At 43.0% G+C, this 288358-nt stretch overlaps 4 protein-coding genes across 9 annotated transcripts in view; 3 read left to right on the top strand and 1 right to left on the bottom strand.

The window, feature by feature from the left end:
• Window positions 1-53791, bottom strand: part of samd11 (sterile alpha motif domain containing 11) — an 89961-nt gene extending 36170 nt beyond the window's left edge. Inside the window, exons 1-4 of one of the 5 annotated variants that reach the window (XM_014146020.2) lie at window positions 52584-53791; window positions 51296-51387; window positions 38116-38291; window positions 23012-23121 (exon numbers count right to left, since the gene is read on the bottom strand). In XM_014146020.2, coding sequence (XP_014001495.1) covers window positions 23012-23121; window positions 38116-38291; window positions 51296-51387; window positions 52584-53037 — 832 coding nt within the window. In that variant the 5' untranslated portion in view covers window positions 53038-53791. Of the gene's footprint in view, window positions 1-23011; window positions 23122-38115; window positions 38292-51295; window positions 51388-52316; window positions 52555-52583 lie in introns of those variants that run through there. The other 4 variants (XM_014146019.2, XM_014146018.2, XM_014146021.2 and 1 more) reach the window with 4 other exon arrangements.
• A 51973-nt stretch (window positions 53792-105764) lies between these two features.
• LOC106572141 (forkhead box protein J3) lies at window positions 105765-216857 on the top strand. Its single transcript, XM_014146023.2, has 13 exons — window positions 105765-106043; window positions 155360-155477; window positions 155847-156293; window positions 169931-170005; window positions 180829-180912; window positions 193243-193344; window positions 198323-198451; window positions 203763-203961; window positions 206029-206373; window positions 207551-207652; window positions 209288-209491; window positions 211672-211773; window positions 212045-216857. The coding sequence occupies exons 3-13, from the start codon at window positions 155943-155945 to the stop codon at window positions 212155-212157; spliced, it is 1806 nt and encodes a 601-aa protein (XP_014001498.2). The 5' UTR covers window positions 105765-106043; window positions 155360-155477; window positions 155847-155942; the 3' UTR covers window positions 212158-216857.
• A 9478-nt stretch (window positions 216858-226335) lies between these two features.
• On the top strand, window positions 226336-242749 carry LOC106572142 (cytochrome c1). The gene is made up of 4 exons (XM_014146026.2): window positions 226336-226779; window positions 238835-239248; window positions 239594-239702; window positions 241341-242749. The coding sequence occupies exons 1-4, from the start codon at window positions 226713-226715 to the stop codon at window positions 241345-241347; spliced, it is 597 nt and encodes a 198-aa protein (XP_014001501.1). The 5' UTR covers window positions 226336-226712; the 3' UTR covers window positions 241348-242749.
• Window positions 242750-258562: 15813 nt separating this feature from the next.
• On the top strand, window positions 258563-282437 carry prdm2a (PR domain containing 2, with ZNF domain a). Of its 2 annotated transcripts, XM_014146027.2 has the most exons (5): window positions 258563-258657; window positions 259846-259912; window positions 260038-260090; window positions 265991-270509; window positions 276691-282437. In XM_014146027.2, the coding sequence occupies exons 4-5, from the start codon at window positions 266085-266087 to the stop codon at window positions 276703-276705; spliced, it is 4440 nt and encodes a 1479-aa protein (XP_014001502.1). In that variant the 5' UTR covers window positions 258563-258657; window positions 259846-259912; window positions 260038-260090; window positions 265991-266084; the 3' UTR covers window positions 276706-282437. The 2 variants fall into 2 exon arrangements, with proteins under 2 accessions (XP_014001502.1, XP_014001505.1); XM_014146030.2 differs by lacking the exon at window positions 259846-259912 and having other exon boundaries at window positions 258569-258657.
• Window positions 282438-288358: the final 5921 nt, after the last annotated feature.

Below are 288358 nucleotides of genomic sequence, written 5' to 3'. Positions count from 1 at the left end.
GCAACGGTGTCTAGATGGAATTTGTAGTCCTGGCAACTGGACCTTTTTTGGAACACCATTATTGTTGTCTTGCTGAGATTTACTGTCAAGGCCCAGGTCTGACAGAACCTGTGCAAAGGATCTAGGTGCTGCTGTAGGCCCTCCTTGGTTGAGGACAGAAGCACCAGATCATCCGTAAACAATAGACATTTGACTTCAGAGTTGAGTAGGGTGAGGCCGGATGCTACAGACTGTTCTAGTACCCTAGCCAATTCATTGATATACACTGAGTATACTAAACATTAGGAACACCATCCTAATATTGAATTGCTACTTACCCCGTTCAAAGGCGCTTTTTGTGTCTTTCAGTCTTTCAGAGGCTGAATGGCACACAAACACAATCCATGTCTCAATTGTGTTAATGGCTTAAACATACTTCTTTAACTGATTGAAGTGGATTTAACAAGTGACATCAATAAGGGATCATAGCTTTCTCCTGGATTCACTTGGTCAGTCTATGTCATGGAAAGAGCCTGTATCCTTACTGTTTTGTATAATCAGTGTACATGTTGAAGAGGGTGGGGCTCAAGCTGCATCCCTGTCTCACCCCACGGCCCTGAGGAAAGAAATCTGTGTGTTTTTGCCAATTTTAACTGCACACTTGTTGTTTGTGTACATTGATTTCATAATATTGTATGTTTTTTCCCCTAACACCGCTTTTCATCAATTTATATAGCAGACCATGGGGGCCAAATTGAGTCAAAAGCTTATTTTTTATCATCAAAGCATGAGACGGTGCATTTGTTTTTATTTATTTGTTTGTCAATTACGGTGTGCAGGGTGAATGCATGGTATGTAGTACAGTAAATTGGTAAAAAGCCATTTTGACATTTGCTCAGGACATTGTTTTCACTGAGGAAATGTAGGAGTCTGATTTAATGACAATGCAGAGGATTTTCCAGAGGTTGCTATTGACACATATTCCACAGTAGTTATTGGGGTTGAATTTGTAAAAAAAAAAATGGGATTGGAGAGATCAGTCCTTGGTTCAAAATATTGGGGAAGATGCCAGAGCTGAGGATGATGTTAAATAGTTTAAGTATAACCAGTTTGAATTTGTGGTCTGTACATTTGATAATTTCATTTAGGATACCATAAACACTTTAGGCCTTTTTGGGTTGGAGGGTTTGTATTTTGTCCTGTAGTTGGTTATGGTAGTCTTTAATAGCTGATTCTAAGATTTGTAATTGATTATGTATACGTTTTTGCTGTTTATTCTTTGTTATAGGGCCAAAAAGATAGGAGAAGTGGTTTATCCACACATCTTCATTTTGGATAGATAGCTCTTCATGTTGTTGTTTCTTTAGTGTGTTCTTATTTTCCCAGAAGTGTTTAGATTATATGGCTTGCGAAATTCCATTGATCTAATTTCTGACGTGCTATTCTTTCTTTTTTCTTTGTGTTTTTCTGTAGTGTTTTAGTGGTTCACTATAGTTAAGGTGTAGGTTCAGTTTTTTTATGTCTGTGTTTTTGGTTGGATAGGTTTCTCAATTTCTTTCTTAGGCTTTTGCATTCTTCATCAAACCATTTGTCATTGTCTCTCTCTCTGTGTCTCGGTCTCCTCTCACAACGATGGTCAAGCTGTATGCAACTCCTTCCTTCCTTCCTTCCTTCCTTCCTTCCTTCCTTCCTTCCTTCCTTCCTTCCTTCCTTCCTTCCTTCCTTCCTTCCTTCCTTCCTTCCTTCCTTCCTTCCTTCCTTCCTTCCTTCCTTCCTTCCTTCCTTCCATCTCTCTCTTCTCACTCGCTCTCTCTCTCTCTTCTCCATGTATATTTTTATGGGCCGGGTGGTTGGAAGAAGAAAACTATGCTTTTTTTCTATCAGGTGAAGGGCTCGCTTCTGTTTTTGTATTTTGCATTGTTGAAAAGGGTCAAAGTGGACAGGAAACAAGATCTGGTGTGAATCCTTGAGAATGGTTTTGGTGATCCATATTATATCTTCAACTGAGTTCATTCCCTTTTATTGATACCTTGACAACAAGGAAAGATCCTGAATCGAGGGGCCAACCTTGAACGGAGACATTTTAACCCTTGACCCCTAACCTTTCTACTCTCTTTAACAAGAAAGAACGAGAGAGACAGAGTAGGAGGAAAATTAAGAGAGAGTGCAGAGGAGAGAGAGGAATAAAGGGTGAGAGAGAAGGAGACAGAGAGAGATGGAAGAAAGCATGAAATAGTGTTTGGAGTGGCAGAGTTGGGGTCTTGGAGGCTTTTGTTTGGTTTGTGGAAGAGAGGAGCCCTAGTGTCGGAGGAAGGAGGTTTACTAATGATCCCCCCGTTTGATGTTTTCTCTCCGGGCATCTGGAGATCCACTCCCTACCCCTCCCCAGAGACGGAGCGATCGAGAGAGAGAAAGAGAGAAAGAGAGAGAGAGAAGAGAGAAAAAGAGGGAGGGAGGGAGGGTGGGGGGGCACTGTGCAAGTGCAAACACACACACACACATATAGATTCTCTCTTTCTCAATGTCTACTTGAATGAAAGGAGTAAGTTCCAGTGTCTATTTTCTTCTTTCTCCTGTCTTCTCCTCTCTCCATTTCTAATACATGTCCAACTACTGGCCTTTAATGTGTGTAAATGCACAACCAGTAGTATAATATTCTTGATTATTTTAACCAGGATTGATAAAATATTTAATACATTAGCCTATATCAGACCTGAAATAAAAAACTGGGATTGCCAAGCTTCCATACTATTTGAACCCTGTTAGTGGAAATAGGCTTATAGAAAGACAGGGCTGATATTCACAGGCACACACACACATGCACACACACACACACACACACACATTTCTCTTGGGCCGACTTCACAGAAGACAGTGTCTCTCCTGAGCCATTGCCTGGGGGTCAGAGATTTTAAGGCGGAAAGCTTTTAAAGCCAAATTTCAATGCCTTCAGAAAGTATTCACACCCTTTGACTTTTTCCACATTTTGTTGTTACAGCCTGAATTTAAAATGAATTCAATTTAGGGTCAACAAGTATTCAACCCCTTTGTTATGGCAAGCCTAAATAAGTTCAGGAGTAAAACAGTGCTTAATAACTTGCATGAACTATGTGTGTGCAATAAAAGTGTTTAACATGATTTTTGATAGACTACCTTATCTCTGTACCCCACACATACAATTATCTATAAGGTTCCTTAGTCAAGAAGTGAATTACAAACACAGCTTCAACCACAAAGACCACAGAGGTTTTCCAATGCCTGACAAAAAGGGCACCTGTTAGTAGATGGGTAAAAAAAGCAGGCATTGAATATCCCTTTGTGCATGGTGAAGTTATTAATTACACTTTGGATGGTGTATCAATACACCCAGTCACTACAAAGATACAGGCGCTCTTCCTAACTCAGTTGCCAGAGAGGAAGGAAACCACTCAGGGATTTCACCATGAGGCCAATAGTGACTTAAAACAGTTACAGAGTTTAATAGATGTGATAGGATTGCATCCTACCTGGCAGGTCGCTCCTACCAGGATCTGTGTCTGCACCAAGTGCTCTCACTACTGGTGGGGCTCGGTTCTAGGCCCTCCTCCTCTTTTCTCTCTACACAAAGTCACTCGGCTCTGTCATATCCTCACATGGTCTCTCCAATCATTTTTATGCGGATGACACTCAAGACATCCCAGCTTGAATGTCGGCCCACAACTTCAAGCTCAACTTCGACAAAACTGAGCTGCTCTTCCTTCTAGGAAAGGCCTGCCCGCTCCAAGACCTCTCCATTACGGTTGACAACTCCACGGTGTCCCCCTCCCAGAGTGCAAAGAACCTTGGTGTGACCCTGGACAACACCCTGTTGTTCTCTGCAAACATCAAAGCAGTGACTCCCTCCTGCAGGTTTATGCTCTACAACATCCATAGAGTACGACCAGGAAGCAGCACAGGTCCTAAACCAGGCACTTGTCATCTCTCATCTAGAATCCTGCAACTCTCTGTCGGCTTGGCACCCCGCTTGTGCCATCAAAACCCTGCCACTTATCCAAAATGCCACAGCCCACCTTGTGTTTAACCTTCCTAAGTTCCTCCATGTCACCCCGCTCCTCCGCACACTCCCCTGGCTTCCAGTCAAAACTCGCATCATCTTCAAGACCCTGATGCTTGCCTACAGAGCAGCAAGGGGAACTGCACCTCCTTACCTTCAGGCTATGCTCAAATCCTATACCCCAACCCGAGCACTACGTTCCACCACCTCTGGTCTCTTGGACCTCCCACCCCTCTTGGCCCTCTCATCTCCCACTCAGACCAGTCAAAGCTATTCTCTGTCCTGGCACCACAATGGTGGAACAATCTTCCCCCTAAAGTCAGGAGAGTCGAGACCCTGCCCATCTTTCAAAAAAGTCTGAAAGTATCTTAAATAACTGATTGGCGCCTCCATAAAAATAATAATAATAAAATAAAAAATTCCACTTCTCTTTTCCCACTAGCACGGACTTTACTGATAAATACTTTGTTGAGGGAAAATGTACTTGATACAGTTGTGATGTGTTGTTGTCTCACCTAGCTATTTTAAGATGAATGCACTAATTTGACATTTCTGTGGATTAGAGCGTCTGCTAAACTACAAACATTTTAAACGTAAATGTGATAGGAGAAAACTGAGGATGTATCAACGATGTTGTAGTTACTCCACAATACTAATCTAAATGACAGTGAAAAGAAGGAAACCTGTACAGAATACGAATATTCAAAAAAATGCACCCTGTTTGCAAAAAGGCACTAAAGCAATACTGCAAAAAATGTGTCAAAGCAATTGACATTTTGTCCTAAATACAAAGTGTTATGTTTGGGGAAAATCTAATAGAACACATTACTGAGTATCACTCTCCATATTTTCAAGCACGTTGCTGGCTGCATCATGTTAAGTGTATGCTTGTAATCCCTAAGCACAGGCAAAATCTTGGACTGGTTCAGTCTGCTTTCCACCAGACACTGTGTCACGACTTCCGCCAAAGTCGGTTCCTCTCCTTGTTCGGGCGGCGCTCGGCGGTCGACGTCGCCAGTCTTCTAGCCATCGCCGATCCACTTTTCATTTTCAATTGGTTTTATCTTTGTTTCCCACACACCTGGTTTTCATTTCCCAATTACTGGTCATGTATTTAACCCTCTGTTTCCCCCATGTCTTTGTGTGTGATTGTTTATTGTTAAGGTCGGTACGTTACCGGCTGTTTTTTTCCGGGTGCCGTTTTCACCCGTGTTTTGTGGCAACCGTCATTGTTCGCACATTGGTATTGTTACTTTGTGCTATTTTCTTGACTAAAGTGCGTTGTTCACTCATCTCTGCTCTCCTGCGCCTGACTTCATGCACCAGCTACACCCACTGCCTGACAGAATCACACACCCCAGTTGTCATGGAGTCAGCAGGAGCAGGTACCACTGTTATTGGGGTCGAGGAGCGCGTCCAGGAGCAAGCGGCAATGCTCCATCATCTCGGCGCCACCATGGATCGCGTCCTACAGACATGGATCACTGGGAGAGAAAGGGAGGTCCTCCAGCACCTCCGCCAGCGCAACCAAGGTCTTCACTACTCGCCCCTCTTTCACCTGGTCCCAGTGGGATTCGTGTGGCCCTCCCTAGGGAGTATGATGGGACGGCTGCACATTGTCAGGGTTTCCTATTCCAACTGGAGCTCTACCTAGCAACCGTCCACCCGGCGCCTTTGAACCGAGAGAGGGTGTCCGCCCTCGTCTCATGCCTCTCAGGGAGAGCCCTGGAGTGGGCCAACGCCATGTCGGGAGAAGGAGATGCAGTGCTGGACCACTTCGAAGATTTCACCCGCCACTTCCGGGCAGTCTTCGACCACCCGCCTGAGGGTAGAGCGGCGGGTGAACATCTCATACATCTGAGGCAGGGGACGAGGAGCGCCCAGGAGTTCGCTCTGGACTTCCGGACCCTGGCCGCTTGCGTGGGATGGAACGACAGGGCCCTGATCGACCACTATCGTTGCAGTTTGCGCGAGGACGTCCGTCGGGAGTTGGCCTGCAGGGACACCACCCTCACTTTCGATCAGCTGTTGGACCTGTCCATTCAGTTGGATAACCTGCTGGCTACCCGCAGACGTCCAGATCGGCGTCTGTCGGTTCCATCCCCCAGCACCACAGCTCCGACGCCGATGGAGCTGGGAGGTGCTGCACTTAGGGAGACCGGAGGAGGTTCCGTTTCATGCACCATCTGTGGCCGCAGAGGGCACACTGCCGGTCAGTGCTGGGGAGGTTCCTCTGGGAGTTGAGGCAGCAGGCAGGGCACTCTCACGTCACTCCAGGTGAGCCGGCACCATGCTCACCCAGAGCTCTCTGTTGCCCACATGTTTTTGAACGTTACTTTTCGTGAGTTTTCCCCGCATTCTCAGCATAAGGCACTCGTTGATTCAGGTGCAGCTGGGAATTTCATTGACAGATCATTTGCCCATAGATTAGGGATTCCCATTGTTCCAGTGGATATGCCCTTCCCAGTTCACGCCCTAGACAGTCAACCATTAGGGTCCGGGTTGATAAGGGAGGTCACCGCACCCCTGGGCATGGTGACGCAGGAGGGTCATAAGGAGAGAATCAGTCTCTTCCTTATTGATTCTCCTGCGTTTCCCGTGGTGCTAGGCCTACCCTGGTTCGTCGTCATGATCCCACTGTTTCATGGCAACGGAGGGCTCTCACGGGGTGGTCACGAGAGTGCTCGGGGAGGTGTTTAGGGGTTTCCGTTGGTGCTACTACGGTGGAAAGTCCAGACCAGGTCTCCACCGTGCGCATCCCCCCTGAATATGCTGATTTGGCTCTCGCCTTCTGTAAGAAGAAGGCGACTCAATTACCACCCCATCGACAGGGGATTGTGCGATAAATCTCCTGGTAGACGCCGCACTTCCCAGGAGTCACGTGTATCCTCTGTCACAAGCGGAGACGGCGGCTATGGAGACATATGTCTCCGAATCCCTGCGTCAGGGGTACATTCGGTCTTCCACTTCACCCGCCTCCTCGAGTTTATTTTTTGTGAAGAAGAAGGAGGGAGGTCTGCGCCCGTGTATTGTCTATCGAGGTCTAAATCAAATCACGGTGAGGTACAGTTACCCACTACCTCTCATCGCCACGGCGATTGAGTCAATGCAAGGGGCGCACTTCTTCACGAAACTAGATCTCAGGAGCGCGTACAACCTGGTGCGTATCTGGGAGGGAGACGAGTGGAAGATGGCGTTCAGTACCACCTCAGGGCATTATGAGTACCTCGTCATGCCGTACGGGTTGATGAATGCTCCATCAGTTTTCCAAGCCTTTGTAGACAAGATTTTCAGGGACCTGCACGGGCAGGGTGTAGTGGTGTATATATGGGAGCGCCGGTGGTGTGCGCCCAGTGCAAGGCTCCTAGGCACCTGCCCAGAGGTAAGTTACAACTCTTACCCGTTCCACAACGGCCGTGGTCGCACCTGTCGGTAGATTTCCTGACCGATCTTCCTCCCTCACAGGGTAACACCACAATCCTGGTCGTCTCCTCCCTTTGCACGGTCTCCCTATGGCCCTACAGACTGTGGAGGCCTTGTTTACACACGTCTTCCGGCACTACGGGGTGCCTGAGGATATTGTGTCTGATCGGGGTCCCCAGTTCACGTCGAGGGTCTGGAGGGGGTTCATGGAACGTCTGGGGGTCTCGGTCAGCTTTACCTTGGGTTTTCACCCCAAGAGTAACGGGCAGGTGGAGAGAGTGAACCAGGTTGTAGGTAGGTTTCTGAGGTCTTATTGCCAGGACCGGCCGGGGGAGTGGGCGGCGTTCGTGCCCTGGGCAGAGATGGCCCAGAACTCGCTCTGCCACTCCTCCAATAACCTCTCCCCCTTCCAGTGCGTACTGGGGTACCAGCCGGTTCTGGCGCATTGGCATCAGAGCCTGATCGAGGCTCCTGCGGTGGAAGACTGGTTCAGGCGCACAGAGGAGACATGGGACGCCGCTCATGTTCACCTTCAGTGGGCCGTGCTGTGCCAGAAATCCAGCGCAGACCATCACCGCAGTGAGGCCCCGGTGGTCTGGCTCTCGACCTGAAACATGCCCCTCCGCCTGCCCTGCCGGAAGCTGGGTCCACGGTTTGTGGGGCCATTTAACCCCTGTGCGGCCTCGACATCCAGTGAAAAATCATAGCGCCATTAGCATAACAAAATTTAATAATTAAAAAAAAATATATAATAATAATCTAATTATATCGTTTTATAGATACACCTCTCCTGAATCGAACCACGTTGTCCGATTTCAAAAAGGCTTTACAGCAAAAGCAAAACATTCGATTATGTTAGAAGAGTATATCGTAAAAGTAGCCACATAGCCATTTTCCGACCAACCACATGCATCACAAATAACCACCTAGGACATCATGTTACACAATACATGCATTCTTTTGTTCGATAAAGTTCATATTTATATATAAAAACAGCATTTTACATCGGTGCGTAACGTTGACTAACTATTTTCCCTCAAATGCATCCGATGAAACAGAGCTACAATTTACTAAATTACTATTCGAAAACATTTTTAAAATGTAATATTGTCATTCTAAGATTTATAGATGAATATCTCTTGAAAGCACCTGTAATGCCAGATTTAAAAATAACTTTACTGGGTAATCACACTTTGCGATAAAAGGGGATGCGATACTCAGAACAATAGGCTAGCAATAGCAATAGGCTAGCCATCTTGGAACAATCGCATATCACATCTAGTCTTGTATACTATTGTCAATAATCCCTTACCTTTGGTTGTCTTCATCAGAAAGCACTTCCAGGCATCCCAGGTCCACAACAAATGTATTTTCGTTCGAAAAAATGACTCCTTTATGTTCCAAGAGCTTGTTCTTGTTAGCGCGTCTGAAGGCTGATCCAAATGCTTCGTCGGCCACGGGACAGCCATTTCGAGAAAATGCATTTTTTCCCCATTTAGGTTCGTTCAAACATGTCAAACATTGTATAACATAAATCTTCAGGGCGTTTTTCAACAAGAGAGCCAATAAGATTCGAGGGGGACGATTGCATTGTGTTTCAAAACGTTTCGAAAGGGGAGGGTAACCAGGGGCGCCAGCGTCATAATGGTGATGGCCCTCTCCGTGTGACCACGTTCCACAGCGTCTCATTCATTCAATTTTAACAGTAGAAGGCTCAAACCAATTTGTAAAGACTGGGGACATTTAGTGGAAGCAATAGGAAGTGCTCAATGAACCATAGCTCACGGTGTGATTAATAGGCAACGTGATGAAGTTCAGTTCGCAATTCAGAATTCCACTTCCTGTTTCCATCTGTCTCGGGGTTTTGACTGCCATATGAGTTCTGTTATACTCACAGACACCATTCAAACAGTTTTAGAAACTTTAGGGTGTTTTCTATCCACAAGTATGAATTATATGCATATCCTAGCTTCTGAGTTTGAGTAGGAGGCCGTTTAAAATGGGCACGATTTTTTTTCAAAAATCGCTTTAGCGCCCCCTATCCTAGGGGAACGCCAAGAGGTTAAAGTCCTGAGGAGACTGAACGAGGTATGTTACAGGTTACAGCTTCCCCCCGATTACCGTATTAACCCCTTGTTCCATGTGTCTCTCCTCAGGACGGTGGTGGTTGGTCCGCTCCAGGAGTCTGAGGTGCGGGAGGTTCCTCCGCCCCCTCTGGACATAGAAGGTGCCCCGGTGTATTCAGTTCGATCTATACTGGACTCGAGGCTTCGGGCAAGGGGCCTTCAGTACCTTGTGGAGTGGGAGGGGTACGGTCCGGAGGAGAGATGCTGGGTTCCGGTGGAGGACGTGTTGGACCTTTCAATGCTGTGGGAGTTTCTCAGTCCGGATCGCCCTGCGCCTCGCCCTCCGGGTCGTCCCCGAGGCCAGCGTCGGCGCGCGGCTCCAGGGGGGGTACTGTCACGACTTCCGCCGAAGTCGGTTCCTCTCCTTGTTCGGGCAGCGCTCGGTGGTCGACGTTGCCAGTCTTCTAGCCATCGCCGATCCACTTTTAATTTTCCATTGGTTTGGTCTTTGTTTCCCACACACCTGGTTTTCATTTCCCAATTACTGGTCATGTATTTAACCCTCTGTTTCCCCCATGTCTTTGTGTGTGATTGTTTATTGTTAACCTGTTAGGGCTAGGGGGCAGCATTTGCACGTCTGGATAAAAAAAATGTACCCGATTTAATCTGGTTACTAATCCTACCCAGTAACTAGAATATGCATATACTTATTATATATGGATAGAAAACACTCTAAAGTTTCTAAAACTGTTTGAATGGTGTCTGTGAGTATAACAGAACTCATTTGGCAGGCAAAACCCTGAGACATTTTCTGACAGGAAGTGGATACCTGATGTGTTGTATTACCTTTAAACCTATCCCATTGAAAAACACAGGGGCTGAGGAATATTTTGGCACTTCCTATTGCTTCCACTAGATGTCACCAGCCTTTACAAAGTGTTTTGAGTCTTCTGGAGGGAGATCTGACCGAACAAGAGCCATGGAACGATGATGTCCCATTAGACACCTGGCGCGCGAGTTCATGTTGGGTACCCTCGTTCCAATACGTTATAAAAGAGTATGCATTCGTCCACCTTGAATATTATTCATGTTCTGGTTAAAAAAGGCCCTAATGATTTATGCTATACAACGTTTGACATGTTTGAACGAACGTAAATATATTTTTTCCCCTCGTTCATGACGAGAAGTCCGGCTGGCTTAGATCATGTGCTAACAAGACGGAGATTTTTGGACATAAATGATGAGCTTTTTTGAACAAAACTACATTCGTTATGGACCTGTGATACCTGGAAGTGACATCTGATGAAGAGAATCAAAGGTAATGGATTATTTACATAGTATTTTCGATTTTAGATCTCCCCAACATGACGTCTAGTCTGTATCGCAACGCGTATTTTTCTGGGCGCAGTGCTCAGATTATTGCAAAGTGTGATTTCCCAGTAAGGTTATTTTTAAATCTGGCAAGTTGATTGCGTTCAAGAGATGTAAATCTATAATTCTTTAAATGACAATATAATATTTTACCAATGTTTTCTAATTTTAATTATTTAATTTGTGACGCTGACTTGACTGCCGGTTATTGGAGGGAAACGATTTCCTCAACATCAATGCCATAGTAAAACGCTGTTTTTGGATATAAATATGAACTTGATAGAACTAAAAATGCATGCATTGTCTAACATAATGTCCTAGGAGTGTCATCTGATGGAGATTGTAAAAGGTTAGTGCATCATTTTAGCTGGTTTTATGGTTTTGGTGACCATGTCTTTGAATTGACAAAACATTACACACAACTCTTGTAAATGTACTGTCCTAACATACTCTAAATTTATGCTTTCGCCGTAAAACCTTTTTGAAATCGTAAAATGTGGTTAGATTAAGGAGATGTTTATCTTTCAAAGGGTGTAAAATAGTTGTATGTTTGAAAAATTTGAATTTTGACATTTATTTGGATTCAAATTTGCCGCTCTTGAAATGCACCTGCTGTTGATGGAGTGCACCACGGGTGGCACGCTAGCGTCCCACCTAGCCCATAGAGGTTAAGGTCGGTACGTTACCGGCTGTTTTTTCCGGGTGCCGTTTTCACTGTGTTTTGTGGCAACCGTCATTGTTCGCACATTGGTATTGTTACTTTGTGCTATTTTCTTGAGTAAAGTGCGTTGTTCACTCATCTCTGCTCTCCTGTGCCTGACTTCATGCACCAGCTACACCCACCGCCTGACACACTGGGAGAAGAATTCACCTTTCAGCAGGACAATAACCTAAAACAAAAGACCAAATCTACACTAGAGTTGCTTACCAAAAAGACAGTGAATGTTCGTGTGGCCGAGTTACAGTTTTGACTGAAATCTACTTGAAAATCTAAGGCAAGACCTGAAAATGGTTGTCTAGCAATGATCAACAACCACTTTGACAGCTTGAAGAATTTTGAAAAGTATAATAGGCAAATGTTTTCTATGTATGGATGTGTTGTTCAATGCGTTTCTATGGGCTATACTAAAAAAAGGCCAAATTCAATATTGTACCAAAAAATAAAACAAAGGGGTCCTAAAATTCAAATAACTAAATGATCCACGGTATGACCATATGTTAGTTTAGTAGAACCCACCCCCAACAGCTTAGACTTTTAGAGGTTTAAAACATTGGTGCTTCCATTTAACACCAAACCCGCCTTAAACCAGTCTGAGCTCTGTTAGCTCAAATGCTATCTCCTTAACTCCCACCACCAATGCTTATAACCAAGTTTGCTACTTTGCTAATTCTCCTGCTTGTTTTCCCTCAGCCATCCATTCAAAACTCCAAAACTCCAGGGAGCCTTGTCCTGTTCTGCCCTCTGGCCAACTGTATAGGAAACCCACACACTTCCAGGAGAATGAGGGATGAGAATGGTGTATTTGGAAAGAAAGAAAGGGAAACAGCCTTCAACAGAGGAAGAACCAGCCTAGGCACCTTCATAATCTACCACAGAAGCCGTCAAGCAACCACAGGGACATCCTCTGTCTCGCTCTCTCTCTTCTCCTCTCTTCCTTTCATCCTCATCCCTTCTTTCTTTCTCCTCTTTTTCTCTATATTTTCTTCCCGTGGAGGGCCCGCTGACAGCTCAGACAGCCAGACTCCTTAATTCCCCCTCTTATTCCGTTAATCTGTCATCTTTATCAGGCTGGGGGGGAAGTGGAGTGGGGCTGGGGAAGGGGGGGCCTGGAGCCGTGGCCCCCGATCAATCTCCACATTACAGCTGACAGAATGGTGCTAATGACTTATTGATCCCCCTTCTGTGAGCTGGGCCTCCGCCGGCCCTGAAAGCCCGTCATTGATTGGCTACGGACCGACGGGGGGTAGGGGGAGGGAGGGAGGATCTTCCGTTCATACTGAGAGAGGGTTCACCACCGCCACTGCCGCGCCACACACACGCATTAACACACACGCTGTTCCTCTCTCCCACAGCTCAACCCCAGGGGAGCAGAGATAGATGGGGGGGGGGGGGCAAAGGGAGAGATGGATAGAGATTAAGGAGTGAGATGATTGAAGAGGAAAAAATGTAGCTAGAATAACCCATGAATTTATAGGAGAGGGCTGGGTTCACCCACTGTATATCAGTGAGTGTGTGTGTGTGTGTGTGTGTGTGTGTGTGTGTGTGTCAAAGTTTTGATACCCAGAAAAATGTATCACAGTGGTGCATAAGTTCCATGGTGGCATGATGGCTGCAAGATCAAGAGTCCTCTGAGTAGTTTCCAGTCACAGAGTGAAGCAAGGCTGTGTTCTAGCACCAACTGAGATCCAATTCAACTACCGCTTTGATGGGGGGCTGTTCAACCTGAGGAGGATGCACGCCAAAACAAAGGTTGAGGCGGTGCAAATTAAATGGCAAGGTAGCTAGCTAACTAGCTGGCTAGTTTGCTTTGGCTAACCCAGAATCTGACAGAATGTTTGCTGTCCGGTTTCTAGTTCCCCATATGGCCTCTGCTTGTTGACGAAGTTAACTAGCCACCTTGTCATTTGCATAAAGAGTGAACAGATAAATCAGATGTGTGTGGCAATAGCTAACTAGCTAGCTATCATATTAGCTAGCTAGTTAAGTTTTTGCTCTAGCACTACACAGCTGATTGAAATAATCAAAGCTTGATGATGAGTTGGTTATTTGAATCAGCTGCACTCCATTGCTCTCTCAATGTGTGTGTGTGTGTGTGTGTGTGTGTGTGTGTGTGTGTGTGTGTGTGTGTGTCTAAATTCAGTTTTTAGCCCTACAAGCACATCTGTCATATAGTGAAACATCTCAGTAAGCTTTTTGTGCTTACTGCGATGTGCTTATATAGCTACTAGAAATAAGTTAGTGGCACAACCGAGGGGGGAGGAGAAAGGGCCAGCCAAGAACATAAAATACACTTCAAAGAGGAAAGGAGAGGTTCGGAAGAGGAGGATGGAGGGTATATCCTACCTTGACTGGAAAAAGATGATTGAGTTGTCTATGGCAATTGATATCTGCACCGTTTGATTATTTATTACTTACATGATTCTTACCTGAATACCTACCTTGATGTTTAATTCCATTCGGAAATGTGTCTGATTTGCATACTAGTAACATGATTGTGTAACAATGTGTGCTGAGAGTCGGGAAGCAAGTTCAGGGAGTGAGTGTTTTAACCTCTTGACGGTCGCCTTGGATAGGGGGCGCTATAGCGATTTTTGAAAAAAAACGTGCCCATTTTAAACGGCCTCCTACTCAAACTCAGAAGCTAGGATATGCATATAATTAATACTTGTGGATAGAAAACACCCTAAAGTTTCTAAAACTGTTTGAATGGTGTCTGTGAGTATAACAGAACTCATATGGCAGTCAAAACCCCGAGACAGATCGTAACAGGATGTGGAATTCTGAATTGCGGACTCAACTTCATCACTTTGCCTATAAATCACACTGTGAGCAATGGTTCATTGAGCACTTCCTATTGCTTCCACTAGATGTCCCCAGTCTTTACAAAGTGGTTTGAGTCTCCTACTGTGAAAACTGACTGAATGAGAGGCTGTGGAAAGTGGTCACATGAGGAGGGCCATCACCATTATGACGCCGGCGCCCCTGGCTACCCTCCCATTTCGAAACGTTTAGAAAGACAATGCAATCGTCCCCCTTGAATCTTATTGGAGCTCTGGTTGAAAAAGGCCCTAAAGATTTATGTTATACAACGTTTGACATGTTTGAACGAACCTAAATGAAATAAAAATGCATTTTATTGAAAGAGGAGTCCCGCAGCCGACGGAGCTTTTGGAGCAGCCTTCAGAACGCGCTAACAAGAACAAGCTATTGGGACATAAAGGATTAACTTTTTCGAACAAAAATACATTTGTTGTGGACCTGGTATTTCTGGAAGTGCTTTCTGATGAAGATAATCAAAGGTAAGGGATTATTGACAATAGTATACAAGAGTAGATTTGATATGCGATTGTTCCAAAATGGCGCTGACCTGTAACGGTAGCCTATTTTTCTGAGTATCGCATCCCCTTTTATCGCAAAGTGTGATTACCCAGTAAAGTTATTTTTAAATCTGGCATTGCAGGTGCTTTCAAGAGATGCTAATCTATAAATCTTAGAATGACAATATTACATTTTAAAAATGTTTTCGAATAGTAATTTAGTAAATTGTAGCGCTGTTTCACCGGACGCATTTGAGGGAAAATAGTTAATCAACGTTATGCGCTGATGTAAAATGCTGTTTTATATATAAATATGAACTTTATCGAACAAAATAATGCATGTATTGTGTAACATGATGTCCTAGGAGTGTCATCTGATGAAGATTGTCAAAGGTTAGTGCTGCATTTAGCTGTTTTTTGGTTATTTGTGATGCATGTGGTTGGTCGGAAAATGGCTATGTGGCTACTTTTACGATATACTCCTCTAACATAATCTAATGTTTTGCTTTTGCTGTAAAGCCTTTTTGAAATCGGATAACTTGGTTCGATTCAGGAGAGGTGTATCTATAAAAGGATATAACATAGTCCTATATTTGAAAAAAAAGGATTTTTCGCTGGATGTCGAGCCCGACCAGGGGTTAATAAATAAATGAAACCAACACGTAACACGAACAACGCACAGACATGACCCAGGAACAGAAACAATGACGCCTGGGGAAGGAACCAAAGGGAGTGACATAGATAGGGAAGGTAATCAGGGAGGTGATGGAGTCCAGGTGAGTCTGATGATGCGCAGGTGCGCGTAACGATGGTGACAGGTGTGCGCCATAACGAGCAGCCTGGTGACCTAGAGGCCGGAGGGAGCACACGTGACAGTACCCCCTCCCTGACGCACGGCTCCAGCTGCAGGACGCCGTCCAAAATTACGATTTACATTTTTGCTTAAGTTTTCATGTCCCGAATAAAAATGTAATGTTCAATGAGTTTTTTCATCGCATTTGCGTTAAATAGCAAATGTGCACATGCGCTCTAGCCACCAGCTCGCAGATACAGTGCGGGTAGGCTAGTCTGCATGATGAGATTATGGATAAGAGCAAAAATGTTTTTATTTGTCAAAACAGCTGTCAAGCATCGATCATCATGTCAGAATAAGAACCTCAACATTTATTGGAAAGGAGCATCAAGCTCATACCATGCACTTCCACCACCCTGTGAAGTTCATCATCATTTATTTAATATGTAGCCTAATTTTAACTGAATGGTTTCCCGAATCGTAGTGGGAGGACCACACACCATGTCATCGAGTGACTTCAAGTTTACTTCGATATGATGGTTATTAGATAAATATTTGCGCATAAAGGCATTTACAACCCCATTTCTCGCATAATTAATTGGTACTGACACAAAAAGATCCCACTATGTTGAACAAACAAATGATCTGCCGGCATTTATGAAATTGTACCGAAACATCCTGTTTCCATCAAAGCTATCGTGATTTTTATATACGCTGTGACTTTACTCAAAAACTGTGGATGGAAACGTGGTTAGTGATAAATATTAAGTCAACTGTGAATACAACTGTAATTGAAACTGTACAGCCTGTCAGTCTTCATTGGAGACTACCTGTGCTGGAGGACATCTGCAAGATGGTGCTGGCAGGCTTAAATAATAAATCAAAGTCAAATGAATTGCACCAAGTTGTTGTTCTTTTTGTTTGCTGTCACAATTTACCATAAGGTGTAAAAAATGTCCTAACTAAATTTGGAACTAGTACTTAAGTCGTTTTCTGACCGCATAATTGTTTACTTTTACTCGAGTAGTTTCATAAGAGGACTACTTTCACTATAGTACCATCATTTCTGTGACAGGTCAAAAACTGTCAGCTACGCAGCGGTCTAAGGCACTGCATCGAAGTGCTTGAGGCGTCAATACAGCCCCAGGTTTGATCCCAGGCTGTGTCCCAGCCGGCCGTGACTGGGAGACCCATGAGGCGGCGCACAATTGGCCCAGCATCGTCCGGGTTAGGGGAGGGTTTGGCCGGCCAGGATTTCCTTGTCCCATCGCACTCTAGCACTCTAGCAACTCCTTGTGGTGGGCCGGACACCTGCAAGCTGATTTCGGTCGCCATTGTACGGTGTTTCCTCCAATACATTGGTGCGGCTGGCTTCCGGGTTAAGCGAGCAGTGTGTCAAGAAGCAGTGCGGCTTGGCAGGGTCATGTTTCAGAGGATGCATGGCTCTCGACCTTCGCCTCTCCCGAGTCCGTACGGGAGTTGCAGTGATGGGACAACTACCAATTAGATATCACGAAATTGGGGAGAAAAGGGGGCAAAATTGTGGACAAATTCACCTACCTTGGTAGCACAATGTCCTGTGCTGTTCACATAGACAATGAAACAAACATCAGGATCCCCAAGGCTAGTGCAGCCTTTGGCCATCTGCGAGATTCGGTGTGGGAGGAACAGGCATCAAACTGGCAACAAAACTGAGGGTTTACCAGGCATTTATATTACCGACCTTTATTTATGGCTGCAAAACTTGGACAGTCTACAGTACCAACGCCATACCAGGACACTTTCACCTGAACTGTTTGAGGATGCTACTGAGGATCAAGTGGCAGGACAGAATCCCAGACACTGAAATCCTCAGCAATACCAAATTGACGAGCATTCCCACACTGCTTATGAAAGCACAGCTCAGATGGGTGGGCCATGTGACCAGGGTGCCTGCAACCCGTCTCCTTAAGCAGATCTACTTCCGAGATATGAAGAATGGGAAGTGAGCACAAGGTGGGCCCAAAAAAATGCTTTCAAGACACCCTGAAGGCCTCCCTCAAGAGCTTTAACATCGATCTAAACTAATGGGAAAGCCTTGCTCAGGATCGTCCCACCTAGCGGAATCTCATCCAGGATGGCGCTACCACCTCTGAAACCAGCAGGACCAAAAATGCCATGGTGAAGAGAGAACAGAGCAAGACCAGTAATAACAGAGCCGTCGGTCAGGAGACTCTACCAAAGTACCATGTCCAGTGTGCCAAAGAGTGTTCCGGGCTCAGATTGGTCTCATCAGCCATCTGCGCACTCACCGTACCCCAGACTCAACCCAATGAATCGTGTCATAGTCATCATCAACCTATGATGGACGATCAAGAAGGTGTGTGGGGTTTAATAGGAGTATGATGGACCAAGATGGTACTAACACTCCTTTTGAGGCAAATAATACCCTGTTAAAAAGAAATTCGGCCTTTTAAACACACAAACACAAACCTCCCTGAACCCCCACCCCCCTCCCCGACACACACATCGTCATCTCCTCTATAACTACGTCTGGAAGTCTGAACGAAGAGAAAAAAAGTGATAAAAAAACACCTTATCCGCCCGTTAGTCTTTCTGGTCTGACCGCAGAGCCAAGGTTTACAGTTTCCACAGGCAGCCAGACGCTAAGCCCGGCGCCCCTGCTCTCTCCCATCCTCCTCCCCATTCCCTCCCTCCCTGCCTCCCTCACTCTCCCTCCCACAGCCCCAGAGTAGCCAGAGGCCTGGGAGGCGTACGGTGGAGGGAGGAAGGGAGGAGAGGAAGGAGGAGGGGGGGGAGTCAACCCTCCTGTCTGTCCCTCAGATTTAATTAACGGCCCACTCCGGCGCGGAGACGGCCCAGCAGCCTGCTTCCCTTTCCTTTGACGCACACAGACACACGCACACACTCACACACTGCCGCCACACCCGCTGTCTGCCCTCCCCTGATACCGGCACCACACTCATTCATCGCTCTCTCTCTGTCTCTTTCTCCCTCTGTCTTTCTCCCTCTCCAAACTTTTCTTCCGCTACACCTATCCCCTTCTCTCTGCCTCTGTCTCTCTCTCCTTTACTTCTCTCTGTCTCTCTCTCCCTCTTTACTTTTCCCTGTTTCTCTCTCCCTCTTTACTTCTCTCTGTCTCTCTGTCCCTCTTTACTTCTGCCTGTTTCTCTAACCACAGGCCTGTTATGGAAGTTAGACAGAGTGGGGAGTGAGCTGAATAAAATAACTGATGCTACAACAGAACAGAGAGCAGTTAGTACTAAACTATAGTATTACAGATGTACAGCACTAGAGTCAGAAGTAATGTCTGTTTGGGGTGCATCTCAAATGGCACCCTATTCCCTATATAGTGCACTACTTTTGAGACCCTGGTCATATAAGGAATAGGGTGCCATTTAGGACCCAGTCTGGGTCTCCTCTGATATCGTCGCAATCCCACCACAGCCAGAGTCACCATTGAAATAGTTGATATATAAACAAAAGTTCACACCATGACATGATAGCTACAGTGCATTCTGAAAGTATTCAGACCCCTTTACTTTTTCCACATTTTGATACGTTACAGCTTTATTCTAAAATGGATTAAATAGTATTTTTCCTCATCAATCTACACACAATTTATTTAGCAAATCTATGAAAAATAAATCAAATTAAATATCACATTCACATAAGTACTCAGACCTTTTACTCAGTACTTTGTTGAAGCACCTTTGGCAGCAATTACAGCCTTGAGTCTTCTTGGGTATAACACTACAAGCTTGGCACATCTGTATTTGGAGAGTTTCTCTCATTCTTCTCTGCAGATCCTCTCAAGCTCTGTCGGGTTGGATGGGGAGCATTGCCGCACAGCTATTTTCAGGTCTCTCCAGAGATGTTAGATCGGGTTCAAGTCCGGGCTCTGGCTGGGCCACTCAAGGACATTCCGAGACTTGTCCCGAAGCCACTACTGCGTTGTCTTGGCTGTGTGCTTAGGGTCATTGTCCTGTTGGAAGGTAAACCTTCTCCCCAGTCCTTAGTGCTCTGGAGCAGATTTTCATCAAGGATCTCTCCGTACTTTGTTCCGTTCATCTTTCCCTCAATCCTGACTGGTCTCCCAGTTCCTGCCGCTGAAAACATCCCCACAGTATGATTCTGCCACCACCATGCTTCACCGTAGGGGTGGTGCCATGTTTTCTCCAGACGTGACGCTTGGTATTCCGACCAAAGAGTTCAATCTTGGTTTCATCAGACCAGAGAATCTTGTTTCTCATGGTCTGAGAGTCCTTTAGGTGCCATTTGGCAAACTCCAAGCGGGCTGTCATGGGCCTTTTATTGAGGAGTGGCTTCCATCTGGCCACTCTACCATAAAGGCCTGATTGGTGGAGTGCTGCAGAGATGTTTGTCCTTCTGGAAGATTCTCCCATCTCCACAGAGGAACTCTGGAGTTCTTGGTCACTACACAATTCTGTCTCGGAGCTCTATGGACAATTCCTTCGACCTCATGGCTTGGTTTTTGCTCTGACATGCACTGTCAACAGTGGGATCTTATATAGACAGGTGTGTGCCTTTCCAAATCATGTCCAATCAATTGAATTTACCACAGGTGGACTCCAATCAAGTTGTGGAAACATCTCAAGGATGATCAAAGGAAACAGGATGCACCTGAGGTCTATTTTGAGACTTAGAGCAAAGGGTCTGAGTACTTATGTAAATAAGTTATTTCTGTTTTATATTTTTAATAGATTTACAAAAATGTCTAAAGCCAGTTTTCACTCTGTCATCATTGTGTGTAGACTGGTGAGGAAAACATGTAATGTAATACATTTTGAATAAGGCAGTAACGTAACATAATGTGGAAAAAGTGAAAGGGTCTGTATACTTTCCGAATGCACTGTATAGCATTTGAAACGGTTTATACCATCATGACAAGAATGGTAAAAAAAAGATTCAAAAGTTTACCTCAAGTATTAAAACTTTTCAAAACTCACCATATACATCTACACTCACCAAAACTGATCTTACCAATAAGGTGTGTTCATTCTCTGTCCTATTACCTCCATGTGTCCCAGTGTTTGCGTTTGTGTGTGTGTGTGTGTGTTTATGTGTTTGTGTGTGTACTTGTTTGTGGAAGTGTGTGTGTGTGTGTGTGTGTGTGTGTGCGTGTGTGTGTGTGTGTGTGTGTGTGTGTGTGTGTGTGTGTGTGTGTGAACATGCACTACTGTGTATGTGAGTGTGTCTCTCTCTAATTTCACCGGCAGACAGAATGTGAGCCAGTGGCTGATGGGATTGGACTTGTTTACAGACACAGATCGAGCCGCTTAGCCACCCTGTTAAATCTCCCTGTAATGCTCAAACTGACAGATTTTAGGCCCAGGCCCCCTCCGGCGCAGGCCACACCGCGCTCATATCTCCCTCCCTCCCCCTCATATCCCCCCCCTCATCCCTTTGTGTCTTTCTCCATTAAGATTACCATTCACGAGCTGATTTCCCCATTAAGCTTAGCAGCCGATTAGACAGGTCTTTTTGGGAAATCCGTCCCAAACAGGGGTCTAAAAACACTGGGCGTCTGAGACTTTAACACCCCCGTGTCCCACGCAAATGAGGAAGGATAGGCAGACACCCCTCCATGCCCTTGTCCCTCCACACCTCCACCCCTCATCCCTTTGTATTAGCAAACTGTATGGGCAATTAAGCTACTAGAGGGATGAGCTCGGAGAGATAGTGTAGAGGACGAGGTGTTGGATTTGTGGGATGATTATGCTACATGTATGACCCTCTGACTAATGGGATGTAGAGGAACAGACCGTCCACGGGGGATAAGGATCTGCACTCTGAACACTGTACTACTTGACCATGGTAAGGGTACTTCTTTATGGGTTAAATCTGTGGTTGGTCAACTTTGTTAGTAGCCCTTGATAAGTTTGTATTGGCTGTTTTAAAGGTAACCAAACCATGGGTTACAGTTTCTCCTGGCCCATAGACTACATTAAGAGTGAGGAACCATCTAACCTCAAGTTGTAGAATCCTGACCTTCCCTTTTAAGATGACCTTTATAAAGGACATTTGACACTAAGGTAAGGGGGATACCTAGTCAGTTGCACAACTGAATGCATTTAACCAAAATGTGTCTTCCACATTTAACCCAACACCTCTGAATCAGAGAGGTGCGGGGGGATGCATTAGTCGACGTCCAAGGCACCCAGAGAGCAGTTGTTGTTGGAGGTTAACTGCCTTACAGCAGAAGTTTCACCTTGCCGGCTCAGAGTTTCAACCCTGCAACGTCTCGGTTACTGGCCCAATGCTCTTAACCACTAAGTTACCTGCCACCCTTAACAAATGTAACATTGATGTAAAGTTTTACCACTTCTTTTTTATTCTGTGACTCACCTCCAGCCTTTAGATTTTTCTTGTGACAAACTGTATAAACTGAAACTCTTGGGTCAGCTGGTCTAAGCCTATTTTTAACCCGCAAACCAGCAGGTCCCCACCTAACCAACATGTGGGACATAGTTTGGATTAAAACAATATATAATTGTCAATTTAAAAGTACAGTATGTCCTTGCAGTAGAACAAGGCCCTTCCAGACACCTCTGACTACTAAAACAGTTGGGGACTTCCGTCATGGCTAATCCCTATTATTGGTAGTGTATGTCTACTGAATAGAAAACACACACACACACCCTAAACACACATATGCACAAAGCATGATATGTAAGGACAAAAAAACAGAAAAGACACAATACAACACACAACAGCTAGAGTATCTAAATACCAATTAACTCTATCGTGTCTAACTTTTGCCATGTTACCCAGAAATATTACACACGTATCTACCTGAAAGCATAAATAACCAACATTCAGTCTCTTTCCGGACTAAAACAGTCTAATTTCGAACTAAAACAATCTGATTCAGAACAACTAAAACTAATGAAACAGTGGCTGGCGTTAGGGGTGTTTAACCGTGGGCCTGTAAGCTGTTAGAAGGCTCTTAGCTTAACACACACCATGGTTCCTTTATGCCCATGAAACTGGATTAATGGCAAACAAAGCTATTCATTTAGTGGTAATTTAAAACAGGGGGTTAAGGAAAAACCTGGAGTGCAATAGAAAAGGCAAAACAATTACATTTAGTAATTGACTTGAGAGCCACCTTCAGGAATCAGTAATACGCTTACAGTAAATTCCCCAATCAAACAAATTACAGAAAATTAAGGGACTAATGCATAATAGTGATTAATTACTCATGCTAATAGAAGAATACGTAACCTCATTACAAATATAAGGAATACGGAGAGAGAAAAATAGAGAAACACACATGTATCCTACCTGTGTGTCCTGTGTTGGTGCTGAGGTCGGTGGCGGGCTGGCTCTCGGGCATGCCGTGCTGTCTGGTGGGGTGGAGGTTGGAGATGATCGTAGAGAGGTCACTGTCACGACTGAAACAGAGTCAGGGGGTTAGCAACACACATTGCTTTACATGACACATTAAAACACAAGGCACACACACATAGTAACACAACATAGCAAAAAGCACACAGAACCCCCCCCCCACAAAACTCCAACAGGGAAAGACACAATGTACCATAACATGGCACAACACAACAGCACATAGCTACAGCTACAGTTAATGAAATGTGTCACATGACAACTCAAAACAGCTCCATTCTACCTCGTCACTCATAACACACTTCATCCTCAGAAGAAGAATCTACTACAGAATTATAACCAAACATAATGCAGGAAATGGAGAGTCTGATCTATAGCATACGAAAGACCACACAAATGCAAGCGTATATCCACACACACAAATCCACCCATCACCACATACAGCTGGGTGCGCACACATATACACGCTTGCGCACGCACACACGCACACACACACACACACACACACACACACACACACACACACACACACACACACACACACACACACACACACACACACACACACACACACACACACACACACACACACACACACACACACACACACACACACACACACACACGTAAGCACACACACATGTAAGCACACACACCTATACTGACCAAGAACCTCTCATCTACCCACTGTATTTCTGTATACTGTAGCAATTGGAATTCAAACAGACTTCATGAGTGGCTAATCAACCTGTGTGTCTATTCTTCCCTTGGCTTGGAGGTACAGTGCATTCAGAAAGTATTCAGACCCCTTGACTTTTTCCACATTTTGTTACGTTAGAGCTTAATTCTAAAATGGATTAAAAAAAACTGTGAGACCAGTCAGGATCAAGGGAAAGATGAACGGAGCAAAGCACAGAGAGATCCTTGATGAAAACCTGCTCCAGAGCGCTCAGGACCTCAGACTGGGGCGAAGGTTCACCTTCCAACAGGACAACAACCCTAAGCACACAGCCAAGACAACGCAGGGACAAGTCTCTGAATGTCCTTGAGTGGCCCAGCCAGAGCCCACACTTGAACCCGATCAAACATCTAAAAGGTCTGAGTATAGGGTCTGAATACATATGTAAACCATGTTTTTGCTTTGTCATTATGGTCTATTGTGTGGAGATTGATGAGGGAAAACAATATTTAATCAATTTTAGAATAAGGCTGTAACGTAACAAAATGTGGATAAAGTCAAAGGGTCTGAATACTTTCCGAATGCACTGTATGTATGACACCCCAATGACAGACTCCTAAGCACCAAGCACTTTTTGGTCTCATCCCTACTCATCTTGAACCTTACAGTAAGATACTTTATTCAACACATTCAGAACTCAACTAAGTCGCTTAAGAGCTTAAAATTAGATTATTGTTCCCCCAAATTCAGATGGGAGAAGAGACCAGTTTGTAGTTTCTGTCTAGATACACTACAGGGATTGTATTTATGTATGTACCTCATTGTTTAAAACATTCAAGTAAAGTAAACTGCAATAGGCCAACTGGAATACTGATCCTCAGTCAGTCTGATTCGCTAAAGGACAGACAGTTCAAATAGTATTTTGTTTACTTCAAATACTTTAGCTGCATTCGACTGAGCTTTCCTGGTGCAATGGAACCAATAACATAGTCCCAAAAGTGCAAAACCTGCCCATCGGGCACTCCAGAACTCAGTGAAAATGTACCTTATTAGGTTACAGGGACGATGCACATTTAGCAACATTTCTGTAAATGTGCCAGTTTGCTAATTTTGAACTGAATTTTGCTGAAAGTATTTGAAAGGAAACTAAATGCCCTCTCTCTCCCACAGTGACACCACTGCCCTAGCCTTTTGTCGAGACCAAACCAGAGGAGGGTTTTAGTGGTTAGGGCTGCCTAATTCCCCACCAACTCCCTCTAACCCAGCAGCAGCAGCCATGGACATAAGTGTGTCATGGAGGTACTTCCACTCAATCTGATTAGAGCTCTGATCGCATTAAACAGCATAATGATGGAAAATAGGCGCTTAGCATTTGAGGGAATATCCCAGACAAATTTCTCTGTCGCTATATGGCAATGGGCAAACATTTTGGTTCACTAAATGTTGAATTGGTTGTTCAAGAGTGACAGCCTCAAGTGTCTTCTTTATTGTAGAAAATACAAAACACAGATAAATCAGATACAGATACATCTCATTAAATTAAATCGTTTTTCCCTGTTTCCTTACATTTGGAGCATCAAGTACAACTGAATATGTCCAAATCAAGTTCAGTGAAGATTCTAGTTACAGTATAACTTTGTTTAACATGAAAACAGGAGCCATGGAACATGATTGCTAACCAGGAAGAGACAGCGGAGGGTGTCACGGTAACGAGGCAGAGTGGCTGGGGATGGTTCTGATTGGTCAGCACTCCGAGGAGGCCACATGGTTTGCGGGTGCTGGATTCTGCCTTTTTACAGCACAATGATTATAGGCTCCAGCTCCGTAATGCCAGCCTGTCGTGCTCCGAGCTGTTATCCAAATTGTACAGAACAGATGCGGGGGAATTTATTTTGTCTGATTCTGACCACGTTGGGTTACCAGTCACTTCTCAGTTAACGGGAGTCAGTGAGTCAAACTCAAAACAAAACCAAACACAGATATAACATCCTGTCTCGTTGCTAAGCAAGTGAGGATGCTTTTGTTGTGCCGGGACATCACACTTTCGGTGACACTAGTCCGACTAAGCCCTAGACCTAAATCAAAATACTTACAAGTTGTAAAGAATATAACATTTTATTTTTTATTTTATTTTTTATTCCACTCAATTCAGAGGTCTACTTTCTTTAGGTTCATAGTCAGACTGCTGGCCAACTCAGATTAACCATGCAACTCAGGTCCGCACTCATCCAAAATTGAGATCCCGTAACTAGCAACTAGCAACTAAAGCCCCACCTCCTCCCTATCACTCAAAGTGATCGTGATAATGTCACACTGAACTTCTCACTGAGGCTACGTGGTTATTATCCCGTGGTAAAGTAGCGGCGCTAAGCTGTGACAAGCAAGGACATCGTTAGCGTTGGTAATTAGCACACTTTTCCTGCTCTGTCCATTGTGGTTGGCTAAAGAGGGACAGCCCCTACCCCACCCCACATGAGTGGCCAGGTCAAGGTCATAATCTGTGCCTAGGGCTATAGGGGATGAACATGGGGAGATGTGGCTGTAAGGGGGGCTGGGCGGGGGGGGGTTAAGACCTAGCCTCCTTACTCAGCTCTCCCTCATGAATTGGGGGGTGGGGGGTGGGGGGGGGGGGTGTAGCTAAGAAGGACATGAGCTGCCGTCTTATCACCCAGGCCGCACACTGGAGACAATCATCTCATCCTCGGCTCATCCCTAAACTGCTCAATACCCCCCTAATCATCTTCAGTTGGTCCAGCCCACAGGACAGACAGACTGACAGACCAGCAGACCGACAGACAGACAGACACCATGACCCAGATGCTACTACTATAATAGCCAGGCCCTAATGCAAGGTAACTTTGACATGGATTACTATGGACACTACATGTATTCATAAACAGCATAGAAAGGAGGTTATTTTCATTGCTTATTGTTTGAGAATCTGAGAATCAGAAACTGGATCCATTTAATCCAATGAGCTTCGAAATCTACTCATCAAAAGATAAATAAAACTTTTAGAGAACATTGTTGTGAGTTTAGCCAGTAGCTAGGTTTCCATCAGATATTAATTCGGATATTCTAAAATCTGCATAAAAACAATATGCGCATTTTCCCACCAGAGATGTGTTCCAATCAAATTAACTTCTTGCGAATAAAAGGATGTACATGATGATGTATTGCACATAAAAATACATTTTGCGGTTAAATTCCCATATACTGAATAAAAAGTTTCCATTGTGTTTTCTACTTTTTTTTGTTGCTTCATATAGCGAGTGTGCCCACCCTGGTATTGGCATGTGCGCTGTAGCCAACAGCACTGTCTGCGCGCAGTTGGCAAGAGCGCACCAAAAGCCTACACGATGAGATTATTACTATGAACAAAAGGGAAAGATTATTTTTATTTGTCAACTGGCAGCCGAGTAACAATTAATAAATCACCAGAATATGACCCCCGATATTTATTGGAAAGGAGCTTCAAGCTCATCACCTTACACTTTTACCACCCTGTGAAGTTCATCATCATTTATTTCATCTGTAGCCTAATAAACTGCATGCTTTCCCGACGAGTCGTAGTGGGAGGACCACACCATGTCATCGCCTGACTCCAAGTTTACTTCAATATGATGGTTATTTTATCAATATTTGCGCATAAAAGCTTTTCCACCGACATTTTCTCGTATAATTCATTTTACCAAGACAAAAAGATCCCACCTTGTCTAGCATATTTAGTTTTGTCAACATTTGGAAAGTTTACTTAAAAATGTTCTGTTTCCATCAGGCCTGTCATGACATTTTTTATCCGATGTCATTCAATTGCATAAAAAGGTTGGATGGAAACCTAGTACGTATAATGCTCTATAACATCCTTTATAATGACTTATAACGTGGTATAACACTGACCATAAGCATTAATAATAACCCATAAGCTGTTATAAAACTCATGAACTACAGCAGGACCCAAACAGAAAATAGCTCCCATAGAAAAGGCTCAATGGGAAAGTTACTGGAACTTCCTCCAAAGGGAGATGGCAGCTGCTGCTCTGACATTACTTCAGGAGACACTACTCACACTCTCCAAATGCCATGAAAAGCATCTTCTCCTGGCATGGGACCAGAATAGCGGAGGGTGACCCCCACGGTGCCACGCTGTGACATTGTCAAAGAGGAGCCGAGGTGACAAAGCTGGAGGGCATCGTGAGAGCTGGCACTGGCTGGCACGGGTTGGCAGTCTGGGCACCCCGATGCCATGTCTGACACCACGACTGAGACCGCATTGACAGACAGGGGTATTGGGGGTGTGGGGATGGAAGGGGAACGCGCACAGCTGCCATGGTGGGGCAGAGGAGTTGTCACGCAGGTGTAGAAAGAGGCAGCTTGCATTCAAAATAGCACCCTATTCCCTATGTACTGTAGTGCACTACTTGAGCACTTTAGTCAAAAGTAGTGCACTCTATAGGGAATAGGGTGACATTTGGGACACACACGGAGAGAAGACAGCCTGCTTGGAACAGCTGGTGCCTGCAGGTATGCTGCTACTGCAGCGCCCTCCCTCCTCCTCCAACCTCAAGACAACAAACAGACCACACAGCCAGCTCCAACCTGCAACTGCAGGTGATCCACAGCCCTTACTCAAGCCAGCCCTGACTCACTTTTAAATATTACCATGTGATATAGGCTCATGCCAATACAAAGGGAGAGCTCAAAAGGAGACCGCTTTAATAACCATTGCTGAATTATCCTCATTCTCTGAATGTAAATAAGATATTTTCTTGAGAGAAACTAACAATTGTGAAAGAAACTTAGGCTTAATGCAAAAACATGGATTTCGACAAATTGTATGTTTTGTTTTCAGACAAAGACTTGTGTTCGTATACTGCTCACATTTGGATGGAAAGACAGCCTGCAACTGTAGCATAGCAAGAAGAGGGAGTCATAAATAAATCCAGAAATAGATACATAAATAAATAACAACAGGCCAGGATATCTCTTGGGCTTTCCCTGTTGTTCCTTACAGAAGCTGATATGGGGTCGATAAGGCTGCAGAGAGAAAGGAAAGTACAATGAAATAAAAGAGTCTGCCATGTGGTTTTCTACCTAGGCTAAACTGAGCCAGAAAATGGTGTCTGAATCTAATCTCAATGTTTATTTTAGTAGATGTATGTTATATCATTGATCAAAACAAATATTCTCCCAAAGGTCCTATGTGATATCAGATGTTGTTTCGATTATGATCTATTATGATCTATTATCTAATATTAACTATAGACTGAGTTGTCACTTTGTGCAGAGGCGATATTACGTTTTACAAAGTAAACGTATGGGTCCAATGACCATGATAATTTGGGATTCGATTAAACAATTCTTCAAAACAGGGACATAGATTCAAAACAGAACAAGATTCTTTAGGACTTAAACCCTAAAAAAGGCACGAGGGTAGGTTTCCTATAGTACATAATCAAACAGCGTTTTTGAACAGCCCCCTGTTTAAGGTACAACCCTCCATATGTTTAAATGGAGAGACAGTGACTCCTGAGCATCTTTTGCTTGCCCCCCACACACACACACACACAGCAAGCGCAGTAAGAAGACAAATTCTCAACTTCCATGTGTGGAAAACTCTGTTCTTGCTACAAACACCTCCTAATCTGTCATTGGATTGTTGGAACCCTGTTGCCATGGAGAAGCGGTGTGAAAGGAGCAAATAAGTCTTCAGCCTTTCTTCAGAAAGCTTGAAAAAACTTTATGTTCACTAATTAGTGCTTTCGGTGAAAGCCCTTTTCAGGAATTCTTCTGTCGCCATAATGTCCCCTTGCTGGCTTTAACCTTAGACACAATTCACCAAGAACACCATAAGAGGAAAACTTCAAAGGAGTAAGAGAAAGGTTAACCCTAAGCATTTGTTAGCTGTACGTATGTCATACGTGATACAATGTCAACATGAACCATACAGTACTATTATAATATTCATAGCTTTTGGTTTAGGAGCAAATAGCTGTCTATAAGGAGAGGAGCAGACACAGGCCAACCTCTATTGATGGACTAAAAAATGAAACTTAAGAAAACTGTCTGGACAATTCTAAGACAATGCTATAACTGAGTATAGGGCTCATACCTATGTCTGCCCATTCCTCCACTACACAACTGTAAACACACATCTTTCAGTCTCACCTACTGGTTTTAAGGAATGCTACCTCCAACAAACTTTATTTTTGCGGAGCTGAGGTTACCCCTCAGCGAGCATTATTGTTGCATCTACATAAATAAATTCACAACAATTACATTTTCTCTTTCTATAATACAAAAAAATGACATAAGACAAAATTCTAATTTATGCAGTGAATAAATTCCACTTCAGTACATACCAGCCTTGTCAGGTATCGTTATGCTAGTAGAGGTTGTGCAAGTTGGCCCTCCCCCTGGGTTCAAACTCTAGCACCTTGCACATGAAAAGTTATCTCTGCTATCCAGAGAGGGCCTGGACACCTTGCAGGAACTAGTTCCACCTACACAGAGTCACAGCGTAATGTTGTGGTGGCTATGTTAGCATCCGGCAGTTCGCGGAAGGCTATGCCTGGTGGAAATGGGTATGGCAGCTTTGTACAGTTACCTCTCTCTCTTTGTTCCCCTGCGGAAGGGCCTGCCACCACCACCCTCATGACAGCCTCCCTCCTCCCATTTCCTCCCATGTAATCTACTTAGACATTTATACTACACAAATAATACTGCTCTTTTCCCTTCAATAAGAAATGGGGGAAACGTTTTGCTTTTGAAATAGGAATAATTGTATCGTTGTATATATGAAATAGAAAAACATTACATAAACGCACGACTTAGTGAGATTTCCAGGGTTATAGACGTATGTGTTGTGTGGCTTTTTTCTCCAGAGGGTGCCACCTAAAAGCCCGACGTCAGCAGGTGGAATTTATTTAACCCTCTCCCTCAGCATTTTGGAGTCAAAACCTTGTTATCTACATGACGTCCAACTCAAACAATACTCAGGTAGGCTTTGTTTTCCCTTGAGTATAAGACACCTAAGCTACCACCGTCAAATATTTAGTGACGAATTTGATTACCGATTGCCTCAATACACTTGCAAGCCACTCCATGCAACAACAACATAAACGATTGAATATCTGACTAATCATTAAACACCTTTGTCTCGCTGTATTGGAAGCTTCTGTTTCTATGGTATTTGTTTTCTGATCAGAATCTAGTCTCCTCCCTATTCCCTGGTTGTGTCTTTGCAGTTTGAGTTAAGGGAGAGAGGGACTACCCCACACATCGAAGACATTTAACTTTTGTTCCAGATGCGTCGGGTTGGACCATTAATCATTGAGTGGGTTCCCCCGGTTTCTCTGTCCTGGTTCAATCAAGCCACAGGGGGTTTGCCGGGTTCTAAAGTGGCCCGGGCACTCTTTGCTTACTCAGCAGGAACGATGCGCAGTTCTCCGCACTGTTCTGGTGGGCCTACTGAACTAATCACCTGTAAAGCCGATGGCCATTAACATTAATCCGGTTAAAAGATATAGAGCTCTCTAATGAACTTGACAAGTCCTCTTCAAGGATGACAACACCTCCGAAGACCTTTCTGACAACTAGGAAATCCTGTTACTACATAGCCACAGTACCTTAGCCTGATCCAAGAGCCTATTCCTCTGTGTTATAGCACGTCCACGCGGTAACATCCAAACCATTTAAAAAGTGCTAGGTCAATATCTGATTGTTTCAAATATTTTTGTAATTTTGAAAGGAAAATATGAATGAACGTTAAATGGTCTATAGGTCGAAGGTATTTCACTTTAATATTCTTTTAACCTTGATGAAGCAACTTGGCAAGGGAGTTGAGGTCACAAAAACAGTAAACTCCTGATGAAACCCTAAATTGATGTACAAGTGGACCATACCACAATGCTTTTCAATTTAATCAGGTATTTTTCTGCATCAAGATGAAAATAACATAGTATAATTATCACAACTGAATATGTTGCAGGATGTACCCAAGTGCGATGTGACACAATGTTAGCGAGAATCCTGATGATGTGTGAGGTAGAGAATAGATGAGGTAGAGAATAGACACACTCACACGTATGGACAGCATCCTGTATTTTTCACCATCCATTGACCAAATCCAATTTGTTAAGACCCCTCTACGACTCACTTACTGGGTCTGTGGTCAATAGAAATCAGATTTCCTTGATTGGACATCCCATTATCCCTTTTGCTCAGACCCATTGCATTTGGAGTAAAGTAGGGTCGAGACGGATGCCCGGGACAGATCGGAGCTGTGGCTCCAGCGAGTCCGCCGCCTTTTAAAGGGTAAAAGCCTGACATATTAGTCATAAGTGTTCTTTAAATTCATTATCATCTTAACACGCGAGCGGCGCATGTGTCAGGGGGGGAAATAAGCCTCTTTAATGAGGTTAGTGGATCCATTTAAAGCTTTACAGTTGCTGTGCTGTCCTCCATGTCACACACCAGTCTCGAGAAGGCAGCAACAGCAACATCTTCTCCTTCAATGAGATTGCACAAGTCACTTCTCATGCAGTGAGCGTTAAAATGAGTTTCACTGAGGAAGTCAACGAGCAGATACTATTAACATTTCTGACAAGCTTGGCTGGCAACAAAACGATACAAATCTCTTTGTGTTCCTCATATTTGCATGCGCAAAAAAAAAACACACATTTTATGTGGATAAAAGTTAAAAACAGGATTTGGGTATTTTTATTCCCAATTCCTTTGATTCTATTTGACTAGCATAGCACACACAAAAGTGGAGTATGTCACCTCACCTGTGCTGGTGAGATATGTGAGCCTTTTCAGGAAAATAGGCATATGTTGCACGTCACTACTTCACAGCAGAGGCATTTGAACGTAATTATAATTTTTTTTTTCAAAATGCGTTTTTTGGAACCTTAATACCAACTTGTATGCCATCTGTAAACACAAATGAAATTGTTAAATTAAGAGTGTAGTTGGTTTAGCCACGGAAAAAGACAGGAAGCTTCCCGCTAGCCATTATTAGCTGAGATAATGGATGGGCTGGACATGCCGAGGAGTTCAGATTGGTCTGCCATGTAGCGTGCTTCTGTCTATAACATGAGCTGCTCAGTATGTGTAGGTAATCCTTTCTACCGCTACTTTTTTGAAAGATATCATGAAGAACGGCAAAAGTGTTGCTACTGTTCGTCACTTTCTGGAGGATGATCGTGCCATGCTGATTCTCTCTGACTCTGAAAATGAATCAGACGATGAGGAAATCCCTGATTTAGGTACAAATATTTTAATTGAACCATAAATTGTAGTTTTCTGAAACGGCGATCAACAGTGTTGTTGTCACGGAAAAATACTTGAAATCAGTGGAATTCCCGGTGGAAGCAGAGTATGATAGCTAAGGAGATGGAGAAAATTCTGGCATTTGATTGCAAATATGCAGAGGGAGTCGAAAAGAGAACACACCGAAGGCTGTTGTATAAAACACCTGTCTCCAGATTACATCCTCAAACTAAGGACAACCATGGCATTCGTGATAGAGAGAGAGAAGCGTTCATCCATGTATACGGGTAAGGGAGTCTAGCTAATTTCATTTTCAGATATTATAAGTTTCTAATTTTGTCAGAAAGTTATTTTCATTGCAAATGAAAGCATACTGTTAGCTAGCTAGCTAACATTAGTTCGCTGGCTCGCTAGCTAACATGCATGGTGGCTAGCTATGACAATCAGTTTGTATTGTTAGTAGTATGGGTTGGGATTATTGCCGCATTCAAAACAACTGAACTTAGAACTGGGAACTCAGAAATCTCCGACTTCAGTGCGTTCAAAAAAACGAGCTCCGACTGGGAAAAATAGTTTTGAACGGTCCTCCAACTCGGAATTCCAACTCGGGAACTCAGACCTCTTTCTAGAGCCCCGACTTTCCGACCTGAAGATCACTGACGTCATGATTTGACCTCATATTTTTCCAAGATCCCAGTTGTCCTAAAATAACCATTAGGTTCATTGTTTAGCTAGCTACATGTCGAAAATACCAGATGATTACCTGACCCATCATGCTAGCCAGGTGTGTCTGTGGGTGATTACAATCTATTGTATTTCATGAACATGTGTACATGTCTAGACAATGGTGACCCATCCACTTAGCTAAATGTGGCTGGGCCTACTACTTTCACCCCTTTTAGTCTTGAAATATTTGGTTGTTTACTACATTACCTTACTCTGTTTAGCACATGGCCTCACATGTGAATCCTTAAAGAGATGGGTGGGGCTCAGGCTTTAGAGGGTGTGAATGAATCTGAATGGGTGTAGACAAAGAAGAGCTCTCCCAGTTGGTGTACCAAAAACATTGAAGGGCCATTTTCTCAAAAGTGGGGTTACAAGTTTATCAACTTTCAAAGCAGAATTACTTTCCCCTTGTTCCTGAACTGCAGTGTATTATATACACTTTTCTAGCTCTGAGTCTACTTTTATCCAATGTAAAACCTAAAAAAAAACATTTTAAATGTTGCTACATAAGACCGGATCGAGCCGGTCGGTCACATATACTGTCTCTTTCTTTCGCTCTCTCCTCCTTAGGAGCCTTTCAGGCTATGACTTCTCTCTCTTCCTCTCTGATCAGGCCTAGAATAATGCCTTGTAATGCTTTGTAATGTAAGCTTTTGTATTGTACAGGGAGGCAGGTAGCCTAGTGGTTAAGAGTGTTGGGCCAGTAACCGGAAGGTTGCTGTTTTCAATCCCCAAGTCGACTAGGTGAAACATCTATCGATGTGCCCTTGGGCACTTCACCCTATTTGCTCTGCATAAGAGCATCTGCTAAATGACTGGAATGTATGTGAATCCCTTCATTTTACAATGTTAATTAAATATTTGCTTTTGGTATAGACAATTCTTAGTTCTTGTTTGTCCTTTCTATTACTGTAGCTCAGCTATAGTCTCTTGCATGTTGCTAAATCACTTTTATGGAGTCAGATAATGAATTTAATGGACTTTGTTAATTGCATAGTCTTATTATGAGTTGCAGGTGAGGTGTATATAATATGTGTATATATAAAATATTACCCCACTACACACTCATTTGGTTCATCTTAATGGGGTGACTTCCCCACGAACATGACTGTGTGAGTGTGTGTGTGTTTGTGTTTGTATTTTTTCGGATGAGCGAGTGGGTGTGCATGTGCGTGCATTTGAGTGAGTGGCCTACAGTGTGCGATGACAACCCAACTCTAATTTAACCGCCAAACACCATCCGCCATTACCCAATATTAGGCTCATAACTACTCCCCCACTCACAACTAAGGAACATTTCAGCTTTGAAAAGTAAATTGTTGGTCTTTGATCCACATTCACAACAACATGCTTCAATGTATTATCTGTCATTTTGAAACAGTTGCATCCAAAAATATATATATTTTTTCCATTCCCAGCTCTTATTTCTTATATCTTATTTCACCTAATGCAAATACATCAAGATTTCCTTGTATACAGTAAATAGTCATTTGTAAAACAAGGTATCTGATGTCAATTTCATTACACATTACAACAAACAGATTACCGACCATTACGAATCCCACCGCACCTTCTCCGCTATGCAATCTGGTTTCAGAGCTGGTCATGGGTGCACCTCAGCCACGCTCAAGGTCCTAAACGATATCTTAACCGCCATCGATAAGAAACAATACTGTGCAGCCGTATTCATTGACCTGGCCAAGGCTTTCGACTCTGTCAATCACCACATCCTCATCGGCAGACTCAATAGCCTTGGTTTCTCAAATGATTGCCTCGCCTGGTTCACCAACTACTTCTCTGATAGAGTTCAGTGTGTCAAATCGGAGGGCCTGTTGTCCGGGCCTCTGGTAGTCTCTATGGGGGTGCCACAGGGTTCAATTCTTGGGCCGACTCTTTTCTCTGCATACATCAATGATGTCGCTCTTGCTGCTGGTGAGTCTCTGATCCACCTCTACGCAGACGACACCATTCTGTATACTTCTGGCCCTTCTTTGGACACTGTGTTAACTACCCTCCAGACGAGCATCAATGCCATACAACTCTCCTTCCATGGCCTCCAACTGCTCTTAAAACTAAATGCATGCTCTTCAACCGATCGCTGCCTGCACCTGCCCGCCCATCCAGCATCACTACTCTTGACGGTTCTGACTTAGAACATGTGGACAACTCCAAATACCTAGGTGTCTGGTTAGACTGTAAACTCTCCTTCCAGACTCACATCAAACATCTCCAATCCAAAGTTAAATCTAGAATTGACTTCCTATTTCGCAACAAAGCATCTTTCACCCATGCTGCCAAACATACCCTCGTAAAACTGACCATCCTACCAATCCTCGACTTTGGCGATGTCATTTACAAAATAGCCTCCAATACCCTACTCAATAAATTGGATGCAGTCTATCACAGTGCCATCCGTTTTGTCACCAAAACCCCATATACTACCCACCACTGCGACCTGTACGCTCTCGTTGGCTGGCCCTCGCTTCATACTCGTCGCCAAACCCACTGGCTCCAGGTCATCTACAAGACCCTGCTAGGTAAAGTTCCCCCTTATCTCAGCTCGCTGGTCACGATAGCAGCACCCACCTGTAGCACGCGCTCCAGCAGGTATATCTCTCTGGTCACCCCCAAAGCCAATTCCTCCTTCGGCTGCCTCTCCTTCCAGTTCTCTGCTGCCAATGACTGGAATGAACTACAAAAATCTCTAAAACTGGAAACACTTATCTCCATCACTAGCTTTAAGCACCAGCTGTCAGAGCAGCTCACAGATTACTGCACCAGACCATCTATAATTTAGCCCAAACAACTACCACTTCCCCTACTGTATTTATTTTATTTATTTATTTTCCTCCTTTGCACCCCATTATTTCTATTTCTACTTTGCACTTTCTTCCACTGCAAATCTACTATTCCAGTGTTTTACTTGCTGTATTGTATTTACTTTGCCACCATGGCCTTTTTTGCCTTTACCTCCCTTATCTCACCTCATTTGCTCACTTTGTGTATAGACTTATTTTTCTACTATATTGTTTTACTCCATGTGTAACTCTGTGTTGTTGTATGTGTCAAACTGCTTTGCTTTATCTTGGCCAGGTCGCAATTGTAAATGAGAACTTGTTCACAACTTGCCTACCTGGTTAAATAAATGTGAAATAAAAATAAAATAAATAAACACAAATATTGTAGCCAGATGCCAATAACCATCAACATTATCCAACTGACACCTGGCACCAATACTAAACAAAACGAATAACAACAATACTACTACTAATCCCTACCACCTATTTTATGAAATTAAGCATAAAATAAAGGATCAAAAAAAGGATAGCTGTGACTTTTATTTCCCTATTATGTTTGAGATTATTGAGATTATTCCAAACGCTGAGAAACTAGTGCAACAGCACAACTGGCGTACTGTGACAGACTGCATTATCTGCTCATTTTCTACCCGGTCCTGGCATGAGTTGAAAAGAGAGTGATGTACAGCTTTGGCACCAGGAAAAATCCTCACTGAGGTGAAACTACCCATAACGTCTGTTTGAGATGACTTTCCGACAATTATCTGAAGCTCCTGTGGTACTGATGTCTGAAACACAGTTTATGGCAAAGGTATTCAGTCTTTGAGATGTTCGGGACAAGAAGTGTTAGAAGAGACGGCTTGATATAAGTATTTTTCTCATACTGTATATGGACAATACTAACAACAGCAGTAGCAGCAAAGCAACATCATGGTCTCATAAGCAGTAGCTAACGCTTTAGAGCTCATTCCTGCCTCAGTGCTGTATTTTCCTTTCTTCAAGCCCTACTTTACCCTAATCGTTGTCATGTAAAAGACCACACCGTCTCCATCCACCATCAGAAGGGGCTGGTTCTTTAGTTATTTCTGGCTTATCACGCGGCCATTTGTATGCACTGAGTGCACAAAACATTAGGAACACCTGTGGAACGCCTTCCACACCTTGAGTCCATGCCCCAACGAATTGAGGCTGTTCTGAGGGCAAAAGGGGGTACAGCTCAAAATTAGGAGAACATTAGTTATTTTATTGCACTCACTTTATCCTGTACTTTAGAGCATTATTAGTATTATAAAGGGTTATTAAGCATATTCAACTCTATGAAGACCAAAATACTGCACAGCAGTGGGAAGTGTTTCAGTGACTCAAACATTGCACTGTAGACTGAGCAAGGAAGATAAGCATGAAAACATACATGTCTTACATGTCAACACAACACTTTCTGTAAGCTCAGAGCTTGTACACCACTTAAAGCAATGAATTGAGACAGGTTGGGAATGGACAGATCATAGGTGATGAGTTCTTTATATATCCCAACATCATTCAGACACAGGAGTTCTTCCAGACCTTACCTCTTTCTCATGATACTGTAATGCAGCTCATCCTCCTGCTTGATGTGGGCATGGTCTCCGCTGGCGCGGTCGCTGCCCTCGCTGTCATCACTGCTAAAGACGGAGGAGAGCTCCCTCTTGGGCACACGGTTGGGGGGCAGGGGGATGGTGCGCTTCTCCGCCAAACGCCCGCGATTCTACAGGAAAATGGTTAAAGAAGCTCTTAGAGATGCGGTTCTCCAGTTTGTTGCTAACAGCATGCACGTGCTAACATGCTAACATTAAGCATGTGATAAATATGCTAACACTAAGCACATGCTAGCATGCTAACACTAAGCACGTGCTTAATATGCTAACAATAAGCACGTGCTAACATGCTAGTAGCTAGCGTTCGAAGCACTCCTCCACCCTAAACATCTGACTTGGTGTGCAGTGGCCACCATAATATTCCCCATCAGTCATACACAGAAATCAATGCTCTGCTGTCACGGGCACAATAGCATACATTTATACTAGGAGTGATCATTATATGAGATTCATTTGTTCTACAATACATACATTTTCCTAAACAGCATTTAGCATTATTCAGAGGCAATACTAAGAACGTAGAAAGTACCACATGGGCTCAAGCTCCATAGCTGAACATAACAGCTTTATTGGTATGACCGGAATATTCCAATAACTTATTCCAAAATTATCATTATTATTATTAAGTACAAATATGGAGGCTATTCATGAAACAAACCTACCAAAGAAAAATTAACACCTTAAAAAAGCCACCACGATTAGACTGATTAAAGAAAGACGATATCAAAGGATAAGAAAGTAATTTATTGCTATCTAATATGGGTGTCAATAAGTACTTACTTTTCAAGGGGGAGAAAAACGTGATAAATGTACTTACTATTTTAAAGGAAAACTCCACCCCAAAATTACCTTTTGGTATTTGAAATGGGAAACCTGGCACGTGTGATCAACGGTCCTCGCAATGTGCTTGAAAAATCAAGCCATTACTGGTGCACAAGCCCACTGAAATGTGCTCAACTGACTAAAAGTAGGATAGACTCCATACAGGAAACAAGGGAAAAACTACTCTCCAAAATCATATGCTTTTCCTGAAGAATAGGCTTCATGTTCTGGCTGAGACACCACTGACACATATATAGGCCTACTATATGATATCTTTTGTAACTATAGATGTGAGCAATGACACAGAATATGTTTCAACTTAAATTATACCCCAATACAGACATACTTATCAAATTTACCACAGAAATCATAATAGGGGGATTGCCTAAACAACCATTGTTTACCATAGCCAGAGTCCTAAGTGATAAGGGGGTCATGCAAAGGGAGGACAGGAAATGATTATGCTTGGTGTGTTCAGCGCTTTTGGGCCACAAAGCTCTAATGAGCGGAGCGAAAGGAAAGGAGGAGTGTGGCCCTGAGGGGTTCTGGGAGTGAAGCTGGGTGACCTTTAATGTGACCTGAAGAGGTCACTGCAGATTAACATGGCTCTATAGAGATAAATATGGGGGGGAGAAAAAGAGAAAGAGAGAGAGGCAGAATGGGAGGAAAGGGGGGAGAGAAACTGAATAGGAGGAAAGAAAGAGATAATTGAATTTGAGTAAAAGGAGAAAAGGCAATACAGATAAACACAGAGAGAGTGGACATAGCTTTGAAACACTATAGCTCTCTCTATCCCCACCCTCTCGCTCCCTCTCTCTGTCGCTCTTTTTTTCTCCCTCCCTCTCGCTCTCGCAGTGCCTACATCTCCACTCTACTCTCCCGGACGCCTCCGAGCCCTCCAGCTATCCCTTCCACCACATGCAAACGTCCCCCCTCCCTCTCTCCCTCCATCCCACAAGGGGCGAAGACATGAGTGGCAGGCTGGGGCAGGGGCGCCTAGCCAAGAGGCAAACAGGTGCAGCCCCTCTGGAGGCTCTCAAGTGGCAGACATTAAAACGAGTGAGGGGGGAAAAGGGAGGATAAAGATAAAAACATCCCTCAGGATGAGCAGGGCCACATAGTTCTGCAACAAAAAAAAATCTATTTTTCTGTCTTACCGAAAGAGTGTTTTTCCTTTCTTCTTTCCACAGGCAGATCTGTGAAGAGCAGTACCTTTGTATAAGATCTTCTCAACTGCGTGAGGACAGTGGAGGAGTTTTCTTCTATTCCCGCTCGACTTCCTCTGACTTAGCTACTTGGACTAGAGGTATGGAGTATGCTCTCTCTCTCTGTGGATTTCTCTCACTATAAGACAGACACACACCTGTCTTGTGAACTCACACACGCTCTCTCACACATACATACAAACACACACCTGTTCATGGACACACATACCACACCTGTTCCTGCATGTAAAGAGGGGTTTTACTAAGCGGACATCGTGTGCTGGCCTACTGGAATATTCTGCCTAGGAAGAAGCACAGAGATTGTGGCTTCGTGTGTAGACAACCACCCACATGGCCCTGACATACCCAGACCGCCAGCCCTGGAAACCCCCTATCCTTTCTTTAGCAGCACTGACGCAGAACTGGGGGTGGGCTCCCACTGTTTCCGGCAACACTTCCGCATCGCGGAGGAGGGCCCTCGAAAACAAAACATGAAACAAAACACACCCCTGGCAGTCCACGTAGGAGTGTAAAAAAAGACACAATCATAATAAACACACACAAAAACACACACATCAACAGGAGAAGTAGTAGTGAATACACACATGTATAAACATATATGTTAACACACACACACATACTGTAAAAAAAAAAGCTAGTTGTTTCAAGTAATTATTATTAATAAGTAACTGGTTCCACAGCCTTTTTTGTTTACTCAACTTTTCAGTCAAAGTGTTACCTAAAAAAAAGTGTTGGCCCAAACTTAGCTCCAACTTTAAAAAAATTCTGTCAACTAAAAATTGTGTTTGCTCAAGTTGTCTCATATGTTCATCCACCAGACATGGTGGCGTAGCAGGAAGATCGGAATGAGTTCAACTCCCAGGTGAGGACATGTTGAATAATTATTACTGTACAAATGAACATGCACAATGTAATCATGTGCGTCAAATACAGCATGTAAATTGAAAACATTGTATGTTAAAAGCACTGTGTGTAACTAGTTCCACTGCCTTTTTCCGGTAAGACGCCCAAATAATAATTCCTAGTGAATAAACATATGCGACAAGTTGAGAAAAACACAAAAAACAAGTTGAGAAAAGGCTTTTTAAGTTGACTGAATTATTGCCTCGTTTTTTCAAGTTGGAGCTCATTTTGTGCCAACTAACTTGCTTTAGTTCGAGTATCACTTGGACCGAAAAGTTTAGTAAACAAAAGAAAGGATCTGGAATAATTAGTTGAAACAACTACATTTGTATTTATTTTAAGTACATGCACACACTCAAGGCGGCCTTACTGTGTGGTCAACCCTCTGTTGGCCATGGAAAAAAGTATTTCATAAACAATACACTAAAAGCACCTCTATGAATATCCCCTCCTACACATTCTGTCTGACGGTCCAAGTCCGCCAGCCAAGAAATCTGTATTTCACATCACACACCAACAACACACACACACATTCGCGTGCACACCGACAGAGAGACACACTCACCCACAAACACACAGGTTAGGCTTCAACAAAGTAGGAGTATCATATACAACAACTGTGGCTGGAATTCTTCCCAAAAAGCTTTTGTAATTTCACTAAAACCACTTATCCGACCAAAGTGTGTGTTTAACTGCAAGGTGGCGTCGGCTATCCACCGCTGCACCACACACACACACACACACACACCGGTCTCTTTAGTAACATGGGCTGTATATATTCATAAAAGGAGAGAATAACTGTTCTAAAACTACAGAAAGATCCTGTTGTTATTGTTGTTGTTTTATCAAAACCCCAGCCTATATTTAATGCCAAACAATACTGACAAACAGTAATGTTGTATTTTTTTATTAAGCTTATTCCAGACCTTAAATGAAGCCTCTGTGGAAAAGGCTATTAATGTTATTTTTTTCTCCCTGCCTTATTTCCTAAAAGGTGCTGTACCCTGCCACTGGCTCAAACCAGCATGCACGCACACACACACACACACACACACACACACACACACACACAGTGGTAGCCGCCCGCGACATTCCTGCAGCTGCAGCGGTCTCTCTCTCTCTCTCTCGCACGCGCCCCCCCAGCGTTCTCCCTGGGGGATGAATGCCTAATGAGTCACGCGCCTGTCTGCCGTTACCTCTCAGCGTGTGTGTGTGTGTGTGTGTGTGTGTGTGTGTGTGTGTGTGTGTGTGTGTGTGTGTGTGTGTGTGTGTGTGTGTGTGTGTGTGTGTGTGTGTGTGTGTGTGTGTGTGCGCGTGCGCGTGTGTGTGCGGAGGCAGGGGGGACTTGGCGCACGGACTGGCAGAGGGGGAGGGGTAGTTAGGAGATGACAGGGGGTTGAGGGAAAGGGAAAGAGAGAGAGAGAGAGAGAGAGAGAGAGAGAGAGAGAGAGAGAGAGAGAGGGGAAGGAGGAAAGGGCCGTCATTGCCACGCTCACATAGGTCCAGTAAAAAAAAGAGCCAAACAGACGTGTTTGTGTGCACTTAACTCCTTTTTCTGTTTATGTTGACCTCCACTCTGTCTTACTCACCCACTCACTAAAGTAAGCTACAATTCTGAAGGTACATTACAGACTTTAGAAGCTACATTAGAGACACATTATGAGGGAGGGATTTAAAATCATACAACCCCTCCCACAAATCATACAACCTCCTTTTCACCATATTGTACATACGGCACATCTATAAATGCTTAGTCGCCGACTATATTTAATAGTGGAAAAGACTGTGTGATAAAAGTGTGTGTTTGTGGAGGGGGGGTACGTAGTGGCAAGGCAACACTTGGTTTTTCATGGCCAGAATAATATTTTTGGTGGGGGAAGAAAGCACTGTGGGAAGGACAGGCATGCAACCAAACACCCCCCTCCCCCCCTCACACACACACCGTCCTCCCTTTCCTCTCTCTGCCCCCACCCCTCGGCCCCCACACGCTGAGCTGAACGGGCGGTTGCGGCCCAGTGGAGCAGGACGAGGGATGAGTGGGAGGGAGGGAGGGAAGGGGGTCTAGGAGGGCGAGAGGCAGGGAGGGGGAGAAGGGGCGGTGGTGGGAGGTTAGTGGCGGTGCAGCCAGGTGTGCCAGCGCCTCTCTCTTGTGTTTGGATAGGCCCGCCAAGGCAGCCGTGCGAGAACTTTAGACAGGTAACGACTCTGCCATTCTCTCCCCAGACAAAATCAGAGGGAGGGGGAGAGGCAGGGAGGGGGTGTCTAAGGGAGATAGAGAGAAAGCTGAGTGCAGCAAGGTTGAGTTTTGCAGAATAAAACAAAAATATGTGTCTGAGAAGGCTTCATATCCGCCCCAATGTCTGTAATTTTGTATACAATCAAATTACGCAAAGCTGTATTTATAGCATTATAGCATATATCTTTCATTCAATCACGCTACTCTGCATACTGTGGCATGTGTGAAACACTGAGTTGAGTGACTACACTCTTGAAAAACAAGGTGCTATCTAGAACCTAAAAAGGTTCTTCGGCTGTCCCCATAAGAGAAACATTTGATGAACCCTTTTTGGTTCCAGGTAGAACCCTATTGGGTTCCATGTAGAACCCTTTCCCCAGAGGGTTCTACATGGAACCCAAAAGAGTTCTATCTGGAACCAAAAAGTGTTCTCCTATGGGGACCCTTTTGGAACCCTTTTTTCTAAGAGTGTAGCGTCAGTGAAGAGGCCCCACAGAAAGAGGAAGAGACCCCTCGACCACTATGCTATCATATGAGGTCAGACGTCTGTACACATACTGGGAGGAGAGAGAAGTTCCATAAATATCTCTGCTGGCTATGTCATCATCAGCTGCAAACAACTGATAGACGAGTAGTCCACCTTATTTAGCTAACTCCATCAGTCCCACCGAAAAACACATACACATGCACACACACACAGACAAGACAGGAGAAAGGCAAGGTATATAGGGGCTCTGATCGAGGCCAGAGACTTCACTTTCCCTGTCAATCTCTGGTCCTGTCATCTAGCCTCTTACTGATAGTGCAGGCTAATGGCTAATTCACTGGCTAATGGCTAATTCACTGGCATAATGGATCATTGCAGACGGAATTATTCATAGATATATAAAGTGGCTATGTTGAGTGTATGTGTGCGTGCGTGTGCACGCCTGTGTGTGTGTGTGTTTGTGTGTGTGAGACAGAGGGAGGGAGTGTGTTACAGTACTTGTAAGCCTGCCAATAAGTTGCACTTTTAGTATTGATTGCTAACACTAAGGCTACCCAAAATGCAAGGCCCCTAGTGAATAAGCAAATCATTAGAGACTCAGTTATTCTCTAATTTGGCCAATTGACTAAGAAACACACTAGAGTCCTGAACCATGCATCACTCCTTCCCTAAAGATGGATACTGTGGTTGCCATGGTAGCATAGCCTTAGTGCCATGTGGGACACACACAGAGACCCACACACACTGCACACACACACTGCACACATACAGCACCACCACACTCACGCCAATACATACACACATTTGTGCAAACGCATGCACACACACACACACACACTCCAACCCCCTGCGGGGAGTGAGCTGTTCAGGGACACAGAGGCGTCAGCCCTGCTTATCCCCAGCATCACAGTGGCACTCAGCCAATAGAAAGTCCCCAACAAATGGCCATATCAAAGCAATAACCAAGGGTGTGTTCAGCAGGACGCAACGTTTTGGAACGTTCAAATATAAATATGCTATGTAGAACAAACATGTCTCTCCGACATAGAATAAGGAATCACGTCGGCTCTCTTCATGGAATTTCTATCTGCAACGTTTGAGAACGTTTTGCAACTGAACATGGCCGTGCTTCGTACAATATCTACAGCAACTTATATTGGTATTGTACTGGTAACTTCCTGTTCTTCCTGTCTTATATATAAGAAAGGCACTAATATGGATCACTCCCTAATAACTACGGACTCTAGTCCATATATCAAATGAATGTCTACTGCTACGCCTTGGCAGTGTCACACTGGGTTACAAGCATTTCTCTACACTCGCATTAACGTCTGCTAACCATGTGTATGTGACCAATAAAATTTGATTTGATTTGATTTGGTTACAATGTGCAATACATTGAAATATACACAAAAATCACAGCGGAAATCAGATTTTGAAATGGGAACCTATGGCTCTTTGAGTTTCAACCACCTTAAAATGACTGTTGTTGGAGGCAGGGATGTATAATAATAATAATAATAATGAGTAATCTCCCCACAACCCCCTAACATGGATGTGCGTGCGTGTGTGTGTTTACGTGTTTGTGTGTTTACGTGTGCATGTGTGTGTGCTAGTGTTTGTGTGTGCATGTGTGTGCATCTGTGCGTGCGTGTGCATACAATGCCTTCAGAATGTATTTACTTACTTTTTCCACATTTTGTTGTGTTACAGCCTGAGTTTATAATTGATTACATTTAGATTGTTTTGTCACTGGCTTACACACAATACCCCATAATGTCAAAGTGGAATTTTTAATAATGAATTACTAATAAAAATCTGAAATGTCTTGAGTCAATAAGTATTCAACCCCTTTGTTATGACAAGCCTAAATAAGTTCAGGAGTAAACATTTGCTTAACAAGTCACATAATAAGTTGCAAGGACTCACTCTGTGTGCAGTAATAGTTTTTAACATTATTTATGAACGATTTCTTCATCTCTGTACTCCACACATACAATTATCTGTAAGGTCCCTCAGTCAATCAGTGAATTTCAAACACAGATTCAACCACAAAAACCAGGGAGGTTTCCCAATAACTCGCAAAGAATGGCACCTATTGGTAGATGTGTAAAAATACAAATAAAAGCAGACATTGTCTATCCCTTAGAACATGGTGATGTTATAAATTACACTTTGGATGGTGTATTAACACACCCAGTCACTACAAAGATACAGGTGTCCGTCCTAACTCAGTTGCCGGAGAGGAAGGAAACCTCTCAAGGATTTCACCCATGAGGCCAATGGTGACTTATGGCTGTGATAGGAGAAAACTGAGGATGGATCAATTGTAGTTACTCCACAATACTAACCTAATTGACAGAGTGAAAAAAGGAAGCCTGTACAGAATAAAACATTTACAAAACATGCATCATGTTTGCAACAAGGCACTGAAGTAATACTGCAAAGAATATGGCAAAGCGATTACATTTTGGTCCTAAATATGAAGTGTTATGTTTGGGGCAAATCCAATACAACACATTACTGAGTACCACTCTCCATATCTTCAAGCATAGTGGAGGCTGCATCACGCTATGGGTATGCTTGTAATGGTTAAGGACTGGGGAATTTTTTGGGATAAAAAAGAAACTGAATTTAACCTGGTTCAGTCTGCTTTCCACCAGAAACTGGGAGATGAATTCACCTTTCAGCAGTACAATAACCCAAAACACAAGGCCAAATCTACACTGGAGTTGCTTACCAAGAAGACTGTGAATGTTCCTGAATGGCCTAGTTACAGTTTTGACTTAAATCTACTGAACATCTACGGCAAGACCTGAAAATTGTTGTCTAGCAATGATCAACAACCAATTTGACAGAGCTTGAAGAATTATGAAAATAATAATGGGCAAATGTTGCACAATCCAGGAATGGAAAGCTCTTAGAGACTTACCCAGAAAGACTCACAGCTGTAATCGCTGCCAAAGTTGCTTCTACAAAGTGTTGACTCAGGTGTGTGAATACTTGTGTAAATGAGATATTTCTGTATTTTATTTTCAATACCTTTGTTACAATTTCTAAAAACAAGTTTTCACTTTATCATTAGGGGGTATTGTGGGTAGATGGGTGAGAGACAACAATCAATTAAATCAATTTTGAATTATGGCTGTAACACAACAAAATGTGGAATAAGTCAAGGGGGTTGAATACTTTCTGAAAGCACTGTATGTATGTGCGTGCGTATATGTGTGCATGTGTTTTGTTCTTTCTTGCTCTGTGGTCAGGATGCAGGAGAGGGGGAGGCCCCTGATTGGAGGAGCTCTTTACGAGCCGGAGGTAGAGAGTGTACTTTCCTCCTGGCCTCCGCCGGTTCCGCTGGAATAACAGAGCGCAGAAGGCCCGGTTCTCCCTGGAGCACACACATGCGCACACACACACCACTTAACCCTCTCTCAAACAGCGACCACACACACCGGGTACATGAAGAGCACAAATCTACAGAGCAGTTAAACGCAGAAGCTGATTTATATAAACCTTGCTGTCTGTCTCTCCGACATTTGCAACATTGTTTCAATATTCAATCGGATCTTCATCTGCCCCATAGTAATGCACGTGTTGGGATGAGACAGACAGACAGGCAGCGTTTCTCAGCCAGTCCGAATCATGAATCAACTGGCATCATTTTTATGGACATATACAAAGAAATGTCAATTGAAAAAAGGTCAGTTTGAAGTAATTGTGTTAGCGGTGTTGTTGGCTAGCTCCTCTGAACAACAGTGTCCTGATGAGTGAGTACATTTTATATGCCAGGCAAAATTGTGCCTCATTAGCTCATTGTTATGGATGTATCCAAATAAATGTCTCTAGAAAACAGCTTAAACAAATGCAAGTGCAGCTACTTTGCTGTTATTCTTGCTGCACTTTTTGACATGACTAAGTTAGCCGTAGTTGGCTAGCTAGCAAGCAAGGGATAAAAACGTTGCCAGCCAGTATGGCAATGGAACATTTAGAACGAACAACTGGGTCGCGTCCATAGATACAGAACAAAAAGACTGAATGACTGGGTCGCGTCTCTGGCAACCGAACTGATAGAACGAATGACCAGATGGCTTGGGTAGCAACCCTAGATTTGTGTCGGGACTATATCTTGTGGAAGGATGAAATAGTATGAATAAATTCATCAAAATATATTTTTTTTAATGAAAATGTGTCAATCATTATTTGAGTATGTTGGTAACCGAGTTAACAGTTACTATCACCATTGAGATATATACAGTTTTTGCATGGAAACACTGTGTGTACTGTAGATGAGACAAAAGTGTATGTTGATAAAGTGATAATGCCCTCGAAGCCTTTGCCGGACCTCGACTTCGTCTCAGGCCTAACAATGGTGACAGTAACTGTTAACAAAACCCTATACTGTATTATATGCCTAGTATGGTAGAGCATAACACAAAACAATGAAAATGGCTCAAAATTGCTCAATTGTTACAGTGTGAATATGTACAGTAGCTCTGTATTAGTGTGGTGTGTGCGCGCACACCCGCATGTGTGTGAGATCATTTTCTATGCCAGGCGACTGGGTCGTTGCCACACTCTCATCACAGAGAGAGTGCTAGTGTGTACCATTCGGCGGAGGGCGGCACGGGGGAGGAAGACGCCGAGATAGGCGAGACAAGCCCCGCTGCCTTCCGTTCTCCTCCACATCTCTCGTGAACCCGCCGACGCTATGTGCTGTGCTGTGCGCTTGCATTTGTTATTCACTAGGGTAGCCTCTATAGCTCTACCTCCCGAGAGAGAGAGAGAGCGAGAGAGCGAGAGAGAGAGAGAGAGAGAGAGAGAGCGAAAGCGAAACTGGAGAAAACTATAGGTTTGGACACACTCAGCACAACAGTACCATACTGTCATCCAACATTATCATGGCTTTTCAACCTGTGCCACTTTCAGCTACTTGAATGCCAAACAGGAGGCTGTCTACAATGTATTACCTTCTGCTATGCCAAGGGTCCCAGAAATAAGATGATAAGATGTTCATTTGTGAGATACAGTAAGCCTACAATGTGTTTTTCAGCAGTAACTTCAGACCTGTTGAAATCCCAGCCTTGGTTTGTGAAAACAATTCACAGGAACCCGCACTGCTCATAAACAATAGATAGAATATAACCAACCATCACAAGCCATCAGACAAGCACGTCTGTAGAGAAAAGCCTGCCATTTCTGGCTAAGCCAACAACAGGCACTGACAACAAAGAGGTGTGCACACTGCTATAAACAGTACGATTACAATAGGCTTTTGTGTCAGGACTCAGAAAGCCAACTCCTGGCAAGTTACTTGAGTCATGTCACTCTATGACTGTTCATTTACTGTCAGTAGAAATGACAAACATTTTTTTGAAAGAAAGACAATTTGCAGACAATATCTATTGTGCCACTGTTCAGCTGCATCTAATGTATTCTCCCCGAAACGGTCTTTTTAGCCAATGCATTCCATTTAATTTTGTTTTCCGTGAACCCTACGTGGTAGTTGCGTGTATCTGTATTCTTGGCTGTGAAGAAAACGTCACCAGTTTACCTGTATCACTCAAACACCTCCAGCTTATCTAAACCGCTTTTGCCTTGCGTGCCTCACAAACAAAAATCAGCAGTAGCCACGCTCAGTAGCTCGCTAAGCCTCTTACGCCCTCAAGATTAGAGCTTTGGAGCGATGACAGATGCACTCCGTAGTGATAAAAAAAAACACACACACACACACTGCACCTGTGTGAACAGATTCGGCGACAGTGAGTCGGCGACGGTGAGCCAGCGACGTGCTTGCTCAAAGCCAGCACACTGGCACAGACACCACACCTGTGACGCCTCACAACCTGCATGGCATAATGCCATTAGCTCAGCTGAATGGGGACGGCATGGCAAACACAGCCCAGTGAAACAGCTAGGAGAGGAACAGCAGCAATGGACAGAAGAGCCATGAGAATGAGATCAATCTAGCAAAAGGGAGCCTGACTAGTCACCCATTCATATTACTTATTAACTTGGACTAGAATTGTGCCTTTCAATCTCGGCTTCATGTTGTGGTTTGAGCCAGTGTTGATTTCAATGTCATGTAAATATCTGTGAATAATGAGATAAAGAAGTGCATACTCAACCAACAGAACAAAAACTTCAGGCCAGGCACCATACCCTCAAATGGTGTTTTTCCCCCTTAATAATATCGCAATCAACTTTTACCAGGTGAACGTAAACACACATATAATACTTTTTTGTATTACAATTCTTCTGAAATATTATATTAAAATATGAAAAATTGGCAAAATCTCTTTAAATATGTGCAATAATAGTGTTTAAGATGATTTTGGAATGATTACCTCATCTCTGTACCCCACACACATACAATTCTCTGTAATGTCCCTCAGTCATGCAGTTAATTTCAAACACAGATTCACTACAAAGATACAGGTGTCCTTCCTAACTCAGTTGCCGCAGAGGAAGGAAACCACTCAGGGATTTCACCATGAGACCAATGGTGATTTTAATAAAACAGTTACCGAGTTTAATGGCTGTGATAGGAGAATACTGAGGATAGCTCAACAACATTGTAGTTACTCTACAATACTAACCTGAAAAAAAGGAAGACTGTACAGAATAAAAATATTCCAAAACATGCGTCCTGTTTGCAATAAGGCACTAAATTAAAACTGCTAAAAATGTGGCAAAGAAATTAACTTTTTGTCCTGAGTGCAAAGTATTATGTTTGAGGCAATCCAACACAACATATCACTGAGTACTACTCTTCATATTTTCAAGCATGGGGGTGGCTGCATCATGTTATGGATATGCTTGTCATCGACAAGGACTAGGAAGTTTTTTAGGATAAAAAGAAACAGAATAGCGCTAAGCACAGGCAAAATCCTAGAGTTTAACCTGGTTCAGTCTGCTTTCCACCAGATACTGGGAGACAAATTCACCTTTTAGCAGGACAATAACCTAAAACCTAAAAGGTCAAATATACACTGGAGTTGCTAACTAAGACGACATTGAATGTTCCTGAGTGTCCAAGTTACAGGTTTGACTTAAATCGGCTTGAGAATCTATGGCAAGACTTGAAAATGATCAACAACCAATTTGACAGAGCTTGAAGAATTAAAAAAAGAATAATGTGTTACAATTGTACAATCCAGGTGTACAAAGCTCTCAGAAAGACTCACAGCTGTAATCACCCAAGCATTGAGCATTATAGACCAATATTATTCTGAATAAATTCTGTCACAAAAGGCAGATTGCTTAAGACCAATGCTGCTTACTCTGTGTCTCAATAAAAATAAAATGTAGTTTAGAGCAAGCTCTTAGCCCAGTCGTCATTACAGACAATTGGAATCAGCAATGCAACATACAGTTTTAACCAATGATAAAGCAAGGAAAACATATGTAAGAATTGAAATGCTGATGAAACCATAATCTTACCACTGGAGACGAAATTCGACACCCAGGGCAATCACAGATTGGAGGATGTACCTGTAAGATTCCTTTGGACATAAGGGTCTTTAAACTTTTCCCTGAGAGAGAGAAAGAGTGAGGGAGAGAGTTAGAAGGAGTTATAATACAAAAATAAACCATACTTATACAGGACCCATTGATATCAGCAACTTTAAATCAATGATATGTAATAACCTACACATGGAGGTGATTACAAATGACAGGACCTTCAATAGCTTTATATAGGCCGATATATTTGTCTAGCGAACATAAGACTATGTTAACAGAGTCTATACATAAACATCAATAAAACAGTTTGTGCAACACAAAATGTGGATAATTGTTGAATAATCACGCATCCAAAACTAAAACATAAACATTACATTTGGAATTGCCAGTTTTTCAAACTAAATGACCTAGTTTCACCGATGAGTTGTAGTTGAGCCCCGTGTGTTAAGATACATGGCAGTAGGCTATTGTCATTGTATCTAATGTCAGATATGAAACTATCTTTTATCAGGCTAGCATGTTTTGCCCGAGGGCAACACCCTCTCCCAACAGAACTTGGGGTGAGGTGAGGTTCCAAAATACTTGCGCACGCGGCCAGCGCAATAACGGGTAAATTATTCAAATAGGCCCAAAGTTAGTCAATAATATTCATTGTTCTAATAAGAAATCAATTAATAAACATCTTCTGAGACGTTTGTTTTGTCTGAGCCAATGTATAACTTTTCAAACCAAAATAGTAGCCAGACAATAACATCATTATTTTGGATAGTTGCAACGCAAACATAATCTACCCAAAATAACCAAAAGAGTAAGGAATAGCCTAAAACTTAAAGTCAAATAATTTCGTTCCCTCTCTCCAACATCATTCTGGTCTTTTGAGGTGTCAACACAAATTTAGCCTTCTGTTATACCCAACACTCAACGGAATGATACCCGCAACGTCTATCAACTGCCATATAATGTTTAAACAATTCTGTACCCAAATATTAACGTATTTCACCTTAGTCCACGACTCCTTACGCCCCGTTTTGCGAATGGTCGCTGCCTGTGAAGATACAGTGAGGGTATGTGCCTTTTCTCATCTCTCTTCTTACGCGCTGTCGTTGGTGTACTGCTGAGTAACCCTTTAACTACGAAACGCAGAACCAAACCAGGGAAACCGAATTTCCACTCACAAAACAATGACAAAAACCTTAAATTGGGTATCCTCCTCAAAATGAACATACTTTAAAAAAAAAAGGTATACATAATGTTTTATGTTGCCTACCTTTGTGCCTTATACTTCGTTTCCAATCTTTGGCGGTCTCCCTTCCACTGACAAACTGGAACTCATTCGGGGTGAGCCACTCGCCCCGGTATTTGATTGAGGGTCCCTTACTACCTTGGCACAGTTTGTTAATGTATAGTAAAGCCTTGTTCTCCCCGCACTCCACCTCGATGCATGGTTCCCCGTTCTCAAAAAACGGCTGAAAGTCGGGGATGGAGGAAAACCTCTCCAGCATTAAGTCGTCCGGGTGATGGTGAAGGTGCTGGTGATGCAGTGCCGAGTCGTGGAGCCCCAAGTACAAGCGGTGATGGCCGAAAATATGGTCGTACTGCGGTGGGTGCGGGGTCACCACAGTGATAGCGGTGTCATTTAAAGGGGCCAGGTATTCGGACTGGTTGAAGGCAGCCAATGCCAATACGTCCCCATCCAGTCTCTCCTTTTTGATGGCAGGCATGTTACTGGGAGCGAAGCGCCGGTAACTAGTGATTAGCAGCTAGTCCGACCCAACTTGTGTGTCCTCTTTTCGGAGTTGGTCAGCCGCCCCAGACTTGAAGACGAGACACTTTGTTTTAGGCAGGGCTCCGGTGTCGCTCCGTGACACTCTGTTGAACTTCCCGGACAGATTGCCATTCACTAGTTTCCAGCTCTCTGTAGTGGCCGCGCTCTCTTCCGCCACACTCCACCACTCACCACTCGCTTGACGGTTCTCGCCGCGCTCCTGCCTACCACCCGCGCTCCTGCCTACCACTTTTAATCGGACTTGCGTTACTAATACCTGACACGTTGGAGTGGTCATACCTTAGCCATGGACATCACGTTATCCACAATGATCATTGACACTTCCCCACATGTCTCTTCAGTTTAGTATTTTCTAAACAGTAGGCCTATTGTTATGATGTTGGTTTCTCTTATTTTACCTGCCTTTATTTATTGCATTTAACAGGTTCACAGTCATTGTGCCTTCCAATATGCTGGTATTACGCAAGACCGTCTCTACCTGAATAATTAACAATACTAGGCTATATAACGTCTTGTTTGATGTATTAGAAGTAGTACAAAAGATGCAAATATAGGTTCCTTTGCTACATACTTTCCATATGCCATAAAACTAGAGCCTATGGCTATCTGAGCATTGCAAACTTCCCTATTTTTCAAGATATTTCAACGTATTTGCGTGGAACAAATTCAACTGATGGGACCTTTGAAATAGTTGTTTTTTAACCCTGTGTAGGCTATATCGTTAAAGTCACGGTGAAGTTCACAGACCCAGACCAAACAAGATTTGCACTCTCCGCCGCTTCTCAACTTGGCCCATTTAAACAGCCGAGGTTTTGCGAGCGCGAAAACTTGAAGGGGGGTGCGCGACGGACGTCATTATTGCGCAAAATATAGCCTAAACACAGTCACATATTCCTGACACATACTGTAGCCTACGGATTATAATATTTCCCTCTTCTTAAATGATTATAATATTCATGTTCATATATCAGCAGGTACATATAGCCTACAACAACAATACATACCGAAACAACAAAATTCAAAGTCAGTTGATGGTTAGGCCTACCAAGGTAGGGATACATTTTTTGATAGGCTATGCTAACATAGAAGTAGGCCCCATTGTCTCGCAACAACAAGCAAACACGTACAGGCCTATAGACTATATTCCATTAAATTCAACAACAGCTTTGAACACATATATGTTCATTCTCTTTAATTGGTCTTTGCTCATAGTTCTACCCTTCATAACCTCTGAGGTTCAGAATGTGGTGGGTGTTCTCTGTTGTGCCCTCAGTGCTTGAAGTCAATATTTTTCTTGTACTCTTTGTAATCATCTTCCCACTACTGTAATGATCTCTCTCCTTTGAGAAAACGATGGCCATTTTAAAAATCTGGAAAGGATATCATAAAGAACAGAAGATTTTATTCATCACATTTGTTAAGTCAAAATATCAGCAATATCTCAAAATCTGCCTGCATTTGTGAAACTTAAAATCAAACACGCCAGACTAAATGTTGTGTGTTTGACCTCACCAAACTTATATTACCTTAAAAATACCAATCGCATACAAATCTAATCCCACACAGGTTGTTGTGAAATGAACAAAGGCGTGAGTGTAATTAGATAATGGATAGAAAGACCTGTACGTGCTGTTCGCCTTCACATAGTCCCATAGTGGTAATATCTTCCATTGAAGAGGGCAAGGGCATGATCCAATGGACCTAAAAAAAAAAAATCAGAGTAGAAAGTCACATCAGGAACGGTACTCAAAGCTGATCTACAATCAGGTCCCCCTGATACATATATTCTTATTGATACATATATTCTTATTCATTATGATCTTAAAGGCAAAACTGATCCCGGATCAGCACTCCAGGCTCTGACCCATCAACTTACCACCACCCAGGTTTATCCATCCTCCACACCACCACATGGAATAGCCATTCCACAGCAGAGGTTGGGCCCAGAGTCCTGTGTGTCAGACGCATATAAATCACACCGAATGCCCCCTGTCACGCACAGGAAGGAGCTATGCACTGCAAAGGGGCCTGAGCGCAGAGGGCCATAGATAAAGCATTGCTGGATAGCCCTACTGCTTGGGTTATACACCTATAAGCAAAAACATGCATGCACACATATGTACCCATATACTGTATACAAACACACACACACACACACACACACACACACACACACACACACACACACACACACACACACACACACACACACACACACACACACACACACACACACACACACACACACACACACACACACACACACACACACACACACACACACTGAAATTCTCTGGTCCCTGATTCATTCATGTCAACACAACAGGTTGAATGAGGGAATGAGCAGCATGGGCGCTTTCATGACATGGTGGAGGAGACCATTCTCACCATCACTTCTGCAAAGCTTTATGAACCATCACCTTGTTTACTGACATTAAAGGATATACACTATATATACAAAAGTATGTGGACACTCCTTCAAATGAGTGGATTTGGCTATTTCAGCCACACCCATTGCTGACACGTGTATACAATTGAGCACACAGCCATGCAATCTGCATAGACAAACATTCGCAGTAGAATGGCCTTACTGAAGAGTTCAGTGACTTCCAACGTGGCACTGTCATAGGATGCCACCTTTCCAACATGTCCGTTCGTCAAATTTCTGCCCTGCTAGAGCTGCCCTGATCAACTTTAAGTGCTGTTATTGTGAAGTGGAAAGGTCTAGGCGCAACAACGGCTTAGCCGCGAAGTGGTAGGCCACACAAGGTCACAGAACAGGACCGCCGAGTGCTGAAGAAATCGCCTGTCCTCGGTTCCAACACTCACTACCAAGTTCCAAACTGCCTGTGGAAGCAACGTCTGCACAAGAACTGTTCGTCAGGAGCTTAATTAAATGAGTTTCCATGGCCGAGCAGCCGAACACAAGCCTAAGGTCAACATGCGCAATGCCAAGCATCGTCTGGAGTGGTGTACAGCTCGCTGTCATTGGACTCTGGAGCAGTGGAAAAGCTTTCTCTGGAGTGATGAATTACGCTTCACCATCTGGCAGTCGACGGACGAATCTGGATTTGACGGATGCCAGAAGAACGCTACCTGCCCGAATGCATAGTGCCAACTTTAAAGTTTGGCGGAGGAGGAATAATGGTCTGGGGCTGTTTTTCATGGTTCAGGCTATGCCCCTTAGTTCCAGTGAAAGGAAATATTAACGCTACAGCATTCAATGACATTCTAGACAATTCTGTGCTTCCAACTTTTTGGCAACAGTTTGGGGAAGGCCCTTTCCTGTTTCAGCATGATAATGCCCCTGTGCCAAAGCGAGGTCCACACAGAAATAGTTTGTCGAGATTGTTGTGGGAGAACTTGACTGCCCTGCACAGAGCTATGACCTCAACCCCATCAAACACCTTTGGGATGAATTGGAACGCCGACTGCGAGCCAGGCCTAATCGCCCGTCTCACTAATGCTCTTGTGGCTGAATGGGAGTAAGTCCCCGCAGCAATGTTCTAATATCTAGCGGAAAGCCTTCCCAGAAGAGTGGAGGCTGTTATTGCAGCAAAGGAGGGACCAACTCTATATTAATGCCCATGAGTTTGGAATGAGATGTTTGACGAGCAGGTGTCCACATACTTTTGGTCATGTTGTGTATGTCTTCTGTTAGCGGTGGGTCAAGTTATAAAGCCGGGATTCAATCTGATCAGCGGTAGATCTGCGTTATTGCGCTCTTGACATTTAAAGGTATCTTCCGGTTGAGCCAACCTAAACCACATGGACTGTTTGGACATATTCCAGTCCAACAGGCGGTACCGGTGCATCAAGGCTCAGACCAACAGACTCCTAAACAGCTTCTATCCCCTGGCCATAACACTGTTAAATGGCTAACAACTACTGCTCTCCCACAGACTATCCACACTGACTCTATGCCCATCCACAGGTCTCTACCCACTCACAATCACAGAATTTTTGGGAAAGAGCTCTCAATGTAAGAATTTCACTGTACTGTTTTACACCTGTTGTATCTTGTGCGTGTGGCGAATAAATGTTGAAACTTGAAATATATGCAGCCTTTCCGTGAATGCGGTCTCTGCGAACGTGGGAGCATTTCCTTTAAAAGGGTAGGCCTAAATAGTCGACAAAGCGCGATTGGATTGAATCCCGGCCTAAATCAAAAATGCCTTTTAACTAATCTGAACCATAGATGACCGTGATGATATCTGATCTGTAAAGCCTGTAGATATCATGCCATAGTTCATAGCAATATTACAAAATGGTGTGGTAGGCTAATTTCTCCAATGTCTCTCAATGTAGGCTACATCTAATCAACCAGGGTATTATGGTAACAGGCAGGAACAAAACCTTGCATATGCAACGGAACTTCAAAGTAGAATGAACAACTGTTTCTAGGAAGGCGACTTAGTAGGTGAACGTTTTATTTTAATTCTCTCTTTTCACCCCCGTCACCTCAGAAACACCTCTGCGGAAATGTGGGCTCCGGTGTCGATAAGTAGGTGCTGGGGCGGACCTTTAGGAGAGCCCTGGGGAACCCTGTCATCACTGTCATATCGGGGATACCCATGCCCCCTCACACCCACTCCCAGTCTGTGACATTGGCTCCATTGCATTACTGCACCCAGACACCCACCATGGAAGGGTTCCCCCAAACTCCGACTGACATGGCAACATCTCGGCCTCCAGCAGTTCGCTGAAGAGGGTTGGCTGTTATTGGGCGTATGATTTCGTTATTGTTTCGACCACCACCACCCTCTTGTTCTTTCTCTTTCATCCTATATCCATGTGTGGACATAATTAAATAATCTCTTTTGATCGCGTGTGCTACTAGGACACCCTCTTTTTTCACAGAAAAAAAATGGGATTCAATTATATTTTTGTTGAAATAGAAATGACAATAAAATTCTGTGTTTTCTCAATAAAATATTCAGCGAATGGCGTTTTGTTTATTCACTCCACGTCGGCCATATAGATCCCCCCTAATGACACCCCTGCCTCTGCGCGGTTGTTGGCAGCGGCCCCAGAGCCGCTGCGCTGCCGGCGGGGGAGAGAGGCAATAAATAACCCGGGGAGAGGAGCGGAGACCCCCGGGCGGTGCACAGTCTGACCTGACAAATACTCACTGGAAAACCATCACAGAGTGAGAGCCCACCCCTAGTGCTTAGAGCCAGCCTTTCAGACATGAGCTGCAATATAGGCCTACCCCTATTGGAAAAAGCAGCGTCTCTCCCTCCATCTCTCTCCCCAATCGATAGCCAGACACTGTCTGAGACACGGCGTCAGTAATTAACTATTTAGAGAACTGTTTTGAATTTCTTGCTTGCACAATTTTATAAGCCTCTTATCTTATTGCCCCCACCAAATAAATGTGGCCCCCAGACTTTAGCACCAATTTGAGCTTGATAGGTTCTTGTCCTGGTTCAAATAGGCAAGGTCATAAGTGTCCCCACAAGGTAAACTATTAGTACAAAAATAGGTAGAATGTTTTCTGTGTATGTTTCCTGGCTGTCCTCATAAAACATACATTTTTACCACCTTTGCCTGAAAGCTCACTGATTCGCTCTTCCAAAGACATCCAAAATGTGGTTTCAGATTAAACTGACAGTGGCACCAAGAGAGCTCTTTGACATCCAATATTTCAGCACAGCGAGCGGACGCTGTAACAGTACCCGCAGAGGCTCATGGAGTTTTTGCTGTCGTGCCGGCGCCTTTCGTTTCTCTCGCAGGATCTGAAGGGTCAGGATGCTGCCTGTGTGATCCCACATGGCTGCTCTTCCAAATGGATTTATTTCCTTTCTGGACGGCCAGGCAGGCAAGCAGCCCAGGAGGATACTCATTTTAGACCAGAGTCTGTAGCTGTCAACGCAAACAGAGGCAAGGACACCCAACCTTTTTCCCGTGGAACCCCCCCTCCTGCAAGAACACACACACACTCAAGCATGCCTGTATGAACACACATACACCAACCACACACACACACAAATCAAATTCAATTTTAATTGTCACATGCTTCATAAACAACAGGTGTGGACTAACAGTGAAATGCTTACTTACAGCCCTTCCCAACAATGCAGAGAGAAAGAAAATAGAGAAATAATAGAAAAGTAATAGCACATAACAATACAAATAATAATAAATACACAATGAGTAAAAATAGCTCGGCTATATAGAGGGGGTACCAGTACCAAGAAATGTACATATAACTAGGAATAAAGTGACTAAGCAACAGGATAGATAATAAACAGTAACAGCAGCGTATGTGATGAGTCAAAAAAAAGTTAGTGCAAAAAGGGTCAATGTAGGTAGTCTGGGTATCTATTTCGTAACTATTTAACAAACGATTTAGCAGTGTAATGGCTTGGAGTTAGAAGCTGGTCAGGATCCTGTTGGTTCCAGACTTGGTGCATCAGTATCACTCCCTGTGCGGTAGCAGAGAAAACATTCTATCACTTGGGTGGCTGGCATTTTTGACCATTTTTAGGGCCTTCCTCTGACACTGACTGGTATAGAGGTTCTGGATGGCAAGGAGCTCAGCCCCAGTAATGGACTGGGCCGTACGCACTACCCTCTGTAGCGCCTTGCGGTTGAATGCCAAGCAGTTGCCATACCAAGCGGTGATGCAGCCAGTCAAGATGCTCTCAATGGTGCAACTGTACAACTTTTTGAGGAACTGATGGCCCATGCCAAATCTTTTCAGCCTCCTGAGGGGGAAGACGTGCCCTCTTCAAAACTGTGTTGACGTGTGTGGAGTGGACCATAATAGATCCTCAGTGATGTGGACACCGAGGAACTTGAAGCTCACCACCCGCTCCACTACAGCCCTGTCGATGTTAATGGGGGCGTGCTCTGCCCTCCGTTGCGTGTAATCCACAATCAGCTCCTTTGTCCTGCCAACATTGAGAGGTTGTCCTCCTTGCACCATACTGTCTGACCTCCTCCCTATAGGCTGTCTCATTGTCGTCGGTGACCAGGCCTACCACAGTCGTGTCGTCAGCAAACTTAATGATGGTGTTGGAGTCGTGAGCAGCCATGCAGTCGTGGGTGAAGAGGGAGTACAGGAGGGGACGAATAGCGCACGCCCGAGGGGCCCCCGTGTTGAGGGTCAAGGTAGAGGATGGGTTGTTCCCTACACTCACCACCTGGGGGCGGCCCCTCAGGAAATCCAGGATCCAGCTGCAGAGGGAGGGGTTCAGTCCCAGGGTCCTTAGCTTAGTGATGAACTTTGAGGGCACTATGGTGTTGAACACTGAGCTGTAGTCAATGAACAGCATTCTCACATAGGTGTTCCTCTTGTCCAGGTGGGAGAGGGCAGTGTTGAGTGCAATAGAGATTGCATCTTCTGTCGATCTGTATAATTGGAGTAGGTCCATGGTGTCTGGGATGATGGTGTGGATGTGAGCCATGACCAGCCTTTCAAAGCATTTCATGTAAGTGCTATGGGGCGATGGTCATTTAGACTGTAGTGTTCTTGGGCACAGGGACTACGGAAAGGGGGATACCCAGTCAGTTGTCCAACTGAAATGCATTTTCCGCATTTAACCCAACCCCTCTGAATCAGAGAGGTGGGGCTGTTTTAATCGACATCCACATCTTCGGCGCCCGGGGAACAGTGGGTTAACTGTCTTGCTCAGGGGCAGAACGACAGATTTGTACCTTTATCAGCTCGAAGGATTCGATCCAGCAACCTTCCCAACGCTCTAACCACTAGGCTACCTGTCCCCCCATGATCTGCTTGAAACATGTAGGTATTACAGACTGAGTCAGGGAGAGGTTGAAAATGTCAGATAGCATATGATAGCAAAATGTGTAGAATTGCAGGAAATTAGCTTTAAAACTGCAACATTTTCTCTCAGCCTCATGGAAAAATGTTTACAATTGCAAGAAATTTGCTCTAAAAGTGCACATTTTTCTCTTCGTCTATGACAAAATGTGATGAAATAGCATTATAAAACTGCACATGTTACTCTCTGCACCATGGCAAAATCAGTTTCCCTCCCCCTCTTTTTTGTTGTTGTTGTTGCAGTTTTATAGCTAATTTCCTACAATTCTAAACAATTTGCCATGGTGGGGCCCCCTGGAGTATGGTGCCGTGGGGCCCCAAATACGGTAGTCTGGCCCTGCGTACGCACACACACTCAAGCATGCCTGCAAGAACACACATACTGTACACACTCACTCTAAAGCATGCAAGAACACACACACCAAATGTATCGTATGAAAAGCAACCATAGAATTAAACAAGTTTAGAGAAAAACAAACCTGTAAGGAGGTTATGTGAAATCTTTGTAGATATTCTAATCAATGATCAAAATGTCAATAGTTTGTTCTATGATTCGAAAATTTGACCTTTCCAGTCCTTATCATGCACAAATCACCATGGCCTCATGTGTCCTCCAACCAGCCCCTATTGGTATAAAACACAATGTGTTCCCTTTCCACCTCAGTAGAAGCTCAGATAATAATTTGTGCAGTAAAATATAGCGTGCCTCTCTAAGTTTGTGGGAGTTATTGACGCAATATTCCCCACACAGGAGGTTGGTGGCACCTTAATTAGGGAGGACTGGCTCGTGGTAATGGCTGGAGCGGAATTAGTGGAATGGTATCAAATACAACTATGTGTTTGATGCCATTCCATTCGCTTCTTTCCGGACATTTTATGAGCTGTTCTCCCTTCAGCAGCCTCCTGTTATTCCCCTCGATATTTGTGCGAGGCAGTGATAGGAACATAAATTATTTCTTATCTCTTCCCGCAATCCATTTTTCAAAGGGTTCACCATGTTTGAAAGGTAGCAGCGCCATCAGCCAACCCCAGATAATACTAGGCTCGCCTTCAAGAGACTCCATTTACAGATGTGAAATTAAATTATATTTCAAATATTGGAATAACCCTCATTAGGTCTATTCAACAACCAATAAAACCAAAATAAGGTTATGGCAAACAAACATGCAATGTCTCACTTGTTTCAAATAGCCTATGAATGGTTGCCAAGATAGCCAATCAACAAGGAAATAGACATCCTTGGACTTCTTCTAGCAAATATGTGTGGAAAGTATTAGTCTTTTAATGTCAATGTTGGTTGGCCCCCAACCAAGAATCACCATAACGTTTGGCATTTTCTTGCCTAACTAAAATGTTATAGGCTAGCCCTGGCTGTAAACAAACAAAAGCTTCAAAATATGGTTCATGAGGTAGTCCCCTGGAATGCATTTCAATTAACAGGTGTGCCTTGTTAAAAGTTGATTTGTGGAATTTGTTTCCTTCTTAATGCGTTTGAGCCAATCAGTTGTGCTGACAGGGTAGGGGTGGTGTACAGAAGATAGCCCTATTTGGTAAAAGACCAATTCCATATTATGGCAAGAACAGCTCAAATAAGCAAAAAGAAACGACAGTCCATCATTGCTTTAAGACATGAAGGTCAGTCAATCTGGAAAATTTCAAGTACTTTGAAAGTTTCTACAAGTGCAGTTGCAAAAACCATCAAACGCCTTGATGAAACGGGCTCTCATGATGATCGCCACAGGAAAGGAAAACCCAGAGTTACCTATGCTGCAGAGGATAAGTTCATTAGAGTTACCAGCCTCCGAAATCAGCAGTTAACTGCACCTCAGATTGCAGCCCAAATGCTTCATAGAGTTCAAGTAACAGACACATCTTAACATCAACTGTTCAGAGGAGACTAGGTGAATCAGGCCTTCATGGTCGAATTTCTGCAAAGAAACCACTACTAAAGGACACCAATAATAAGAAGAGACTTGCTTGGGCCAAGAAACATGAGCAATGGACATTAGATTAGTGGAAATCTGTCCTTTGGTCTGATGAGTCCAAATTTTAGATTTTTGGTTCCAACTGCCGTGTCTTTGTGAGAGGCAGAGTCGGTGAACAGATGACCTCTGGTTCCCACAATGAAGCATTGAGGAGGAGTGTGTGGGTGCTTCGCTGGTGACACTGTCAGTGATTTATTTAGAATTCAAGGCACGCTTAACCAGCATGGCTACCACAGCATTCTGCAACGATACGCCATCCCATCTGGTTTGCGCTTAGTGGGACTATCATTTGTTTTACAACAGGACAATGTCCCAAAACACACCTCCAGGCTGTGTAAGGGCTACCAAGAAGGAGAGTGATGGAGTGCTGCATCAGATGACCTGGCCTCCACAATTACCCGACCTCAACCCAAATGAGATGGTTTGGGACGAGTTGGACAGCAGAGTGAAGAAAAAGCAGCCAACAAGTGCTCAGCATATGTGGGAACTCCTTCAAGACTGTTGGAAAATCATTCCAGGTGACTACCTCATGAAGTTCGACCCTACATTGTAGATGTGTACATGTGTGCTAAACATGTGTACATGTGTGCTAAACATGTGTATTTGTGTGCTAAACATGTGTACATGTGTGCTAAACATGTGTATTTGACCAATGATATATGATTTGAGTTGAGAGAATGCCAAGAGTGTGCAAAGCTGTCATTAAGACAAAGTGTGGCAACTTTGAAGAATCTCAAATATAAAATATATTTTGATTTGTTTAACACTTTTCTGGTTACAGCATGATTCCATATGTGTTTTTTTCATAGTTTTGATGTCTTCACTATTATTCTACAATGTAGAAAAGAGTAAAATTAAAGAAAAACCCATGAATGAGTAGGTGTGTCCAAACTTTCGACTGGTACTGTACATATCTAAATACGTAAAATAATTGAACAATCCCTTTAACAATTGTGTCTTTAAATAAGACAACACCTTTAATGTTGTTCAATGCATATGCTGCTAGTGTCACAAAGTTTGTCTTGGAGTGTTGTGGAAAGACCAATTAAATGTACTGTTCACACCTGAGCGCCTCCAACCTACAACAAACATCAAATCGGCTTTGTAAAGAGTTAATATCTGCTTGCAAAGAATACATTTCCTGATCTCCCGGCCGATATTGAGTTTTGTTCCGTGCGATTTGAAACCAGCAATCAGCACTGCGGTTTGAAATAGCCCTGAAACCGGAGCCAAGACGTCGATGAGTCGCCGACACGTTTCAATTAGAGAGCCGCCCTGGCCGATCTATCCCCCGGGGCGTCACAGCTCAGCGGTCACGCCCCACACTGACTCCACACGAGAAGAAGTTTATAGGCTCAAGGAGTTTGGAAAGCATTGGTAAAACCTTCTTAAGTGTTTTTAATTGCACATCATAACTGTTGTTTTCATAACGATGCTAGAGGATTAGAGATGGAGGCATAGTTGCTTGTTTGTAGTGCTTGGAATCGTTTTTAATCCACAGTAATTACCAAGTAATAAAAGCCTTTGAATATTCCTTTAGGTATTAATGAAAACACGGTTGGTTTCAATGTGAAAACCACATATATTTTATAACCTGAGTAGTCTGCTGAATTTGAGCAAACAACATTCAATCCCTTGAGATAGTTCTATGAAAAACACTTTTTTCAATATTTTTTGGCTGAATTTGGCCTCCATAAACCAAAACATTACACAAATTATTTCTGATATGCCTAATCCTGTATGTAAAAGTACATTTAGCATGGTCACTGTCATAATGGTCAGTTTAAGGAGGAAGTTCAGTATTTTACAACTTAATGTTCGATGGTTCCTCACCCTGAAAGTAGTTCTGTAGAGAAACCGTAATCCATGGTTCGGTTTTCTTGAAACAGCCACTACAAACTTTAGCTAACTTTAGTCACTCTTAGTTAATGCCATATTGGTGTTTTGAGCTGTATAATTTCCAGACCATTGAAGCAACATGTGTGGTATGAGAAATTCATAATTCTAAAACCTTTAATATATGCTATCTAATGATAATTTCAGCTGTAGCAGCTACTTAATTTGGTGCTGGGATCAAAGGCTTTTAAATTTGACTAACGAGTAGCAGACAAGTTCAAAACCCAGCCCATCCCCTTCTGAAAAGTCTAGTATACAATCCACCCAGTCATACCATACCACCACCTCATCCAAATCATGATTTGCCAAAATAATCAGTGACACCAATCCACCACACTGGAAGATATTTTTCTCCCATTTATGAGATGTACATATGAGAATGGAATTTTATTCCACATTTTTTTGTAGAATTGTCGCTGTAGTATAGTAATTAAAGTTTTGGTGCATTAATTCAATGATTCAATACATTTTTTAGAGAGGAAAATGACTGCATAATTGGATCTTGCGTGTGCACTGTGTCGAGATGTGTGTGTGTGTGGATGTGTGTATGTGTGTGTGTATCCTATGTGTGTGTATATGCGGTGTGCAATATGGATGCGAGGCAGCCTTGGGGTCAGCACTATCCCTGCCCTTGAGCCAAGATGCACGGCTCTGACAGTCCTCATCAACAACAGTAGACTGCACATTGTGGAGGAGTGTGCAACGGGGGCTGGGGGGTTACGGGTGAGCCACGGGGGCTCAGCGACAGCTCACTACCCCCATACCCCCCCACTGCCCACATCCCCCCCTCCGCCTCCGGCCTCCCACTCCTTGGCTGGATTGCAGCCCTGCATCAGGCTCACTGCAGGCGCTGCTCGCCTTCCCCACAACCCCCATACCCTCCCCATCCCCCGACTGCCCAATCGATATGGCTCTTCGCCTTTCATCTGACCAGAGCTTTGGAGGAGCCGCACTTCCTGGAGAAAACCCAATACAGCACTCACTCTCGGGGTAGCTTACTGTTTATGTGTGTGTGTGTGTGTGTGTGTGTGTGTGTGTGTGTGTGTGTGTGTGTGTGTGTGTGTGTGTGTGTGTGTGTGTGTGTGTGTGTGTGTGTGTGTGTGTGTGTGTGCGTGCATGTGTGTGCGCTGTCTGCGCACGAGCGTGTGTGTGTACTGTGTCTGTTTTTGTGTGTGTGCGCACGCAAGCACGTGTGTGTGTGTGTGTGTGTGTGTGTGTGTGTGTGTGTGTGTGTGTGTGTGTGTGTGTGTGTGTGTGTGTGTGTGTGTGTGTGTGTGTGTGTGTGTTCGAGAGCTATAAATCAATCAACACAACACGTTTAGATTCATACCTTTTATTACTGTCAATACTATTTTCTCTTTAAATAAATGAATGGATGACGGAGTGCCTGATTTAAAGAGAGTTTAAGACATGAAGTTCTCAGGACCAGCTGACATTAGACGGTTAACATTCATCAGGATGTGTGTTATGAAAATGCCCAATGGCTATTAGAGTAACATGCTAACATGTACACTATCCTCATGTTGACGATCGGTGCCCTGATTCTGATCACACAGTACGTCTTACAGTTGTTGAGGTTTGCTTGTTGACGAGAGGTGGCTTAAGAGAGGTGAGGTGTAGTGTGGTAGGTTACTGAACTAAGCTCTCACGATGAGTCACCTTGCCTTAAAGCTATAATTCACACCTAATCTCAGCGCGCTAACTCAGTCTTTAGTCACACAATCACACATGTATGGTATCACTGTTTATGGTCATCATTATTGTATTTTATTATACAATTTAATTTTATATTGTATTTTGTACTCTCTTACGGTTTCATGTTTATGTTTTGTACTCAGTTATCATTTCGAAAAAGAGATCACGGATCTCAATAGGATCTCCTGAATATTTTTTTAAATTTTATTATACTGAAACACTCAGAAATAGACTGGTTTCATAAAGGTGTTATGATAGTCTAATGTGTACCCTGTATAGTAAAGTGTTACCTAAAAACATACTGTTTACACTCAGATGTTCCTCTGAGCTACCTTGGGTAGCTTCATACTATACTGCGTATAATAGTGTTACTCCCCAAGAGGGAAATTCACCGTTAAAGATCCTCCTCATAAATACTCCAAAAGCTGGAGAGACAGCATAATCCATCTCTCTTCCCTGCCTCTGCAGACAGTTTCCTGACTCTTGTTTGGGAATTCCTAGCTCTGCCTTCCTGTATTAAAAGACACAGCCTGTGTCCCAAATGTCACCCTATTCCCTATTTAGTGAACTTCTTTTGACCAGGGACCATAGGGTTCTAGTCAAAGGTAGTGCACTATGAAGGGAAAAGTGTCCCATTTTTTACGCTGCCAGAGACTGATCCTCTTCACTCCACAGCAAAGTGCTAAACAGGGGGAACTGGATTGGTCAGGTCACACAGAATCCAGATATAAACCAACCAAGGAACGTTCTTCTGGAGAAGACAGAAAAAGTACACTTCTGCAGGACTGCAGAACAAAACACTTGGATCCCAAATGACACCCTATGGGTCCTGGTCAAAAGTAGTGCACTATATAGGGAATAGGGTGCCATTTGAGATGTACACTTACAAAATCTATTGCTCCGATGCAATACATTCATTACAGTAATTAGCTAAGCTGCCTTCATCAGGGTTTAACATAAACCAAGGAACAACCACAGGGAACTAGGGTGAAGCACAATTGAAAGGGCTCTGTGCAGAACCTGTATATTTATAAAATATAACTCAAATCCCATGGTGTTGAATTAACATGGTGGTCATGTATCCTGCTCTTTGTATAGAATGAGTAGATATTCTGGGAGTCCAGGTATTATTTTATTATAAATGACCTCTAAGTGGTTCAGCCCTCTTCAGGTCCTGTGTGTCTCAATTGGTAGAGCATGGTGCTTGTAACTCCAGGGTCCTGGGTTCAGCTCGGACCATTTATACAAAAATATATGCATGCACTTCTGTGAGTTGCGTTGAATAAAAGCCTCATCTAAATGACATATATCTTCACTTCCTGTTGAGCTGATTCTGGATGGGGTAGACTATAAACACACACGCAGAACCTCAAGGAGAAACTACAGTCAAGACGCTGTCCAAACAGATGTTTAGTCTGCCCAAAGCGGAGCGGCCCACTGCCTCTTGTTTTTATTTGCCGCCCTGAATCATCGCCTTTCGTGTAACCATAGAGGCTCTGTCGCGAGGGTCAGCTCTTTCAACCCCACATGGCAGCACAGAGATGTGGCGGCAGCATTGAGACAGTGAGGAGGAGGAGGAGGAGAAGGGGGAGGAGGGCCACAGCTGCCAGACTCATGGGGACCGACCGAGCCCTGGCCGGCCCTATAAACATGACGCAGTGTGGCCATCAGGGACTTGTCTTTAAAAACGTCCCTCTGGAAAAAGTCTGCACCAGAGTGACTCACCATCCGAAGAGGAGGAGGAGAGAGAACATGAGGGGGAACTGTCCCAAACATTTCCAGACAATCGAAAACAGGCACGGTTTGTCCCTGACTGATGGTAACCAAATGTTGAATTAAGGGTAACGTTTTGCTGTTGTGTTGCCATGACAGAATAGAAAACCAAAGCTTCTTTATAAGCTCACGTGACCAGGGATAATGAATACGTGATGAACATTTTTATTCAGCATTTACATACCATGGGAGTTGGTCAAGTGACGGGATGGGATTTCATTGCAGTGTGTGGGTGTTCCCTGTGGTCAAGAAGTGGTTTGTGTGAACCACTTCTTGATCCAAATTGAATAGAACTCAAATCCTATGGAACACTATCCCCACTTTAAAAAAATATATAAATCCCAACGCACTGTTATTAAAACACATGAGAAAGTAACACATATCCAGCCCCCACATTTCACTAAAGAGTTTCTCAAAACAGTATTGACAACCGGCTTCCGTTCCTAACATCCAAATTAGTACAAATAGCCTACTAATGGGGATAGAAACACATGGCTCTACGCTGCTAAACTGTTACACAGAACCAGACATTAACCCTGCTAATTCCCAGTCAGTATACAATATGTCTGGTGTGAGTTAAGGAAGCTGGTGCTCCCTGTGGTCAAGGGGGAGCGGTCGGGGAAGCGCTACAGAAATGTTTATTTATTTTATTTATTTCACCTTTATTTAACCAGGTAGGCTAGTTGAGAACAAGTTCTCATTTGCAACTGCGACCTGGCCAAGATAAAGAGTAGCAATTCGACACATACAACAACACAGAGTTACACATGGAATAAACAAAACATACAGTCAATAATACAGTAGAACAAAAGAAAAAAAAGTATATATACAGTGAGTGCAAATGAGGTAAGTTAAGGCAATAGGCCATGGTGGCGAAGTAATTACAATATAGCAATTACTGGAATGGTAGATGTGCAGAAGATGAATGTGCAAGTAGAGATACTGGGGTGCAAAGGAGCAAGATAAAGAAATAAATACAGTATGGGGATGAGGTAGGTAGATAGATGGGCTGTTTACAGATGGGCTATGTACAGGTGCAGTGATCTGTGAGCTGCTCTGACAGCTGGTGCTTAAAGCTAGTGAGGGAGATATGAGTCTCCAGCTTCAGAGATTTTTGCAGTTCGTTCCAGTCATTGGCAGCAGAGAACTGGAAGGAAAGGCGGCCAAAGGAGGAATTGGCTTTGGGGGTGACCAGTGACATATACCTGCTGGAGCGCATGCTACGAGTGGGTGCTGCTATGGTGACAAGTGAGCTGAGATAAATGCTTGGTGAGGCCGCTGCCTTGGTAGGTAGATGAAGTGTGGATCACACGGGGCGGCGTAGGGGTGATTCATGCGCAAGGGAATGCACTGTAAAGAAAACAACGCCATAAATCAGCCCGCCCAGCTGCCATGCTAATTGTAATTGAAATGAATTTGTCTCCCGCCCAGTGCCGGGAATTGCAATTGGTATTGACCAAAAAAAGTCCACCGGTGGTTGTTGGGAAATGAAACAGTGATTTGTCTCAAATGGCACCCTATTTTCTATATAGTGCACTACCTTTGACCAGAGCCCTATGGACACTGGTTAAAAGTAGTGCACAACATTGGTTTTGTCCAAAATGGGAGGGCTATTCCTTAAGTTAAGGAGCACGCTAAGAGTGATGTGGGGCCTAGCATTAGTGATGTAAATAAAAGGAGGGAGGGAAGGAGAAAAGAGGGGGGAACATGTAACAGGTGAGTTACGGTTGTGCCTTGTTTGTGATGATGTGTTCAGTCAAAGTGTGATGTCTTTCTTTTCAATGGATATCAGAGGTTGTGCTATGGCATAAAACGTGCATGGCTTATTGCATCTCACTTAGGCCAAGGACAGGTTGCATACTGAACATACACTATGCCTCATGACAAAGGTCTAGTGTTACTATGCGCTTTTGGTTTAGTTTGAGATTGACCTAATACCTTGATTTTCACACGGTAGTAGCCAAATGTGGTCTATGAATTATGATTTAACACGCATCTGTTTACAAAGAATAAAAATAAAAAAATGATTATTAAATGATGAATATTCATATTGCATTGGCTGTTTACCTGGCAATAATTTTAACTGATAGTATCTGATTAAGTCAAGTGCAGGTCCTATGTGCATCATTTTTCTCCCCTCTTCAAAAAACTAGTGCAAACAACCCCCCAGTCCCCATCCCCCCTATTGGCCGGTTGTCAAAAGTGGTGCACTACCTAGGGCAAGGAAGGCTGTTCAATTCCAGTCCTGGAGGGCCGAAACACTTCTGTTTTTTGTTTCTACCTGGTAGTTAATTGCACTCACTTGGTGTCCCAGGCATGAATTAGTCCCTGAATTAGGATGAACAGCCCTGACCTAAGGAATGGGGTGCCGTTTGGGATGTCAAAATTATGACTTTTATATGCCAATATATTGAGATTTGTCTGGTTCTGGCTCACACCACACATAGCCAGGTACTTATTCATTAAATCAATCTCTCGCTAGCTAATTGGGATGTGAACAGACCTGTGTGTGGACTGGAAATCAGCTAGAAGAGAAGAGTGAAAGGAAACATATCCTAAATAGGATATACAAATATTTCATTGGATATTTTGGGACAAGGTTTACAAATTTGTGCAGGAGACAAGCCACAGATATCCAGAGATACAAATTTCACTACCAAATGCATAGGACCTAGAATCAACAATTCAACAGTGTACTGTTATGGTGTTGAGAAATTGACTAGGTTTCCAGGCAGTATTTACAGTTTTTACTTCTGTATTCAGCAGATGGGACCAACAGTATAATAAAATAGTGCATTGTTTATATGACAGATTTTTGGACATTCTCTCTGTTGCAATGACTATGGATGTGATAGATAAACCAGTTATGAAAGCTACCATGCCCCAAAATGACAGAACGCTTCCAACGTGAAGCCCAGAAGACTCCACACAGTCGGAGGAGAAGACCACAGGCTTCTCTGCTCCACCGCACCCCCTCCCTCTCCGGCAGGCAATCTATATTTCATAAGCGGGCTGTGGAGCTCCAGTGCCCAATTATCAGCAGATAAGGCACAGGAAGCCCTGCAGCGGTGGCAGAGCTATTTAGACAGGGGGGAAAGGAGGGAAGGCAGGCAGGGACTCAAACCCCCAGGGGCACTTCACCCTCCCACCCTCCCTCCCTCCCTTCCTTCCTTCTCTGACAGCCTCCTCCCTTACCTTACTGCAAGGGTTCAATTAGCTGCGGCGGCGGCTACACTAGCACCCCAAGCCCTCAGCCAGGGAGCAGGGAGGGAGCCATTATATCACCGCCACCACCACCACGCAACGCTGAACTCAACCTCTACCCAGCAACCTCAGAGTAGGCTCTGGGTTGATCTCCCACACACACTCTTACAGGAAAGCTTTGGCTTCCTCAGCCTGGAAAACAATAAGGTCATTCGTACAAACATGAACTAAAAAAATCTACAAAAGACGAGAATGGCTTATCTTTATGATTCATAAACCTTTATTTTGCAGTCGACAGCAAAAACAACACTGTGGCCTCATAGTGACTGACTCTGGAGTCAAATTGTATCCCGTTTTCTGAGGCTTTGACCTGTATACCTTGACCTCACATTAAGTAATTCCTGTCTCTGACAAAGTGCTTCCTGTGAACTAATTTCCGAAATATTACAGCGTCATCGGCTTTATCAGTTAAGCACTTTAATGTCAGGGTTTTTCACCCCCCCCCAACAAAAAAAATAAATGAGTCAAGAATAAATGACTTTGAACCCAGAGTTGATTAGTTTGAGGTAAAGCTCTATGCCGCGTTGGCGTCACGCTTTACTTTGCCTCTGTCTGCTCAGGAGAGGAGCTCCAGGAACTAGTGCTGCGCAAGGTCGAACAAAGATCAGGCACGACTCATGGATACGAGACAGATATCGATTTGGAGGGACAAGCGACACACACACACACACTCCGCAGGGCAGGGCAGCCCATAGATCAGCCAGGGACAGGATGCAGGCTGGGTCAGAGAGGAGGGTGTGTGTGTGTGTGTGTGTGTGTGTGTGTGTGTGTGTGTGTGTGTGTGTGTGTGTGTGTGTGTGTGTGTGTGTGTGTGTGTGTGTGTGTGTCAGTGCGCACCCACATACACTACCAGTCAAAAGTTTGCACACACCTACTCATTCAAGGACTTTATTTATTTTTACTATTTTCTACATTGTAGAATAATAGTGAAGACATCAAAACTATGAAAAAACACATTTGGAATCATGTAGTAACCAAAAAAACTGTTAAACAAATCACAAATTAACTTTTAACAAGGCACACCTGTTCATTTAAATAAACTGGTTGAGAGAATGCCACGAGTGTGCAAAGCTGTCATCAAGGCAAAGGGTGGCTACTTTTAATTATTTCAAATATAAAATATATTTTGATTTGTTTAACACTTTTTTGGTAACTACGTAATTCCATATGTGTTATTTCACAGTTTTAGGTGTGTCCATGAGTAGGTGTGTCCAAACTTTTGACTGGTACTGTACATGCGTGCGCATATGTGTGTGTGTGTGTGTGTGTGTGTGTGTGTGTGTGAGGAGAGAGAGAGAGAGAGAGAGAGAGAGAGAGAGAGAGAGAGAGAGAGAGAGAGAGAGAGAGAGAGAAAGCGAGAGGCCAAAGCGAAAGAGGCCAGGCAATGCTCACGGGCATGGAAAGCAGGCCAACTCCACCCCCCACTACAGAGACACTCCAGACTCCCTGCTGAACGGTCATGTCGAGGTACCATCTCGCTCTCTCTCACACTCTCTCGCGCTCTCTCTCGCTCTCTCTACCTCCCTTCCCCTCCAACCTGTCTTCCCACATGAAAAAATACTATAGTATACTATGGTATAAATACTATAGTATTCACTGTAGTGTTTTTGCAGATTGTAGTATACTGTATTATTTACTGTAGGGTCTTTGCAGACTATAGTATACTGTACAATTTACAGTAGGGTTTTTGCAGACCATAGTATAGTGTATTATTTACTGTAGTGTTTTTTGCAGACCATAGTATAGTGTATTATTTACTGTAGTGATTTTGTTTTGTTATCTTAGACATAGAAGTGGAAACCTACTGGTGAAATACTAAAAGAGCACATTTTCCACAACCTCTAGGTAGGTAGGACTGGGGTCTGAACGGATATTTCAGGGTATATTCAAATTAAATACTGTAGTTTTTTCAGACATTACTGTAGTATTTACTACAGTGTTTTTTATATATACACTAACTGGACAGTTTCTTAGGTACACCACCCTGTTCATGAAAATTGACAGTGAGTCACGTGGCAGATAGGCATCGAGGCATTCAGTTACTGTACGATTGAACGTTAGAATGGGCAAAACAAGTGACCTAAACAACTTTAAGCGTGGTATGATCCTCGGTGCCAGGCGCGCTGGAGACGAACGCCCTCCTTGGGTTTTAATGCATGACACTGTCTAGGGTTTACCGAGAATGGTGAGACAAACCAAAAATATCCAGTCAGCGGCAGTCCTGTGGGTGAAAACAGTTCGTTGATGAGAGAGGTTGAAGGAGAATGGCAAGAATCATGCAAGCTAACAGCTGGGCCACAAATAGACAAATAACGGCACAGTACAACAGTGGTGTGCAGAACGGCATCGCGGAACACACAACTCCTCGATCCTTACCACGGATGGGCTATTGCAGCAGACGACCAAACCGGGTTCCACTCCTATCAGCTAAAAACAAGAGGAAACGGCTCCAGTGGGCACGCCATCACCAACACTGGACAATTGAGGAGTGGAAAAACATTGCCTGGAACATGACAGTGAGTTCAGTTTACTTGAGTGGCCTGCTCAGTCCCCAGACCTCAACCCAATAGTTCGCAGCGCGAACGTACCGCTGTCCAATCTGCAGCAACTGCGTGATGCCAATGCGTCAGCATGGACCAACATCCCTGTGGAACGTTTCTGACAACTTCTAGAATGCCTTGAAGTGGGGTCCGACCTGGTACTAGATGGTGGTAACTAATAAACTGGCCGGTGAATGTGTATAGTAAAATAAAACATTTTATAGTAAGTACTACACATGATTGTGGGATACTACAATGTGTAATATAATTCCGCAGTATACTACAGTTTACTGCAAAATTCTATAGTAAGGACTGTAGTATTCTATAGTAAACTGTAGTATTGTTTCATGTGGGTTTAGCTCTCTTTCTCAATAGATTGTCTGCGATCTCTTAACTGCCTAGTGCTCAAGCTGTAGCCTTTCACAGAGAGAGAGATTGAGAAAGAGAAAGACAGAAAGAAAGAGAGCAAGAGAGAGAAGTTTCCCTTTTTTGAAGTGCATGTTCCATTGCGAGAATACCCCGGCAGCCCCAGACATCTGGTTAGAGTTAACACCGTGACGCGTTTCCTGTGCCAAACCGGGCCACGGTTCACGAATAGCTATTTATAAACCCTTCGACATAAGCTGAGGTCTTTGGCTTTGGAGACCACTTTAACACTTTCAAAACACTGTTCCAAAGTACGAGTAAAACCCATGATAACGCCATCACAGGAAACGTATCTAGAAGTACAACTAGAGATAACAGGAGATGCATCATACAGTGTTACTCTGCACTTTGAGTATGATCTTGATCAACCACTGAGAAACTGAACACATTATCAGTGTCACTCAATTCCAGTCACTCTATTCCCGATACAGATGATACTGATAAGTCATACTACATAGAAAATTACTAATGTCATGAAGCAATGACTCTCCATAGGCTTTTTTAGTCCAGGACTAGGCTTAATCTGTGTCTGTGAAACCAGCCCCAAATAATCAGTTTGCAGATCAGTGTTAAGCAGATAGGTCCTGCGTTACAGTCTTTATGTGAGATGAAGGAGTGGAAAAGTGTGAACCCAGAGAGTAGTGGTGGAATGTGTAACAGAGGTGAGGGTTGAACCCACACACAGCCATGCTCTACAGGGAAACCCTGTGTACTGTGTGGGCCACACCGGGGATTGTGGGTAACGAAAGCGAGAAATGAGGGGGAGAGACCCAAGTCAGAGAACTGAAAAAGCAAAGAAGCGGAGGTAGAGAGAGGGTATTGGCCTTAGAAGGGATTTCCTGCATTGGAGGGACACCATTTAGACAGATTTTCTTTTCTAAATAACACGAATTTCAGTAACCACAAAAGTAAGGGCACTGTTGTAGGCTACTTCTCAAAAGAGAGGATGTTCTTGAATTCAGTTGGAAAGTTCATACTCCATACACAGAAAAGACAAAAACGTAAACAGAAACGTATCAGTGTATTATTGCCTACCGAAATCCTTGTCATAAATTGTGTCATAAATTCTCATTCTAATGTAGTGTAGCATCTGAGCTTGACTCCTGAAACATCGCTTGGATTGTTAAAGGGTCAGTGCAGTCAAAAATGTGATTTCTGTGTTTTACATCTATTTCCGCACTATGATGTTGGAATAATACTGTGACATTTTGATAATGCCCTTTTAGTGTAAGAGCTGTTTGAAAAGGCCGCCTGAAACTTCAGCTTGTTTTACAAGGACGGAGTTTTGGGCTGTCTGGCAACATCACCAGGAGGTATAAGTTAGTAGACCAATAACAAAGAGCGTTTCAAACATTTCTGCCAATAACTCGTTTCCAGGTTACATATCACTCCCGTTACTCTCCGATTAGGCTCCTGCAATTGTGCCCCTCACTCAGACCATTACCAGACAGTCCTAGCAAAATTTTTGCTTGAGAAATTGCTTTTTGCTATGAAGCTATTTTTGTTTCTTTTTGACCATATTAATTGAAAACAATCAAAATAAGGGTACCCCAAAATAGTTTGATATTGAGATAAAAATGTCTGCATTGGACCTGTCGTACCCATATACGGGTTGAAAATGGAAGATTTAGACACTGATCAGAGCCTAAATTGGAACGCAGTGGCTATACATGACGTCAGAGCTCAGGGTCTCCGCTTCACAGCTCTGTAAGGGTTTTGACTGACAGCCGTTCTGAACTTGAGCACCGCGCACGACAACTAGTTGCCCCCATCCCTCCTGCTAATTGGCCAACTTTTGCACATTTTCTGCTGTCTGAGTGAGAGAAAGGCTGTAAATTACGAGGACTCTAAATATTTTGAAAGATGAGACGTTGAGGATTATAATAAATACCACTTGATGTCAAACAAGCGAGACAAACGCCCAGTCCAAATGTGCACTTCACATTTCCATACCATAAAACTCATGTAATATACAGTGTCAACATTTATGATCACTATGTTTGATGTACATTTACAAGATGACATGGCATTGTTCCCTGGGTTGTCCTGAATAGAATGAGCCTGTTCGTAGTATTGTGAGCTTATCTGAATGCACTCAAGACTCCATTTTATGCGCACCAAAATTACCATCTGCTTATCTGAATTGCCTTGTGATACTTAATACTGTAAGATCATATTCTATCATTTATCTAGTCATAGAACAAGCTTTCAAATTATGCCCACCTGACCCAAATTGCGATTTATAATGGACTGTTTATGGATTGCATAAACAACAACAGTAATTGTGTAATGGCTGGGAGGCAGGGCTGTGTTCAAAACAAAACAACTACAGGTGTGCTTGCTCTAATTCCTCAACGGCACAAAAGAAAAACACCTTATAGTTCAAAACTCTTCTTTGACTCATAAAAGTGCATTGATATTACGTAGGAACTGTGCAAACTTTGGAGAGGTGTGTAGCCACTTGGAAATACCAGTTAGACCTCTCACTCAAACACTTGTCATTTGTTTTGTCTTATGCTGCACCTACCCATAATGTTCCAATAATATTCTTATCATGTTACTGATTGTATCCAAAGAATTTTCAAATTTCGTTATCAACAAATGCGGCGAAAGGCACATAAAATCAACAGTGTAATGTTTGGATTCAGTCTTGTGTCAGGTGAACTGTGTCCTCACCTTTAGTCTAATACTTTCCCCATAATCTCAAAACTGTTCCCTTTTAATTGCTGCCATAGTTATGCATATGCTTTCCATATTTCTTCTGTAAGGAACATTTCAATTTAGCCCTATCCATATAGGCCAATTCCCACAAGCGTAAGAGGTTAAGGATTCAATCATCCCACTCAAATTCCAATATTCCAGTAATTGCCTAGAGATTTAAAGGATATCGAGTGGAGTAAATGGTTCTAACCAATCCAATCTGAGCTGAAAATACATGTTTAGGTTTGCAGTTGAATCAGAAGACGGCAAACGAGGACAAACGAGGACAAATGAACGTTTAAGGAGAGTGTGTTGATCTGTGTGAGGGTCACGGTGAGGTCAGCGCTATCACGGCGTGGACAATCACCTCCTGACCCACTCTACCTTTACCGGGGCGAATGACCCACAGCTACACCTGCCCGCCGCACAGGATGCATGTGGGTGACTAAAACATTTGACTAAGACATGTGACTAAGACGGTGGAGCTAGCTGACACTTTATCGTTGGAGCTAACTGATGCCGCTTTTCAATCCTACATGCACTCTTGTTTGTCTGTCTTTCTCTCTCTGTCTCTCTCTCTCTCTCTCTTTCCAACCTGGTCTCTTCTTCCCACTTTAATTATCCCTCTCTCTGTCTCCTTTTTTTTACATTCCTACCATTTCTCCCTCTCTACTCTCTCCATGCCCCATCCACTCCCTTCCTCCCTCTCTCCCTCCATCCCTCTCTCCGAGGCAGGCGGCAGTAACCGCCCTCCAGCATAATATCCTGCAGGTGCCCTCAGGTTCTAACCTGTCAATAACCCAGCGTTTTAGTATTTGTGGCACAAATCCCATTCAAGTCATGGTACCGATATTAGCATTTTTTCGGGCCATTTGTGACAAAACCAGGGACCTTCCGTCCATCAGCCAACCCGCAGCGCCGATTAAGGCCTGTTCTCAGTTTACTGCTGAGTTAGAAACATGGTATGATGGTCAGGTCTTGTATGGAACAGTCATAGGAATTACAGAACTGGAAATGGAACTGCAGGAGTAGAGTGAAAGCTTTTGGTTGAAGTTTGAGTGAGAGCCAATTGGATCTGCAACCACTAAATGTTTATCTATATACATTTCAGTGAAATACACAATCTATGTTGTTTATTTGACTTGGGAGTAAAAATAAACAGGAAGAATGACTGCCCCCTCTCATTGAAGCCACGGAGGTTCAAGGCCGACCACTGTACTGCAGGCATTGTTTGCAGAAAACAGGATCCCCATTACAATGAATGGAAAAATGGCTATCTTCATAGTCAGTCTTCATGTAAAAACAATTATAAAAAAACAGACAAGGTACCAATAATTGCTTCTCATATACCACAATATAATCTTGAACAGATTGTTTTAAAATCGCACACAGAAGAAGTTCAAAGGATAATTTAGTTGCTAATGGCAGCCTGCTGTACCCCGGTCGGCCTTCAACTTGAGATACTCAATGAGAGGGGGCAGCATTGAGATAGCCTGCAACGTCACTTCCTGGAGTACCTCAAACTGAGCATGTTACAGTATGTCTCCATGACATGCCATCTTACCCAACTTCGTTTGTTTCAATGCGCTTTTGTTAATTTGTGGAATTTCTTTCCTTCTTAATGCATTTGAGCCAATCAGTTGTGTTGTGACAATGTAGGGGTGTTATACAGAAGATAGCCCTATTTGGTAAAAGAACAAGTCCATATTACGGCAAGAACAGCTCAAATAAGCAAAGAGAAACGACAGTCCATCATTACTTTAAGACATGAAGGTCAGTCAATGCGGAAAATTTCAAGTACTTTGAAAGTTTCTTCAAGTGCAGTTGCAAAAACCATCAAACGCTATAATGAAATTGGCTCTCATGAGGACCGCCACAGGAAAGGAAGACCCAGTGGTACCAGCCTCAGAAATCATCAATTAACTGCACCTCAGATTGCAGCCCAAATAAATGCTTCACAGATTTCAAGTAAAAGACACATCTAAACATCAACTGTTCATAGGAGACTGCATGAATCAGGCATTCAGGTTGAATTGCTGCAAAGAAACCACTACTTAAGGACACCAATAAGAAGAAGAGACTTGCTTGGGCCAAGAAACACGAGCAATTGACATTAGACCGGTGGAAATCTGTCCTTTGGTCTGATGAGTCCAAATTTGAGATTGTTGGTTCCAACCGCCGTGTCTTTGTGAGACAGAGTAGGTGAACAGATGATCTCCGCATGTGTGGTTCCCACAATGAAGCATTGAGGAGGAGTGATGGTGTGTGGGTGCTTTGCTGGTGACCCTGTCTGTAAATTATTTGGAATACTGCAAGGCACACTTAACCAGCATGGCTACCACAGCATTCTGCAGCGATACGCCATCCCATCTGGTTTGTGCTTAGTGGGACAGTCATTTGTTTTTCAACAGGACAATAACCCAAAACACACCTCCAGGCTGTGTAAGTGCTATTTCACCAAGAAGGAGAGTGATGCCTCAGATGACCTGGCCTCCACAATCACCTGACCTTAACCCAACTGAGATGGTTTGGGAAGAGTTGGACCGCAGAGTGAAGGAAAAGTACCCATCAAGTGCTCAGCATATGTGGGAACTCCTTCAAGACAGTTGGAAAAGCATTCCAGGTGACTACCTCATGAAGCTGGTTGAGAGAATGGCAAGAGTGTGCAAAGCTGTCATCAAGGCAAAGGGTGGCTACTTTGAAGAACCTAAAATCTATATATTTTGATTTGTTTAACCGTTTTTTGGTTACTACACTATTATACTTTTGTTTCAAAGTAGATTTGTTTTTAACCCTTATCGTATATAGTATTTAGTATTTATTAGGATCCCCAATTAGTTGCTGTCGAGGCAGTGGTTACTCTTCCTGGGGTCCAAACAGGAATCAAAACACAACAAATAAAATACATAAAATGCATAATATACATAGCTCTACATTTACATCACAATTTAGCCATTCAGCAGGTGCTCCCATCCCAGAGTGAACCACAGCTAGTGCATTCATCCCAAGATGACAACCCCATATCAAAGTTGTATCACAATTATACATATCACATTGCTACATAATACAATACATAACACAATGCAAAATACAATACAAAATACATAAAAATGTACTGTGTCTCTTCACAGTCCCCGTTGTGCAGTAAGGTGTTCTTTTATCTGTTTCCTGAATCTGGTTTTATTGCTTGCTTGAGTTATCCTGGGTGGCAGAGAGTTCCATGCAGTCATGACTCTATTTAATACTGTGTGTTTCACAGCCTCTGTTCTGGACATGGGGACTGTGAAGAGACCTCTGGTTGCATCTCTTGTGTGGTACCGATGAGTGTCCGAACTGTGTTCCAACTGCTTGGACAGACAGTTTGGTACCTTCAACACATCAACACCTCGCACTAAGACCAATAGTGATGCAGTCAATCTCTCCTCAACTTTGAGCCAGGAGAGATTGACATGCATGTTACGGACATTCGCCCTCCGTGTACATCTACGTCAAATACGTGCTGCTCTGTTCTGGACCAACTGCAACTTACCTATGTCCTTCTTTGCTGCACATGACCACACAACTGGGCATTAGTCCATGTGTGACAAAACTAGGGCCTGTAGAACCTGTCTGGTCGACTGAGATTGTCAAGAAAGCAGACCAACACCTTACCATGGACAGACCTCTTCCAATTTTAGAGACCATTGAGTCTATAAAGTTTTGACCATGACAGCTTGCTATCTAGGGTTACACCCAGCAGTTTAGTCTCCTCAACTTGCTCAGTTGCCACATTATTCAATAATAGATCTAGATGAGGTTTAGGGTTGAGCGAGTGATTTGTCCCAAAAAACGCAACTTTTTATTTAGCGCCAGCCTATTGCTAGTTACCAATTCTAAAACTGACTGTGTTAATGGTGTTAGTTAGTTATTTTACTGCCGTGGCCGACGTGTATACCGTTGTCATCGGCGTACATAGACACACAGAGTATATTCATTTACATTTACATTTACGTCATTTAGCAGACGCTCTTATCCAGAGCGACTTACAAATTGGTGCATTCACCTTATGATATTCAAGGTCAGTGGAAGGTCATTAGTAAAAACAGTAAACAGTAACGGCTCAGATCCTCTACAGAGGGACTATCTGGACAATCCAAATAATGTGTGACCCAAACTGTACACACTGAGGACACACAAATGAAGCATGGCACTAACAGTCTTGTGAGGGCCTCTCTCCAGTCTGGTATGATGGTCCTCCCCAGGCCACACAGTACTGTAGGTGTGTGAGGACGTCATCCTGATCCCAGCCAGAGCATGTGGCAGCATGAGTACAATCCTCTCCTAACTGGGAGGCAGCGCGCATTTCTCCTGTGATCTCCTGTTACTGCGGTCAGCGGCACAGACCTCATGAAAATTGTCTCCTCTCTACTGTCGGGTTGCCATTTTGCGAGCGGTGGGGCGGCTTGGCAGCAGCTTGATCTACAGTGCCTGCCTGCGTCATCCCCCAGGCAGCAGCATTCAGAGTAGCACTACACCATGCCATCCCCTCCAGGTACAGGTATGATTTAAGTACCCGAGTACGCCCCCTCCCTCTCAATCACTATACACTCATTGTAAAGGGTTTACTGTGAATTTAACAGTAGCTTATAGACAGCTCGGTGGCAAGTAAAATTCTGTATTTCATTTTACAGTACACCTACTGTAATATAAATACAGTATCAAAGCAAGTACTGTGTAATGACACACCGTAAAACTGACTGTATTTTACTGTGAAAGAGTAAATGCTACCGTAATCGGAAACAAATTAATGGATGAAGGGGAGGGGTTTGTACTTCACAGTATTTTACTGTAATTACAAGAGATTGGTGCAAGCAGGTTGGCTGTTAGGTAAAGTGTTTACACATTACAGTATATTAATGAATATTTGGTGTTTTATATCACTTGCATTTCCAGAGGCCTTAACAAAGGCTTGCAAACTGGAAGCGGCTACAGAGCAAAACAACACAGCAAAATGCTCGTGTTTAAGGTTTTAGACTTGCTGCCACTCCCATCTGTCACCTATATAAATTGACAGGGCACTATAAATCAAATCAAATGTATTTATATAGCCCTTCGTACATCAGCTGATATCTCAAAGTGCTGTACAGAAACCCAGCCTAAAACCCCAAACAGCAAGCAATGCATGTGAAAGAAGCACGGTGGCTAGGAAAAACTCCCTAGGAAAAACTCCCTAGAAAGGCCAAAAACCTAGGAAGAAACCTAGAGAGGAACCAGGCTATGAGGGGTGGCCAGTCCTCTTCTGGCTGTGCAGGGTGGATATTATAACAGAACATGGTCAAGATGTTAAAATGTTCATAAATGACCAGCATGGTCAAATAATAATAATCATAGTAGTTGTCGAGGGTGCAACAAGCACGTCCGGTGAACAGGTCAGGGTTCCATAGCTGCAGGCAGAACAGTTGAAACTGGAGCAGCAGCACGGCCAGGTGGACTGGGGACAGCAAGGAGTCATCATACCAGGTAGTCCTGAGGCATGGTCCTAGGGCTCAGGTCCTCCGAGAGAAAGACAGAAAGAGAGAATTAGAGAGAGCATATTTAAATTCACACAGGACACCGGATAAGACAAGAGAAATACTCCAGATGTAACAGACTGACACTAGCCCCCCGACACATAAACTACTGCAGCATAAATACTGGAGGCTGAGACAGGAGGGATCAGAAGACACTGTGGCCCCATTCGATGATACCTCCGGACAGGGCCAAACAGGCAGGATATAACCCCACCCACTTTGCCACATAAGAGTTAAATTAGTACAGCATTCTCACTCACAGGTGTAACAAATACAGCCTCTTACAAAGCACGCCTCAAAATATGTTAATGATCTAGAAACAATAATACCATTCACCCACAGTGTTTGAAAGTTTTTTTGGCGCTCCAAAGATACGATAAGGTACTGTATTCTGTGGGGTGGAATTACACTACCATTCAAAATACAGCAATTCTTACCCTACCCACAACATTTTCCCACAATGTACTATCGTTTACAGTATGCTGCAGTAAAACGTTTCCGAGTATTTTACTGTTGATAATAACCCAAATTACTGTATAATTTACAGTTTTCCATTACAGTGCTCTCACACTCTCTTAGGCTTTGCAATTTACTAGAGATCTGTATTGAGTGAACCTGCTTCTTGCTTTACTTGCCTGAAAATGAATTAGGGCAGTTGATGGCTGTAATTAGTGGTGTTTCCATGATTCCGTTTCAATTGCATTGTTATTGAATGTTTTATAAGCTGCTGCTCTCCTGATTTTTGCCACACTTACAGACTGGTCTGCCCAATATACCACAAATCTATGCTATAATGTGTTCCCCAAACCTGCTCAGTGGGTCATCTCTCATTGTGTCATGGCCGCTTCTATGGAACAGATCATCCTGGAGAAGCATGGGGGAGGTTGTTGTTGGGTCGTCCCATTGAGGTGAGGTGCACTCGAGGGTCAGCAAAGAGGGGACCCTCTAACCGCGGCGAGGGTGCGATGGCTCTCCCGCTCAGCGTGGAATGGAATGGCACTCATGAATGATGCATGGGGGACATCTGCCACCACTGAATTATAGATCTGTGGAGCCCAAGCATATGGGAACAGCCTAGCATGTGTTAATGGATGTGGCATGTGGCAGATATCATGTCAAACACATACAGTACATATCCATGGTGAATGGAAATAACCAAGACACCCCACATTGTAGTCTACTGTAGTATTTACTGTCGTGCATTTGCGGATTGTAGTATTTACTGTATTGTTTTTGCAGACTGTACTGTACTGTATTATTTACTGTAGTGTTTTTGCAGACTCTAGTATACTGTAGTATTTAATGTAGTGTTTTTGCAGACATTACTGTAGTGTTTACGGCAGTGTTTTTGTTTTATAATCTTTGACATAGAAGTGTAGGATTTCTCTTTCAGGAAACACACTGGAGAAATACTAAAAGAGCAACCAGTAGGTAAGTAGGGAGGTAGGACTGGGGTCTGAATGGATACTTACGTATGGTCTATACTTGTTATGTGGGTTTCTCTCTGATGTGTGGCAAACATTGCGATATGGGGGAGGGGAATGGGCAGGGTATATGCAAATTAAATACTGTAGTATTCACTATTGATTAAAAAGTGTAGTGTTTTTGGGGACTGTAGTGCTTTTGTGGACATTACTGTAGTATTTACTACAGTGTTTTTTCGTGGATTCTAGAGTATACTACAACATAATATAGTAAGTAGTACAAATAATTTCGGAATACTACAGTACAGTATGTAGTATAGTATTCTACTGTATACTGCAGTTTACTATAGAATTGTTTCATGTAGGAGTGAAGAAGATTCTACTGTATAAACCAGGTCCAATGGCAAGAGCAGTGGTGCAGTGGAGGGTAAACACACTTAAACACACATAAACAAAGTAATTGCCGTTTGCGCACCTTATTTACGCAACTATCACAGGAAAATGGGACCATTATTTTCTTCACAGTGAAAGGCGGTCAGTGTAAACCCACCTATATTTTTACCACTACGTCACTGGGCAGAAACATTTACAAAATATTGGATGTGCCAATGTAAAATGTACAAGTGGTGATGATGCATTGCGTTTGGTTTGACATTTGCTCAAAATCATTGACCCAATCTAAGGGATATGACTCAGTGAATACCAGGGATGGACTGGTAAACAGAAATTACAATTACTATTTAAAATTTTCTTTCACAGAGAAGCTTTGAGGAAAATTGGAATTTCAGTTTGGTTCCTACAATCGGCTGAAGTCCAATAGAATTGACCCCAACTTAAAAAAACGACCTCCAATTTCCTCATGCTGGTAGTTTGTAAAGGTTAAAATGATGGAGCTAGTCTTCTAGGCATCACTCTCGCTCCTTAACTCAGGCCTGCTTGAATAGTCTATACTCTCTGCTTACAAATCCGCCTGTCTTTTAAAGAGGGCAGATTTTCTTTAAACATTTCAACTCTATATCTGACATGGTACAGGTGTCTTCTTTTGTTAAGCCCATAACCATGTGTGTGAGGTGTATACTTTTGTTTCAAAGTAGATTTTTTTTTAAACTACCAAGAAATACCTTGTCTGACCCTGATTTAGCCCACTGCAGTAAAAGGTTAATTAACCAGAACCTCGCTCCAAACCACCCACATCTCACTCAGACGTCTTTTAGCTCAGCTCTACCGGAGTAAAAGGCGAGTGATCAGAAAAGGGCAAAGTTGACATCGGTGTAGTAGATGAACTGAAAGTTGCATCATACGGAACCCCCTCACACATATCTACACCACAGGTTTCAAAGGGAATCCTCTCACCCACCGCTGTTCCATGGCGACTCACTCTGTGTGTGCGCGCGGGTCCCTGCGTGCTTGCATGTGCGCATGCGTGTGAAACTTTGCTGCCACTCACTCACCAACTATTTTCATGGCCATTGATGCCTGCTGATACCAGACAGTGGAAACAGGCGTAGGGTGTATGGCGTAGGGCGTAGGGTGTAGGTGGGAGATTGGTGGTAGGAAACACCAAGAATTCCTCTGAAGATCAAAGCACGCGGAACAGAATGGAATCAGCCCTGTCCCTTCTCACAACCACATCTCTGTCATGTGTATGTCCTTCTATGTATGTACTTAAAACATTTAATAAAACTAAATACTGATAAACTTGTCTTTCTTGCACTCACACTTGTCTTTTCTTAAAGGGAGAATCCACTCAAAAATGTTTGGTATTTTTTTTCATTAGTCCACTGTTAATACAGTCCCAAAATGTTTTCCATGTCAGCAGTCAATTGTTTTTACAATACATTTGGCATTTTAGTAACCTAGCAGACACTCTCATCCAGTCAGTGCATTCAGCTAAAACAACCACATATCACAGTCATCGCAATAAAAGGTCGAATTCACCCAAAAATAATTTAGCATTTTTTTTCATGTCAGCAGTCATGTTTTCAATATATTGGACTTTCAAGAATCAGTATCACTGGCCAAATCATCATGATGATACAAAATGCATCACATGATGCAAAAAAGGTGTTCAGAGTCAGAGATGGCCCAATAGTTTTGTACACACCTACAGCGGGCTAATTATCTGGCTAATAGAATCAGCGAGCATGGGGTCAGCTGAAGGCGAGTGTGAGCGCTCTGACTGCTGCAGATGAAAAAGATGGAGGGTAGAGAGGGAGGGGGGTAGGCCAGAGCATTTATACATTAGCAGGCCCCGGCACACTAATTGCTTCTCACTTAGACAAATCTCCCACAAATCTCCTGCAAATCACAGCTGCACCAGCAGCGCTGCTGGGGCCCCCCGGGACTGGAGACGGCAGGCGGGTAGAGGAGGAGAGGAGGAGGGAGGAGTGTAGGAGGAGGGGATGGGGGTGGTTGCCGAGTGGAGCGTGTGCACCAGAGGCGCCTCGGAGCAGGAGGAGAGGAGGAGGGAGGAGTGGAGGGAGGAGGAGGGTTGCTCCCCTGAGAGAGTGGAGAGAGAAAAAAACTCCAACACTTCAAGAGCACCTCTCTCTCTCTTCTTCTCTCTCTCTTCTTCTCTCGCTCTCCGCTCATGAACAGTCCAGGCTGCACGCGCCCCACCCCCTCAACCCCTAACCTCCCCTATCCTCAGAACCCCCACCACTTCTCCATTCCCCAACCACCCCTTCCACGAGCTCTCAGATCTCTGCCCTACCCCCATGCTTTGCAATCCTCTCTCTCTCTCTCTCTCTCTCTCTCTCTCTCTCTCCATCACTCCTCTGAAAAGAGCGGAGAGTGGAGGAAAGACGAAACTCTACAAAGAGGGAGAGAGAAAAAAAAATCAATAACACAGATGGATAGCCGGATAACAGGGTCCGGCATGCTCCGGCAGTGAGGCAATCCAGAGGGTGCCTACACAACTTCCACATAGGCGGAGAGACGAGGAGACGAGAGGAAAACAACGTGCTGTGAAGAAGGTGGTGGTGATCTGCTGAGGCCTATATAACACACACACAAACACGAACGCACACACACACACATGCACACAGAAGCAAACACACAGTCAGACACACACACAAGCACATAGACACACACACGCTTGCGAACACACACACACACACAGTTTTAGTACCCATTCAACCTAATCAGTGAAAATGATGTACAGTACATTAGCGTTAACTGGTCAAATGAATGGTTACCTTATAAAATGGCAGTGAAAGAAAGAAACCATTCGGCCTGCCAACTGACTCTGGAGGTAATCTGAAATACTGAATGGCTGGTGGCAATAGCTTTCTGATCGTCTGTAGTATACTGTACATTGTACACATACAGTGTACTCGCTGAGCAGTACCTATTATGACAGCGCCCACACTCATCAAACTCATTTCTGCTTTTCTGATATAATTTATATTTGTCAAATTTGAAACATGCATGGCAAGCTAACTACACAAGGAAATGTATATACTGATGTAACGTCTTGTTATAATACAGCATGTTAAAATCTAGACCTATAACTAAAGGTAATATACTGGGAAGGGACATTTGTACGTGAACAAGTGGGAGATTAGTCTAAAGCAGGGTTTCCCAAACTCGGCCCATAACTTTGATGATGCTGCCCTCTTGTGGAAATACAAGATACCCAACGTAAGCGCAATGTATTAATCATGTCAGGAAGGAAAGTGCAGTCATCGCCTTAAAAAAAGAAGATTAAGAATGAATTTCATATGGCGCTAAGCCTACGACTTTCTTTAGCCTCTTTCACAAAAACACTGCTAGGGCCTAAGAATATCTTAGCATATGAGGCTGTATGGACATGTACATTTGCCTACATGTACACAATAAGAAAAGGGTTCCTCAAGGGTTATTTAGGAAGGGAGATGGTTCTATGTGGAACCATAATGAATCAAATAACCCTTTGAGCACGTCAATAGTTCATTGTAGTTCACAAAAGGGTTCTTTGCTCTTTTAGTGCTAATTTAAATTTAGTGGTGGCAGAATATTTTGGGGCGTGGTTTGAGCACAGCTCTTTTTGTGCAACCCAGAGAGAGATTGTCATTGTAGTTTATCCCTTTAAAAATAAATGAATTAGAAACTCAGTCTGGGTTTTAATTTACTTTAGCGAGTTTGAATAGTAGAATATACAAAGTGCAATTTCGAAATTTGGTTGAGCATCACCAATTTTTCTCTTGTTATGTCAGCACAGCCTGGCCTCATAGACTAGACGTAACTTAGTAAATGTAAATCCACAACACTCAAATTAGTATGATATGTTATGTTTGGTGTGGTTAGTTGGGGTGGGGGGTGTATAACGTGAATGTCTAGGAACTGAAAGGTTACAAGTTCAAATCTCATCAAGGACAACTTTAGCATTTTAGCTAATTAGAAAGTTTTCAACTACTTACTACTATTCAGTTACTTTGCAACTACTTAACATGTTAGCTAACCCTTCCCCTAACCCAAACTTTAACCCTTTTAGCTAACCCTTCCCCTAACCCTAACCCTAACCTTAACTCTTTAACCTAACTTCTAAACTTAACCCTAACCTTAACCCTAACCCTAACTCCTAGCCTAGCTAACTTTAGCCAGCTAGCTACCATTAGACACCTAGCCACCTAGCTAGATTTCATAGCATACCATATGTTTTGCGAATTCATAACATATGTAACATATTGTACATTTTGCAAATTCATAACATAAAATACAAAATGTACTTTGTAACATATCATACGAAATGGATGATGGACATCCACAAATTAATTCATGCCATTCGAAAAGTAACATATCACACTAAATGGAGTGTCATGGATTCACGTACAGAATAACACAAAATGCTCTAAGACCAGGTTGTTCAGCAGGACAGTTGCTTACCAAGTAGACACTGAATGTTCCTGAGTTGCCTAGTTACAGTTTTGACAAAGTCATGATGTTTTTATAAGTTATACTAATCAAGAATCAATGGGTATATGTCATTAATTTTAAAGGATGTATGAGATGTATAGATTTTATTGGTGACAGCTATTCTTCCTGGGGTCCGACACATGACGAAAAAAACATTACAGACAAAAATACTACAATTTACATACATTTCAAAACATGAACATAGACATTACAGATTTACACACATACATACATTACTACATATACATATGCCTTAACTAGGTTAACTGGGTTAGATAGTGTCACAAATAATGTCGTTGTGTTGAAGGGAGGACCAATACGCAGCGGGAATGTGGATACTCATCTTTTTAATAAAACACGAGCAAAGCATCCACAGGAAAAAACAATAAACAATACTCACGACTAGAACAGTGTGGCAGGCTAAACAAAAGCAGTGCTCACAAACAACTACCCACAACCACAAAGAAAAACACACACCTGTTTATAGGACTCCCAATCAGAGGCAACTAGAAACACCTGCCTCCAATTGAGAGTCCAGCACCCAACCTACACATAGAAAACCTACCTAGAACCTACACACAACACAAACCCTCTGCCACGTCCTGACCAAAACTAATACAATTACTCCCTCGCTGGTCAGGACGTGACAGTACCCCCCCCCTAAAGGTGCAGACCCCGACTGCACCTAAAAGAAAAGACAAAAACCCCCAAACAACAAAAAATATCCCCCTAAACTAAAGGGAGGGAAGGGAGGGTGGCTGCCGTCAACGACGGCACTGTGCTACACCCCCCCTCCCCAACCCACCTATACAGGAGGCGGCTCAGGTGCGGGACGTGGACTTCGCTCCACCTTCGGCGTCGCCCACTTAGGTGGCGCCCCTGGCTGCGCCCGGCTGGCGGGCGGCGATGGCTGCGCCGAGCAGACGGGCCACTCGGGCTGGGCCGGAGGACAGGCGGGCCACTCAGGCTGGGCCGGAGGACAGGCGGGCCACTCGGGCTGGGCCAGAGGACAGGCTGGCCACTCGGGCTGGGCCCGAGGACAGGCGGGCCACTCGAGGCTGGGCCGGAGGACAGGCGGGCCACTCTGGCTGGGCCGGAGGGCAGGCGGGCCACTCTGGCTGGGCCGGAGGGCAGGCGGGCCACTCTGGCTGGGCCGGAGGGCAGACGGGCCACTCTGGCTGGGCCGGAGGGCAGACGGGCCACTCTGGCTGGGCCGGAGGGCAGACGGGCCACTCTGGCTGATCCGGGCAGACGGGCCACTCTGGCTGATCCGGGCAGACGGGCCACTCTGGCTGATCCGGGGAGACGGGCCACTCTGGCTGATCCGGGCAGACGGGCCACTCTGGCTGATCCGGGCAGACGGGCCACTCTGGCATCTCCGGGCAGACGGGCCACTCTGGCTGATCCGGGCAGACGGGCCGCTCTGGCTGATCCGGGCAGACGGGCCGCTCTGGCATCTCCGGGCAGACGGGCCGCTCTGGCGGCTCCGGGCAGACGGGCCGCTCTGGCGGCTCCTGACTGGCGGGCAGCTCTGGCGGCTCCTGACTGGCGGGCAGCTCTGGCGACTCCTGACTGGCGGGCAGCTCTGGCGACTCCTGACTGGCGGGCAGCTCTGGCGACTCCTGACTGGCGGGCAGCTCTGGCGACTCCTGACTGGCGGGCAGCTCTGGCGACTCCTGACTGGCGAGCAGCTCTGGCGACTCCTGACTGGCGGGCAGCTCTGGCGACTCCTGACTGGCGGGCAGCTCTGGCGACTCCTGACTGGCGGGCAGCTCTGGCGGCCCCAGACTGGCGAGGCTGGGCTGATGCACTAGATGCCTGATGCGTGGGGCTGGTACAGGACGTGCCAGCCTGGAGACATGCACCTCAAGGCTAGTGCGTGTAGCGGGAAACACTGGACCGTAGAGGCGCACTGGCGGTCTCGAGCGCAGGGTTGGCATCACCCCTTCAGGCTCGATGCCCACTCTCCCCTGGCACATGCGGGGCGCTGGTACTGCGCTTACCGGCCTGAAAATACCAGGCCTCACCACAGCCCCTACCCCAAAGCACGGGACCTGTCCAGTCTGTTTCTGTCCAAAAAGGGTACGGGGAGCTGGCCTGGGTCTCCAATCTCGCCCCGCCAAACAGCCCTTGTGCCCCCCCAAAACATTTTCTTGGGGCTGCCTCTCGGGCTCCCTTACCCGACGTGTTCCCCAGTCCTCGCCAGAATTCCTCCGCTGCTTGGTCCTGGTATGGTGGGTAGTTCTGTCACAAATAATGTTGTTGTGTTGAAGGGAGGACCAATACGCAGCGGGAATGTGGATACTTATCTTTTTAATAAAACACGAGCAAAGCATCCACAGGAAAAAACAATAAACAATACTCACGACAAGAACAGTGTGGCAGGCTAAATAAAAGCAGTGCTCACAAACAACTACCCACAACCACAAAGAAAAACACACACCTGTTTATAGGACTCCCAATCAGAGGCAACTAGAAACACCTGCCTCCAATTGAGAGTCCAGCACCCAACCTACACATAGAAAACCTACCTAGAACCTACACACAACACAAACCCTCTGCCACGTCCTGACCAAAACTAATACAATTACTCCCTCTGCTGGTCAGGACGTGACAGATAGGGGAGAGGTGTGTTGTGTGGTGTCGTTTTAACTGTTTTTTAAAGCTACAGTGAGCTCCAAAAGTATTGGGACAGTGACAAACATGTTGTTGTCTTGGCTCAGTACTCCAGCACTTCGGATTTTGAAATGGTACAATGAATATGTATTAAAGTGCAGACTGTTAGCTTTAATTTGAGGGTATGTTCATCCATTTCAGGTGAACCATGTAGAAATGATAGCACTTTTTGTACATTTTAGGGGGCATAAAGTATTGGGACAAATTCACTTATATGTGTATTAAAGTAGTCAAAAGTGTACTTTCGTCCCATATTTCTAGCACTCTACAAACTTGTTGGATGCATTTGCTGTTTGTTTTGGTTGTTTTTCTGATTATATTGTGCCCAATACAAATGAATGGTAAATAATGTATTGTGTCATTTTGGGGTCACTTTTACTGTAAATAACAATATAATATTTCTAAACACTTCTACATTAATGTGGATGCTACCAAGATTATGGATAATCCTGAATGAATCGTGAATAAGGATGAGTGAGAAAGTTACAGAAGCACACGGGATGGGGGGACAGGGGGGGACAGGGCACGATATTTATGCCTCTGTAACGTTTTTTTAACCCTTATCGTAGATATATACTGCTCAAAAAAATAAAGGGAACACTTAAACAATGAAAGAAATAATCTTATTAAATATTTTTTTCTTTACATAGTTGAATGTGCTGACAACAAAATCACACAAAAATAATCAATGGAAATCCAATTTATCAACCCATGGAGGTCTGGATTTGGAGTCACACTCAAAATTAAAGTGTAAAACCACACTACAGGCTGATCCAACTTTGATGTAATGTCCTTAAAACAAGTCAAAATGAGGCTCAGTAGTGTGCGTGGCCTCCACGTGCCTGTATGACCTCCCTACAACGCCTGGGCATGCTCCTGATGAGGTGGCGGATGGTCTCCTGAGGGATCTCCTCCCAGACCTGGACTAAAGCATCCGCCAACTCCTGGACAGTCTGTGGTGCAACGTGGCGTTGGTGGATGGAGCGAGACATGATGTCCCAGATGTGCTCAATTGGATTCAGGTCTGGGGAACGGGCGGGCCAGTCCATAGCATCAATGCCTTCCTCTTGCAGGAACTGCTGACACACTCCAGCCACATGAGGTCTAGCATTGTCTTGCATTAGGAGGAACCCAGGGCCAACCGCACCAGCATATGGTCTCACAAGGGGTCTGAGGATCTCATCTCGGTACCTAATGGCAGTCAGGCTACCTCTGGCGAGCACATGGAGGGCTGTGCGGCCCCCCAAAGAAATGCCCCCCCACACCATGACTGACCCACCGCCAAACCGGTCATGCTGGAGGATGTTGCAGGCAGCAGAACGTTCTCCACGGCGTCTCCAGACTCTGTCACGTCTGTCACATGTGCTCAGTGTGAACCTGCTTTCATCTGTGAAGAGCACAGGGCGCCAGTGGCGAATTTGCCAATCTTGGTGTTCTCTGGCAAATGCCAAAAGTCCTGCACGGTGTTGGGCTGTAAGCACAACCCCCACCTGTGGACATCGGGCCCTCATACCACCCTCATGGAGTCTGTTTCTGACCGTTTGAGCAGACACATGCACATTTGTGGCCTGCTGGAGGTCATTTTGCAGGGCTCTGGCAGTGCTTCTCCTGCTCCTCCTTGCACAAAAGCGGAGGTAGCGGTCCTGCTGCTGGGTTGTTGCCCTCCTACGGCCTCCTCCACGTCTCCTGATGTACTGGCCTGTCTCCTGGTAGCGCCTCCATGCTCTGGACACTACGCTGACAGACACAGCAAACCTTCTTGCCACAGCTCGCATTGATGTACCATCCTGGATGAGCTGCACTACCTGAGCCACTTGTGTGGGTTGTAGACTCCGTCTCATGCTAAACACTAGAGTGAAACTACCGCCAGCATTCAAAAGTGACCAAAACATCAGCCAGGAAGCATAGGAACTGAGAAGTGGTCTGTGGTCCCCACCTGCAGAACCACTCCTTTATTGGGGGTGTCTTGCTAATTGCCTATAATTTCCACCTGTTGTCTATTCCATTTGCACAACAGCATGTGAAATGTATTGTCAATCAGTGTTGCTTCCTAAGTGGACAGTTTGATTTCACAGAAGTGTGATTGACTTGGAGTTACATTGTGTTGTTTAAGTGTTCCCTTTATTTTTTTGAGCAGTGTATATAATATGGAGAGAAAACAGCTAAGCACGAAAATAACATTGTTCGTCTAAGGCTTTCAGTTTAGTTGCACAACAAGCCTCCGTACATTTGTAACAGGTAATACTCCTCCCATTGCAACCATATATGTTTAAAATTGTTATTATAACAATAACATATATGCTTGTGTTTTTCATTATTGAATGAGGGGTCCAGAGGCTTGGCAGCTTAATTTTGCCCCCTAACAATGAGTGAATTATCAACAAGTATAACTCCTACACTGCATAATGAAAGTCTTCACATCCTGTGCACAGTTGTCACATATTGCTGCCTTATATTTAATTCTAAAAAGGGATTAAATGGGATTTATTTTATATTTATCTACACAACCTACTGCATATTTACAAACTAAAATAACAATTATTTACTAACTGAGGAGTATTCGGGAACAGATCTGTTATTTTCAACTCTTGAGAACTGTTTAGTAATGTTATTTTTTGCTGCAAAATAAACCATGATGTCTAGCATATAATTCTGTAATTCGGTGAAGTTGTAATGATACACTGAACAAAAATAGAAACAGAACATGTGAAGTCCCATGTTCCCCAATCTGATATAAAAGATCCCAGAACATTCCAATATAATTTCTCTTAAATATTGTGTCAAATTTGTTTACATTCCTGTTAGTGAGCATTTCTCCTTTGCCAAGATAATCCATCCACCTGACAGGTGTGGCATGATCATTACACATGTGCAGTTTTGTCCCACAATTCCAAAGATGTCTCAAGTTTTGAGGGAGTGTGCAATTGGCATGCTGACTGCAGGAATGTCCACCAGAGCTGTTGCCAGAGAATGTAATGTTAATTTCTATACCATAAGCCTCCTCCAATATTGTTTTAGAGAATTTGGCAGTACGTCCAACCGGCCTCACAACCACAGACCACATGTATGGCGTCATGTGGGCGAGCAGTTTGCTTATGTCAACATTGTGAACAGAGTGCCCCATGGTGGCAGTGGGGTTATAGTATGGGCAGGCATAAGCTACGGACAACGAACACAATTGCATTTGATCGATGTCAATTTGAATGCACAGCGATACCGTGATGAGATGCTAAGGCCCATTGTCGTATGATAATGCACAGCCCCATGTCACAAGGACCTTTAGACAATTCCTGGAAGTTGAAAATGTCCCAGTTCTTCCATGGCCAGCATACTCACCAGACGTCACCCGTTGAGTACGTTTGGGATGCTTTGGATCGTGTAAGACAGCGTCTTCCAGTTCCTGCCAATATCCAGAAACTTCACACAGCCATTGAAGAGGAGCGGGACAACATTCCACAGGCCACAATAGACAACCTGATCAACTCTATGCAAAGGAAATGTGTCTCGCTGCATAAGACAAATGGTGGTCACACCAGATACTGACTGGTTTTCTGATCCAAGCCCCTACTTTTTTCTTTTAACAGATGCATATCTGTGTTCCCAGTTATCTGTGTTCCCAGTTATTTATGGCTCCCGAGTGGCGCAGCGGTCTAAGGCACTGCATCTCAGTGCTGGGGGTGTCTCTACAGACCCGGGTTGTATCACAACCGGCCATAATCGGGAGTCCCATAGGGCTGTGCACAATTGGCCAAGCGTTGGAAGGAGGGTTTGGCCGGAGTAGGCCATCATTGTAAAATAAGATTTTGTTCTTAAACTGACTTGCCTAGTTAAATAAAGGTTAAATAAACAAAAAATTATTGAAATCCAGAGATTAGGGCCTATTACATGTCTGATTTCCTTGAAATCGCATGTGAAATGTCACATGTTGCGTTTATATTTAAGTTCAGTATAGTAATAGCCTAAACACAATCCAGTTCACTGCTTCAAGCCAAGCCCCCTCCATGTCCACCCCTTTCTCCTCTCTCCCCACCGGTGAAATTTCAGTCACATCTCGTGCTTGTACTTATCAGACCAATCAAACACTTAAACAACTAGCATACGCGTTCCATAGCAAGCTCATTTAGCTGTGCTAATGGGTCGAGTAAATTAATTAGCTTTTTTGTAAAAACTATGTTGATTTCACAGATTACAAAATAACTAAAAAGAACAATATGAACCGTTACTTTTTTGGGGTTCGAACCAGTTAATTTTCTGGTTAGAACACTGGAACACAACATAAAAATAAGGGTTCTGGAAAATAATTTTGGTTCCAACCACAGGTGCCAACCATGGCTCAGTCTCCACTTTGAAATTCTGGGGGAAAATGTAAGTTTCTCTCTCCTCCAGAGGAGGCAATATTGTGAGAGAGAGGTATTTTGGATCTAAACTGTCATTGGCTGCAAATAGTTAGATTTTTTTTCATTTCCAAGCCCCTCAGTTGAGCACGTGACAAGCTCTCTTTTCAACTTACCGCATTTGTCATGGTTGTACACTGTATAAGAGGCAAATATATCTACCAAAAGTATCGTAAAATTAGCAGATAGTATGTAGGCTACTGTAAATGTATTAAACATTGCATCTTCCTTTGTCATTAGAGGGATCGGTGGAGAGTATGAACAGTCTCATGATTGTGCTGCTGGGGAAGTTGGGAAGAGTGCCACAGGAAACACCATCCTGGGAAGAGAGGTGTTTATTGTGGATGTCGGTGATGGATGGGTCACCAATGTGTGTCATAAGGAGATGTCTGAAGTCAATGGGAGACACATTACTGTGATTAACATTCAAGGGCTGTTTGACACAGACATTGGCAATGTGGAGATCAGGAAAGAGATCTCTATGGCTGCCACAGACCCCACATTTTCCTCCTGGTCCTAACTGTGGGAGCATGCTTCACTCAAGAGGAGAGAACAGCTGTTAAGATAATCAAGAACATGTTGTAATACCGTTGTACTATTCACTAGAGGAGATGACCTGGAAGGAACGAGCAGCAGCATACAAACATTTGTTGAAAAAGCAGGACACAACAAAAGGTAAATAACTCAGAAATGTGGGAACAGATAACATTCATTTAACAACAATTACAAAATAAATCACTCTCAGATCAGGAAAGGGAGGAAGAGAGAATACTGAAGGAAAGGGAGGAAGAGAGAACAAGAGAAGGAAGAGTTGAAGGTCAAACAAGAGGAAGAAAATGCAAAAATGAAGAGAATCAAAAAATATCAGGTTTCAGGTATGACCCAGATGCAGACAGTGTCGAAGAAACAAAAGTTTATTTATAGTACAGGGGCAGGCAAACAACAGGTCAAGGCAGGGTGCAAAAGGTCCAGAACGGCAGGCAGTCTCAGGGGCAGGGCAGGCAGGGGTCAATAATCCAGTGAGGTGGGGCAAGGTATTGAACAGCAGGCAGGCTCAGGGTCAGGTAGAACAGTCAAAACCGGGAAGGACTAGAAAACAGGCGCAAGAACAGACAGGAGCAGGGGAACAAATGCTGGTAGGTTTCACGAAACAAAAGGAACTGGCAAAAGACAAACAGAGAACACAGATATAAATACACAGGGGATAATGAGGAAGATGGGCGACACCTGGAGGGGGGTGGTGACACGCACAAAGACAGGTGAAACAGATCAGGGTGTGACAAAAAAGCAATACGTGAAAAAGAGAAAGCTTGTCTTGAGAGGAAGACTAAGACAGAAGCAAGAAACCAAGCTGTAAATTAATTTAGTGCAAAATTAGAGTAAGAATTTGCAAAAGCTGGAGCGCAGGGGTATAAGGATGCACAATCTAAACTACTATTAGTTGGACAAATTGCGGGATTCACTTATGGTGCTCCAGTAGCAGCTGTTGAGGAGCTGAGCAAGCAGATTTTAGAAAAAGAACAATACTGACTTGCATGCATAAGATATTAAACAAATGATGCATAGGATATGCAATATTTGAGTCTCTCTCTCTCACTAATTGATTGTACAATTGACGCAGATATTATTTCAGTTTGTGTGATATGGGGGTTGGAGACATAGAGAGAAGAAAAACTTTTATAAACAATGGCAACACTGCCATGTTGATCTGTGCCTTGCTGTTAGAAAGCCAAATTAGTGTCTGACTTTCTTCTGTCGCAGTTGCACCTCCCCCGACTTCACTCCTCAACTTTCGTCTACAGTCGGTTGCTTGAGCCTTACCACTTGAGCGCCCAATGCCTCTGAGGGTAAACATTATTTCTACTCAGAGACAATCAAACGCAAGCACTGAATGCCACCGCTCCCATTCAAACTCGAAATCCAAATCGAAAGTTCGCCAGACTTCCAATAGTCGAGTGTACGAGACCAGATTTGGGAGGCTGGCTACGCAAGATAGACAAATCAGTTTGCATCCACGTTTTAGAAATGTTCACTCAGAAAAGGGAAATAGGAAATACAAATATCAAGAGTCAAGCTGATAGGAGCCATAAAGATTCCTCTGAGGAAGAACTTTAGGCCAGTTGAGTAAAATAAAAGAAATCTGTACAAGAGAAACAGCATACTGTGAAAGGCATGTTAGCTAAACAGAATGGTACACAGGCTAGCTTTAAGCCTGTAGTCATAGCCCCAGGAATTAACCTCATTACTGTATACAGACATGTAAGCAGAAAGGCATATGGGCTATACTCTTTGCAAATTATGTTATTATAAGGGTTATTAAATTATGTTATTATAAATTATAGGCTCCGATATTTATTATGACAAAGGGAGTAGGCAAAGGCAGGTCGGGGACAGGCGAGAGTTCATACAGTACCAGGGGACAGTCCAAACAGCACCAGACAATAGGCAGTCTCGAGGTCAGGCCAGGCAGGGGTCAGAAACCAGATCCGAGTCCAAAAACAGTACAAGGGGATAGGCAGGCTGGTAGTCAGAACAGGCAGAGTGGTCAGGCAGGCCGGTTTGGAGTCAGGACAGGCAAGGGTCGAAACCAGGAGGACTAGAAACAAACAGAGACTGGAAAAATAGGAGCAAGGAAAAATGCTGGTTGACTTGGCAAACAAGACTAACTGGCACAGAGGGACAGGAAACACAGGGATATATACACCGGGGATAATAAGCGACACCTGGAGCGGGTGGAGACCATCATAAGGACAGGTGAACCAGATCATGGTGTAACAGTACAACCCCCCCTCTAGGGGCGCCACTTGGCATCCTACCTGGGCGCACACCTGGTTGACCGAGGTGTCGGCGGTGGAAGTCGGCGATGAGGGCTGGATTCAGGATGTCTCTAGCGGGAACCCAGCATCTCTCCTCTGGGCCGTAACCCTCCCAGTCAACCAAGTACTGGAAACCCCTGCCCCATGGTCGAACACCCAGGAGGCATTTTACAGTGTATGCTGGATGGCCATCAATGACACGGGCTTAATCCTGGATACATGGAAAGTAGGGTGAATACGGAGGGTATGGGGTAACAAGAGATGGACAGCAGTGGAACTAAGGACTCTAGAGATGGGAAAAGGACCAATGAAACGGGGGGACAGTTTGCATGACTCTACCCGAAGGGGCAGGTCCCATGTGGACAGCCATACCCTCTGCCCAATGTGGTAGCGGGGAGCTGGAGTCCGGCGGCGATCCACTTGTTGATGATACCTGGAGTTGGTCTTGAAAAGTGCTACCCGAGCTCTTCTCCAGGTACGTCGACAGCGGCAGACAAACATCTGGGCCGAGGGTACGTTGACTTCCGGTTCTTATTCTGGGAAGAGTGGAGGCTGGTACATGGAGCACTCAAAAGGGGAGAGTCCCGTGGCTGAACAGGGAAGGGTGTTCTGGGCATACTCCACCCAGACCAGTTGTTGGCTCCACATAGTGGGGTTGGTTGAGATCAGGCATATTAGGTTGGTCACAAGGTCCTGGTTAGCTCGCTCCGACTGGCCGTTAGATTGGGGATGGAATCCGGAGGATAGGCTGGCCGATGCCCCAATAAGGGTGCAGACTGCCTTCGAGAACTGAGGATCCCGGTCGGAAACCATATCCACCAGGAGTCCATGGATCCGGAAGACGTGCTGCACCATGAGCTGGGCCATTTCCTTGGCAGAGGGACGTTTGGGGAGAGGGATGAAATGAGCCGTCTTTGAGAACCAATCCATCACTATCAGAATGACGGTGTTGACATCAGACGGGGGAAGCCCAGTGACAAAGTCCAGAGAGATATGGGACCAGGGACGATGAGGGACCGGTAGTGGCTGAAGAAGGCCAGAAGGAGCTTGCCGTGGAGTCTTGCTCTGTCCACACACCGTGCACGTGGCGACGAAGGCAGAGATGTCAGGAACCATTGTGGGCCACCAGAAACGTTGTCGGATGAATGCTAGGGTACGGCGAGAACCTGGATGAAAGGTCAGCCTGGAGGAATGAGCCCATTCCAGGACCCGGGACCGGACTGAGTTAGGGACAAACAGCTGGTTAGCCGGTCCCCCTTCAGGTCCAGGCCGGGAACATTGTGCCTTGCGAACCAGGGTCTCAATCCCCCAACCTACTGAGGCTGCAAGGCATGAGGTAGAGGAACTGTATAGGTGGGAGAGGGCATCAGGCTTCACATTTTTGGGCCCTGGGCGATAGGAAATGGTGATGTTGAATCTTGTAAACAAGAGAGCCCACCGGGCCTGCCTGGAGTTATGGTGCTTGGCTGTACGGAGATATTCCACATTTTTATGGGCGGTCCAGACCAAGAATGGCTGTTCTGCTCCTTCCAGCCAGTGCCTCCACTCTTCCAACGCCATCTTGACCGCCAGGAGTTCTCGGTTGCCTACGTCATAGTTCCTCTCTGCAGAATTGAGACGATGTGACAGGAAGGCACAAGGACAAAGCTTTTGGTCCTGGGCAGATTGCTGGGACAGAATGGCCCCCACTCCAATGTCAGAAGCATCAACCTTTACCACAAATTGACGGGACGGGTCCGGATGGACAAGGATGGGTGCTGTGGTGAACAAATGCTTCAGGTCCACAAAGGCTCTGTCGACAGCTGGAGACCATGTGAACGGTACTTTAGGAGAGGTGAGTGTAGCCCCGAATGAAATGGCGGTAGAAGTAAGCGAAACCCAGAAAGCTTTGTAACTGTACCCTGGATGTAGATTGAGGCAAATCTACCACTGCTTTCACTTTTTCAGGATCCATTTGGACATTTCCCTCAGCGATGACATATCCCAGAAAGGAGATTGTCGAGCGGTGGAACTCACACTTCTCGGCTTTCACGAACAATTGGTTCTCCTGGAGGCGCTGAAGGACCTGTCTGACATGAAGAACATGTTCTTGGCAGACCGGGAAAAAAACTGGATGTCATCAAGGTAGACGAACACAAAACAGTTTAGCATGTCCCGGAGCACATCGTTTACCAGAGCCTGGAAGACAGCAGAGGAGTTGGTGAATCCAAACGGCATCACCTGGTTCTCATAATGTCCGCTGGCTGTGTTGAATGCTGTCTTCCACTCATCTCCTTTGTGTATCCGAACCAGGTGGTAGGCATTCCGAAGGTCCAACTTGTAAAACATTGTGGCCCCCTGGAGAGGTTCAAAAGCCGATGGAGAGGAGTGGTAGGGGGTAACGATTCTTAATCTTAATGTCATTCAGATCCCGGTAGTCAATGCACGGACGCAGGGTCTTGTCCTTCTTCTCCACAAAGAAAAACCCTGTGCCAGCAGGAGATTCAGACAGACGCCTCCAGTAGCCAGAGATTCCTTAATATACTCCTCCATGGCCTTGGTCTCTGGCCCGGATAGAGAATATAGCCAACCACGAGGTGGTGTGGTGCCTGGGAGGAGATCAATGGCACAATCATAAGGACGGTGCTGGGGAAAAGAAGTATCACGTGCCTTAGTGAAAACTTCCAGGAGGTCATGGCAAAATGGGCTCCAACCCAGGATGCAGCTTGTGGTCCAGTCAACAACAGGGTTGTGTGTTTGGAGCCATGAAAATCCCAAGACAACAGGAACATGGGGAGATGCAATGAGGAGGAACTGTATGGTCTCACTGTGATTTCCTGAAACCCGTATATGAACGGGCACTGTACTATGGGTGACTCTTCCATTTGAGCGGCCGTCCAGTGCCCTTGCATCCATGGGGACAGAGAGGGGTGGAGTGGGAATACCAAGTTCAGAAACAATAGTAGCATCCATAAAACTTTCATCAGCCCCAGAGTCAATGAGTACTCGGAGTTACTTAGATTGGTCTCCCCACAGCAAAAGCACAAAAAAGCAGTGCGGGTGATGGGAATTAGGGAACTCCACGTCTGGCTCACCAGAGTACTTGTACCCAACAGAGACAAGGGTTTCCTAACAGGGCAGGTAGCGATATAATGTCCTGCCCCTCCACAGTACAGACAACAGTTTGAACTCAGCTTACGTGAGTGTTCCCCAACCGATAACCTAGCTCTTCCCAATTGCGTAGGCTCAGGAGTATCCAACTCACCCGTCGTCGGTGATTCTCGGGGAACCTCGGGTGTTTTCGGCTCTCCTCGGAAATACACATTTCGGGGATTTCCGTATTCCTTGGGATGATTGCCATCATCAGACGAATGAATGTTCCCGAGGACCGACCTCTCACCCCGGTGTTCTCGTAGGCAGCCATCAAACCTAATTGAAAGGGCGATAAGGAAATCAAGGTCCAATGGTATTTCCCGTGCTACAAGCTCGTCCTTTATCCCCTCCGATAGTCCATGGAGGAAGGGGTCGAACAGAGCCACTGGATTCCATGAACTCTCAGCAGCCAATGTGTGAAAATCTACTGTGTAGTCGAGTTCTGATGTACCTGCAGTAGCTTTCGAGCCGCCTCCCTCCCGGGCACCAGAGAATCGAAAACCTTCCTCACTTCTGTCATGAATTCCTCCAAGCTCTGGCACACAACGGATTGCTGAGAGCGGATTGCGCACGAAAGCGCCCTTCCAGACATTAGCGTGATTAAATACGCTATCTTCGATCGATCCGACGGGAATGAAGAGGGTTGGAGTTCGAAGATGAGAGAGCACTGGGAAAGGAACGCCCGGCAGGTACCAGAATAGCCTGCATAACGTTCTGGAGGAGATAAGCGGGGCTCTCGGGGAGTCGGGGTAGGTTGAACCAATCCACCACTAGTAGGAAGGTTGCTGGGTGGTTGGGAAGTCTCAGATGTGGCGTGCATCCTTGGTCATGGCATTCCGTCAGGGAACGAAGCTCTTCCAAAAGGTCCCGAAGTAGCTCCTCATGCCTCCCAATGGTGGCTCCCTGCAGGAAGACAACATGACGGAGCTGGCACAAGGCGAGACCCAAATGCAGACACAGGAGGCAGATGGTAGAGCTCCGATATTTATTATAACAAAGGGAGTAGGCAAAGGCAGGTCGGGGACAGGTGAGAGTTCATAAACCAGGTCAGAGTCCAAACAGTACCAGACAAGGTCAGGCCAGGCAGGGGTCGGAAACCAGATCCGAGTCCAAAAACAGTACAAGGGGATAGGCAGGCTGGTAGTCAGAACAGGCAGAGTGGTCAGGCAGGCGGGTTTGGAGTCAGGACAGGCAAAGGTTGAAACCAGGAGGACTAGAAACAAACAGAGACAGGAAAAAAATGAGCAAGGAAAAACGCTGGTTGACTTGGCAAACAAGACGAACTGGCACAGAGGGACAGGAAACACAGGGATATATACACCGGGGATAATAAGCGACACCTGGAGGGGGTGGAGACAATCACAAGGACAGGTGAACCAGATCATGGTGTGACAGTTATAGTGCCCCTGAAACTCAACTCTTGACCTCGAAGCCAGTTCCAATGCGTTTTTTTATTGTTCCCCTTTAATCAGCTATGGATTTAGACCTAGTTTATTTAGTAAATATTTGTATTTATTTTTCGTAAAACTGCATTGTTGGTTAAGGGCTTGTAAGTAACCATTTCACTGTAAGGTCTACACCTGTTGTATTAGGCGCATGTAACAAATACAATTTGATTTGATTTTAAATGGTATTACACTGTAATTACGTAGGTGTGTTACTGACATCTACAGGCCCAAGGTGGTAAGGCAGGACAAACGAGTATCTCTATGGCAGTTATTTCAGTTAATGTTGAAGTCTGCATATATCCCAGACAATCTGAGTCAGTCGCCACATTTTAAATGTGCCCCTTCAATCTTCAAAGACACACACCCACACGCACGCACGCACCCACACACACACACACACGCACGCACGCACCCACACACACCCACCCACACACACACACACACACACACACACACACACACACACACACACACACACACACACACACACACACACACACACACACACACACACACACACACACACAGACTTGTATAACTAACCTTGTGGAGACACACAATTCAGTCCCATTCAAAATCCTAGTTTCCCTAACCGCTAAACCTAACCCTATTTCTTACCCTAACATTAACCCAAAAAACCTAACCTTAACTCTAACCCTAGCTCCTAACCCTAAAACTAACCCTAGCTCCTAACCCTAACCCTAAACCATCTAGAAATAGCATTTGACCTTGTGGGGATGAACAAAATGTGTTTGTTTACTATTCTTGTAGGGATTTCTGGTCCCCACAAATATAGTTAAACATGTCTACACACACACACACAGCCTGACAGACTGACAGCCTGACTGACTGACTGACAGCCTGAACTGGCCTGACTGACAACCTGAACTGGTGCTCAGAACCAACCATCTGTCAAGGTCGATATTAAACTGTCCACCATTTACATCTTCACATACCTGTCAGCTTCCAGAGGTAGGCCCATTGTGGTTTACAAAACTTGAAGTTTGGTCTCTAAGGGCCACAGCGAATGACACAGGGACAGAGGAGGCATCAGAGCCAGGAGGATGGAGGAGGAGTGAAGCTGCACAGAGGACTGAACCTTCTCTCTGTAACCGAAGGTGGGAGTGAGAAGGTGAAGGCAGGTGGTGAAATGATGGAACCACAATGTCCCTCACATAGGGAAACCCCTGAACCCACTATGCCACGTTTTGACCTGAAGGTCTTCATCAGGCTGAAGCCAAGTTCATACCTGCTCTCAGTCCTGCCACAGGGGGTCCCCGGGCCGGGATTGGAGCACCCCCACCCCATCGTCCTGAACATACACAGGGTAGGATTCTGTTATGATTGCCAGTGTAGCCATATATAAACTCAATGTATGGAAATGTATTAAAACAGTATTAAAATGCTTCACAGATTTATAAACTATATATAAATATGACTTAACATGACCTTGCCCAAAGAAATACATATAGAATCATAAATCATAGAATCTCTATAGCCTTGCCCCTCCACCACTGAGCCAGCTCCTTTACCAAAGGGAGAGGGATAGCAGGATAACAAGAGCAGCCACCAGAGGGGACTCTTGTTGGATAAATCTGACACACAAATCATTCTCACCAACCAGCATCAGTTTCCTAATCACTGAAGGACTATAAACCATAACTCACCATCTACAGCATATATATGTCTGCCTGTCTGATCATATCTTGTGATATACTGTATGTCCTGTGATGTATGCTATCGGAAGTGATGTGTATGCAAATTTCCCTAGTGGGACAAATATTTCTTATTTCTTCCTTTTCTCCTTCCTTTTTCCCCTTCCTTCCTTTCTCCTTTCCCGCCTTGCTTCATTTCTTGCTTCCTTCCTTCCTTCATTCATTGTACCACCAACTACTGAAACACTCTGCCTACATAAATAATAGGCTGTTCTAACTATGACAATTTTAAACACAAACTGAAGACATGCCTGAAAGCAAATCAACATTGTAATGATGACTAGTTTGATCCATGCATCATTTTTATAATCTGTCTGATTTAACCTGTCCAGTGGCTATATATGTTAATTAGATTCCTAGAAGAAAGAAAAATAAAAAATAACAGTTTATTATTATTATTAGCAAGTCGTTGTTGGCGATAACTAATTACCCACGAAAAGTGAGTTAAATATGTAACACGGGAACTAGTTATGTAGATGTTAAATATGTTGTCAGACTGTGGTGCATGGATTTGTCTTCAACGTGCTCCGGCTGGCATTGGAAGTAGTTCCGGTGGTTTAGCAAGAGAACGGAGTCAGGAGACGCGGCGGGATCCCGTTGTTGGAGAAGCAAAATCGAATAGCGGGATGAGGAAGTCTCCAATTCATGGCACACAATTGACCACAGTACCGGTCAATGTGACACGAGTATTGCATGGGGCATGCAACTTCAGTGACAGCCCTAGAAGGTGAAGAAGCTCAGTCCTCGGAGGAAATGTTCAAGTGCAGCGCTGGAACCGCTGAACCTCTGTAAAATTTTAACCGGTTCATAACCATCCACCCGCGTAAGTAAGCTGAAGAATTGGGGAATGTCTGTAAGCAAGGCCGGGAGAAAATATCTCACATAGGCAAATACATTTAATTGAGCTTCGGGGTTGCATTGCGTAAAGGCCTTGACAGGTTTTCTCTCCCTGTCATGCATATAGACAGCCCGTGTTATTTGAGGATAGCTTTGAATTAAACTTCCACAAGTTTTTTTCAGGGTGATCCTGGGTCGTGCTTATCTGATTGATTGTGTTGTTTAATTGCCTTGTAAGGAGCAGAATGACTTTGACAATGAATTTAGAAATTGAACGAAACGGTTGCGCAAACACTCAGACATGTATGCATCAATGCATGCACTATAGGCTACTTTTTAGGCATGCGTGAACTTCTGAAGTGGTGACATATGGTAGGGTCCATATTTATTTACACCCTTGATAAGAAAAATGATTAGAATTGACTGCATAAAATAAATAATTCAAATACTGAGCTATTTTGTATGCAAAAAAAATGGGAAATTATATTATTTTATACTTTTTTCTCTCAAAATGGTAGGGGTAAAAATGATTGACACCCCTGTTTTCAATATATTTCAATACCTCATCTTGTTTTCATTACCTTTCAATACCGCACCATTTTTTTATGAGCTGGAAAACACATGGGGAGGGATTTTAGACAAGTCCTATATACATAATCTTTCCAGATCCTTGCCATCCTTCATCTGCGCTTATGGACTGCCCTCTTTGATTCAAACCACAGTATTTCAATGGGTTTCAAATTATTCTGGCTGTAATTAATTGGTATATGCAGGCACACACATTGGGGTGTAAATGTTCCTTACAAGCCAGAATATTTTATAAACATACATTTAAATTTACTCCAAAAAAAGGTCTGTTCGGTTCATCCTTCAGACGCTCAACATTTAAGACGAAATATCCACAGGAAAATATTGTTTACCCGACTTTTTAGAGAGCCGGTAGGTATATGGTTCTGTCGGCTTGTATTTCCGGTTTGTATTTTCAATCTACTGACGCATGCTTTGCGATGGTAACACTTGCACAATATGTAAATCATAAACATAACTGAGCATAACCAGACCATAGACTAAACGTTGCTCGCATTCAGCTGGCAGTGGCAAACCTACCGGCACTCTAAAAAGTCTGGTAAACAGTACTTTCCTGTGGATATTTTCTCTCAAATTTTGAGCAGCTGAAAGAAAAACTGCACAGACAACCAGTAGAGTAAATTTCAATGTAATTGTATTAAACATTCTTACTTGTAAGGAAAATGAACAACATTTTGCACTCCAATGTGTCAGGCTGTATATACCAATTAGTTGTGTATGACAGCGTGATTAATCAGACAAGTCCGGAGACTGAGATGGCCATGACAAAATTTAGATTTTGTGGCCAATTAAACCATTTTCTATGTGGATTTTGATATGTTATTGGGGTCATTGTCTTGCTGTTTCAGCCTTTTGGCTTATGCAACCATGTTTTTGGCTAAAATATCCTGGTCACTGGCCTACACACAATATCCTATAATGTCAAAGTTGAATTGTGTTTTCAGAATGTTTTGAAAAATGTATAAAAAGGAAAAGCCGAAATGTCTTGAGTCCATAAGTATTCAACCCCTTTGTTATGCCAAGCATAAATAAGTTCAGGAGTAAATATTTCCTTAAGAAGTCACATAATATGTTTTATGGACTCACTCTGTGTGCAATAATAGTGTTAAACATGATTTTTGAATGACTACCTCATCTCTGTACCCTACACATACAGTTATCAGTAAGGTCCCTCAGTCGAGCTGTGAATTTCAAACACCGATTCAACCACAAAGACCATGGAGGTTTCCTGATGCCTCGCAAAGAAGGGCACCTATAGGAAGATGTGTTAAAAAAAAAAGAAGCAGATCTTGAATATCCCTTTGAACATGGTGAAGTTATTGATTACACTTTGGATGGTGTGTCAGTAAACCCAGTCACTACAACGATACAGGCGTCCTTCCTAACTGAGTTGCCGGAGAGGACGGTAACCACTGAGGGATTTCACCATGAGGCCAGTGGTGACTTTATAAAGCAGTTAGAGTTTAATGGCTGTGATAGGAGAAAACTGAGGGTTGATCAACAACATTGAAGTTACTACACAATACTAACCTAAATGACAGAGTGAAAAGAAGGAAGCCTGTACAGAATAAAACATATTCCAAAACATGCATCCTGTTTGCAATATGGCACTAATGTAAAACTGCAAAGAATGTAGTAAAGAATTTAACTTTTTGTCCTGAATACAAAGCGTTATGTTTAGGGCAAATCCAACACAACACATCACTGAGTATCAGTCTTATATATTTTATATATTTTTATATATCACTCTTAATATTTTTAAGCATGGGGGTGGCTGCATCATGTTATGTGTATGCTTGTCATCGGCAAGGATTAGGGAGTTTTTTATTTGGATAAAAATAAACAGAATAGAGCTAAGCACAGGAAAACTCCAAGACGAAAACCTGGTAGACAAATTCACCTTTCAGCAGGACAATAACCTGAAACACAAGGCCAAATAAACACTGGAGTTGCTTACCAAGATGACATTGAATGTTCCTGAGTGACCTAGATACAGTTTGACTTAAATTGGCTTGAAAATCTATGGCTGTCTAGCAATGATCGACAACCGACTTGACAGAGCTTGAAGAATTTAAAAAATAATAATGTGCAAATATTGTGCAATCCAGGTATGGAAAGCTCTTAGACTTACCCAGAAATAATCACTGCTGTAATCGCTGCCAAAGGTGATTATAGCATGTATTGAATACTTATGTACAGTGAGGGGGAAAAAGTATTTGATCCCCTGCTGATTTTGTACGTTTGCCCACTCACAAAGAAATGATCAGTCTATAATTTTAATGGTAGGTTTATTTGAACAGTGAGAGGCGGAATAACAACAAAAACCTCCAGAAAAACACATGTCAAAAATGTTTTTAATGAGGGAAATAAGTATTTGACCCCTCTCAATCAGAAAGATTTCTGTCTCCCAGGTGTCTTTTATACAGGTAACGAGCTGAGATTAGGAGCACACTCTTAAAGGGAGTGCTCCTAATCTCAGTTTGTTACCTGTATAAAAGACACCTGTCCACAGAAGCAATCAATCAATCAATCAAATTCCAAACACTCCACCATGGCCAAGACCAAAGAGCTCTCCAAGGATGTCAGGGACAAGATTGTAGACCTACACAAGGCTGGAATGGGCTACAAGACCATCGCCAAGCAGCTTGGTGAGAAGGTGACAACAGTTGGTGTGATTATTCGCAAATGGAAGAAACACAAAAAAATTGTCAATCTCCCTCGGCCTGGGGCTCGACGCAAGATCTCACCTCGTGGAGTTGCAATGATCATGAGAACGGTGAGGAATCAGCCCAGAACAACACGGGAGGATCTTGTCAATGATCTCAAGGCAGCTAGGACCATAGTCGCCAAGAAAACAATTGGTAACACACTACGCCGTGAAGGACTGAAATCCTGCAGCTCCCGCAAGGTCCCCCTGCTCAAGAAAGCACATATACATGCCCGTCTGAAGTTTGCCAATGAACATCTGAATGATTCAGAGGACAACTGGGTGAAAGTGTTGTGGTCAGATGAGACCAAAATGGAGCTCTTTGGCATCAACTCAATTCGCCGTGTTTGGAGGAGGAGGAATGCTGCCTATGATCCCAAGAACACCCTCCCCACTGTCAAACATGGAGGTGGAAACATTATGCTTTGGGGGTGTTTTTCTGCTAAGGGGACAGGACAACTTCACCACATCAAAGGGACGATGGACGGGGCCATGCACCGTCAAATCTTGAGTGAGAACCTCCTTCTCTCAGCCAGGGCATTGAAAATGGGTCGTGGATGGGTATTCCAGCATGACAATGACCCAAAACACACGGTCAAGGCAACAAAGGAGTGGCTCAAGAAGAAGCACATTAAGGTCCTGGAGTGGCCTAGCCAGTCTCCAGACCTTAATCCCATAGAAAATCTGTGGAGGGAGCTGAAGGTTCGAGTTGCCAACCATCAGCCTCGAAACCTTAATGACTTGGAGAAGATCTGCAAAGAGGAGTGGGACAAAATCCCTCCTGAGATGTGTGCAAACCTGGTGGCCAACTACAAGAAACCTCTGACCTCTGATTGCCAACAAGGGTTTTGCCACCAAGTACTAAGTCATGTTTTGCAGAGGGGTCAAATACTTATTTCCCTCATTAAAATGCAAATCATTTCTAACATTTTTCACGTGTTTTTCTGGATTTTTTTGTTGTTATTCTGTCTCTCACTGTTCAAATAAACCTACCATTAAAATTATAGACTGATCATTTCTTTGTCAGTGGGCAAACGTACAAAATCAGCAGGGGATCAAATACTTTTTTCCCTCACTGTAAATTAGATATTTCTGTATTTCATTTTCAATAAATTTGAAAAACATTTCTACAAACACTTTGTCATTATGGGACATTGTGTGTAGATGGGTGGAAAAAAAAATATTGACAAAATGTTGAATTCCGACTGTAACACAAAAGGTTTAAATACTTTCTGAAAGCACTGTATGTCGATTTTGTGCATAGAGCACACTTTTGACAAAACATAATTTTCTGCTATGTTGAAACTAGCATACGGAACAACTCTCTGCAAAATGTCTCCTTTCCAGTCTGAAAACATTGCTGAACATAACACGTAGCACCAAAGGACATGTGGGGGAGGGTTCTTGAAAAAACTATTTTTGCAAAATCAAATTCTCCAGACCTCCAAGGGAGGCGTGACAGCGATGTGATTTTGGAAGTATGGCAACGCGAGACTACTACCAAGAATAATTTAGCTACACTATATATACAAAAGTATGTGGACACCCCTTAAAATTAGTGGATTCGGCTATTTCAGCCACACCCGTTGCTGACGGGTGTATAACATCCAGCACACAGCCATGTAATATCCATAGACAAATATTGGCAATAGAATGACCTTACTGAAGAGCTCAGTGACTTTCAACATGGCATCGTCATAGGATGCCACCTTTCCAAAAAGTCAGTTCATCACATTTCTGCCCTGCTAGAGCTGCCCCGGCCAACTGTAAGTGCTGTTATTGTGAAGTGGGTATGTCTAGGAGCAACAACGGCTCAGCAGCAAAGTGGTAGGCCATACAAGCTCACAGAACTCGACACCGAGTGCTGAAGTATGTAGCACGTAAAATCATCTGATCTCGGTTGCAACACTCAGTACCGAGTTCCAAACTGCCTCTACAAGTAACGTCAGCACAAGAATTGTTCGTTGGGAGCTTCATGAAATGGGTTTCTATGGCCGAGCAGCCGCACACAAGCCTAAGATCATCATGCGCAATGCCAAGTGTTGGCTGGAGTGGTGTAATGCCTGCCGCCAATGGACTCTGTAGCAGTGGAAACGCGTTCTTTGGAGTGATGAATCATGCTTCACCATCTAGCAGTCATGGACGAATCATACAATGAAATTCTAGATGATTCTGTGCTTCCAACTTTATGGCAACAGTTTGAGATGGTTTGTTGAGATCAGTGTGGAAGAACTTGAATGGCCTGCACAGAGCCCTGACCTCAACCCCGCTGAACACCTATGAGATGAATTGGAACGCTGAATGCGAGCCAGGCCTAATCGCCCAACATCAGTGCCCGACCTCACTAATGCTCTTGTAGCTGAATGGAAGCGAGTCCCCGCAGCAATGTTTCAACATCTAGAGGAAAGCCTTCTCAGAAGAGTGGAGGCTGTTATAGCAGCAAAGGGTGGACCAATTCCTTAATGCCCATTGTCTTGGAATGAGATGTTCGATGAGCAGGTGTCCACATACTTTTAGTCATGTAGTGTATTTGATTTTGAATTTTAGGACCCCTGTACGTACAGTTGAAGTCGGAAGTTTACATAGACTTAGGTTGGAGTCATTAAAACTCGTTTTTCAACCACTCCACAAATTTCTTGTTAACAAACTATAGTTTTGGCAAGTTGGTTAGGGCATCTACTTTGTGCATGACACGTAATTTTTCCAACAATTGTTTACAGACAGATTATTTCACTTATAATTCACTGTATCACAATTCCAGTGGGTCAGAAGTTTACATACACTAAGTTAACTGTGCCTTTAAACAGCTTGGAAAATTCCAGAAAAGGATGTCATGGCTTTAGAAGCTTCTGATAGGCTAATTGACATCATTTGAGTCAATTGGAGGTGTACCTGTGGATGTATTTCAAGGCCTACCTTCAAACTCAGTGCCTCTTTACTTGACATCATTGCAAAATCAAAAGAAATCAGCCAAGACCTCAGAAAACAATTGTAGACCTCCACAAGTCTGGTACATCCTTGGGAGCAATTTCCAAATGCCTGAACGTACCACATTCAAATCAAATCAAAGTTTATTTGTCACATGCGCCGAATACAACAGGTGTAGCCCTTACAGTGAAATGCTTACTTACAGGTTCTAACCAATGGTGCACAAAAGGTATTAGGTGAACAATAGGTAGGTAAAGAAGCAAAGCAACAGTAAGTAGACAGGCTATATACAGTAGCGAGGCTACATACAGACACCGGTTAGTCAGGCTGATTGAGGTAGTATGTAGATATGGTTAAAGTGACTACCGTAATTTCCGGACTATTAAGCGCACCTGAATATAAGCCGCACCCAGTGAATTTAAAAATATATATTATTTTGAACATAAATAAGCCGCACATGTCTATAAGCCGCAGGTGCCTACCGGTACATTGAAACAAATGAACTTTACACAGGCTTTAACGAAACACGGCTTGTAACAAAAAATTTAAAATTAGCAGTAAGCTTTAGTTGTCTTTTTGCACTGAGTCAATTCTTCACGCTGCTGTTTCCAATGTCTTATCATCGACTCATTAAGACCAAGATCCCGTGCAGCAGCTCTATTTCCTTTTCCAACAGCCAGATCAATCGCCTTCAACTTGAAAGCTGCATCATATGCATTTCTCTGTGTCTTTGCCATGATGAGGGTGACAAAATGACTACCGTAATCAAAATGATGGGAAGTTTGAGAGCGCTCGATTTAATCTAAACAGTAAACAAAATTTGTTTGACCTTAACCCGTTTGGCAATTTCATTGGTCTAATGAAAGCTTCATGCCGCCAAAAAACTGAGCACGTCACAGAATGTGTTTTTATTTTAATTTTTTTAATTGAAAGCGGGAAAAATCCATATATTACTCGCGTCATTGTTTAAGCCGCGGGGTTCAAAGCGTGGGAAAAAAGTTGCGGCTTATAGTCCGGAATTTACGGTATGCATATATGATGAAAAGAGAGTAGCAGTAGCATAAAAGAGGGGGTGGTGGGTGGGACACAATGCAGATAGCCTGGTTAGCCAATGTGCGGGAGCATTGGTTGGTCGGCCCAACTGAGGTAGTATGTACATGAATGTATAGTTAAAGTGACTATGCATATATGATAAACAGAGAGTAGCAGCAGCGTAAAAAGAGGGGTTGGGGGGGCACACAATGCAAATAGTCCAGGTAGCCATTTGATTACCTGTTCAGGAGTCGTATGGCTTGGGGGTAAAAACTGTTGAGAAGCTTTTTTGTCCTAGACGTGGCACTCCGTTACCGCCTGCCATGCGGTAGTAGAGAGAACAGTCTATGACTGGGGTGGCTGGGGTCTTTGACAATTTTTTAGGGCCTTCCTCTGACACCGCCTGGTGTAGAGGTCATGGATGGCAGGCAGCTTAGCCCCAGTGATGTACTGGGCCGTACGCACTACGCTCTGTAGTGCCTTGCGGTCAGAGGCCGAGCAATTGCCGTACCAGGCAGTGACGCAACCAGTCAGGATGCTCTCGATGTTGCAGCTGTAGATCCTTTTGAGGATCTCAGGACCTATGCCAAATCTTTTTAGTTTCCTGAGGGGGAGTAGGCTTTGTCGTGGTCTCTTCACAAGTGTCTTGGTGTGTTTGGACCATTCTAGTTTGTTGTTGATGTGGACACCAAGGAACTTGAAGCTCTCAACCTACTCCACTACAGCCCCGTCGATGAGAATGGGGGCGTGCTCTGTCCTCCTTTTCCTGTAGTCCACAATCATCTCCTTAGTCTTAGTTATGTTGAGGGATAAGTTGTTATTCTGGCACCACCCGGCCAGGTCTCTGACGACCTCCCTATAGGCTGTCTCATCGTTGTCGGTGATCAGGCCTACCACTGTTGTGTCATCTGCAAACTTAATTGTGGTATTGGAGTCGTGCCTGGCCATGCAGTCGTGGGTGAACAGGGAGTACAGGAGGGAACTGAGCACGCACCCCTGGGGAGCTCCAGTGTTGAGAATCAGCGTGGCAGATGTGTTGCTACCTACCCTCACCACCTGGGGCGGCCCGTCAGGAAGTCCAGGATCCAGTTGCAGAGGGAGGTGTTTAGTCCCAGGGTCCTTAGCTTAGTGATGATCTTTGAGGGTACTATGGTGTTGAATGCTGAGCTGTAGTCAATGAATAGCATTCTCACATAAGTGTTCCTTTTGTCCAGGTGGGAAAGGGCAGTGTGGAGTGCAATAGATATTGCATCATCTGTCGATCTGTTTGGGCGATATGCAAATTGGACTGGGTCTAGGGTTTCTGGGATAATGGTGTTGATGTGAGCCATTACCAACCTTTCAAAGCACTTCATGGCTACGGACGTGAGTGCTACGGGTCGCTAGTCATTTAGGTAGGTTGCCTTTGTGTTCTTGGGCACAGGGACTATGGTGGTCTGCTTGAAACATGTTGGTATTACAGACTCAATCAGGGACATGTTGAAAATGTCAGTTGGTCAGCACATGCCTGGAGCACACGTCCTGGTAATCCGTCTGGCCCCGCAGCCTTGTGTATGTTGACCTGTTTAAAGGTCTTACTCACATCGGCTATGGAGAGTGTGATCACAGTCATTCGGAACAGCTGATGCTCTCATGCATGCCTCAGTGTTGCTTGCCTCGAAGCAAGCATAGAAGTGATTTAGCTCGTCTGGTAGGCTTGTGTCACTTGGCAGCTCACCGCTGTGCTTCCCTTTGTAGTCTGCAATAGTTTGCAAGCCCTGCCACATGAGACGAGTGTCGGAGCCGGTGTAGTATGATTCAATCTTAGCCCTGTATTGACGCTTTGCCTGTTTGATGGTTCGTCACAGGGGATAGCAGGATTTCTTGTAAGCTTCTGGGTTAGAGTCCCGCACCTTGAAAGTGGCAGCTCTACCCTTTAGCTCAGTGCGAATGTTGCCTGTAATCCATGGCTTCTGGTTGGGGTATGTACGTACAGTCACTGTGGGGGGGGGTGACTGATGTGGTGTACTCCTCAATGCCATCGGAAGAATCCCGGAACATGTTTCAGTCTGTGATAGCATAACAGTCCTGTAGTTTAGCATCTGCTTCATCTGACCACTTTTTCATAGACCGAGTCACTGGTGCTTCCTGCTTTAATTATAGCTTGTAAGCAGGAATCAGGAGGATAGAGTTGTGGTTGGATTTACCAAATGGAGGGTGAGGGAGAGCTTTGTACGTGTCTGTGTGTGGAGTACAGGTGATCTAGAATTTTTTTCCCTCTGGTTGCACATTTAACATTTTGATGGAAATTTGGTAGAACTGATTTAAGTTTCCCTGCATTAAAGTCTACGGCCACTAGGAGCGCCGCCTCTGGGTGAGTGGTTTCCTGTTTGCTTATTTCCTCTGTACAAACAATAGTACGCAAGTATAAACACCATGGGACCACGCTGCCGTCATACCGCTCAGGAAGAAGACGCGCTCTGTCTCCTAGAGATGAACGTACTTTGGTGCGAAAAGTGCAAATCAATCCCAGAACAAAAGCAAAGGACGTTGTGAAGATGCTGGATGAAACCGGTAGAAAAGTATCTATATCCACAGTAAAATTAGTCCTATATTGACATAACCTGAAAGGCCGCTCAGCAAGGAAGAAGCAACTGCTCCAAAACTGCCATTAAAAACGCCAGACTACGGTTTGCAACTGCACATGGGGACAAAGATCGTACTTTTTGGAGTGTCCTCTGGTCTGATGAAACAAAAATAGAACTGTTTGGCCATAATGACCATCGTTATGTTTGGATGAAAAAGGAGGAGGCTTGCAAGCCGAAGAACACCATCCCAACTGTGAAGCACGGGGTGGCAGCATCATGTTGTGGGGGTGCTTTGTTGCAGGAGGAACTGGTGCACTTCACAAAAGAGATGGCATCATGAAGAGGAAAATGTATGTGGATATATTGAAGCAACATCTCTAGACATCAGTCAGGAAGTTAAAGCTTGGTCGCAAATGGGTCTTCCAAATGGACAATGACCCCAAGCATACTTCCAAGGTTGTGGCAAAATGGCTTAAGGACAACAAAGTCAAGGTATTTGAGTGGCCATCACAAAGTCCTGACCTCAATCCCATAGAAAATTTGTGGGCAGAACTGAAAAAGTGTGTGCGAGCAAGGAGGCCACTGAACCTGACTCGGTTACACCAGCTCTGTCAGGAGGAATGGGCCAAAATTCCCCCAACTTATTGTGGGAAGCTTGTGGTAGGTTATCTGAAATGTTTGACCCAAGTTAAACATTTTAAAAGCAATGCTACCAAATACTAATTGAGTGTATGTAAACATGTGACCCACCGGGAATGTGATGAAAGAAATAAAGGCTTAAATAAATAATTCTCTCTACTATTATTCTGACATTTCACATTCTTAAAATAAAGTGGTTATCCTAACTGACCTAAGACAGAATTTTTACTAGGATTAAATGTCAGGAATTGTGAAACACTGAGTTTAAATGTATGAAGTTGTAAGTTGCTAAGTTGTATGAAAACTTCCGACTTCGTGTGTGTGTGTTCCGAGTTACCTTCGGACGTGTCCCATGACACTTGTGGGGGTCGTAGAGCAAAACAGAACACAGTCTTTCCATAGAGGAGTCATTAATTTGTAGGCCAAACCGTACAGACGTTTTCGTGAGTAGACCGATTTTCGAGATGTCTCCTGGTCTGACATATCGATGTTGCTCAGTCACCTTTAATTGCAGATGCGGAAGGTTGACATCGGCGGATGCGCTGGATTGAGACACAGCCCATGCAAAACAATATCTCTAGCTTAAACAGACAGATTTTTTTTAATATTTTTTTATTATGTGTCGAGTGGAGCATGGGAGGCCTCAAGCAGTAAAATAATTTTTATGTTATTATTTATATTTTTTTTATCCTCAGCTCATGAGGACCCTTGATGATGTGAGGCCTGAGGCAATTGACTCTTCTGCCTAATGGTATTTCCGCCAGTGGATTTATCTTGGAAGACAGCTGGAGAGGGGCTGGTCGTTTTCTTGTTACAATTTAGCCATGTACGAACTCCATGGTTGCATGTGACATAGGCCTAGGTCTACATTATGATTTAGTCATTTTGAAAGCATCTTAAACTAAGCACAAGGAAGGAATGTGAAATACAAGAATGATGATGCAATTGTGAAGTGTAGGCTATTCACTGGTAGCCTACTCAAGTCCATGACAAGCTAACATCTGTAGCCGACAATAGCCTATATTGGCACGTTTTTGTTTGAACAGTGACCAATAGCATATTCAGTCCATGGCTTGTATGTCTGCCTTTGAATACAGACCCTACTACTGAAATCATATTGCATTAGGCTATTTCTTTAGAAGTGCATTTGGTCTATGGGTCGTAAAACTTGCCTTGTTGGTTTTTTTATGTTAAAAAAACCTTAAATGCATTTGGTATTGATGCATGTATTTAATTCTGAGAAAATCCAGTTTGCCATAGAGGAGTTGGGAATGACTCCTATCACAACACACTGCAGCTTCCAGCTACAGTACTGTGGAGACCCACATGATATATCATTGAACATAGGTCTACTGAAAGAATGTCATGCTTAATCTTAACAGAACATTAAGTGAGAGGTTGAAAGATGCCTGGTTCCTGATTTGGATGCGTCCCAAATTCCTATCAAGATGAGAGCTGTCTGAACAGATTTCTCTCATCATTATTTGTGCTGAGATTTACATTCGGTCTTAAATAGTGTTGATTGAGGGTAATTTGGCGTTTTAATTGCAGAACAGCTGCCACTCTCTCTCTGCTGATTGCCATTGTAGACATTCTCAATAGATCACTCATAGACCCTTAAATGCCTCATTAAAATATGTTATGCAGATTCCCATTAAACTTTCTAAAAAGGAACCTTCATAATGTTTTCTGATTTCTATTTTATTCTCAGAGGTCATTATAATCACTGTCAATGTCAGCAAATGCATCACCAAGAAATAGGGATGCAGAACCAACCTACTTTTATTAAGTGAAATTGGAAATTATGTTTTGTCTTTGGGCAAATCCACAGTAATGGAATTGTGCTGAGACTTATATTTTTCAGTTTAAAATGTATGCTAAACAAAAAACATTGATTTTGAAGTTTAACAAACCATACAACTTTAACAATTTCCACTGATACAAAGTTTGCATCTGCACAGTATTTCCAGTAAATTAATGTATTTTTTTTTATACATAGTTGTATGGTTTGTTAAACTTTTAAAATCAAACAAACCATACAACTCTATGAACAATGACTACTTTGAACACTTTACACAGTAAAAAAATATACATGAATTTACTGGAAAAACTGTGCAGATGCAAAATTTGTATCTGCACAGTTCTTCCTGTAAATGTGTTTTTGTAAAATGTTCAGTGGAAATTGTTAAAGTTGTATGGTTTAAACTTGAAAATCAATGTTTTTTTGTTTGGTTTACATTTTAAAGTGAAAAATCAGTCTGTGTAATTCTGTTACCATGGAATTGCTCCCTTTGCAGGCCTATGAATTGAAATGGCAAGTTCCTTTTTGTTTTGCTAGGCGTTGGGAAAATTATTAATTAACTATAATTTATTATTTACTTTCCATAATCCCATTAATACTATAGAGCTTTGTGAGGAGAAAGGGTGACATCCCTGACTGGGGCTCAAACATAGGTTCAAAAGCAGCGCCTGTAACCATTGCTTCAATTATCAGTCTTATGAACAGCAGATTTGTTACACTATCCCCACCAAATGGGAGATCGTATCCAACACTTCTCTATACTAAGTTCCTCATGTCTACATGCATCGCTGATGGCTATACCAGAGTGGTATACTACAAAGCAAGCTAGATCTACTCAGGCTTTTATAAAGCTAGCCAGCTTCAGTTAGCTAGTTTCAGTTAGCTTCACATTCCAGGTCAGGCTTCATCCGTACTATGACAGTGGATATTGCTCATCCGCTAACTCTAGCAGGCTTGTAACTGCGCGTCCATGTCGCACATGGCTAATCGTACGCCGAACTCTTCATTGAGATAATGCTGAAACATCAACGAATGGACGAGTTAGTGCCACATTTTCATTTGTGCTGAAATCAAAATGAAAGAAAAGTTATCTTCAAAATTCAGCAGGCTATGGTGTAAAATAGGCTTTTAGAAGTGGCGTCTTTAATTTATGACTTTATCGTTAATGGTGTGCTTATCAATGCACAAGCACCTTTTCCCTCGCCTATTGCTCCTTTTCTGTGGAACAGCTTGTTGTGGCTATAGACATTTACAGTGCATTCGGAAAGTATTCCGACCCTTTCACTTTTTCCACATTTTGTTACGTTACAACCTTAATATATTTGCCTCATCAATCTACACACAATATCCCATAATGACAAAGCGAAAACAGGTTTTTAGAAATGTTTGCAAATGTATTAAAAAGAAACAGAAAAGACCTTATTTACATAAATATTAAGACTCTTTGCTATGAGAATCGAAATTGAGCTCAGGTGTATCCTGTTTCCATTGATCATCCTTGAGATGTTTCTACAACTTGGAGTCCACCTGTGGTAAATTCAATTGATTGGACATGATTTGGAAAGGCGCACACCTGTCTAGATAAGGTCCCACAGTTGACAGTGCATGTCAGAGCAAAAACCAAGCCATGAGGTCGTAGGAATTGTCCTTAGAGCTCAGAGACAGGATTGTGTTGAGGCACAGATCTGGGGAAGGGTACCAAAACATTTCTGCAGCGTTCAAGGTCCCGAAGAACACAGTGGCCTCCATCATTCTTAAATGGAAGAAGTTTGGAACCACCAAGACTCTTCCTAGAGCTGGCCGCCTGGCCAAACTGAGCAATCGGGGGAGAAGGGCCTGGTACCAGTGCTGGTGTACGCCTACATCAGCATGTTTCTGCAACACTATCTATTAAATCCAAGAGGAATAGGCAAAGCATGAATATGTTAGCAAGCATTGGCTAGCTACGTGAAGTCAGAGAGGAAGAAGCGAATCAAGAGGAATACCTGGGCCCAATATCTTTTTTTTTTCTCCAGCAGGTGCCATTTTTACTTTTTTTTTGCTCACCAAGCGAGGAGTTTATGTATGGTCAATGAGTGTCGAATTTGAACAAAGAATGTAATGTCTTATTTGCTATGTGTGGCTTATTTGATCGAACAGAGGTTTCCTAGTGCTTAGGTTGTTATGAGTGTACTGATATATGTAGAACACGTGACATCCTGGCAACTTTGGGAAAAAAAACACTTTATATCAGTATTGTGCTTGTTGTTGACACGCTTATCTGCTTTCTCATTGGCTAGAATGGTCCCAGCTGATCTTGCCTCCTCCCGACTGTCTTCCATTTTTTAAGACATTTATTTTCATTGTTAGAGCGGTCACTTGAGTATCTGTTAAATATAATGGATAATCTGTGATAAAGTAAGGGAAAACATGTAATGTAACATCTAATTAGGGTCCCATGGGAAACACTGACCAGCAACACTTTGGTTCCTACATTGTCCCATTTAATTTCTCCCTGTTTTTTAAATTTGTTTTCATATCAAACTACAATGTCTTCAATGTGCTGCCCACTATATTCCAACTATAGAATTGGAATCATGGAAATAGAATGATTATTCTAACAGTTCACAATTAATTAGGCCCGGCTGTTTTGCCCATATCATGCAGCCCTATGCGGCACAAGTGTGGAAATTATAAAAAATGAATGCAGGAAATGCAGAAATTAATTTAAGGAACTTTTTTGGTTGAAGTTGGACTGAACAGTATAAAACAATCCAAATGGAGAATGCCCCATTGAAATCCCTTATGTATGTGTTGCCACCCTAGGCTCATTAAGTACTCATAAAACATGTTTAGAACTTTTATTATAAAAAAAAAAATAAAACACTGAAAATATCATATATATTTTGGCCATATCGCCCAGCCCTAGTGTGTGTGTCTCTGTCACAAGATCTCAACCCAATTGAACAGGAGTGGGAGATTCTGGAGCAGCGCCTGAGACAGCGTTTTCCATCACCTTCAACAAAATGCCAAATGAATTAATTTCTATTGGAAGAATGGCGTTGCGTTCCTCCAATAGAGTTCCATACACTAGTAGAATCTACGCCAAGGCACAATGAAGCTGTTTTGGTGGCTCGTGGTGGCCCAATGCCCTATTACGACACTTAATGTTGGTGTTTCCTTTATATTGGCAGTTACCTTGTATATGCTTAGTTCAAGTTTAGTTCTTTGATTACAGTGCCATGCATTGAAACAAATAAGATATCCTGATAAGCTCCAGCTCTTTGGTCGAACTGTAATGCTGACTATATTATTTGCATAGGAGTATAGATGTCTGCAAATTATACATTTAATTTACTGCTCCGTATCAGACGACACGACTATGAAATTGTGCAATCGTTTCTCCAACCACATTAATACGAGGGAATGTTCCCACCGTTGCATACCAATTTGATCATTTGGAATTCCAGTCCTTTATCCCTGAAAGCATTACTAAATGCTCCCCTTGTTAAAGCGATTATTCAAATGACCTGCCATTAGTTGAAGTAACAGACCCCTATAGGTAAATTGACTCCAGAACAAGCTCAATGTGCTTTCAAGTCTCCATTCTGCTTGGGCTATTCCCAACATGTACTCTTATCATGGACCTTTTCACAATCCATCCATGCCTAAAGTGCTGTACCTATTGAAATATACAGTACCAGTCAAAAGTTTGGACACACCTACTCATTCAAGGGTTTTTATTTATTTTTACTATTTTCTACATTGTAGAATACTAGTGAAGACATCAACACTATGAAATAACACATCACAATCATGTAGTAACCAAAAAAGTGATAAACAAATCAAAATATATTTTTGAGATTCTTCAAAGTAGCTACCCTTTGCCTTGATGACAGCTTGGCATTTAACCCTAATTTCTCCTGTAAGTCGCTCTGCATGAGAGTGTCTGCTAAATGACTAAAATGTAAAATGATGAGGAAATTATATTACTAGCAGTGTGTACATTTATATTATTGTTCTATGGGTGCTGCATTTGAGACCAAGGACTTCTAAATGGATCTGAAAATCCATGCTGTGATCGTGGTCGGGGCCCTAACAAACTGTTGCACATCACCAGAATCCAAATTGATGAAGCACTTTTTAACCGTGGGGTCTCCGACCTTTTCTAGCATGAGAGCTACTCATTTGTTTTAAAGCTTTCAAATGGGCACATTCTTCTCCTCTCCCTTCAACTCCTCCCCAGGTCCTTAGTGTACAAGAGAAAGTAGTGCACTATGTTTTCTGTCAATATACATGGTAAAATAATGGTTAATAAACAACTAAGGGGGTCCTATAAAATCATTTTTTTTCTCAAATTCTGTTTTATATTTTCCCAAATGTATTATGTTTTTTCAGTTAAAATGTTCCTGGTTTTAGATTTTTGTTTTTCATTCTCAAAATGACAATTGTTCATAGATAAAATAATTACAATGAAAAGGATGTTCTGAGTACATGTACAGTAAATGCTTAAATTACATCTGAAGATCTTTTTAGTGTAATTCCCCTTTATTTGCGTATCTGGCCCTTTAATTGTGCATCTAGCAAGTGAGGAATGGGCCGGTCTAACAATGGTTATGCAGGCCTACTGCTGTGCTCATTTCATGGCAAAGTTAGCAAATAACAAATAATATATACAAATTATATACTTATGATATACTTCTGCCAGGTAAGCCTACTTTGCAGTTAACATTTAATTAAGAAGGTTTTTGGGAAAGGATGTCTGTCAACCCACAAGGCGGTTATCACATCAACTGGCTACACACAGAGTGATAGACAAACTTGTGCACTACATAGACAGACAGACGGGCATTATAGCTGGAAATTAATTACCAGATATTGTCTTAAGTTTGCCTTTTTAAGCCAATAGTGGCTAAACCGGGGTGGGATAATGTCAATGTTGCGTTGATTAGTTAGTAGCTGGGAGCTTGCGGTGTCTAACACTTTGTTAATGAGATTTGTTTATGACAGTTTGCAGTGGAATCATGAATTGCGTGTACTTTCAGAATTGTTTGGCAAGCTACATATATGTAAGCCAGTAGCCCGCGATTGGCCTGTTGGAGACGGCTGTGTTAGAAAGACCTTTAATGATTTATTTTGAAAAATGTGTTCTGTCATTTCAAATTTAGAGAAAGACTTCAGATAAGTGGGACTCATTAGGTTTAAATGTCTAGTGTAGGAGAACTGAACTGGCATTTGCAAACTTCTTTGTGCTGCCAACACCCTATGCAACTAGTGAGAAGAACACAGGCGCTCCACTTCTGAACTCTGTGTAAAACCTTGGGTTGACAGTAGTGTACTATTGCATTGAACTGGTTGTTTTTTAATGAGGAACAATTGTCAGCCTATTTGCATGTAAAACAATGTAATTATAAACAACCATCAAAAAGATGTAATACTTCTAAAACATGTAAATGACTCCCCATTATAAAGTGCAACAAAACCAAAGCCATTGCTTCAAGCGAATGCCTCAAGGTTTTGGGGGTTGTTCCATTATTAATGCTATCCAGAAGCCAAACTTTTAGGTTGGCGCAGTTGGGCATTTTTAATCTATTTTTGCTGTAAATCAATGAATTTTTAAAGAGGACTTCTGAATATTGGTGGATGTGGGAATATAGTTGATTTTCTTGGTGACGCAGTGCTGTAGCCTTTACTGTGCTGAGCCTAAGTTCATAAAGAGCGTCCTTCCCTCTCCTGGGACCTCTCGTAGGGGGAGTATGCCGAAATGCTGCACTCCCATATTTTATTTATGGTAAAAGACGCCTTTTTAACTTTTCCGTTCTCAGGATTTCGAGTTGCGATAGCTTTTTTCTTGTTCTCGGTGGTAAGTCGATGGGTTGCAACCTCTTCTATCGTGATATGTTTTAGGCGTTACTGTGTATCTGTGTAGGCTAGATATTTGATTCTAAGTTCTCAAAAGACCCAGTGTGTCTTAAACTACTGGTTGAGACCATAGCACCGCCTGGAGTTAGCTAAACGGCATTGGCACTTGTATTGGAACCTGTGCTATGGTCAGATGACATGAAAATAGAGCTCTTTTGCCACACATACGAGTAGTGGGTTTGGTGTCGAAAAACTGAAGCATATGTAGAAAAGTACCTCATACCTACTGTAAAATATGGTCGTGAATCTTTGATGTTATGGGGCTATTTTGCTTCCACTGGTCTTGAGGCCCTTGTTAAGGTCATCATGAACTTTACCAAGTACCAGGACATTTTTAGCCAAAAACCTGGTTGCCTTTGCCAGGAGGTTGAAACTTGACCGCATATGGATCTTCCAGCGAGACTAACACCGAGCGCACATAAAAATCCCCAAATAAATGGTTAATTTACCACAAAATCTACATTTTGCAATGGTTATCTCGTTCTCCAGACTTGAACCCAATTGAAAACCTGTGGTTTGATTTGGAGAGGGTGGTCCATAAGCGCAGACGAAGGATATCTCGGATCTGGAAAGATTCTGTATGGAGGAATGGTCTAAGATCCCTTCCAATGTGTTCTGCAATCTCATAAAACATTTTAGAAAAAGGCTCAGTGTCCATATCCTCGCAAGGGGAGGGTGCTAGAGTATTAAAACAGGGGTGCTAATCTTTTGTAGATTGTTTAATAAGTGTAAAAAAACATCTCTTTCTGAGCAATTGTATTTATTGCGCGTACAATATAGCTCAACATTTGTAGTATTTATTTTAGTGTTTTTTTGCTGATCTTTATCAAGAGTGCCAATCATTTTGGACATCAGTGTACAGTACCAGTCAAAAGTTTGGACACACCTACTCATTCAAGGGTTTTTCTTTATTTTTACTATTTTCTACATTGTAGAATAATGGTGAACACACAAAAATCTTGAAATAACACATATGGAATCATGTAGTAACCAAAAAAGTGTTAAACAAATCAAACTATATTTGAAATTCTTCAAAATCGCCACCCTTTGCCTTGATGACAGTTTTGCACACACTTGGCATTCTCTCAACCACATATGTTTTGATTTCTAAGACATTCTAAGGTTTGTATCATCCACAACTAGTGATGCATCGATATTACATTTTTGGCGAATACCGATATCCAATATTTGCCTTGCCAAGAAAACCGATACCGATAACCAATATTACATTTTAAGCATTCTAGTACAGTTAGATAACACACAGGCACTGCATCTCAGTGCAAGAGGTGTTACTACAGTCCCAGGTTCGAATCCTGGCTGTATCACATCCTCCCGTGATTGGGAGTCCCATAGGGCAGCGCACAATTGGCATGCGTCATCCGGGTTTGGCCAAGGTAGGCCGTTATTGTAAATAAGAATTTGTTCTTAACAGACTTGCCTAGGTAAATAAAGGTTACACACACACACGCACCACACTGACCCAAAAGTTATTTTGTTGGCATTTACATATGTCCCCATTTCCAGTAAAACATAATCAAAACCTATTTATTTCACTTACTTGCTGTGCTGTTTCGTTCATTTGTTCAGTTGTTTAATTCTCAATCAGGATTTCTATGGAACACTGTTTGGGTCTTTGCATGTCAAAAAAGATACACGTCAAATAACACTATTTGATATGTCAATAACTTTGTTGACCAATCAGGACCTTAATATGACTGCATGTCACATAATAATTTAACGTGTTCATAAATGTTTTACGTAGTTATTACACATTGATTACACTATCACTCATATTTCATATGTCACAACAATTCATCGATACGTATGCTATGATGCTGGTAAAGTTGTCTCGCACACCTACAGTGTTGGTCATAAAAAAAGCTAGCTAACTCATGGATGCAAACAATGTTCTTCCCCAAAAACATAGCAAAACGACAATCTGTTTCAGTAGCTATATAGTTAGCTAGCTAACTATATAGCTAGGTGTCCTAATCAAAAATAACCCTAATTTATAAGACAGTTCTTATTTGATTAATGGTGGTCAGACCTATCTATGTGAAGCTAGCCACAATAAGGATTAGCCACAATAGTGGACTTTGCGGTTAGCCTTCAAAATCAAAGTATGTCATTGACAGTGATGCAAATGAATACAAATAGTAGAATTATGCCATAATTGAATACATCATGCTAAACGAGGTTGGAATGTTATTTAACCTGTTAGGGCTAGGGGGCAGTATTTACACGGCCGGATAAAAAACGTACCCGATTTAATCTGGTTATTACTACTGCCCAGAAACTAGAATATGCATATAATTATTGGCTTTGGATAGAAAACACCCTAAAGTTTCTAAAACTGTTTGAATGGTGTCTGTGAGTATAACAGAACTCATATGGCAGGCAAAAACCTGAGAAGATTCTGTACAGGAAGTGCCCTCTCTGACCATTCCTTGGGCTTCTTGGCTCTGTTTATTGAAAACTTAGGATCTTTGCTGTAACGTGACACTTCCTACGGCTCCCATAGGCTCTCAGAACCCGGGAAAAAGCTGAATGATGTAATTCCAGCCCCAGGCTGAAACACATTAGCGTCTTTGGTAAGTGGTCTATCAGAGGACCATCAGACTGAGGCTCGTGCACGAGGGATCCCATGTTTTTATTTTCTCTCTCTTTGAACGTAAACACGGTCGGAATATTATCGCTTTTTTACGAGAAAAATGGCATAAAAATTGATTTTAAACAGCGGTTGACATGCTTCGAAGTACGGTAATGGAATATTTAGAATTTTTTTGTCGTGCGCGTCACCCTTCTTTACACTTCGGATAGTGTCTTGAACGCACGAACAAAACAGAGGATATTTGAACATAACTATGGATTATTTTGAACCAAACCAACATTTGTTATTGAAGTAGAAGTCCTGGGAGTGCATTCTGACGAAGAACAGCAAAGGTAATAACATTTTTCTTATAGTAAATCTGACTTTGGTGAGGGCTAAACTTGGTGGGTGTCTAAATAGCTAGCCCTGTGATGCCGGGCTATCTACTCAGAATATTGCAAAATGTGCTTTCACCGAAAAGCTATTTTAAAATCGGACATAGCGAGTGCATAGAGGAGTTCTGTATCTATAATTCTTAAAATAATTATGTTTTTTGTGAACGTTTATTGTGAGTAATTTAGTAAATTCACCGGAAGTTTGCGGGGGGTATGCTAGTTCTGAACGTCACATGCTAATGTAAAAAGCTGGGTTTTGATATAAATATGAACTTGATTGAACAAAACATGCATGTATTGTATAACATAATGTCCTAAGATTGTCATCTGATGAAGATCATCAAAGGTTAGTGCTGCATTTAGCTGTGATTTGGGTTTATGTGACATTATATGCTAGCTTGAAAAATGGGTGTCTGATTATTTCTGGCTGGGTACTCTGCTGACATAATCTAATGTTTTGCTTTCGTTGTAAAGCCTTTTTGAAATCGGCAGTGTGGTTAGATTAACGAGAGTCTTGTCTTTTAAAATGGTGTAAAATAGTCATATGTTTGAGAAATTGAAGTAATAGCATTTCTAAGGTATTTGAATAACGCGCAACTGGCTGTTACGTAGGTGGGACGAAATCGTCCCACTTGCCCTAGAGAAGTTAAGATACTAACAGCTTACAGACGGTATGCAACTAAGGTCACAGTTATGAAAACTTAGGACACTAAAAGAGGCCTTTCTACTGACTCTGAAAAACACCAAAAGAAAGATGCCCAGGGTCCCTGCTCATCTGCGTGAACATGCCTTAGGCATGCTGCAAGGAGGCATGAGGACTGCAGATGTGGCCAGGGCAATAAATTGTAATGTCTGTACTGTGAGACGCCTAAGACAGCGCTACAGGATGGACAGCTGATCGTCCTCACAGTGGCAGACCACGTGTAACAAAACCTGCACAGGATCGGGACATCACACCTGCGGGACAGGTACAGGATGGCAACAACAACTGCCCGAGTTACACCAGGAATGCATAATCCCTCCATCACTGCTCAGACTGTCCACAATAGGCTGAGAGAGTCTGGACTGAGGGCTTGTAGGCCTGTTGTAAGGCAGGTTCTCACCAGACATCACCGGCAACAACGTCGCCTATTGTCAAAACCCCACCGTTGCTGGACCAGACAGGACTGGCAAAAAGTGCTCTTCACTGATGAATCGCGGTTTTGTCTCACATGGGGCGATGGTTGGATTCGCGTTTGTCGTCGAAGGAATGAGCGTTACACCGAGGCCTGTACTCTGGAGCGGAATCGATTTGGAGGTGGAGGGTCCGTCATGGTTTGGGGCGGTGTGTCACAGCATCATCTGACTGAGCTTGTTGTCATTGCAGGCAATCTCAATGCTGTGCATTACAGGGAAGACATCCTCCTCCTTCAGGTGGTACCCTTCCTGCAGGCTCATCCTGACATGACCCTCCAGCATGACAATGCCACCAGCCATACTGCTCGTTCTGTGCGTGATTTCCTGCATGACAGGAAGGTCAGTGTTCTACCATGGCCTGCGAAGAGCCCGGATCTCAATCGAATTGAGCACGTCTGGGACCTGTTGGATCGGAGGGTGAGGGCTAGGGCCATTCACCGCAGAAATGTCCGGAAACTTGCAGGTGCCTTGGTGGAAGAGTGGGGTAACATCTCACAGCAAGAACTGGCAAATCTGGTGCCGTCCATGAAGAGGAGATGCACTGCAGTACTTAATGCCGCTGGTGGCCACACCAGATACTGCCTGTTACTTTAGATTTTGACTCCCCCTTTGTTCAGGGACACATGATTCCATTTCTGTTTGTCACATGTCTTTGGAACTTGTTAAATTTATGTCTCAGTTGTTGAATCTTATGTTCGTACAAATATTTACACATGTTAAGTTTGCTGAAAATTAACACAGTTGACAGTGAGAGGACATTTCTTTTTTTGCTGAGTTTACTTTAGAATTGCATTGGGGGCATACTTATTTCACTGTACAGCCTTACCTATAGATTGTGGATCAATGACATGGGGTATCAGTCTACTCAGTGACACCCAGAAAACATTAGCGTCGCAGCTCTTATTGCGAGACTCGAGCCACATTTGTCAACCTATGTGTATTGATCACTATTCCAGAGTAAAAACAATACTGCGTGATGATTTGAAGTCAATACACACAATAGGCTGACTGGGGAAGTGTTTTCACACAGTCAGTCCCACGATAAGAGCTACAACGCTAATATTTGTGTTAACTCTTCAGTTGTGTTCTGTGGGTGTCACTGAGTAGACTGATACCCCATTTTATTGCTTCACATTCCAACCTTGTTTAACATTATCTAGTCTAAATATGGCCTGATTCCACCAATTGTAACCTTCTATATCACTTTCGGTTTTGCACATCGGCGTTAAACTAGACATCGGGCCGATACCGATGTTGGCATTTTAGCTAATATTGTCCGATTCCAACATGTTCACCGATATATCGTGCATCCCTATTCACAACTAAAGTTGCCAAATAACTTTGAATCTAGCATATAGGACCTGTTTCAAATGATCACTTTTTCGCTCAACATGGCCACTTCTTATGCGCACTCCCCATAAAAATCTATCAGTTAAGTTAGAGAGATGTTTTTTTGCATTGAATGTGTCTCACTCCCGCATCTGCGGTGAATGGTGACAGAGCTAGAGAGCTAGATGCCTCAGTTTGTTTGTCAGACCGAGACATCATGAAAATCAGTCTTCTCGCAAAATCGTCTGCAGCGTCCGAACGCTACAAACTATTATTACCCTTCTATGAAAAGATGAGACTCTCACGAACATGTACATGTTGGTTGTTTTGCTCTAGGGCGTTCACAGGCCTCACGAGACTGAAGGTCCCTTGGTACCAGGACTAGTTGTAAAAATTTCCACTGCCAATTTTACAAAAATAAAATTGCTTGAAGAACAGTGCAGTTGCAAAGTTTGGTAACAGAATGACATTAGTGTTCTAATTCTGTTTCCAAACTTTGCGTCTGCACTATTCTTTGAGTTAATATAGTTTTGTAAAATTGTCAGTGGAAATTGTTCAAACTAATCCTTGCACAAATAGTTCTGTGGTTTGTTTAACTTTGCAATCATTGTTTTTTGTTTGACATACAGTTGAAGTCGGAAGTTTACATACACTTAGGTTGGCGTCATTAAAACTTGTTTTTCAACCACTCCACAAATGTCTTGTTAACAAACTATAGTTTTGGCAAGTCGGTTAGGGCATCTACTTTCTGCATGACACAATTCATTTTTCCAACAATTGTTTACAGACAGATTATTTCACTGTATCACAATTTCAGTGGGTCAGAATTGACTGTGACTTTAAACAGCTTGGAAAATTCCAGAAAAGGATGTCATGGCTTTAGAAGCTTCTGATAGGCTAATTTACATAATTTGTGTCAATTGGAGGTGTACCTGTGGATGTATTTCAAGGCCTACCTTCAAACTCAGTGCCTCTTTGCTTGACATCATGGGAACATCAAAAGAAATCAGCCAAGACCTCAGAAAACAATTGTAGACGTCCACAAGTCTGGTCCGTCCTTGGGAGCAATTTCCAAACGCCTGAAGGTACCACGTTCATCTGTACAAACAATAGTACGTAAGTATAAACACCATGGGACCACGCAGCCATTATACCGCTCAGGAAGGAGACGCGTTCTGTCTCCTAGAAATGAACATATTTTGGTGCGAAATGTGTAAATCAATCCCAGAACAACAGCAAAGCAGCTTGTGAAGATGCTGGAGGAAACGGGTACAAAAGTATGTATATCCACAGTAAAACGAGTCCTATATCGAAATAACCTGAAAGGCCGCTCAGCAATGAAGAAGCCGCTGCTCCAAAACCGCCATAAAAAAGCCAGACTACGGTTTGCAACTGCACATGGGGACAAAGATCGTACTTTTTGGAGAAATCTCCTCTGGTCTGATGAAACAAAAATGGAACTGTTTGGCCATAATGGCCATCGTTATGTTTGGAGGAAAAAGGGGGAGGCTTGCAAGCCGAAGAACAAAATCCCAACCGTGAAGCACGGGGGTGGCAGCATCATGTTGTGGGGGTGCTTTGCTGCAGGAGGGACTGGTGCACTTCACAAAAGAGATGGCATCATGAGAAGGGGAAATTATGTGGATGTATTGAAGCAACATCTCAAGACATCAGTCAGGAAGTTAAAGCTTGGTCGCAAATGGGTCTTCCAAATGGACAATGACCCCAAGCATACTTCCAAAGTTGTGGCAAAATGGCTTAAGGACAACAAAGTCACGGTATTGGAGTGGCCATCATAAAGCCCTGACCTCAATCCCATAAAAGATTTGTGGGCAGAACTGAAAACCCGTGTGCAAGCAAGGAGGCCTACAAACCTGACTCAGTTACACCAGCTCTGTCAGGAGGAATGGGCCAAAATTCACCCAACTTATTGTGGGAAGCTTGTGGAAGGCTACCCAAAACGTTGTTGAACAATTTAAAGGCAATGCTACCAAATACTAATTGAGTGTATGTAAACTTCTGACCCACTGGGAATGTGATGAAAATAATTCTCACTAATATTATTCTGACATGTCACATTCTTAAAATAAAGTGGTGATCCTAACTGACCTAAAACAGGGAATTGTTACTAGAATTAAATGTCAGGAATTGTGAAAAACTGAGCTTAAATGTATTTGGCTAAGGTGTATGTAAACTTCTGACTTCAGCTGTACATTTTAAAGTGAGAAATCTGAGTCTCAGCATCGCTCTGTTCCTGTGGAATTGCCCATGTGCAATCAGCAGTGGGCTGTGTCCACTCCGGTAGAGTACACAGCTCCGCCATAAAAACACAATACATTTTTGTCTATGTGGCATGTATCAAACAGTTTATTTCAGTTATATTAAAACCAGGGAAATCTGGAGTCTCCTGTAGATTACAGACCCATACATTTAATAAATTGTGACCAATAAAATAATAACAAAACTCATAAGCAACAGAATGGCAAAAGTATAACCAGACTTGATACATATTAACCCAACAGGTTTTATTAAAAATAGACACTTACAAATACAAGACCATGTTTTAGTACAATATGCTAAAAAACAAGATGTAGACTTATCAATAATGGCTGTTGATGCTATAAAGGCTTTCGACCGTTGAGTGGCTTTTTCTATTCAAAACTTTCCAGCTGAAATAATAAATGTCGCAAAAATATATACAAACGGAAAATGGCGCCGGAGAGGATGGCTGACGTTTTTATATGTTCCTAACCAACTGTGCTATTTTGTTAGTTTTTTTGCATTGTTTGTAACTTATTTTTAAACTTATTTTGTACATAAAGTTTTTGCTACCGTCTCTTATGACTGAAAATAAGTTATGGACATCAGAACAGCGATTACTCACCTCAGACTGGAAGAAGCTTTTTCCTTTAACGAGTCTGGCGCAAATGATTTACTTCTTTCTCAGGAACAGTCCCAAATCGCCATCATTTGCGTCAAGAAAAGACTGAGAAAAAGGGGGCGGAGGTCGGGCTGAATTCTGAGAATTCGTAGGCGAGCGAGTAAACCCCCACTGCCATCCGTTCTGTTGGCCAACATGCAGTCATTGGAAAATGATTGCCAGCGTGACATAAAAAAACAACAACAGGACATTAAAAACTGTAATATCTTATGTTTCACCGAGTCGACGACATGAATAATATAGAGCAGGCAGGATTTTCCATGCACCGACAAAACAGAGAACCTAAGATGAAGGTTGGGGGTGTGTGTCTATTTGTCAATAACAGCTGGTGTGCGATGTCTAATATTAAAGAAGTCTTGAAGTATTGCTTTCCTGAGGTAGAGTACCTTATGATAAGCTGTAGACCACACTATCTACCAAGAGAGTTCTCATCTATATTATTCATAGCCATCTAGTTACCAGCACAAACCGATGCTGGCACTATGACCACTCTCAACCAATTGAATAAGGCCGTAATTAAACAAGAAAATGCTCATCCAGAAGCAGTGCTCCTAGTGGCCGGGAACTTTAATGTAGGCAAACTTAAATCCGTCTGACCTAAATTCTACCAGCATGTCACATGTGCAACCAGAGGGAAAAAAACTCTAGACCACATTTACTCCACACACAGAGATGCATACAAAGCTCTCCCCCATCCTCCATTTGGCAAATCTGACCATAATTATATCCTCCTGATTCCTGCTTACAAGCAAAAACTAAAGCAGGATGTACCAGTGACTCGCTCAATACGGAAGTGGTCAGATGATGCGGATGCTACGCCACAGGACTGTTTTGCTAGCACAGACTGGAATTTGTTCCCGGGATTCATCCAATGGCATTGAGGAATATACCACCTCAGTCATCGGCTTCATAAATAAGTGCATCGATGACGTCGTCCCCACAGTGACCGTGCGTACATATCCCAACCAGAAGCCATGGATTACAGGCAACATCTGCATCGAGCTAAAGGCTAGAGCTGCCTCTTTCAAGGAGCGGGACACTAATCCGGATGCTTATATGAAGTCCCGCTATGCCCTCAGACGAACCATCAAACAAGCAAAGTGTCAATACAGGATTAAGATTGAATCCTACTACACCGGCTCTGACACTCGTCGGATGTAGCAGGGCTTGAAAACTATTACGGATTACAAAGAGAAACCCAGATGCGAGCTGCCCAGTGACGCGAGCCAACCAGACGAGCTACACTGAAGCATGCATGAGAGTATCAGCTGTTCTAGACGACTGTGTGAGCAAGACCTTTTAAACAGGTCAACATTCACAAAGCCGCGGGCCAGACAGATAATCACGGCATGTACTCAAAGCATGTGCGGACCAACTGGCAAGTGGCTTCACTGACATTTTCAACCTCTCCCTGACCAAGTCTGTAATACCTACATGTGTCAAGCAGACCACCTGTGTCCCTGTGCTCAAGGAAGCGAAGGTAACCTGCCAAAATGATTACTGCCCCGTAGCACTCACGTCGGTAGCCATGAAGTGCTTTGAAAGGCTGGTCATGGCTCACATCAACAGCATCCTCCCGGACACCCAAGACTCACAGATCCACAGATGACGCAATCTCAATCACACTCCACACTGCCCTTTCCCACCTGGGCAAAAGGAACACACACCTATGTGAGATTTGCTGTTCATTGACTACAGCTCAGCGTTCAACACCATAGTGCCCACAAAGCTCATCACTAAGCTCAGGACCCTGGGACTTAACACCTCCCTCTGGAACTGGATCCTGGACTTCTTGACGGGCTGCCCCCAGGTGGTAAGGGTAGGCAACAACACGTCTGCCACTCTGATCCACAACACTGGGGCCCCTCAGGGGTGTACTTAGTCCCCTCCTGTACTCCCTGTTCACCCACGACTGCGTGGCCAAACACGACTACAACACCATCATTCAGTTTGCTGTTGACACAACAGTGGTAGGCCTGATCACCGACAACAATGAGACAGCCTATAACGAGTAGATCAGAGACCTGGCAATGTGGTGCCAGGACAACAATCTCTCCCTCAATGTAAGCAAGACAAAGGAGCTGATCATGGACTACAGGAAAAGGCGGGCTGAACAGGCTCCTAGTTGAACTATTAATTGGAGAAATTCATATACAAATATTGAAAGCATTTAATGAGAGAACTAAAAGATGTGCAACATGAAAATATTGTTATTCACATTAGGTTTTTGACAGTTCTTAAATACTTGTGAGAAGATGGCCCTGCAGTGGATAGAAGCCACTTTACTGTTTTTTTTGTGGGGGGTTTTTACGCCTAGCCTAACTTTTTTGGTATAATCTCAGCCATAATTTCCTATTACCGAACAGTGATCACTAACCTCGATTTGGATGACGATTTCTATATCAACGAGTTGGAAGCTCTGGACGTTCTGCTTACTCCGGACGAAAGCCCTAATCCCCGGACTCGAAAGAGGAAGCAAGTGCACAAAAGTGGCAGACGAGCTGGTATCCTAACAAGACTACGTTGGCGTGCAAATAAACCACCTCTACACTCTCTGTTCTGTTGCCGAATGCACAGTCACTAGAGAACAAACTGGAGGAGCTCCGTTCAAGACTATTCCATCAACGGGACCTGAAGAAGTGTAATATTCTGTTTCACAGAGTCGTGGCTGTACAAGGACATGGATAATATACAGTACCAGTCAAAAGTTTGGACACACCTACTCATTCAAGGGTTTTTCTTAATTGTGACTATTTTCTACATTGTGGAATAATAGTGAAGACATCAACACTATGAAATAACACATATGGAACCATGTAGTAGCCCAAAAAGTGTTGAACAAACAAATTCCCCGACCTCAACCCAGTTGAGATGGTTTGGGATGAGTTGGGCCGCAGAGTGAAGGAAAAGCAGCCAACAAGTGCTCAGCATATGTGGGAACTCCTTCAAGACTGGAGGAATCGTGTTCCAGATGAAGCTGGTTGAGAGAATACCAAGAGTGTGCAAAGCTGTCATGGGTGGCTACTTTGAAGAATCTCAAATCTAATTTTGTTTTGTTCAACGCTTTTTTTGGTTACTACATGATTCCATATGTGTTATTTAACTTAAGGATCGGTTTAATTTTTTTTTTAAATTAATTTTCCGGCTAAAATTACATACGCAAGTCTGTCTGTAGCTCAGGAACTGAAGCAAGGATATGCATATTCTTGATACCATTTGAAAGGAAACACTTTGAAGTTTATGGAAATCTTAAATTAATGTAGGAGAATATAACATATTAGATCTGGTAAAAGATAATAAAGAAAATATGCGTTTTCTATTATTTAAATTTTTTCCATAATCTTTGAAATGCAAGATATAGGCCATTATGTCGTTGAGTCTAGACGCAATTTAGATTTTGGCCACTAGATGGCAGCAGTGTATGTGCAAAGTTTTAGACTGATCTAATGAACCATTGTATTACTGTTCAAAATGTTGTATCAAGTCTGCCCAAATGTGACTAATTGGTCAAGTGATACATTTTCAAGTACATAACTGCACTCTCTGCAAGCAATAGCATGGTATTTGTTCACTGTAATAGCTACTGTAAATTGGACAGTGCAGTTAGATTAAGAAGAATTTAAGCTTTCTGCACATATAATACATGTCTATGTCCTGAGAAATGTTTTTGTTGCTTACAACGTCATGCTAATTAAATTAGCGCACGTTAGCTCAACAGTCCTGGGGGGTACACCGATCCCGTAGAGGTTAATAGTTTTGATGTCTTCACTATTATTCTACAATGTAGAAAATAGTAAAAATAAAGAAAAACCCTGGAATGAGTAGGTGTGTCCAAACTTTTGACTGGTACTGTACATCTCAATGGCTTTTTCATGCATCGTCAAGACCGGTTGGCAGTCTCGAGTAAGATGGGGGGGAGGGTGTGTCTCTTTGTTAGCAACAGCTGGTGTGTGATCTCTAATATCAGAAAGTGTCGAGTTTTTGCTTGCCTGGGTTAGGAATACTTCATGATAAGCTGCAGACCATACTATTTACCGAGAGAGTTTATATCAACACAGAACAAAAATATAAATGCAACATGCAACTATTTCTAAGATTTTACTGAGCACTCTGAAAAAAATTAATTAAGCCCTAATCTATGGATTTCACATGACTGGGAATACAGATATGCCTCTGTTGGTCACAGATACTTTTAAAAAAGGTAAGGGCGTGGATCAGAAAACCAGTCAGTATCTGGTGTGACCACCATTTGCCTCATGTAGTGCGACCACATCTCCTTCACAAAGAGTTGATCAGGCTGTTGATTGGCCTGTGGAATTTTGTCCCACTCCTCTTCAATGGCTGTTCCAAGTTGCTGGATATTGGCGGTACCTGGAACACACTGTCGTACACGTCAATCCAGAGCATTCCAAACATGCTCAATGGGTGACATGTCTGGTAAGTATGCAGGTCATGGAAGAGCTGGGACATTTTCCAGGAATTGTGAACAGATCCTTGCAACATGGGGCCGTGCATTATCATGCTGAAACATGATATGATTGTGGCGGATGAATGGGACGACAATGGGCCTCAGAATTTTGTCACGGTATCTCTGCATTCAATTGTGTTCGTTGTCAGTAGCTTATGCCTGCCCATACCATAACCCCACGGCCACCATGGGGCACTCTGTTCACAATGTTGACATCAGCAAACCGCTCGCCAATACGATGCCATGTCTGCCGTCTGCCCAGTACAGTTGAAACCGGGATTCAACCATGAATAGCACACTTCTCCAGTGTGCCAGTGGCCATCGAAGATGAGCATTTGCCCACTGAATTCGGTTACAACGCTGAACTGCAGTCAGGTCAAGACCCTGGTAAGGGCAACGAGCTCGTAGATGAGCTTCCCTGAGATGGTTTCTGACAGTTTGTGCAGAAATTCTTTGGTTGTGCAAACCCACAATTTAATCTGCTGTCCGGGTGGCCGGTCTCAAACAATCCTGGAGGTAAAGAAGCAGCATGTGGAGGTCCTGGGCTGGCACGGTTACATGTGGTTGTGAGGTCAGTTGGATGCACTGCCAAATTCTCTAAAATTACGTTGGGGAGGCTTATGGTAGAGAAAGGAACATTAAATGATCTGGCAACAGCTCTGATGGACATTCCTTCAGTAAGCATGCCAATTGCATGCTCCCTCAAAATATGATAAATCTGTGCATTGTCTTGTGTGAAAAAATTGCACATTATAGAGTGGCCTTTTGTTGTCCCCAGCACAAGTTGCACATGTGTAATGATCATTCTGTTTAACCAGCTTCTTTATATGCTACACCTGTCAGGTGGATGGATTATCTTGGCAAAGGATGAAATGCTCACTAACAGGGATGTAAACAAATTTGTGCTCAACATTTTAGAGAAATACGTTTTTTTGTGCTTATGGAACATTTCTGGGTTCTTTTTATTTCAGCTCATGAAACCAACACTTTACATGTTGCGTTTACATTTTTGTCAGCATTTATGTTTTTGGAGCTGTCCGTTTACCACCAAAGACAGATGCTTGCGCTAAGACTGCACTCAACGAGCTGTATAGGGCCATAAGTAAACAAGAAAATTCACACCCAGATGCAGCACTTCTCGTGGCCGGTGATTTTTAATCTGGTGAAGTCTATTTTACCTAATTTTTACTACCATGTCACCTGTGCCACTAGATGCAACAAAATTCTAGATCACCTTTAGTCCACACACAGAAACGCATACAAAGCTCTCCCTCGCCCTGTTTTTGGCAAATCTGACAATAACTCTATGCTCCCGATTTCCTGCTTACAAGCAAAAACTCAAACAGGAAGTACCAGTGATGCGCACAATACGGAAGTGGTCCGATGAAGCGACTGCTAAGCTACAGGAATGTTTCGATAACACAGACTAGAATATGTTCCGGGATTCATCTGATAACATTGAGGAATTCAACAAATCCGTCACTGGCTTCATTAATAAGTGCATCAACAACGCCATCCCCACAGTGACTGTATGTACATATCCCAACCAGAAGCCATGGATTACAGGCAAATCTACATAGTGTTGTACTGATACCAGAATTTTGACATCGATACCAGGTTTACTGGATACCATCACAACATTCAATACCAAAACGATACCACGGCAAAAAAAGAAAGCCTATTAGCCAAAGTCATAGAATGGCACTTGATCCAAACAGATAAACTCAGCAATTGCTCTGTTCAATATGGGCATGTTTTGAGTTCAATATCATTACATTAGAAGTTTCTACATCAACATTTTTCCAAAGACAGCCATGTATGCGTTAATTACTGAATTATACAATCATACAATCAATTTGACTTTGTTTTTGCCAGTCTAACTACATAACAGAATGTTAATTTATTTGAATGGTAAATCTTGATTGAATATCTCTCTCCTTGTCATGATGTGTGTTTTGTCCTATCTTTTATATTGTATTTATTTTTTATCCCAGACCCCCATCCCCGCAGGAGGACAACAACATTTGCAGAAGTAGCTTATTTTATCTTTTAACCAGTAATGACGTCATTCACGAGGCGAGTCAGTTCGCTGAGGCAATAGAATAGATCATCTTTGGTAGAGACATGAGAGTGACTAATAATTAAGTGAATTAATAAAGTTTTGGTGGCAATCAGATTTAAAATAAGCATATTTAGCATTATGGTTTACATATTATCACAAACATTGTACTGGGGTAGTGAATTGATGTTGTCTTTTAGCTGAAAGAAAGCAAGCAAAGTTAGACTACAAAGCTGGAAGCTACCGGTATCTTTTTGCATTATAAAGTGTTCTAGCCTGCATGAACATTGTTTTGCAAACAGTAATTAACCGTTTCAACAATTCTACATGCCGTGTCGCAACATTCAAGTGTATTAACGTCTGTGCAGCATGAGTGTGGAGCTAACATGAAGCAGCCCAGACTCCCAATGCAGGCTAAGTGGAGCAGGTATGTGCTATATGGGCGGCATCGGCTGCGCTGATGCAGATTTGAATCATGAGACATGTTTAACAAAAGTACTGAAAGTAAAAACAATGATCATACCAAACCGTTTTTGATGTTCTAGTATTGAAAAAGTTCTGATGTTTTGGTATACCATGCAACACTACATTCACACTGAGCTAAAGGCTAGAGCTGCCGCTTTCAAGGAGAGGGACACTAATCCGGACACTTTTAAGAAATCCCGCTACGATTCATCAAACTTCGACGATTCAGCAAACAGGCAAAGCGTCAATACAGGACTAAAATTGAATCCTACTACGCCGGCTCTGATACTTGTTGGATGTGGCAGGACAAACTATCACGGATTACAAAGGGAAACCCAGCCGCGAACTGCCCAGTGACTCAAGCCTACCAGACGATCTAAATGCCTTCTATGCTCGCTTTGAGGCAAGCAACACTGAACCATGCATGAGAGCACCAGCTGTTCCGGACGACTGTTTAATCTCCCTCTCCGTAGCCGATCTGAGGAAGTTCTTTAAACAGGTAAAAATTCACAAGGCCTGTGAGGCCAGACGGATTACAAGGATGAGTACTTAGAACAGCTGGCAAGTGTCTTCACTGACATTTTCAACGTCTCATTGACCCAGTCTGTAATACCTACATGTTTCAAGCATACCACCATAGTCCCTGTGCCCAAGAACACCAAGGTAACCTGTCTGAATGACTGTCACCTCGTAGCGCTCACATCTGTAGCAATGAAATGCTTTGAAAGGCTAGTTATCGCTCACATCAACACCATCATCCTAGACACCTTGGACCCACCTTAATTCGCATACCACCCCAACAGATCAGGGTTTCCATTAGCCAGTATATGAAGGCTTTTGGCCGATTGATTTTTTTTTTTTTTTTTTTTTTTTTTTCTAAATAAATAAATCAAATATGAAAATCGAATATAATTGTTGCCAACCAAATTGTGTGGGAGAAAAATAAAAACCATTGCAAATAATTTTTATTCATTGATGGAAATACCAGTCGATGTGCTCCAACTTCAAAGGCAAATATACTTCATATGCTTATAAATCCACACACTGCTTGGAAATTAGTGGGTGTGTGTGTGTGTGTGTGTGTGTGTGTTTCCATTTTTACTCACGCAAAGGACTTGAGGTCATCATAAGGGACTTCAGACAAGTGTGCTCCGACTGGGCAAAATTGGCAAGGATTGTGTTGATTATCCCCGTTTCCAGTGTGCCCGCCGAGAGAGGATTCTTTCTCCAAAACTGCATAAAGACGGCCTCAAGATTGCTCTTTCTTGAGGACAAAGTAATGAAACTGATGACCATTGCAAGCTGCTCCAAGAAGTTGGACAGTTTTGACTTCCCAACAACAGCGGCTCACTTTGACCATCGTAGTCCCGTGTGGCTCAGTTGGTAGAGCATGGTGCTTGCAACACCAGGATTGTGGGTTTGATTCCCTCAGGGGACCAGTACGAAAATGTATGCCCTCACTACTGTAAGTTGCTCTGGATAAGAGCGTCTGCTAAATGACTAAAATCGAAATAGTTAGTCTGTGTAGCTACTCGGTTATCTACAATGACCCTTTTTGCACTAACTATTTTCAGTCCTCACATGCTGTCAATGATCTACACAAAATACTCTAATGTCAAAGTGGAAGATTAATGAAAAATAAAATGCTAATATACTTTGATTAGATAAGTATTCAACCTCCTGAGTTAGTACCTATTAGAAATACCTGAAAAACTCCCAAGTCTTTGCTGATGTTAGGTGTGTAGACAAACAGTGAAATGCTTACTTACGGGCCCTTCCCAACAATGTAGAGAGAAAAATGATAACTTACCAGTACCGAGTAGTGTTGTCACGATACCGGATTTTTGACTTTGATACTGTTACCAGGTTTATCATCACAATATACGATACCAAAACAATACGCAATACCAAAACAATACTCGATACCGCGGCAAAAAAACAAAACAGCTAAGTTGACTGATCACATTCTCATTTACAGCAACAGCCTGGGGAATAATTACAGGGGAGAGGAGAGGGATGAATAAACCAATTTGAAGCATGGGATGATTAGGTGGCCATGATGGTATGAGGGCCAGATTGGGAATTTAGCAAGACACTGGGGTTAACACCCCTAACTCTTACGATAAGTGCCAAGGGATCTTTAGTGGCCCGTATTAACATCCCATCTGAAAAACGTCACCCCTCACATGGCATTTTCCCCAATCACTGCCCTGCGTATTGGGATACATATATTTTCTTTTACTAGAGGAAAGAGTGCATCCTAGTGCCTTCTGAAACCACTTCCAGCAGCATCTTGTCTCCCATCCAGGGACTGACCAGGACTAACGCTGCTTAGCTTCAGAGGTAAGCCAGCAGTGGGATGCAGTGTGGTATGCTCCTAGCAACAACAACAAAAAATCGTATTAGTTAAAGTCAAAGAATAAACAATGGCCTTTTAAAAAAAAAAAAAAGTTTTACATTGAACTATATGTTGATTACTGGTAGAACGCATACAATAGAAAATAGAATATATTATATTCAATTTCTAGCAAAAATACAACACCATATTAAATAATCGAAAAATACCTTCAATTTTCCTTATGCAAAATCATATGGGAGACTCAGAGCAGAGAAAATAATTGTACAATTACATGTAAACTGTTTTAAAATGTAATTTTATACATACCAGGGTTACTTTTCTCATCTATGGCCATAATATTGTGTCAAATGACATTCAGTAGACCTATAATTCATTATAGCGAAATAATTGTATGTATTGAATGAATAGTTTAGTTCCAAAATGACAGGGACTCTACAAGGTGTTGAAAGTGCACCACAGGGATGTTGATTCCAATGCTTCACACAGTTGTCAAGTTGGCTGGATTTTTTTGGGGTGTTGTACCATTCTTAATACACACAGGAAACTGTTGAACGTGAAAACCCCAGCAGAAAAACCCAAACCGGTGTGCCTGGCACCTACTACCATACCCCGTTCAAAGACACTGAAGTCTTTTGTGTTGCTCATTAGCCCTCTGAATGCCACACATACACAATCCATGTCTCAAGGCTTAAAAATCATACTTTATTAACCTGTCTCCTCCCCTTCATCTACACTGACTGAAGTGGATTTAACAAGTGACATCAATAAGGGACTGACCAGGTGAATCCAGGTGAAAGTTGTCATTGAAAGAGCTTGTTCTTAATGTTTTGTACACTCAGTGTAGCTGTGAACAGCACATGCCGGTGTTATATGCCGTTCTATACATTCTAATAGAATTAGTAGAGAGGAGAGAGCGATAGCGAGTGGAGATGAAACGGCACAACATGTTAAGGGGAAATAGTAGGCCCGTGGGTTACACACCTGAAACCAAACATAAAGCCTAGACTGCAAACATGCTCTAGGGCCGTGCTAGATCGACACGAAAATGTCATAGCCTCATGATGAGTGAATATGATTGCCTAACCTGTACAAATGACGATACAATGAAGGCTATATTATAAAGACTATGCATTGCATGCAGAACTTAAGAATGAAGTGACAATAAGTAACGATGAATATCATCAGATAAATATAGGTGGATCATGAATTATACTGTATGCACCCTTGTCCCTGCAGAAGATAGCTACTGTATATTTTGAAATAACTCTGTGTGCTCCCTGCAAAATAAAGTTTGACACAAGACAAAATGATGTTTAGCAAAGAGCCATAGTAAAAATGTATGATACTGAATATGAATCCTGGATGTAAGGAAAACCCATAGGTTAAGTGTTCCCCATGAATAGCCTTGAGACTGAGTAAAATGAGCGTTAACAATACATCCAACCAGATCAGATAGCTGAAGTGAATGATATTATATATCAATGTGGAGTGACAGCTAACCACGCCCACAGATCTTAGAGATGTAATTATCAAGCTCTCTTCTCCAGGAGTTAAACATGGGGCTTAACTCAATTTTATTGAAAGATGAGCAAGAACCCGCAAATAAAGGCATCGGCTTTGCCTCAGTATCTTATAATTGAACTTTTTTCAGATGGAATGTCGTCTGGCATCGAGGCGGAAAGTAATTATGAACATGGATTTGCCCTTTTGGACCTTTTTTCTCCCTCTTTCCAATGCCCAGGACTCCCAGACATGACAGTTCTTGGCGTGCCGACAGGCTCCTTTTGAAACATTAGCATTGCCACACAACACAGTCCTCCTCGGAAACCCCGTCAGCTCATCACACTCGGGGGTTGTCATTACTTCGCCTTCTTCCGATAGAAAATATTTGGATTCCTCCTCTCACTCCATTCAGAGTCCCTATTAAAATGCAGAAGTGTAAAGCCACTCTCGGTCTAAAAGCCTGGCGAGCAGCGGGGGGCTGTTAGCGATGCAATCATCTGAGTGAGTGCATCCCAGCCACAAAAGTCTAATGGGTGAACACAATAACAATAACACACAGGCCCAAACTCTTCTAAAAATTGACAATATGCCCAGTTATGAGTCTCATAACCAGTTCACAGGGTTGTGCTAATTTTAGGGCTTTTTGAAAGATGTACAAATAATGTTTAAAGTCACTGAAAACCCCCCAAAAGATGTTTCATCATATTCTGTTACTGCTGATGTTTTTTTAGGGCGAGGCTAAAAATGGCAAAAAAATCTAAAATGTCCCTATTGCTCACTATTCCCTCTTGAAGGCACCAGACCTGTGTGGCAGACAGGTTTTTGTCACTATATTTTGAGCGGGGGAAGGAACATATTACAGGCCCTAATCTCGTTCACCAAAATATGCATATCTGTTTTTAGTTTCAGGAAAATTATAAGGAATAATAGGATAATAAGGAATAATAGGAATCAATGCAATAACCAAAGTCCTGCTAATCTAATCCTCTTTGGGATCACACCTTTTTCTCTCTGCCCAGATTTCAGTTTTGGTATTTTAGGGTATTTTATTAGGATCCCCATTAGCTGTTGCAAAAGCAGCAGCTACTCTTCCTGGGGTCCACACAAAACATGAAACATAATACATCACATCAATAGACAAGAAAAGCTCAAGGACAGAAATACATAATTATTTTTAAAGGCATACGTATGGAACCCTGACCTGTTCACCGGATGTGCTACCTGTCCCAGGCCTGCTGTTTTCAAGTCTCTAGAAACAGCAGGAGCGGTAGAGATACTCTGAATGATCAGCTATGAAAAGCCAACTGACATTTACTCCTGAGGTGCTGACCTGTTGCACCCTCGACAACCACTGTGATTATGATTATTTCACCCTGCTGGTCATCTATGAACATTTGAACATCTTGGCCATGTTCTGTTATCTCCACCCGGCACAGCCAGAAGAGGACTGGCCACCCCTCATAGCCTGGTTCCTCTCTAGGTTTCTTCCTTTCTAGGGAGTTTTTCCTAGCCACCATGCTTCTACACCTGCATTGCTTGCTGTTTAGGGTTTTAGGCTGGGTTTCTGTACAGCACTTTGTGACATCAGCTGATGTAAGATGGGCTTTATAAATACATTTGATTGATTTGATTGACGTAGCCTAGATATCAATTCATACACTCAAACTATCAAGGTCAAATAGGGGAGAGGTGCTGTGCCACGAGGTGTTGCTTTATCTGTTTTTTTAAAACCAGGTTTGCTGTTTATTTGAGCAATATGTGATGGAAGGAGGTTCCATGCAATTAGGGCTCTATATAATACTGTGTGCTTTCTTGCATTTGTTCTGGATTTGGGGACTGTGAAAAGACCCCTGGTGGAATGTCTGGTGGGATAAGTGTGTGTGTGTCAGAGCTGTGTATAAGTTGACTATGCAAACAATTTGGGATTTTCAACACAATGTTTCTGATAAAAAGAAGTGATGCAGTCAGTCTCTCCTCAACTCTTAACCAAGAGAGACTGGCATGCATAGTATTTATATCAGCCCTCTGATTACAATTAAGAGCAAAACATGCCGCTCTGTTCTGGGCCAGCTGCAGCTTAACTAGGTCTTTCCTTGTAGCACTGGACCACACGACTGGACAATAATCAAGATTAGACAAAACTAGAGCCTACAGAACTTGCTTTTTGGAGTGTGGTGTCAAAAAAGCAGAACATCTCTTTATTACAGCCAGACCTCTCCCCATCTTTACAACCATTTAATCTATATGTTTTGACCGTGGCAGTTTACAATCTAAAGTAACGCCAAGTAATTTAGTCTCCTCAACAACCACACCATTCATTACCAGATTCAGCTGAGGTCTAGAACTTAAGGAATGATTTGTACCAAATACAATGCTCTTGGGTTTAGAGATGTTCAGGAGCAGTTTATTACTGGCCACCCATTCCAAAACAGACTGCAACTCTTTGTTAAAGGGTTTCAGTGACTTCATTAGCTGTGGTTGCTGATACGTATATGATTGAATCATCAGCATACATGGACACACGTGCTTTGTTTAATGCCAGTGGCAGGTCATTGGTAAAAAATAGAAAAGAGTAGAGGGCCTAGAGAGCTGCCCTGCGGTACACCACACTTTACATGTTTGACATTAGAGAAGCTTCCATTAAAGAAATCCATTTGAGTTATATTAGATAGATCGCTCTGAATCCATAATATGGCAAAGGTTGAAAAGCCATACGTTTTTTTTCAACAACAGGTTATGGTCAATAATATCAAAGGCTGCACTGAAATATAACAGTACAGCTCCCACAATCTTCTTATCAATTTCTTTCAACCAATCATCATCGTCATTTGTGTCAGTGCAGTACATGTTGTGTGCCCTTCTCTATAAGCATGCTGAAAGTCTGTTGTTAATTTGTTTACCAAGAAATAGCATTGTATTTGGTCAAACACAATTTTTTCCAACAGTTTGCTTAGAGCTGGCAGCAAGCTTATAGGTCTGCTGTTAAACCAGTAAAGGCCGCTTTACCACTCTTAGGTCGCGGAATTACTTTGGCTTCCCTCCAGGCCTGAGGACAAAGACTTTCCTCTAGGCTCAGATTAAAAATATGACCAGATAGGAGTGGCTATAGAGTCAGCTACCATCCTCAGTAGCTTATCATCTAAGTTGTCAATGCCAGGAGGTTTGTCATTATTGATTGATAACAATAGTTTTTCCACCTCTCCGACACTTACTTTACAAAATTCAAACTTGCAATGCTTTTCTTTCATTATTAGTTTTTTAATGTATGAATACAATTGCTCACTGTTCATTGTTGGCATTTCCTGCCTAAGTTTTCCCACTTTACCAATGAAATAATCATTAAAATAATTGGCAACATCAAATAGTTTCGTGAGGAATAAGCCATCTTATTCAATGAAAGATGGAGTTGAATTTGTCTTTCTGCCCATAATTTAATTTAAAGTACTCAAGTTTTTTTCCCATAATTCTTTATATCATTGATCTTGGCTTCATAATACAGTTTCTTCTTCTTTTTGTTGAGTATAGTCACATAATTTCTCAATTTGCAGTAAGTAAGCCAGTCAGATGTGCAGCCAGACTTATTAGCCACTCCTTTTGCCCCATCTCTTTCAACCATATAGTTTGTAAATTCCTCATCCAGCCTTGGAGCCGAAACAGTTCTAACAGTCAGTTTCTTAACAGGTGCATGTTTATCAATAATTGGAAGAAGCAATTTCATAAATTCATCAAGTGCAGCGTCTGGATGCTCCTCAATCACATCAGAACAACAAATATTTTTAACATCAACATAAGAGTCACAGCAAAATCTTTTGTATGATCTCTTATACACTATTTTAGGCCCAGCTGTTGGAACTTTGGCTTTCCTGGATATAGCCACTATATTGTGATCACTGCATCCAATGGGTACGGATACAGCTTTAGAACAAAGTTCTACAGTAAGTAAAAATGTGATAGATACATGTGGATGATCTTATTCCTTTAGTGGTTGTAAACACCCTGGTAGGTTGATTAATAACCTGAACCAGATTACAGGTTATTACATCTCTGGCGCCTCCAGAGATGCAACCTCTCTCATCGTCACTCAATGCCTAGGTTTACCTCCACTGTACTCACACCCTACCATACCTTTGTCTATACATTATTCCCTGAATCTATCCTACCACTCCAAAAAATCTGCTCCTTTTATTCTCTGTTCCCAACGCACTAGACGACCAGTTCTTATAGCCTTGAGCCGTAACCTCAACCTACTCCTCCTCTGTTCCTCTGGTGATGTAGAGGTTAGCCCAGTTCCCTGTGTCCCCAGGCACTCTCATGTGTTGACTTCTGTAACCATAAAAGTCTTGGGTTCATGCATGTTAACATCAGAATCCTCCTCTCTAAGTTTGCTTTATTCACTGCTTTAACACACTCCGCCAACCCTGATGTCCTAGCCGTGTCTGAATCCTGGTTTAGGAAGGCCACCAAAAAATCTGAAATTTCTATCCCCAATTACAACATTTTCTGTCAAGATTGCAACTCTGCCCCCTTTAGCAGTTCTATCTACTGCAGAGAGAGCCTGCAGAGTTATGTCATACTATCCAGGTCTATGCCCAAACATTTCGAGCTTCTACTTTTAAAAATCCATCTCTCCAGAAATAAGTCTCTCACTGTTGCCGCTTGTTATAGACCCCCCCCTCAGCTCCCAGCTGTGCCCTGGACACCATATGTGAATTTATTGCCCCCTGTCTATTGTTAGAGTTCGTACTGTTAGGTGACCTAAACTGGGATATGCTTAACACCCTGGCCGTCCTACAATCTAAGCTAGATGCCCTCAATCTCACACAAATTATCAAGGAACCTACCAGGTTCAAATCCGTAAACATGGGCACCCTCGTCGATATCATCCTGACCAACTTGCCCTCTAAATACACCTCTGCTGTTTTTAACTAGGATCTCAGCGATCACTGCCTTATTTCCTGCATCCGTTATGGGTCCGCGGTCAAACGACCACCCCTCATCACTGTCAAACACTACCTAAAACACTTCTGCAAGCAGGCCTTTCTAATCGACCTGGCCCGGGTATCCTGGAAGGATATTGACCTCATCCCGTCAGTAGAGGATGCCTGGTTGTTCTTTAAAAGTGCTTTCCTCAACATCTTAAATAAGCATGCCAAAATGTAGAACTAAGAACAGATATAGCCCTTGGTTCACTCCAGACTTGACTGCCCTTGACCAGCACAAAAACAACCTGTTGTGTACTGCACTAGCTTCGAATAGTCCCCGCGATATGCAACTTTTCAGGGAAGTCAGGAACCAATATACACAGTCAGTTAGGAAAGCAAAGGCTAGCTTTTTCAAACAGAAATTTGCTTCCTGCAGCATTAATTCCAAAACGTTTTGGGACACTGTAAAGTCCATGGAGAATAAGAGCACCTCCTCCCAGCTGCCCACTGCACTGAGGCTAGGAAACACTGTCACCACCGATAAATCCACGATAATCGAAAATTTCAATAAGCATTTCTCTATGGCTGGCCATGCTTTCCACCTGGCTACCCCTACCCCGGCCAACAGCTCTGCACCTCCCTCAGCAACTGGCCCAAGCACCCCCTGCTTCTCCTTCACCCAAATCCAGACTGCAAAATCTGGATCCCTACAAATCAGCTTGGCTAGACAATCTGGACCCTCTCTTCCTAAAATTATCCGCCGCCATTCACCTCTCTTTCGTATCGTCTGAGATTCCTAAAGATTGGAAAGTGGCCGCGGTCACCCCCCTCTTCAAAGGGGGAGACACTCTAGACCCAAACTTTTACAGACCTATATCCATCCTGTCCTGCCTTTCTAAAGTCTTCGAAAGCCAAGTTAACAAACAGATCACCAACCATTTAGAATCCCACCGTACCTTCTCCGCTATGCAATCCGGTTTCCGAGCTGGTCACGGGTGCACCTCAGTCACGCTCAAGGTCCTAAACGATATAACCGCCATCGATAAAAGACAGTACTGTGCAGCCGTCTTCATCGACCTGGCCAAGGCTTTCGACTTTGTCTATCACCGTATTCTTATCGGCAGACTCAACAGCCTTGGTTTCTCAAATGACTGCCTCGCCTGGTTCACTAACTACTTCTCAGATAGAGTTCAGTGTGTCAAATCGGAGGGACTGTTGTCCGGACCTCTGGCAGTCTCTATAGGGGTGCCACAGGGTTCAATTCTCGGGCCGACTCTTTTCTCTGTATATATCAATGACGTTGCTCTTGCTGCGGGTGATTCTTTGATCCACCTCTACGCAGACGACACCATTCTGTACACATCTGGCCCTTCTTTGGACACTGTGTTAACAAACCTCAAAACGAGCTTCAATGCCATAAGACACTCCTTCTGTGGCCTCCAACTGCTCTTAAATGCTAGTAAAACGAAGTGCATGCTCTTCAACCGTTCGCTGCCCATACCCGCCCGCCCGACTAGCATCACTACTCTGGACGGTTCTGACTTAGAATATGTGGACAACTACAAATACCTAGGTGTCTGGTTAGACTGTAAACTCTCCTTCCAGACTCACATTAAGCATCTCCAATCCAAAATGAAATCAAGAATCGGCTTCCTATTTCGCAACAAAGCCTCCTTCACTCATGCTGCCAAACATACCCTCGTAAAACTGACTATCCTACTGATCCTTGACTTTGGCGATGTCATTTACAAAATAGCCTCCAACACTATACTCTCGCCATCCGTTTTGTCACCAAAGGCCCATATATTACCCACCACTGCGAACAAATTACTCTCTTTTTGGCTGGTCCTCGCTACATATTCGTCGCCAAACCCACTGGCTCCAGGTCATCTAAGTTTTTGCTAGGTAAAGCTCCGCCTTACCTCAGCTCACTGGTCACCATAGCAACACCCACCCGTACCACGCGCTCCAGCAGGTATATTTCACTGGTCATCCCCAAAGCCAACACCTCCTCTGGCCGACTTTCCTTCCAGTTCTCTGCTGCCAATCACTGGAACGAATTGCAAAAATCACTGAAGTTGGAGACTTATATCTCCCTCACTAACTTTAAGCATCAGCTGTCAGAGCAGCTTACCAGTCGCTGCAGCTGTACACAGCCCATCTGTAAATAGCCCATCCAACCAACTACCTACCTCATCCCCATATTTGTTTTAGTTTTTCTGCTCTTTTGCACACCAGTATTTCTACTTGCACATCCTTATCTGCACATCTATCACTCCAGTGTTAATTGCTAAATTGTAATTACTTTGCCACTATGGCGTATTTATTGCCTTACCTCCTTACTTCATTTGCACACACTGTATACAGATTTTTCTATTGTGTTATTGACTATGTTTGTTTATCCCATGTGTATCTCTGTGTTTTTGTCGCACTGCTTTGCATTATCTTGGACAGGTCACACCTGTAAATGAGAACTTGTTCTCAACTGGCCTACCTGGTTAAATAAAGGTGAAATAAAACAACATAAAAAAACAGGCGCTGGTTACATTAAGAAGCTTCCTCTTGAGCGGACAGCTTGATGAAAACCAGTCAATATTCAGGTCCCCAAGAAAGTAGACCTCTCTGTTTACATCACATACACTATCAAGCATTTCACACATATTAATTAGATACTGACTGTTGGCACTTGGTGCCCTATAGCAACACCCCAAAAGAAAAGGCTTTAGATGTGCTAAGTCAACCTGCAACCACAACACTTCAATAACACTTGACATAAGATCTTCTATAAGCATTACAGGGATATGGCTCTGAATATAGTTGAAGTCGGATGATTACATACACTTCACAAATTTCTTTTTACCAAAGTATAGCTTGGGCAAGTCAGTTAGGACATCTACTTTGTGTATGACACAAGTCGTTTTTTCGAACAATTGTTTACAGAGAGATTATTTCACTTATAATTCACTGTATCACAATTCCAGTAGGTCAGAAGTTTACATACACTAAATTGACTGTGCCTTTAAACAGCTTGGAAAATTCCAGAAAATTATTAATGGCTTTAGAAGCTTCTGATAGGCTAATTGACATCATTTGAGTCAATTGGAGGTGTACCTGTGGATGTATTTCAAGGCCTACCTTCAAACTCAGTGTCTCTTTGCTTGACATCATGGGAAAATCAAATGAAATCAGCCAAGACTTCAGAAAAGAAATTGTAGACCTCCACAAGTCTGGTTCATCCTTGGGAGCAATTTCCAAATGCCTGAACGTACCACGTTCATCTGTACAAACAATAGTACGTAAGTATAAACACCATGGGACCACACAGCCATCATACTGCTCAGGAAAGAGACGCGTTCTGTCCCCTTGAGATGAATGTACTTTGGTGCGAAAAGTGCAAATCAATCCCAGAACAACAGCAAAGGACCTTGTGAAGATGCTGCAGGAAACCAGTAGAAAAGTATCTATATCCACAGTAAAACGAGTCCTATATTGACATAACCTGAAAGGCCGCTCAGCAATGAAGAATCCACTGCTCCAAAACCACCACAAAAAAGCCAGACAACGGTTTGCAACTGCACATGGGGATAAAGATTGTACTTTTTGGAGAAATGTTGTCTGCTCTGATGAAACATAACTTTTTGGCCATAATGGCCATCGTTATGTTTGGAGGAAAAAGGGGGAGGCTTGCAAGCCGAAGAACACCATCCCAACCGTGAAGCACGGGGGTGGCAGCATCATGTTGTGGTGGTGCTTTGCTGCAGGAGGAACTGGTGCACTTCACAAAAGAGATGGCATCATGAGGAGGGAAAATTATGTGGATATATTAAAGCAACATCTCAAGACATCAGTAAGTTAAAGCTTGGTCACATGTGTCTTCCAAATGGACAATGACCCCAAGCATACTTCCAATGTTGTAGCAAAATAGCTTAAGGACAACAAAGTCAAGGTATTGAAGTGGCCATCACAAAGCCCTGACCTCAATCCTATAGAAAATGTGTGAGCAGAACTGAAAAGCTGTGTGCGAGCAATAAGGCCCACAAACCTGACTGAGTTACGCCAGCTCTGTCAGGAGGAATGGGCCAAAATTCACCCAACTTATTGTGGGAAGCTTGTGGAAGGCTACCCGAAACGTTTGACCCAAGTTAAACAATTTAAAGGCAATGCTCCCAAATACTAATTGAGTGTATGTGAACTTCTGACACACTGGGAATGTGATGAAAGAAATTAAAGCTGAAATAAATAATTCTCTCTACTATTATTCTGACATTTCACATTCTTAAAATAAAGTGGTAATCCTAACTGACCTAAAACAGGACATTTTTACTCGGATTAAATGTCAGGAATTGTGTGAAACTCAATTTAAATGTATTTGGCTAATGTGTATGTAAACTTCTGACTTAAACTCTATAGGCAATGGCTTCTAGACTGGCAATCATTTGTGTATCTTTTCAAAGAATATATAGAAGCATGGGGTCTTTAGATGTGAGTGCTGTGATCATAGCCGTGTGAAGTTTTTTTGTTGCTGAGAATTTGTTGTCGAAGGGGGGAGGCTATAACAGTCAGCTAATACAAGGCTGGTAAATGCCCAGTGCACTACTTTTGTGAGAACATGTTTCTTTCAAAAACAATACAAATAATTTTTCAGATTTGGTTCAGATTTTTCAGGGGGTGCTGCAGCACCCTCAGCACCCCTACTTCCCGCGGCTATGCTTGTGATTGTATTGGTGTCATTGCTGTCACCACACTACTATGCATTTGAAAGGTTCCTTACTCACAGCCCAGCTGCAAGGAGAACGAGAGAATCCCTCTGGTGTGAAATTCATTAGAGGTTGTTATTCAATATTTGACATTAAATATCAATATGTTTTATTAGATGTTTGTTTACATTTTAGTCATTTTAGCAGACACTCTCATCCAGAGTGACTTACAGGCGCAATTAGGGTTAAGTGCCTTGCTCAAGGGGACATGGACAGATTTTTCATGTAGTCGGTTCAGGGATTCAAACCAGCGCCCTTTCGGTTACTGGCACAGTGCTCTTAACCGCTTGTCTACCTACCTGATTGCCCCTTTAATGAATCTATTTGCAGACTTGGCACAAGCCCCTTCTATCCAAGGTATCAGGGTTCCCACAAGTCTTCCTGTTTTTGCCTGTAATTACTATGTGTCAAGTAACTCTCATGACAGGCAATTCTTCTATGTATGGCTGTGGTACAAGTGGTTACATTCAGATATTTGATTTTGGAGCTTTCTTCATCATGGCTAAGCCGTGGTTACAGAAGCTAAATACCTCAGTGATGGTATTAACACACAACCACAAATCAGAGACAAGCTCTGAACCCTGTGTATCAATATAGCCTGTGCTACGGAACTCAATGCTTCAAAATAGCTAGCCTATTTAACTGTTTTACTCTGGAAAGTGCAGTAAGGCGTGCCTCTGCAGACTTGAAGGAAACAAATGAACTGTAACGGCACACTTGCTTCAGATACAATAGGCGGAGCGTTTCCAGGTATATGGGTTAGGGCAGTCACTGTGGGACTTGTTGACTGGGTAATCACTGTCTTTGGGTGTTCGGTCCCCTTTTTCCCAGAAGCAGTGTCATGCCCCCTCTGTGCTAGTGTATTACTCATCCTAGCGCCTCGCTATGCTAACGCTATGCCATCACAACAGTCAAGCCCACGCTCTAAACTGCAACAACAACAGCAGCAGCAGCAGCAGCACAGCAGGTCGGGGCTTGTGGCAGCCTGATTTGCAGCTAAAGCCTACTCTTAATGAGGGGAAAAGAATAACTTGTGTTGGTTTTTTTCCCTTCCCCATCCCCCTGCAGCAAAAAGGTGGACTAATTAAGATGGCTTCCTGGGATTGGGGTTCTGGCTCTGCTTTCTCTCACAGTGCCACTGTCAAGGGCCTTCAGGAAGAGACGGGGGTGGCGGTACAAAAGCTCACCCAGCATTTTCCCAGCATGTTTGGCTAGATGAATATGCGTTAAACATTTTGTTTTTTCAACTTGTAATTAAACTGGTTTGCGGGCAGAGTATTGTTTTCGCTTTCTTCTCTTGTATGTTGCTCTCGAGGGGGATCTGCAGAAACCGAGAGTTTTGTATTCCTGGTAGACCGCCTTAGAAGTTTCAGGAGATCATTGTGTGTGTGTGTGTGTGTGTGTGTGTGAGATTGCGATTGCGTGGGCTGGTGTGTTTGTCTCTGTTTAAGGACACTTGAAGGTTGTATGGGCTCAGAGATGTACAGGTATCCTTTGGAGGCTTAGCTCTACTACTGACCAGGTTTTAGCCTGGAAATTGTATTTTCAGGGCTCAAGCAGGACATTGGTCCACACTGAAATGATCCTATACTCTGAAATAGATATTTTAGATTTTTTTAATATATGAAGTGTTATTTTATCATGTTATTTGTGTACAGCAACATTTAGCCCTGCTTGTGTTCTTCTACATACCTTTGCGGATTATGGTACTGTGTGGATCTGAGTCTTACAAAAATAGCTGAAAACAAATTAAAAGTAGAGCCTTCTCTTCTGAAGCACTCTGGTTGTTTGTGGCAGAAGCGCTACTACCTTCAGGTCTGAAACTGAGAGGTGGGCCTGGACTTGACAGCAGAGCGGGGCACGTCGACAGAGAACAGTGGAGATTCTGGGTTTTCGGGTTCCTCTGGGGAGTTGGAATTCCTCCCGTGCTGTTCCCCCATTTGGCAGGCAGTTGTGAAAAAAATTCCCAAGCTTTTAGTCACTACGCAGATCGAGTTGCCATTTCTACTTTGTTGGAGGGAGAATGACAGAAGCAAGCCAGATAGACAGAACTCGGACAGTGTTGCTGTTGTGGTGGGTGGCTTTGCGATAAAGTCATTATTGTTTTGTCACTAATGAGTGTTGTCAGCCAGGACTTGACAAACTCCCCTTTTGTGTGTGCTTTCTGTGTTACAGCATTGGCGCCTCAATGAAGAGCGTATGAACATGCACCATAGAAGGACTACTCTACCTTTCGGTTCAGTACATTCCACAGATGCTTGAGCCAGAGAAGAGATGTAAAGAAACTAAAACAGTAAGAATTTGCTCAAATTTACCTCAAATTACTTTGTTTGCTGATGCGTTTGTTTCTTTCTGGTTAAATGTACAGCTTTGAGTGAAGTTGAAACTTAGAGGAAACAGTTTCTATGTAAAATATATGTTTGATATTGAGGGAGGCTATGACTGACACAGTATTTACTGTGCTGAAATCTGGACGATTTCATGAAAAGAATCAAGAGCACCAAATCCGTCTCCTGACCATATCTGATTACACACATACACTATCATCTCCTGACACTTCTATTCATCCGCAGTCCAGTCAGCTGCAGTGCATACCGTGTCATATCTGTTCATTTCTTCCAAATTTTTCTGTTGTTTAGCAAACACCGTACTTTTCTTACAGAATTCAGCCGGTGCCGCTGTGCAACAGCAATCCAGTGAGCGAAAGGAGAGCATCTCCCCACCCTTCCCCTGAGTCCCCCAACCCCTCACCACCATCATGACCTCTGAACTAGGGAGCAGCCTGACCTCCATGGACTGGCTTCCCCAGCTTACCATGCGGGCGGCCATCCAGAAGTCCAATGCCGGGCACCAACACCACACCCACGGGTACCCCCACGGGCATCATGGCCATGGGCTGGGAAAGAAGAATGCCCTACTGGACCAGGGAAACATGCTGGACCAGGAGGAGGTGGCCCAGCATAGGGATGGCAAACCACCCTACAGCTACGCCAGCCTTATCACCTTCGCCATTAACGGCTCACCGCACAAGAGGATGACTCTCAGCGAGATCTACCAGTGGATCTGTGACAACTTCCCCTACTACCGGGAGGCAGGCAGCGGCTGGAAGGTAGGAGGTGGATATGGAAGCGTGTATTAACGGGATGGTTCACTTCAGATTCAGTTTGTTATTCTAATGGAATTAGGTGGTGCTCATCTTTCCTATTAGTTTGGGATTGAGGTCTGCATATTTTTCTGACTGCATGATGTGGGATCTATGTAACCCACTTTTGAGGGATACGAATGTCTGATAAACTTAGATTTTTGGTAAACTATCCCGTCAGGTACATTTTTATACCTGTTACAGTAACGGGTCTTGTTGTGAGGACAGGATCTTACACGTTCAATTAGCAGACTTGGTCTGACATAGTCCACCGTTTATCACCTTCTAAATTCAGTATAATGTATATTATAATCTGGGTAGTTTGGGTCCTAGATGCTGATTGGCTGAAAGGTGTGGAATATCAGACAATATTACACGAGTATGACAAAAAAGAAATGTTCTACAGTTCTAATTACTTTGTTAACCAGTTTATAATAGCTCCTCTGGGGTTTCTGGTATATGGCCAATATATATATAAGAACAGCCCTAGGCCATATACCATAAATCCTCAGGCCTTATTGCTTAAATAGAGATTTCAATGTGATAAACAAATACATTGAATAAGTCTGAACCAGTTTTGACATTTTGTTTGAATGTTTGTTTTACATGTAATTGCTGCGCTGGTCTTGACTTTACAACATGCCTCTGATGTATAAGGAAATATTACTGGTGACGGTCAGTCATTGCGACAGTTGTCAGGTCCAACAGCAGAATGTGGAAAGGCTTTGTGGAGGAGTACGGCAGTGAGTGACCGACTGCATGTTCCATTCAGGTGGCGTTAACAAATATTTAATGGTGCAATCTGCGATTTGTACATTCATTAAAAATGTTTTTACTTTAAATGTATTATATATGGATTGCAGCTTTCATGTAAATGGCATTGTATGAATCTAGGCAATATGACATGACATGCTTCTTTTACTTGAGAGGTGAGTGGAATCATCTGGAATCTTTTGGTTTAGTCTAGGGAATACCTCCCATTATTAATCACATGACAGAGGCTGTGCTTTTTCGGAGGAGGCTGCCTGGCTTCAATGTCCCAAGTAGATGTGTCCCAAATGGCACCCTATTCCCTACGGGCCCTGGTCAGAAGTAGCACACCGTATAGGGAATAGGATGCCATTTGGAACGAATCCACAACAATCTCCATTTAATCTCTTTTTTTTTTCTCAGTGAGTGAAAATATCTTCCCTCTCCGTGCTCCGTTCACAAACCTATGTTTATTCTCAGGATTTAATCTTCCTGAGCTAAATTGCATGCCAGCAGCTCAAAATGGTTTGCGATAAAAGTCTGTTTGTTTTGGTAGGGTTCCAAGCTTGTTGGCATGGTCATGAGATATGTTCTGTAGATTTCTTCTTTCATTTGCTCACAGAAAACCAACATAAATAGATTTTCTAGACCTTTCAGGCATTGTGATTAGTTTTTTCTTGAATTGTCAGTGGTTTCTCTCTCAGTTCAGGCGGTTACCCTGTCATATGGGCAATATAACTCAGTCTTAAATAGGATAGGCATAATGCCCTCCATTAATACGTATAGTACTGCAGATGTTTAAGATCTGTAAGCTTTCTCTGATGTGCTTATAAGTATTTATTTAAGTACCAAGAGTGGTATGTCTTCCACACAACAGTAATAAATAGGGTTGACCCCAAATATTCTATTCCGATTCTATGAGAAATAACTGAGTTTTGGCGCAGATACAGTGACTAATGCTAGCTAACGTTAGCAACCATAGCTACTTAGCTGACATTTGTAAATTGTGGATTTGACGGATACCGTATTTGTTTTTAAATGGCAAATCTGATTCAAACCTCAACATTGGGATTCAGGGACAGCTCTAATATTAGGGACATTAATACAGACATCAATACTAAACTGAATCTATTGATCAAAGATTTGTATTTATATTATTATTGTCTTTTAACTCTGCATTGTTGGGAAGTGCTCGTAAGCAAGCATTTCACAGTTGTCTCCACCCGTTGTATTTTGTGCATGTGACAAATACAATTAGATTTTTTTATTTTATTTTAGTTAGAAAAACACTTTTTCAGTACATTGGCCCTCTTGGGTATTATAATTGTCCTTGCATTGACAAGCTAGATGAATCACATGTACTTACATGTATAAAAAGGCTATCCACCATCAACGTAAGAACCGTCCTGAGGATTTTAGCCTTTCATTTCCTCAAGACCAAACTAGACATCCTAGGAATACTCCAGATGATGAGATGCACAGAATAATCTGGCACGAGGACTGTTGAGGACTAAAAGGCCCACTGCATACATGGCTCAGCCTCAAGCTGTAAACATTTAATCCCGGATGTACCTGGCCCAGTGCAGAGATGTTGTGGTTGAAACGATGATCTGCATCAAAGGGAACAGAACGTGAGCGAATTCATTACAGTCAAGGTGATTACTGTCAGCTGCAAACAGTGGGAGACAGACATGGAGCCCAAGCAGTGTCTGGATTACTTGATTTGGAGACTATACGGTTGATGCTCAAGTAAAATAGCTTGTATAACACGCACGCACCCTCACACAGACACTTACACACACACACACACACGAGTGAGTGTGTGAGTAAGAGAGACTCCCACTCAGGTAGGCATACGTGTGCAGTCTACAGATTACAGTAGAGCTGCTCAGCCAGAGGAGATGGGTAGTGGTGAGTTTACTACCCAGCACACGCACGCGTCTGCTCTGTATGATAATGTGGATGCACAGGCAGCAGAGAGGCCAGGTTGAAAGCAGGCCAACGCTAACTCCTCTCCCATTTTGAACACAAGCGCATTAGCCACAGGATACACTGAGTGTAATCAGATAACTCGTCAAGGTCATAACACGTCCACATGGTATGAGGGAGCAGGACATGGAATGCATCCCAAATGGCACCCTATTCTCTTTCTAGTGCTCTACGTTTGACGGGGGCCCACGTAAACCTCTCACTCTCATTGGTCGATAACAGCATTTCTAATACACATAGGGCTCTGGTCAAAAGTGGTGTTCTACAAAAGGAATCGGGCTCCATTTGGGACATGGCCTCTGGTCAAAAGTAGTGCACTATAAAGGGAATAGGGTTCTAATTTGGAACAAGGGCCCTGTTCAACATTTGTGTGCTATATAAAGGCAATAGGGTGTTTGGACTAGAGGTTGGCAGAGGTTGATTCCGGCAGGAATGGGAGAGAATTTCTAGTCAAGTTCGGAACAGGACCGGATTCCTTATTGATGTCACTTGTTAAATCCACTTCAATCAGTGTAGATGAAGGGGGGGGGAGACATGTTAAAGAAGTATTTTTAAGTCTTGAGAAAATTGAGACATGGATTGTGTACGTGTGTGCCATTCAGAAGGTGACTGGGCAAGACAAAAAGATTTAAGTGCCTTTAAACAGGGTATGGTAGTAGGTGCCAGGTGCAGTGCTTTGAGTGTGTCAAGAACTGCAACGCTGCTGGGTTTTTCACGCTCAACAGTTTCCCGTGTGTATGAAGAATGGTCCGCCACCCAAAGGACATCCAGCCAACGGCAGGCCAGTGGTCGAAAACGGGTCGTTGATGAAAGAGGACAAAGGAGGCTGACACACATTGTGCAGAGCAAGTTAGTCAACTGACAGTTCAGTAGAATATTGCTGCCCAAAGACCCATAAAATAATGCACAACTTGTTGTACCTTGACACGAATGGCTTATGGCAACCAACTTAAGTTCCACTTCTTTCAGCAAAAAACAAGAAACTGCAGGTTGCATTGGGCTCAGGAACGAAAACACTGGACACTGGAGAATTGGAAAAACATCCCCTGGTCGGATGAATCCCAGTTCCTGCTGTTTCATGCTGATGGGAGGACTAAGGTATGGAGAGAACCACATGAGTACCTGCATCCATCATGCCGAGTTTCAATATTGGAGGCTGGTGGTGGTTTGAGGTGTGTTTTCATGGCACACATTGGGCCCCATCATGAAAGTGGAGCGTTCATTTGAATGCTACAGGATATCTGAACATCACTGCCAATCAATCCCTTCATGGCAGCAGTGTATCCATCTGCAAATACATTTTTTCAGGATTTTAATGCCCCAAGCTAGGGTTCTCCAGGAATGCTTCCACGAACATGACAGTGCATTCAGCTTACTGCAGTGGCCTGCCCAGTCACCAGATCTCAATCCAATTGAGCTTCTGTGGAATAAGATGGAACAAGCTATTCGGAGTAGAGATCTACTACCAGCCAACTTGACACAACTGTGGGAAGCATTGGAGTCAACATGGGCCAGCGTCCCTGTGGAACTCTTTCAACACCTTGTAGAGTCCATGCCCTGACGAATTGAGGCAGTTCTGAGGGCAAAAGGGGTGTAGCTCAATATTAGGAAGGTGTTCCTAATGTTTTGTAAACTCAGTGTAGTTTAGTTAAGAAAAAATAATAATAAGAAAATAAATGCTAATTTCCCCCCTTCCGTCAACTCACTCTCATGCCTCGCTCCAGATGTAGCCAGTCACTACTTTAACTTATATCCACGCGGAGACCCACCATTACACATGCCCATGAGTTCATCCGACTCTGGGTAAGAGGAAGGGCTGCCTTCATTGCCCAAATCTCGTAATGTGGTTGTTATTAGCTGTGTGTGCAGGCAATGGTCTCGTGAGCGCTGAGCAGCAGCCAAACGAAGCAGTTGCTATGGCTACTCACAACCCAAGCGGGAGACAGACGATTTCCACTAGATGGCACAGCCACAAAGTCTAAATTGCCTGTACTGTAAAAATGCATGAACACTGAAATGAAATTTTAGGTTAGGGTTAGGCAGTGTGATTAAGATTAGGTGGGGTTTATGACTTTGTGACTGTGGTAACTAGTGATGACCGGGACAAACAGACAGCAGCTAATGGAGGAAGTTACTTCTGATTTCCACTTGTAAAAATGGGCCCGGGAGGGATTTTTATCGGGGTGGGACAGGAACATTTCCGGGGTTACAGAACTGTTACGGGATCAGGACTGTATAGGGATTTTTTTTTTTTTTAACGGGACAAGATGGGACAGGAATACATTTTCATTCCCGTGTCAACCTCTAATTTGACATACCAACTGCTATTCTGATACCAGCTGTTATGGAAAGAGGTGCTCTGCTTTATAAGCAGTAGGCCTAATATAAATGTGTGTTTTACGTCACATTGAGCTATGATATAATGGGTTTACATGCACACCCACATATGTACTGTGTTTTATAGAGCTTTTAGAAACTTCTGAAACTGTGGTTTTGAGTCATAAACTGTTGTCTGGTCTTTTCTCTTTGAAACCTTTTGTGAAGTGCACATATGCTCATCAATTGAAAAGCATATGTGTGTTGCATCCCGTTAGAAAAACCGAGAAATCGGATTTGACTAGGCAATGTTTCAATCAGTGTTCTTTTTTTTTTTTACTATTTTTTTGTTGCTATTCAGTTGTCGTTAGGTGGCATCATATGAACTGGACTTGTAGCTCCCATGCAGAATGCCTCATATTTCTTATTTGCCCCTGGTGTTCCTTCTAGATAACATATTGGGGCGCAGTCTTCGCCGCCCGATTTCTCTCATGTTTTTTTTCTCTCAGCCCCGTCCTCCTTTAGATTCCATAGTGCCTGGCTCTACTTTCTCATGCCCTGTACTCTGCCCTTGCAGCCCTTTCACATCGCCGTGTCCTTCCACCCCACACAGCCTAGGCCCTCTTCACGAGAACACGTAATCAGTGCCAGTGGAATTCACCACAGGCATTTCCTCTCTTCTCACTAGTCAATATTAGTGTTTCTCTTACCATTATTATCATCAGCGGGCATGAAACCCTGCTGAAGGGACTAGGCTGAAAACGAATATGCATCAAATACTAACCTTAAGTTGGAATTGAAACTGTAAGAACACAAGTTTGCCTACAGGCTGACTTGATAATGGTATCCTTATGTAAATCGAGATGTAATGCTGCTGTGCCTGCCCTTGTGGTCCTGCTGCCTGCCCTTACAGCCAGATAATTGGCTCTGAATTAGCGCCCCTAATGTGATGGTGCAAAAGGCTGCTCTGTGATGGCCTTTGGCCCCTCGATGGACGCCACGTGTCACACCCAATGATATAAAATGAGCAAGGGTCATGGATTTTTATCTGGATTTTATTTTCAACGGTTGGTCTTAGAATAATGGGGATGAATGCATCAGTGATTTTTGCGCTCATGGGACTACTTTTTGGGTCTGGGGGCAAAGGACACTACAGTAAAAACGTTGTCTTTGATTGATCCTTTGTGTGTGTGTGCCTGCGGCAGAGTGTCTAAAATGCATATTTTGTAGGTGACAGAATAGTCTATATGGATATTTTATTGTGTTTTTCTCTTGTCTTGTTTACTCTCTGTTGCCTGGCAACGCATACATAGCTGTAGCCTCTTGCATGCATCCCAGCATCCCCTGTTAACATGTTGCGCATGTCCTGTCTGCCAGCCAGATGTGTGTGTGTGTGTGTCTCCACGCACCTGTTGCTTAGGCTCCATTGTCAACCTTTCTTGGCTATTACAGACTGCTACACATGGTCTCCTGTATAGTAGAAACATTTGCACCCATTATTAGAATGTGGATAAGATTTGTATTTTATTGTGGATGAGGATGAATTTGTGGTGGCTCCTGGTTTACCTATGTTACGTTTATGTGCTTGACAGCCATGTGGCACACCGTATTATCATTGCGGCTGTTATGACCACCGTAACTCTTGTTGAACAGCGGCCTTAAAAGCACTATTTGTTAAATCTGTCCCTCTATGTGCCCAGAGTTCATTCCCAAATATTTCATACTAATCAGTATTATCAGTCTGTATTTATGTTGTAATTAGAAGTGTGAGGTATTTCCCTGCTTCTATTCACAGGAGGATAGGCATACGTCCAATGTCATATTTCCTTCATTATTCACCTAGGGTTGTTATTTTCTGATATGTCTAATAATAGGGGTGGTGTTGATTTCAAAAGGGGCTGGAATGCAACAATTACAAGGCTGCATCTGGGATTTGGCATAGTTGATAGAGTATGCAGTATGTCATACCTGTGCAATGTTAACGACCCTCTGCATTGCAAGGTGAATAAGGGTTTTTAATGTAATTATATTGCATTAAATTGAATATTATTCTGATGACAGTGGCATCAGTAAGTTGGGTCTTCATTTTGTTAGGAGGTAGGGAGGATATGTTTGTCTGCATGTGACGTTAGAGTGTTGAAATACTTGATGCAGCACAGAGGAGTTTAGGCAGGAGGATCTGATTCATTAAAACATTTATGTACAACCACTGATAGGTGAGACGACTGGATAGACAAATTCACTTGGGAAAAGAGACAAGGAGTTAATGAAAATATACTATTTAGGCATTCTATATTTAGGGCCCAATAAAATCTGTTGTATTTTTTTACCAATTCTGTATTTTTTTTCTTTAAGAATTCAGTTTTCTCCATTTTGTTTTTCCAGGTTTCAGATTATTCCAAGTTTTACGGGATTTTGCTCTCAAAATGACACTTTTTTTTTTTTTTAAATAGAAGAACAACTAAATTTGATGTTCTAAGTCCACAATCATTGCCTAAACCACATCAGGACACCGCTTTTGAGGTCTAGGATTTTTTTTGGAAAGGTTTGGGTGTAGATACCCTTTAATTCAAGTGTGTACCAGCAAGAGACTTTAAGTAGAACACAGGTGATGGCAGAGTTTGCTTAACAAATCACCACTGGATTGATGCCAATAATAATGATATCATTCTGCCAGGTAGGGATCGACTACTTTTGTAGTTAACATTTGATTGAGGAGTTTTTGGGAAAGCCTTTCCATCTACCAGAAAATGGTTGTCATTCGCATCATTGCTAACGACTGCACAAAGTGGTAGACAAACGCTGCGTCATTGCCTCTTGAGAAAGTTGAAGGAAAATACAAATCACTTAAGCATTTTGTCTTATCATGTCTTATCATAATCTTAAGAAAATGTTATACATGTTCTAATAAGTTCACTGTCCTTAACGTCTTTGTATTTTTATTTAAAGAACATCTGGAAAACAGAACAAAACAAGTTATGTTTTTGGTTTGGCTAAAACTATGATTTGGTCAAACAGTAAATTCCTGCAATCAAACTGTCTGCTCTGCCCCTGTTTCGCTGCCCCTGTACCTGTTTCGAGCTTTGATGAGGGAGCCGTACTGGCTCTTCCAACGGGCGCTACGAGTGGATAGAGAAAAAAAGTGTTCTGATTGGCAGCATTTGAAAATGCAATAGCAGGAAAACTGTTACAGTTAAAGAGCGGCGGGCCTCAGCTTTCTGTACGTACTCAGTAAATCAAGTATAGTTGAAATCAGTGTTAAAAAAATTGGGTTAAATTGACTCTACTGGGAGTTAGCTTAACACTCGAGAGTGATATGCTCCCTCAAGTCAGTGTTGATAACTGGAGTTCATTGGGAAGGAGGACTTTTAACTCCATTAAAAGTAACCAGAGACAGGATGTTAAATCTATGGAGTTATCCACAGATGTGGGAGGAGCTTTATTATTATATTTCCCAGCATGCTCCGTTGCAGGCAGATTTTTTTTGTTTGTTTCAATGTCTGTGTTTTTGCATTTACATTGATTGGTTTTGATCTTATGCAACACAAAAATAAGAAACATATATTTTTCTATACTAATCCAGTCTGTAAATAGTTGGATTCATAGCAACCATTAGTGAGATAGTTGTTTCAATTTACATGATGTAGGTAGTCTTCATGTATTGTACGTTTTTCCCTACTCTTACACTCATTCTAAATGCAAGTTGTGAGCAATCATTTTAAAGTGCTAGGTATTTTCCTGCAATTCGGCATCCAACATAGTTTGTATATCACATTGAAAACCACCAAAAGTAAAACCTTAACAAATATTCAAATAAGGCTTTACACCCTTATAACTCTAAATAAGTAAACTGAAAGACAAATGTACTCTGCTGTAGTTGATTCTTAATTCAAAACGACACAGAAAAGACTAAAATTGCACGGGAGTGGATTAAAAACTACGTTGAAAAGTGTAGAAAGGCAATTTGAGTTAAATTTAAGCAACTCTCAGAGTTGGATATTTACTCCATTTAGTGTCGTTTTGACTCCAAAAATATCAACACCATGACCAGAGTAGTTTTAACACAAAATGGGGGTGGGACCATATAAAACCTAAAATAGTGTTACATTTGACATAATAGGAGTTGAATTAACTCTTGCGATTTTACTGCACATTTAATTTTTTTTCTTCTCAACTCTCAATATTGAGCCTTCTACCACAGTTTTACAACCAGTCATTTGTATGGCTTTGAGATACGGCGCACAGGAAGCACGAGACTGCCGCTACCAAATGATGACTATATAAGCCTGCTACTGCCAATGGCAAAGGTTTTTTAGGACATTCAATTTAGTGTTAAATAAATCAATTACACTGCTAACTAGCAGTATATTATATTTAGGGATTTAGCTAGAGAGTTTTGAGTTTTCACTTCGTCCGATGGTGAATTAGCCCCTTTGTGTTATTAGTACACACACAAATATGTAAACAAATTAATCTGTATTGAACTAAAGGATTTTGGAGCCCTATTTTGATATAGCAACAACAGCCTGATTGTCAAGCCAAAATGTATGACAATCACTGGTTTAGGTTGCAAATATCTTGAATTATCCATTCCTGATGCATATTATATGAAACAACTTATTTATTGAACCATACTATCTCAGTAGCGCTGTGAATGAAGATGATTGCACATTTTTTCTATTGCGTGACGCCATGGCAAAATGTTGGCGTGGCCAAATCATGGGCTGGTGCCACCAAATTAATATGTTAGTGGCACTAATGCCACCAGGGGAAAATGTTAGTCTGGAGCCCTACCCTAACCTTAATTCATTTCAACCCCTATACCTTACCTTAAGTTTCCGTTCTGCCGGTTGAATATTCACCTCCTACTATTTTAGACGGTTGGGACACAGCCATGTGCTTTGGCAACACTTCGTGTCCCTGTCCCCATTCTCCACAGAGAAACCCGGTACTGACAAGACCAGTCACTTTGCTGCAGCACGGGGTCTGATATGCACTGGAAGGAGCCAGTCGCCATGGCCTACCACTGGCCCCTTTCCCTATTCAATTTCTAGTTTCTACTATCTTGGAAAAACCAAAGTTGGGATCAATTCCCTACCAATCCAAGTCAGGTTAATCCAGCAGATACGTTCGAATTAAACCAACAAACTGAGAGATTTCCACTGAAAACGGCACATGCTTTGCTGCACTATAGTGTCTGTATATAGATGTATGCAGCGTGCGCACGGATCCTCGCCAGGTCCCCAGGGACACTGGCAGCTCAGTCTCCTGAAATCTCTTTGTGCCCATTACTCACACAGTGGGCTCCAGTTACAACAGACTTCCCATTCTGCACTAAGAGGGTGGGGTGGTGCTCCATCAAATGGAATGATAATGTATTTGGTTGCATTTGAAGCAGTGAGTCGTATTCAACCCCCTCCTCATACAGGATGTGTCGATCACTGTCTCTGCTTAGACCTGTAGTTAAGGTGTCCCGGTGTTGTCTCTAGATCCCGAGATATTTTGACGTGACAATGCAGCTCCCCGTCCCCAGACTCCCTACCCTTCTCTCTTCCAACACTATCCTTATCTATCTCTCTTTATCTATCTCTCTTTCTCTCTCTCTTTATCTCTCTTTATCTCTCTCTCTTTCTCTCTCTCTTTATCTATCTCTCTTTATCTCTCTCTCTTTATCTCTCTCTTTATCTCTCTCTTTATCTCTCTCTCTTTATCTCTCTCTCTCTCTCTCTCTCTCTCTCTCTCTCTCTCTCTCTCTCTCTCTCGACAGTATTGCTCTCTCTCTCGACAGTATTGCTGGGAGCCCCAGGACAAACATGCTGAAACTCCAGGAGAGTTAGTGGAACAACAAACACTCCTCAGTATTGCTTCTGACTAGGGCCGTCTGTGTGGGAGCTCAGCAGTTCCCTATACTGTTCACACCAGTCCCCTCTTTCTCAGCAGACCTCACCTTCTGACCTCAAGTAATTTCTGTTGCACCCATAGCTTTAACATTATCCACACATGTTAATCTGGCATATATCTTCCTCAACATTATCCATATGTCTTACTCTGTCCCATATATATTCTTCAACATTATCCATATGTCTTACATCTTCCTCAACATTATCCATATGTCTTACCCTGTCCTATATCTTCCTCAACATCCATATGTCTTATCCTGTCCTAGATCTTCCTCAACATCCATATGTCTTATCCTGTCCTAGATTTTCCTCAACATTATCCATGTCTTACCCTGTCCTAGATCTTCCTCAACATTATCCATGTGTCTTTCTCTGTCCTATATCTTCCTCAACATTATCCATATGTCTTACCCTGTCCCATATCTTCCTCAACATTATCCATATGTCTTACTCTGTCCCATATCTTCCTCAACATTATCCATATGTCTTACTCTGTCCTATATCTTCCTCAACATTAACCACCATCTCACTGACTATTTCAGTCTGACCTTTATCCCCTGTATTTGCTAGGCTACATCTCCCTGTAATCTCACTATCTCATCTAGACCCTTTATCTTCACCATAGCCAACACATCACACTCTCTGACCTATATATCCAGTGCTCCTACTCACGTTAAACGCTCTCCATCCCCAACAGCACTCTCACAGATTGCACTCTGAGCTAATATCTCCAGCACGGTTATGTCACCTTCCGGCCTATATCCTCTAGTGAGCTCATTCTCTCTACCTCTTTTTCTATGCATTTCTGAAGCCCCAGATTTTGGCTCATGTCATGCTTATTCCGTGTAAGCCTGTGCGATATTACACATCATAGATATTACTAAAGCAGAGCGCTTACTAATAATAGCCACAATGATTATATAATAAATGCCTGCATCCTTAAGGCAAAGTAAACCGTCTAATTTCAAATCCCCCAAATCGTCTAAGAACAAGGAAGTCAAATTTGACAACCTCCTTTCCACCGTATGCCGCCTTCCAATGAGATTAATTTAGCGCTGGGCAGCAGCAAAGCCCCAGCTGTGCCCAATAAGCTTGTTAATCATCCAACGCCATCAAACGAGTGGGTGGACGCGGGAGCGAATCGCATTAGCTCCGTTCACGTCGCAACCACTCAGTGCATTATTGTCAATGCCATCGCATCGAGCTATGACAAATTCAGCCCATTCAGTGAGAAAGGCACTATCTCTCGCTGTGGTAACGGCTCTCCGTTGGTTTATGGCCCGATACAGCTGGCAGGGCTTACTATAGTAACTGGTAAAGAGTCGTCATTGTGGAGCGATGTTCTCAGTCTTCAGCCGTCTACATCGGTCTTCTGGGGGACCAATGGTAGCACCACTGGGAGTACTAGACAAAGACTTGGTCTTGTGAGTGAGAGGCCTGGTGGTTTTTATACAGGGATATCTCTCTCTCTGTCTCTCTGTGTCTCTGTCTCTCTGTCTCTCTGTGTCTCTGTGTGTGTGGCATCTGCCTGCAACTGGTCTGTGTTCGGTGTGTGTTTGTTGCATGTGTGTGTTTTTGGTTTATGGTTTGGCCTCTTTTTGAAAGAACGGTGCAGCAGGATGCCATGGCCATAAATGAATTATTAATGTATTTGTCAGGTAATGACTCTTTGCATTAGCTTGCTGTATTCTCCTCCTCCATATTCTGACCATGGGCTATGAGCTCACAAGATAGATTGAAAAGTAGGAGAGAGGATGGAGAGGGTGAGGAGCAAATGAAGAGATCCTTTTGAAGAAAGGGATATCAAGAGAAGGGGAAAGGGATATCGAGAGAAGGGGAAAGGGATATCGAGAGAAGGGGAAAGGGATATCGAGAGAAGGGGAAAGGGATATCGAGAGAAGGGGAAAGGGATATCGAGAGAAGGGGAAAAGGGATATCGAGAGAAGGGGAAAGGGATATCGAGAGAAGGGGAAAGGGATAGAGAGAGAGCAGGACTCTCTTCTCCCCTCCTCAGTGGTATTAATTAGGAGCTCCAGATGAGTGGAGGAGCCCTGAGGGGGAACACGGTTCGTGTCAGGCCAGGTGTACTGGAGCTTTACTGTATGGTATAGGTAGAGGAGCTACAGTCAGACAGGCTGATAGAGGCTCTTATCTCCATGGATTTCCACGATATAATTACTTAGTGCTGCTAGCCATGGAATTACTTTTGTTTAAGACTGCTAAATCACATATCACAAATGTCTCCATTGCAAAATTAACCACCTAATATACTTCTGGATAGTTTTTTCCAGACCCAGATTAAGCCTAGTCTTAGACTAAAATGCCGTTTTAAATGGAGGCATACTCAGCATCCGGCAAACCGGCCATTCAACCTTTCTTGAACTGTAAAACAATAGAGCATGGTGAATGAACAGATGATGCAGGTCCTGACTGTATCTAATTCTTACTGACAGGTGACTGGGAGGGTGTGGTTGTCTGGTAGTTTGCGCAAAAGTATAATATTTAATCTTACTCATGCAGACCAAGTGAAAAGCTAACGGTCCTCTACTTTTTATGTATTGAAAAATGTATATTATTTTCTATGCTGTCATGATGGTGTTAATGAAAACATGTCTAACAGCACCCCCCCTTCTCTCTCTTTTCTCCCAGAACTCAATACGGCATAATCTGTCCCTGAACAAGTGTTTTCTCAAAGTGCCTCGCTCTAAAGACGACCCTGGGAAAGTAAGTATTTCCTGACCCTTATAGTCTGAGTACATATTTAACACGAGAACCGCTTGGCCTTGAGGGACCCCCCTTCAAGCTAATGAGCAGTCATTCTGACAGTGTAATTAATACATTCCATATATGCTACGCAAAAATGATTGGTTGGGTTGATGAACATTAGAATACGAAAAATATATTTCAAATAACACTAGAATGTATTAGTTTATGTAAAAAAATTTTTTTTTAAATTCAAGTGTTCAATGAATTTTATTTGTGGAGTGCCTTTGTTACAACTATGAAACAGAAAGCATATGTGTAGGATTTATGTGTAGGAACAGCTCATTTTTATAAAGATAAAATTAAAAAACCTAACCACCAAGACACGCAGTCAAGTGATAAAAACCCCAGTAGCCTAAAAATCATATGCTAAGTGTGCTTGTTAAACAGTGAAAATCAGCACACAATCAATAATGGTGGCATAATGAACATACAATAAGTGTGGATATGACAGCACTCAAAAATAGTCAATTATTGTCAGCTCGTGCTTACATGGTGTGCATCTTCACGTAATGGCATCAGTTGGAGCATGTCCATGTCACATAATGAAAGCTGGTGAGTGCGTCGCTGATGTTGTTTTTTGCTTGGGGTCTGCTCTCTCAGTGATAGGATTTGGTGCTGATAATCGGCCGCAGCATTGTCACCGGCTTGTTCTATCTAAACAGTGCCATGCCTCCCTCGCTCCCGTCTCACTTGGTGGTGGCGCTGGCACCTGCACAGTGCGCACCATTCTGACTTTGTTGCGCTAAGGCCTCGGGGGTGTACAGTGCCTTCAGAAAGTATTCTTACCTCATTTGCGCACACTGTATATAGATTTTTTCTATTGTGTTATTGACTGTACGTTGGTTTATTCCATGTGTAACTCTGTGTTGTTTGTGTCGCACTGCTTTGCTTTATCTTGGCCAGGTCGCAGCTGTAAATGAGAACTTGTTCTCAACTGGCCTACCGGGTTAAATAAAGGTGAAAATAAACAAAAAACATTCATACCCCTTGACTTATTCCACATTTTGTTTCATTACAGTCTGAATTCAAAATTGATTAAATAAATGTTTTTGCTCACCCATCTACACATAATACCACATAATGACAAAGTGAAAACAGGTTTTTAGAATTTTGGCATACTTATTGAAAATTACATAAAGAAATATCACATTTACATAAGTATTCACACACCTTTGCTATGACACTACAAATTGAGCTCAGGTGCATCCAATTTCCTTTGATTATCCTTGAGATGTCACGACAACTTCATTGGAGTCCACTTGTGTCCAATTGTTTGGACATGATTTAGAAAGATACACCTTTCTATACAAGGTCCCACAGTTGACAGTGCATGTCAGAGCAGAAACTATACCATGAAGTCCAAGGAAGTGTCTGTAGATCTCTGAGATATAATTGTGATGAGGCATATATCTGGGGAAGGGTATAAAACAACTTTTAGAGTGTTGAAAGTTTCCAAGAGCACAATAATCTCCATCATTGGGAAATTGAAAAAAAAATTGAACTACACAGACTCTGCCTAGAGCTGGCCGTCCAACTAAACTGAGCAGCCAGGCAAGAAGGACCTTGGTCAGGGAGGTGACCAAGAACCCAATGACCACTGACAGAACTACAGAGTTTCTTGGCTGAGATGGGAGAACCTGCCAGAAGGACAACAGTCTCTACAGCACTTCACCAATCTGGCCTTTTATGGGAGAGTGGCCAGACGGAAGCCACTCCTGAGAAAAAGGCAGATGACAGCACGCCTGGAGTTTACAAAAAGTCACGTGAAAGACTCTGAGAGCATAAGGCAAAAGATTTTGTGGTCTGATGAGAAAAATATAACTCCTTGGTCTGACTGGTGCAAAGATTTACTTTCCAATAGAACAATGACTCCAAGCATACAGCCAAAGTAATGCTGGAAAGCTTTTAAACAAGAATGTGAAAGTCCATGAGTGGCCTAGACAAAGCCCAGACTTGAAACCCATTGAAAATCTGTGAAAAGACTTGAATATTGCTGTTCACTGCCTCTCCCCATCTAACTTTACAGAGCTTGAGAAAATCTGCAAGGAAGAATGGGAGACCATTTTCAAATCCAGATGTGCAAAGCTGATACAGTACAGACATACCCAAGAAGACTCAAAGCTGTAATCGCTGCCAAAGGTGCTTCTACAAAGTATTGACTCAGGGGTGTGAATACTTATGTCAATTAGATATTTCTGCAATTCATTTTCAATACATTTGCAAACATTTCTAAAAACATGGTTTCATTATGGGGTATTTAACAGTGTTGTAAAGTACTTAAGTAGTACTTTAAAGTATTTTTACTTAAGTAGTTATTTGGGGTATCTGTACTTTACTTTACTATTCATATTTTTGACAGCTTTTACTTTTACTTCACTACATTCCTAAAGAAAATAATGTACTTTTTACTCCATACATTTTCACTGACACCCAAAAGTACTCGTTACATTTTCAATGCTTAGCAGGACAGAACATGGTCCAATTCACGCACTTATCAAGAAAATATCCCTGGTCATCCCTACTGCCTCTGATCTGGCGGACTCACGAAACACAATTGCTTCGTTTGTAAATGATGTCTGAGTGTTGTAGTGTGCCCCTGGCTACCTGTAAATTAACAACACAAAAAAAAATAATATATATATTTATTTTTATATATATATATATATATATATATATATATATATATATTGTCTGCTTAATATTAGAAATTATTCATACTTTTACTTTTGATACTTAAGTATATTTAAAACCAATTTTTTTTACTTTTACTCAAGTAGTATTTTACTGGGTGACTTTTACTTGAGTCATTTTCTATTAAGGTATCTTTACTTTTACTCAAGTATGACAATTGGGTACTTTTTCCAACACTGGTATTTAATCCATTTTGAATTCAGGCTGTAACACAACAAAATGTGGAATAAGTCAAGGGGTATGAATACTTTCTGAAGGCACTGTAGATTCAGGCTGAGGCTCAGAATCAGAAGAATAATCATCATAGATGTCATGATTAATTTCTTCCTGACCATTTGAATTGTTTTCATTAAGATTTTGTAGCATCGCTAACACAGCATGTGCATCCAATCATCTTGATCTTCTTCTTGCCGTTGTAAATTATGCACGTTCTCACTGTGTACTCCGAGATGGGCAGAGTAGACAGATAGGACTGCTTGGATTCGGTCGACTGATATAGGGTTTACCATTTTGAGATTATAATTAGAATAGATCAATACAATATAATAGGCCAACCTGTTCATCATTCACAAGTGGTGATTACCCAATTATGCATCGTTCGCCTCCCCTCGCTCATCAACTCACCCACTTTCCCCCTTTTTCCCCCTCTTTCTCCCCATCATACTTTCCTTAATTTATTTCATCTGTTATATGTGTGAAATTAGTTTTGGTATAGTTTAGGTTCAGTTGAGGCAATTATCGGGGTGATTATCAAATGTGCACGGCACCTTTGGGGTGATTATCAACTGGGCATGGCACCGGGGCAACCGTGGAAAACCATTCAAAAAATGACATGCCCTCCTAAAACTCATTAAAACACTGTCAAGGACAGAGTGGGGCATGACTTAAAAATGTGCAGAGTAATATATATATATATATATTATTTTATTTTTATTCATGAGCTGTCCAAATGACTGTTTTTCATGTTTCCAATTTTAACTTTGAATAGCCACCTGTTTTGGTATGAGAAAGCAGAGTCTGTGTTTCAGTGTGTTTCATATCAAATTGCCTACCGATGAGGTTGAAAATTGTTGATTAGACTTAATGTAAAAACACAAACAATTAATGAAACCCTTTTTTACGTGAACATATTTTTGTAATATTATTAAGTGTACTGTATCTGTGTCGCGTGAATGCAATAATATTACAAAAACAATTTTACCTCCGACTTAGCCTCAAATCCCACGTGGTCAATTGCTGATTTATTGATTATGCCTAAAGACTTGGTCATCTGGTTGGTTGAAGGTGGTGCAATTGCTGACACATTTTGCATAATGCCCCTCATTAAACATATAGGCAAAAATAGTTTCAATGAATGCATGGCCAGACTGAATCAGTGAAGTTTAACAATGGTGAAACAAAAATTCTATGTTCAATCTGGATTCCAGGCTACCATTCTTTTTCGGTTTTGCCAATATTGTTTTGACCAAAGAGTGTTGAGCTCAGCCATAGGGATATGAACTGTTTGAAAAATGAATCAACTCAATAATTCAACTGGAATCCTCAGCAGAGGCTGGTAGTTTGACACGAAAAGAGAGGTTCTCACCTGATTTAGCTCTACTTGGACCTGGCCAGAGCCTAAACTCGGGGGAGACCCACTGTGTAAAACAAGGGTAGCAATACATCTCTCTTTTTACTGTGATTGGCCACCTTAGAGACATTAAATATAGCTAAATCATGTATGTACTCACATTATCAACTTGTTTTGGGTTATGAAACTGAGAGCACATGATCCGTGTGTGTGTTCCTATTAGGGCTGTTAGAGTTAATCAGTTAACTCAACTTTTTGTAATTTTAGTGCACCAATTATTATTATTTTTTCTCAAAAGTGTTCAAAACACACTGAAAACATCAAAAATACATAATCTATACAGCTAAAAACAACAAAGCGATGTCAAAATAAGTTGACATTGAAGTTGGAGTGCTTTATCAAGTTACCAGATTTTGCTTAAGTGATAACTTGTAAATGCCGCATGAGCTCAGTTCAACCCCATCAAAACCCCAAATATAAGCTTGTTTTACGCCAATGTTTGTAAACCATGTAAATGTAAACAAACACTCTATAACCTCAAAACATGGTTAAAACTATCATTTTGATCAAAAATGTACAGTATGGTCAGTCCCTGCATCTGTAGCTCTGTGTATGAATTTGAGAATGATTACATTTCTCCAGGCCCATCTCCGCTTTTTACCAAAACAGAGGCGGGTTGCCTGCTTTATTGTTTCAATTAAGGACTCTAGCTTTAATTGTAAATCATGCCGTTGTTGATGAGATGCTTTTGTAATTAATTAGGCTATTTTCTCTTGAACCTTATGGTCTATCGACTAGACTAGAAACTATTGTAGTGTAATATAGAACATCACCATCAACTGGATGTGATCTAACCATTATGTAGGTTGGTGGAAATGATCTAACCATTATGTAGGTTGGTGAAAATGATCTAACCATTATGTAGGTTGGTGGAAATGATCTAACCATTATGTTGGTTGGTGGAAATCCCCATCAACTGAGGATGAGGGGTCTCCATTATGTAGATGTGTAAAAAATGATGTTGAATAATAATAATAATAATAAACTACATTTATCAATCTGACTCCATAACTATGTGAAGGCTATAGGCCCATAATCGTATCCAGTGGGTATAGCCAAGGTAAGATGCACATGTCTAGGTTTACCGTTATGCAAGTATTAAGAGGCTAAGGAACAAGGAGATAATATCTTGCAATCGTTGTCTTAGCATTCAATTATTGAGTTAACCTTAGCTCAGATATGCACAGAGAGAGTGAGTATACAGTGCATTCAGAAACTATTCAGACCCCTTTCCACATTTTGTTACATTACAGCCTTATTCTAAAATGGATAAGAAAATGTTTTATCATCAATCTACACACAAATCTACATAACAAAGCAAAAACAGGTGTTGTATACATTTTTACATAAGTATTCAGACCTTTTACTCAGTACTTTACATTTACATTTACGTCATTTAGCAGACGCTCTTATCCAGAGCGAATTACAAGTTGGTGCATTCACCTATATCTTTTTTTGGGGGGGGGGGGGTTAGAAGGATTACTTTATCCTATCCCAGGTATTCCTTAAAGAGGTGGGGTTTCAGGTGTCTCCGGAAGGTGGTGATTGACTCCGCTGTCCTGGCGTCGTGAGGGAGCTTGTTCCACCATTGGGGTGCCAGAGCAGCGAACAGTTTTGACTGGGCTGAGCAGGAACTGTGCTTCCGCAGAGGTAGGGGGGCCAGCAGGCCAGAGGTGGATGAACGCAGTGCCCTTGTTTGGGTGTAGGGACTGATCAGAGCCTGAAGGTACGGAGGTGCCGTTCCCCTCACAGCTCCGTAGGCAAGCACCATAGTCTTGTAGCAGATGCAAGCTTCAACTGCAAGCCAGTGGAGTGTGCGGAGGAGCGGGGTGACGTGAGAGAACTTGGGAAGGTTGAACACCAGACGGGCTGCGGCGTTCTGGATGAGTTGTAGGGGTTTAATGGCACAGGCAGGGAGCCCAGCCAACAGCGAGTTGCAGTAATCCTGACGGGAGATGACAAGGGCCTGGATTAGGACCTGCGCCGCTTCCTGTGTAAGGCAGGGTCGTACTCTGCGAATGTTGTAGAGCATGAACCTACAGGATCGGGTCACCGCCTTGATGTTAGCGGAGAACGACAGGGTGTTGTCCAGGGTCACGCCAAGGCTCTTAGCACTCTGGGAGGAGGACACAATGGAGTTGTTAACCGTGATGGCGAGATCATGGAACGGGCAGTCCTTCCCCGGGAGGAAGAGCAGCTCCGTCTTGCCGAGGTTCAGCTTGAGGTGGTGATCCGTCATCCACACTGATATGTCTGCCAGACGTGCAGAGATGCGATTCGCCACCTGGTTATCAGAAGGGGGAAAGGAGAAGATTAATTGTGTGTCGTCTGCGTAGCAATGATAGGAGAGACCATGTGAGGATATGACAGAGCCAAGTGACTTGGTGTATAGCGAGAATAGGAGAGGGCCTAGAACGGAGCCCTGGGGGACACCAGTGGTGAGAGCACGTGGTGTGGAGACAGATTCTCGCCACGCCACCTGGTAGGAGCGACCTGTCAGGTAGGACGCAATCCAAGAGTGAGCCACGCCGGAGATGCCCAACTCGTGTTGAAGCACCTTTGGCAGCGATTCTTCTTGGGTAGGACACTACAACCTTGGCACACATGTATTTCCCATTCTTCTCTGCAGATCCTCTCAAGCTCTGTCAGGTTGGATGGGGAGTGTTGCCGCACAGCTATTTTCAGGTCTCTCCAGAGATGTTCGATCGGATTCAAGTCCGGGCTCTGGCTGGGCCACTCAAGGACATTGAGACTTGTCCCGAAGCCACTCCTGCATTGTCTTGGCTGTTTTTTGTTAACCTGTTGGAAGGTGAAATTTTGCCACAGTCTGAAGTCCTGAGTGCTCTGGAGCAGGTTTTCATCAAGGATCTCTGTACTTTCCTCCGTTCATCTCTCCCCTGATCCTGACTAGTGTCCCAGTCACTGACACCCAAAAGCCGCTGAAAAAACATCGCCACAGCATGAAGCCGCCACCACCATGCTTCACCGTAGTGATGGTTTGGCCAGGTGATGAACGTGCCTGGTTTCCTCTAGATGTGACGCTTGACCATTCACTCCAAAGAGTTCAATCTTGGTTTCATCAGACCAAAGTTTCTCGTGGTCTGAGAGTCCTTTAGGTGCCTTTTGGCAAACTCCAAGCGGGCTGTCATGTACCTTTTTACTGAGGAGTGGCTTTCGTCTGGCCACTCTACCATAAAGGCCTGATTGATGGAGTGCTGCAGAGATGGTTGTCCTTCTGGAAGGTTCTCCCATCTCCCCAGAGGAACTCTGGAGCTCTGTCTCCCCCGATTGCTCAGTTTGGCCGGGGCGGCCAGCTCTAGGAAGGGTCTTGGCGGTTCCAAACTTCTTCCATTTAAGAATGATGTTCTTGGGGACCTTCAATGCTGCAGACTTTTTTTGGATACTCTTCCCCAGATCTGTGCCTCGACACAATCCTGTCTCAGAGCTCTACGGACAATTCCTTCGACCTCATGTCTTGGTTTTTGCTCTGACATGCACTGTCAACTGTGGGACCATATATAGACAGGTGTGTGCCTTTCCAAATCATTTACAAACAATTGAATTTGCCACAGGTGGACTCTCAAGCATGATCAATGGAAACAGGATGCACCTGAGCTCAATTTCAAGTTTCATAGCAAAGGGTCTGAATACTTATTTTAATAAGGTATTTCTGTTTTTAAGATTTTTATATATTTGCTAAAATGTCAAAAAAACTGTTTTCGCTTTATCATTATGGGGTATAATGTGTAGATTGAGGTATTTTTTAAATCCATTTTAGAATAAGGCTGTAACGTAACAAAATGTGGAAAAAGTGAAGGTGTTGTTAGTCTGAATTCAAAATGGATTAAATATTTTTGTAAATCTCACCCATCTACACACAATACCCCATATTGACAAAGTCAAAGCATGTTTGTAGAATTTTAGGTCTTGCCCTACATTTCCAAGCAGATTTAAGACAAAACTGTAACTCAGCCACTCAGGAACATTCACTGTCTTCTTGGTAAGCAACTCCAGTGTAGATTTGGCCTTGTGTTTTATTATTGTGCTGCTGAAAGGTGAATTCATCTCCCAGTGTTTGGTGGAATGCAGACTGAACCAGGTTTTCCTCTAGGATTTTGTCTGTGCTTAGCTTCATTCCGTTTCCTTTTTATCTTGAAAAACTCCCCAGTCCATAATAATTACAAGTATACCCATAACTTGGCGACGCCACCACAATGGAGAGTGGTACTCAGGATTCCTTCTATTCACTCTGTCACTTAGGTTCGTATTGTGGAGTAACTACAATGTTGTTGATCCTTTCTAAGTTTTCTCTTATCACAGCCTCTAACCTCTGTAGCTGTTTTAAAATCACCATTGACCTCATGTTGAAATCCCTGAGCGATTTCCTTCCTCTCCAGCACGTATCTTTGTAGTGACTGGGTGTATTGAAACACCATCCAATGTGCAATTAATTACTTCACCATGTCTGCTTTTATACATTTTTACCCATTTACCACTAGGTACCCTCCTTTGCGAGGCATTGGAAAGCCTCCCTGGTCTTTGTGGTTGAATCTGTGTTTTTAATTCACTGCTTGATTGAGGGACCTTATAGATAATTATATGTGTGGGGTACAGAGATGAGGTAGTCATTTCCAAAATCATGTCAAACACTATTATTGCACACAGAATGAGTCCATGCAACTTATTATGTGATTTGTTAAGCAAATTGTTATTCCTGGATGTATTTAGGCTTGCCATAACAAAAGGGTTGAATACTTGTTGACTCGAGACATCTCAGTTTTTATTAATTACGACTGTAACACAACAAAATTTGGAAAAAGTATGTGAATACTTTTTGAAGGCACTGTACAAGTGATTTTTTTTAAAATGTAACCTTTATTTAACTAGGCAAGTCAGTTAAGAACACATTTTTATTTACAATGACAGCCTACCGGGGAATAGTGGGTTAACTGCCTTGTTCAGGGGCAGAACAAAACCTATCCTTTGGCGTGACTTCAGTAGTGAATCTATTTAGTTTTCTAAGTGGAGATCTCTCAACAGTAATTTTCACGATAGTACGTTGGTAATAGTCAGTGACATATATCAAAGCTAAGCAGGGCTGGGCTTGGTTAAAACCATTGATAAGATACCAAAGGGTAGCTGTACGTAGATCAATGCTCCAGTAGAAGGTGCTGCCCAGCGTATTGTTTTTTTTCTGTGCTGGATATAACGTTGAAGATCTGACGTTTTAATAGGTACAAATTCAACATATCGAGTGCTTGGACTATAAGGTTCTATCGGCAAAAGATGATCCTGAGATAATTGGCTTTAATGTTCTGAACCCTAATTGGTTTTAAGGGTATCAGCTATTTTTATATATATATATATATATATATTTTTTTTTTTACTTAAGAACATGAATTGGGGTAGTTAGAGTAATATAAAGTTAGAAAACATTGAACAGAACATTTTAGAAAAATGCAGATAGAACCTTATAGTCCAAAGCTCTCTATATTTTATACAACGTTTGTCTGTGTTGAAATTTGGTTACTGTAAACAGGTTTCCATCCAACCTTTTTATGTGAGTAAAGTACATAAAACATTTTAACTAGAGGCCTGATGGAAACAGCAAATTTGTCTGTAAACTTACCAAATATCGACTAACAAAATACGCTAGACAAGGTGGGATCGCTTTGTGTCGGTTAAATTCATTATGTGAGAGATGGTGGTGGAAACGCATTTATGCAAATATTGATATAATAACCATCATATCAAAGTAAACTTGGAGTCACACGATGATATGTTGTGTGGTCCCGCCGATGATGTGATGACTCGGAAAGCATGCAGTTTATTACTCTATAGATTCAATAAATTATGATGAACTTCACAGGGTGGTGAAAGTGCACAGGGATGAGCTTGATGCTCCTTTCCAATAAATATTGGTCTTATTCTGGTGACATGATGATAGATTCTTGGCTGCCGTTTGACAAAACTAATCCATAATAATCTCATCATGTAGGCTAGCCTACCCACATTGTATACAGTATCTGCGAGCTGTTGGCTAGAGTGCACATGCCAAGACCAGAGTGGGCACATTTGCTATCTAACACAACAACAAACAATTGTGACAAAACCATCAGTAGAGTTGAAAATGGCTGCAAACCTATTTAACTTGTATTTATTATTCGATACATGAATTTAACCGCAAAAGTTATATTTAGGTGCACTACGTCATCACATAAAGCCTATTATCCACAACCAATCAATTTGATGGAAACATCTGTTGGGAAAATATTATTTTTATGCAGATTTTAGAATATTTACATGAAACCCTGTCGCCAATTTCACCCTCAAAACAACAGTTGATGACTTTTTTCAAATCCAATGTATTTTCCATGTAGATACCACATCAAAATAACATCGATTCAACCAGTTTCTGCCCAGTGGGTAGTGTTAATATCTTGTTTGTTGTGGTTTCCAGGGGTCCTACTGGGCTATAGACACCAACCCTAAAGAGGACACACTGCCCACCAGACCAAAGAAGAGGCCGCGCTCTGGAGAAATGGTGAGTACTGGATTTCAAATTAGAGTGGACCAGATGATCCCAAAAGACCGGTCATCAGGAGTCGGGACGAAAGCAACAGCTTCCGACACCGCTGAATTTTCCTCACATGGGCTGACATACAATTTACACTGGTCCGATTAACGGTCATCTGCGGCGTGCATAAATGTAGCATATATACACTACCAGTCAAAAGTTTGGACACACCAATTCATTTAACGTTTTTTTTTTTTACTATTTTCTACATTGTAGAATAATAATGAAGACATCAAAACTATGAATAACACATGGAATCATGTAGTAACCAAATTGTGTTAAACAAATCAAAATATATTTTATTTTGAGATTCTTCAAAGTAGCCACCCTTTGCCTTGATGACCGCTTTGCACACTCTTGGCATTCTCTCAACCAGCTTCACCTGGAATGCTTTTCCAACAGTTTTGAAGGAGTTCCCACATATGCTGAGCACTTGTTGGCTGCTTTTCCTTTACTCTGCGGTCCAACTCATCCCAAACCACCTCAATTGGGTTGAGGTCAGGTGATTCTGGAGGCCAGGTCATCTGATGCAGCACTCCATCAGTCTTCTTCTTGGTCAAATAGCCCTTAAACATCCTGGAGGTGGGTTGGGTCATTGTCCTGTTGAAAAACAAATCAAAGTCCCACTAAGTGTAAACCAGATGGGATGGCGTATTGCTGCAGAATGCTGTGGTAGCCATGCTAGTTAAGTGTGCATTGAATTCTAAATAAATAACCGACAGTGTCACCAGAAAAGCACCCCACACCATCACACAGATTTCCACCAGTCTAATGTCCATTGCTCGTGTTTCTTGGCCCAAGCAAGTATCTTCTTCTTATTGGCGTCTCTTAGTAGTGGTTTCTTTGCAGCAATTTGACCATGAAGACCTTATTCATGAAGTCTCCTCTGAACAGTTGATGTTGAGATGTCTGTTACTTGAACTCTGTGAAGCATTTATTTGGGCTGCAATCTGAGGTGCAGTTAACTCTAATGAACTTATCCTCTGCAGCAGAGGTAACTCTGGGTCTTCCATTCCTGTGGCGGTCCTCATGAGAGCCAGTTTCATCATAGCGTTTGATGGTTTTCGCGACAGCACTTGAAGAAACTTTCAAAGTTCTTGAAATTTTCCGAATTGACTGACTTCCATGTCTTAAAGTAATGATGGACTGTTGTTTCTCTTTGCTTATTTCAGCTCTTCTTGACATAATGGTTTTTTTTACCAAATAGGGCTATCTTCTGTATACCACTCTTACCTTGTCACAACACAACTGATTGGCTCAAATACATTAGGAAGGAAAGAAATTCCACAAATTAACTTAACAAGTCACACCTGTTAATTGAAATGCATTCCAGGTGACTACCTCAAAGCTGGTTGAGAGAATGCAAAGCTGTCAAGGCAAAAGGTGGCTACTTTGAACAATCTCAAATTTAAAATATATTTTTATTTGTTTAACACTTTTTTTTTGGTTACTATATGATTCCATATGTGTTATTCCATAGTTTTGATGTCTTCACGATTATTCTACAATGTAGAAAATAGTAAAAATAAACACTCTGGAATGAGTAGGTGTGTCCAAACTTTTGACTGGTACTGTATACTGAACAAAACTATAAACACAACATGTAAAGTGTTGGGCCCATGTTTCATGAGCTGAAATGAAAGATCCCAGAAATGTTCCATATGCACAAAAATCTTATTTCTCTCAAATGTTATGCGCAAATTTGTTTACATCACTGTTAGTGAGCATTTCACATTTGCCAAGATAATCCATCCACCTGACAGGTGTCAAGAAGCTATTTTATTTCAGCTCATGAAACATGGGACTAATACTTTACATTTTGCATTTATATTTTTGTTCAGTGTATATAAGAGACGATAATCAATTGTTCCATGTCAGATCAATATAAATGTAGCAAATTCCTAAACAAATTCTAGGCTACAGTATATGGACATTGAGTATTGCATTCTTTGCTTAATGTATCATGATCCTGTCTCATTTCGGCCAACAGTCATCACCTATCTACTTTGAGATGGTGATATCATGCTGTGAAAAATCACGTCTCTCCTGCCCCTATAGAATTAGCACTATACCACTGGCGTTCAGTGACCTGAGCGCATGAATGAACACGGCGCTGCAGCTCACTGAGCCCCGAGCAGCAGCAAGCCCACTCCCCTTCGCATCTACCTCTGCCCTACCCATCACCACGGAAACAAAGCAGGCATGGAGCGCCGAAGTGCACAATCATCACAGCCCAATGAGAAGAGGAAGAGGGGAGGGCAAGCAGAAGAGAGGGGAAGAACGGAAGGGGAGAGGGTGAGAGCGACAGGAAGGGGGAAAGAAAGCAAAAGAGAAAACGAGAGGGAGAGAGGGGAAAGAGCAGGAGCATGAGAGCGAGGGAAGAGTGAGAGGGAGTGGAGAGAAAAGAGAGGTAGAGTATTCTAGGCTTCTTTTCCAGTTAATTAACACGCAAGGCCCTAGGCTTCCGTTACACATATTTTCTTCTGGATTTTTTCATCACAAACATTAATTCAGAACCTAGTCATTTTTATTACACGTAAGCCCTTCGATCCTTTTATTACGCTTCAGTTGCATTGCTGGCAGATTTGCAAGAGTTGTCAGATTGGCTCACAGAAATATAGCCGTCTTTCACTGTCAAAAGAGTATGCGTGTTCCATATTCGTTTTCTCTAGACCTATTGGCAACAGAGAAATCATTTTAGTATGTGGTTTTCAATGCAATATAGTGCATTTGGAAAGTATTCAGACCCCATGTCTTTTTCCACATTTTGTTACATTACAGCCTTATTCTAAAATGGATGAAAATGATTTTTTCCCCTCAATCTACACAAAATACCCCATAATGACAAAACAAAAAACTGATTTGTAGACATTTTTGCAAATTTATGAAAACGTATTTTTAAACAAAAAATGTAATATTACATTTACATAAGTATTCAGACCCTTTACTCAGTACTTTGTTGGAGCACCTTTGGCAGCGATTACAGCCTCGAGTCTTCTTGGGTATGATGCTACAAGCTTGGCACATCTGTGTTTGGGGATTTTCTCCCAATCTTCTCTGCAAATCCTCTCAATCTCTGTCAGGTTGGATGGGGAGCGTCGCTGCACAGCTATTTATAGGTCTCTGCAGAAATGTTTGATACGGTTCAGGTCCGGGCCCTGGCTGGACGACTCAAGGACATTCAAAGACTTGTCCCAAGCCACTCCTGCGTTGTCTTGGCTGTGTGCTTAGGGTTGTTGACCTGTTGGAAGGTGAACCGTCACCCCAGTCTGAAGTCCTGAGTGCTCTGGAGCAGGTTTTCATCAAGGATCTCTGTACTTTCCTCCGTTCATCTCTCCCCTGATCCTGACTAGTGTCCCAGTCACTGACACCCAAAAGCCGCTGAAAAAACATCGCCACAGCATGAAGCCGCCACCACCATGCTTCACCGTAGTGATGGTTTGGCCAGGTGATGAACGTGCCTGGTTTCCTCTAGATGTGACGCTTGACCATTCACTCCAAAGAGTTCAATCTTGGTTTCATCAGACCAAAGTTTCTCGTGGTCTGAGAGTCCTTTAGGTGCCTTTTGGCAAACTCCAAGCGGGCTGTCATGTACCTTTTTACTGAGGAGTGGCTTTCGTCTGGCCACTCTACCATAAAGGCCTGATTGATGGAGTGCTGCAGAGATGGTTGTCCTTCTGGAAGGTTCTCCCATCTCCCCAGAGGAACTCTGGAGCTCTGTCTCCCCGATTGCTCAGTTTGGCCGGGCGGCCAGCTCTAGGAAGGGTCTTGGCGGTTCCAAACTTCTTCCATTTAAGAATGATGTTCTTGGGGACCTTCAATGCTGCAGACTTTTTTTGGATACTCTTCCCCAGATCTGTGCCTCGACACAATCCTGTCTCAGAGCTCTACGGACAATTCCTTCGACCTCATGTCTTGGTTTTTGCTCTGACATGCACTGTCAACTGTGGGACCATATATAGACAGGTGTGTGCCTTTCCAAATCATTTACAAACAATTGAATTTGCCACAGGTGGACTCTCAAGCATGATCAATGGAAACAGGATGCACCTGAGCTCAATTTCAAGTTTCATAGCAAAGGGTCTGAATACTTATTTTAATAAGGTATTTCTGTTTTTAAGATTTTTATATATTTGCTAAAATGTCAAAAAAACTGTTTTCGCTTTATCATTATGGGGTATAATGTGTAGATTGAGGTATTTTTTAAATCCATTTTAGAATAAGGCTGTAACGTAACAAAATGTGGAAAAAGTGAAGGTGTTGTTAGTCTGAATTCAAAATGGATTAAATATTTTTGTAAATCTCACCCATCTACACACAATACCCCATATTGACAAAGTCAAAGCATGTTTGTAGAATTTTTAGGTCTTGCCCTACATTTCCAAGCAGATTTAAGACAAAACTGTAACTCAGCCACTCAGGAACATTCACTGTCTTCTTGGTAAGCAACTCCAGTGTAGATTTGGCCTTGTGTTTTATTATTGTGCTGCTGAAAGGTGAATTCATCTCCCAGTGTTTGGTGGAATGCAGACTGAACCAGGTTTTCCTCTAGGATTTTGTCTGTGCTTAGCTTCATTCCGTTTCCTTTTTATCTTGAAAAACTCCCCAGTCCATAATAATTACAAGTATACCCATAACTTGGCGACGCCACCACAATGGAGAGTGGTACTCAGGATTCCTTCTATTCACTCTGTCACTTAGGTTCGTATTGTGGAGTAACTACAATGTTGTTGATCCTTTCTAAGTTTTCTCTTATCACAGCCTCTAACCTCTGTAGCTGTTTTAAAATCACCATTGACCTCATGTTGAAATCCCTGAGCGATTTCCTTCCTCTCCAGCACGTATCTTTGTAGTGACTGGGTGTATTGAAACACCATCCAATGTGCAATTAATTACTTCACCATGTCTGCTTTTATACATTTTTACCCATTTACCACTAGGTACCCTCCTTTGCGAGGCATTGGAAAGCCTCCCTGGTCTTTGTGGTTGAATCTGTGTTTTTAATTCACTGCTTGATTGAGGGACCTTATAGATAATTATATGTGTGGGGTACAGAGATGAGGTAGTCATTTCCAAAATCATGTCAAACACTATTATTGCACACAGAATGAGTCCATGCAACTTATTATGTGATTTGTTAAGCAAATTGTTATTCCTGGATGTATTTAGGCTTGCCATAACAAAAGGGTTGAATACTTGTTGACTCGAGACATCTCAGTTTTTATTAATTACGACTGTAACACAACAAAATTTTGAAAAAGTATGTGAATACTTTTTGAAGGCACTGTACAAGTGATTTTTTTAAAATGTAACCTTTATTTAACTAGGCAAGTCAGTTAAGAACACATTTTTATTTACAATGACAGCCTACCGGGGAATAGTGGGTTAACTGCCTTGTTCAGGGGCAGAACAAAACCTATCCTTTGGCGTGACTTCAGTAGTGAATCTATTTAGTTTTCTAAGTGGAGATCTCTCAACAGTAATTTTCACGATAGTACGTTGGTAATAGTCAGTGACATATATCAAAGCTAAGCAGGGCTGGGCTTGGTTAAAACCATTGATAAGATACCAAAGGGTAGCTGTACGTAGATCAATGCTCCAGTAGAAGGTGCTGCCCAGCGTATTGTTTTTTTTCTGTGCTGGATATAACGTTGAAGATCTGACGTTTTAATAGGTACAAATTCAACATATCGAGTGCTTGGACTATAAGGTTCTATCGGCAAAAAGATGATCCTGAGATAATTGGCTTTAATGTTCTGAACCCTAATTGGTTTTAAGGGTATCAGCTATTTTTATATATATATATATATATATTTTTTTTTTTACTTAAGAACATGAATTGGGGTAGTTAGAGTAATATAAAGTTAGAAAACATTGAACAGAACATTTTAGAAAAATGCAGATAGAACCTTATAGTCCAAAGCTCTCTATATTTTATACAACGTTTGTCTGTGTTGAAATTTGGTTACTGTAAACAGGTTTCCATCCAACCTTTTTATGTGAGTAAAGTACATAAAACATTTTAACTAGAGGCCTGATGGAAACAGCAAATTTGTCTGTAAACTTACCAAATATCGACTAACAAAATACGCTAGACAAGGTGGGATCGCTTTGTGTCGGTTAAATTCATTATGTGAGAGATGGTGGTGGAAACGCATTTATGCAAATATTGATATAATAACCATCATATCAAAGTAAACTTGGAGTCACACGATGATATGTTGTGTGGTCCCGCGATGATGTGATGACTCGGAAAGCATGCAGTTTATTACTCTATAGATTCAATAAATTATGATGAACTTCACAGGGTGGTGAAAGTGCACAGGGATGAGCTTGATGCTCCTTTCCAATAAATATTGGTCTTATTCTGGTGACATGATGATAGATTCTTGGCTGCCGTTTGACAAAACTAATCCATAATAATCTCATCATGTAGGCTAGCCTACCCACATTGTATACAGTATCTGCGAGCTGTTGGCTAGAGTGCACATGCCAAGACCAGAGTGGGCACATTCGCTATCTAACACAACAACAAACAATTGTGACAAAACCATCAGTAGAGTTGAAAATGGCTGCAAACCTATTTAACTTGTATTTATTATTCGATACATGAATTTAACCGCAAAAGTTATATTTAGGTGCACTACGTCATCACATAAAGCCTATTATCCACAACCAATCAATTTGATGGAAACATCTGTTGGGAAAATATTATTTTTATGCAGATTTTAGAATATTTACATGAAACCCTGTCGCCAATTTCACCCTCAAAACAACAGTTGATGACTTTTTTCAAATCCAATGTATTTTCCATGTAGATACCACATCAAAATAACATCGATTCAACCAGTTTCTGCCCAGTGGGTAGTGTTAATATCTTGTTTGTTGTGGTTTCCAGGGGTCCTACTGGGCTATAGACACCAACCCTAAAGAGGACACACTGCCCACCAGACCAAAGAAGAGGCCGCGCTCTGGAGAAATGGTGAGTACTGGATTTCAAATTAGAGTGGACCAGATGATCCCAAAAGACCGGTCATCAGGAGTCGGGACGAAAGCAACAGCTTCCGACACCGCTGAATTTTCCTCACATGGGCTGACATACAATTTACACTGGTCCGATTAACGGTCATCTGCGGCGTGCATAAATGTAGCATATATACACTACCAGTCAAAAGTTTGGACACACCAATTCATTTAACGTTTTTTTTTTTTTTTACTATTTTCTACATTGTAGAATAATAATGAAGACATCAAAACTATGAATAACACATGGAATCATGTAGTAACCAAATTGTGTTAAACAAATCAAAATATATTTTATTTTGAGATTCTTCAAAGTAGCCACCCTTTGCCTTGATGACCGCTTTGCACACTCTTGGCATTCTCTCAACCAGCTTCACCTGGAATGCTTTTCCAACAGTTTTGAAGGAGTTCCCACATATGCTGAGCACTTGTTGGCTGCTTTTCCTTTACTCTGCGGTCCAACTCATCCCAAACCACCTCAATTGGGTTGAGGTCAGGTGATTCTGGAGGCCAGGTCATCTGATGCAGCACTCCATCAGTCTTCTTCTTGGTCAAATAGCCCTTAAACATCCTGGAGGTGGGTTGGGTCATTGTCCTGTTGAAAAACAAATCAAAGTCCCACTAAGTGTAAACCAGATGGGATGGCGTATTGCTGCAGAATGCTGTGGTAGCCATGCTAGTTAAGTGTGCATTGAATTCTAAATAAATAACCGACAGTGTCACCAGAAAAGCACCCCACACCATCACACAGATTTCCACCAGTCTAATGTCCATTGCTCGTGTTTCTTGGCCCAAGCAAGTATCTTCTTCTTATTGGCGTCTCTTAGTAGTGGTTTCTTTGCAGCAATTTGACCATGAAGACCTTATTCATGAAGTCTCCTCTGAACAGTTGATGTTGAGATGTCTGTTACTTGAACTCTGTGAAGCATTTATTTGGGCTGCAATCTGAGGTGCAGTTAACTCTAATGAACTTATCCTCTGCAGCAGAGGTAACTCTGGGTCTTCCATTCCTGTGGCGGTCCTCATGAGAGCCAGTTTCATCATAGCGTTTGATGGTTTTCGCGACAGCACTTGAAGAAACTTTCAAAGTTCTTGAAATTTTCCGAATTGACTGACTTCCATGTCTTAAAGTAATGATGGACTGTTGTTTCTCTTTGCTTATTTCAGCTCTTCTTGACATAATGGTTTTTTTTACCAAATAGGGCTATCTTCTGTATACCACTCTTACCTTGTCACAACACAACTGATTGGCTCAAATACATTAGGAAGGAAAGAAATTCCACAAATTAACTTAACAAGTCACACCTGTTAATTGAAATGCATTCCAGGTGACTACCTCAAAGCTGGTTGAGAGAATGCAAAGCTGTCAAGGCAAAAGGTGGCTACTTTGAACAATCTCAAATTTAAAATATATTTTTATTTGTTTAACACTTTTTTTTTGGTTACTATATGATTCCATATGTGTTATTCCATAGTTTTGATGTCTTCACGATTATTCTACAATGTAGAAAATAGTAAAAATAAACACTCTGGAATGAGTAGGTGTGTCCAAACTTTTGACTGGTACTGTATACTGAACAAAACTATAAACACAACATGTAAAGTGTTGGGCCCATGTTTCATGAGCTGAAATGAAAGATCCCAGAAATGTTCCATATGCACAAAAATCTTATTTCTCTCAAATGTTATGCGCAAATTTGTTTACATCACTGTTAGTGAGCATTTCACATTTGCCAAGATAATCCATCCACCTGACAGGTGTCAAGAAGCTATTTTATTTCAGCTCATGAAACATGGGACTAATACTTTACATTTTGCATTTATATTTTTGTTCAGTGTATATAAGAGACGATAATCAATTGTTCCATGTCAGATCAATATAAATGTAGCAAATTCCTAAACAAATTCTAGGCTACAGTATATGGACATTGAGTATTGCATTCTTTGCTTAATGTATCATGATCCTGTCTCATTTCGGCCAACAGTCATCACCTATCTACTTTGAGATGGTGATATCATGCTGTGAAAAATCACGTCTCTCCTGCCCCTATAGAATTAGCACTATACCACTGGCGTTCAGTGACCTGAGCGCATGAATGAACACGGCGCTGCAGCTCACTGAGCCCCGAGCAGCAGCAAGCCCACTCCCCCCCTTCGCATCTACCTCTGCCCTACCCATCACCACGGAAACAAAGCAGGCATGGAGCGCCGAAGTGCACAATCATCACAGCCCAATGAGAAGAGGAAGAGGGGAGGGCAAGCAGAAGAGAGGGGAAGAACGGAAGGGAGAGGGTGAGAGCGACAGGAAGGGGGAAAGAAAGCAAAAGAGAAAACGAGAGGGAGAGAGGGGAAAGAGCAGGAGCATGAGAGCGAGGAAGAGTGAGAGGGAGTGGAGAGAAAAGAGAGGTAGAGTATTCTAGGCTTCTTTTCCAGTTAATTAACACGCAAGGCCCTAGGCTTCCGTTACACATATTTTCTTCTGGATTTTTTCATCACAAACATTAATTCAGAACCTAGTCATTTTTTATTACACGTAAGCCCTTCGACCCTTTTATTACGCTTCAGTTGCATTGCTGGCAGATTTGCAAGAGTTGTCAGATTGGCTCACAGAAATATAGCCGTCTTTCACTGTCAAAAGAGTATGCGTGTTCCATATTCGTTTTCTCTAGACCTATTGGCAACAGAGAAATCATTTTAGTATGTGGTTTTCAATGCAATATAGTGCATTTGGAAAGTATTCAGACCCCATGTCTTTTTCCACATTTTGTTACATTACAGCCTTATTCTAAAATGGATGAAAATGATTTTTTCCCCTCAATCTACACAAAATACCCCATAATGACAAAACAAAAAACTGATTTGTAGACATTTTTGCAAATTTATGAAAACGTATTTTTAAACAAAAATGTAATATTACATTTACATAAGTATTCAGACCCTTTACTCAGTACTTTGTTGGAGCACCTTTGGCAGCGATTACAGCCTCGAGTCTTCTTGGGTATGATGCTACAAGCTTGGCACATCTGTGTTTGGGGATTTTCTCCCAATCTTCTCTGCAAATCCTCTCAATCTCTGTCAGGTTGGATGGGGAGCGTCGCTGCACAGCTATTTATAGGTCTCTGCAGAAATGTTTGATACGGTTCAGGTCCGGGCCCTGGCTGGACGACTCAAGGACATTCAAAGACTTGTCCCAAGCCACTCCTGCGTTGTCTTGGCTGTGTGCTTAGGGTTGTTGACCTGTTGGAAGGTGAACCGTCACCCCAGTCTGAAGTCCTGAGTGCTCTGGAGCAGGTTTTCATCAAGGATCTCTCTGTATTTTGCTCCGTTAATCTTTCCCTCGATCCTGACTTGTCTCCCAGTCCCTGCCTCTTAAAAACATCCCCACAGCATGATGCTGCCACCACCATGCTTCACCTTAGGGATGGTGCCAGTGGCATTCAGGCCAAAGAGTTCAATCTTGGTTTCATCAGACCAGAGAATTGTCATTCTCTGAGAGTCTTAAGGTGGCTTTTAGTAAACTCCAAGCGGGCTGTCATGTGCCTTTTACTGAGGAGTGGCTTTCATCTGGCCACTCTACCATAAAGGCCTGATTGGCGGAGTGCTGCAGAGATGGTTGTCCTTCTGGAAGGTTCTCCAATCTCCACAGAGGAACTCTGGAGCTCTGTCAGAGTGACCATCAGGTTCTTGGTCACCTCCCTGACCAAGGCCCTTCTCCCCCGATTGCTCAATTTGGCAAGGTGGCCAGCTCTAGGAAGAGTCTTGGTGGTTCCAAAGTTCTTCCATTTAAGAACGATGGAGGCCACTGTGTTCTTGGGGACCTTCAATGCTGCAGACATTTTTCAGCTACTCTTCCCCAGATCTATGCCTTGACACTATCCTGTCTTGGAGCTCTACGAACAATTCCTTCGACCTCATGGCTTGGTGTTTGCTCTGACATGCACTGTCAACTGTGGGACCTTGTATAGACAGGTGTGTGCCTTCCCAAATCATGTCCAATCAATTGAATGTACCACAGGTGGACTCTAATCAAGTTGTAGAACCATCTCAAGGATGATCAATGGAAACAGGATGCACCTGAGCTCAATTTCGAGTCTCATAGCAAAGTGTCTGAATACTTGTTTAAATAAGGTATTTCTGTTTTTGATGCACACATCATAGCCATTGTTTGTCTGTAAGGTGACCTGTCCATCTAACTGTTCTTCTGTGGTATATAAAGTGGTCAAATAGCAAGTAAAACGTTGTTAGGGCCGAGGCACCAACTATCCTTTCTTGTAGGCATACAGGAGGACTAATTCTTTCTGTCTTTTCATCTTTCCTCATACAACTCTTGAATCAAGCCATTCTTTCCAAATACACACACCTCTGTCATGCATCTTGCAACTCTCTCCCCTCTTTTAGAGTTTATCATAAATTAAGGTTTGCATTGTTGCAAACCAATCCTCTTTCAGTAAGCAGTTTTCGGAGCCAGGCAAGTGAGGATAGACTGAAAGTGGTGAAAGAAAAATGGTGTGTCTGTAATAATTATTAACATTATGTTATGGGTTACTGTAGACTATACCAGCTCAATATTAGATGCTATCTATCCCATCAATGTTCTGTGGAGCAGTGGTGTAAAGTACTTAAGTACTACTTAGTTGTTGGGGTTATCTGTACTTTACTCTTTATATTTTTGACAAGTTTTACTTCACTACATTCCTAAAGAAAATAATGTACTTTTTACTCCATACATTTTCCCTGACAACCAAAAGTACTTGTTATATGTTGAATGCTTAGCAGGACAGGAAAATTGTCATTCAGACTTCTCAAGAGAACATCCCTGGTCATCCTTACTGCCTCTGATCTGGCAGACTCACTAAACACACATGCTTTGTTTGTAAATTATGTCTGAGTGTTCCCCTGGCTATCTGTAAATTAGTGGAGTGTTCCCCTGGCTATCTGTAAATTAGTGTTGGAAGTGTTCCCCTGGCTAAAAAACAAGAAAATAGTGCTGTCTTGTTTACTTTATGTAAGGAATTTTAAATGATTTATACTTTTACTTGTGTTATTTAAGTATATTTTAGCAATTACATTTACATTTGATATTTAAAACCAAATACTTTTATACTTTTACTCAAATAGTATTTTACTGGTTGACTTTCACTTGAGTAATTTTCTATTAAGGTGTCTTTTACTCAAGTATGACAATTGGGTACTTTTTCCACCACTGCTGTAGAGAGAGACCAAGAGACAGCCCTCTCCCATCTCTCCCTTATATTACTCTGTCCTATCCTCCAGGCCTCCACCCCCTACAGCCTGGAATCGGAGTCCCTGCGAATGGACTGTATCATGTACGGAGATGCCTCTCCCACTCTGGCAATCAACACTGTGACTAACAAGGTAGTTGTCTGTCGTAATGACATGCAAAACCTTAGCCCTCTGAGGCAATATTGTAACACTGGCCATCTTTGTTCATGGTAGTGATATTAATGGCGACCATCTTTATTCACGTCCTGCCAACCCGCACACAATTTGAGGTCATCGTATGTTGGTGTGAAAAACGACCCTAAAATAGGTAAAAAATAGGTTTGCAGTTGGCACATTGTGGGCGAGGAGAGAATCTCTAGCTCTCCGCTCCGGTCCGCCCCCCGTAGTCGTAATAGCCTACTATTTTCCAACCTCTGGCAGCGCTCCACTTTTCCCGTTGATACCAACGGTGAGGAAAAGGGGTGGGGTAAATGGAGAACGAGCTGTTTGCCAAATACATTTTCCCAAATTGTATGTGTTAGTCAAGCACATAACCACGTGTTATTTTGTAGTTAGCTCCTTAGCTAAGTCGTCATTACGACGAAGGTAGTTAGCTACAGCAATTAGTCAACTAAGCAAGGACACTTTGTTGCCCGCACATGCTTTGATCTCCACAGCGGTAGTAGGCGCGAGTGCATTGACGAGCAAGGAAACGTGCGGAGTTGCGTGAATGGAAACAGACATGGCAGACATTTACATTTAAGTCATTTAGCAGACGCTCTTATCCAGAGCGACTTACAAATTGGTGCATTCACCTTATAATATCCAGTGGAACAACCACTTTACAATAGTGCATCTAAATCTTTTTAAGGGGGGGTTAGAAGGATTACTTTATCCTATCCCAGGTATTCCTTGAAGAGGTGGGGTTTCAGGTGTCTCCGGAAGGTGGTGATTGACTCCGCTGTCCTGGCGTCGTGAGGGAGCTTGTTCCACCATTGGGGTGCCAGAGCAGCGAACAGTTTTGACTGGGCTGAGCGGGAACTGTGCTTCCTCAGAGGTAGGGAGGCGAGCAGGCCAGAGGTGGATGAACGGAGTGCCCTTGTTTGGGTGTAGGGCCTGATCAGAGCCTGAAGGTACGGAGGTGCCGTTCCCCTCACAGCTCCGTAGGCAAGCACCATGGTCTTGTAGCGGATGCGAGCTTCGACTGGAAGCCAGTGGAGAGAGCGGAGGAGCGGGGTGACGTGAGAGAACTTGGGAAGGTTGAACACCAGACGGGCTGCGGCGTTCTGGATGAGTTGTAGGGGTTTAATGGCACAGGCAGGGAGCCCAGCCAGCAGCGAGTTGCAATAATCCAGACGGGAGATGACATGTGCCTGGATTAGGACCTGCGCCGCTTCCTGTGTGAGGCAGGGTCGTACTCTGCGAATGTTGCAGACAGAGATGTTACGCTAATACCGTCCTTCACAGAAAGTTATGATAGGCCTACTACTGTAATAGTTTGTTAATTAACCCCCTAGGGTTGATTGACGATCTAATTAACATTTTAAAAAAACTCCCCATTAAAAACTGTCTGTTTGAGCTAGAGATATACGTTATATATATATATATATGGGCTGCGTCGCAATCCATGTCGCTAGGGTCAGCCTTCGGTGGAAAGTGGCAGAGCCACAGCAGTCCAGGAGACATCCCTAAAATTGCTCTTTTCACAAACATTTGTCTGGCGAACTGTTTGCTCTACACGTTGGTTCTCTCTGTTTGTTCCACGACCCCCACGGGACTCGTTTGAAGTCGGTTCCACTGATGTGCCAACTTCTGTCTGGAGCGTCAAACCGTTTGGGCAACAAACTAATATGACCCCATTATGGAAAGGGGAGACTCACGAACACGATGGTGTTCTACGACAGCCAGAAACGAGCGTCACGGAACTCGTCTCAAGGTAACCCGGTACCGGTTTAAAAACTGAATGAAAGTATGGAAGTAGTTTTGTGCCAGCAAAAAAATGGGATGAAATATGTCAATTTTTTGGGGGATAATGTCTTTGCCTTCTTATCTTCTAGATATAGGAACGACACTTTAAAACCTTATTCCTTATTGTTTCATTTTTAAATGTCTGTTTTGCCATTTATGATTGTGTTGTTCAATACATTTCTATGGGCTTTAGCAGTAAAGGCTAAATTTCATATTTGACCAATGAATTATACCTACAGGGGTCCTAAAATTCTAAATCAAACACTAAATGATCCATGGTATGACCATCTTAAAATAATTCCATATGTCATCTAGTAGAACCCCCCCCCCAAAGGCAAAGACCTTTTAAGGGTTAATCAGTTCTCGATCTATACCTGAATGTCAACAGTAGGCTGCTAATGATGTGATAATAGTTTACCAATGACAACAAGGCATGTTGAATGAATGGTAGCCTAGTAGTCAGACTTAACTTGATGCATTATGTCAGGGATGGAGATCTGAAACAAGCTCATACAGTGGGGGAAAAGTTATTTGATCCCCTGCTGATTTTGTATGTTTGCCCACTGACAAAGAAATTATCAGTCTATAATTTTAATGGTAGGTTTATTTGAACAGTGAGAGACAGAATAACAACATAAATATCGAGAAAAACGCATGTCAAAAATTGTATAAATTGATTTGCATTTTAATGAGGGAAATAAGTATTTGACCCCCGCTCAATCAGAAAGATTTCTGGCTCCCAGGTGTCTTTTATAGAGGTAACGAGCTGAGATTAGGAGCACACTCTTAAAGGGACTGCTCCTAACGGCAGCTTGTTACCTGTATAAAAGACACCTGTCCACAGAAGCAATCAATCAATCAGATTCCAAACTCTCCACCATGGCCAAGACCAAAGAGCTCTTCAAGGATGTCAGGGACAAGATTGTAGACCTACACAAGGCTGGAATGGGCTACAAGACCATCGCCAAGCTGCTTGGTGAGAAGGTGACAACAGTTGGTGCGATTATTCGCAAATGGAAGAAACACAAAAGAACTGTCAATATCCCTCGGTCTGGGGCTCCATGCAAGATCTCAACTCGTGGAGTTGCAATGATCATGAGAACAGTGAGGAATCAGCCCAGAACTACACGGGAGGATCTTGTCAATGATCTCAAGGCAGCTGGGACCATAGACACCAAGAAAACAATTGGTAACACACTACGCCGTGAAGGACTGAAATCCTGCAGCGCCCGCAAGGTCCCCCTGCTCAAGAATGTATACATGCCCGTCTGAAGTTTGCCAATGAACATCTGAATGATTCAGAGGACAGCTGGTGAAAGTGTTGTGGTCAGATGAGACCAAAATGGAGCTCTTTGGCATCAACTCAACTCGCCGTGTTTGGAGGAGGAGGAATGCTGCCTATGACCCCAAGAACACCATCTCCACCGTCAAACATGGAGGTGGAAACATTATGCTTTGGGGGTGTTTTTCTGCTAAGGGGACAGGACAACTTCACCGCATCATTTGACGGGGCCATGTACCGTCAAATCTTGGGTGAGAACCTCCTTCCCTCAGTCAGGGCATTGAAAATGGGTCGTGGATGGGTATTCCAGCATGACAATGACCCAAAACACACGGCCAAGGCAACAAAGGAGTGGCTCAAGAAGAAGCACATTAAGGTCCTGGAGTGGCCTAGCCAGTATACAGACCTTTATCCCATAGAAAATCTGTGGAGGGAGCTGAAGGTTCTAGTTGCCAAACGTCAGCCTCGAAATCTTAATGACTTGGAGAAGATCTGCAAAGATGAGTGGGACAAAATCCCTCCTGAGATGTGTGCAAACCTGGTGGCCAACTACAAGAAACCTCTGACCTCTGATTGCCAACCAGGGTTTTGCCACCAAGTACTAAGTCATGTTTTGCAGAGGGGTCAAATACTTATTTCCCTCATTAAAATGCAAATCAATTTATAACATTTTTGACATGCGTTTTTCTGGATTTTTTTGTTGTTCTGTCTCTCACTGTTCATATAAACCTACCATTCAAATTATAGACTGATCATTTCTTTGTCAGTGGGAAAACGTACAAAATAAGCAGGGGATCAAATACTTTTCCCCCCCACTGTATAGGCCTAGTTCAGTTGTTTCATATTCCAAATAGCCTACTGTAAACTAGACTACTACATTGCATCCAGTAATTGAATTAGTCAGAATTTTCTCCCGAAACAAAATTAAGACAGTTTACTTTTTCACTAGACTATCCACATTAAGACAGCTATTAATTAGGATAATCATTAACCCTAAGTTTAACTTAGAAACATTTGAAAGTTTCATAGAGACCACCTCAATTTAATGTAGAATCAAACAGAATACTTCTGTGTTGGCTACATTGTTTGCTATAATTTCAATGGATACTTAGGGACTTCCCCAGAGTCAGATGAACTCATGGATACCATTTTCATGTCTCTGCATGCAGTGTGAAAGAAGTTGCTAACTAGCGCTAGAGAAATTGCTAACTAGCTTTAGTGCAATGACTGGAAATAGCATGCTAGCAGATACCCATAGACTTCCAGTCATTGTGCTAACGCTAGTTAGCATCGGCTCGCAAAACTACCTCTATCTTCCTTCATACTGTACACAGAGACATACAAATGGTATCCATGAGTTCATCTGACTCTGGGAAGTAGATAAATCCCAAAGTATCCCTTTTAGACTCTAGGTTTCTAGAAATGGCATTTACAGGTTTTTCAATTGCAAAATGCTCCAACCTCCTGAGGGGGGAGTTGACTGACCCCCTCCGTACCTCCCCCTACCCAACCTTAGACCAGCACCACTTGTCAGAAAATCCTAGGGAGAGCCCTGATTTGTACATTTAAATGTATTTCTAGTTAGCTACTGAAGAGCAGCAAATTACCAAGTACCCCTAACGGTCTTCTGCCAACATCAATATTAGGCTAAAAAAGTACATTTGCCTATGATTTGAGCAGTGTGGGTGTCACATGTCGTCGTGGGGGCCATGTGTGCCCCCGCCGCGCTGAAGTTGTACACATAAAAATTCTTCAAACTTGGCAGGGCTGTTATTCCAGCAAGTGATATAAACATTGGCCATCTTTGTTCCAGCAAGTGATATTAACATTGGCCATATTTGTTCCAGTTGGGGATATTAACATCCACCATCTTTGTTCCAGGTAGTGTTGTACAAGACGGAGCAGGAGGACAGCGACAGCCCCAGGAGCAGCCTCAATAACAGCCTCTCTGACCAGAGCCTGGCCTCAGTCAACCTCAACAGCGTAGGCATCGTGCACAGCTACACGCCGGTACGTCCCACACCTCACTTAATAACACTGATAACACTGCCGCAACAGGATGTTTCATGTCCAACGGCTTGAGGAGAACAAAAGCTATACTAAGACTGTGACCCACGGGGCACTTTATTCCCTTTTATATTGCTACTTTTAACCAGGACCCATATGACTCTGGTCAAGAGTAATGCACTATATGTAATAGGGTGCCATTTGGGGCAGAGAATAAGTGTTGTGTCAAATGGTAGAGGTAGGGGAACATCTAAACCAGACTGCCTATGTAGATTTGAGCGACCTTTGCTTGAAAAATCATATTTATTTTATTTGTCATTAAAAGTCTTAGTGGGAATCTGCCATTGTTGCTATTGGTCGACCTTTACTGCTGTACACGACTTTAGTCTTGGATCAGAGTTGACTTTTCCCAGCCAGTGTTTGCTGGCTCACTACTTCAGTGGTTATTGCAGCAATGCTGCTCATGTGAGGCTGTGTTATTGTTTGTGTCTGAGGCCACGGCAGTGTGACGCAGTCACTACTCACACACAGCCTCTTACCTATTCCAGGTCACACACACAAACACTGTGTGGAAATCCCTGGAGTGGGGTGGTGTACATGAACACACTACTGAGGCGAGGGTTAAATTCATACCTAAAGGGTTGTTTCTTTGGGGTATTAAGGGGTAGAGTAGAAACAAAACTGAACATTTGCTTTGTAAGAGCCTGTGTCTTACTGTTCATCACAGGGCATTTGGTTTGTTCCCAAGTGGAAACAAGAAACCACCTGTTTTCTCAACCTAATCCTTACCGGGCACCTAGGATTGCCACAAACTGTTTATATAAACCAAGGCACTCCTGTGGTGTGGTAGCATCTACTGTAGCGTCTACTGTTTCATTGTCTGTAGTGTCGGCCAAAGCAAAGAACCCCAAAGACTTAGTCCGCTATAGGTCAAATTTGGGTGCGGTGTGGAAACCAATACGGGACTGTGTAGACAATCTGGTCCTAACTGAATTCTATGCTTTAGTATCATCGGAAGAAAGTGCTAAAATGGACATAGAAAGGTATCTGCTAAAATAAAGGAAACACCAACATAAAAAGTCTTAATAGTGTGTTGGGCAACCCAGAGCCAGAACAGCTTCAATGCACCTTGGCATAGATTCTACAAGTGTCTGGAACTCTATTAGAGGGATGTGACACCATTCTTCCATGACAAATTCCATAATTTGGTGTTTTGTTATGATGGTAGAAAATTATTTCTCAGGCGCTGCTCCAGAATCTCCCATAAGTGTTCAATTTGGTTGAGATCTGGTGACTGAGACAGCCATGGCATATGGTTTTCATGCTCATCAAACCATTCAGTGACCACACGTGTCCATTGTCATCCTATGAGGGCATAGCCATTTTAGCCAAAATAATGGCCTGCCCAGCATTTTTATACATGACCCTATGCATTATAGGATGTTAATTGCTTAATTAACTCAGGAACCAAACCTCCGTGGAAGGACCTAAACTCAGCAAAAAAAGAAACGTCCTCTCACTGTCAACTGCGTTTATTTTCAGCAAGATTCAACAACTGAGCCATAAACTGAACAAGTTCCACAGACATGTGACTAACAGAAATGGAATAATGTGTCCCTGAACAAAAGTAAGTCAGTATCTGGTGTGGCCACCAGCTGCATTAAGTACTGCAGTGCATCTCCTCCTCATGGACTGCACCAGATTTGCCCGTTCTTGCTGTGAGATGTTACCCCACTCTTCCACCAATGCACCTGCAAGTTCCCGGACATTTCTTGGGGGGAATGGCCCTAGCCCTCACCCTCCGATCCAACAGGTCCCAGACGTGCTCAATGGAATTGAGATCCGAGCTCTTCGCTGGCCATGGAAGTACACTGACATTCCTGTCTTGCAGGAAATCACGCACAGAATGAGCAGTACGGCTGGTGGCATTGTAATGCTGGAGGGTCATGTCAGGATGAGCTTTCAGGAAGGGTACCACATGAGGGAGGAGGATGTCTTCCCTGTAACGCACAGCGTTGAGATTTCCTGCAATGACAACACGCTCAGTCCAATGATGCTGTGATACACCGCCCCAGACCATGACAGACCCCGCTCCAGAGTACAGGCCTCGGTGTAACCCTCATTTGTTCGACGATAAACGCGAATCCGACCATCACCCCTGGTGAGACAAAACCACAACTTGTCAGTGAAGAGCACTTTTTGCCAGTCTGGTCCAGCGACGGTGGGTTTGTGCCCATAGGTGACGTTGTTGCCGGTGATGTCTGGTGAAGACCTGCCTTACAACAGGTCTACAAGCCCTCAGTCCAGCCTCTCTCAGCCTATTGCAGACAGTCTGAGCACTGATGGAGGGGTTGTGCGTTCCTGGTGTAACTCGGGCAGTTGTTGTTGCCATCCTGTACCTGTCCCGCAGGTGTGATGTTCGGATGTCCCGATCCTGTGCAGGTGTTGTTACACGTGGTCTGCCACTGCGAGGACGATCAGCTGTCCGTCCTGTCTCCCTGTAGCTCCGTCTTAGGCGTCTCACAGTACGGACATTGCAATTTAATTTCCCTGGCCACATCTGCAGTCCTCATGCCTCCTTGCAGCATGCCTGAGGCACGTTCACACAGATGAGCAGACACCATTTTGGTTTTTTTCAGAGTCAGTAGAAAGACCTCTTTTAGTGTCCTAAGTTTTCATAACTGTGACCTTAATTGCCTACCGTCTGTAAGCTGTTAGTGTCTTAACGACCGTTCCACAGGTGCATGTTCATTAATTGTTTATGGTTCATTGAACAAGCAGGGGAAACGGTGTTTAAACCCTTTACAATGAAGATCTGTGAAGTTATTTCGATTTTTACCAATTATCTTTGAAAGACAGGGTCCTGAAAAAAGTTTATATACTTTATATCCCTCATTTACTCAAGTGTTTCCATTTTTTTGTCAGTTACCTGTAGTTGGACATATTTTTGGGGTAGATGAGGCAACTGTTTGCCATTTGTTTATCAATCACTCCCCCACCCCACTCCCCCCCCGCACCTGCATTATACAGAAGGTCAACACAATTTCATCAAATTAATCTATCTATTCTTGAGGCCATCCTCTGGTTTCCTCCCATCCCCTCATCCCTTGTTCCGGGGGGTAATCCCCAGACCTAATTTACGGCCAGTCATGTGGGATCAGGGTTAGTTCTGCTTCGTTAGTCCACCCAGGTGACGCCTCCTCATTGAAGGTGATTGCTCCTGGCGTCTCCTGCTGAAGTCTCAAGTGCCAGCACTGCCGAGATCGCTGGATAGAAAGGCCACGTCAGCAGGGATGGCTGTGTCGCTTTCAGTTGGATCAACTTCAGGGAGGTGCCATGCCGATTTGGACTTGTAATTGTATATTTGAGGCCAATGCACATGGCAGAGTCACAATTAGGATGGAGAAAGGGTGAAAATATTATACATACAGTGCCTTCAGAAAGTATTCACACCGCTTGACTTTATTCCACATTTTGTTGTGTTACAGCCTGAATTTAAAATGAATTACATCTAGATATCTCACTGGTCTACACACAATACCCCAGAATGTCAAATTGGAATTATGTTAATACAAAATGAAAAGCTGAAATGTCTTGAGTCAATAAGTAATCAACCCCTTTGTTATGGCAAGCCTAAATACGGTCAGGAGTAACAATTTGCTTAACAAGTCACATAAGTTGCATGTGCTCATTCTGTGTGCAATAATAGTGTTTGACATGATTTTTTAATTAACTACCTCATATCTGTACACCACACTTACAAGTATCTACAAGGTTCCTCTGTCGAGCAGTGAATTTCAAACACAGATTCAACCACAAAGACCAGGGAGGTTTTCTAATGCCTCGCAAAGAAGGGCACCTATATTATTATTATTTTTTAAAGCTGACATTGAATATCCCTTTGATCATGGTGAAGTTATACACTTTGTATGGTGTATCACTACACCCAATCAATACAAAGATACAAGTGTCCTTCCTAACTCAGTTGCCGGATAGGAAGGAAACCACTCAGGGATTTCACCATGAGGCCAATGGTGACTTTAAAACAGTTACAGAGTTTACTGGCTGTGATAGGAGAACATTGAGGATGGATTAACAACATTATAGATACTCCACAGTACTGACTTAATTGACAGAGTGAAATGAAGGAAGCCTGTACAGAATAAAATATTCAAAAACATGCATCCTGTTTGCAACAAGGCACTAAAGTAATTCTGAAAAGAATGTGGCAAAGCTATTAACTTTATGTGCTAAATACAACGTTTTTTATGTTTGGGGTACCACTCTCCATATTTTCAAGCATAGTGGAGGCAGCATCATGTTATGGATATGCTTGTAATCGTTAAGGACTGTGGAGTTTTTCAGGATAAAAAATGTATGGAATAGAGCTAAGCACAAGTAAAATCTGACAGGAAAACCTGGTTCAGTCTGTTTCCACCAGACACTGGGAGATAAATTCACCTTTCTGCAGGACAATAACCTGAGAAACAAGGCCAAATCTACACTGGAGTTGCTTATCAAGAAGACAGTGAATGTTCCTGAGTGGTTGAGTTACAGTTTTGACTTAAATCAAAAATCTACGGCAAGACCTGAAAATGGTTGTCTAGCAATGATCCACAACCAATTTGACAGAGCTTGAAGAATCTTGAAAAGAATAATGAGCAAATTTTGCACAACAGGTGTGGAAAGCACTTAGAGACTTACCCAGAAAGACTCACAGCTGTAATCGCTGCTAAAGGTGCTTCTACAAAGTATTGACTCAAGGGTGTGAATAATGTAAATGAGATATTTCTGTATTTCATTTTGAATACATTTACAAAAAACATGTTTTCACTTTGTCATTATGGGGTATTGTTTGTATGTGGGTGATTTTAAAAATAAAAACAATTTAATCCAGACTATAATACAACAAAATGTGGAAAAAGTCTGGGTATGAATACTTTCTGAAGGCACTGTATATGATGGACTTTATAGAAGTAGATTGACTGTATAGTATAAACTACTGTAGTGTTATGTGTTATTCCCTCAGTAAATTGCGTTGAGAAGGTAATTAGGGCAGAATCCTAACATGATAATTTTCATAACGCAAAAAATGTTGTTGGTTGTGGTGGTCTCCGAAAGAGGTACTGGCTTAGTATAGATACAATCGGCCTGGGCTCCCGGGTTAGAAGGGGGAATGACCAGCAGAAGACAGGGATATAGAAAACATGTTTACTACCATGCCTTAAACAGGCACAGTGTGGATATCTCAAGTTACCATCCAGCCTTTTTAACCAAAGTAATGAAAATACCCTTTCCTTCTTTCTCTCTGTAGGTCAGTAGTCACTCAGAACCCTCCTCCCAGTCTCTGAGTTTAAAGCTGCATCCTCCCCCTCCACTTCCTCCTCCTCCTCAGCCCCAGTACAACGTGGCCGAGGGGGACAAGCAGCTCCTCTTCTCCGACTTCGAGGACCTTAGTGCCTCCTTCCGCAGCCTCTACAAGTCTGTCTTTGAGCAGTCCTTAAGCCAGCATGGTGAGTCATGGGCAGAAGCACTCTGATGCAGACCTGGGTTCAAATAATGTTTTGTTTTCTATCAAAATACTTTGGGGAATTTGATTGAGCCTGCCTGTAGTCACGGTGCGGTTTGCAGCAGGCTAGCTAAATCGAACACAGCTGAAGTATTTGAAAGAAAGCAAGCTACCGTCATACCCGGTGATGAGAAAACGGAGGAAGAGCTGAACACAAGTGGGAATGAAACATGTTTTTTCTACTGATTTTATTTTACTGGTTAGCTAAAAGCACACACCACACCATCATGGCGATCTCCTACACCAAAGTTTGGACGGTTAATTACGTTAACCAGTAATAAAATTATGTCTTTGTATTCCTCTATTGAACTCACATAAACAAATAATCAATTGTGCTACAGATCTAAAATCTTTGCGTCACTTAGTCAAACGAGCCAGGCAATCAAGGGGAATTCTCTGAAAAACAAAACATTGTATTCACACTTGATTGTAGCAAAGTGCAGCGGCTGTGTGACTAGCTTTGATACTTGCTAATTAGATTGTGAAGCTTCTCGCTAATTGCTTCCTGTAGCTTCCTATTGGGTCAACAGGGCCTCTTCCTGCTTGTTATACCATCCACCTTCTCTAACCCCAGACATGGACGCGCTCTGTCGGTCTGTTGCCTCAAATCAATTCCTTAATGACAGCTTCTTTTTATTGTTCAAAAAATATTGTACAAGGAGGAGCAACGAGCTGAATTGTGTACAATGAAATATAAAAACATAACAAATATACATCACTACGAGAATAAATAACAATGACAAAGCCTAGGGCATTGAAAGTCAATGGCTATGATGGCTGCTTTTTAGCAGGTGTACCATGGCTGGAGTGGCACTGTAACCATAGCACTTAATCCCACAGTGTATGAGGTCCCAACACCTCTTTTATGAATTGGCAGTTTGCTGTACTCCCACCATACAGTATGGGCAAAGTTTTCGTCATGCAAAAACCCCCACATCTGTGCATAAAATACTGTACAAAAGATTCTTCAATGTGCTTTCATTTAAGAAGGCGACTATTTATGCCTTGCTCAGTTCAGGGAACTCTAGCCTAGTTAAATAATCGCCTCCATATAACGTACATTGTTATATGTATATTTAAAAGTTAGAAATTAAATCATGCTGCTGTATTATAGTGATGTTTACAGGTATTTTTTGCACCAATCTGTGCTCTCCTGCATTGTGAAAATGCCATCCTACAATATGTGTTCCATTCTATTTCTATGGCCCCCACAGCCTAGGCAAAGTGAAGCTCACTGCCTTGCATGCTTAGACCGCTGCGCCACTCGGCAGCCCCAAAGCACTGCATCTCAGTGCAAGAGGCGTCACTACAGTCCCTGGTTCGAATCCAGGCTGTATCACATCCGGCCGTGATTGGGTGTCCCATAGGGTGGCGCGCAATTGGCCCAGCGTCATCTGGGTTTGGCCCGGGTAGGCCATCATTGTAAATAAGAATTTGTTCTTAACTGACTTGCCTAGTTAAATAAAGGTTAAATAAAAAAATATATATAAAAAAAAAAATGCTTCTACCAAAGGAATGGCGTCAGTAGTCATTGCCTTTGAGGGGCTGAAATGCTGTGAGTCACCCAAGCAACCAAGCTCCTCACCCTCCCTAGAAAACCACAGCGTGTCTAAACCACATGGACTGACTCAGTCAGGGTGCATCTCAATAGACTAAAGTGGCTTCTCCTCTCCCGTCTCCTTTCCTTCATCTGTGTTGTGAAAGACTGATGAAAGCCTGCCAGTGCAAATGAAGGTGAATGACACAAGGAGAGTAAAGGAAGCCACTTTAGACAATTGAAATGCACCATCAGAGCTTCAGTGAGGATTCCTGATGTGGTAAATAACACACATGCATCTAAATAACACACATGCATCAAACCCATCAGAATGAAATCACTCCAGTTTGCGTGATTTATTGTTTTAATGAGAAAACATCTCTGTATCAATTGCTGCACTGTAGTGGCATAGGTGTAGTGCTTCTAACCTTTCTTGTCCTGTCTGTTTGTCTGTGATTGTGGTTGGCCCTGCAGGTCTCATGGGTATGCCCAGCGAATCGAGCCAGCAGCCACGGACGTTGTGCTCCTACCAGCACTCCCCTGGCCGGGGCAGCAGCAGGGGCATCAACACCCACAACCACCAACACACACACAACCACGGTCACCGCCATAACCACCACCCGCCCCACTCGCAGCACCTCTCTCCCCACGCCACACACAACCAACACCAACCTCATCAACACACTCAGCACAGGCAGCACTCATCTCAGCACACACAGCACCCTCAACACCGCCAGCACCCCAACAGTGGGCAGCAGCAGTCACAGCACCTCCAGAGCCATACTGGCCAGCCAGCACAGATGCCCTGCACCAGCACTGGTAAGACGCACTACCATTGATCATCCTTGAGATGTTTCTCCAACTTGATTGGAGTCCACCTGTGGTACATTCAATTGATTGGACATGATTTGGAAAGGCACACACCTGTCTATACAGTGGTTCCTCCTTCAAAAGGCGCGTCATACTGCAGCACACCTTGCGGGCTGCCGCAGAATTCTATCGCTGTCTGAGACAAAACGCACCTAAACAATGGACGGCCGAGTGCCTCTGACTAGAATATCGTCCGTCATTTTCTGTTAATTTCCCGACGATTCCACATGCTGAATCGGCACAAACAGCAACCGCTCGGCGACACCCAGCAGGCGATCGCTAAAACACACTGCGGCGACAACAAACGATAGGACGGCCACCCGCTGCTTTTAGCCATTCGTTGTGGTGGTGTCTGAAGCTTAAGGCAGGACTCGGGTTCAGCTGCTATCCATAAATACTACTCCCTACATGCTCAGCAAGGACTCATGGATTGCATTATATTAGCTATGGAGTTTGTTTTCCCCCTACTCCTCAAAGCGTGTTACACCGTGTGAAGCAGACTTAAACTCATAGAGACAGGCATTTCTGAACCTCGCCGAGGTCTCTCATTTGCCTGGGCTCGTCTTTGTTTTTCCTGTGTCTCTGCACTGGGCTCTAGGCTCAGAGAAAAGCACTATACAAACAGACGCTGCATTATCTGGGTTACTTCCCTCTCCACAGCGCCTGGGATGAATGAAAGCAATCCCCTGTCTTTGATACACAGCTTCAAATGTGTTGCCGTTTGTGGTTTAAGGCAGAAAATCATTCCTCTTCACTAACGTCTGTGACTTGAATTTACTCTGTGAAAAAAATGACATCTTGTGGTCAAAAGAGTCACTGCATCTTACTCAAACAACATGACTTCTGTTGGTCCTTGGCTGTCACTGTTGATTGCAGCACCGTGCTCTTGTGTCAACGTTTCCCTAACCGTGTTCCCGGGCTAACGAGACTAACATTTCGCCTACTGTTACTTAGTTGTGCCTTCCTGCCTAGCACTGACCCTGCCTCGCTCTATTGCCCACTCCCCCTAACTAAAACAATTGGTTTTAGGTTTGTTTCAATAGAATTATTAGATGCCTAACTGGTTTTGGGGCCCTGGTGCTACACCAGGAAGAAATCTAGGGGGAAAACGTGTGTGTCTGTGCAGGTCTGTCAGCCGACTGGTATCCCAACTTGGACTGGCTGAAGGAGAGCTGTCGCATCGCCGGCAGCTACAACTGGGCTGACGTGGACCTCTCTCCATTCCAAGGTAAGAAGAAGGAATACTTTGTTAAGACGGACCAAACCCCTGATTACACGTTAGGTTGGAGAGGCTGGAGCAGTGGGAGCCACAACACAGTGTTGTTCCTTGCACAACAGCAGGTGAGGTTATCTTTCTTGGATTTGTCACTAACAACCCTCTAGTAGTCGGCTCAAATCCCATCAGAGTTTTTTTCCCAGGATTTGAACCGGAAACCTTCTGGTAAGAAATGGTGGTGACATCACGTGTGTAATGCTATTATAAAACCTTCTGTCACAATCATCTCATAGCTCCTTATTGTAGCCTTATTACTGAATTTAAATGTATAAATAAATACATTTTATGCGTTCATCAATATGCACAGGTTATTAATTTGTAAATTATACTGAAATGTACGAAAATGTCACTTACCGTCAAATGATTTCTCGCGGGTCTTCCTTTGACACAAAACTCTTTCATGACATAGAATGACCAGGTGAATCCCGGTGACAGCTATGACTCCTTAATGTCACCTGTTAAGTCCACTTCAATCAGTGTAGATGAAGGGGAGGAGACGGGTTAAAGAAGGATTTTTAAGCCTTGAGACAATAGACACATGGATTATGTATGTGTGCCATTCAGAGGGTGAATGGGCAAGACAACAGATGTAAGTGCCTTTGAACAGGGTATGGTAGTAGGTGCCAGGCGCACCAGTTTGTGTTAAGAGCTGCAACGTTGCTTGGTTTTTCAACTCTCAACAGTTTCCTGTGTCTATCAAGAATGGCCCACCACCCAAAGGACATCCAGCCAAATTGACGACAACTGTGGAAGCATTGGAGTCAACATGGGCCAGCATTCCTGTGGGGGGGGGGGGTGCAATTCAACATTAGGAAGGTGTTCTTAATGTTTTGTATACTCAGTGTATGCAAAAGTGACATCACAATATGTTAGACCCTATGTGTTGGTTGTAAGTCACTTTGGATACAGAGCATCTGTTTAATGGATGTAGCCCAATGTCAACGATAGTTTCTGAGGTAGAAAAGGCCCATCCTAGGATGCGTATGAAATGGCACCCTATTACCAATGAAGTGCACTATATGCATCTGAAATGGCACCCTATTCCCAATGTAGTGCACTACTTTTTGAGCAGAGGCGCCTAGTCAAAAGTAGTGGACAACGTAGGGAACAGGGTCGCAGCGGTAACTGCAGGCCTAGTCTCTGGTCTGCTTGGCCACTGCCTCAGTGTGAATAATCTAATTATCCCTGGCTGTGGAGCACTCTTATCAGGGTCATTGCACAAAGCTGCACATCTACTTATGATTGATGACCAGTGTCGAATGTTTAGATGCAACTCGCCCCCACAGCACTTGACCTCCTTCACAGTCGAGCAGCAATGGTGGAACCCAATCCTCCTTCTACCCTAATTAACATACTGCTTTCATCCATCTTGTGTTTTCAGTAGGGTTGCAAAATTCTGTTAACTTTCCCAAAATTCCCAGGTTTTCCAGAAATTCCAGCTGAATTTCCTGCTTATTCCCTCCTGTTTCTTGAAATCTTCTTCGAAAGTTACCATAATTTTGCAACACCAGTTTTCAGACCAGTGCAGGTGAGGGAAAAGAAGACTAGAACAAGAAACTAAAATGACCCCATCTGTGTGTCTGACAGGACTAAAGGAAAGCATGAGGCAGGCGGAGCTGAACAACTGGTCCCTGGACCCAGCCCAGATAGCTGACCTGTGCTCCTCCATCAACCAGTTCTTCATCCGCACTGGGGTCATCCCACCACAAGGGCCATTGCAACCACAGCCACCCCCGCCTGCCTGTCACGCTCCCATGCACACCAGCAAGCCCAGTCAGCACATCAACACAGGTCAGTGGCCAGTAGGATGGAGTTGCCCCTCCAGAGACTGGTCTAAAGTCAGTTGGTTATGCTTAGGCTTCGAGGACAGATGGAAACCTGATCCTAGGTCTGTGCCTAAGCGCAGTCTCTACCGTGCCTCCCATATAGATCTGAAAGGGTTTGATTGATTAAAGTGAAACTTCCTTTACTGATCTAATCAGGTAGGCTGGAGTTCAAATCAAATGTTATTTGTCACATGCTTTGTAAACAACAGGTGTCAACTAACAGTGAAATGTTAACTTACTGACCCTTCCAACAATGCAGAGAGAAAAAAAAGAGCAATAAAAGAAAAATATAATAACACAAGGAATACATTTTGTTACGTTACAGCCTTATTCTAAAATTGATTACATCGTTTTTTTCCCTCACCAATCTACTCACAATACCCCATAATGACTAAGCAAAAACAGGTTTTGGGACATTTTTGCAAATTTATAAAAAAATGTAAAACTGATATCACATTTACATAAGTATTCCGACCCTTTACTCAGTACTTTATTAAAGCACCTTTGGCAGCAATTACAGCATAGATTCTTCCTGGGTATGACATTATAAGCTTGGCACACCTGTATTTGAGGAGTTTCTCCCATTCTTCTCTGCAGATCATCTCAAGCTCTTTCAGGTTGGATGGGGAGCGTTGCTGCACAGCTATTTTCACATCTCTCCAGAGATGTTTGATCGGGTTCAATTCCAGGCTCTGGCTGGGCCACTCAAGGACATTCAGAGACTTGTCCCGAAGCCACTCCTGCATTGTCTTGGCTGTGTGCTTAGGGTCGTTGTCCTGTAGGAAGGTGAATCTTGGCCCCAGTCTGAGGTCCTGAGCCCTCTGAAGCAGGTTTTCATCAAGGATCTCTCAGCCTTTTTTAAAATTGTATTTATTTTACCTTTATTTAACTAGCCAAGAACAAATTCTTATTTTCAATGGCGGCCTAGGAACAGTGGGGTAACTGCCTTGTTCAGGGGCAGAACGACAGACTTTTACCTTGTCAGCTCGGAGATTCAATCTTGCAACCTTTCGGTTACTAGTCCAACGCTCTAACCACTAGGCTACCTTTGCTCCGTTCATCTTTGCCTCAATCCTGACTAATCTCCCAGTCCCCTGCCACTGAACAATATACCAACAGCATGATGCTGCCACCACCATGCTTCACCGTAGGGATGGTGCCAAGTTTCCTCCAGACGTGACGCTTGGCATTCAGGCCAAATAGTTCAATCTTGGTTTCATCAGACGAGAATCTTGTTTCTCATGGTCTGAGAGTCCTTTAGGTGCCTTTTGGCAAACTCCCAAGTGGGCCGTCATGAGCCTTTTACTGAGGAGTGGCTTCCGTCTGACCACTCTACCATAAAAGCCTGATTGGTGGAGTGCTGCGGAGATAGTTGTCCTTCTGGAAGGTTTTCCCATCTCCACAGAGGAACTCCAGAGCTCTGTCAGAGTGACCATCAGGTTCTTGGTCACCTCCCTAACCAAGGCCCTTCTCCCCTGATTGCTCAGTTTGGTAAGCTCTAGGAAGAGTCTTGGTGGTTCCAAACATCTTCCATTTAAGAATGATGGAGGTGACTGTGTTCTTAAGGAACCTTCAATGCTGCAGAACTTTTTTTTGTACCCTTCCCCAGATCTGTGCCTCGTCACAATCCTGTCTCGGAGCTCTAAGCACAATTCTTTCAACCTCATTGCTTGATTTTTACTCTGACATGCACTGTCAACTATGGGACCTTATTTAGACAGGTGTGTGCCTTTCAAATCATGCTCAATCAATTGAATTTACCACAGGTGGACTCGAATCAAGTTGTAGAAACATCTCAAGGATGATCATTGGAAACAGGGTGCACCTGAGCTCTATTTCGAGTCTCAAAGCAAGGGTCTAAATACTTATGTAAATATTTCTAAAAACCTGTTTTCACTTTGTCATTAGGGGGTATTGTGTGTAAATTGCTGAGGATTTTTTTATTTATTGAATCCATTTTAGAATAAGGCTGTAACGTAACAAAATGTGGAAAAAGTCAAGGGATCTGAATACCTTCCTAAGGCACTATACTGTATGTAACAGGACAGAGAATAAACAGGAGCATCAGTGTGTGATGAGTCAAAAGAGTTCGTGTAGGTAACTGAATGACTGTTGCTTCCTGTTGGCTGTCTTCATCTCCTGTAGGTAATCCGTATATGGACTCCAGACAGAACATGTCTTCAATGATGGGACCTCCGGGTTACCCCCACATGACCCCCATGAGCACCGCAGGCTCCACGATGACAGGTACTACTGCTAACTACTCAGCCCCCTCTCATATTGGACTGTGTGTGTGTGTACACACATTATTCTTAGTAATGTCATGTTGTATTGTAACGTAATAATTGTGCAATATACATTTGTATAATGCACAATGTTTTGTTTTGATGTCTGTTTGGACCCCAGGAAGAGTCTTGGCAATAGCTAATGGGGATCCTGCTAAAATACTAGTACTGTTTGTGTCTGCGTATGTGTGCGTGCGTGCACAGCTGCCTTACACCTTTACCTCCATCTTCAGGGCACCATGGCCAGATGAACCAGCAGCACATGATGCCACCTGGGCACTACCAGATGAGGAGGCTGCCTACCGAAGACATCCAGGACGACTTCGACTGGGACTCCATCGTTTAGAACTGCCCCAAGGAGAGGAAGAAAGAGGGATAGGGAAAGGGGATCAGAAGAGTGGAAGAGGATTGGGACCGGCCACATATGCCCTTTGGAGAAAGAGCGACATTACAGAAGAGTGTCAATCACCTGATTTTGGTATTTTTATACAAGAGTGTAGAATGACTTTCAAGACAATCAAACGTAAAGGGAGACTAGTCAACGTTTACCACTGGACAAGTTATGGTCATTTTGTCGAGAAAAAATTACATTTGGAACGGTCTCGTCTCAATGTTCCAAGTGCCAACAGGTTTAGAAGTCGCCACATTGTGACAAGCAATGAAGTATTTTGTTTAATACATGCTTCGATTCTCATTTCCTTCCGCTGAAAACTCAAAGTGGAAAGTAGCGTTTGTTTTCCGACAGCTTTTTTTCAAGACACATCCACCTGCCACTGAACTGAAAGGACTGGGCGTGGATGAAAAAGATAGTGCCATTATACGTCGGAACAAACAACCGGCATCATGCCAATTAGTCCACACAGTATTGTGAATTTTCCTCCTCTACTCCCCTATCTGGCAGAAGTGATAAGAAATCCACAGAATTATATTTGCGCCACTTCCAAGAAATGCAGGTAGTTAGAAATGTGACAATAGGGGTAGACCAGATAAGAATGCTCACACTAATAAGGGAATGACATTGGGGTACGGTGGCTGTCGACGACAACAAGTGTTTGACTGACTCAGACGCCATCTTGTGTAGATGTAGGCTTATATTGCAGAGAGAAGTGATCGTATGTTGTCAGAGGAGAAATCACATTATACCACACCTGAGTTCAAATGCTATTTGAAATCTTTCCCGCCTTGAGTGCGAGATAAAAGGGGTTTGCACTTTTGAGATGTTTCTATTGGTTCAAAAAGTCTTAATCAAGCACAGCTGAATTTTTTGAAATTCAAAATTCAAATAAAATATTTTGTACTTTTTACCCCTTTTTCTCCCCAATTTCGTGATATCCAATTGGTAGTTAGTCTTGTCCCATCTCTGCAACTCCCGTACGGACTCGGGAGAGGCGAAGGTTGAGAGCCATGCGTCCTCCGAAACACGACCCTGCCAAGCCGCACTGCTTCTTGACACACTGCTCGCTTAACCCGGAAGCCAGCCACACCAATGTGTCGGAGGAACCCTCATACAACTGGCAACCGAAGTCAGCGTGCATGTGCCCGGCCCGCCACAAGGAGTCGCTAGAGTGCAATGGGACAAGAACATCCCGGGCCAGCCAAGCCCTCCCCTAACCCGGACAGCGCTGGGCCAGTTGTGCGCCGCCTCATGGGTCTCCCGGTCGCGGCCGGCTGCGACACAGCCTGGGATCGAACCCGGGTCTTTAGTGTAGCCACTCGGGAGACCTTTGAAATTATTTATCATAGTATTTGCATTGCACCCTTAAATTTGTATTTGAAATCTATGTAACTTGCTTTAACATTCAATGGTTTGATGAGAACAAAAATCTTCCAGTGTAACAACTTTTGTGTTTAGTACTTCGCCACTTTCTTAACTCTGTGATCATGAAAAAATGGTGACGCTGGGCCAATGTTATGTATGTATCTCCTGTTAATCCCTTACTGGTATTGTTGTGGTGTCTACAGTTGTTTTGTTCTTGCTATCTCTGTGTTTTTCTGAGTGTGTGCGTGTGTGAGTGCATGCGCCTATGTGTGACAGCGCACGTGTGTTAGCGTTTGTCAGGACTGTCCTGTTAGAAACTCCATGGTACCAAGTCCTCAGGGTCCCTGTTTCCTCTTTTTTTTATTTCTGAAAAACCCATTTTTCTTTTTGAACATTACTGAAAGGTCAAATGGGTTTGTGTTTCGTTTACTGTACCTGTTGGCAGGTGTTTCGACCACTGTGGTCGAAATATGTGCCTAATGTACCACATTATAAGCTACAGTGCCTTCAGAAAGTATTCATACCCCTTGACTTATTCCACATTTTGTGTTACAGCCTGAATTCAAAATGAAGTCAATAGATTATTTTTTTCTCACCCATTCTACACACAATACCCCACAATGACAGAGTGAAAACATGTTTTTAGAATTGTTTGCAAATTTATTGAAAATGAAATACAGATATCTAATTTACATTAGTATTCACACCCCTGAGTCAACACTTTGTAGACTCACCTTGGGCAGTGATTGTGAGTCTTTCTGGGTAGGTCTCTAAGAGCTTTCCACACTTGGATTGTGCAACATTTGCCCATATCATTGTTAGACAACAATTTTCAGGTCTTGCCATAGATTTTCAAGCAGATCTAAGTCAAAACTCTAACTCGGCCAAATTCACTGTCTTCTTGGTAATAAACTCCAGTGTATATTTGGCCTTGTGTTTTAGGTTATTGTCCTCCTGAAAGGTGAATTCATCTCCCAGTGTCTGGTGGAAAGCAGACTGATCCAGGTTTTCCTGTGCTTAGCTCCATTCTGTTTTTTGTTTTTTTAATACTGGCAAAACTCCCCAGTCCTTAACAATTACAAGCATACCCACAACATGATGCAGCCTCCACTATGCTTGAAAATATGGAGAGTGGTACTCAGTAATGTGTTGTATTGGATTTGCCCCAATATATCACTTTGTATTCAGGACAAAAACATAATTGTCACATTTTTTTGCAGTGTTACTTTAGTGCCTTGTTGCAAATGGGATGCATGTTTTGGAATAATTTTCTTCTGTACAGGCTTCCTTCTCTTCACTTAGATTATTATTGTGTAGTAAGCACAATGTAATTGATCCATCCTCCGTTTTCTATTATCACAGCCATTAAACTCTAATGGTTTTAAAGTCACCATTGGCCTCATGATGAAATCCCTGAGCGGTTTCCTTCCTCTCCAGCAACTGAGTTAGGAAGGACGCCTATATTTTTGTAGTGACTGGGTATATTGATACACCATCCAAAGTATAATTAATAACTTCACCATGCGCAAAGGGATATTCATTGTCTGCTTTCAAAAAAATGTCCCATCTACCAATAGGTGTCCTTCTTTGCGATGAATTGGGAAAACCTCCCTGGGCTTTGTTTGAAATTCACTGCTTGACTGAGGGACCTTACAGATAACTGTATGTGTGGGGTACAGAGATGAGGTAGTCATTCAAAAATCATGTCAAACACTATTATTGCACACAGAATGAGTCCATGCAACTTATTATATGACTTAAGCACATTTTTACTCCTGAACTTATTTAGCCTTTTCATAACAAAGAGGTTGAATACATATTGACTCAAGACATTTCAGCTTTTGAAAAACATAATTCCACTTTGACATCATGGGGTATTGTGTGTAGGCCAGTAACTCAATTAAATCTCAATTAAAACAATTTTAAATTCAGGCTGTATCACAACAGAATGTGGGAAAAGTCAAGGGGTGTGAATACTTTCTGAAGGTACTGTAAATTAAGTGAAATGCTGTGGATTTAGGGCTTAAGAAGTCTCATGTACCAGGTGAATTTGGCTGGTGAACAAAAATACTAGGACTTGACTTCAGTTGAGGGTTAGATTAAGTTGGCCTGTCTCATTCAAAAATAAAGTGGCCTGTTATCCTGTTCACTAAATGACCACTGGGGTAGAGTCGATTACAGATTGGCTACATTCTGATTCTCTACCCTTCCACCGACGTGTGCAATCGTACACTCGCCCCTAATAGCTTTAAAAGGAATCAACTGGTGTGAGGAATATGGTGGAAACTCCTCCAGCCATGCTTGCACCAATCCAAGGCCTTTAATCGAGGAGGAGTGAACATTGCTGGAGAAGGGTACCCACTGGGAACACACTGGTTGAATCAATGTTGTTTCCACAGCATTTTGATGAAATTAGGTTTGAACCAACGTGGAAGACGTTTGACATCTGTGTCCAGTGGGGTAGAGAATTGTAATGCAGCCATTCTCTTAAAACACTCTTGACCCCTCAAAACACAGGTCAAATCCAGTCATGGGCATTGGATGGGGACACACGATGATTCCAAGGTGCCTCGTCATAGGATGGGAGAGGGTAAGCAGTTTTTGCACATTGCTGGACAATGTGGTACGGTAGCATCAGGTAGAGAAAATGGTTGGAATGCTAGGTCTAACCTCCCCCTTAATTGAATCATAAAAAGAGTGAGGGAAAGAGAGGATGGTAGATAATGCAGGATAAACAAGGAATGAACAGACAAAATAATCAAATGAACTGTGTTACTTGCATTTGTCATTGTGTACAAGTGTGTTTTGTCCTCTCGCTATCCCGTTAGTATACCTACAATTACAGAATTGAAATCGTATCCATTCAACATTGTAAATCAGTATTTAACAAATATATACTGTAATGATGATGATGATTATGAAACGGGACCCTAAAGTGCTCTTGTGTCTTTGAATACACTTACTCAATTGAGTTGCAATGTTCCAGACAGCATTTCATTGAAGAAGAATGATTAGCATATACAGTATATTGTATGTCTGTGTTATTGTGCTTACTGTAAATACTGTATGTCATGTCAATCATCCCTTTACCCTTCAACAATGGGACTCATGAATGAGAGAAAATGGAGAGAGGGAAAGTATTCCTCCAAGAGAAACACAGTATGTATATACATATATACTGTATATATCATATGTGATCAAATGCATAGGCTTTTTGTGTGACACTTCCGTGTACTGCAGTCCGATATAATTGTCTCAATGTTTATTAAAATGTCAAGTGAACCTTTTTTTCTTCATTTACCTCCATTTTGTTCTTTGTAGAAAGTGATGAAAATGTGCTACACAAGATACTTGGGTGCTACAGTTACATAAATTCATGTTTCCCTTGTATTTACTTCCTGCTCCTCCTGCCCTTTCTCTCTTGAGTTGACAAAATGTTGACAAATAGGTCATTCCATCAATTCGGTGCCTTTTGAGAAGTGTAACTTGGTACATTTTAACATTGTCATGAATAGCACGTTCAACTTCATAAAAAACATGTTTTCCTAGCTCAGGAGGTTAAATAAAAAATACTATAGCAAGTGCCTATTAAGTATCAAGTAAAGTAACAGGGTTGATGATTTCATCTTAAATCAGATATAAATCCCCTTGTGACAGGGGGAATGGAGCTTGTCGTGTGGAACAGGGAGTGGCAATTGAATGCAAGTTTCACAAGAACCACAAAACACCGGATAATTGCCCAAAATAATAAATCCAGCTCACCTGCTTTTACAGTGTGATTTGAATATTTTAAAATGAATACTTTAACCATATTAAAACGAAGGTTTAGTTCACGTAACAGCTTTGACCTTAAAATGAAGGACAGATGTAAATTAATCACTAATCACATGAAATAAATAATATTCTTCAGAAATTACTTTTGTCAAAGTAACAAAATAACTACGGCTTTACAATGATGGTGAAACTTGGATGCGTTTTTGGATGAAGTGGGTTGAAATCTTCCTAGAAGTGACACGGTTGACGGAGGGACATGTCAAAATGGTGAATTTTGGCAGTTTAGCAAGCCTTTATTCATATAAAAAATCTGATTTATTGAATTATCCATGTGGTTTATATTAAAAGACACTTCATTTAATATAACAGGCTTTTAAAGTGCAATATTGGTGCACAATGTCTACTTAAAACATCAAAGGGACTCAAAAGGCACTCTCTTTTCGTGGAACGACCCAAATATTATCTTGTTTCCTCACCTGATCTTTACACTCCTTGTCCAACAGATGTCGCTAGTGTGCAAAGCTGGAGTTTGTTGCGCTCTACTGTATTCAATGTAAACTCTTTGGACCACCTTGCTCGAACGTGTTAAAGTCACACTGTTCTACCTGAATTTACTGTTCTTTTTTTCATTGTGAAAACGTGCTGAAACCAAGTGGAGGCCACTCTCTGTCAGCAAAGCATGTATGTTATCCTAAACCATTTAGTCAAACCACAAGAGAAATCTATTAAAAGAACATTGTAATGCATATAGACTTCATAGAAGTAATGGGCACTCCTTTTAATCAAATGAATGGGGAAAACTCGCCATTTAGCTGAATCTAAGATCACAATCGGATGATGGAGCACGATGACATCTTTCTTCGTGTCATTTTGATCCAATTGAAATGCTTGCAAATCATTGAGTGAATGAGAATTCAAACAGCAGAAAAACGTTGTTTAGAATGTATTTCTCCGCTCATTGTAAATGTTTTGTGTTTAATTTATTAGTATCCACATTAAGTACTGCACATGCAGCAGCTACTCTTCCTGGGGTCCACATAAAACATAAACACATTATCAAGTACAAAACCGTTATAGACAAGAACAACATATATTTAAAATTAGAGAGACACCCAGAGACAAAAATACTTTTTACACACTATTCATATACATATTCATATTCTTATGTACAGTACCGTTGTGATACAAGATTTGTTTTTTTTTAAGCTAAACTTGCTTTTTGCCTGAGTAACCTCTGGTGGCAGAGAATTCCATTATGACATGGTCCTATACATAACTGAGCGATGCATTGAATATGTTTTTGGTTTGGGTATCGTGAAGAAACCCACAGTGGTGTGTCTGGTGGGGTATGTACATACAGTACCAGTCAAACCTTTGGACACACCTACTCATTCCAGGGTTTTTATTTTTTTATCTTTACAATTTTCTACATTGTTCCTAGCCGAACCGGGGGGTTGTGCCTCACGAACCTGCTTCCCTATTCCCCAGCTGAGTGCCATCGCCAGGCACGAGGTGGGAAGGATGGTCTCAGATTCCGGGATAGTATCCGTGGGGCTATAGCGGCGTATATCCAGCTTGATATTCTTGGATCCCTGCCGGTATAAGAGGGAGAAGTTGAACCGGGTGAACAGTAGGGTCCACCTAGCTTGCCTGGAATTGAGGCACTTGGTGGTGCGGGGATATTCCAGGTTCTCGTGGTCAGTCCACACAATGAAAGGATGTTCCGCACCCTCCAGCCAGTGCCTCTACTCCTCCAATGCCATCTTCACCGCAAGAAGCTCACGATTCCCCACATCGTAGGTCCTCTCCGTGGCATTGAGGCGGTGGGAGAAGAAGGTGCAAGGATGTAACTTGAGGTCCAGGGCAGACTGCTGGAACAGAACAGCTCCCACTCTGACATCCGAAGCATCGGCCTCCACCACGAACTGGCTGGATGGGTCAGGATGAACCAAGACGAGAGCAGTGGTGAAGCGGTGTTTGAGATCCAGAAATGCCCAGTCAGCAGCTGGGGACCACGTGAACGGAACCTTGGGAGGGGTGAGTGCAAACAGGGGAAGCCAGGATGCTGTAACCCCGGATAAAGCGTCGATAAAAGTTGGCGAATCCCAGGAAATGTTGCAGCTGTTCTCTGGAGCTAGACTTGGGCCAACCCACCACCGCTCTCACCTTCCCGGGATCCATCTGTACACTCCCTGCAGCAATGATGTAACCCAGAAAGGGGATGGTGGAGCGATGGAATTCGCACTTCTCTGATTTTACAAAAAGCTAGTTATCCGGGAGGCGTTGGAGAATCTGTCGGACGTGGAGCATATGTTCTTCGGTGGCGCGGGAGAAGATGATGTCATTGAGGTAGACGAAGACAAACCGGTTCAACATGTCATGGAGAACATCATTAACCAGAGCCTGGAACACAGCAGGGGCGTTGGTAAGGCCAAATGGCATGACCAGATACTCGTAGTGATTGTTGGCCGTGTTGAAGACAGTCTTCCATTCGTCCCCTTCCTGTATCCGCACCAGGTGGTAGGCGTTCTGTAGGTCCAGCTTGGAGAACACGGTGGCCCCTTGGAGCGAAGGCTGAGGAGATGAGAGGTAGCGGTTCTTCACCGTGATATCGTTCAGACCCCGGTAGTCGATGCACAGGCGCAGGGTTTTGTCCTTCTCAACAAAGAAGAATCCTGCGCCGGCAGGGGAGACAGAAGGATGATGAACCCAGCAGCTAGAGAGTCCTCAATGTAGGTCTCCATAGCGTTGGTCTCCGGACCCGACAGAGAGTACAGTCGTCCCCGGGGCGGAGTGGTGCCTGGGGGAAGGTCAATCCCACAGTCATATGGCCGGTGCAGCGGCAGCAAAGTGGCCCGGGCCATACTGAACACTTCCCAGAGGTCCTGGTACTCCGCGGGAATGGCGGAAAGGTCCGGTGCAACTTCCGAGCCCCCAGGAACACGCCCCGGAGCAGGCTGTGCTGACTTCAGGCATTGGGTGGAACAAGCTCCAGCCCATGATGGCACCGGCAGAGCAGTCAATGAGGGGATTTTCCTGGCTAATAGCAAAACCATGGGAACCTGAGGAGACTTAATGAGCAGGAACTGGGTCGTCTCGCTGTGGTTCCCTGACACACGTAGGTTGATAGGGCTGGTATTGTGGGTGACCCTTCCTGTAGAGCGACCGTCCAGTGCTTTAACGTCCATGGGAATGGAGAGGGACTGAGTGGGGATATCCAGCTCAGAAGCCAGGGTAACATCCATGAAGCTCTCATCGGCCCCAGAATCGATGAGTACCCGGAGAGATTTCGACTGGTTCTCCCACAGCAACATGGCATGAAAGGGATGCGAGTAATGGGAGAGAAAAAGTTATCCATATGACCCACCAGAGTACTCGCTCCTACCGGTGAGCCTGGTCTTTTAGTGGACAGGTGGAGACGAAATGGCCAGTTGTCCCGCACTACAGGCAGCTCTTAGTGAGAATGCCTGTCTAGCCGTTCAGCTGGAGACAGCCTAGCTCTGCCTCGTTGCTTGGGAAGAGGTGAATCGGCAGTCTTCGGAGGCTCTCAGGGAAACTCAGGTAACCTCGGGTTCTCTCGGCAACGGAGCCATTGGGGACTTCCGGGATACCTCGGAGGCGAGGTGGAGTCTCCTCTCCTTCCTTCGATCCGAATGGTCAAAGTGATGAGCGAGTTGAGATCTGTTGGTAGTTCCCGGGCTGCAAACTCGTCCTTTACTTCCTCCTTTACTCCGTGTAGGAGCATGTCGAACAGCACTTCCAGGTTCCAAGCACTCTCAGTTGCCAACGTGGGGAAATCCACCGCATAGTCTACCACATTACCGGAGTCTTGATGTAGCTGGAGCAGCTTGCGAGCAGCCTCTCTCCCGGACAACGGAGAATCAAACACCTTCCGAACCTCCCCCACGAACTCCTCCAGACTGAGGCAGATGGCGGATTGTTGCTCCCACACCGCAGTGGCCCAGGCGAGTGCACTGCCGGACATCAGCGTTATGATGTACACTATCCTCGAGCGGTCTGAGGGGAACGAAGAAGGCTGCAGCTCGAAAATGAGGGATCACTGGGAGAGAAAAGGCCGGCAGGTTTCGGAATCTCCAGTATAGTGCTCCGGAGGAGGTAAGCGGGGTTCTCGGGACACTGGAGTAGGCTGGGAGATCACCATTATGGTAGGCTGCCTTACAGATAACCCACAGAATTGCTCCAGCAATGTGTTAAATACTCAGTGATGGCGTTCGGCCAAGTTCTGGAACCCTTCCATGAACCCACGAAGCAACTCCTCAGGCCTTCCAATGAGGGCATTGCGGCACTGGTCCATGTCTGCTGGGTCAGTTTAAGGCCAGTTCGTACTATCAGGTTTCAGGTCGAATAAACAAAAGTTTCTAGTACAGGGGCAGGCAAACGACAGGTCAAAGGCAGGTAGAGGTCAGTAATCCAGAGAGGGTGCAAAAGGTCCAGAACGGCAGGCAGTCTCAGGGTTAGGGCAGGCAGGGGTCAATTACCCAGTGAGGTGGGGCAAGGTATAGAACGGAAGTCAGGGTCAGGGCAGGCAGAACGGTCAAAACCGGGAAGGACTAGAAAACAGGATCAAGGACAGACAGGAGCAAGGGAACAAACGCTGGTAGGTTTCACAGAACAAAACAAACTGGCAAATAAACAGAGAATACAGGTAAAAATACACAGGGGATATTGGGGAAGATGGGTGACACCTGGAGGGGGGTGGAGACAAGCACAGGTGAAACAGATCAGGGTGTGACAGCTTTTGGTTTTAGATGTATTTAAGACCAGTTTATTCTTAATTACCCATTCTAAAAGTAATTAACTCCTTGCTAAGAGTTTCAGTGAGCTCACTGCTGTAGGTGCTGATGTGTAGAGTGTACAATCATTATCATACATAGTCATTTTAGCTTCTTGTAAAACAAGTGGCAAATCATTAGTAAAATTAGAGGAAGAGTATTGGCCCAAATCAAATGTACACTGCTCAAAAAAATAAAGGGAACACTTAAACAACACAATGTAACTCCAAGTCAATCACACTTCTGTGAAATCAAACTGTCCACTTAGGAAGCAACACTGATTGACAATAAATTTCACATGCTGTTGTGCAAAGGGAATAGACAACAGGTGGAAATTATAGGCAATTAGCAAGACACCCCCAATAAAGGAGTGGTTCTGCAGGTGGGGACCACAGATCACTTCTCAGTTCCTATGCTTCCTGGCTGATGTTTTGGTCACTTTTGAATGCTGGCGGTGCTTTCACTCTAGTGGTAGCATGAGACGGAGTCTACAACCCACACAAGTGGCTCAGGTAGTGCAGCTCATCCAGGATGGCACATCAATGCGAGCTGTGGCAAGAAGGTTTACTGTGTCTGTCAGCGTAGTGTCCAGAGCATGGAGGCGCTACCAGGAGACAGGCCAGTACATCAGGAGACGTGGAGGAGGCCGTAGGAGGGCAACAACCCAGCAGCAGGACCGCTACCGCCGCCTTTGTGCAAGGAGGAGCAGGAGAAGCACTGCCAGAGCCTGCAAAATGACCTCCAGCAGGCCACAAATGTGCATGTGTCTGCTCAAATGGTCAGAAACAGACACCATGAGGGTGGTATGAGGGCCCGACGTCCACAGGTGGGGGTTGTGCTTACAGCCCAACACCGTGCAGGGCGTTTGGCATTTGCCAGAGAACACCAAGATTGGTAAATTTGCCACTGGCGCCCTGTGCTCTTCACAGATGAAAGCAGGTTCACACTGAGCACGTGACAGTCTGGAGACACCGTGGAGAACGTTCTGCTGCCTTCAACATCCTCCAACATGACCGGTTTGGCGGTGGGTCAGTCATGGTGTGTTGTGGCATTTCTTTGGGGGGCCGCACAACCCTCCATGTGCTCGCCAGAGGTAGCCTGACTGCCATTAGGTACCGAGATGAGATCCTCAGACCCCTTGTGAGACCATATGCTGGTGCGGTTGGCCCTGGGTTCCTCCTAATGCAAGACAATGCTAGACCTCATGTGGTTGGAGTGTGTCAGCAGTTCCTGCAAGAGGAAGGCATTGATGCTATAGACTGGCCCGCCCGTTCCCCAGACCTGAATCCAATTGAGCACATCTGGGACATCATGTCTCGCTCCATCCACCAACGCCACGTTGCACCACAGACTGTCCAGGAGTTGGCGGATGCTTTAGTCCAGGTCTGGGAGGAGATCCCTCAGGAGACCATCCGCCACCTCATCAGGAGCATGCCCAGGTGTTGTAGGGAGTTCATACAGGCACGTGGAGGCCACACACACTACTGAGCCTCATTTTGACTTGTTTTAAGGACATTACATCAAAGTTGGATCAGCCTGTAGTGTGGTTTTCCACTTTAATTTTGAGTGTGACTCCAAATCCAGACCTCCATGGGTTGATAAATTGGATTTCCATTGATTATTTTTGTGTGATTTTGTTGTCAGCACATTCAACTATGTAAAGAAAAAAGTATTTAATAAGATTATTTCTTTCATTCAGATCTAGGATGTGTTGTTTAAGTGTTCCCTTTATTTTTTTGAGCAGTATATTTATATAGCCCTTCTTACATCAGCTGATATCTCAAAGTGCTGTACAGAAACCCAGCCTAAAACCGCAAACAGCAAGCAATGCAGGTGTAGAAGCACGTCAACTGCCTTGAGAGATACCGATGTTAGAGAAGCTTCCATTGAAGAATACTCTCTGAGTTCTATTGGACAAGTAACTCTCCAACCATGTGATTGCAGGTGATCTAAAGCCATAAAAAGTGAGTTTATTTCGACAACAAATTATGATCATCAACATCAAAGGCTACACTGAAATCTAAAAATGCAGCTCCAACTATCATCTTATCCATGTCTTTTAACCAATAATCAGTCATCTGAGTCAGTGCAGTATATGTTGAGTGTGCTTCCCTATATTGCATGCTGAAAGTCAGTAGTTAACTTGTTCTTTGAAAAATAGCATTGTATTTGTTCAAACACAATTTACTACATCAGTTTACTATGAACAGGCAGCAAACGGATTGGGCGGCTGTTAGAGCCACCAAAGGGTGCTTTACTATTTTTAGGTGGTGGAATTACTTTAGCTTCCTTCCACGCCTGTGGACACACACTCTCCTTTAGACTTTGATTAAAGACATGGCAAATAAGGGTGGCAATACAGTTTCCTACCATTCTCAATAGTTTCCCATCTACGTTGTCTATACCTGGTGGCTTATCATTATTGATGGATAACAATAATTGTTCCACCTCATCCACAAAAACTTGACCACATTAAAAACAGCAGTCCTTCTCTTTCATTATTACATATTCAATACACAAATACAGTGCCTTCAGAAAGTATTGACACCCCTTTTACTTTTTCCACATTTTGTTGCATTACAAAGTCAGATTAAAATTGATTAAATTGTAATTTCTTTGTCAACAATCTGTACAAAATACTTTAACGTCAAAGTGGAAGAAAAAATCTAACATTTGTAAGAAGAAAAATAATAATGAAATATAAAACAATAATATGTATCTTGAATAAGTGTTTAACCCCCTATATTAATACATATTAGAATCACCTTTGGCAGCGATTACAGCAGTGAGTCTTTCTAGGTAAGTCTCTAAGAGTTTTGCACACCTGGATTGTACAATATTTGCATATTATTCTTTAAATTCTTCAAGCTCTGTCAAGTTGGTTGTTGATCATTGCTAGACAGCCATTTTCAAGTCTTGCCATAGATTTTCACGTGGATTTAAGTTAAAACTGTAACTAGGCCACTCAGGAATATTCAATGGCGTCTTGGTAAGCAACTAGTGTATATTTGGCCTTGTGTTTTGGGTTATTGAACTGATGAAAGGTGAATTTGTCTGGAAAGCAGACTGAACCAGGTTTTCCTCTATCTTGCCAATGACAAGCATACCCATAACATGATGCAGCCACCACCATGCTTGAAAAAACTCAGTGATGTGTTATTTTGGAATTGCTCAAAACATAATTTTTTTGTTGCAGTTTTACTTTCGTGCCTTTCTGCAAATAGGAAGCATGCTTTGGAAAATGTGTATTCTGTAGAGGCTTCTTTCCGTTCACTGTCAATTAGGTTCGTATTGTGGAGTAACTACAATGCTGTTGATCCATCCTCAGTTTTCTCCTATCACAGCCATTAAACTCTGTAACTGTTTTAAAGTCACCATTGGTTAAATCGGTTTCTTTCCTCTCCGGCAACTGAGTTAGGAAGGATGCCTGTATCTCTGTAGTGACTGGGTGTATTGATACACCATGCAAAGTAATTAATGACTTCACCATGGGATATTCAATGTCTATTCAATTTTGACCCATCTACCAATAGGTGTCCTTCTTTGCAAGGCATTGGAAAACCTCCCTGGTCTTTGTGGTTGAATCTGTGTTTGAAATTCACTGCTCGACTGAGGGACCTTACAATTATCTGTATGTGTGGGGTACAGAGATGAGGTAGTCATTCAAAGATCACACTATTATTGCACACAGAGGCAGTGCAACTTATTATGTGACTTGTTAAGCACATTTTTACTCCTGAACTTATTTAGCCTTGCCATAACAAATGGGTTGAACACTTATTGACTCAAGATATTTCATATTTATTTTATTCATTTGTAAAAGTTTAGTCAAAACATTTCTCAAATGGCGTTATGCCTAGACCTAGTAGCTGAGGAATGGAATTGTTTTTCTGTTGTGCTGCATTTTTATTTATTTTGTGTGGAAAGAAGGTGTCTGTTTTGAGGGTATATTTGCATGCAACTAATTTCGTATGTTTTTGTGGTGTCTACCTTGTGTGTATAAATATATTGGTGTATTTATTTATATATTTCTGTGTGTGCTGCTGGTATTGCAGGGCAGTCTGCAGTCAGCAGCTGACTGGACTGTTCAAGTAGGGAGGCAGCACCGGGGCAGAAACCACCTTACACTGCCCAGCCCCCCGCTCACCATCACACCCCCCGAAAGTATCAGCACCCGTCCTCCACTCCCGACACACTCACACTCTCTCTTTCCCTTGCCCTGTGCCTGTCTCTCTCCATTCTACCAAGTAGCCGGCCAGACCTTTTCTCTCTCTCTCTCTCTCTCTCTCGCACTCTCTCTCCTGCCCTGTCGACATCCATCGAGCGTTCCACGCCTTTCTCCCTCAGCTTCCAAAGCCGTGCTGTCTACCGTTACTGCTGCTGTCCGTCCGTGTCTCTATCTGCAACAAGTTCCCTGGGACATTTTTGGAAACTTTTTTTCCTCAAGACATTTCTTTTTTTGCTATCTCCCTGGAGACGCCAGTGCATGTGGTGCTGTGTGTGAAAGGGTCTAGTGTTGCTCTTTCCTGGGGGTCTCTGTACACCATTAACCAGAGGAGAAGATTACTTGACATCATGATCAAAGTTCAGCTGCTGCTTCTGCTGGCCCTGGTCGGCCCCCTCTGTGCCGTCGCACACGCAAGTAAGTCAACACCCAGGGCTCGAGCCCTCATGGCACACTGTGTCTTTTCTGTCTGGCCACTCTGCCTGACTTTCACACTCCCACACCACACATCTCTTATCATACTCACACACCCTTTTTCTGTTTGGCTTGTATCCTGCCGCGTCGTGAATTTGAATCTTGGGGCTGCTCTTAGTTCTTTGTCCTTTAGTTCTAAAGTTTCTCTCTCAAGGAAAAGTGAAAACACCTTTTCGGTTTGATTGATGTATAGTTTATTTAGTTTTTCACAGTAGTTATTTTTTCATTTGAAATGTGTACAGCTGTGGTATTGGCCTCTTGTATTCTCCTCTAAATATAAGCTGTGCGTTTCATTTAGCAGTGAATTGCTTTGGATCATCCTGAGTGGAAAAAGAAGAGCTTTGGCCGAGGGTGTTAATGTAATAAAGAGGGGCAACTGGGTGGATAGTCTGTGTCGATTCTAACAGTTCCCTCTCTCTCCCTCCCCCCCACACTCCTTCCCCAAGCCTCGGTGAGGAGGAAAGTTGGATTCGGAGACACAAGGGGGAATGTGATGTAATGGTGCGAGGTCTTGTGCCTCGTGCTCATGATTTCTTGGCCGCCGGCAGGGAGAAAAAGGAATATCCTTTGGAAGGCTACCAAACAGTGCTCGGGTCTGACACGTACTGTACACGTTTATGCGAAAGCTTTACCCTCCCTATCTTTCTCTTTCCCTCTCCCACTCTCCCTTGCAAGTCCTAGGTAGGAAAGCCTTTCCCCATAGGGAGGGAGGGAGGGAGGGAGGGAGGGAGGGAGGGAGTGAGGGAGGGAGGGAGGGAGAAAAGTGAGCAGAGACAGAGTACAGAAGGGCTAGTTTGTGTGTGGGTATTAATAGAAAGTAGCTCTATATTTAAGACTGTCATATAGATGGGACCGGGAGAGAGAACACCCGGCTACGTGAGGGCTTAACAGTGAGGGCTGCTGCTTGCTGCCCCACCTCTACCGCATGTTGTTAGACTGCCATGGCCCACTGCCCCCTCCACATTTACCCATCTTTGGCAGGGTATCAAGCTTTACCAGCCCCCCTCAACCCCCACTCCGGCCACCCCCTCCTCTCCTACTATTCCCCCTACTCCCGGTTGATGAGTCTCGGGCCGGGCCAGGGCGTAGTTGAGGGGGGGTTTATTTTTAAACGGCAACCTTTACTGACCAGACGCAGCCCTTTTCACGAAGGCCCATTTGGAAGAGCGTTAACTCTTAAAGCTGCTCCTCTCTGCTCCACGCCCTGACAATTAAAATAAAAATAACATGAATCAAATAAGTAGAAAAACCTGCACATGCTCCGAAGAGAGCCTGTTGATTCTTTTTACCCAGTTGACTCCCTATGCATTCCTCGCCCAAGCCCCTCCTGGCTCAAAATGAGCTTTGTCTGAAGCTTTGTCGCCTTTAAAAGACTCACTCCAGCACATCTGGCTACAGAACCGGGTCAGTGCCCTCTGTCCATGCCTGCTTGTAAAATGATTCAAGTGTGCCCTCACACACCACATACAGTGCATTTGGAAAGTATTCAGACCCCTTGACTTTTTCCAAATTTTGTTACGTTACAGCCTTATTCTAAAATCGATTAAAAACATTTTTATCTTCATCAATCTACACAGTCAATACCCCATCATGACAAAGCGAAAACAGGTTTTTAGACATTTTTGCACATATATTACATAAGTGTTCAGACCCTTTGCTATGAGACTCAAAATTGAGCTCAGGTGCATCCTGTTTCCATTGATCATCCTTGAGATGTTTCTACAACTTGATTGGAGTCCACCTGTGGTAAATTCAATTGATTGGACATGATTTGGAAAGGCACACACCTGTCTATATAAGGTCCCACAGTTGACAGTGCATGTCAGAGTAAAAACTAAGCCATGAGGTCGAAGGAATTGTGTGTAGAGCTCCAAGACAGGATTGTGTCGAGGCACAGATCTGGGGAAGCGTACCGAAACATTTCTGCAGCATTGAAGGTCCCCAAGAACACAGTGGCCTTCATCATTCTTAAATGGAAGAAGTTTGGATCCACCAAGACTCTTCCTAGAGCTGGCCATCTTGCCAAATTGAGCAATCGAGGGAGAAGGGCCTTGGTCAGGGAGGTGACCAAGAAGCCGATGGTCTGCTTTGCTTAATATAAGGAATTTGAAATGATGTATACTTTTACTTTTGATACTTAAGTATATTTACAATCGAATACTTTTAGACTTTTACTCAAGTAGTATTTTACTTGGTTACTTTTACTTGAGTAACTTTCTAGTAAGGTATCTATACTTTTACTCAAGTATGGCAATTGGGTACTTTTTCCACCACTGCCTTTATGGTAGAATGGCCAGATGGAAGCCACTCCTTGGTAAAAGGCACATGATGGCACACTTGGAGTTTGCCAAGAGGCACCTGATGAACTGACTATATGAGAGAAGATTTTCTGGTGTGATGAAACCAATATTGAACTCCTTGGCCTGAATGCCAAGCGTCACATCTGGAGGAAACCTGGAACCATACCTATGGAGAAGCATGGTGGTGGCAGCTTCATGCTGTGTGGATGTTTTTCAGCGACAGGGACTGGGACACTAGTCAGGATCGAGGGAAAGAGCAAAGTACGGAGAGATCCTTGATGAAATCCTTCTCCAGAACACTCAGAACCTCAGACTGGGGCCAAGGTTCACCTTCCAATAAGACAAAAACCCTAAGCACACAGCCAAGACATCGCAGGAGTGGCTTCGGGCCAAGTCTCTGAATGTCCTTGAGTGGCCCAGCCAGAGCCCGGACTTGAACCCAATCGAACATCTCTGGAGCGACCTGAAAGTAGCTGTGCAGTGACGCTCCCCATCCAACCTGACACCGCTTGAGTGGATCTGCAGAGAAGAATGGGAGAAACTACCCAAATACCGGTTCGTCAAGCTTGTAAAATCAAATCAAATTTTATTTGTCACATACATATGGTTAGTAGATATTAATGCAAGTGTAGCGAAATGCTTGTGCTTCTAGTTCCGACAGTGCTGTAATATCTAACAAGTAATCTAACAAATTCACAATGACTAGCTAATACACACAAATGTAAAGGGATGAATAAGAATATGTACATATAAATATATGGATGAATGATGGCCGTGCGGCATAGGCAAGATGCAGTAGATGGTATAGAATACAGTATATACCTATGAGATTAGTAATGTAGGATATGTAGACATTATTAAAAGTGACTAGTGATACCTTTATTAAATCCATTTATAAAATGTATTAAAGTGGCCAGAGAGTCTGTATGTTGACAGCAGCCACTCTGTTAGTGATGGCTATTTCACAGTCTGATGGCCTTGATAGAAGCTGTTTTTCAGTCTCTCGGTCACAGTTTCGATGCACCTGTACTGACCTCGCCTTCTGGATGATAGCGGGGTGAACAGGCAGTGGCTCGGGTGGTTGTTGTCCTTGATGATCTTTTTGGCCTTCCTGTGACATCGGGTGCTGTAGGTGTCCTGGAGGGCAGGTAGTTTGCCCCCGGTGAAGCGTTGTGCAGACCGCACTACCCTCTGGAGAGCCTTGTGGTTGTGGGCGGAGCAGTTGCCATACCAGGTGGTGATACAGCCCGACAAGATGCTCTCGATTGTGCATCTGTAAAAGTTTGAGTGTTTTAGGTGAAAAGCCAAGTTTCTTCAGCCTCCTGAGGTTGAAGAGGGGCTGTTGTGCCTTCTTCGCCAAGCTGTCTGTGTGGGTGGACCGTTTCAGTTTGCCCGTGATGTGTACGCCAAGGAACTTAACTTTCCACCTTCTCCACTACTGTCCCGTCGATGGGGGGATGCTCCCTCTGCTGTTTCCTGAAGTCCACAATCATCTCCTTTGTTTTGTTGATGTTGAGTGATAGGTTATTTTTCTGACACCTCCGAGGGCCCTCACCACCTCCCTGTAGGCCGTCTCATTGTTGTTGATAATCAAGCCTACCACTGTAGTGTCATCTGCAAATTTGATGATTTGAGTTGGAGGCGTGCATGGCAACACAGTCATGGGTGAACAGGGAGTACAGGAGAGGGCTGAGAACGCACCCTCGTGGGGCCCCAGTGTTGAGGATCAGCGGGGTGGAGATCTTGTTTCCTACCTTCACCACCTGGGGGCAGCCTGGACCCAGTTGCACAGGGCAGGATCAAGACCCAGGGTCTCAAGCTTAATGATGAGTTTGGAGGGTACTATGGTTTTAAATGCTGAGCTGTATTCAATGAACAGCATTCTTGCATAGGTATTCCTCTTGTCCAGATGGGATAGGGCAGTGTGATAGCGATTGCATCGTCTGTGGACCTATTGGGGCGGTAAACAAATTGGAGTGGATCTAGGGTATCAGGTAGGGTGGAGGTGATATGATCCTTGACTAGTCTCTCAAAGCACTTCATGATGACAGAAGTGAGTGCTACAGGGCAATAGTCATTTATTTCAGTTACCTTAGCTTTCTTGGAGACAGGAACAATGGTGGCCATCTTGAAGCATGTGGGAACAGCAGACTGGCATAGGAATTGATTGAATATGTCCGTAAACACACCAGCCAGCTGGTCTGCGCATGCTCTGTGGACGCGGCTAGGGATGCTGTGTGGCCCGGCAGCCTTGCGAGGGTAAACATGTTTAAATGTTTTACTCACGTTAGCCACGGAGAAGGAGAGCCCACAGGCTTTGGTAGCGGGCCGTGTCAGTGGCACTGTATTGTCATCAAAGCGAGCAAAGAAGTTGTTTAATTTGTCTGGGAGCAAGACGTCAATGTCTGCAACGGGGCTGGTTTTCTTTTTATAACCCGTGATTGACTGTAGACCCTGCCACATACGTCTAGTGTTTGAGCCGTTGAATTGTGACTCTACTTTGGCTCTATACTGATGCTTTGCAGACCAGCATTGGATAGACCTGAGCACGGGCATTTCCTGTTTTAGTTTCTGTCTATAGGCTGGGAGCAACAAAATGGAGTCATGGTTAGATTTGCTGAAGGGAGGGTTGGTGAGGGCTTTGTATGCATCACGCAAGTTAGAGCAGCAATGGTCCAGAATGCTGCCAGCTTGTGTCGCGCATTCGATATGCTGATAGAATTTAGGAAGCCTTGTTCTCAGATTAGCTTTGTTAAAATCCCCAGCTACAATAAATGCAGCCTTAGGATATATGGTTTCCAGTTTACATAGAATCCAGTGAAGTTCTTTCAGGGCCATCGTGGTTTCTGCTTGGGGGGGATATACACGGCTGTGACTATAATCGAACAGAATTCTCTTGGTAGATAATGTGGTCGGCATTTGATTGTAAGGAATTCTAGGTCAGGTGAACAGACTTGAATTCCTGTATGTTGTTATGATTACACCATGAGTCGTTAATCATAAGGCATACACCCCCCGCCCATCATCTTACCAGAGAGATGTTAGTTTCTGTCACCGCGATGTGCGAAGAAACCGGGTGGCTGTACCGACTCTGACAACATATCCCGAGTGAGCCATGTTTCCATGAAACAGAGAATGTTATAATCTCTGATGTCTCTCTGGAAGGTAACTCGTGCCCTAATTTCGTTCACCTTGTTGTCTAAAGATTAGACATTGGCGAGTAATATGCTCGGAAGCGGTGGATGGTGTGCTCGCCTTCTAAGTCTGACCAGTAGGCTGCTCCGTCTCCCTCTCCTGCGGCGACCACGTTGTTTTGGGTCGGCCTCTGGGATAAGATTCCATGTCCAGGGTGGAGGTCTGAGCAAAGGATTCGCTTCGGGAAAGTCGAATTCCTGGTCGTAATGTTGGTAAGTTGACGTCGCTTTTATATCCAAGAGTTCTTCCCGGCTGTATGTAATAACACTTGAGATTTTCTGGGCTAACAATGTAAGAAATAATACATAAAAAACGAATTACTGCATAGTTTCCTATGGACCTGAAGGGAGGCGACCATCTCTGTCGGCGCCATCATGCGTCATACCCAAGAAGACCCGAGGCTGTAATCGCTGCCAAGGGTACTTCAACAAAGTACTGAGTAAAGGGTCTGAATACTTATGTAAATGTGATATTTCCATTTTTTATTTGTAATAAATGTGCAAATAATTTCTTTACTTGTTTTTACTTTGTCAATATGGGGTATTGTTTGTAGATTGATGAGGGAAAAAACAACAATTGAATCCATTTTAGAATAAGGCTGTAACGTAACAAAATGTGGAAAAAGTCAAATGGTCTGAATACTTTCCGAATGCACAGTGAGACATGCGCTGTAAAATCAACTCAGGAAAGCATCTCTTATGTCATCAGCGTGCCTTTTTTTAAGCTATCAAAAGTTTCGAGTTTGAAGTTGTAGGCTTGCCTGTTTTATGCCAAATCTGTGTGGAGAGAAAATACAGATCTGTCTGAGTTTGAGTCGACCAAGGTGAAGGCTATTTTAGCTTGTGAATGCAGTAGCCCCAGACAGAGGTGTAGTTTGGTGTGGCAGGCACTGATTGTCACGAGAATTTTCAATCCCAATGATGTTAACTCAACAATCACAATAGCTTTGACCAATTCCCCAGAGGTTGTAAGGCCCTGGTTAATAGAAGACTTTGACAAAGTCTCAGAATTCTACAAAAGGTTAGTTCTTTATTCAGAGAGCTCTGTACTTCTGCTTACATTACTAAATAGCAACATACTGTAACTTGTCCTATGCACACACATTATAGAATTATAGTCTTATAATTCTAATACATTTCATACAATTATAAGTTTCATGGTGGAATACTTTAGTCATTACCTTATACATATAAATTCCTTTATCACTGACAGAGAGGGTAATTCAGTCCAGCCATTAGGCCAAGGGGGCACCTCCACAACATAGCCAAACCAAGGGCTTGTGTGTCTTCACTGTCAGCATGAACATGAATGTCTCACTCCTCTTACAAATACACCACAGGCCCCAACACAGTGAAGAGAAGAAAGAAAAAAACACAGGACTGCATAGAAACTTATAAAACAGTGAACTGATGGTATCATTTGATGGCTTTCTGGACTTTCACTTGATATATGTCTTGTGGCTCCTTTTTAAGCCATCTCAATTCATATTGCTGTATTTATTATATGCAATCTTTCAGGGAAGTTAGGAACCAATATACACAGGCAGTTAGGAAAACAAAGGCTAGCTTTTTCAAACAGAAATGTGCATCCTGTAGCACAAACTCCCAAAAGTTCTGGGACACTATAAAGTCCATGGAGAATAAGAGCAGCACCTCCCAGCTGCCCCCTGCACTGAGGCTAGGAAACACTGTCACCACCGATAAATCTACGATAATCTACAATTTCAATAAGCATTTTTCAATGGCTGGCCATGCTTTCCACCTGGCTACCCCAACCCCGGTCAACAGCTCTGCACCCCCCGACAGCAACTTGCCCAAGCCTCCCCCATTTCCCCTTCACCCAAATCCAGATAGCTGATGTTCTTAAAGAGCGGCAAAATCTGGACCCCTACAAATCAGCTGGGCTAGACAATCTGGACCCTCTCTTTCTAAAATTATCCGCTGCAATTGTTGCAACCCCTATTACTAGCCTGTTCAACCTCTCTTTCGTATCGTTTGAGATCCCCAAAGATTGGAAAGCTGCCGCGGTCATCCCTCTCTTCAAAGGGGGAGACACTCTAGACCCAAACTGTTACAGACCTATATCTATCCTACCCTGCCTTTCCAAGGTCTTCGAAAGCCAAGTTAACAAACAGATCACCGGCCATTTCGAATCCCACCGTACATTCTCCGCTATGCAATCTGGTTTCCGAGCTGGCAATGGGTGCACCTCAGCCACGCTCAAGGTCCTAAACGATATCATAACCGCCATCGATAAAAGACAATACTGTGCAGCCGTATTCATTGACCTGGCCAAGGCTTTCGACTCTGTCCATCACCACATTCTTATCGGCAGACTCAACAGCCTTGGGTTCTCAAATGACTGCCTCTCCTGGTTCACCAACTACTTCTCAGACAGAGTTCAGTGTGTCAAATCGGAGGGCCTGTTGTCCGGACCTCTGGCAGTCTCTATGGGGGTGCTACAGGGTTCAATTCTCGGGCCGACTCTTTTCTCTGTATACATCAATGATGTCGCTCTTGCTGCTGGTGATTCTCTGATCCACCTCTTCGCAGACGACACCATTCTGTATACTTCTGGCCCTTCTTTGGACACTGTTAACAAACCTCCAGACAAGCTTCAATGCCATACAACTCTCCTTCCGTGGCCTCCAACTGCTCTTAAATGCAAGTAAAGCTAAATGCATGCTCTTCAACCGATCGCTGCCCGCACCTGCACGCCCGTCTAGCATCACCACTCTGGACGGTTCTGACTTAGAATATGTGGACAACTACAAATACCTAGGTGTCTGGTTAGACTGTAAACTCTCCTTCCAGACTCACATTAAGCATCTCCAATCCAAAATTAAATCTAGAATCGGCTTCCTATTTCACAACAAAGCCTCCTTCACTCATGCTGCCAAACATACCCTCGTAAAACTGACTATCCTACCGATCCTTGACTTTGGCGATGTCATTTACAAAATAGCCTCCAACCCTCTACTCAGCAAATTGGATGTAGTCTATCAGTGCCATCCGTTTTGTCACCAAAGCCCCATTTACTACCCACCACTGCGACCTGTATGCTCTCGTTGGCTGGCCCTCGCTCCATATTCGTTGCCAAACCCACTGGCTCCAGGTCACCTATAAGTCTTTGCTAGGTAAAGCCCCGCCTTATCTCAGCTTACTGGTCACCATAGCAACACCCACCCGTAGCACGCGCTCCAGCAGGTATATTTCACTGGTCATCCAAAGCCAAAACCCCGTTTGGCCGCCTCTCCTTCCAGTTCTCTGCTGCCAATGACTGGAATGAATTGCAAAAATCACTGAAGCTGGAGACTTATATCTCCCTCACTAGCTTTAAGCAAGATATTTAGCCTATATATTTTTTTCGTTCACAGGATATACGGCTTGATAGAAGTCTTGTGCCATTGGTGGCCTCAGTTATGTTGTCCAGAAGAGGACTGTTTAACATCCTGTCCCACTGGGCACAGATGTCAGTTCAACGTCTATTTTTTATTTACATTCTGTTGAGTTGTCAACTTACATGAATTCAACAAAAAATGTCACCATGTCATTGGATTGAGCTTGAAAGTTGTTTGAAAAAAAATACTAAATCTCCTTATGTTGATGACTTTTTGCAAATCCAATAAGTTTTCCACGATTCAGTGTCATCACCTTGATTTTTTGGTTTTAAATGATGTGGAAACAACGTTGATTCAACCAGTTTTTGCCCAGTGGGATATCCCTACTCGAGGAAAAAAACATGGCCTGTATGTGGACACTATTGCATCTAAGATAAGAGCCAGTGGGAATATTCCACTCTGGCTATCAGACCTCTCCCACTCAACTCAAAGTGCAACTACTACGGTTAGCATGGGAGGCCAGCGGTTCTGCGTAGGCCATACCGTGATGAGATGGGATGGGAGGATACCTCCCCAGCTAAGGAACAACATTCTTTGGCTCCGGGACCATAGCAGACACACTCCCTCATACATCTGCAGATGGGCCCTAAATGTCTACAGACAGCTTAGCACAGGCCTATCTCCCCCTAAACGTACACACACAGCTGATGGTGATGGTGATGGATCTGTCCTGCTATCTCTCCCTCTCTCACAATGTATATTTTTCTCTCACCCCCTCTCTGTTGTTCTCCCTCATGATGCCGTTACTGTCCGACAGGCAGGATCCCGACCCAATACGGGCCCCACCGCTTCTCCCGGCCCTTTGCTGTATTCTGTCACTCTCTCACTTTTCACTCTCGCCCCTTTGCCTGTTTGCCTGCCTTTTATGGTCCCCCCTCCTCCCCAAGGATCTTGTTTGAGAGAAATTTTAAAGCAGGGTCATCGAGACAGACTTTTACTGCTCAGCAGTGATTTAGGGAGCTGATGATACACACACACACACACACACACACACACACACACACACACACACACACTGAAACTCAAGCATACACACACTCACACGCCAGTTGAGGCTGGTGGGAGGAGCGATAGGAGGACAGGCTCATTGTAATGGCTGGAATAGAATAGGTGGAACAGCGTCAAACGTAGCTTTCATATGTTTGATACCGTTCCATTAATTCCATTCCAGCCATTACAATGATCCCGTCCTCCTATAGCTCCTCCCACCAGCCTCCTCTGTCACACAACACATCTGCTCTGAGGTCAGGCTATAATGGGACATTAAACCAGAGACAGACTGTGGAACTAGGCCCCTGTTCATGGAACAGGATGAGTGAGAGAGTGAATAAATGAAAGTGGCTGCCGCTGGGCTCTATATCGTTCCGGCTTCACTCAAGCCTTTTACACCGCTCTCGCTCCCTCTCCAACTCGCCGCGCTCTCCTCTTGCAGAGCTAACGTTACAGCATTCCCAAAATCGTTATCAGGAGCAACTTCATTCATGGGGTGGAGGCAGGGCAGGGAGAAGATGGGGAGAAGAGAGAGCGAGAGAGAGAGAGAAGCATAGTGGTAAGGAGGGAGGGAGAGAGGAGGCGACAGGGCAACAATCCTGTTCTCTTACTCACTAGCACAGCTGTATTAGCCAGCACAGTTGGAAGGAAATAGTACTCAGAGCTTATTATGAGCAGCGGACATAATGGCACTTTATCATCAGACTTTCCAAACAAACAGCAAAGTCATTGGAGAACAAAAATGTTGTTATATTTAAACTTGCTTGTTGCTAATGAGAATTTGAGCAAATAGGTGACTAAGAATAATGGGGCAGTTGTGGAACAATGAGAGAGAGTCAGTTATTTTTAACCTCGTAAAGCTATTCTCTATTGTAAAGGGTTTTGAAGAATCACTGGAAAATGGCAAAGAAATGATGTCAGGTTCTAAGCTTAGACAGATCGGACTTCAGAGAAGTTTCATATTGCAGATTTGAAAGGGCAAAGAGTACTCTCAGGAAAAAGGAGAGACTGCAGCAGAACATTTTGCAAGTTTACCATAATTTCAGTCCTCCACTAAAATTGACTTCTACTTAATAATTTCGAAGCTGCGCTGTCCAAGCAAAGTTGTGGTCTGGAAGGGAACAGGCACAGATAGGACTTGATTTGTAGAGTGCTACAGTAAGGTCTCACTCAGCTTCTACTTTGCGGTCCAACCCTTTGAACAAAGAGGCTATTCTTATTACAAGTGGGTTCATACAATTATAGGATAGATTATAGTACATTTCAATACAAGCATTGACATTCCACTGAGCTCAGCTCAAAGAGCTTCCTTTCCAACTGTTATTGCCATCCAAAAATGGCCAGATGAGAGGATTTTATTTAGGTTGAGATCGTGCAGATCTTTGGTCTCTCTGGAAACATCACAAACAACTAATTCCAACATATCCGAGTAATTTGGATCCCGTTTTCTCAAGTAATGCGCAACAACTGTTAAGCACCTACTGTAATTGTGTTGTTTTATACTGAATTGTCCATTGTTTCTTACCCCTCTTGGTGTTTTAATGGTATGCCCTCATCTGCTGACTTCCTGCCGTCCCCATCCAGGGTCGGTTAAGGTGGAGACTCCATGAACAGCAAATGAGGCAGAGGGTGGGGCATGCGAGTGTGCAAACACGACCCAAGACAGAATGGAGAGGGGTGGGTGGGACTGGGGAGGAGGAAGGGAGGACCAATGTTTGTTCAGTCATGGGATGTGGCAGCCATGTTCTCACTGCTACTGATGAGTCAAGCCTTAGGCTGGGAGAGAAAATTACTGGGAACATAATGTCAAGGAAGAATGTTAATATTCACGTAGTTTTTCTCTCAAATTATTTCACCATGCCCTTGCAATGAGGGACTTTCCAACCGTCATTCTCTCTTTCCAGCTACTACATTTGAAAACTATTGTGAAATAACAGAGAAACCAAATGGTGAATAGGACTCCACGAGCTGTTGTTTAGGATATTAACATCCCATTCCAAAATAAATGATCATGTACAGTATGTCATCAACAAATGTAGTCTCTCTCTTCAGTGTGTGTCAATATTGTTCATTTGCCTCTACCAGTCTCTGACCTCTCTTTGCCTCTCGTCAGGCACACTGGTGACACCAGTAGAGCTGGTGACAGATTCCCCTGCTGTTCCCGAGGCCACTGAGGCCCTCAAAGAGGAAGATCCCGTAGTCACCCATGCCCCTTCGGCTGAACCCGAGGCTGCGGCCGAGGATGTCGTAACGGACACCCCTGCCGCCGAGGATGTCGTAACGGACACCCCTGCCGCCGAGGATGTCGTAACGGACACCCCTGCCGGAGAAGAAACCGCCGCTACTGAGGCTGCTGCCACGGACGTCGCTCCCGTGGAGACCGAAGCCCCTGCCCCTACCACTGAAGCTGCCAAGCAGGAGGCGGCCACAACTAACGCCCCTGCCATCATCACCGAGGCCCCGGCGGAGCCCGAAGCCGAGGCCACGACAGCTGCAGAGGCTAAGGAGGAGGTGGAGGAGCCAGAGGGTAAGGACTGAGGCTCTCAGGACAGGAGATATCTGTAACTAGATAGATATAGAGAGACCATGAAACTGAGGAAACCCTCCCAATGCTACAGTCTGTCTGCTCCCATATAGGGGAATCAAGGAGCCCAATGATATGTAGAGCACAAGACACCATGAGATTGCTTTGCCCCATTCTCCCTTAATTTTAATTATTTCCTTTCAGTTGATTTTGTCTTTGTTCTGTCTTTCCCTCTTTACATCCATCTTTTCCTTCTCTCGGTTTCCTTCCTGTTCTTTCACCAAACGTGTTGTGTCCCTATTGAGGTCAGTCTAGTGGAGTAACTCAGCCTTTGTGTTCCTTCCACAGAGGGTATGGGCTCTGGACAAGTGGTTGGTATTGGGATTGGTGCATTGGTGGCAGTGATCGTTGTCATCGCCGTGGTGATCGCCGTGGTGAGGAGAATGGGTAAATATTCGTAAGTACCTCCAAGGGATACACATATGTAACTAGATTGAGTGCAGGCATGCTCGTGCACGCATACAGTGTGCATGTCCTGTTTGCCTTGTCATGATCTTAGTAGAGGACTAAGAATGCTGTAGAAGCATGAAGCTACCATAAAACCATGCACAATACTCTTACATTTCCACAACTTACGCATGCAGATACATAAAAATGGTATCCCGAGTTCGTCAGACTCTGGGGAAGTAGATAAAGGACCAAACTATCCCTTTAAGCCACAATGGTGAAATTGGTGTAAGGGTTGTTACAAAGAATGTGTTTTAATAGGTAAGACACAACCTGCATCACTTTTCAACCATAACTGGTCCTCTGAACATAATATATTTGAATCATAGATTCAAATAGAACTGTCTGAATTCCTTTGAAAAGGAAGTTGTATTTATTAACTTTTTAAATGGGAACAAGAAGCATGTTCCAACAGACAGCTGCTGTACTCTCTACAACACCTCTTCCTCTGAGAATGCTATCATGTCTGGGGATGTGCTTGCCTGCTAACGGGGAGCGTTTTCTATGCCATAGGGCTGCTGCTGCTGCTGCTGCTGCTGCTGCTAAGAAAAGGGCTGCCAAAAAAGGGAGCATCTTGGTTTCTATAATTTTCTCTTTGATTGTTTCCCAGTTAACCATCTTAACCCCCTGACTCTCCATGGTCCAATGTCACAGACACATAACAAAGGCTGCATCTCAAATGTCACCCTATTCCCTGCACTATAAAGGAAATAGGATATAATTTGGGATGCAGACAAACTGTCCGTCAGACAAACTGTCCGACAGGCTGTTAGTTGCTTCTCCTCTCTGAGACATCCACTCATGGGCCCATGAGCCATCAGGTATTGTTCATTCACTGAAACAGGTGGCTCTATTTGAGATGAAATGTCGGGGCAACACCTCATGTATTAAGTTAGTAGGTCAATTTGACAAATGGTTTCCCAGCTGTGGTGGCAGAATTTTCCACAACACAGCCGTTTGGCTTTACATCGTCATTTTCCGATTGGCAACATAATCAATGTCAATCACATAGTGGTCTGAAACGGAGTAGCAATTCAAAGCTGTCCTTCTTGAATGTTCTATCTCGATAACTAATTCAAAGATATTTGTTGTTGTCGTTGGTCCATTTTGAAACGCTTTGTATGAATTGACTAGATTTGGAATTTAATACATTTTACTTTCACAAATTCCATGATTTCAAGTCTGTTTCTCCTTATTTAAAACCATTCAAAACAAACTATATCCTTATCCCAGGCCCAAAATGTCTGTACAGTGTCCATAACCAAGATAACACCCAGTATACTGAGGTGTGAGAATTAATTAAATGACATGAATCCATGTTTTTATTTCCTCATTTTGGGGTCAATGGAGACTCCTTATATTTATGAATGATGACATTACATTAAAAACTACAGTATCTACTAAAAGTAATGTTCTGTATGTGCTGTGTTATCTTTAAAATCATAAATCAAGTATGTTTTTATATTTTATTTTACCAAACCATCTTCTTCAATCATCGACTGACATTTTTATGAGGCATAACCAGATGTTTATGTGTGTTGGCCTGTTTGTCTTACTCTCTCTTTCTCCTTCTCGCTTCATCCCTCAGCCCCTGAGGAGAAAGGCTGCAAGACAGGAAGTCCCCAAAACGTTCTGGCAATTCTGATCTATGTAATTTCCTGTCATTAAACAAGCATTCTACCAGCACTCTAACTTAACCAGGATCTTGGACTGTTGACAAAAGGAGGGGAAGGTGTGTGGGGGAGGATGTTTGCCCACCTCTCCTCTTCTCCCCCAACCCCAAGACAGGGCCATTGACATCAGCGGTCCTGTACAACCACACAGCAACCCCCCATACCAACAACCAAACTGAAAAAAAGGTTGCCCACAGGATGTCACATTGAATTTCAGGGTCTTTCATTTGGATTTGTAAAAATAAGTAAGGGATTATCTCACTTGTGGTAGAAAACGCTCTCTCTTATGCAAGGGTGTGTACATTAACACAGATGTGCATTTGAGTTGGTGAAGAGGACCTATACAAGAAAAAAATGGGAATATGGAAAAAAGGAGACGGGAGAGAATGTTGTGAATTCCATAGGGTGTATATACCATGCAAAGGGACTATAGTTATTACTTTATCATATGTTGCAGTTGCTCACTATAGCATTCAGTATATGGAACATTGCAAAGCAGCCAAAGGCTATTGTGGCCAATGAACCGAACTGAAAATCCCTCAGAAAAACCAACCACATTAGTATTTTGTCACCTTAACACCTAGCCAATGAGTCCCTCACTACAGAAATGTTCCAACAACTATATGAAGCACTGAATGCAGAAGTTGATTTGACATTGTGCTCATGTTCTGAGGGTTAGCGAGGGGCTAATGAAAAGACGGCTCATTTGCAAGTGTAACGTGACATTCTGCCAGCTTTAACACTGACATAAAAACCTAGTACATATCTGTGAAATTTAGCAGAAGGGTTTGTGCCACTGTCTCTGGTATTCCCTGGATAGTTTGGAGATGTTACTATTGAAGTACATTAATGTGAATTGACTGTACTTTAACTGCCACCCATTCCAATAGGACAGTTTTGACGACTTCAGGTTTTCACCCAAAAATGTGTTCCATGTACAGGTAGTGGTTATTAGCCCCCATTCTGCTAGCATTATCTTTTATAATGTATCCACCGTACTTCTGCTTACTTTAGTTGGGATAGAGTATACCAAGCAAAAATACACACACATTTTCTTCATAATCGTTAGTAGTCATTAATGGGTGTAAAAATCATTCAGTCTCAGCTTAGCTCCGCTTGCTTTAAGAACTCAGTTAATAAGTGCACTGAATGAGTGATGATAATTGTTTAATGAATCCGCTTTAGACACTGCAATCGTTTGCGACGACATTTGTTCTCCGCTTTTGCTCCATATTATCAACAAGTCCTTCAAGTCCTTTTATTTAATTGCAGTGTGTTTGTTCATACTGTTTCAATAAAAAAGTGAAAACACTCCACAAATATACACTGGCTTAAGACTGTTTTTTTTACAAAGTATGCGTTGGTATAATTTAAATGTTGTATTGTCTTTGTTGCTCCTTTGTTTCTTAGCTGTTGCTTATCAAATTTGTTTCCATGACACTTTCTAAATAAAAAAAAAATCACAACTCGTAACTCTCCCTAGAATGTCGAACACCAAATAAGTAGTGGTGAAACGGCAAGGAATTAATTAGCTCATGACACTGCGATTTTTACCTCAAACTTTTTCCCACATACTTTAGTGTAAAAGTAGCACACACCACTACCCAGCTTGCAGAAGTCGGAGGCAAAAGCTGATTGGTCCAGTCAGGTAATGCACAAAATTACAACACTGCTCCAGTGAATCAAGACAAACAACAGTCAAATGGTTGTATGGGTTGCTTGAGACCGTTGAGACCGTTGGTTGGCTGTCGACACCCAGGGTGGTTCTCTGACAGTTAGGTGTGTATTTTTTATGATGTGTTGTGGAGTTTTTCGTACGACACTGCTAACTTGGGGCAGCGCTCCAACAGTGAGCTGTGAAGCACACAGAGCTGGCCTGTGTCTTGCTCTCTCCTCCATGTGGTTTTAGGCAGCGTCCCAACGCCCACTGCCCCAGTCCGCCAGCTTCAGCCCCCTTTAGCTCTGCTCTCTCTCTCTCTCTCCACACTGGGAACAATGGAGTCCTTTGAGAGGGAGAAGATGGAGAAGCTATGGGCTGTTGTGAAGCTCACCAGCTCTGCTCTCCTTCTGCCAGTACACATGTAGCCTAAATGGGCTTCCCCCCACGACCCACAGGAGGTGCTACGGCAAATTCTGTACATTGCTCCAGGTTGGAGTCACTTCCTGGGCTGGCCTCATGTTGATGCATGCACTCACATACACATACAGACATATCCAATGTAGATGTACACAACACAACTGTATACATTATAATGTACATTATAATGTACAGAGACAAACATTTGACTCTCATACAACGCATTGGGGAAAGTATTCAGACCTTGACTTTTTCCACATTTTGTTACGTTACAGCCTAATTCTAAAATTGAAAATTAATTATAAAATTCTCTCATCAATCTACACGCATTACCCCATAATGACAAAGCAAAAACAGATTTGTATACATTTTATGCAAAAAAATAAGAATAAACTGAAATAAATATAATACCTAAGTATTCAGACCCTTTACTCAGTACTTTGTTGAAGCACCTTTGGCAGTGATTACAGCCTCAAGTCTTCTTGGGTATGACGCTACAAGCTTGGCACACCTGTATTTGGGGAGTTTCTCCCATTCTTCTCTGCAGGTCCTCTCAAGCTCTGTCAGGTTGGATGGGGAGTGTTGCCGCACAGCTATTTTCAGGTCTCTCCCAAGATGTTAGATTGGGTTCTAGTCCAGGATTTGCCTCGGCCGCTCAAGGACATTCAGAGACTTGGCCCAAAGCCACTCCTGCATTGTCTTGGCTGTGTGCTTAGGATCGTTGTCCTTTTGTAGGTGAACCTTCGCCCCCGTCTGAGTCCATTTGTGGTAAATTCAATTGATTGGACATGATTTGGAAGGCACACACCTGTCTATATAAGGTCTCACAGTTGAGAGTGCATGTCAGAGCAAATAACAAGCCATGAGTTCGAAGGAATTGTCCGTAGAGCTCCGAGACTGGATTGTGTCGAGGCACAGATCTGGGGAAGGGTACCAAAAAATGTCTGCAGCATTGAAGGTCCCCAAGAACTCAGTGGCCTCCATCATTCTTAAATGAGTTTGGAACCACCAAGACTCTTCCTAGAGCTGGGCGCCCGGCTAAACTGAGCAATCGGGGGAGAAGGGCCTTGGTCAGGGAGGTGACCAAGAACCCGATAGTCACTGGCAAAGCTCCAGAGTTCCTCTATGGAGATGGGAGAAACTTCCAGAAGGACAACCATCTCTGCAGCACTCCACCAATCAGGCCTTTATGGTAGAGTGACCAGACGGAAGCCACTCCTCAGTAAAAGGCACATGACAGCCTGCTTGGAATTTGCTCATGTCTAATATAATATCTAGTTGAACTCTTTGACCTGAACGCCAAGCGTCACGTCTGGAGGAAACCTCGAACCATCCCTACGATGAAGCATGGTGGTGGCAGCATCATGCTGTGGGGATGTTTTTCAGCAGCAGGGACTGGAAGACTAGTCAGGATCGAGGGACTTCATGAGGTCCTGAGGCTCCGGCGCAGGTACAGAGCGATCCTTGTTCCTGCTCCGAGCCTCATCTTTCCCTCGATCCTGACTAGTCTTCCAGTCCCTGCTGCTGAAAAACATCAGTAAGTAAGTATAGTAAGGTATTTGTTTTCTATTTTTAATACATTTGTAAAAATGTCTAAACCTGTTTTCGCTTTGTTATTATGGGGTATTGTGGCTGTAACGTAACAAAATGTGGAGAAAGTCGAGGGGTGTGAATACTTTCCGATTGCACTGTATACATGCGGGTACATACTGTACAAATACACGCACGCACGTCTGCTGTACACACACAAAGACAAAAGCAACACTCATGCTGAAGCCCAGAGAGGCACAGACAGCCACACAAAAAAATCTGTCATGTCCGTCTGCACACAAATTCACTCAGATACGGCTACCCACCCACACTGAAATGTACACACACATGCAACTCACTGCCTCACATGTACAATATCTCCTTCATAAGCTCCCACTTACGTGTGCAGGTGTAAACATGAGCTTTGTGTATGTGTGAAATAAAGCTTTGTGCTTGTACCCTCCTGCCTGGGTTTTTATGGTTGCTCCCCCCCCCAACCTCACTACTCACACACATGCACAGCCCCCAACCACAGGCCCCTGTCCTGCTCACTAGGTGACGGACTGTTTCACAGGCCTGTAGACTCAGGACGGCAGAACAGAGGGAAAATTTGCAGCACTACAGTAACCCAGGCAAGCAGAAATATTCCAATAGAACGTCCCAATAGATCTTGTGGAGAAAAACAATACATGTACACTAGATTATCCAGCACCCACTATGCAGAAGTGAGTTAATTTGTGACTGGAAATGTGATAGTGTTATAGGCCAGGGTTCATTTCCAACCAGGCGTTGTTGACAATGCACGTTCCCACATTCGCAGAGTTTGAAATTCACGGTAAACGCTGCATATGTCAGCTCAATCGGAAATGACCTTTAAATGTCAAGCACGCTACAACATGCGATCGGATTGCATCCTGGCATTAATGTAAGAACGTTTGTACATGTATGTATGCAAATGTAGGATAAACTCAGCAACAACAAAAAAAGATCATTCGTAAAAATCCAAATAACTTCACAGATCTTGATTGTAAAGGGTTTAAACACTGTTTGCCATGCTTGTTCAATGAACCATAAACAATTAATGAACATGCACCTGTGGTTAAGACACTATCAGCTTACAGACGGTAGGCAATTGTCACAGTTATGAAAACTTAGGACACTAAAAGAGGCCTTTCTACTGACTCTGAAAAACACCAAAAGAAAGATGCCCAAGGTCCCTGCTCATCTGCGTGAACGTGCCTTAGGCATGCTGCAAGGAGGCATGAGGACTGCAGATGTGGCCAGGGTCAATAAATTGCAATGTCCGTACTGTGAGATGCCTAAGACAGCGCTACAGGGAGACAGGACGGACAGTTGATCGTCCTCGCAGTGGCAGACCACGTGTAACAACACCTGCTCAGGATCGGTACAGCCGAACATCACACCTGTGGAACAGGTACAGGATGGCAACAACAACTGCCCGAGTTACACCAGGAACGCACAATCCCTCCATCAGTGCTCAGACTGTCTGCAATAGGCTGAGAGAGGCTGGACTGAGGGCTTGTAGGCCTGTTGTAAGGCAGGTCCTCACCAGACATCACCAGCAACAACGTCGCCTATGGGCACAAATCCACCGTCGCTGGACCAGACAGGACTGGTAAAAAGTGCTCTTCACTGATGAGTCACGGTTTTGTCACACCAGGGGTGATGGTTGTATTTGCATTTATCGTTGAAGGAATGAGCATTCTGTACTCTGGAGCGGAATCGATTTGGAAGTTGAGGGTCCGTCATGGAGCGGTGAGTCACAGCATCATCGGGCTGAGCTTGAAGTCATTGCAGGAAATCTCAACACTGTGCTTTACAGGGAAAACATCCTCCTCCCTCATGTGGTACCCTTCCTGCAGGCTCATCCTGACATGACCCTCCAGCATGACAATGCCACCAGCCACACTGCTCGTTCTGTGCGTGATTTCCTGCAAGACAGGAATGTCAGTGTTCTACCATGGTCAGCGAAGATCCCTGATCTCCCATTGAGCACGTCTGGGACCTGTTGGATCGGAGGGTGAGGGCTAGGGCCATTCCCCCAAAAAATGTCCGGGAACTTGCAGGTGCCTTGGTGGAAGAGTGGGGTAACATCTCACAACAAGAACTGGCAAATCTGGCACAGTCCATGAGGAGGAGATGCACTGCAGTACTTAATGCAGCTGGTGGCCACACCAGATACTGACTGTTACTGTTACTGTTACTTTGTTCAGGGACACATTATTCCATATCTGTTTGTCACATGTCTGTGGAACTTGTTCAGTTTATGTCTCAGTTGTTGAATCACATGTTCATACAAATATTTACACATGTTAAGTTTGCTGAAAATAAACGTAGTTTGCTGAGTTAATTTATAAAATTGTGTTTGTGCTACAAAACAACCTAGCTTGTCCAGCATCTACTGCGCAGAGGTTAGGTGGTCCTCTGTAGCTTAGTTGGTAGGGCATGGTGCTTGCAACACCAGGATCATAGGTTAAATTCACGGGACTACCCGTGGGTAAAATGTTTGTATGCATGACTAAGTCGCTTTGAATAAAAGCTTCTGCTAAATGGCATATACGCTGAGTATACAAAACATTAAGGACACCTGCTCTTTCCATGACATAGACTGATTAGGTGAATCCAAGTGAAAGCTATAATCCTTTATTTATGTCACATGTTAAATCCACTTCAATCAGTGTAGATGATGGGGAGGAGACTGGTAATAACAGGTAATAATAATAAACAAGAATTACGAGGATAATTTATGTTGGTGGTTAGGGGAACTAAAAACAAAGGTTAGGAGAACTAAAACGACAAATGTTAAGTGAATTTACGTAACAGGTTAGGTGAATTGGGTTAGGTTTAGAATAAGGGTTAGGGGAAGGGTTAGCTAAAATGCTACTGTTGTCCCCAACGCAACTTGAGCATGCAACCTTTGGATTGCTACACTGTCGCGGATTACATCCACCCATCCTCCCCGACCAACCTCCCTACTTTCGTTTCTGTCTCGAGTAACTAGACCATTAGTAGGTATCATACGTCTTGGAGGTGCTCAGAAATATGCAAAGTATATTTCGTATGGCTCTGAGGCCAGACTGGAGTTTGAGGTAAACTAGGAAGGTAAACAGGGCACATACATAAATAAAGTCATTTTTCTCACAATCCTCTCACCACAAACGTAGTTATCATATTTTCAAGATACTGCCAGTCTAGAGCGATCAGTGGCTGTGATAAACAAAGATTGGGCCTGCACGGTTGAAAAGAGGGCTGGAAAATGCCAAGCTCTAACAGATCTTAACAATTCTTCATGCTAAATAATTGACCTAGTTGGTAAGGAAGAGGGGAGGACATTGTCTTATGAGTATAACATGATAATATTGTATTGTTAACTCCTCCCTGTACAAATATAACTTTGTGTACCCTGTTAATTATGATCTAAACTCTTGAGAGTATGTAAATACTTCTATTGTTTCGGTAAAAGTTGTAGCTTTTGTTTGTATTGTCATGATTGCTGATATCTGTGGTGTGATTGTCTGGTATATTATGTGTATTGTATATTGTAAAACATTTATTCAAATGTTCATCATAAAAATGAAAATAAACATTTTATAACAGTACTACTTGTTACAGTACTAGTTATGTATACTGAACATGTTCATATGAGGAAATCAGTCAATTTAAATAAATTCATTTGGCCCTAATCTATGGATTTCACATGACTGGGAATACAGATATGCAACTGTTGGTCAAAGATACCTTTAAAAAAATGGGTCTTACAATGCCCTCAGGATCTCATTACGGTATTTTTGTGCATTCAAATTGCCAACAATAAAATGCAATTGTGTTCGTTGTCTGTAGTTTATGCCTGCCCATACCATAACCCCACTGCCACCATGGGGCACTCTATTCACAACGTTGACATCAGCAAACCACTTGCCCACACGACTTAATACATGTGGTTTGCAGTTCATACATGTGGTTTGCAGTTCATACATGTGGTTGGCAAATTCTCGAAAACTACGTTGGAGGTGGCATATGGTAGATAAATTAACATACAATTCTCTGACAACAGCTCTGGTGGACATTCCTACAGTCAACATCCCAACTACACACTCCCTCAAAACTTGTGGCATTGTGTTGTGTAACAAAACTGCACATTTTAGAGTGGGCTTTTATTGTTCCCAATGATCAGATTATTGATATGCCACACCTGTCAGGTGGATGGTTTATCATGGTAAAGAAGAAATGCTCACTAACAGGGATGTAAAGAAATTTGTGCACAACATTTGAGATAAATAAGCTTTTTGTGCGTATAAAACCTTTCTGGGATCTTTTTTTACAGCTCATGAAACATGGGACCAACACTTTACATGTTGCGTTTATATTTTTGTTCAGTGTATATCATTGTATTTGTGTATTTCAAATATACAAAAATGAATTAATAATTTGTATGAATCGATGTTCACTGAGGCAGATAACAAAAGGAGCATATCGAAAGTTCTATCCATCAATTGATTCTTCAAAACGAAGGATGTTAGTTGATTTGGGGGAAATTGAGTTTGAGGAAAACTATGAAGGAAAACATGGCACATACATTAATAAAGTCATTTTATACCAGTCTACTTGTGTATGACATTGTGTATGTGTATTTAAAATATACAACAATTAATTTATGTTTACTTAGGTGGCAAAATAACAAAAAAATAGCATAGAGGGGTTATAATCATTATAAAGATAATTTCACGTTAAAAGTCTCAGCAGACAATAGTATCTATTCTACATGACAAAAAAATAACAGAATATTTCCCGACCATCATTTGGACCAATGTACATTACAATCTTAAGTGGGCACATATTTCCCTGTGTTAGCAGGTCATCCATGTCAAGAATGTGTGCATTTTTCCATGCATGTGGCTAGTATGCCCATATCCTCCACAGGGAGTTGGCATGAATGCCTGGCCTGCTCTGCCGTGGGCTTGATGGGCCAGCGTGTGCACATGAGAGGGAGTGACACATGCCTGAATGTGAAAGTACATGAGATCCTGATGTAATGGAGAGAATGTCAGCCCATAGGCCTTGAGTGCAGCAGACAGCTGGGGCAGAGGGTGTGTGTGTTTGTGCATGGGCGCGCTTGCACGTGTGTCTATGCGTCTGCGTGTATAGGAGACGTGACAGGCAGAGCACTGCTTGTGGTGTGTATGTACAGTACATGTACATTTGTTATGTTTTAAGGGAACTAGGACCATGGGAGTTAGGAGACTTAAGCCCAATTTATGATACAATTTGCCGGGGTGTCTGCAACGTTTAAAAAAATTAAAAGGTATACCAACCTCCACTCCGGACAACACCTAGCTTTTCTACCATCAAAATAGGATTCCAGGACAGGTGGTATGTCTGTTTGTATAAGTGTGTGTTTGTTTTTGTACACGTACATGTCTTTGTGCACATTCGTGTGGGCGTGTCCTTTGGCTGCACATCTGGTGGGCTGGGATATATAGAAGTGTTTTTCTGTTCCAATGACATGACTGTACTGTCATGAGAGGCACGGTTTTGTGCCTGGCAGCTTGGAACATGGATCGCCGTCGTGTGACACTCAGTGTCTGTAAGAGACGCCTATTGTTTGGCCAAAACACTGTACATTGATGGGGCCCTGATACACAGTGGCATTGTAGGCCCTCAGCCCCCCACACTTCTGTGGCTACAGTATGGTGCATGTGTCATTGCCACGAGCCTGTATCTGCCTCGACAGGATACTCTCCCATGCATTTAAATCAGTGGCATGTTTCGTCCCAGTTTTACTGATTTCTCCAACAACAGCTCCATTTCTAAGATCATCCTTTGCCCCATAAAGTCCTAGTAAGTCATATTCAGCCTCAAGATCTGTGAGAGTAGCCTATTTGAAAGGTGCAATTTCCTGGTTGCTAAAATTCTAATAGTTCACCTAATTTCAGTTTGTGACAAAACAAGCGGTCATTGTGTAGAGAATCATTGTACCATCTAAACCGCTGTGAAATATGTTTTCCATAACCAAAAATATTTTCAGCTGTTTAGAGCTGGTGTACAAAATCAAAAGTTAAAGACGCAAAAATGAAATGGAAGAAATGAAGCATAGCAATAGCGCACATAAAACAAATCTACAGCTTCTTAGACTTGCTTTGATTAAGAATGTGAGTTTGGTCGGGTCACCTAGAAAGTTACATATTACACCTTTAAAATTGGGTGAACTTTGCTTTCAGGTCAGAATATATTGGGTCCTGCCCTCTTACTGGTGTAGAAGAAGGATTAAGTAGTGTGTTAACCTTAAAGTAGTAGTGTGTAAAAGTAGTCCTCATCTTGGCAGAGGGCCACTGACATTTATCATATGGTTAACCCGTTGCTCAGAAGTCACAAAAGATGGCATGCATGCACTCGTCTCGACATGTGGTGGCAACATTTGACACACATGATCCCTGCAACTCAGCTTGACAAGTCAAGGGAGGTTGAGCCAAATTGCACAATGTGAGACTTTTATATGAAAGTATAGCTTTTTTTTCTACCTTTTTTTAAAATTAATGATTACGTATTATTCTGATGCTTTTTTTTTGTTACAATAATTGATTGATGTACAAATATACTCGCGAGACGTGAACATTTTACATTTTACATTTTAGTCATTTAGCAGACGCTCTTATCCAGAGCGACTTACAGTAGTGAATGCATACATTTCATACAATTTCATACATTTTTTTTTTTTTTTTCCTGTGCTGGCCCCCCGTGGGAATCGAACCCACAACGCTGGTGTTGCAAACACCATGCTCTACCAACTGAGCTACAGGGAAGGCTTTAAGCAAACGCAGAACTATTGAGTCAAATTCTACCACACATCCCACAAAAAATGCTCCAATGCTGCGAGACTGACACATCAAGTACATCCATACTTACAGAGTTTACAATTCTGCCATAGCCTATAAATTATCTTTCTTCTCCATGGAATCCCCTTTAGTCAACCGGCACATGCACCTCATAGGCTACTTTTTCTTATATTGCAAAGGTGGGGAGGTCAGGCTCTTGAGCCCAGTTTACAGTCAAGTGTGTGAGAGCAGCAGCAGCTCCAGTCGCGGCCTCTTACTACCATTACAATCTCTAGTTTGGCCTACAGAGTTTTGATATCGGAACAACCCCCTGTGGATAACCAACTGACCGACAACATGAAAAGATCCTCGCCTGCTCATAGATCACATGATAAAAAGCGTCTCCAACGATATGACGGTCTCATGTGTAGGTATTCATATAGCCCTCTCAAAGAATGTTCTGTATGTTGACATGAATATGAAAGCGGGAGATATGCCATGAGAACAGCTACTCTATCAGTGTACTGTAGGTGCTGGATTAATGCAAGGCAGCTTGTGGCTCAATTGACAATTGTTGAGAAAACAGGTCTGGTAAGTGTTGGACGCAATAAAGACATTCCCCAAACAGCCATTGTGGGTTAAATTCGTCTGCTGTGTTTGTTCCTTTCTTTTTTGTCTGTAAACGACGAAAATGAATCCACCAAAGGAACATACAGTACTGCTAAAAAATATTGCATGTTTAAAAATTAAAACATGTAAATAAACACTCATAAGTTATCCAATGTTTGATTGTAGACTACTTGACACAATATACGTTTGTGAAGAAAACAAGGTCAATGTAAGTGTAGACCTATCTAGGATACAACGGATTCAACAAGCCTCCAAATGTTAACCACTTTTACTTATTATAACATTTACTACTATTTTCTACTATCTGCAGTTGTATAATGAACCACATAATTATATATTATCAAACAAAGCAAGGTATTCTTTGATAGATGTAGTCTGCAGCATCAGATGCTGTCAGACGGAGAAAGTGATGTCAATCTTCTTCTATACATTGGGACATAGTGCACTCAGGTGGAGAATGAAGCTAATGCATGTCTAATCAGTGTCTGCAGAACTGCTGGTTTTCATCCTTCCTCCAATCTGGGACCTGGACCGATTTAGACCTGGGACACCAGGGGCCTCATTTATAAAACTGTGCGGAGGATTCACGTCAAAAGATGGCGTAAGGACGAAACACAGAAAGTGCTTACGCACAAAAATATTCGGATTTATAACACACGCCGGTTTCCCTTTATAAATCACAATCAACTCTAAATTTGCCGCACGTGAGCGAGGGTCTTGTCCCACCCTTTTAACGCCCATAGTTGCCTATAAATAGTGAAACGCCCGTAATTAATATTCATCCATACTGACTGCATGACATCAATGATGGCAAATCCCGACAGAAAAGATAAAAAAAAAGAAATTTCACCCCGTGTGAAATGAAAGTTCTTGTAGGGGAAGTTGAAGCATGAAAAAATATATTGTTTGGTGGACACAGTGTGGGCATTACAAATGCCAACAAGGCGTTAGTGGCAGCATGTGGCAGGACACTGTTACTGCTGCTGGCTCAGAAGGTGGGACCCTCTCAGAAATAAAAAAGAAGTGGTCCGACATAAAAGCGGAGGCCATAAGGTGCATAGCCTTACACAGACAAAGTGTTTGTGCCACAGGCGGAGGAAAGGGGACACCGTAGCTCAACCCCCTTGATCAGCGCCTTGCCAGTATTATAGGGGAATCCCTCCTGAGTAGTGACGGAGGTGGAGGGGGACACGGACATGCAAGACGCACCGGATGATCCAGGTATGTAATTAGTGTTCCCTCGTTTGAAAAGAGTACACCAAATGCATTCAAGTTGTGTTTAAACATTTATTTACACAAACAATGGTGACATTTTCTATTGTTTTTAGTCGCTGCGTGTTCCAGCGGGGTCGGTGGTGCAGCAGCTGAGCAGGAGCTGAGTCGCCCAGCCCCGTCTCCACTGCACCTCGTGCGTCACAACCCTCCAGCGGCAGTGTCCTCACAGATGCAGTCCTGAAAATGCAAAGAGACACCATCGATGCTATTAACGAGGTTGCCAAGGAGTTGAAGTGTGGGTGCTTCTCTGTAACGCTGGGCCCACTACAGCAGTGATCCAAGAGAACAGCTCTTGGTAATCGGAACCGGCTCATAAGCCACTCATCATCATTGGCGAGACTTGGAGAGTTCATCAATGAGCTTGACGCCTTGATAAGTTCCTTTCCTGAAGATGGCTCACCTCTCACAGTTCTGGGTGACTTTAACCTCCCCACGTCTACCTTTGACTCATTCCTCTCTGCCTCCTTCTTTCCACTCCTCTCCTCTTTTGACCTCACCCTCTCACCTTCCCCCCCTACTCACAAGGCAGGCAATATGCTTGACCTCATCTTTACTAGATGCTGTTCTTCCACTAATCTCATTGCAACTCCCCTCCAAATCTCCGACCACTACCTTGTATCCTTTTCCCTCTTGCTCTCATCCAACACTTCTCACTCTGCCCCTACTCGGATGGTATTGCGCCGTCCCAACCTTCGCTCTCTCTCTCCCGCTACTCTCTCCTCTTCCATCCTATCATCTCTTCCCTCTGCTCAAACCTTCTCCAACCTATCTCCTGATTCTGCCTCCTCAACCCTCCTCTCCTCCCTTTCTGCATCCTTTGATTTTCTCTGTCCCCTATCCTCCAGGCCGGCTCGGTCCTCCCCTCCTGCTCCGTGGCTCAACGACTCACTACGAGCTCACAGAACAGGGCTCCGGGCAGCCGAGCGGAAATGGAGGAAAACTCGCCTCCCCTGCGGACCTGGCATCCTTTCACTCCCTCCTCTCTACATTCTCCTCTTCTGTCTCTGCTGCTAAAGCCACTTTCTACCACTCTAAATTCCAAGCATCTGCCTCTAACCCTAGGAAGCTCTTTGCTACCTTCTCCTCCCTCCTGAATCCTCCTCCCCCTCCCCCCTCCTCCCTCTCTGCGGATGACTTCGTCAACCATTTTGAAAAGAAGGTTGACGATATCCGATCCTCGTTTGCTAAGTCAAACGACACCGCTGGTCCTGCTCACACTGCCCTACCCTGTGCTTTGATCTCTTTCTCCCCTCTCTCTCCAGATGAAATCTCGCGTCTTGTGACGGCCGGCCGCCCAACAACCTGCCCACTTGACCCTATCCCCTCCTCTCTTCTCCAGACCATTTCCGGAGACCTTCTCCCCTACCTCACCTCGCTCATCAACTCATCCTTGACCGCTGGCTACGTCCCTTCCGTCTTCAAGAGAGCGAGAGTTGCACCCCTTCTGAAAAAACCTACACTCGATCCCTCCGATGTCAACAACTACAGACCAGTATCCCTTCTTTCTTTTCTCTCCAAAACTCTTGAACGTGCCGTCCTTGGCCAGCTCTCCTGCTATCTCTCTCAGAATGACCTTCTTGATCCTAATCAGTCAGGTTTCAAGACTGGGCATTCAACTGAGACTGCTCTTCTCTGTGTCACGGAGGCTCTCCGCACTGCTAAAGCTAACTCTCTCTCCTCTGCTCTCATCCTTCTAGACCTATCTGCTGCCTTTGATACTGTGAACCATCAGATCCTCCTCTCCACCCTCTCCGAGTTGGGCATCTCCGGCGCGGCCCACGCTTGGATTGCGTCCTACCTGACAGGTCGCTCCTACCAGGTGGCGTGGCGAGAATCTGTCTCCGCACCATGCGCTCTCACCACTGGTGTCCCCCAGGGCTCTGTTCTAGGCCCTCTCCTATTCTCGCTATACACCAAGTCACTTGGCTCTGTCATATCCTCACATGGTCTCTCCTATCATTGCTATGCAGACGACACACAATTAATCTTCTCCTTTCCCCCTTCTGATAACCAGGCGGCGAATCGCATCTCTGCATGTCTGTCAGACATATCAGTGTGGATGACGGATCACCACCTCAAGCTGAACCTCGGCAAGACGGAGCTGCTCTTCCTCCCGGGGAAGGACTGCCCGTTCCATGATCTCGCCATCACGGTTGACAACTCCCTTGTGTCCTCCTCCCAGAGTGCTAAGAACCTTGGCGTGATCCTGGACAACACCCTGTCGTTCTCCACTAACATCAAGGCGGTGACCCGATCCTGTAGGTTCATGCTCTACAACATTCGCAGAGTACAACCCTGCCTCACACAGAAAGCGGCGCAGGTCCTAATCCAGGCACTTGTCATCTCCCGTCTGGATTACTGCAACTCGCTGTTGGCTGGGCTCCCTGCCTGTGCCATTAAACCCCTACAACTCATCCAGAACGCCGCAGCCCGTCTGGTGTTCAACCTTCCCAAGTTCTCTCACATCACCCCGCTCCTCCGCTCTCTCCACTGGCTTCCAGTTGAAGCTCGCATCCGCTACAAGACCATGGTGATTGCCTACGGAGCTGTGAAGGGAACGGCACCTCCATACCTTCAGGCTCTGATCAGGCCCTACACCCAAACAAGGGCACTGCGTTCATCCACCTTTGGCCTGCTGGCCCCCCTACCTCTGAGGAAGCACAGTTCCCGCTCAGCCCAGTCAAAACTGTTCGCTGCTCTGGCACCCCAATGGTGGAACAAGCTCCCTCACGACACCAGGACAGCGGAGTCAATCACCACCTTCCGGAGACACCTGAAACCCCACCTCTTTAAGGAATACCTAGGATAGGATAAAGTAATCCTTCTAACCCCCCCCCCTTAAAAGATTTAGATGCACTATTGTAAAGTGGTTGTTCCACTGGATATCATAAGGTGAATGCACCAATTTGTAAGTCGCTCTGGATAAGAGCGTCTGCTAAATGACTTAAATGTAAAATGTAAATGTAATTGGCCAGTAAATTTAGCTGGTCTCTGAAAATTCACTCACTCTGAATTCTTCCATTCGCCAAATCTTCCAACAGTGCCAAAGCAGCCATTGTGCGTCATTACGCATTGTAATTGCATGCCTTTTTATATCCACCCATTTGATTGTCACAGCTACCCAATTGCGTAACACCTTCAGGTGTGGTGATTACCCTGATTGTAACTGACAACGACAGGGCCATTATCACATTGACAGTGCTGCGCAACGAACATGTGATAACAATATATGAAACTGTACACTCGTATCTGCCCAACTGAGGCATTGTAAACGGCATCAGTTTAACTCCGGGATCGGTGTCCCATCCACTGGACGGTTGAGCTAACGTAGTCCAATGCAATTAGCATGAGGTTGTAAGTAACAATAACATTTTCCAGGACATAGACATATCTGATATTGGCAGAAAGCTTAAATTCTTGTTAATCTAACTGCACTGTCCAATTTACAGTAGCTATTACAGTGAAATAATACCATGCTATTGTTTGAAGAGTGCACAATTTTGAACATGAAAAGTTATTAATAAACAAATTAGGCACATTTGGGCAGTCTTGATACTAAAATTTGAACAGAAATGCAATGATTCATTGGATCAGACTAAAACTTGACAGGAGAATGTGTGGTCCTCCACGGACACGTTGACCCATACCTACGCACATAAACTGGAGAAATGAGAAACTGCGACTCTGATGGCATAAGGATGAAACTCGAGAAACGCTTTGAAATTGATACCATTGTGTAAAATAAATACAAATATTACCTCTCACGTATTATATAGGAAGAGTTCCCTGGAGTGCACACAAAAAAAAACACACAAAAAACATGACTTAGGATAATAAATACAAACAGAGATTTCTGTTTTTGCTAAAGAACCCCTCAGATATGTTGTCCAGTTTAATCGGGAATCGTATTTCATTGGATCTGTAATTATTAAACAATACTTGCATGTTATGAAATGTATTCTCATAAATAATAAGGCGAACAGTAGGACAAATTACATTTAGAAAGTGGCATACGCCTTCTTTTGTGCCTACGCAACATTTATAGATGAGGCCCCAGGTGAGTGGGCTTTGATTAGTCAATGACATTACAATGACTTGATTAAAATCACCAGGGAGAAAATAAAATCTGCAGCACTGCTTACCTCAAAGGCACGGATTTGATTACCCCTGAAATAAGAGAGATTTGGTGAGTCTAAAAAATAGTAGTTCTGCTAGGTCAGTTGCAGCCTTCAGGAAGGCGTTGTTGGAATTTTTTGTTTAGAGGTGACAATCCAGATGCATAATTTTATCTAGGGTCTATTTGAATGTGCAGTCAATTTTACTGTGTTGTTGATGAGCTGATGAGAACTTAACAATTAGGCACCAAACTTGTCAATTTTGTCAAACCAACCAACAGAAGCCAAACTCTATTAGAAACTGTATTCGTAAGGGCAGTCCCACCTATGCAATAACAGGGAAAACACTGGCCTATTTATTTTTGTTCACTCCAGCTCATTTGTATGTTATAGTGGACATTTATTGCAAATTGGAATGAAATTGCAATCCACATGTGGATAAGTTGAATTTCATACAGAATTTATGACATTCAATCGGCTGCATTTTAATATATAGAGTTCATTAATTGCACTGTTGTAATGTGTATTGTGTGTTGACCAGGCCTAAGCAAAGCTGCAAAACGTCAGCACATCTTGAATATAGCCCTGACTTTTTTTCTCTCGTAGCCCAACAAACCTGTTGTCGATTGGTCCTACATTTCTGACCTCCACATTGCAGCCAATCAACACTTAGGAAACAATTCTGTTATGGCACAATAAGGAAGACAATAACAGATGCAAGCCTACAACTGAAGAATACCCAAAGCTTTATTCAAGATTAATCTAAAGGAAAGTATGTTGAAAAATTGTAAATACCTTAAGAATATCAACTGCATAGCAGCTACTGCATTCAAATGCCTGTAATGTCATCGATGTGAACCCTCTTATCATTGCTCAGTTAGCTAACTTTAGCTAAAGCATTCGTTAGCTAGCCACACGTTTGTTGTGTTAACGGTCAATGACAGCTGGTAGATTGGCTGTAGAATTATTATCGGTGTGTTTCAGTTGTATTATTAGCTGTATTGCTATCTAACTGGCGAGTGGAATGGGTCCGCAATGAGTTTGCAGCCAAGTGACCTTTTGAGTTGATAGCTACAGCTTGAGGTGTTCTCGTTAGCCAGTTTGCAAGTGCAAGCTAACCGTAACGTTGATGCGACTAATGTGCAGCTGATGATAGCTTACGTAGGGTAACCGTGTTGAAATAACTAACGTTAGCTAGTTAGTATGTCAATATCGGAAACCTGGTTTGTTTTGAAGATAGATAGTTAACGTTAAAGTGATGCAGCAGGCGATCCAACAAGAATATGTGGATAGAACATTGTGATATGAAACTTGATTTGGTATCTAGCTATAGTTATCTATCCATACAATTAAGGCTGGTGTTGTTTGGATGAGGTAACAGTACAGCACAGGCTCTGCTATGACACGGTATGTGTCGACTGGGCCTCAATCTTAATTTAGCTACATTAACTCAAGTGATCACCAATCTCATGAAAATAAATCAATTTTAACATTCAGATAACATTTTGTAAGGTCTGACTAGGCCTATCGTGAAGCATGAGCCCCATTGTTAACAATAATGGCTAGCCCTATCTAGTTAGCTTTTTCTGTCTGTCTAGTGACTAGTCTGTGCATTAGCCTCGATATCTAACGTTACCCTTGTCTTTTTGTCTTGACTAGTGCATTAGCTAATAGTTAGATTTCAATTGAATTAGTTAACAAAGACCTTTGTGCTACAAAACATTTAAAAGTCATGGTAACTTTCATACATTACTAATCAAATATGACTGGTACTGTCAAACAGTTAACGTTAGGGATTCATCATCCAAACTATTGCCAAATTTACTGTACATTTAGTAAAATTGTTACAATAACCTACTAATCGGTCCAAATGACCTTGACAAAAGCTTCTCCCCTGGTCCTGCTTTGCATGTGTTCCTGACCCCGATGTTAGACACTGACAGAATGTTTCCAACTGTAGTTCTGGTCGTTCTTCTCTGCCGTCATTGCGTTGCCATTTTCTTCGAATAGGGGCTCCAAAGATAAAGGTGAGCTTGCAAAGAAACACGTCTGTTTCTACTACAGTAAGATTGTCAGGTCATGTACAATGATGTTTTGCTGCTACTCTCTTACTATTTTCTTTATTAATATATATGTTTGTCTCTTCTTACAGACAGAAGCCTGGTCAAAAATGATGCAGTGAGCCCTGCATCGATTCTGAAGATGGTAAGCATGCGGTGGACTACTTCAGCCTAAATCCAATTGAAATGTGTTGTTTTATCATATCTATCCTCAGGTTTGTAACACAAAAAATGTAGTTTAGGTCACTCCCTTATCTGAAAATACAAATGTAAGTAAGTGGTTTTCAAGACCATGTGACATACCAAGCATTTAACCTGTCTTTCACATCCACAAGGCGTAACTGCAAATAACATATAGGCTCACCAATAAAATGTTATTTGTCACATGCTTTGTAAACAACAGGTGTGGACCAACAGTGAATGCTTACTTATGGGCCCTTCCCAACAATGCAGAAAATAGAGAAGTAATAGAAAAGTAAAACACGTAATGGATACACAATGAGAAACGATAATTTGGCTATAATCAAGGGGTACCACTACAAGGTAATTTAGCAGTGGAGGCTGCTTGGGGGAGGACGGCTCATAATAATGGCTGGAATGGAGTCAATGGAAAGGCACGTGTTTAATACCATTCCATTGAATCCATTCCACCCATTATTATGAGCCGTCCTTCCCTCAGCAGCCTCCACTGGATATGTACATATAACTAGGAATAAATTGACAGATGGTAGCAGCAGCATATGTGATGAGTCAAAACATTTAGTGCAAAAAGGGTAAATGCAGACAGTCAGGGTAGCTATTTTACTTTACTAAATAGTTAAGTAAACACTTAGCCAAATAGCTGCTCTTATCTGGATAGTACATGACTTTACCAGTCAAAGGTTTGGACATACCTACTCATTCAAGGGTTTTTCTGAATTTTTTACTATTTTCTACATTGTAGAATAATAGTGAAGACATCAAAACTATGAAATAACACACATGGAATCATGTAGTAACCAACAAAGTGTTAAACAAATGAAAATATATTTACGATTCAAAGTAGCCATCCTTTGCCTTAATGACAGCTTTGCACACTCTTGGCATTCTCTCAACCAGGTTCACCTGGAATGCTTTTCCAAAAGTCTTGAACGAGTTCCCACACATGCTGAGCACTTGTTGGCTGCTTTTCCTTCACTATGCGGTCCAACTTATCCCAAACCACCTCAATTGGGTTGAGGTCGGGTGATTGTGGAGGTGGGTTGGGTCAATGTCCTGTTGAAAAACAAATGAAAGTCCCACTAAGCGCAAACCAGATGGGATGGCGTGGCGCTACGCTACAGAATGCTGTGGTAGCCATGCTGGTTAAGTGTGCCTTGATTTCTAAATAAATCACTGACAGTGTCACCCGCAAAGCACCTCCACACCATCACACTTCCTGCTTCACGGTGGGATCCACACATGCGGAGATCACCCATTCACCTACTCTGCATTTCACAAAGACACGGCGGTTGGAAACAAAATTCTCAAATTTGGACTCATCAGACCAAAGGAGATTTCCACTGGTCTAATGTCCATTGCTTGTGTTTCTTGGCCCACGCAAGTCTCTTCTTCTCATTGGTGTCATTTAGTAGTGGTTTCTTTGCAGCAATTCGACCATGAAGGCCTAATTCAAACAGTCTCCTCTGAACAGTTGATGTTGATGTCATTTCTCTTTGCTTATTTGAGCTGTTCTTGCCATAATATGGACTTGGTATTTTACCAAATAGGGCTATCTTCTGTATACCACCCCTACCTTGTCACTTGTGATTGGCTCAAAGGCATTAATTTGTGGCGTTTCTTTCCTTAACTTTTAACTGTTAATTGAAATGCATTCCAGGTGACTACCTCATGAAGATGGTTGAGAGAATGCCAAGAGTGTGCAAAGCTGTCCTCAAGGCAAAGGGTGTCTACTTTGAAGAATCTCATAAAATATTTTGATTTGTTTTAACACTTTTTTACTTGCGGCATGATTCCGAATATGTTATTTCATAGTTTGTCTTCACTATTATTCTACATTGTAGAATAATAGTGAACATAAATAAAATCAAACTTGAATAAGTAGGTGTGTCCAAACTTTTGACTGGTACTGTATATTAATGAAAGTATTCAGAGCCGTTAACTTTTTCCACATTTTGTTACATCACAGCCTTATTCTAAAATCTACACACAATACCCCAAAATGAAGCAAAAACTTTTTTTAGAAATGTTTGCTAATTTATAAAACAAACAGAAATCACATTTACATAAGTATTCAGACCCTTTACTCAGTTGAAACACTTTTGGCAGCGATTAAAGCATAGAGTCTTCTTGGGTATGACACTGCAAGCTTGGCACACCTGTATTTGGGGAGTTTCTCCCATTCTTCTTTGCAAATCCTCTCACGCTCTGTCAGGTTGGATGGGGGGCTGACGATGTTCGATCGGGTTCAAGTCCGGGCTCTGGCTGGGCCTCTCAAGGACATTCAGAGACATGTCCCAAAGCCACTCCTGCGTTGTCTTGGCTGTGTGCTTAGGGTCGTTGTCCTGTTGGAAGGTGAACCTTCAACCCAGTCTGAGGTCCTGAGCAGGTTTTCGCCAAGGATCTCTCTGTACTTTGCTTCGTTCATCTTTCCCTCGATCCTGACTAGTCTCCCAGTCCCTGCCGCTGAAAAACATCCCCACAGCATGTTGCTGCCACCATGCTTCACCGTAGGGACAGTGCCAGGTTTCCTTCAGACGTGACGCTTGGCATTCAGGCCAAAGAGTTCAATCTTGGTTTCATCAGACCAGAGAATCTTTTTTCTCATGGTCTGAGAGTCTTTAGGTGCCTTTTGGCAAACTCAAAGCAGGCTGTCATGTGGCTTCTGTCTGGCCACTCTTACCATAAAGACCTGATTGGTGGAGTGCTGCAGAGATGGTTGTCCGTCTGGAAGGTTCTCCCATCTCAACAGAGGAACTCTAGAGCTCTGTCAGTGACCATCAGGTTCTTGATCACCTCCCTGACCAAGGCCCTTCTCCCCTGATTGCTCAGGCCGGGCGGCCAGCTCTAGGTAGAGTCTTGGGGGTTCGAAATTCTTCCTTTTAAGAATGATGGAGGCCACTGTGTTCTTGAGAAACAAGCTCCGACTGGGAAAAATATTTTTGAACGGTCATCCAATTCGGAATTCCAAGTCAGTAACTCTGACATCTTTTTAGAGCTCAGACTTTCTGACTTGAAGATCACCGACATCATGATTTGACCTTGAGTTCCCAGTTGTCTTGCACCGATCGAACAACTTGGGAAACTAATTAGTGAAATAAATGAAAGCCTCACCAGGTAGCTACACATCTATTTTAGTTTCACTGTGCGCTCATTCAAAAAACAATATTTTTTTCCTTTTCCACAAACCATCTTTACGTGTTGCTTGATATGAGCAAGTTAACCCAAATGTATCAAAGAATAGGTCATGCTTCCACGATTTAGTTAGTGACTACTGCCTGGCCAGTGATCTAGCCAGCTGCATTTCAGTAATTACCTATCCTCCTAAATGCGGTGGTTGAAAATATTTGCCTGAAAATGAACTAGTCACCAGTTATTGTTGCCCGTGGTGTAATCATGTCTAACCCAGTTGGCTAATGTAGCATGTGTGCCCTTGAGCTCCAAAGACTAGATAGCTGTGTTTTTTGGCGTCCACGATTAGTTAGCTAGTTGGCTACTTCATGGCCAGTGTAACCCCTAGATTCTTGACTGTCGCTACTTTTCAGGACAGATACGCACACACACGATCATTGGGTTCAGGCGAGTTTATTGTAGTCTTCTTTGCCATGATCATAAATGAAAGGGAACTCAAATATCGCTGCAACGTTGAATTTAACACCAGACCAATACCAGGAGAGGGTGTTAGAACAATTTATTAGAGCCTTGAATAGAGACATAACATCTTGGAACTTATTCCCTTTTAGAATGAGAATATAATATTTTGTCGTACTTCTTACAAATACATGCAGGTGAAAACTGCTCCTGCTACACCAGCATGCTAGCTACCCAGCTACATTTGTCAGTAAATAACCTTCTAAATGCGATGGTCACTGGATAAACTAGCTGTGAGTTGAACATAGTTGGCTAAAATCTAACTAGTAACCATTTTGTTTCTGCTCATGGTGGAATTAAATCTAACCTGCTGGCTCCTGAAGCCTATAGTATTAGATGGGGCCGTGACGTTCTATCTGTGGAAAAAAACAACCTGTGGTTACCCCATTGGTTCACAGCAAAAACCTTTTTCAGCTGAGCTGTTTTATAAGAAAACGGCTTATATTAATCAAACACTGTAGCTAGCTAGCAAGCCCTCATCGGCGACAATGTTATAGGGTCACGGGAATGTCAGATTTGTATTTTAATTTTATGTAAACTGTCAATAGGCAGGTTTCCATTGACCCAGGTTTATTGGACAAAAGCAATGTTGCAAAAAAACAAGAATTGCGATGTGTAATCGAAACGGCAGGTATAGGCTAAGTTGTCTGAAGATGGACAACATTTTTATTTGGTCGACAGGGTGGATTTTTCTGTTGTCAAACTTTCTTTATTGCGACAAATTATGATTTCCAAATCATTGTGAAGGTATTTTAACATTTTACATTTTAGTCATTTAGCAGACGCTCTTATCCAGAGCGACTTACAGTAGTGAATGCATACATTTCATTTCATGCATTTTTTTTTTTTTTTTTTTTTGTACTGGCCCCCCGTGGGAATCGAACCCACAACCCTGGCGTTGCAAACACCATGCTCTACCAACTGTGCCACAGGGAAGGCTATGGTATGCCGGGCATGTGATGTTGTCGGCAATTTATTGTGTAATTTGCCTAAATGGGTAACGGAAACACTTCAACCACATTTTTTTTTATTGGACACTAGGTTGTAATTATTATATATTTTTTAGGTGTGACGCCATTACATCCAGCTGTTTTGATCGACACAAGATGGGTAAATGGAAACGCATCCTAGAAGGAAATTGTCATATTTTCAATGCAAACTTTCTAAATGTCAACAAAATAAATCACTGCACAAGTTAATGGAAACATAGCTATTGAAGTTGGTGGTTACTACTGGGTTCAGATCCGAGGTGAGAGAAATTGTCCGCCATGTTTTGTGTTTTGGTAAGGGCTCAGAGTGATGTCACGCACTTAAGAAGGCTCAACCAATCACCCGACGGGTTCTATGTCGAGACTAATGAATATTCATGAAATTGCCGCCCTCCCACCAATAAATCAAATAGTTTTTGTCTCCATGCAAAACTTCACAATTTGTTCACTCCTACCAATGAGACATGGTAGTCATTACTATGGCAATTCAAGATGGCGCTCCCCATACCTCTAATAAACATTTTTCAAGATCAAAATACAAAAAATAGATGTTTCTATATTACAAGCACATGTTTAGTATCAGTGGATTGAATACATCTCTTTGCTTAGCTTTAATTCCTGAAGTGTTTGTATTCCCCTTTATGGTAAAAACAAATTACATACATTTTTATAAAATTTGTAAAATAATAATCAAGAAATTATTAAATAGTTTGACAACCCTGTTTGTAAGCTTTTAAATGATAAAAATCTCAACCGTTTATCTTTTCCCGTGATGAATACGACATGGCTGTCTGGGGTATGTAAAATAGGTCAACTTTGAGCACCTTTTATCTCTAGACTGTTTTGGCATTCAGGTACAAAAAGTCACTTTCTAAACACTTCTACAAATTTGTATGAAAGGTTTCGTTCAAATAAAAAGGGGTGTTATCAAAAAGTGATTGAATTCAAATGGATTTTCCCAATACATATCTTATTGGCACATAAGTATCGTGCTCATATCGTGAGATCCTTGGCAATTCCCAGCCCTTGTTTTGAAGCTATAGTTGAACTAAGTCCAAAAATGTATGTACCAATTCCACATTGACGTTGTCGTGCGAGCAGGCAAATAGGAATGTTGAGCCCTGACTAGTGTGATTTGAGCTGTCAATATGGGGCTAAATGGATATTAAATGACAGGATCTTAATTTGTATATCTGTTCAATCATAGGTCTGAGCTGAGAGGTTCTCCCACCTGCTGATCCCTGCAAAAGGTTGCTGTGTCAGAAGACTCCAAAGAGACGAGTACGCAGCTTCCCAAGGCCATGGAAGACTCTCACACTTTATACATCTCAGAGTTGGGAGATGATGACAATTTAGAGGAGGAGGAGATGGAGGATAAGGCGCTTGAGGAAACTCACTGCAGTCTTTATTTAATGTCCATGGAAACGGATGAGCTGGCAGATTCAAGCAGAAGTTGCCAAAAACCTGAGGCCAAAGGCTGTGACCTGAAGCAGGATTTAGGATCGGTCTCCCATTCAACAACCCCTGAGCTCCCAGAGGATCCTGACCATGACCCTGATATAGAGCTCCAGGACTCATTTCCCTGCCAATTCTGTGAAAGAAATTTTACCAGCAAGCAAGGCTTAGAACGTCACATACACATCCACACATTAGCTAACCACCACACACACATATTTAAGTGTAAGTACTGCAGCAAGTCCTTTGGCTCAAAAATTGGCCGGCGACGGCATGAGAGGAGACATGAAAATGCAAAGGCAAGGCCTGGATCTTTAATAAAGCCTGTGGAGCCTCTAAGTTCTGCCCTACAGCGCAACGGTCCAGAATGTGGTTCTTCTCCCAGTAGCTCCGGTGCCTCTGTTTTGGCACACAGAGAACAGGCGTCTACGTCAGATGAACATGGAGAATTACAGGTTGGTCACACTTGCAAGTATTGCAAAAAGGTTTTTAGCACACATACAAACATGCGACGACATCAGCGCAGGATCCACGAGCGCCACCTCCGGCTCAAAGGTAAGGAAGCCCCACTGTTGCAAGAAGCAAAACATCCAAAGCTACCCCCTATTAAATCTCAACAGGATACCAACAACACAAGCCCAGTAGCAGTTCTTGAGATCGAAAGTGACCAAGAGGAGCAATATATGCTGGATATCTCTGGTAACATCTCTGAGAACCTCAGCTTTTATATAGATGGGAATATTGTATCAACAAGCACTGTCAGCGGCTGTGAGGTAGTTGAAGTGAACTCTGGATCTGCTACTTTAGTTGGACTAAATACTGTGATTATTAATCCTGCCCAGATCAGTCAGGCTCTTAAAGTAGAGACTGCTACTCACACAGGAAAAGGGATACCTGGTCAACCCTTGACAAAAAGGAGAACTGCCACACCACCTCTTCTACCCCAAATCAAAACTGAACTAGAATCGGAAGTTGTTGTGTCCTCCTCTTCTTCATCATCAATTGTGTCATCTTTGATAGAAAGTCTCATTCCTCAGAACACCGAGTCTACTATCCTTCAGAGAGAGAGAACAGTTTATCTGTCACCTAAGCTGAAACAGCTCTTACAGATGCAAGATTGCCTCAAACCCAGCTTTGCCCTGATCACAGAAGGCCAGAAGCTGTGTTCACCACTTTCCCTGACTGTCCTCCCAGCAGGATTGGGGAGGTTTAAAAGAAGGACAGGGTCTCCCCCAAACTCACCACAACAAAGCCCTATGTCGAATGTTGAAAGCACAACAACAGATGTGGGTGTTTCTATTGCTGTCAATGCCCCAACGTCAGAGAGCCAATGCAGTTCACCCGCATGCAGTTTATCCAGCAATGATGAGAGTGAGATCTCCAACAGTCCACCAGTAAACGATGCAATGACAACTCGTGTCTTGCAAGAGGGATGGTCCCCAATGAGTGGGGGTAGTTCCTGCAACCAGCAACCTTTGGACCTCTCAAATGCTGTCAAGAAAAGTGAAGACGAAGACCTGCGGGAAGCTGTGTTGGACTTGAGTGTGCACAGAAAGAGTGCAGATGATTCAGAAGCAAAGAGAATTTTAGTTACACAGCCCTTAAATAAAAAGAGGAAGCCAAACACCAGCATGTTGGAGAAGGTGCTGATGAATGAGTACGCAAACCTAGAGGTTGCTGCAGAGCAAGAATTAAGTATATTAGAAAATCATGATGCACCGTTAGTTACAGACTTTGCCATAGTTGCTGCTTCGGATATGTCACCTGCTACTGAAGGCGAGGTGTTCGGATTAACTTTGCCCTCTGCAGCACTTAGTCCATCCCCTTCCTCTCTCGCTTCAGTCACCAGGCAATCGATCCCATCATGCACCATAGCACTTGCTTCCCCATCTCCACATCCAGTCTTACCCACTGCTCCGTCGCTAATTACTGTTTTAGCACCACCAACATCTTCCTCTAGCAATTCCACAAATCAACCTATCCTTCAAGTATTGGCCCCTAAGATATCTCCTATAATCTGCACTGAAAATTCATTGAATTCAGCTGAGTGTGAGTGGAGAGCTGCTTTGCCAGATTGGGCTACCTCTAATTCTGCAAGCCAACTTGCCATCTGTAAACCCCTTGACCCAACTCTCAATCTACAAGGGCATGTGTTTCTCACAGATCACACTATAAATCAAATAGCTCTGAACACTACCACAGTTGAATCCAACATTGGATTTGAAGTGCCAACATGCTCTCCAGCTTTAACTCTAAACGATTCCCTTATCAACTCCTTTGACATTACTAGTAATACTGTTTTAATTGAATGCACAGTTGCTCTTGAAACCCCAGAGAACCTTGTCCCTACCACAATTGCTTTCCAAGAAAATAATTTTGAAACCACAGCACCTGCGCAAATTGTCATAAATCAGCAGCAGCTTCTATCCTTGCCTGATGAAACCGTTGACCCTACTATTTTAGTATCTTCTTTAGAGCAATCGGTTACCCTTTCAGCGCTGTCTGCAGTCATATCTGAATGTCCAACTCGTCAAGAATCCATTTCCTCCCCTGTTCCTGCCATTATTAAAAAGGAATCTAACCAAAAGGTAGTATCAGAGGACATATCTATCTGCCCCTCTAAAACGGCACCTCCCTTTGAGGGCACAAGTCAAGTGGAAGAATCCTCAAATGAGTCCCTCTCCAAGCTACAAGAGACTTTCACTAAGGAATTCATATGCAATGTATGTGATAAGCTTTTTCATTCAATGAAGGAACTGGGTCATCATGTAAGTGAGCATTCTGATGAATGGCCATACAAATGTGAGTTCTGTGTGCTGCTCTTTGGGAAGCCCACGGCATTGCTTGATCACAGGTCAACTCTCCATGGCGTCGGCAAGAGCTATGTTTGCGGCGCATGTACAAAGGAATTTGCTTATCTTTGCAACCTGAAACACCATCAAAAGGAGTTGCACCCTGGCCAGGAATGCAAATACACAGAGGAAGAAAATGGCAAGCTACGACCCCAGAATTACAACAATGCAACAAAAGTTAGCACAGAGGCTTTGTCCTACTGTGCCATGGCGGAGTCCAATAAACCTGTCATAAAAGATGAGGGAGAATTAGATGACGCTACTGAGGAACTCTTTACCACAATCAAGATAATGGCTTCTGAGGGAGGTAAACCCAAAGGCCTGGATGTTTGCCTTGGCATCAACCAACACTATCCCAGTTTTAAGCCGCCTCCGTTTCCCTATCACAACCGGACACCTGTTGGCTCTGTAGCCTCAGCTACCAACTTCACGACCCACAACATCCCACAAACCTTCAGCACTGCTATCCGATGCACTAAATGTGGCAAAAGCTTTGATAACATGCCAGAGCTGCACAAACACATTCTTGCCTGTGCAAATGCCAGTGACAAAAGACGCTACACACCCAATAAGAACCCCATTCCTCTTCGTCACTTTGCAAAAGCCCAAAATGGAGTACTGTCCTCTACTAATTCCACAAATGGCCAAAATGCTCTACACACGGCAAGTCAAACAAATCGTCCCAAACTCAATCAGGAGCCACCTACCAAGTTGAAGCTTAATGCACTCAACAAAAGGAAAAAACAGCTGGTACAGAGGGCCATTTCACAGAGGAGTAAGTCTACCTCTTTGACAAAGAAAACCTCTTCTCTAGTGGATGAGGAGCAAGAGATCTATGTCTGTCCACATTGCATTAGAGAATTCACATACCGCCGCAGCCGAACCAAGCACATGGCCGTCTGCCCCAGGAAACCTGCTGCCAAAGAGGCCAAGAAAAGAAAAGATGGCAGTATCTCTTACACTAAGGAAAATAACGGCCACCTTCGCAGAGAAGTCCTTCATTTGGAAGAGAAATCTGACCATGAACAGAAAAGCAGAGCCCATAGTTCTAGTCCAACAAAGAGGACAGTCATATTACCAGCTCATAAAGTCCTGTCAAACAAAAAAAGTAAATCCATCATTGCATTGGCAAGTGTCCAAACACCGCAAGAGGCACCCAAACTGACTGCATTGTCTCTTGTTCGTCCTTTCAACTCCCCACATCGTCAAGGCAGTAGGATGCAGCATGGTGTAAAGGAAATTCGTTCTAACATTACAATGGTGAAATCCCACCAACAACAACCACAGGTGGATGAGCACCCCTGCAGTCAGAGTGGAAGGGTGAGGGGACCAGTGACCCGCAGTCTACAGCAGATTGTTGTCACAGCTTCAGCAAAGGAAGAACAGCTGACCAGTCAGGAGCCACCAAGGGATCTGCAGGTATTCTATGCATGAATGCATGGCTAGCATGACAATTTTCTACCCTTCTCCCGAAGTGTGCACTCATACATATTCCCCCTCATGGATTTAAAAAGAACGGAGTGGTGTGAGGAATATGGTCGAGACTCATCTCCAGCCATGCTTGCATCAATCCAATACTTTTGAATACATGAGGAATGAGTGAACAAGTGTGGCAGGTAGCTTAGCAGTTAGAGCATTGGGTCAGTAACCGGAAGGTTGCTAGTTCGAATCCCTGAGCCAACGAGGTGAAATCTGTCGATCTGCCCTTGAGCAAGGCACACGTAACCCTTAATGCAGTGTTTTCCACAAGTACATGGAGTAGCCAGCCAAATAGAAAAAGTTGCCAGCCAGGGAGTTCCGGGCTGGGGGGGGTCCATCGTAGCCTAGTTAAATAAAGGTTAAATAAATATAAAAAATGTAAAAGCCTGACGATCACACTAAATTCACTAATATGAAAGCCAATGATGAATTTTCTAACTTCCGCTTTACCTATGTGGTTTTTGGCCCAACCCATTGGTTTCTGGACCAATCAGACGGCCCCGAATGTGTTTGCATTCGGTGACGGGTCCGGGATGTACTCAGATCCAGATTCATTGCGGAGAAACTAACGTCTGTGGGCGTAAAGTTTGAGTCTGGGTAGCTAGGCAAGGTCCGGCGGGCATTGAATTTTTTTTGGCAGAACACGCTGTATTTCGGTGGTCTCTGGTACATTCTAATGCCTTGATTCCATTGGAAATGCACAGCTAGCGACTTTACCTCCCAGATTGATAAAATTAGTTGTAGTATTGAGTAGAAAGACATCACTTTACAATTAAAATGACTGAAAATGTTTGAATTTGGTGTGTTTAGTAGTTTTTGATATCGTCTAGGTCTATATGATCAGGACTATTTTCTAAGTAAGAAACTTAAAAAAAACAAAAAAACATTAACACCTGTCTTCTCTTGAGATTAAAGTCATATTTACAGTTTTACTGCAACATATGAATTGCCACAATGTTTGATCTTCAAATAATGTATTTTATTCAGGGCATCACTCGATTAAAATCATTAATCAAGTTAATGGCATCAGTTAATCTTGATTAATTGAATTTATTTTTAAATTGCTCAGATTTGGCCCTAAAGAAAGGTTTTTCAATGTATTTATTATTTTATTAACTTTTATTTACTCAGGAGTACCCAAATGACACCAGTGTCTCATTTACAATGGTGCCCTGAGGACAAACAAATGACATCAATACAGCAACAACAAAAAGATAAACCACAAGATGGCAATAAATACATTACATCCGGTTATTACACGTTATTATAATCAATTGAAACAATTGCACACTTTAGTGAACTAATTTAACAACAGAGTTTTAAACTGCCCTATTGGCATCAGGGAATCCAGGTGCAATTTGTTTTGTAAGGTATTCCGTAACTGGTGCATTAAAACTAAAGTCCAGACAAGCGAGACCTCAAGAATTAACCAACCCTGCGACAGGTTTGGTATCTCATATTTTTATATTTCAACAGGGAAGTGAGGTATGTTGGACACTTGTGGAGCAGAGCTTTGTAAACAAGAAGGGAGTAATGAAGTGATTTATGGGAGTTTAGTGAGGCCCAGACGACCTTCTGATACAGGATGCTGTGATGAGTATTAAAACTGTCACCTGTAATAAAGCGAAGAATGCATGGTTTAAGAGTAGTTGCTGCTGCATTCTGGTAAATAGTATCACCATAGTCAAGAACTGGCAGGAAAGTTGACTGCACAATCTGCTTCCTGCTGTTCATGGATTGGCAAGATCTGTTTCTAAAAAAGAAGCCCACTTTAAATGTTAGCTTTTTAACTAGCTCATCAGTTTGTTTTTTAAACGTTAGATCTTTATCAATCCAAAGGCCCAGATATTTATAGGCAGCGACTGGCTCCATGAGCGGATCATCCAATAAGTGAAAATGTAGCCCACCTGAGAAATTGTTCTGTGAATCACAGAACATATATTTAGTTTTGCACGCATTAAGTAAACATTTTAAATCAACAAGGGCTTTCTGTAATATAACAAAATCAGATTGCAGCTCGAACATAGCTTTGTCAACAGTCGGTGCAATGGCATACATAATCGTATTGTTTGCATACAGATGAATATTACTGGATTTAATACATAGACCAATAATATTTAAATAAATAGTAAAGAGAACAGCTCCCAAAATCGTCCCCTGCAGTTCACCTTTCATAATATCGAGGAAACTACACTTGACACCATCAGAAAGCAAACATTGTGTCCTGTCTGTCAAGACCTCTTATCCAGGCCCATTTCAGGCCGTTGACGAGAGATGGTGTTGAATGCCTCGGAAAGGTCTATAAATAAATCAAATAAAATGTATTTATATAGCCCTTCTTACATCAGCTGATATATCAAGGTGCTGTACATAAACCCAGCCTAAAACCCTAAACAGCAAGCAATGCAGGTGTTGAAGCACGGTGGCTAGGAAAAACTCCCTAGAAAGGCCCAAACCTAGGAAGAAACCTAGAGAGGAACCAGGCTATGAGGGGTGGCCAGTCCTCTTCTGGCTGTGCCGGGTGGAGATTATAACAGAACATGGCCAAGATGTTCAAATGTTCATAAATGACAAGCATGGTCAAATAATAGTAATCACAGTGAACAGGTCAGGGTTCCATAGCCGCAGGCAGAACAGTTGAAACTGGAGCAGCAGCACGGCCAGGTGGACTGGGGACAACAAGTTGTCATCATGCCAGGTAGTCCTGAGGCATGGTCCTAGGGCTCAGGTCCTCCGAGAAAGAGAGAATTAGAGAGAGCATACTTAAATCCACACAGGACACCGATTTAAGACAGGAGAAATACTCCAGATATAACAGACTGACCCTAGCCCTCCGACACATAAACTACTGCAGCATAAATACTGGAGGCTGAGACAGGAGGGGTCAGGAGACATTGTGGCCCCATCCGATGATACCCCCAGACGGGGCCAAACAGGCAGGATATAACCCCACCCACTTTTCCAAAGCACAGCCCCCACACCACTAGAGGGATACCTTCAACCACCAACTTACCATCCTGAGACAAGGCCGAGTATAGCCCACAAAGATCTCCGCCACGGCACAACCCAAGGGGGGGCGCCAACCCAGACAGGAAGACCACGTCAGTGACTCAACCCACTCAAGTGACGCACCCCTCCTAGGGACGGCATGGAAGAGCACCAGTAAGCCAGTCACTCAGCCCTTGTAATAGGGTTAGAGGCAGAGAATCCCAGTGGAGAGAGTAATAAAGCAGCACAATGTTTTTTTATGATCTAGGCAATTTAACACATCTAAAACAAGCATAGTGGCTGAAACGGAGCATTATCCAGATCTAATACCAGATTGGTGCATATTTAGAATAGAGTTAAGTTACCAAAGTTCTTAGCTGGGAGTTGGTCAGGGATTCTAGTACCTTGGCTTGGCAAGATAAGTTGGAGATTGGGTGGTAATTATCTAAGTCAGAAGGATCTCTGCCTTTATGTAGGGGGAGGACATGTGCCACTTTCTAAATCTTAGGGAAAACACCAGTACCAATTGTCAAGTAAAAAAATACAAGTTAAAAGTACATCAATGAGTGGGGCAGAGAGCTGTATTAAGAAGGGGTCAAGTGAATCAGCCCATGTGGATTTCATTGCATCGTTCTTTAGCAAGGCAACTCAAAACAGTGCAGTGCGTTACAGGCATACTATGCTTTGATTATAAAGGACGGAAACACAATATCTACATCAGAATGTTTTAATAGCATTTTCTTCGTAAACAATACTGAAGTCACTAACATACAGCTAGCTATTAATGCTCCCAATGTTTAAGTAGGCCTACTCCCTATTATCAATGTTCTTGTGATACTTGCGCACAGTACACACACACACACACAGCTTTAAGTACTGTTAAAGCTTCAAGCATTCTAAATGAGTGTGACTATAGGAAAAAAATAACTGGTTCTATGGACACAAAGAACAAATTGCTTTTTAACTTGTCCAACAATGTTATGAAAACACTGTAATCATCTGTACTGTTCAGATAATTTTACACATATTGGCCTACACACACTCCCCCCCCTCCGCTCTGTCTCGCTCCTCTCAGTAGCCTATTCCTTTTCAGTTATTCCTGTGCCATCCACATTTGTGCATAGTCTAGTCAGTTGTCAAGTACAGGTTGCTAGCTAGGTAACATGACTAGTAAGCTAAATAATGTTTATCAAACCAAAGAAAAAGAGATTTGCAAGTAGTTTAAAAAGGCCCACGATATGTGCACGAATCTGTGGCAGAAAGAAAAAAACCTAGCTCCAGTATTATTGGGTATAACTTTTACACGGACACACGGACTAGCTGTAAAGGCACAAGCACATACTGTATCTATATTTCATGTTGTGATCTGCGCTTTAAAGGGACCATGCGGAAGCACGTGCGCTTAAAAGGTTACGTGTTATGCAGAAATGGATTTGTCATGCGTTAACATGTTATTAACTTTAACTTTGACAGACATAATTTTATTGTCTCTGCTGTTGTGGACACTTAGGAAACCAATGTGTTATTTTGTAATTTGGGTGAACTATCCCTTTAACAGTTTGGCCTGTTAATCAATCACTGTGGGTGGGATTTTCAGGGGATGGGGCAGGATGTTTGTCAGTCACAGTGTTGGTAGGGTTTCAGACCTGTAACTCAATCACTGTGGGTGGGACTTTGAGGGAAGGCGGTACATTAGTAATCTAGTCAGAAAAACTAGTCTAGTGTACTCTGTCAATTGGATTTATTGTGGCAAAAGCCTAAGAAAAAAGGTTGTGTTCTGTCATGTAAAAATGGGTTCCCTGTTGAGAAACAATCTAGAATTGCAGGAAAATGTTTTTACAAACTCAAACATTTTCGGGAGGACCGCCAGACCCCCCCAACAGATTGTGCACCCCCACATTATACAAGGTCAGGCGCCAATGAATAGACCTACAGGTATGATATAAGAATTAATCACGTATTTAACATGTTGACTACTCCCTTGTCGACACTTTAATCAAATCAGAAGGCCTATATCAATATATTTAATATCATATGCGTTTCTTTTTCATATTTTGTACTAGAATGAGTCTCGCCACTACCTATTTATTCCTGCAGTGCGGATTCAACATCTTCATCGAAGGTTTTCATAATTTATCTGCAGTTTTGTTCATAAAGAGCCGTTTGCAAACAACCCATCACTAGGCTACACTGAGAGAGTCCTTAGCGGTCACTGGCAAGTATCGTCATGGGCTTCGAATCCTAGGAAAATACAAACAAGATCTTTGGTTTACTTGTCCCGATGCTATACCGTTGACAAATAACTGTTTATTAAATCAGTTCGACACCTTTTATAAACTAGTCCAGTGGTATGTTTGTCCTGGGCTACAACAAAATTGTGTACTTTTGGGGGCGGTAGAGGACCGGAGTTGGGAACCTGGCACTGAACTAGTCAACACTTGCTATTTGGTCGCCAATCAAAGCGCACAGTAGCATATAGCCTACACCCCCTGACTCTGTGGCTGTGTAGGCCTATGAAACACGCGAAAGAAAATAAATGAATGTGGCACAAAACAATAATTAGTTACCACTTACATTACACAAGACCTAAAAATTTGTTCACAGGAGACAATGAAGAAGCATCATGTTCTCCCTCTGTGAAAATAATGTTGACTAAAGTCAACCACAGTGCACAAAAATAACACCGGTACTGAGAGGAGGGACAGACAGGAGACTGACAAACCAGCAGTTTTTCCCTGCCCTATCAATAGATCACTAGAAGATGCATATCGTTCATTCCGGGAGAAAGCTATTCTGACTTGTCTGACTAGCGAATTGAAACTTTTATATGAAAAGAAGCCTAGTTAATTAATGAAGTGCAAAAAGTAGCCGGCTTGTAATGAGTCTGTTATCGGCTATTTAGCCGATGGCTAGCGCTTATGGAAAACACAGATAATGGCTGATCCCTGGCGGTGACCAGTGTCTCGGGGAGTGGGATATGCAAAAAGTACATTTGCATTTCACACCTCACCCTTGTACATGTGTGAAACAGGACAAATAAAGGCACCCCCTATTTGACTGACGAGTGTACACTTGTTTAAGGGGGATTCATTAAAGTTGCACCTTTTCTCACATTTAATTTTTATATTCTCAGGATTCTTCAATTTGAGAGTCATCCAATGGACTGCTTCAGACAGTGGACAGTTGAGGATCATGATACATTTGTGGAGGCTTAATGAAATTAAAACAAATGCAAGAAGAGATGGAGAATGCAGCAGTGGGTAGGTGCAATCGGACAATGTATGGAGGCTTTCAGAGAACATTTTTGTTGTGCATTTCTTGTCCTTTTCATAGAATGTTTGGAAAAGACTGCTGTGCACTTTGAGAAACTTTACCTGTGATGGGCACGTGCATCACAGAATAAGTCATCTGATGATTATCTGAAGAAATTACTTCATTTAAAAACCCCATCCCTATGAATAACTAGTGAGGTTTGCAAGTGGCAATCATAGGTGCATGCAGTTATAAAATTTTATTTTTCAGTTATCTATATGTGTACTGTTATGTGGCTTTTTTTATTTGGAACCTAAATGCATGCTACCAGTTTATTGTAGTACTAGATTGCCCCTTTCTCACTCAGTCTGTCCAATTTTTAAATCACACTTTTTAGGTTTGAATGATCATCAACAAGTGAAACTCTGGATCTCTTAAAAGTATAGTTTTCCAAATATTTAACGTAATCATAATAATTGTCATACCTCAAGAGGAGTTATGTGGCTGTCTTAGAATTTTTATACAAGCTCCAAGGAAAGCCCTGAGAAGTAAACAATGCATGGAATGTGAGTATAAAAACCTAGAGCTGGGCGATATTTGATTAATTGGAATGTATGTTTTAGCGCAATATTCCAAATGCCTGTATCTCAGGAGTACATTTTTTTTTTTTAAATGTATGAGCATTTCTGTCAGATTTTTCTCACGTTGTACCTTCGCATTTACACACACCAAGCCCAGCCCCCTGCCACTCACAACAACAAAGATGAGAGATCACTTCTTCTCTGACAGTGGTTTCAACTCTTATTTGCATTTTAGGTTTGGTCCGACAGAATCTGTCATATGGAAACCAAAACACATAAAAAGGTTAATCTCCTCTATTACAGTAAAGTAATGTTTCTAATGTTTCCAGATAGCATATGAACACTCATAAATAATGGCAAAATGTGTAGAATTGCAGGAAATTTGCTTTAACGGTTTACTTTGGGCGCAATAAATGGGGTGTGCCTTGGGTGGTTAATCGATGTCATTCTGGTCATGCACGGCATGACCGACATAGCTAGTTTGTTAGCTAAGATAGTCACTTCTAGCTAGCCAGTAACTCCTCCAGTATGTGTTGACATCATTTCACACGATTTGTTTTTGGATGGAAGCTGTAGAGATTGGTAATAAATGGCACTTCTGTAGCCAAATATCTTATTCATCAGTATATATTTTTTTACCGCATTACATGACCTTGGAATTATGGTACATTGATCAGTTATACAGTTTAAAGCCGTTATTTTAGAGTTTTTGCCCAAAGTCTATCCTTTTTTTTAAAGTAGCTGTCCAGTGTTTCCAGATGTCTATGAAATATGATCTATATTTAATTACAATACGAGTTAATTTTAAAAAATTGGAAGAAAAAATATTTATGTTAAAAAGCAGCTGGGTGTATACCAGTCATTAAAATTATTCATGCAAGTAGACTGCTGATTGGCCAGCTCATCCTCCTCAGGGAGATGACATCATCCTCTTTGAGGAAATGGCAAGCATTTTTTTTTTTTATGGTCTGTTTGAGATAATTTTATCTCAAACAGACGGGGACCCCCGTCTACTGTTTGTCGTGGACTTGTCATTGAGAGATTGTTTATGAGACCTGTGTTAATAATTTTCTATAATGCCTCCTACAAGAAGTTAGTCATTATTAGTGAATGTGCATTATGCATGGTTCTGGTTCCATTTTTAACAAAAGACTTGAAAACCAGATCAGTGATTATTGCAGAAAAGCAATTTAAATAATGACAGTATTAGTGGGTCTTATGGTTGTGGTAGGATTATATTTACCCTAGGTATAATTTCACAAGCCATGCATTCTTTAGATTATTGCTGCCTGTTTTAAATGCAGGGTATTTTACCTTTAATTGTACAACAAAGCTTATTTAGAGAGAACATTTAAAAGAATTGATGTATATCGTGATTCGAACCTATGTTTGAAAAAATTTTGATTTTTTTGGGCGATATCGCCCAGCCCTATCAAAATCTAGACTAAAACATTATGTGCTGAATTCTTTCATTCAATGTCAAACACGGATATTCGCTATTGATATTGTCACAATATAACTTGAATTGAATTATATGAACTATTTTAGGCAAGGCTTCATACTCACATTATAAACATTATAAACATGCATTGTTTAGTTCACAGGGATTTCCATATAGCTTGTATGCAAATTCAAAGACCGTTATAACTCATCGTGAGCTAAGAAAACAATTAACATTGCAAAACCCCTGTGGTGCTGTTTCGCCCAATGCGGATCTCAGCTTTAAAGGTGAATTCTGTAAGAATGAAACATCTTGAAGGCCCTTAAAGCTAGAGTCTGGGATTGATACATCCATAAATTAATTATATACAGCCCATGATTTTTGAAGAATATAACTTCTACATACCTGCATTAGCGTACAACTGCCTTACCCAATCATAGTCCAAAATATAAGCTTGTAATTGTAAACAAAAAAGCATCACAAACAAATGAACTGATGTGGTTGTCATGGACCGTCAGTCCTTGCATTTAGATCACTGTGTATCAATTTGAGAGGGTTACATTTCCCTAGCCCCATCCCTCCGCTGTATACTAAATTAGGAGGCAGGGCGGCTGTTTTGTTTTTCGACAGTAGATTTCAAAAACCAAATGGCAGCCCTGCCACTTGTTTAGGCACTTCCTGTTCAGCCAGCAGACTATGTGAACAATGGAGAGGTTTTTATGACCAGTTAAGCTAAACAGCCACAATCAAGGAGTTTTTGCACATTTTTATATAAAATTAGGTTAATTTAGGCAAATTTTTCGAGCCCATGCAAACATGCAGAAACCTAATTGTGGATTATGGAAAATATATTACGCTGCACAAAGCCAAATCCTTTAATATTTTGAAGCAATTCATTGTTACGTTTTTGTTTGTAAACAATGGAGTAAAAAAGGCATATTTTGAGCTATGGTAGACAGATGTGCTAAGCTTGTAAAGCATTTCTACTGTAAGTTCTATTCTTCAATAATGACATATATTTAAGGTGTACCAGTCAAAAGTTTGGACACACCTACTCATTCAAGGGTTTTTCTTTATTTTTTTCACTATTTTCTACATTGTAGAATAATAGTGAAGACATATGGAATCATATAGTAACCAAAAAACGAATCTAAATATATTTCTAATTTGGACTTGGTCTTTTACCAAATAGGGCTATCTTCTGTATACCACCCCTACCTTGTCACAACACAACTGATTGGCTCAAACACATTAAGAAGGAAAGAAATTCCACAAATTAACTTATAACAAGGCACACCAGTTAATTGAAATGCATTCCAGTTGACTACCTCATGAAGCTGGTTGAGAGAATGCCAAGAGTGTGCAAAGCTGTCATCAAGGCAAAGGGTGGCTACTTTGAAGAATCCCTTTTTGGGTTACTAACTGATTTCATATGTGATGTTTCATAGTTTTGATGTCTTTACTATTATTCTACAATGTAGAAAATTGTAAAAAAAATAAATAAAGAAAAACCCTGGAATGAGATGTGTGTGTGTGTGTGTGTGTGTGTGTGTGTGTGTATGTATCTCAATAATTTAAATTACAATAGAACAGATCCCAGACTACTTTAATTCCATGAAGGAAAAAAAAGTTAATTTTAACTGATGAACATCTGGCACTTTTAGTGTTTTTCTAAGCAGTGGCTTAACCTGTTAATTTATTGGACTTCTTGTTCTTGGAAGGTGAAAAGGTAAACAATGGAACAATATTTATGCATGTGGAAATGGTTTCATATTATGTTAAGACAATTGGTAATTGATCAATTGTATTCTTCAAATATCAAGCATTACATCCCAGTAACAATTGTTAACCACTAGAGGAATATGTTTGCATATTTTATGTGGACATCCTATTTATTAGTTAAAGCTAGAATCCTTAAGGGTGAAGTTGCCACGTTCATGTACGATATTACAACAACAAAGAGGTTACTGCAAACAACACTGTATTTTTCCCCCTTGATACGCTCCCCACCTCTGCTTCGTCGACATAAGCAATAACAACGGCTGTGGGGCGGACAGTGACACTTCCATCTTTAAAGGGAATCAATTATTTAGAGATGTTTTTGGAAAAATGTTATGTAATGAGTCTAATTTAATGGATTATGGGAGACAAAAAACCTGCACTAGGAACCTACAGTAAATGGGGCTTACATTCATTTCAATTTCTCGACAATAATTATAAATTGTCTCCTATTATCCCCTATTCTAATGACTGAAATGTTCTGGCTATGCCATGAGAATTTAAGACTTAATTTTATGTTGCTGATGTCATTTCACTTTTCATTTTGGTAATTGGGTGCAAGTGAAGATTTAAGCACTTGAGATTTGGAAAGGGGAAAAAATGTTTTTATTATTTTATTACACAATTTCATCCCAAATTAAAAAGCACAACAATTTGTTTTTTCGTCCTTCACTCCTATCAATATTAAAACAACAAAGGCAAATAAAAGTGCTTTACAGTGTACTTCATATGTTTTGCTTGCTTTCACATAGTTTCAGAGTCGAGTAAAAGTATGTTATAATGGGACCCTTTGCATATACACTGCCCCATCGATAACTTGCTGCTTCTTGGGGTCATAAAAAAATGTGAGGTGCGTAAATTAATGGAAAATATTGAAATGGCCCATATTAAAGCTACATTCTGGGATTTGTTTTACAGCAAAACTGCAGCCCGCCACTTGTCTTGGTATACAGCTGAGGAATGGGGATTGTAATCCCCTCTGAAATTCATAGACAAAAAAACACCTGTAGGCTATAGGGGCATTAGTCATCGAATGGGCAGTGTACTATTATTGTATTCCGTCTTACAGATATAGTTTACAGTATCTTCTGTTAATGTTTACAAACGTAATCTATCTTGCTCTTGAATGAAGAGGGTTTTGGGGATGTTTTAATTACTGGAGAAATGTGGTTCTTTTATTTCATTCAATCCATTCACCTGACTTATTGGGGTGTGTAAGCAGTTTTCTGTGTTTTTAGGTTTATACAACATTAACAGGTCATTGTCTATTTAAGATATTACTTACTGGCATCTTGTGTAATTCATAGAATGAACCTGTGACTTGATTTGATATTATACATGTGGCAACAGCTTGATTAATATACTTGGAAGAATAATCAAAATGACTTCTTAAGATAAATAGATAACATGCGTATAGTATACATATTGAAGTTTCACTGTTGGCTCACAAAATTAATCAGAGAAACAAGGGTAACCAAAACAGGGTATGTTTTAGAATTGGGATAAATGTTTGTAAAACAGTATTCATTGTTTGTTTTAATCCTAGGAAGATTGTTGTAACCTGGGATTGGTGTAGTTTTTCCCATTTCATAGCAGACTGACTTGAGAGTGTCGGATATGTGGAAAATGTTATAACTGTGAAAAGTGCTTGTAGCATCTCAAAGTGTAAAATAACTCATGTATATTTATTAATTTAAATCATGTATCAACCTGAACGGTTCTTTGTGTATGATTTGCACTGTTGCATACATTTCTGAAATGTAGTTTTTTTAGTTAAGTGTTCAAAATAAATGGGGACTGTTAAGTTAATAAAGTGTTGGTTCCGTGCTGATGTTCTTGATACTGCAGGATACGGACCAGGTGCTTGGACTTGAATTTGGCGCTAAGAAAGTACTGGAAGAGCACCTCCGTTTGGTACTGGAACGATTTTCGATGATTTATAAGCTTACCTGCTCCGTTATAATTATCCTGCATTTTAATTTCAGATCTGTTTCAATTGACAGGTGCATCATTGTCCTGTTGCAGGAGCTGACAACCTCTTTATCCTGCGACATCCAAAAACCTGAATTTGTAGCCAGATCACCCCTAAGTACCTTCAAACCAAGTGCTGTATATCCAGTTGACTTGATTTGGCATTGCAATTTTGTACATGATAAGGATGGTTTTTGTTTAGCAGTTATGAAAGTTTGCTGGGATTTAGTAGTGGCTATTTACACATCCTATTGTTTACAATCTGTCCTGGTCCAGAGCACCTGACCTCAAACCGTGGTACCCACCACTAAGTCAATAGTGAAATGTTAGCCTTTTTTTGAATGAATAGCTGAATTGGCCCACATCTCTGCACAGTGCCTATAAGTATTCACCCACCTTGAACGTCTTAACATTTTATTCTGCTAGAAAGTGTCAGAGCGGATCTCTTATTGTCAGAGCAGATGGTCAGGGGTCCGGAAAACATAATTATATTCATTTGTACACTTCAAATTGACCACAAGTAAGCCCAAAAAGAGATTTGTATTTGAAAATGACAATTTCATATCTTGATTACATTGGGCCATGTTCACATACAGCAGGGGTCCCCGATTCCATTCAGCCGTGGGACGATTTTTCCTTGAGTGGATGGTTGAGGTGCCGGAACACACAGTGCCTTCACTCCCCTTTGTTATGGCAAGACTAAATAAGTTCAGGAGTAAAAATGTGCTTAAGTCACATAAGTTGCATCATATTTGAGTGACTATCTCATCTCTGTACCCCACACATTCAATTTATTCCCTCTGTCTAGCAGAGAATTTCAAACACAGATTCAACCACCAAGATCAGGGATGTTTTCCAATGCCTCGCAAAGACGGGCACCTATTGGTAGATGGGTAACATTTTTATAAAAGCAGACATTGAATATTGCTTTTGAGGATGGTAAAGTTATTAATTACACTTTGGATGGTGTATCAATACACCCAGTCACTACAAAGATACCAGAGTCCTTCCTAACTGAGTTGCCAGAGAGGAAGGAAACTGCTCAGGGATTTCACCATGTGGCCAATGTTGACTTTAAAACAGTTGCAGAGTTGAATGGCTGTGATAGGAGAAAACTGAGGATGGATCAACAACATTGTAGTTACTCCACAATACTAACCTAAATGACAGAGAGAAAACAAGGAAGCCTGTACAGAATAAAAATATTCCAAAACATGCATCCTGTTTGCAACAAGGCACTAAAGTAATACAGCAAACAAATGTGGCAAAGCAATTTCCTTTTTTTCCCAAATACAAAGTGTTATGTTTGGGGCAAATCCAATACGTTACTGAATACCACTCTTCATATTTTCAAGCATAGTGGTGGCTGCATCATGGTATGGGTATGCATGTAATCGTTGGGGAGTTTTTCAGGATAAAAAAATAACCGTAATGGAGCTAAGCAAAGGGAATATCCTAAAGGAAACCTTGTTCAATCTGCTTTCCATCACACACTGGGAGATTAATTCAACTTTCAGTAGGACAATAACCTAAAATGCAAAGCCAAATATACACTGCAGATGCTTACCCAGAAGACGGTGAATGATCCTGAGTGGCCGAGTTACAGTTTTGACTTAAATCTGCTTGAAAATCTATGGCAAGACTTGGAAATGGCTGTCTTGCAATGATCAACAACCATTTTGAAAGAGCTTGAAGAAATGTGAAAATAATAATGGGCAAATATTGTACAAACCAGGTGTGCAAAGCTCTTACCCAGAAGTACTCGTGGTTGTAATTGCTGTCGAAGGTGATTCCTACATGTATTGACTCAGGGATGTGAATACTTGTGGAAATGAGAGATTTTAGTTTTTAATTTTCATTAAATTTGCTAAAATGTCTAAAAACATGTTTTCACTTTGTCTTTATGGGGTATTGTGTGTAGATGGGTGAGAAAAATTAGCAATTTAAGTAACAACAAAATGTGGAATAAGTAAAGGGGTATGAATACTGTCGGAAGATACCGTAGCTATAAATAATTTGTACACTGCAAATTGATCAAAATAATCCACATAAAATCAATGGGCGCCTATTGGGGAACCCTAATATACATTTACATTTACGTCATTTAGCAGACGCTCTTATCCAGAGCGACTTACAAATTGGTGCATTCACCTTATGATAACCAGTGGAACAACCACTTTACAATAGTACATCTATATCCTTTTTTTTTGGGGGGGGGGGGGGTTAGATGGATTACTATATCCTATCCCAGGTATTCCTTAAAGAGGTGGGGTTTCAGGTGTCTACGGAAGGTGGTGATTGACTCCGCTGTCCTGGCGTCGTGAGGGAGCTTGTTCCACCATTGGGGTGCCAGGGCAGCGAACAGTTTTGACTGGGCTGTGCGGGAACTGTGCTTCCGCAGAGGTAGGGGGGCCAGCAGGCCAGAGGTGGATGAACGCAGTGCCCTTGTTTGGGTGTAGGGCCTGATCAGAGCCTGAAGGTACGGAGGTGCCGTTCCCCTCACAGCTCCGTAGGCAAGCACCATGGTCTTGTAGCAGATGCGAGCTTCAACTGGAAGCAAGTGGAGTGTGCAGAGGAGCGGGGTGACGTGAGAGAACTTGGGAAGGTTGAACACCAGACGGGCTGCGGCGTTCTGGATGAGTTGTAGGGGTTTAATGGCACAGGCAGGGAGCCCCGCCAACAGGGAGTTGCAGTAATCCAGACGGGAGATGACAAGTGCCTGGATTAGGACCTGCGCCGCTTCCTGTGTAAGGCAGGGTCGTACTCTGCGAATGTTGTATAGCATGAACCTACAGGATCGGGTCACCGCCTTGATGTTAGCGGAGAACGACAGTGTGTTGTCCAGGGTCACGCTGAGGCTCTTAGCACTCTGGGAGGAGGACACAATGGAGTTGTCCACCGTGATGGCGAGATCATGGTCCTTCCCCGGGAGGAAGAGCAGCTCCGTCTTTCGAGGTTCAGCTTGAGGTGGTGATCCGTCATCCACACTGATATGTCTGACAGACATGCAGAGATGCGATTCGCCACCTGGTTATCAGAAGGGGGAAAGGAGAATATTAATTGTGTGTCGTCTGCGTAGCAATGATAGGAGAGACCATGTGAGGATATGACAGAGCCAAGTGACTTGGTGTATAGCGAGAATAGGAGAGGGCCTAGAACTGAGCCCTGGGGGACACCAGTGGTGAGAGCACGTGGTGTGGAGACGGATTCTCGCCACGCCACCTGGTAGGAGCGACCTGTCAGGTAGGACGCAATCCAAGAGTGAGCCGCGCCGGAGATACCCAACTCGGAGAGGGTGGAGAGGAGGATCTGATGGTTCACAGAATCAAAGGCAGCAGATAGGTCTAGAAGGATGAGAGCAGAGGAGAGAGAGTTAGCTTTAGCAGTGCGGAGAGCCTCCGTGACACAGAGAAGAGCAGTCTCAGTTGAATGACCAGCCTTGAAACCTGACTGATTTGGATCGAGAAGGTCATTCTGAGAGAGATGGCAGGAGAGCTGGCCAAGGACGGCACGTTCAAGAGTTTTGGAGAGAAAAGAAAGAAGGGATACTGGTCTGTAGTTGTTGACATCGGAGGGATCGAGTGTAGGTTTTTTGAGAAGGGGTGCAATTCTCGCTCTCTTGAAGACGGAAGGGACGTAGCCAGCGGTCAAGGATGAGTTGATGAGCGAGGTGAGGTAAGGGAGAAGGTCTCCGGAAATGGTCTGGAGAAGAGAGGAGGGGTTAGGGTCAAGCGGGCAGGTTGTTGGGCGGCCGGCCATCACAAGACGCAAGATTTAATCTGGAGAGAGAGGGGAGAAAGAGGTCAAAGCATAGGGTAGGGCAATGTGAGCAGGACCAGCGGTGTCGTTTGACTTAACAAACGAGGATTGGATGTTGTCGACCTTCTTTTCAAAATGGTTGACAAAGTCATCCGCAGAGAGGGGGGGGGGATTCAGAAGGGAGGAGAAGGTGGCAAAGAGCTTCCTAGGGTTAGAGGCAGATGCTTGGAAGTTAGAGTGGTAGAAAGTGGCTTTAGCAGCAGAAACAGAGGAGGAAAATGTAGAGAGGAGGGAGTGAAAAGATGCCAGGTCCGCTGAGAGGCTAGTTTTCCTCCATTTCCGCTCGGCTGCCCGGAGCCCTGTTCTGTGAGCTCGCAATGAGTCGTCAAGCCACGGAGCAGGAGGGGAGGACCGAGCCGGTCGGTAGGATAGGGGACATAGAGAGTCAAAGGATGCAGAAAGGGAGGAGAGGAGGGTTGAGGAGGCAGAATCAGGAGATTGGTTGGAGAAGGATTGAGCAGAGGGAAGAGATGATAGGATGGAAGAGGAGAGAGTAGCAGGAGAGAGAGAGCGAAGGTTGCGACGGCGCAATACCATCTGAGTAGGGGCAGAGTGAGTAGTGTTGGAGGAGAGCGAGAGGGAAAAGGATACAAGGTAGTGATCGGAGACTTGGAGGGGAGTTGCAGTGAGATTAGTAGAAGAATAGCGTCTAGTGAAGATGAGGTCAAGCGTATTGCCTGCCTTGTGAGTAGGGGGGGACGGTGAGAGGGTGAGGTCAAAAGAGGAGAGGAGTGGAAAGAAGGAGGCAGAGAGAAATTAGTCAAAGGTAGACGTAGGGAGGTTAAAGTCACCCAGAACTGTGAGGGGTGAGCCATCCTCAGGAAAGGAACTTGTCAAGCTCATTGATGAACTCTCCAAGAGAGCCTGGAGGGCGATAAATGGTAAGGATGTTAAGCTTGAATAGGCTAGTGATTGTGACAGCATGGAATTCAAATGAGGAGATAGACAGATGGGTCAGGGGAGAAAGAGAGAATGTCCACTTGGGAGAGATGAGGATTCCAGTGCCACCACCCCGCTGACCAGATGCTCTCGGGGTGTGCGAGAACACGTGGTCGGACGAGGAGAGAGCAGTAGGAGTAGCAGTGTTTTCTGTGGTAATCCATGTTTCCGTCAGCGCCAAGAAGTCGAGGGACTGGAGGGTAGCATAGGCTGAGATGAACTCTGCCTTGTTGGCCGCAGACCGGCAGTTCCAGAGGCTGCCGGAGACCTGGAACTCCACGTGGGTCGTGCGCACTGGGACCACCAGGTTAGAGTGGCAGCGGCCACGCGATGTGAAGCGTTTGTATGGCCTGTGCAGAGAGGTGAGAACAGGGATAGACCGACACATAGTTGATAGGCTACAGGAGAGGCTTCGCTAATACAAAGGAGATTGGCATGAAAATTAACTAAACAACTGGGGAAGCGAGAGAGCAGGGCCTCCCTCACTAACAATTCACTGAAACACTAAAACGCTAAAATAACTTTTCTAGCTACCACTAGAAATTAAAATGTATGTAAACTACAGTGGTTCAATGTTTCCAGGAATAGGCTCAAACTTAGTTTATTCCGCTAGATAACTTGGTACAGTATTCTTCCGTGAAAACCCACCTAGTGCACCGTGTCCTATGACGCCGTAGCTAACTAGCATGCTAGCATCCTATAACACACGGTTAGCCCCAATACTTGGTAACAACAAGCTACCAATGGATCATTCGTGTCCGTGTCTAGTTCATAACGCAGAAGTAATTATGTCTCTCTTTTTATTTGTGGGACTACTGTACTTGGAAACATATTTTCAAAATATATTTTTTTAGCTGAGTTCCTGGTGATTTTAGTCTTTTATTATATATATTTTTTATACAATCCTAAAAACTTTGGGGGGACAAAAAAAATCACTTGTGGGTCAGTTTTGGCCACCTGTTGCTGACCCCTGCCCTATGGTATCCTAGTCAGAGATTAAAGCGCAGGCAGGGAAGCCT

This window comes from Salmo salar, chromosome ssa15, assembly GCF_905237065.1.
Source record: "Salmo salar chromosome ssa15, Ssal_v3.1, whole genome shotgun sequence".
In the NCBI taxonomy this organism is placed as follows: Eukaryota; Metazoa; Chordata; class Actinopteri; order Salmoniformes; family Salmonidae; genus Salmo; species Salmo salar.
The sequence above is the reverse complement of the archived record's forward strand: the minus strand, read 5'-3'. Positions and strand labels throughout refer to the sequence as shown.

Coding starts and splice junctions, on each gene's coding strand:
- LOC106572141 (XM_014146023.2), top strand. CDS start 155,943: ATGACCTCTGAACTAGGGAGCAGCCTGACCTCCATGGACTGGCTTCCC. Junction 170,006..180,828: donor CTAAAGACGACCCTGGGAAA/GTAAGTATTTCC, acceptor TGTGGTTTCCAG/GGGTCCTACTGGGCTATAGA. Junction 207,653..209,287: donor GGACCTCTCTCCATTCCAAG/GTAAGAAGAAGG, acceptor TGTGTCTGACAG/GACTAAAGGAAAGCATGAGG.
- LOC106572142 (XM_014146026.2), top strand. CDS start 226,713: ATGATCAAAGTTCAGCTGCTGCTTCTGCTGGCCCTGGTCGGCCCCCTC. Junction 226,780..238,834: donor CTGTGCCGTCGCACACGCAA/GTAAGTCAACAC, acceptor GCCTCTCGTCAG/GCACACTGGTGACACCAGTA. Junction 239,249..239,593: donor GGAGGTGGAGGAGCCAGAGG/GTAAGGACTGAG, acceptor TTCCTTCCACAG/AGGGTATGGGCTCTGGACAA.
- prdm2a (XM_014146027.2), top strand. CDS start 266,085: ATGGAAGACTCTCACACTTTATACATCTCAGAGTTGGGAGATGATGAC.